Source organism: Capra hircus, chromosome 5 (genome assembly GCF_001704415.2).
Source record: "Capra hircus breed San Clemente chromosome 5, ASM170441v1, whole genome shotgun sequence".
NCBI classification, from domain to species: Eukaryota; Metazoa; Chordata; class Mammalia; order Artiodactyla; family Bovidae; genus Capra; species Capra hircus.
Genome location: NC_030812.1, coordinates 42616749 through 42905106, shown reverse-complemented (window position 1 = coordinate 42905106; position 288358 = coordinate 42616749). Strand labels below are relative to the sequence as shown.

General features: G+C 37.6%; 1 protein-coding gene and 1 long non-coding RNA gene across 8 annotated transcripts; one reads left to right on the top strand and one right to left on the bottom strand.

Annotated features, from left to right (window-relative positions):
- On the bottom strand, positions 138005 to 159275 carry LOC108636004. Its single transcript, XR_001918054.1, has 3 exons — positions 159194 to 159275; positions 150497 to 150613; positions 138005 to 138912 (listed from the first exon to the last, which is right to left on the bottom strand). It is a non-coding gene; the product is annotated as an uncharacterized LOC108636004 (long non-coding RNA).
- CNOT2 (CCR4-NOT transcription complex subunit 2) lies at positions 159400 to 285700 on the top strand. Of its 7 annotated transcripts, none has more exons than XM_005680177.3 (16): positions 159400 to 159872; positions 204191 to 204333; positions 244231 to 244353; positions 255150 to 255216; positions 264255 to 264402; positions 265152 to 265334; positions 267572 to 267651; positions 270207 to 270332; positions 272101 to 272225; positions 273208 to 273328; positions 273425 to 273581; positions 274723 to 274784; positions 274874 to 274923; positions 276711 to 276811; positions 278530 to 278674; positions 284549 to 285700. In XM_005680177.3, the coding sequence occupies exons 2-16, from the start codon at positions 204286 to 204288 to the stop codon at positions 284633 to 284635; spliced, it is 1623 nt and encodes a 540-aa protein (XP_005680234.1). In that variant the 5' UTR covers positions 159400 to 159872; positions 204191 to 204285; the 3' UTR covers positions 284636 to 285700. The 7 variants fall into 7 exon arrangements, with proteins under 7 accessions (XP_005680234.1, XP_005680233.1, XP_017903435.1 ...); XM_005680176.1 differs by having other exon boundaries at positions 159807 to 159872; positions 204261 to 204333; XM_018047945.1 differs by lacking the exon at positions 159400 to 159872 and adding an exon at positions 200736 to 200901.

Here is a 288358-nt window from a genome sequence, read left to right as displayed (position 1 = left end):
AGAAGATGTCATCATTGCTGGAGAGGGTTTCCTGAGACAGGGAAAAGAGATAGAAGTATCCTGGTTTCTCCCTTTTGCTCACCTCAATCTCCTACCAGCCCTTTCTGTTGGCTCTGTTCAGCAGAGTCATCTGGCAAGACAGCCTAAAACAACTTGCAGAGTCAGGTCTTTGTGATGTCAGCATTCCTGGGGCAAGGGAAGGAATTAATCTGGGCACTAACAGGAAAACAACAGCCTTCTTTCAGTTCCTTAGAAAGGCCAAGTTCTTCCCAGTGTCAAGATATTTACATATTCTTTGACCTCTGCCTGCAATCACTTACCCACAGTTCTACCTGGCTGACTGATTCTTCATGTCTCAGCTTAAACATTGTCTCCTTGAAGTGGTCTCCCCTGATTATCAATATAGAGTAGGTCTTCCTCTTTTACTAACCTTCAGAACTATATATGTATATGTGTAATGATCTGTTTACTATCTACTTATCCAGGGACAAGACATATCTGTTTTGCTTCCTACTGCATTGCCATAATTTGGCAAGGTGCCTAGCATAGAGTTGGGGCTTCTCGGGTGGCACTAGTGGTAAAGAACCTGCCTGCCAATGCAGAAGCCACAGGCTTAATCCCTGGCTATGGAAGAGCCCCCCTGGAGGAGGAAATGGCATCCGCTTCAGTATTCTTACCTGGAAAATCCCGTGGACAGAGGATCCTGATGGGCTACAGTCCATGGGGTCGCAAAGAGTGGGACATGATTGAGTGACTGAATGACTGAGCAACTGAGCAACTGAGCGCACAAGTTACACACACATACACGCTGGCATACAGTCAGTACTCAGTACAGACGTGAAGAAGTGAAGTCGCTCAGTCGTGGCCGACTCTTTGCGACCCCGTGGACTGTAGCCTGCCAGGCTCCTCTGTCCATGGGATTCTCCAGGCAAGAATACTGGAGTGGGTTACCATTTTCTTCTCCAGGGGATCTTCCCGACTCAGGGATCAAACCCAGGTTTCCCGCACTGGAGGCTGACGCTTTAACCTCTGAGCCACCAGGGAAGCCCCACTCAGTACAAGGCAGCCACAATTATTACTACCTGTTACTTTTAAGGATAGTTGAATAATCAGACGAAGATGCCAACCCTTTCTGAAGTGTAGGTCAGTTTCTTTCTGGTGCCACATTCTATTTTTTCTTCCTAGTATTTAGTTAACCCAAGTTGTAAGTTCCAGTTCCATGAATACTTTTTAAACATTGTCTAGAACACAAAATTTCTACATCTTGAGGGCTCAAAGGCAGTTAGAGAAAGTGGATACGTTCCTTCAACTGTCAAAACAAAAACTCTGTCGGCAAACTTGGACTAAACAAATTCTTTTCATCAAATGATCTGTAACTGAAAAGAGAAAAATGTGTGCAAGAGACCAATTTATCATCTGCAAAATCTGTTTATGTTTCACATATTCTGGTTTGGATTTTTTGATGCTTGTTCTTTAAAACTATTGAACGATATATTTTCCATGACATTTCCCAGGGGATCTCCATTATTTTTCTTCTACAATTTATTTTTTCTTCAGTAGAATTCAGCTCTCTTTTCTTTCTTCATGTAGAGGACTGCAACATCTTTTGTAGATAAATCTGGATTCCACATAAGGAAGGGCTGCTTTGTCTTTACAGACTTTATCTCTCAGATTCCCAAGCTTTCTTAAACCCAGGCCTCCTGACCCCAAATATTCCCATGTTATCATATGCAGAAAAAAAAATCCTGAACGCTCAGGAAGGTCAACAGTCTGGCTTTGGGGAGACTAAGGTGACTGTCTCGGTCTCTTGGAAACTCCACTTCCAGTTCACTTTTGCCATCACTATGAGATTTAGTTTTCAAACCCTTATTGAATGCCTATCATGCATTATGTGACTCAGTGGTAAAGAACCTATCTCCCAATGCAGGAGACATAAGAGATGTGGGTTAGATCCCTGGGAAGATACCCTGGAGAAGGAAATGGCAATGCCTTCCAAAATTCTCGCCTGGGAAAGCCCATGAACACGGGAGCCTGGCGGGCTACAATCCATGGGGTGGCAAGAGCTGGTCATGACTTAGCGACTTAAACAACTGTATAATATACACTGTGCTAGAGTTAGAGATTCAACTATGAGTAAGCTATGGTATCTGTTCTCAAGGCTTCCCAGGTAGCACTAGTGGTAAAGAATCGGCCTGCCAATGCACAGGAGTTCACTGTGTAATACAGGGAGACAGGCAGGCAACAAATATGTATAATTTATGAATATTTATAAATATTTATAAACTTGTAATATTTATAATTATGTCAAACACTCTATGAAAGGTAAACACAAAGCACAGGTCCTAGAAACCTAGGAACCTAAAGAAAAGGTCCTAACCTAATCTTGGGGATGCTACAAGGAAAGTTTCCTGGAGGAAGTGATGTTTGAGCTGAGAGATAAGTAGGAGTTGCCTGGACACAGATTAGAAGTGTTCCAGGAAAAGAAAAGTAATATGCGTAAAAGTTCATAGTCATGTGTTCAAGGAGACTCTAAGTAATTTTGGGCCAGAGCAGGGAAGAGAGTGGGAGATGAGCTGAGAAGGACAGGACCGGGCATTGACAGCTGTTACACCAGGGGAGAACATAGTCTTTTCTTTCTTTGAGAACCCATTCTTTAGGAGCAGGTCTTTCTGAACTGACTCTGGAGAGAAGGAATTGATGATAGACAGTGGAAAGAAAGTAGACTTCTGGAGTCAGGGAACGTAGGTTGGCAAGTTTGTCCTGTCACTTGCTGGTGACTTTGGGCAAAATTACTTAGCTCTTCTAAACCTCAGGGGTTTCATCAATAAAACAAAGACAATTATATCTTCTCTAAAGGATTATTATCAAGGATTAAAAAGATAATGTCTGTACTATCTGGTATATTGCATGGTATCTTGTTAAGCCTCAAGTATTTTGGAATCAACTGCTCTAATCAAGATTGTCCATGCAAAGCCTTGAGTCACAAGGTTAAATAAACAGAGTAGACTCTGGTTTGTCTCTAGTTACCAAAGAGACAGTATCCTTGCTTGGGTCTGTTTAGATTCTTTTGTTTGGTCTCTTTAGTTCTTTTATTTTAATGGTAACATACATCTCAAAATTTGGTGTTAATGCACTGTTTAAATAAATGAGTTGCTTGGAAGTGAATTATGATGTCCTTAGACATTTTCATTTCCTTCATGGCACAGAATTTTTGAGTTAGAAGAGTCTGTGAGTAAAAGTAAGAATTGCTCAGTTGTAACTGACTCCTTGTGACCCCATGGACTGTAGCCCACCATAATCCTCTGTCCATAGGATTCTCCAGGCAAGACTGCTGGAGTGGGTAGCCATTCCCTTCTCCAGGGGAATCCTGACCCAGCGATCAAACCCTAGTCTCCCACATTGCAGGCAGATTCTTTACCATTTGAGCCACGAGGGAACTCATTTATAGAAGATGGGAATAGAAGCATGGGCTAACAGCAAACAAATGAAATAGCTACCATCAGGGAAATGGATAAATAAACCAATTATCTCCATACTATGAAATACTATGCAGGAGTGACCAGGAATGAGATAGCTCTCTAGGTACTTATATACCTAGGTCTCCAAGTGTGTGTGTGTGTGTCTCAGTCATGTCCAACTCTTTGTGACCCTTTGGACTGTGGTCCATCAGGCTTCCCTGTCCCTGGGATTTTCCAGGCAAGAATACTGGTGCAGGTTGCCATTTCCTCCTCCAAATCATCTTCCTGACCCAGGGATCCAACCTGCATCTCCTGCATTGCAGGCAGATTCTTTACTGCTGAGCCACTGGGAAAATCAAAGCTCTCTAAGACCTATTGTTAAAGGAAAAAACAAGCTGCACAAAGATGCCATTATTTTTTATAGAAAAGTATACACATGAACATATATATATATAAGCACTATTATATGATTTCTAAGGTTAATGCGTAGTGTTTAAATGCATAGAAAAACTCTGGCAGGAGGTACACTGCAATGGTAAGAGTGGTTATATATGATGACATGAGCAGGGAAGAAGGCTGCTAATCCAAGGAAACTTACTGCAAAGACTGAAAATAAAACTCCTTGTACATTATCAGTACTCCCATTTATTAGTTTTCTTTTCCTTATCCCAAGTCCAATGGCTTTTTCTGTCTTTCTCTAAAAAAAACTTTTTGAAAAACAGATTAGGATCGGAGAAGAAAGTGGCAACCCACTCTAGTACTCTTGCCTAGAAAATCCCATGGACAGAGGAGCCTTGTGGGCTACAGTCCATGGGGTGGCAAAGAGTTGGACGTGGCTGAATGACTGAACAACAAAAAGTACCAAGTGTACCGTCCTAACTAGCTAGCTGATCATGTAGAAGTTGTGTCAAAGCCACAGAGAATCTGTGCGTTAGATCTCCTTCAGTTAGTAACCTTTACTGAATCCCATGTATGTTTGTTAAAAAAAATAAAATTGAAAACCTTTGAATAAAGCAAACAAAAAAACAGATTAGGGGGAGTCCCCTGGTGGTCCACTGGTTTGGACGCGATGCTTTCATTGCCTTGGGCTCCAGGTTCAGTCCCTGGTTGGGAAACTAAATTCCCACAGGCCACGTGGTGAGGCAGCGGAACAGCAAACAGAAGCAAAACAAAAAGCTGCAACAGATTACAAAACCGAGGTATTCGAGTCACTTCTTTAAGGTCGCATAGCTGGTTAATGGGAGAGCAAGGGCTGCATCCAGGTCTGTTACATCACAACATATCAGCCTTAACTCTACTGGGGAGCTGGATTACATTGTGTAATGTGGTTGTTTCCACTAGTGGTTCCAATGTTCAGATTCCATGTGGCAGGGTTTTCTGACAGATTTGTAATGAGAGCGATATGTTCTGGGCTTGGCCAGCTGTTGGACCAGGAAAACTGAGGAAGGCCAGTCAGGGAGTGTTGAGCAGACCTGCAGAGTTATGTCCAGCATAATTTCATTCTTTTGACTTGACTAGCTGTCAAGGAAGTCTCGCAGAAAATATCAGGGACCTAGCTACAAGGAGAACATTGAGAGCAGGCAAAGAATCAGTTAACAGAAGAGGGAATGGGGACAAAAACAGACCTGAAATTCTTTTTGGTTACCTAGAATCTGAATCTCCTTCCTGTGCGCTCAGTTGCTCAGATGCATCCGACTCTGCAGTCCCTCGGACTGTAGCCTGCCAGGCTCCTCTGTCCATGGAGTTTTCCAGGCAAGAGCACTGGAGTGGGTTGCCGTTTCCTGCTCCAGGGGATCTTCCTGACCCAGGGATAAACGCAGGTCTCTTGTGTCTCCGGCTTTTGCAAGCAGGTTCTTTACCACTAGCACCACCTGGGGAGCCCTGAACCTCTTTCTATGTTTGGGTAATTTTTATAATTTGTGAGGCAAGTTTGCCACCCACTATACTAGTTGAAAATGACATGGCTTCCCTGTTGCCCCTGTAGCTCAGTACAGCCAGGTGGCCTAGGCTCCAGCAATCAGAAGTACCTTCCTCGTCACGGTGCACTTTGCTTAGAACTAAGAGGATTCCCTTCTGGCACATAGAGAGTTATCCACGAAGGGCTTTTACCATTAATTTTAGCTAAAGACCTATATTTTAATTTTAACTATAACAAATTTTAACTATCACAGACTCCAGGTGGGCTTATGGCTATTATCTTGCTGAGTCCAAAACAAAGGGGATTTTGTTTTCTGAAGTCATTGCATTAGAGCAAAATGCTGTATCAGACTCTAGGTCAGGGGACTGTGCAGTGGTATTCTAAGCACTCCAATGGTCTCAACCCAGATGGTCCAGCCCAGATGGAATCACACCACAGTTGGTTGTTTCCTCCAGGAAAGAGGGTGCAGGTCTTGAGATCCTCCATGAATGTATTTGGACCCCAGTGGTTAGTTTTCTGGGAAGAACTCATGACTAGGTAGCTTTACTTATATTCTTCTTCTCTACCCTGACCCTTTTTGTGCTTTATAACTGCTGTTTGTCCAGATGCCTCAAGACTCTGCTGTCTGGACTTGAGCATAAGAATTCGCTTCAGTGTCTACCTGAGATTACAAACTAACTTCCTATATTTCAGTCATTATTAAGCATCCCAACCACTTGTAACATTCTAGAACTGAGTTCTATCCTGCAAAAAAGGACACACATGTCTCAGACACCTCAGAGGTGTCAGAGCCTCTCAGACTTACCTGTCTCTTGTTTTAATACCAGCAGTTCTATATGGGCTCCTGCTGACAGCGCCTCACACTGGGCTGCACCATGTGCCTCTCATCTCCAGCCCCAGGGAGGTGCTAATGCCGAGATTAAGAGCGCTACAGGATTCTGCTCGTAAAGCCCTGAAGTGCAGGGAGTGGGTGCCCCACGAGCCAAATTTTGCAGAAGGAGACAGCTAATAGATAGTCTCATCTCTCTTTCTCCCTGTGGATGGTCCCTTTTGGGATGCTGTGTATGCGACTTCCGGAAGGATGGTCCTGTGGCTCTGAACAGTCAGTCTCACTTGACAGCTGCCAGTATGGTATTGTGGTCCTATATTGGCTCCTCCTTTTCTGCTTCAAGCCTCTTGTCCCCAAACTGGAAATGCACTCCCTAATCAAGGAGAAGTATTCTAAGCTCCTTGCCTCCAGCTCTGCTGTCTGGGTAACACAGGCTGAGACACCACCACAGGATCCATGGACAAAACTATACCGATTTCACCACCAATTTTGGTTTTTCTCACCTAGGGACACTTTTCTGGCTTTCCACTCAGTTGTATCCTAAATGTAAGACTGAAAAAATTACTTAATTTCTCTGAGCCTCCTATTCTTCAAGGTAATATGGAGATAATAATAATGGTTATCTCGTGAAGAGTTGGAGGAATTAAAATTTTTAAATGATTGTAATCAAAATTTTAAAATGTATCACTGAGTATAGTGCCTGGACTATAGTGAGTGCTCAATAAATGTCAGGTGTTGTTACTGCTATAAAAATCCATCCTATTTGCAACATGATGGAGCTCTAGGGGAGATGGAAAAAGAAAAGGAGGTTCATTTACAGATCTTTTAGCAAGGTTGGAAAGATATATTGGCATACCTCTGAGCACACATAATGATATTACTCAATAAAGCCTCAAGATTCTATTCCATTGTCCAAAAAAAAAAAAAAAAAAAGGTTTAGAAATGGGGCTAAAACTCCTTCCAGAGTTAGACTTTTGTGGCCACAATAAAAGTGATCATTTTGAGCATTTGAGCATTTTCAAGGGATTAGTCAATTTAGACTGAATTAAGACCCCAGTTGTTTCAGGCTTTGACATTTTCATCTGTGGCTTCCCGTTCAAGGGGCTGGCACAGCCGAGGGACGGCCAGGCTTCTCTCATCTGAAGCTCTCTTCGTTAATTTTGTGCTGTGCCTTGGGTTTCTGATAGTATACAGCTTGCTTCTCACATCTTGCCATCCTTTGATTCCAGAGTTTTAGTTGTGTTGTGTTGGGGTTTTACTTGCTGATGAAGAGATTTTTGGGTGAATTTAATTTTCTTTAGTCTCTGGCTGCTGACTTTGGTGTTTATAATGTTCACAGGCAACTAGATCAATGACAACTTTTTTTTTTTTTTTTTGGCTGGGTGTAGATTTTCACAGTAGCGGGAAGTCAGAAGTGATTTGTAGGTTACTAAATCTTGGGCTTTGTTTAACATATAACTTTTATGGCCAGTGAGAATGAATAAGGTCCTAATATTTCAGAACTTCATATAGAAGTAAGCCAGAATGAAAAATTACACTGTACACCCACCAAACCTAGCAATTGCATAATGTACTTTCTCAGAAAACATAATCCTGATCCCTATTCCAGCATCATTTTGCCCTCCAAGTCTGCAATGAACTTTTGGTACTCGTTTTCCTTTGGAAAAGCAGCAAATAAAGTGTCCCTCACACTACACCCAGATGTGCAGAGCAGATGCGGTTTCCTTGCGTGCGTGCATGCTCACTCACTGTCGTGTCTGACTCTTTGCAACCCAACGGACTGTAGCCCACCAGGCTCCACCGTCCATGGGATTTTCCAGGCAAGAATAGCAGAGTGAGTTGCCATTTCCTATTCCAGGGGATCTTCCTGACCCAGGGATTGAATCCGCATCTCCTGCCCTGCAGATTCTTTACCACTGAGCCACCAGGGGAGCCCTGAGCACTTCTTAACTGATATTCTCTCTCTGATGGTCTCTCAGCTTTGGAGATGATGGAAAATTAAAAACCAAATTTTGGCCTAAATATGGAACCTTAGTCTGGTCCACTCTTTTGAAATCTCTTTAGGGAATTCAATTTCTGGTCAGTTAGCCCCAATAAGTACTGAATGCTTTGCTGCTCCTGTTGTTCCACTCCAAGATGGTGTCTGCCTGTACAGAATAATATAGGTGTAATTCAACTGGTAAGACGGGGGTCCTCAGCTCTACTGTGGTCTCAGAATCCTCCTGTTAGATGTACAGGAGCTAGAAAGGGATGCCCCTTCATGTGGCACTCATCAAGGGGCCACTGGCCTCACTTTTCTGCAAGTCTTCCCAGCAGCCTCTGCATCATAACCTCAGGACTTTACTGGATTGTCCCCTCCGCCAGTACTCAGAGCGTGCCCCTTTGAGACTAACAGATACTTCAGAGTCCTTCAGGAAAGGGATATTGGGAACTCTGTCTCCAACCCCAGATGGTAGACCTAAGGCTCACTGCTCAGATCCCCCTTCAAGAAAAGATTTGCTGCCTTGGCAGCTGAGAGAGTGGCCAGCAGATAGCGTCTGGGCTTACAGCTCCTTCAGGATCTCCTTCAGTCATAAAAAGGCATCTCAGCCAAGGTCATGCCCTTCCCAGGGAAATCCTAAGTGAGGTGGGGTGTAAAGACCTGAGCAATTCAGCAGATTGCAAAACAATGCTAGAGTTTCCCTTTGAGTTAGCTGAGGCTTTGTTGAGTCTCATCATAACCTCATCAATTTCTCTTTCTGTCCAATACTGCTTCCCCCTTTCTCACAAGTACTGATACCTAAAAACATCTTGTACCCCCAAAACTCTGTCTCAGCATCTATTTCCAGAGAAGCCAACTCACAACACTCATCCTTTCATTTGTCATCTGTCACTACCTTCAATGCCATTTTTTTCCAACATAGAAACTAGCTTGTGTAGGGTTTTTCCAAAGGCTTTCTTTAAAAGACTGGCTTTCAAATTCAGTATCATGCTACATATCCAAAAAGCCCATTTTGGACACCAGAAACTATATACTAGGTCTTTCTTTCTCTCTGCATATCTATATAACAGTCTGAATTCCTCCCATGTTTTTCTCATAGGTTCACGGCCTGGTCCTTAAGAAAACTTCATTCTAATCTTGTTCAATTACTAAGTTGTGTCTGCCTCTTTGGGACCGCATGGGCTCCAGTACTCCGGGCTTCCCTGTCCTTCACCATCTCCTGGAGTTTGCTCAGACTCATATCCATTGAGTTGATGATGCCATCCAACCATTTCATCATCTGTCGCTCCCTTGTTCTCCTGCCCTCAGCTATCTTTCCCAGCATCAGGGTCTTTTCCAATGATTTCTCTCTTTGCATCAGGTGTCTGAAGTATTGAAGCTTCAGCTTGAGCATCAGTACCTCCAATAAATATTCAGGGTTGATTTCCTTTAGGATTGACGACTTTGATCTCCTTGCTGTCCAAGGGACTCTCAAGAGTCTTCTCCAGAACCACAGTTCAAAAGTATCAGTTCTTTGGCACTCAACCTTCTTTATGGTCCAACTCTCAGATCCATACATAACTACAGGAAAAACCATAGCATTCTAATTTTAGTAGGGATTATAATCAATTCTTGGTGTGAAGACAGCTATACACTGATGTTTAAGTATCCTCACAGGCTCTTACATGAGGCGAGATATGCAAAGGAACTGGACTCCCTGTCTCCTATGCCTTCTCTGTTCTAACCCAGGAGACCCAACCCACCAGGCAGCAGAAGAAAATATATTACATTTTAGAACAATCCAGTGATATCTGTGTGACCTATGGCTTAATTTCTATAATCTCTGCTTGGATGCCTCAGGAAATTTTCCAGTCATTCAGAGTTTTGCTTTTTTTCTTCTGCTCTTTCCAAGCTGGTACAAAGGGAAAAGGGTCTACAGACTAACATTTAGCTGTGAGGAAAGATAGTTGGAAAGCCCTGGCCAGTCACTGCCGTGCAGTTTCTGATTCAGATTGCTCCTTGGCCTGGTGGTCACTGAGGTATAGCTCGAATTTTCACAGTTTGTAAGAAGGCATACCAGCACCCACCCGGGTGCTCAGGGGTGAACAATCTGCCTGCCAATGCAGGAGACACAGGTTCGATTCCTGGGTTGGGAAGATCCCCTGGAGAAGAGAATTGGCTACCCACTCTAGTATTCTTGTCTGGAGAATCCACTGGAGGGACGAGCCTGGAGTGCTACAGTCCATGGGGTCTCAAAGAGTGGGACATGACTAAAGCGGCTAAGTAAGCGTGTACATACCAGCATCCACTACTGGAATCTGTATTTTCTGTTACCAGTTCCTAGAAGGAGACTTTCTGCTCTTCACTCTAACCTAGGCTTCTGCTGATCTGTGGCCTCCTTAGTGCTCCTGATTACTTTCCTGCATGCATTTGCCACCTGTGAGCTCCAGGGAACCAGGAGTGCAGCTAAGCCCCACTGACCTGGTGTTCTCTTACCACCACCTCCATGATCTTGCTCCCATACCCAGACCAGAAAAGCTAGTCATAAACCTTGATGTTTCCAGATGCTTCCTAAATTCTCTGTGTGTTTCTGAAAATGCTTCCTTCTACTAACTTTCTTGAGGTGGCTTCTGGTGCTCCCAGTCCTAAGCAGAAAGGGCTACTAGAAGGACTCTGCCAGTTGACTTCCTTAATCTACTTCTGCAATGTTCTGACTGTAATTCCTACTTCCTCTCTGCTCTGTTCTCATTACAGTCTAGACAGAAAGCCAGCCAAGAGAGACTTCAGAAGTCTTTGCCCTACTCAAGGAAATACGTTTAGAAATTCAGGCTCAATTTTCAGGATGCTAATAAAGGTAAAAGAAAATTTTAAATAATTTCTTCCTTGGCAAAATGAGGCTTTTGAAACTGTTGCTTTGCTTTGATCTCAAGCAAATGTATTAGCCATTATCTCTTTGATTTAACAGGTATCTATCCTTCTCCTGAAGCATTTGAACTCCCTTTTTCCAATGGTGATAAGTTGCCAGTTGACAAGATTTATGACATGAAGATGTATCTGAATAAAATTCAAAAGCGTATGTATAATAATAATAAATTTGATAGTTATTACCTAAGACTCAGTGATTGTGCTCTGCATACATTATCTTATTTAATTTTTATAACAACCTGTGGCAAAAGTGTTATTATCTTAATTTTGAAAATGATAAATGAGGCCCTGGAGGGCTAAGCCACTTGCCTAAGGTCAGGTACCTAATAAAAGGTGAACCAGAATTCGAATTCAGGTCTGAGTGATTCTAAACCTCTTGCTCTAACCACCTCCACTAGGAAAGATTTGGCTACAAAGCAGAATTTTGATCACACAGAGCTCTCATTTATGGTTTAACATTTCTATAGTGAGAAAGAGCTGGGCATAGTGTTTGAGAACCAGGCTTTGAATTTGGGCTGCGTTCCTCTGCTCCATCATCTGTAAAATGGAGATGATCTTACCCCTAACCCACAAGATCATTGTGAGGTTTAAATGAGTTAATACATGACAAGCAAACGTGCTTGGTACCTAGGAAACTTTAATAACTGCTAACTATTGCTGTCGTGAAATCCTCAGGATAATATTGGCTTTATGATAGCCTGAAGATTTAAAAATCAGAGGTGAAAAAGGTGTTTTTAATTTCTGGCATTCATAAATATTTCAGTTGTGTTCCTGTTGTTCTTTGTCCCTCTTTTTTCTTAGAAATTAGCTTCTATTCAGCTGTAGGAAGGAAAATTCTTCTGTGAATGTTTAGGGAGAATTGAAGCTTTGAGTGTTATCACCCTGTCAGATGTAACACTGATTGTTTTTAACCATTTTAACTTAAGAAATGATTGCTTTAGTGAAACTTTACCATGTGTTGAGGTTGTTATTATTATTACTATATCATTATTATTGATAGTTTGGTTTTGCAGAGAGCCAAGGAAAAGGTAGAGGCCTGGGCTTTGCAGACAGATATATCCTAGTGTGAATCCAGTTTCTAATGTATCTGAGGAAAGTAATTTAATTACTGAAACTTGGTTTTTGTCATTTATGCTTATCTCCCTAATACAATTGATATCAGATTAAATGATATATGCTTCAAATGCCTAAATATTTACTGACACTATAAGAGTTCAGGGAAAGCTATTTCACTTTCTTACTCCTGCTTTCTATATTTCCCTTACAATTACGTTTTCCTTACGAAGGTGGCCAAATGAATTTGTGGGGGATATTTTTTATTTTTGTAGATCTGTATTACATAGTAAATGTTATGGGTTACATTATGTTTTCATATTCCTATCTATTATGAGTTAACCAAATTTCTATGTTGATATTCCATACCTCAGAATGTTACCAAAAAAATAGATAGTGCCAAGTTGTGTCCAACTCTTGTGATCCCATGAACTGTAGCCTGCCAGGCTCCTCTGTCCATATGATTCTCTAGGCAAGAATACTAGAGTGGGTTGCCATTTCCTTCTCCAGGGGAACTTTCCGAACTAGGAACTAAACCCAGGTCTCCCACGTCGGAGGCAGATGCTTTACCGACTGAGCTATGCGGGAAGCCCCTCAGAATGTGAACCTGTTTGGAAAGAGTTATCGCAAATGTACTTACAGCAGCCCTCCTCCCCCATTATCCATAGTTTCACTTGCCGCACCTTCAGTTTTCCATGATAAACCATGGTCCAAAATTATTAAATAGAAAATGTCAGAAATAATTCACAAGTTTCCAATAGCATATTGTTCTGAATGGAATGATGAACTCACACACCATCTTACTCAGTCCTGCCCTGGACATAAATCACCCTTTGTCCACCACATCGTGCCCAGTAGCCACGTAGCAACTGTCTGGGTTACAAGACTGACTGTCATGGTATCGCGGTGCTTGTGTTCAGCCCTGATTTTATTTAATGCTGACTCCAAAGCACAGGTGAAGTGTTACTGGCAATTCGGATATGCCAAAGAGAAGCCATAAAGTGCTTCCTTTAAGTGAAAAGGATCAAGTTCTTGACTTTATAAGAAAAATTTCATATGCTGAGGTTGCTAAGGTCTATTGTAAGAACAAATCATGAAGAAGGAAAGAGAAAATCATAGTTTTGTTGCCATCCCTCAGACTGCAAAAGTTATGGCCATCGTGCCATAAGTGATTAGTTAAAATGGAAAAGACACTAAATTTGCGTAAGATATTTTGAGAGAGAGAACAAGAAAGGTAGCAGGAGCCAGAGCACATTCACATAACTTTTATTACTGTATATTGTTATAATTGTTCGAGTCTATTATTTGCTATTGTTCATCTTTTGCTGTGCTTAATTTGTAAACTTTGTCTTAGGTATGTATGCATAAGAAAAAACATGGCATATACAGCGGTCAGTGCTCTGTGCATTTTCAGGCCTTCACTGGCAGTCTTGGATTGTATCTCCCGATAAGATAAGGGTGCACTATTGTAGTTAATCAAATTCATGCTGGGGAGGGGTGGGCCTCTAATCCAGTATGACAAGTGTCCTTATAGAAAGGAAAAATCTGAACACAGACATGCTCACAGGGAGAACACCATGTGGAAATTAATCCAGAGATTGGGGCGATGGTTCTGCAAGCCAAGGAATGCCGAAGATTGCCAGCAAACCACCAGAGGCCAGGCAGAAGCTCAGAACAGATTCTCTCCAGCAGCCCCCAGAAAGAATAAACCCTACTAACACCTTGATTTGGGATTTCTAGCTTCCAGGACTATGAGATGTAAGTTTCTGTTCTTTAAACCATCTAGTTTTTTTGGCATTTTGACACTGTAATCCCAGCAAACTAATATAGAAAAGAATGAGGACTAAAGCTTTCTCTGAAATGTTTAGTTGGGAGATTTGTTTTACTTATTTATTAACTTTTTATTTTGTATTGGGGTATAGCCAATTAGCACTGTTGTAATAGTTTCAAATAAACAGCAAAGGAACTCAGCTATTCATATACTTGTATCCATTCTCCCCCAAACTCCCCTCCTATCTAGGCTGCCACATAACACTGAGGAGAGTTCCCTGTGCTATACAATGGGACCTTATTGGTTATCCATTGTAAATGTAGTAGTGCATACATGTCCATTTCAAACTTCCTAACTATCCCTTCCCCCCATTCTTCCCCCAACCCCAGCAACCGTAAGTTCATTCTCTAAGTCTTCTAGCTTGGAAGCTTTAGATTTTATACTTATTAAACTTTCACTTATTTAAAAATTGAATTCTTCAGTCAAAATCAAGGGAAGTCAACAGCTTATCCATAGACATTACCTAAAATCAACAATATAAAGGAAAATAAATCCTTTATGAGACTTCATAGAACAATACTATAAAAATTCAATAGTTAACATTTTCATATGGCTTCTGATGCAACTTTTACCAACTCCCCATTAAAACAATTAGAAGCAATACAGAGAAAAATATGACAATAATACTAAAATCTAAGACTGACAACCAGTGTTCGCCAAAATCAAGTATAGACACAAACCACAAGTTGATGGAACTAGACTGAGAATCTATTTTCAATGGTCTATAAATACATTCCTTTCTGACACAGAGGAAAGTGTTGGACTGAACAGAAGTGAGAAGACACTTCATTTCCCCCTCCCACCCCTCGCCCATGACCGTCTCTGGGCTGTTCTACTCAGGGTCTTTTCCCATAAGTAAAATGTATGGCCACAGGCTACGGCTTTTAACACATCCAGATCATTATGCACCATTCACTCATGCAAACTGATGTCTAATTTTCCACATTCATTTAGAAACTCAATTTCTTGAATGTATTAAATGAGAGGAAAAAATAGTGGTGTATTAATACACACTTGGAGGTGGGGTTTTTATAAAGTGTTTGTGGAAGAGCTGTTGACAGCTATTTTAGTTCCCTTCGGCACATAGTAGGATCACATTATCTCACCCTCTTTGGAGTGCTGCTTTCTTGGTTGATGAGATGTAAGCTGAGGTGGTGTGTACCACTTTGGGCAGGAGCTAAAAAGCCTGTTTATGGTTCACCATGTTCTCCTCCCTCTGCCATGATGCTGAAAGAAGCTCAGGTCAAGAAAGAACACTCATCAGCTTGGGTTCCAGAGTAAGTTTTATGATAAGCAGTGTTCACTGACCTGCACTAGATGTATAGGATGAGTTAGGAGAAAAAAGCTTTCTTGTATTAAACCACTGAGGTTTTATGGCTGATCTTTACCGCAATATAACCTAGCCTAGACTGTGGTGCAGGTGAAGGAAGAGACAGGAAGAGCCCTTTAACAGTCATTCTGGGCATTGTTATTTTTCATGAACCTCATAGAAGAAGAAAGTTCTCATTCTACTTCCTATTCCAAATTATATCCAGCCACATTGCTCATCACATCCCAGCAGAGGCTTTGCAATGAGGTTAGCCAACTGAAGTACTCCAAGAATAAAATACCAGTATAGAGATGCCCAACATTGCTATATAAACTAACATTCCATTGCAAATTCCTGGGGAGAAGTTTAAGTCTAAAGGTTAAAATTCTTTGCATATTAGAATCCAAAGATATAAAAATATCTAAAGGACTTTAAGTCTGAAATCAGATTCTCTTGTTCTTATGAGTTAAAGTTCAAAAAAAATTAAATTATGCTCTAATTTTGTATTCTGCTCAGTCTACCATTTGCAATGCCAAGAAAGAATCGATGTTCACTGGTTTGCTGCAGCCTCCGCTGTCTTTCTTGGGATGGGAATGTTTCTTTCAGGGCCTCAGAAGCTAAAGAAGCCTCTTGCAGGACCCACTTTATCATGAGCCTCTTGAAGAGTTAACAGAACATCCTAGATTGACACAGAATCTCCCCAAACCCCCACTGAAGAAATAAGAAAGTAATCACCTAGTACACAAAGTCATTATTCCAGAAAAAAGAAAAATCTCAAGATCTCAAAATTTGATATTGACAAAGCTCATAGCAGACTCGCAGCAATATCATCTAAGATGGAATAAGCCTTAGAAGGAAACTCGATCTCAGTCTCACCAGAATGCCAGTCAGTCAGATTTGGTTATCTATTACCGGTGCAAATAAATAGCACATCTGCTGGAATTAGAGATAGAGGTGAATGGTGAAATTTAACTGTGCAAACTGTCTCCTATCTCAGAGAATGGCATTTGAGATAATTCTGTGTTCTTACCTTCATAACTGATAAAATTTGCCATTTTGCCTATTCAAAGCCTCTCGATGCTCACACATCTGGTACCCAGATACCACAAGGAGAGTAGGTCCCATCTAGACAGGCCTTGCACTGTCTTTTGGGAGGGAGTGCTTTCAGCCCAATATGCCAGGGGCTGTTCCCACTGCCTCTTGCCATGAAGTTAACTAGGTCTGTGAACTATAGCTCCCTGGGAAGGTTTTCCCTCTCCTCATGTTTGTTTAAATGTTCTTTTTTCCCTCTATAATCTAATTCTTCACTCAGTTAGCCCCACTTACCAGGGCTTTTGCAGCCTACTAGCACCTTCAGTGTATCCTGCTAAGCCTTCCTCTGCACATTAGGGCCAGGGCTGTGTAGTTAAAAGTCAAGCAGCTAAACCATTCATCCTCCTTTGCAATAAATGCAGCCAAGTGTTATCTTCTATATAAAGATATTATGCTTATCGATTAATAACCTACAACATCCTTAAAAAAAGGCAGAAAATATAGAAAATTCCTAGAAGAACAAATAAATGGCTAGAAAGCATATTAAAATGTTTTTTCTCATACCATGTATATAGTAACAAAAATGTAATAAAATTCCTATACATTTAGAAATATTAAGAAAATTTATTTTCAGTGTTGAGGAATGTGAGCATGCAAAATACTGTAAATTGGTATGAATACATGGGTGAAAGAAGTGAATAACTGAATAAATGTATAGAAGCTTACCCAAAGCTTTTTGACCATATATGTCATCAAATGTTTTAAAAGTGTTATCCCACACTAAAAGTGTTTTTAAAGTGCTGCATGTGTTATCTCAGTAATTCAGCTTCTAGGAATCTATTTGTTACTGTTGTTCAGTTACTAAGAGTCGTATCTGACTCTTTGTGACTCCATGGACTGCAGCACACCAGGCTTCCCTGTCTGTCCCTGATTCCCGGAGCTTGCTCAAATTCAAGTCCATTGAGTCAGTGATGCTGTCTATCTCATCTTCTGCTGCCCTCTTCTTTTGCTTTCCATGTTTCCCAGCATTGGGGTCTTTTCCAATGAGTCAGCTCTTCTCATCAGGTGTCCCAAGAAGTGGAGCTTCAGCTTTAGCATCAGTCATTCCAATGAATATTGAGGACTGATTTCCTTTAGGATAAAAAAGGGAAGATAAAAATTATATGTTTAATATGACCCTCACAAATATACATGGAAAATATACTAAAAAGGAAATACACCAAAATGTAATAAATGTTTACATCTGGTTAATAGCATTATGGGAAACTTAAAGTATTATTTTCAATATCCTTTTTATATTTTCTATTGACTGATAATGAATATTTATGCGTGTGTGATAAGTCGCTTCAGTCGTGTTTGACTCCTTGCGACCCTATGGACTGCAGCGTGCCAGTCTCCTCTCTCCATGGGATTCTCCAGGAAAGAATGCTGGAGTGGGTTGCTATTCCCTTCTCCAGAGGATCTTCCCGACCCAGGGATCGAAACTGGGTCTCATGTCTCCTGCATTGGCAGGCGGGTTCTTTACTACTAGAACTACCTGGAAAGCCCAGTGAATATTTATAACCAGAAAGAAAAGCAGAACATGGTTTTTAATAAAAAATAAAAATAAAACTTGACTCTGCTTTTTACTTTGTAGTCTGAAAAAGAGACTTAGAAAATATATATCAAATTACATTCCCACCAACAGTGTAAGCTTTTATTGCTATTGTTTAGTCGCTAGGTAGTGTCCGACTCTTTTGAGACCCCATGGGCTGTAGCCCTCCAGGCTCCTCTGTCCATGAGATTTCCTAGGCAAAAATACTGGAGTGGATTGCCACTTCCTATTCCAGGGAATCTTCTCAACCCAGGGATAGAACCCACATCTCCTGCAAGTTTCCTACATTGCAGGGGATTCTTCACCGCTGAGCTACCAGGGAAGCCAACAGTATAAGAGGGTTCCTTTTTCTCCACACCCTCTCCAGCATTTATTGTTTGTAGATTTTTTTGATAGCCATTCTGACCAGTGTTAAGTGACACCCCATTTTAGTTTTGATTTGTATTTCCCTAATAATTAGTGATGTTTTTATTAGCATCTTTTCATGCGCTTGTTTGTCTTCTTTGGGGAAATACCTATTCAGGTCTTCTGCCCATTTTTTTGATTAGGCTGTTTGTGTTTTTTTGACATTGAGTCGCATGAGTGGTTGCATATTTTGGAGATTAATCTCTTCTCAGTTGTTTCATTAACAATATTTTCTCCCATTCTGAGGGTTGTCTTTTCATCTTGTTTATGGTTTCCTTCGTTATGCAAAGTCTTTTAAGTTTAATTAGGTCCTATTTGTTTATTTTTGGTTTTAGTGCGGATATACAATGGAATATTACTCAACCACAAAGCGAAAGTGAAGTCACTCAGTCGTGTCCAACTCTTTGCGACCCTGTGGTCTGTACTCCACCAGGCTCCTCTGTCCATGGGATTTTCCAGGCAAGAATATTGGAGTGGATTGCCATTTCCTACTCTAGGGGAATCTTCCCGACCCGGGGATTGAATCCGGATCGCCTGCATTGTAGGCAGATGCTTTACAGTCTGAACCGCCAGGGAAGTTACTCACCAGGAGTGAAATAATGTCATTTGCAGACACATGGATGGACCTAGAAACTGTCAGAGAGAGTGAAGTAAGTCAGAAAGAGAAAAACAAATATCATACATTGACACGTACATGTGGAATCTAGGGAGAAAATGATATAGATGATATTATTTGCAAAGCAGAAATAGAGACACAGACATAGAGAACAAATGTATGGACACCAAGGCGGGAAGGGAGGAGGGCATGGCATATATACACTATATACATTTGCATTTCCCTAATAATTAGTGATGTTTTTATTAGCATCTTTTCATGTGTTTTGTTGTCTTCTTTGGGGAAATATCTATTTAGGTCTTCTGCCCATTTTTTGATTAGTTTTTTTTGACATTGATTTGCACGAGCTGTTTGTATATTTTGGAGATTAATCCATTGTCTGACATATATACATATATTGACATATATACACTTCTATGTATAAAATAGATAAATAATGAGAACTTACTGTATAGCACCAGGAACTCTACTTGGAGTTCTGTGATGATCCAAATGGGAAAGAAATCCAAAAAAAAAGAGGAAATATATGTATATGTATGGCTGATTCACTTTGCTGTACGGCAGAAACTGATATAACAGTGTAAAGCAACTGTATTCCAATTTTAAAAAGAAAATACATATTTAGTCAAAGTGAAAAAGAATAGGATCAATACATACTTCTTCCTTTTCTCTTGCTCATCTCTCTGCCTCTCCTCATGCATTTTCTCTGCCATTTTCTCACTCCCTATGTTTTACATAGCAGTGAAATATAGACAGAAGATGAATCAGCCTTCCACAGAATATAATTTTATTGGTTCCAAAGATACTTGGGGTTAATGCATTCATAAAATACCACTGCAGATTATGACAAGAACTCAAAGAGACCACAGTGCTAATGGATAATGGAAGGCCTTCTAGCATACAAAATATCCCTTCCCCCTTAGCTAACATTTTTGAAACCAGCAACAGGGTAACCTATTACAAGGCTTTCTCTGTGTTAAACTAGAGAGTGTAAAATTCCAGGTCCCTTCATTTTAGCAGTTGAGTGGTCAGAGGAAAATTATTGCTTCCTTTATTTTATGACCCTAGTGAGATGCAGCTTGTCCCCAGGATGTGCAGCTGAAAAATCGATGCCAGATGGCTCAGTAGGAAACAGGTCTAATGGTTCTACACTGTTCTCCATCTCCCCAAGAGGAGAGCGATGCAGTGGGGGTTACTCAGGATTGTCACAACCAGTGATTACCAACAGCACTGGTGAGTGTTCACAGTGTGCTGAAGCCTGTTTTACGTTCATTGTCTCCTGAAATCACAACAACCTGTAAGGTAGACACTATTGTTGTGTATCATACATGTCACTGCTGCTGCTGCTGCTGCTGCTGCTGCTAAGTCGCTTCAGTTGTGTCTGATTCTGTGCGACCCCATAGATGGCAGCCCACCTGGCTCCCGTCCCTGAGATTCTCCAAGCAAGAACACTGGAGTGGGTTGCCATCTCCTTCTCCAATGCATGAAAGTGAAAAGTGAAAGTGAAGTCGCTCAGTCGTGTCCAACTCTTAGCGACCCCATGGACTGCAGCCCACCAGGCTCCTCTGTCAGTGGGATTTTCCAGGCAAGAGTACTGGAGTGGGGTGCCATTGCCTTCTCCAATACATGTCACAGGTATAGATAAATAAATTTCCTGAAATCAGACAGCCTAGAGATACAAGACCTAGAATCTGAATCCATGCCTGCTAGACTCTAAAGTCAGTACTTAAAGGCTATTTTAATGCCATTGGGTGAAGTGTCAGTAACAAGAAATAATAGTTCAACATCTTTCAACACATCAGTGAAACTACTGACACATCCAGATGAGCCAAGGCCTCCTCTGAAAACATTTTCTAGCAGCCTCTTTCAATGCAGCTTCCGCTAGAAAATTAGACTCTATCAAAAAGTGATTTGAATATTATGTTTTCATTTCTTCCAAGGATGGTGGCATAGAATAGTAACACTCTAGATGCAAAGGAAGGAAGTTATTCACTACATACAATGGATGCCTTAGGGCATTAGGGCTAATTTCTCATTTCTCTCTCTCTCTCTTTTTCTCACTCTGTTTTTCTCTATGTTTTTTACTTTTTCCCCTGAGAAAATCGCATGGGTAACAAGCTTTCACCGCTATTATCAGCTGAAACCTCCATAGTTCCATAAACAATGCCTGAGATGGAGGTATTGTATTCAGGACTTTATGTTGATGTAAAAGTATAAATGCTGTATTGTATATTGCTACTCCACTTTCAATCTGAGCAACCATTCATAGCACCACAGACTACAAATAATACAGAGGCTGCTCCTGGTATTTGCTCTAATCCTTTCTTGTAAAGGGATAAGTAATACTGTAGCCCATGGAACTCTGCTGGATGTTGTGTGGCAACCTGGATGGGAGGAGAGTTGGAGGGAGAATGGATACATGTGTATGTATGGCTGGGTCCCTTCACTGTTCACCTGAAACTATCACAACATTGTTTGTTATTCAGCTATACTCCAATACAAAATAAAAGGATGGGTAGATCCCAAATGAGAGGATCACAGTGCGAGTCCTTGAGCTCTCCTGCCTAGATGTTCTTCTTTATTTATTTTATTCTTCTTTGCTTGGGGGCCCTCTTTGAAGCTTCCCATTCTCTACTGGAGAATGGTTTATACAGTATTACTTATGTTAATGTAACTACTCAGAATTCAAACTTTAATTACAGAATCCTTATCAATGCTATTTTATACCTCTAAACAATGCTACTTCTAGCTTGTTATTCATGAAATGAAGGCACTTGGAGTACTTTGTTTCGCTAGGTCCCAATAACTAGAACTTCCTTTTCTCTTTCTTTTTTGTCATTGTCCCTCTACCTTGCTTTTGTTCCAGAAAGAAATGAACATGCTGGTTAAGTAGTAGCTGGAAAATCTTTCCCTTTGATACAGACGCCTCCATGGCTTAATGAGTCTTGTGGCTCTTGGCTAGGTGCAACAATTTGGTTGCTTCATGCTGGCTTTTGTTTAAGCAAAACCAGCATCGTTAGCTATCATCGAATGTTTGATGTTCCACAAAATATCCTCGTGCTAAATGATTCAATGCCCAAAACATCCTTTTTCCAAACAAAACTGTTTAAGCTATGTTGGCCTTTTCATGGTGGAGAAAATAGGCGTGACATTCTTGAAGTGTTTTCAGTGAGGTTTGTGGGATGTCTTGTAGACTGCAGTTAGGATTGAGTGGTCTAAATAGCAGCAACATTGGTGACAACACGAGAGTTGTCACAAGGCGTCCTAAGTCCTCTTGCTTTTCACTCTCAGATACCTGATATTGTAGGATGATGCCAGAATTTATGAATCTTTCTTCGATTTATCCTCTCATAAACCTCCAGTCACAGGAAGGTGGTGATGAAGAATACGGGCGTTACAGTCAGAGGATTCAAGCATAGCGCCACCATTCCTAAGTAATGATACTACCACCTGGGAAGCTGGGGGACTTGAGGAAACCTGGGAGCCCTTAGCACAGTACCTGCACGAAGACATGGTAATAATCATTCTAATTGTAATCAAAATTGACAATTATTGACAATAATAAACCACCTTACAATGATCCCATGAAGTAGATACAATTATAATTATTGTCATTTTATAAGTGAGAAAATTATGGTGAAGAGAGATTAAGTAACTTGTCCAAGGTCACACAGCCTGTGTGGGAAGATAACTTCTCCTACTTAATCAAGGGAATCGATCAAACACTAACAATAAACATTAGTCTAAACGGTAAAACTTTAGAAGCATATCCAGTAACAGGAGGAGATGAGAATGTCTGCAAAATCAAACTGGAATTCCTAATCAAAGGAATAAAAGAAAAGAGATATCAGAGCTAGAAAAGAAGATGCAAAATTTTGACTGGTAAACCATATAATTACCTTCTTAAAATATTCAAAAGAACCTTCAGATGACTTGTAAAATTAAGAGGATTCAGATTATTTGACTTGAGATTGACAGACAAAAAGCAATAGCAATTTAAACACTAGCAATAACAAATAGGAAACACAATTCAAATTTTTTAAATTACGGCATTTATGGAAAATATCACAAAAACTATGTTAAAGAATGTAACATTAATATGGCACAAAAATACAACTGGGATACATACACAAATGACACTGACCTTTGGAAAGAAAAGAGAATGGGCCAGGACAAAGGGAACAGAGAGATTTTAATGCTTTATTTAAAAAAGAAAAAAACAACTGAAGGGAATGAAAGTTGATATTTGCTTATTTTGAAGGTGAATATCATAGATGTTCATTTAGTTCAGTCACTCAGTCATACCTGAATATTTGTAACACCATGGACTATAGCACGCCAGACTTCTCTGTCCATCACCAACTCCTGGAGCTTACTCAAACTCATGTCCATCAAGTCAGTGATGCCATCCAAACATCTCATCCTCTGTCATACCCTTCTCCTCCTGCCTTCAATCTTTCCCAGCATCAGGGTCTTTCCCAAGGAGTCAGTTCTTTGCATCAGGTGCCCACAGTATTGGAGTTTCAGCTTCAACATCAGTCCTTCTAATGAACATTCAGGACTGATTTCCTTTAAGATGGACTGGTTGGATCTCCTTGAAGTCCAAGGGACTCGCAAGAGTCTTCTCCAACACCACAGTTCACAAGCATCAATTCTTTGGCGTTCAGCCTTCTTACGGTCCAACTCTCACATCCATACATGACTACTGGAAAAACCATAGCTTTGACTAGATGGACCTTGTCAGCAAAGTAATGTCTTGGCTTTTTAATATGCTGTCTAGGTTGGTCATAGCTTTTCTTCTAAGGAGCAAGCATCTTTTAATTTCATGACTGTGGTCACCATCCACAGTGATTTTGAAGCTCAAGAAAAGAAAGTCTGTGAATGTTTCCATTGTTTCCCCATCTATTTGCAATGAAGTGATGGGACCAGATGCCATGATCTTAGTTTTTGAATGTTGAGTTTTAAGCCAACTTTTTCACTCTCCTCTTTCACTTTCATCACGAGGCTCTTTAGTTTTTCTTTGCTTTCTGCCATAAGGGTGATATCATCTGTATATCTGAAGTTATTGATATTTCTCCCAGCAATCTTGATTCCAGCTTGTGCTTCATCCAGCCTGGCATTTCGCATGATGTACTCTGCCTATAAGTTAAATAAGCAGGGTGACAATATACAGCCTTGATGTACTCCTTTTCCTATTTGGAACCATTCTGTTGTTCCATGTCCAGTTATAACTGTTGCTTCTTGATCTGCATACAGATTTCTCACGAGGCAGGTAAAATGTGAAAGTGAAAGTTGCTCAGTAGTGTCTGACTCTTTGCGACCCCATGGACTATACAGTCCATGCAATTCTCCAGATCAGAATACTGGAGTGGGTAGCCTTTCCCTTCTCCAGGGAATCTTCCCAACCCAGAGATCGAACTCAGGTCTCTCGCATTGCACGTGGATTCTTTACTAGCTGAGCCACAAAGGAAGCCCCATGGCAGATAAAGTGGTCTGGTATTCCCATCTCTTTCAGAATTTTCCACAGTTTATTGTGATCCACACAGGCAAAGGCTTTGGCATAGTCAATAAAGCAAAAGCAGATGCCTTACTGGAGTTCTATTGCCTTTTCGATGATCCAGTGGATGTTGGCAATTTGATCTCCGATTCCTCTGCTTTTTCTAAAATCAGCTTGAACATCTGGAAGTTCACAGTTCACATACTATTGAAGCCTGGCTTGGAAAATTTTGAGCATTACTTTGCTAGCCTGTGAGATGAGGGTGATTGTGCGGTAGTTGGAGCATTCTTTGGCCTTGCCTTTCTTTGGGATTGGAATGAAAACTGACCTTTTCCAGTCCTGTAGCCACTGCTGAGTTTTCCAAATTTGCTGGCATATTAAGTGCAGCACTTTCACAGCATCATCTTTTAGGATTTGAAATAGCTCAACTAGAATTCCATCACCTCTACTTGCTTTGTTTGTAGTGATTCTTCCTGAGGCCCACTTGACTTCACATTCCAGGATGTCTGGCTGTAGGTGGGTGATCACACCATTATGGTTATCTGGGTCATGAAGATCTTTTGTTGAGAATCCCATGAACAGTATGAAAAGGCAAAAAGATGTTCATTCCATTTTCTATATGTTGAGATTTCCTCCCAAATATAAATGTATTCAGAACAGGATCTCGTTGATCAGAAAGAAGGATCTTAGGGGACAATAATTATAAAGATATCTTCAATGATTACTGAATCAATTACCATCTAGTGCACATGGCCATTTATAGTATTTTTAGAAATACTACAATATCCTTAAATACCCTATCCTGGGCCTTTTAGGTATGATCCATTTCCTGGGCTTCAAAAGTATTTAACACTAGATGGAATAAACTGCTGGAATGATTTCTGGGTTTTACTAGAGTAGATTTTAAAAGTCTATTTGGGGCTCTGTATCAGCCTAGAGGGGTAGGATGGAGAGGGTGATGGGAGGGAATTTCAAAAAGGAGGGGATATATGTATACTTATGGCTGATTCATGCTGAGTTTTGACAGAAAGCAACAAAATTCTGTAAAGCAATTATCTTTCAAAAATAATTAATTAATTTTTTAAAAATGTCTATTCACAAGTGGACTTTTGGCAGACTCTACACCCTGAACCATCATACCTTTTTTGAATATATAAGTAGGGTATGAATATTCAATAACTGAATGGGACATATAGGAAGAGCTTCCGATGCTTGCATTTTCTACCTTTTGCTGCCCTGTTTGGCAAGAGATCTATGCCCAAATATTAAAGAAAGCCTTTTGTTGGAAGCAATTCAAATTCTACAGCACAGTGAGGCAGTCTTATATGTTTTCAGAATTTTGAGTTATTTTTCCATTTTGAACCATGAGAAATTCTAGAGTGTAGAGGGAAACTTAATGAGCCTAGTTTTATTTTATCTAATTGTTCCAGAATTTATGCACTGTTCCGAATATGCTTTATAAGTTAATTTATGTGTTAATAAGAACCACCCAAAGGGCAAAATTGATATATAAATTATTAAATCAGTCTGTCTGCATATTCTCCTTTTTTAAACAATTACTTTGTCCAAATATTACCAAACAACCAGACAATATAATTACTTTGTGCTCTGTTAATAGAGGTTTTGTAGAGAGCTAGTGGTCAAAGAAATCCTTTATCTGTAGCTACACAGAAGGTTGTTTCTTATAGACATAAGTTCCATGTCTTATAGACATAAGTTCCATTTAAATAATGAGAAAATTACTGAGTGTCTTTATCAGAGCAGTATAAATGTTTTGACCTTAGATGCCAACATTTGGCTTATTTTTTCTTCACTGATCTGCTTTGTAACAATTATCAGCATGAAATTGTTTCTGTGAGTGCAGAAGTCAGGAAAACTCTGATGTCACCACAAAGGAAAAAAAATGTAAAACAAGCATCAAAGTGGGGAGGAGAATAAACTCAAAGTTTTTGTTTCCCCCAGCCCTTGGAGTTGAGCTCTGAAACAGAGCCACCATTTGGCAATACTGAGACAGACAAACTTATCTGAATTCTGAGCTCTTCTCCTCTCTCCTGATTCCTTGTAACTCAGATTTCCACAGCATCTAGGCTTGCCCTTCATAGTTCTCTATGTAGACTTGGGCAATGATCAGGGCTTCAAAATGATACTTCTTACCTCCCACACATCAGAATCCTATTTCTCCAGTGCTGAGCTCTGAGATGATAGCTCAGGAATAAAGCAATTCCCCACCAAACAGCTAATGATTAGGTATGACTCTATGGGCCCACACACACACCCCCATCTCTCCTGAGAAGTAGACAATTGAATCTGAGACACTGCAGGGTTATGAAGCAATTTCAGAACAAAACTCAGAGCTAAGAGTCCTTTATCAAACCTAGTGCAAAGGTTATTTTGCTTATACACCTGGATACCCCACATATCCCCCCAGTACTGGGAAATGGGTACATGCTACTGTGAGAGTGACAAAGGATCCAGCTAAGCTATGTGTGTCCAAAGCCATTAAGCCCATTGGTAAAAATACAATGATACTTTTCACTTCCAAAGAGGAAACTATGAATGTACCCATTATCTATCTCTCACATTCAAAAACTGTCTTCCTATAACAAAACAAAAAGTACTAGAGAATAAGCCATGTTGACTTTGTCTTCCTGAGTATTTTAGAGGACGCAGCAGTAAAAAGATCACAGATAAATTACAATATTGGAGAAATACTTTGTGTGGCTCAGAGCCTTGAGAGCACTCTGAATGTCACATTAATTCTATAAAGTCTATCAGACCTTCAGAGAGGATTATCCTGGGATTTGGGGGAGGGCAGCACAAAAGTCTCTCCTTTGCAAATAACATTAGACAGACCAGTCCAACATTTTATAAGCAGATAACAGAAAGAGCATGGAAAATAATTTTTAAAGTGGGTATTGGAAGATGAGATGGTTCTTGTTAAAATCTGATACGCACTGAGGAGGCTTCTCCCTAGAATTCAGATTAGAGCCTGGGTACCTAAAATCTATTTTTTAAAGCTTCAGTTTAAGACATTAGAGTCTATCTTTGAGAACCAAATCCAAAGTAAATCCAGCAGAGGGATTATGTGTTAAATATACAGATGTTTGGGATAAAAATTTTTTTGTCCTTGTAAGTAATTATGTACATGTAAGAAGATTGATCAGTAAAAGGACATAGATTTAACCTTACTATTAAAACATTCTGTGGAGTATTTAAGTTTCTTTCTGGGGTGTGTGTATGTGTTTATCTGTCTGTCTGTCTATATATGCAAGAGATAAAAACTAATGTGAGTGCACATGCTAAGTCGCTTCAGTTGTGTCCTACTCTTTGTGATGCTATGGACTGTAATCCATCAGACTCCTCTGTCCATGGGATTCTTCAGGCAAGAATAATGGAGTGGGGTGTCCTGGCCTCCTCCATGGGTCTTCCCAACCCAGGGATCTCTTATGTCTCCTGCCTTGACAGGCGGGTTCTTTACAACTACCACCACCTGGGAAGCCCCAAAGCTAATGTGCATGCTAAGTTGCATCCAACTCTTTGCAAATCTATGGACTGTAGCCCTCCACGCTCCTGTGTCTGTGGAATTATCCAGGCAAGAATACTGGAGTGGGTTGCTATGCTCTGCTCCAGGGGGTCTTCCTGCCCCAGGGATCAAACCCCCATCTCCTGGGGCTCCTGCATTGCAAGCAGATTCTTTACCACTGAGTCACTGGGGAAGCCAGTAATTGGGAATTTCAGAGAGTTTAAATGACTCTGTTTTCCTCTATTAGAAAGTCATAACCACTCAATTTCTACTACAAAGTTTTATTCTGAGAAGTGAGTAAATAAACATGTAATAGAAATTACCATTATAGAACAATATTCTGTGTTTTCTACCGCTCCTTTTGAGAAAAGAGAATATAGACTGCAAATACAAAAGTTTTAGATCAGAGTTTCACGTTGTCTCAGGGAAATTTTCAAATGAGTAAATTATTGATTCATATTTCTGTCCTCACAAATTTCTTACCTAAATAGCTATTTTTAAGTTGTGAAGAAAATGAAGACTATTAGAAAGGGCCAAGATGGAGGAGTATTAATAGTAACACTCTGAACTCACCTCCTTCCACAGATGAAAATTCTAACTACTTACAGGGTAACTATCTGTGAGAATGACCTGAAGACTAGTAGAAAAGATTTCCCACAACTAAAGACATGAAGAAGGAATCACAAATAATTGATAGGAAGGGTAGAGAAGCGTACCGTCAGGATCCACATCCCTGGGTTAGTGACCCACAAACGAGAGGAATACCACAACTGTAGAGGTCCTCCCCAGAGAGTGAGGTGTCTGAAACCCACATTGGGCTTCTCAACCAGAGGTCCTAACATGGAAAGTTAACCCCCAGAACATGTGGCTTTAAAAACCAGCAGTGCTTATGTTCGGGAGAGGTAGAGAGGTGGAGAGCTACAGGAACCAGCAACTCTGCTCCTAAAGGGCACACACAAAATCTCTCATGTGAAAAGCAAAATGAATCAACAAACAAAGCAAAATGAAAATAGTTTCATAGACACAGAGAGTGAACAGGTGGTTGCAGAAGGGAGGAACCTGGGGGACAAAATAGGAGGAGGGGACTGAGAGTTACAAACCTCCGGTTATAAAATAAATAAGCTATGTGGATGTAATATACAGCATAAAAATATGGTCAATAACATTGTAATAACTTATATGGGGACATGTGGTTACAAGACTTTTCATGGTTTTCATTTTATAGTGTATGCACATGTCAAATCACTATGTACACCTGAAACTAACATAATATTTTACGTCAGCTGTATTTCAATTTTTAAAAAAGAATGTAAAAAACCAAGACCTATTAGCTTAAAATAAGAGAATTCATTATCTCAGACAATGGAGATGTACAGTTATGGATTTAGCCATAACTAGATCAAAGGGCTTAGTGACTGTCACTGGGACTCATCTATCCTGTCTTTCTAACTCACAGCTCTACTTATTCTCTTTGTTGGTTTTTCTTTCACATAGAGTCTCCCTTTATGATACCAAGAAGGCTACCAGCAGCTCCAAAGGACATCTCTACCAATACAAAAACCTTAAAGTAAAAAAATTTCTATTTTCAGTTGTCCATATAAAACCCCAAGACTGAGTTTCATTAAACCGTCATGGAACCATGATATTCATCATTACATCCATCAACAGAATTAGCACCATGACTAGGGCTGATATACACTGAGTGGCTTTTGCTTGTAACTAAAAACTTAAGTGTTACTTTATTATGTTGTAGCACACAGCTAGTTAATTGTCTGTTGAATCTTGTGATGCAGACAGTGTGCTTAATAAAAATGCAACATTCAGAGCCTTGGAAGGACAAACCTGGATGTTATAATGTGTTGACTTTTCTTTGAAGCCTCAGGCAGTTTTCTCCAAAAAGGGGACAACTTTCAGTTGAATTAGAAATGGGGAAAGAAGCACATATATCTTCATTCAAAAGGTTGTTTTTGTCTAATAACCAAGATGGATGACAGCCTAGTAATTTGATTGAAAAATACAAATTCCTACTCTATACAAGGTTAATGCCAGGAAAATCATGGAGGAAAGAACTAACTAGAAATTAATTCTCAAGAAAACTTGATTCCCAGGGTACTCTTACATGTTTATTTTTTGCTAGAGTAAAATATGATTGATAAGTTGTAAAATACTGTACATATGAATATGGCTCCCCAAGGACATTCACACCCTAGTCCCTAGAACCTGTGAATGTGTTATTTTCCTTGGCAATAGAGGCTCTTTAGTTGTGATTAAATTAAAGATCTTGAAATGAGAATATCATACTGGATTAGCCAGGTAGATCCATTGTAATTACAAAAGTTCTTAGAAGAGGGAGACAGGGGAATCAGAGTGAGAGAAGTGGGTGTTAGGAGAGAAAGAGAAGCTGGAGTAGTGCAGGGTCAGGGGGATAGGAACATGGGTATAGTGTCCAGAAACTGGAAAAGGCAAGCAGACAAATTCTATCCTAGAACACCCGGGAGAAATGCAGCCCTACTAGTCCATTTTAAACTTCTTACCTGGCGAACTGTAAGATAATAAATGTGTATTATTATAGGGCACCATGTTTATGGTAATGTGTTATAGCACCCATAGAGAACCAATACATGATAATGCAAGCAAAAAAGAACAGAAACCCAGGAAAAACAAAATAAAACACATGGAACACATGGTCTAACTAAGAAAAAAATTAAAATGAAACTACTGGTTAATCAAAGTTTAACAAAGAGTATACCCTCGATCTTTAAATGTAATATTTGGGGACTTACCTGGTGGTCCAGTGCTTAAGAATCTGCCTGCCAGTGGGTTTGACATGGGTTTGATCCCTGGTCTGGGACGATCCCACATGTTTTGGAGCAACTGAGCTGGTGCGCCACAACTACTGAGCCCACGTGCCTAGAGCCCAAGCTCCGAGACAAGAGAAGCCACCTCAATGAGAAGCAGCTACAGAGTACCCCCCGCTCACAGCGACTGCAGAAAAGCCCAGGCACAGCAATGAAGATCCAGTGTAGACATAAATAAATAATTAATTTTAAAAACAAGCAATATTTTTCTTCAAAAAGGCCAATTTTACTTTGAATCTATAAAGAAAGAAATACAGTCTTGGCACAGTAAATTGAACTGGCATTGAATAAATTTTACCATGATAATAAAGACCATCTACTGCTTTTTAAGAGTTAACTTATGGCAAAATATAGACGACCTAGTTGTGTTTCTAAGACCAAATGCAAATCTCAACATCCCTGACAGCAAAAATTTAAAGTTTAGTTGACAGGAGGTAGGATATGGAAACAGGATGAAAAGTAAAAAATAAAATAGATGCATTCATACTACAAACTTAAAAGAAATGGGAGTTAAAAGAGATAGTTGAAGCTTTATGGAACAAGAAATAGAGGGTTATGAATATACATTAGAGCTATAAAGATGTACAGTAGAACTAAAAATAATACAAATATCAAACATACTGAGGAGAGGAAAAAAGACAGGAATAATGCAAGTGAGCTAAATTCTCATTTTTCTAATCTAGTTATAACTAGCTTTTAACTTATCAGTCCCAGGCAGCATCTGTTTATCAGCACTCTTTGGTTAAGTAGTTAATACTCAAAATAATTCAAGTTAAAAGTGTAACTGTGACAATAATACAAAAGGTAAGATCAGAGGTGAGAATCTCCTGATGAGTAATATCATCCACTTAAGGAAGGAAGGAATACAGGAAGTAAAAAACAAGAGAACACGTCACAAATCTTTTTATGAGGCCACACTATTCTGACACCAAAATCAGCTAGCTAATAAAGGAAGACAAAAGCTAAAATTTTAAAGTAAAATATTATGAACTCAAATCTAGCAACACATAAAAAATTTTATAAATCTTGACAATGAGATTTGTTCTACAAATGCAAAGATGGTTTAATATTCAGAAATGAATCAATGTAGTTCACCAAACTAAAGTAGCAAAAGCACATAATCATTATAATAGATGCTGAACAAGCTGTTAAAAAAATTCAACATCAGTCATGATAAAAAAAAAATCATCCATGATATATATGGACAACCTAAAGATAACATCATACTTAATGGTGAAAGACTGAACATTTCCCTTTGCAACTGAGAACAAGGAAGGATGTTCACTCACACAACCTATATTCAATATAGCCAGTGTAAAATAAGTCATGAAAAAGAAATAAACAGCATACAGACTGGAAATATAAAACTCATTTTCCCTTCATTAATATGGTTGCTAACACAGAAAATCCAAACTAATCTCCAAAAACCTATTAAAATAAATGTGAGTTTATCAAGGCCACAGAATACTAGGTAAATATAAAAAAAATCATATCAGTTCAATTCAGTTCAATTGCTCAGTCATGTTCGACTCTATGAGACCCCATGGATTGCAGCACGCCAGGCCTCCCTGTCCATTGCCAACTCCTGGAGCTTACTCAAACTCATGTCCATCAAGTCAGTGATGCCATCCAAACATCTCATCCTCTGTCATACCCTTCTCCTCCTGCTTTCAGTCAGTCCTAGCATCAAGGTCTTTCCCAAGGAGTCAGTTCTTCGCATCAGGTGGCAACAGTATTGGAGTTTCAGCTTCAACATCAGTCCTTCTAATGAATATTCAGGACTGATTTCCTTTAGGATGGACTGGTTGGATCTCCTTGAAGTCCAAGGGACTCTCAAGAGTCTTCTCCAACACCACAGTTCACAAGCATCAATTCTTTGGCATTCAACCTTCTTTATGGTCCAACTCTCACATCCATACATAACTACTGGAAAAACCATAGCTTTGACTAGATGGACCTTGTCAGCAAAGTAATGTCTTGACTTTTTAATATGCTGTCTAGGTTGGTCATAGCTTTTCTTCTAAGGAGTAAGCATCTTTTAATTTCATGGCTGTGGTCACCATCCACAGTGATTTTGAAGCTCAAGAAAAGAAAGTCTGTCACTGTTTTCATTGTTTCCCCATCTATTTGCAATGAAGTGATGGGACCAAATGCCATGATCTTAGTTTTTTGAATGTTGAGTTTTAAGTCAGCTTTTTCACTCTCTTTCCCTTTCATCAAGAGGCTCTTTAGTTTTTCTTCGCTTTCTGCCATAAGGGTGGTATCGTCTGCGTATCTGAGGTTATTGATATTTCTCCCAGCAATCTTGATTTCAGCTTTTGCTTCATCCAGCCTGGCATTTCAGATGATGCACTCTGCATATAAGTTAAATAAGCAGGGTGACAATATACAGCCTTGATGTACTCCTTTCCCTATTTGGAACCAGTCTATTGTTCCATGTCCAGTTCTAACTATTGCTTCTTAACTTGCACACAGATTTCTCTGGAAGCAGGTAAGGTGGTCTGGTATTCCCATTGCTTTAAGAATTTCCCAAAGTTTGCTGTGATCCACACAATCAAAGGCTTTGGCATAGTCAAGAAAGCAAAAGTAGATGCTTTTCTGGAGCTCTATTGCCTTTTCAATGATCTAATGGATGTTGGCAATTTGATCTCTGGTTCCTCTGCCTTTTCTAAATCCAGCTTGAACATCTGGAAGTTTACAGTTCACATACTGTTGAAGCCTAGCTTGGAGAATTTTGTGCATTTCTTTGCTAGCATGTGAGATGAGTGCAATTATGTGGTAGTATGAACATTTTTAACACTACCTTTCTTTGGGATTGGAATGAAAACTGACCTTTTCCAGTCCTGTGGCCACTGCTGAGTTTTCCAAATTTGCCTGCATATTGAGTGCAGCTCTTTCATAGCATTATCATTTAGGATTTGAAATAGCTCAACTGGAATTCCATAACTTCCACTAGCTTTGTTTGTAGTGATGCTTTGTAAGGCCCACATGACTTCACATTCCAGGATGTCTGGCTCTAGGTGAATGATCACACCATCATGGTTATCTGGGTCACTAGGATCTTTTTCGTATAGTTCCTCTGTGTACTCTTGCCACCTCTTCTTAATATCTTCTGCTTCTGTTAGGTCCATACCATTTCTGTCCTTTATTGAGCCCATCTTTGCATGAAATGCTCCCTTGGTATCTCTAATTTTCCTGAAGAGCTCTCTAGTCTTTCCTATTCTATTGTTTCTTCTGTTTCTTTGCACTAATCACTTTCTTATCTCTCCTTGCTATTCTTTGGAACACTGCTTTCAAATGGGTATCTTTCCTTTTCTTCTTTGCTTTTCACTTCTCTTCTATTTACAGCTATTTGTAAGGCGTCCTCAGACAACCTTCTTGCCTTTTTGCATTTCTTTTTCTTGGGGATGGTCTTGATCACTGCCTCCTGTACAGTGTCACGAACCTCCGTCCATAGTTCTTCAGGCACTCTATCAGGTCTAATCCCTTGAATCTATTTGTCACTTCCACCATATAAACATAAGGGATATGATTTGCATCATACCTGAATGGTCTAGTGGTCTTCCCTATGTTGTTTAATTTAAGTCTGAATTTTGTGATAAGGAGTTCATGATCTGAGCCACAATCAGCTCTTGCTCTTTTTTTTGCTGACTGTTTAGAACTTCTCCATCTTTGATTGCAAAGAATTTAATCAATATGATTTCGGTATTGACCATCTGATGATGTCCATGTGTAGTTGTCTCTTGTGTTGTTGGAAGAAGGTGTTTGCTATGACCAGTGCATTCTCTCGGCAAAACTCTGTTAGCCTTTGCCCTGCTTCATTTTGTATTCCAAGGCCAAATTTGCCTGTTACTCCAGGTATTTCTTGACTTCCTACTTTTGTATTCCAGTCCTCTGTGATGAAAAAGACATCTTTTTTGGGTGTTAGTACTAGAAGGTCTTGTAGGTCTTCATAGAACCATTCAACTTCAGCTTCTTCAACATTAGTGGTTGGGGCATAGACTTGGATTACTGTGATACTGAACGATTTGCCTTGAAAACAAACAGAGATCATTCTGTTGTTTTTGAGATTACATCAAAGTACTGCATTTTGGACTCTTTTGCTGACTATGATGGCTACTCCATTTCTTCTAAGGGATTCTTGTCCATAGTAGTAGATATAATGGTCATCTGAATTAAATTCACACATTCCAGTCCATTTTAGTTCGCTGATTCCTAAAATTATAATTATATACAAATATTTCTAGAAGAAAACAGAGAAATTATTTATGGACTTGGGTTACATAAATGTTTCATAGAAGTAGAAAAAATGAAACTAATCATCAAAGAAAAAACTGATAAATTGGACTTAATAAAATTAAAATCTTACTCTTCAAAAATATTTTTTTAAAAACTCAAAAGAGCAAAAAATTAAAAAATAAAAAATAAAACAAGCAAGCCAAATATGGGGTAAAAAATATTCACTATACATACATTATGGCACCCCACTCCAGTGCTCTTGCCTGGAAAATCCCATGGATGGAGGAGCCTGGTAGGCTGTAGTCCATGGGGTCACTAAGAGTTGGACACGACTGAGCGACTTCACTTTCACTCTTCACTTTTATGCATTGGAGAAGGAAATGGCAACCCACTCCAGTGTTCTTGCCTGGAGAATCCCAGAGATGGGGGAGCCTGGTGGGCTGCCGTCTATGGGGTTGCACAGAGTCGGACACGACTGAAGTGACTTAGCAGCAGCAGCAGCAGCAGCATACATACACTGGACAAAAGACTTGTATCCAAAATATACAAAGCACTTTTACCGCAAAATATAAGAAGAAAATGTTTAATGGGCAAAAGATTTAAATATTAGTATTATAAAAAATTCACAAAATAAAATGTATTAATATCCAATACGTACATGAAAAAAGTTCAGCATCATTAGTCATCATAGGTATGCACAATAAAACAGAACCACAATGAGATGCCACTTCAAACCTACTAGAATACTCTTGCCTGGAAACTCCCATGGACGGAGGAGCCTGGTAGGCTGTAGCCCATGGGGTCACTGAGAGTTGGACATGACTCATTGACTTCACTTTCACTTTTCACTCTCATCCATTGGAGAAGGAAATGGCAACCCACTCCAGTGTTCTTGCCTGGAGAATCCCAGGAACGGGGGAGCCTGGTGGGCTGCCGTCTATGGGGTTGCGCAGAGTCGGACACGAGGGAAGCGACTTAGGAGCAGCAGCAGCAGAATGGCTAAAATTAGAAAGACTGATAATACAAAGTGTTAGTGAAAATACAGAGCAACTGGAGCGCTCATATACTACCTGTGGAAATTTTAAATAGCACAACTACTTTGGAAAACAATCTGGCAGTTTCCTATAAAGTTAAATACATACAACCTAGTAATCCTACTCTTAGATATTTACTCAAGAGAAAGGAAAACATGTCCACACAAAGTCTGTACATGAGTATTTATACCAGCTTTATTAATAAAAACCTACAACTAGAAGCATCCTAAATGTTCATCAACAGGTGGCTAGATAAACAAATTGCTCTAATCCATGGCAAGGAATACTACTCAGCAGTAAAACAAACAGAAATTTCAGATGCATGCAACAATACATGCAAGTCTTGAAAACACATTGAATAAAAACAAAAAAGACTCAAAAGATTTCATTCTGCATGCTTTCATTTGCATAAAATTTAGAACAGGCAAACTAATCAATATTGACAGAAAGCAGATCAATAGTTTCCTGGGATCAAGGGTGGAGCGGATTAAACTGGAATGGATACAAAGAGTGATAGAAATGCTCTAAATCTTGTTTGTGGTACTGGTTACAAAGTTGCATTCATTTCTCAAAATGCATTGAACTGTAAGTATACAATATAGGAAAAAAGTGTTAGTCACTTAGTTGTGTCTGACTCTTTGCAATTACATGGACTGTAACCCACCAGTCTCCTCTGTCAGTGGAATTCTCCAGGCAAGAATACTGGAGTGGGTTGCCATTCTCTTCTCCAGGGGAACTTCCCAACCCAGGGATTGAACCTGGGTCTTCTGCATTGTAGGCAGGTTCTTTACCATCTGAGCCATGGGGGAAGCCAATAATGCTGAAATGGGTAGCCATTCCCTTCTCCTGGGGATCTTCCCAACCAGCTGAGCCACCAGGGAAGCCCAAGAATACTGGAGTGGGTAACCTATCCCTTCTCCAGCAGATCTTCCCGACCCAGGAATCAAACCAGGATTTCCTGCATTGCAGGTGGATTCTTTACCAGTTGATCCACCAGGGAAGCCTTATGTATACAGTAAGCGCTGCCGGGGTCCAGCCCCGGTGGATCCAGGGAATTCGAAGGGTGGACGGCGTTGGCATGGAAAGACTTGTTTATTTATTAATATAAGATTAGATTAAGAAACTATAGTGTAGTAAGAAGATTAAGTGGAGGAAGAGGGCTGAATAGCTTGGTTTACACGGAAGGCCAATAAAATTTCAGACAAGGAATTTGCACCATCTACGTTGGGCCACCGGCGCCCGCTTGAATATCTAAGGGTGCCTCGCCTTAAGCTCCCTTTCGTGCGAGTCTTAACAGCCAGGGCAAGTAAGTAGACCTGGCGAGCCTCCGCGCCCCAGGTGGAGATTCAGCCTGAAGTTAAAGTAAAGAGCAGAGAGAGGGAAAGGGAGAGAAGAAGAAAGAGAGAGAAAGACACGGGGGGGAGCCAGAGTCCCAAGAAACCAGGCCGAGAGACTAGTTCGAGAAACTGGTCCGAGAAGCTGGCCCGAGAAGCTGGTCCCCATCCTTTATTGTTCAGAAGGCCTTTAATACTTTTGATAAAACACGGAGATCAATGGGTAACACAAAATTATGTACCGTTCGCAGCCCAGACTCTTTCTATACATCATTTTGTATACAAAAGGTCTCAGGTGATTTACATTATCTTCTGGCCAAGAGGCTTGTTAACACTTTTTGGCTCTCTTCCTTAATGAATGTTAATTTTGTTTCCCCTGAAGTGTTTTTCTTTAATCTACATCTCCTTAAAGCATTAAAGTTACATCTCTATAGAACAAAGGTGCAGAGGGATATAACAAAGAAGGTACTTAACTCAAAGATCTAATGTTGCTAATACCAGGTCTACTACTTGTTTTTCTATATACCAACTATATCTAAAAATAAAGGATATGAAAATTTGGCAGCAAGCATTGACTCAACAAATGAAACCTTTAATCAGTCCTATTCTAAAGATTTTGACTCCTCGGAAGCCCCTACATTCCTAGGATGTTTTAAGCTTCCTGTGCCTCCTGCGGTCAGGAGGCCTCAAACAATCACACTCGCAGAGTCCTGCAGGCAGGCTAGAAAGCCATCGGAGGGGTTTTTGGATTGAAACTCACTTTCAAATGCAGAAGACTAAAGCCCTGAATTGACTTTTTCCAGAAAATGTCAGAAGAGTGGAAAAGCAGAGCACAAAAGCCGGCAGATTTTTGTTGGGGTACATGCTTAGGAATTTCCAGAGGGGTCCCTGAAGTCTGAGCACGCCTTGCGTATGTCAGCTTCCTTCCTCATGACCTTGTCACGGGTGGGATTCCTCACACTGGCTCCTGGCAAAGCGCATTTTATTATATGCAAAGTATATTTCAACAAAGGTTATTTTTAAATTTGGGGAAAAATGTTACTTTCAAAAAATGAATTGTTTATAGAATTGTGATGTTAAAGACTGGATTATAAAAAAGGATGAACAAGTACCACAGATGTTCTGTACTAAAGTATTAAATAGGTTAAACTTCTTTATTTTTTGGTTACACTGTGACTTGCTGTGCGTGGGCTTTCTCTAGTCACGGCAAGTGGGGGCTACTCTTTGTTGCAGAGCGTGGGCTCTGGGTATGCAGGCTTCAGTAGTTGTGTCTCATGGGCTTAGTTGCCCTGTGGCATGTGGAGTCTTCCTGGACCAGGGATTGAACTCATGTCCCCTGCATAGGCAGGTGGATTCTTATCCACTGTATCACCAAGAAAATCCTTAAACTTGTTTTTATGCATTTTCATATTTTCTATAATCTGCTCCTTTCTCCTTCTCAACCTCTGTAAATGCTTAGAACGTTATTTTCAAAGAGAAACACAACAGTAACAGTAAAAGTAAGAATACCTCACTATGGATTAGTGATTATGGTTTATTAACCCCATATACTGTCTCAGTCTATTTTTAATAGCCCCATAAGGTAGATCTTTATTATTTTTCATTTTATAGATGAAAAAGCCATATCTTTGCTTCATTTAAGCCTCAACTCAAATGACACCCTCTTAGAGAGGTCTTTGCTGATCACCCTTTCTAAAATAGTACTTTATTCCTTTATGGGCTTTATTTTGTCAAATGTGTGTGTTAGTTGCTCAGTCGTGTGTGATTCTGCGACCCCATGGACTGTAGCCCACCAGGCTTCTCTGTCCATGGAATTCTCCAGGCAAGAATACTGGAGTGGATTGCCATTCCCTTCTCCAGAGGAACTTCCCAACCCAAGGATCAAACCCTGGTCTCCTGCCTTGCAGGCAGATTCTTTATCATTTGAGCTACAGGGAAGTCCTATTTTGTCAAATACATACCACTAAACTGACACAAAGACAGGGACTTTGTCTATGATGTTCACTGCAATATACTCCTAGTTCAGTGTTTGACCCATAGTCAGTTTTCAATATGGAGAAGGAAGTGGCAACCCACTCCAGTATATTTGCCTGGGAAATCCCATGGACAGACGAGACTGGTGGGCTATAGTCTATGGGGTCGCAAAACTGTTGAATATGACTTAGCAATTAAACAACAAAAACAAGTTTCTAATAAATAAGTGTTGAATATTGAAGTAATTTGCCTGAAGTTATAGAGCAAGGGCAAGGTTCTAACCCAAATTTTCTGACTCAGGAAATCTGTTTCAGATTCTATTTCATTCTAGGTTGTGAAGCAAAACCCTGTCTCCTCCCCCAAACACTTTGAGGTCCATTTGTCCCTTTTTCCTGGTCCTATGACTCTTTTTACTGTGTCTTCTGAATCATCCATGCAGAAATTGTAGTTTTGAATAGTGATATTAATGGGGGATGAACTGGTTCTAGGCCAGAATATCGTTATATCTTCAAATCCTGTCTTTTAAAAGCAAATTTTATTTTCTATAGAGTACAATGCAGAAAACCCAAGGAATAAGCTTTTAATAATTCAAATGAATTAAAAAATAAAAGCAATATCCCATGTACATGAAACCCATGTCTTATTTATCTTTGTATCCCTGTTGCAGAGTATATAGGCATAGTTCAGGAATACTGTATGTTTGGTTCCAGACCACCTCAACAAAGTGAATATTGCAATAAAGAAAGTCACTAATTTTTTGGTTTTCTGGTGCATATACAAGTTATGCTTACACTAAATTGTAATCTATTAAGCCGATAATAGCACTATGTCTTAAAAAATGGACACATATAAAAAACACTTTATTGCCAAAAACTGCTAACCATCAGTGGAGGCTTCAGCAAGTCTTAATCTTTTTGCTGGTGGAGGGTCTTTCCTCAATGTTGATGGCTGCTGGTGGATCAAGGTGGTGGTTGCTGAAGACTGGGAAGATTGTGGCAATTTCTTAAACAGTGACATCTGCTGTGTTGGTTGATTCTTCCTTTCTGTGTCTGTAGCATGCAATGCTGTTTGATAACACTTTACCCACAATACAACTTCTTTCAAAGCTGAAGTCAGTCTTCTCAAATCCTGCTACTGCTTTATCAACTAAATTGATGAAACATTCTAAATCCTTTACGATCACTTCAACAGTCTTCACAGCCTCTTCACCAGGATTAGATTCCATCTCAAGAAATCACTTTCTTTGCTCATCCATAAGAAGCGACTCCTCATGATTCAAGTTTTAGAATGAGAGTGCAGCAATTCTATCACATCTTCAGGCTCCACTTCCACTTCCAGTTCCCTTTCTATTTCTACCACATCTAGAGCTATTTCTTCCCCAAAGTTTTGAAGTCTTCAGAGCCATTCATGAGGGTTAAAATCAACTTCTCCCAAACCCCTGTTCATGCTGATATCTTGACCTCTTCCTGTGAATTAAGAATATTCTTCATTGTATCTAAAATGATGAATGCTTTGCAGAGGTTTTCAGGTTACTTTGCCTGGATCCATCAGAGGAATCACCATCTGTGGCAGCTATGACCTTACAAAATGTATTTCTTAAATCATAAGACTTGAAAGTCAAAATGACTCCTTGATCCATGGGTGGCTGGATGGATGTTATGTTAGCAGGCATGAAAATAACATGAATCTCAATGCACGTCTCCATCAAAGCTCTTGGCTGACCAGGTATACTGTCAATGAGCATTTGTATTTGCATCTTGGCTAACTGTTTGACTCAAGAGACTAAGCTTTTGGATGGTCTCAGCTTTCAACATGTCTTCCTCATTAAGCTTAATCATTCCTAGCTTTTGATTTAAAGTGAGAGACATACAACACTTCCTTTCATTTGAACACTTACAGGATATTATAGGATCATTAATTGGTTTAATTTCAATACTGATGTCTCAGGGAATAGGGAGGCCCAAGGAGAGAGATAAACACACACATACACACACACACACAGAGTGAAGTGTGTGAAGAATAGTGATATAGTGAAGCTTGAGGGAACAGTCAGTCAATGGAGCAGTCAGAACACATAAATTTATGGATTAAGTTCACTGTCTTACATGGGCATGGTTCGGAGTGCCCCAAAACAATTACAGTAGTAACATCAAAGATCACTGATGACATAATAAATACAATAGTAATGCAAAAGTCTGGAACGGTGTAAGAATTACCAACACGGGACACAGGGACACAAAGTGAGCAAATGCTGTTGGAAAAATGGCACCGATAGGTTTGCTTGACACAGGGTTTCCACAAATCTTTGGCTTGTGAAAAAACACAGTATCTGTGAAGCACAATGAAGTGAGGTACAATAAAATGAGATATGCCTGTAGCGCCTGACAATTAGTGAACTCAAATATTTGTTATTTATATGACTTAGACCGCATCCTCTCTCCCATACCACACACTCACAACTGTTTCCTGAAGATATCAGTGTGCTTTTAATCTCAGCATTTCCTGGTTTCAGGTCTACCTAACTCATACCCTCCCTGCAACTGACGCTTCCCCAGATTAAATTTTTTAAAAAGCAATATACCCACCACTATGTTGCACATGGAAGTAGAGACTAAATTTTACCTACTGATGACATTCTCCTATAATTAAAAAATATATACAAGCAATAAGACTCGCAGTTGAAACGTTAATTCTTCTAATAGTCTCAGAGCTTCTCTTCAATTATATATCAGGAAAGAAAACTTATTACAGAAAATGACTCCTGGGGTACATAGAGTCATAACCTCGTTAATAATGTTACTAGAAGAAAATAAAGATAGAATCAAAGGGGTAAACAAGATGACTGGAAATGGCCCATCCCACTTGTTTTTATTACCTTTAATAATAATGTGTATTAAACTCTCTGAGTTTTTGTGTGGATGAAATGGAATATGGAGAGGAGAATGTTTTACTATCTGCAGCAACATTTCTACAATGTCACATTAGAAGAGGAAACAAAATTCCTAGAAGGCTCAGCAGCATCATGGGAGATACAACAAGGACTATGTAGTCAAACAGCCTTGAATTTGAATCCTATGCCATTTAGTAGCTAAGAAATCTTGAGTATGTAGCTTAACTTCTCTGAACCTCAATTTAGCAACCTATAAAATAGGGATTTACTACTGTCTTGACAGCATGATTGGGAGAACTGAATGAGATAATACATACAAATTCTTACAGCACAGTGTCTGGCACAAAGGAGTCCTCAATAAATGGGTGAATTAGAGTATGTGCTAAGTCGCTTCAGTTGTGTCAGACTCTTGCGACCCCATGGACCTCACCTTGCCAGGCTCCTCTGTCCATGGGATTCTCCAGGCAAGAATACTGGAGTGGGTTGCCATGCCCTTCTCCAGGGGTCTTCCTGGCCCAGGGATTGAACCCAAGTCCCCTGCAGCTCTTGCATCAAAGGCAGACTCTTTACCGCTGAGCCATGGGGAAGCCCAAATTAGAGTATAGGCTACATTTAAAGCAGTGAAGAGACTCCCAAAACAGTTGGTTAAAAAGTTGTTTTTCTATCACTTAACAGGCCCAAGTTGGTAGGGGTGCTTAATTTGGTGGGGTCATCCTGGGGCCCAGATTACTGTTTCTGCCACACTTCAGGTCAAGGACACTGCTGCAGCTGTAGCCTGGAAATCCAGCCAGCATAAAAAGGGAAAGTAGTAGTTCCAAGTGAGCAGTTTTATTCTTAAGGAAATGATGCTGAAGTTGCACTCATCATCTCCAGTCATATCACACAGGCAAAGCTTAGTCTTCTATTAACCACATCTTGCTCCTAGGGTGCTGAAAAATAAAGTTATACAGTCATGTGGTCAGCCAAATTCAGGTGTTCTCTTACTAACAGGAAGAAGGGTTAGCAATTTTTGCCATAACAAAGTGGCTTTATTGAGGACACATCAAAAAGCATGCTCTATCGAAGTTGTCAGAATAAGAGAAGTATACCACAAAGTAGATGAATACCACAAAATGTGGTTTACTTTCGTGTGCTCAGCCACTCAGTCATGTCTAACTGTTTGCAACCCCTAGGACTGCAGCCTGCCATGGGATTATCCCAGCAAGAATACTGGAGTGGGTTGCCATTTTCCTCTCCAGGGCATCTTTTCATCCTGGGATCCAACCCATGTCTCCGGCACTGGCAGGTGGATTCTTTACCTCTGAGCTATCTTCAGCATAGCATAATTGCAAGGTTAACAATATTCACAAATTTATGCATTTAAGCAAATCTGATCAATTGTAGATCTAGATATCTTCAACCCACAGGGTCAGCCACACTTGGATCCTGAGTCACTTCTCCACAGTACAAGAAAGAGTCAGCAGTTGGTTGGATCTGAAAATGGTTGTGCTGGTGTGTTGACCATGATTTGCGAGGAGTCCAGGGATCTCAGCCTCCTCTTAATACTTTCTATGGTGTATTCGGCATTGGCTTCCTTAGTTGATCTTTATTAATAGCTGAGCATCTATATACTTGACATGTCATACCTCCTCCCTACTTCTTCCAGCACTTTCCACTAGAAAGGCTGTGTTTCCTTATGTTCCCAGCTGCTAGCTAACTATCTTGCTATAAAATAAATCTAGGACTTAAAACCACAATGTTGCTACCCATCTGAGTTTTACAACTCCCTAATGCCTTGCACTCCCATTTCCTATCAGATAAGACTAACCTTTATATTAATGGCAGCTGGGGGCAAACTTAGTATGCCCTTTGGACTTGCCATATTAGGCTGCTGACTATCAGTCTCTTGAGACTCAGTGTGCTTGAAGTGGGGCAATAAAGGAAACTTTAGTCTGGCAAATCTACAAATCTTACTACTGGTTTCTTTTCCCTACCAGGCTCTGCCTCGAAGGTCCCTACATATCTTTCAATTATACTTGTCCGAGTTAAGACAAGAGCAGACAGGAAGCTTCAGGATGGAAAGTTCAGAGGTTACTTACCACCAGAATCCCAATCCCTTGAGAAAGAACTGAACAAGGCAGTAACTCTAGGCCTGGGATCAGCTTGGCTTGACACTAAGTTCCATGACAAAGAGCTAAAAATCTGTCTTGTTCACTGAGTGTTTTCAGTACATAGCACAGAATAGTACATTAGGAGCCAATATATACGGGCTTCCCCAGGGCTCAGCGATAAAGAACAGTGCAACGCAGGAGATGCAGCAGGAAACATGGGTTCAATTCCTGGGTCGAAAAGATTCCATGAGGAAGGAAATGGCAACCCACTCCAGTATTCTTGCCTGGAAAAAATCCCATGGACAGCCCATGGGATTGCAAAAATGTCAGACATGACTTAGGGACACAACAACAATTTTCTGATGAGATGAATGAGACACTAAGCAGGGACGTGACTACAAAGAAAGAAGAAGCCTCATTTTGAAAATCAAGACTCTAAATACACCAAATATTTCCTATCTGCCAGTATCTGCTTATAAGAGAATCTATCCACACCACCAAATCTTGTCCCATGGCTGAGTCCAGCAACAGAAATGGCAAAATCATTTACGGCGCCCTGACTTGAAAACAAAGAATTTCATGATAGGGCTTCCCTGGCGGTTTAGTGGTTAAGAATCTGCCTGCCTCAGAAGGAGACCTGGATTCGATCCCTGGTCCAGGAAGATCCCACATGCCTGGGAGCAACTGAGCCCGTGCACCACAACTGTTGAGCCTGTGCTCTGGAGCCCGGGAACCACAGCTACTAAGCCCATGTGCTGCAACTACCAAGGCCCGTGTGCCTTCGAGTCCATGGCCCCAACAAGAGAAGCCCCTGTAATGAAAAGCCTGTCTACCACAGCTAGAGAAAAGCTCAAGCAGCGATGAAGATATAGCACAGTCATAAATAAAATTATATATATGTATGTATATATAAAGAATTTAATGTTAGTGACACTAGAACCTTAAAGTGAGTGTGGAGAGTCCTTCAGGGCCCAGGACCCCATGTGATTGCACAGGTTGCACACCAAGGGAGTTTCTTGCCCGGCAGCCATGTTTACACAAGTAACCCTGCTCCCCAGACACAGGTGACCCAAGCTGGCCCAGTGAGATCCTCTCTGAAGAGCTAAGTCTAAGAGACAGAGACTAACTCAGCTCAGTGGTGGTGAGCACTGAGCTTAGTTAGTGTAGACTTTAAGCTGGCGGCAAGTTGCAGCCATGTGCATGCGGTTTCCTAGGAGGAAAAGGCCAGTTATAAGAAGAAGTGGAGAATGTAGAAGCTTTGGGTGAGATAACCAAGACACGTTGTGACTACAGACAGCATCAGAGAGAGAGAAGCTGTCTGATGAGCCCTCAGGAGGCTGCATTATGGAGACCTCTTTCCTGTTCTCATAAGGCCCAGCTATTCTTGAAATCCCTATGCCCTCTTAGATAGAATTAGGTTCTTGCATGTACTAGCTACTTTGTTGTTGTTTAGTTGCTAAGCCGTGTTCGACTCCTTGTGACCCAAAGACTGTAGCCTGCCAGGCTCCTCTGTCCATGGGATTTCCCAGGCAGGAAGACTGGAGTGGGGTACCACGTCCTCCTCCAGGGATCTTCCCGACCCAGGGGTCAAACCGACGTTTCCTGCTTGGCAGCTGGATTCTTTACCACTGAGCCACTGGGAAGATTACTTAGTGAATTCAAAAGATGTCTCAGGCTCTAATCCAGTATCACAGGGTTCATTCCCTCTCCAGCAGGGAGAAAACTGGCTCTTCTCATCCACCACCCATTACTAATTTGTTCAACTCTTAGAATCATGTTAAAATTAGGTTATACACACACACACACACACACACACACACACACACACACATGTGTATGTAATCTTATTGAATTGTGAGAGTTCTTTACTTAACCCTTATTATCGTGAATATGTCTTTTATCAAGCATATGTGTTGCAAATGTTTTCTCCCAGTTCAAGCTTTTCTTCTCATTTTCTTCCAACGATTAAAATGTTTTCATTTCAATGAAGTCTACCTTATTGATTTTTTTCGTTCACCAGTCTGTGTTTTTTGTGTTCCATCTAAGAAATTTTGGCTCGGCTTAAGCCAAGGCTTCAAAGATTGTTTCCTATGTTTTCTTCTTTGACTTAATTTTTGTCAATCTAGTTTTCACAAGATGTCACTTTTATTTTTAAAAAAAACTTTTAATTTTGTATTGGGGTATAGCTGATTAATGAACAATGTTGTGATAGTTTCAGGTGAACAGCAAAAGGACTCAGCCATACATACACATGCATCCATTCTCCCCCAAACTCCCCTCCCATCCAGACTGCCGCATAATGTTGAGAAGAGTTCCATGAGCTAAACAGTATGTCCTTGTTGGTCATCTGTTTTAAATATAGCGGTGTGTACATGCCCCCAAACTCCCTAACTATCCCCTCCCTGTATCCTTTCCTCTGGCAACCATAGGCTCATTCTCTAAGTGTGTGAATCTCTTTCTGTTTTGTGAGTAAGTCCATTTGTATTATTTCTTTTTAGATCCCACATGTGAAGGATGTCATATGATATTTCTTCTTTTCTGTCTGACTGAAGTCACTCAGTATGACAGTCTCTAGGCCCACCCATATTGCTGCAAATGGCATTATTTTGCTCTGTTTTGTGGTTGAGGAATAGTCCATTGTATATATCTACTGCATCCATTTTTCTGTTGATGGACATTTAGATTGCTCCCATGTCTTGGCTATTGTAAACAGAAGGTAGCACTTTTATTTTTGCATTCATATTTCTTTGGTTATATAAAATTCAAATTACATTATTGCAGTAACAAGTACAACTGTATGAACAACTTAGAAAAGTTCAACCGAGTCTTGATAAGTGTACCACTCAACTGGGAGAGAGGACACATGGAGTGTACTAGAGAATAGCTTCCCTAGCCTTGAGTCTTCAGCACTGTAGACTTCAGTGGGTAAGTTTTTTACTGACAGAACAGAAATACTTGGTTAATCTGACATATAGGTAAACAGAAAATGGGTTAAAAAAACATCTACCAGATATAAGCAAGAGAGTTGACAGATCAATTTCATGCAAGCCAAACTTCATGCATGCCCTGAATTACATGTTCATTTTTGGATGTCACAACTTTTAAAAAATTGACAAACTCGTAGAGTGATTTACAAACTGTCCTTCAGAGTTCTGTGGTTCCATGGCAGTTACCTCAGTAACGCTTATGCAGAGAAAGTCATTAGTTTTGTTTTTCTATTTTGCTTGGATTTCTTTTTTTCTTTTCTAGCAGCTCCATAGCTTAGAAGAAAGGGAGTGAAAGTTGGAAATCCTGATTGAATAGGTACGCACTTAGAGGAAGTCAATCAGATATGAGTATACTGGACAATATGCATGGAAGACAGCTGTTTCCTCCCCTTCATGCACAAAACCCTGATTTTGTAACAGCACAATGTAGTAGGCCTTAACAAAGAGGTAAAGGCTTGCCAGCTACAGAGACCCAGGGCTTAGACCCCATCCTGATTGATCCTACCTCAAGAAAATCTTACAGTCCTCAGTCATTTCTCTGAGTTTCCACTTCCTACTTAATCAGCCTTTATAACAGCCAAATAAGGTTGACAGGCAAATGAACAAATGTTGACAAGGTATATGGTATCATAAAGAGACTGTTTCATTTTAGTTGTTTAAGTTGATTCATGAATTGCCTCACCAGGTTGACTCACATTTACGTGTCTCAAGGGAGACTACTTTCTCTAGTTTCCGTGGCAGATAGGTTACCAGCCTTTGTTGTTCAGGTGCTAAGCCATGTACAATTCTCTGTCTGCAGCACAGCATGGACTGCAGCACACCAGGCCTCCCTGTCCCTTACTATCTTCTGGAATTTGCCCAAATTCACGTCTGCTGAGTCAGTGATGCCATCCAACCATCTCATCCTCTGTGGCCCTCTCTTCCTTTTGCTGCCCTCAATCTTTCCCAGCATCAGGGTCTTTTCTAGTGAGTTGGCTTTTCCCATCAGATGGTCAAAGTACTGGAGCTTCAGCTTCAGCATCAGTCCTTCCAGTGAATATTCAGGGTTGATTTTCCTTTAGGATTGACTGATTACCAGCCTTATCAGTCTCAAAGTCATGATGCAATGTACTTGTTTAGTTCTCTTGAGAAAAATTTCTCTTTGTAAATATGAGCTTAGAATATTGCTTTACTTACCTTCAAAACATTTTTCAGTTTGAATGATAATGCACTATTGAAGAAAAATCTTATTTGATCTGATTTTTTAAAAAATAGAAGCTTTATTTTATGATTTAGGTATACATAATCTTAGACTGCAATCATTTCATTAATTCGGACTGTGTTGAGAAAATAATTTCTGGTATTAAAAGAGCCTGCCTAATTTATTCTCTGAATTGTGAACAGATAAATTTAATTATCAACCTCTTTAAATTTCCTTTGGGAATATCCTTTCCAAGCTTCAAATTGTAAAAGCCAAGACAGATGTTTTGACTAATCTAAATGCAATGATCAGTAGGCACAAAATAAAGAATAGTTTAACATGCCATTCCAGATAAATTTGAGAAGATATAGGAATGTAGCAAAAAGAAAATACCTACCTCAACTCTATCACTGGAAGGCATGGCTGGAACAGAAATCAGCAATGATGCCAGATAGGAAACATGAAAGTCATTTACAGCCAAGCACAGTATCACAGAAGTGGAAACTAGTGCTCAGAAAGGTTGAGTGATTAACTTTAGACCATATTCTTTATTATTGGTGGGGCTCTAAACCCAGGTTTCCTTACCTCCAGTCTTGTGTCATTAATGATTGTTGTTTTCCATTAAATTACAGTGTGGATGATCACATCTGTTATGGCCATTTTTATGCTGGATATAATGACTAATTTAATTGGTCAGTCATCATTATCCTGATGATCAAATGATTAGGAAGCTTTCCCTTCGCTTCATCCACTTCTGATGAATGAACTTCCACCTTGTCATAGCTGCCCTGGCTTTTCACCTTGGTTTTGTGAGCATAAATTCATCAACCTTTTCAGTTTTCCATTTCAACCCTGGGGGAAAAGAATCAAGAGGTCTTAATCTAGAATGTGGAGCTTCCCAGATGCGGGAGTGGTAAAGAATCCACCTGCAAATGCAGGAGATTCAAGAGACACGGGGTCGATCTCTAAGTGAGAAAGATCCCCTGGAGTAGAGAATGGCAACCAACTCTGATATTCTTGCCTGGAAAACTCCATGGACAGAGAAGCCTGGCAGGCTACAGTCCATGGGGTCTCAAAGAGTCAGGCATAACTGAGCAAATAAGCATGCACGCAATCTACTATGTAGAGTTGTATAAGTTAATCCAAAAATGAGTCTATCTCAGATTTGCAAAGCACTTTATCTCAACACTGTGAGATATTATTCCCACTTTACAGATAAGAGATATGAATTGTCCAACTGAGTTGCAGAACTAGACTAGAAACAAGTTCTTCTATCTACAAATCTGTGGAAAGTGCTCTTTCCACATTTTGACTATTGCAAATCACTTAAGAAAATATTTACCTTCTATTATAATCAGTCAGTTCCGTCACTCAATTGTGTCTGACTCTGAAACTCCATGGACTGGAGCCCGCCAGGCTTCTCTCTCCATGGAATTTTCTAGGCAAGAATATTGGAGTGGGTTGCCATCTCCTACTCTAGGGGATTTCCTACTCCAGGGGACTGTAGTCTGCCAGGCTTCTCCATCCGTGGGATTTCCCAGGCAAGAATGCTGGAATGGATTGTCATTTCCTTCACCAGGTGATCTTCCCAGCCCAGGGATTAAACCCAGGTCTTCTGCATTGCAAGCAGATTCTTTACTGTGTGATCCACCAGGGAAGCCCTGTTATTATTGTAATACTTGAAAAAAAAAAACCCACAAACCTTCACCGCTGCTGCTGCTGCTAAGTAACTTTAGTCGTGTCCGACTCTGTGCGATCCCGTAGATGGCAACCCACCAGGCTCCACAGTCCCTGGGATTCTCCAAGCAAGAATACTGGAGTGGGTTGCCATTTCCTTCTCCAACGCATGAAAGTGAAAAGTGAAAGTGAAGTCACTCAGTCGTGCCTGACTCTTAGCGACCCCATGGACTGCAGCCCACCAGGCTCCTCCATCCATGGGATTTTCCAGGCAAGAGTACTGGAGTGGGGTGCCATTGCCTTCTCCGACAAACCTTCACTAGGAAGATTTAAACATTTATAGTAGAATGTATTAATTCACAAAAAAATATATTTACTAAGCACTTACTACTCACAAGAAGCTGTTAGTTTTCAGGAGACAAACCTATTTCTAGGAGTCGCATGTAAACTGTAAACACTAATGCAGGGTGTCATTTTAAAGGAAAATCCACCAATTAGTAATAGCCTATAAATGCCTGAGTTTCATTAAATTAAGGCCCAAATTAAAGACTCAAAAACGCTTAGAAAAGAAATCTTTCCAGTCACTTGCTTCAATAACCACCTTTTCATGATAAGGAAACCTAGAAGAGAGAGGTTAACTGCCTTGCTAAGCATCACTTCACCACTTAGTGTCAAAGCAAGATGATTGTTTTAGAAAAGTTTCAAGTTTCAGGACACGATGAGACTTACTTGGAACTTTAACATCCAGGACCTAACAGCAGTTTAACTTGTCTACGGCAAGTGAACATAAAACACAAAGGAAGCCTCTAGTTTCTTTTTCCATAATGTGGCAATTCCCTGGTCTACAATTGCGCAGAGATGACTGATTGGCTTATATATAACAGTCACCAGTAATGGAAATCACCTGACATTATAATCAGGCAGGGCTGGATCATTTGCATTTCAACTACTTTGTCTTCGTTGTTTTCTACAAAACTGAAAAGTACCGGTGGTGTGATACGGCATCCCTCTCCCTCAAAGCTCAGGTTATCACTTTCAACTGTTATGTAGGATACTTTGAGCTGGAAATTTTAAAAGGTATTATTTCCACAGCATATCAGCATAACAGAAACAAAACACCTTAAGTCAATGAGCATGGAGTTATATAGAATTAATGGAATGTAGACAAATGAGATGTGATCAGTAAAGCGAGTGCTTCGTTATCAGTCCGTTTTATTCATATCAGAGAGCTTCCTCCTAATTCAAAGCAATCTTAACTGTCAGTAACTTCCAGTGAAAGAAATGGAGAAATCCATTAATGAGCACTGCTTGTCAAATGGGAATCTATATTCTTTTAAATCGGTGGAACACTGTAGGCATAGAACCCAAGCATAAACAATGCTCTTGGCAACTGGGTATCCATTCACCTTCAGTTTAGTTCAGTTCAGTCGCTCAGTTGTGTCCAGCTCTTTGCGACCCCATGAATCGCAGCACGCCAGGCCTCCCTGTCCATCACCAACTCCCGGAGTTCACTCAGACTCACGTCCATTGAGTTGGTGATGCCATTCAGCCATCTCATCCTCTGTTGTCCCCTCCTCCTCCTGCCCCCAATCCTTCCCAGCATCAGAGTCTTTTCCAATGAGTCAACTCTTCGCATGAGGTGGCCAAAATACTGGAGTTTCAGCTTTAGCATCATTCCTTCCAAAGAACACCCAGGACTGATCTCCTTTAGAAAGGACTGGTTGGATCTCCTTGCAGTCCAAGGGACTCTCAAGAGTCTTCTCCAACACCACAGTTCAAAAGCATCAATTCTTCGTCACTCAGCTTTCTTTATAGTCCAACTCTCACATCCATATATGACTACTGGAAAAACCATAGCCTTGACTAGACAGACCTTTGTTGGCAAAGTAATGTCTCTGCGTTTGAATATGCTATCTAGGTTGGTCATAACTTTCCTTCCAAGGAGTAAGCATCTTTTAATTTCATGGCTGCAGTCACCATCTGCAGTGATTTTGGAGCCCCGAAAAATAAAATCTGACACTGTTTCCACTGTTTCCCCATCTATTTGCCATGAAGTGATGGGACTGGATGCCATGATCTTAGATTTCTGAATGTTGAGCTTTAAGTCAACTTTTTCACTCTCCTCTTTCCCTTTCATCAAGAGGCTTTTTAGTTCTTTGGCATTTTCTACCATAAGGGTGGTGTCATCTGCTATCTGAGGTTATTGATATTTCTCCCAGCAATCTTGATTCCAGCCTGTACTTCTTCCAGCCCAGCGTTTCTCATGATGTACTCTGCATAGAAGTTAAATAAGCAGGGTGACAATATACAGCCTTGACGTACTCCTTTTCCTATTTGGAACCAGTCTGTTGTTGCATGTCCAGTTCTAACTGTTGCTTACTGACCTGCATATTGAATGGCAAATAACAAAGGCAGGCAAACAGATAAGAAATACTGGCCCACTTAATTGTTCTTTAAAATACCTGTCTCAACATATCCTGCAAAGTATGTACAAGAGGATAAATGGAAAATGAGGCCAAGGGGGAAATCAAGTACACAAGGATCTCTGATGATGTCATCTCCATTTTAACTGTGGCATCAGATTGGCCTCAGCTTACTTCATCTATTCTGGGCATTAGGCTCCTGCTGCAAATGTTAACTGGGTCCACTAAGTTTAGATATTTCATCTAATTGAAAATTTTTGAGGATTTGCTTGCAAAAGCACTAATTTAAAAGAATAAAATCTCCTCTATGGAGGTTTCAGGCATAAATATACACATGAACATTCAGTCGCTCTGTCATGTCCAACTCTTTGCAACCCCATGGATTGTAGTTTCTGTCCGTGGAATTCTCCAGGCAAGAAAAATGGAGTGGGTTACCATTACCTTCTCCAGGGGATTTTCCTGACCCAAGGATCAAACCTGGGTCTCCCACATTGCAGGCAGATTCTTTACCATCTGAGCCACCAGGGAAGCCCAGTGAATTATAAATCAAGCAATAGGAATAAATATTCATAGCAAATTAAAAATAATCCCATTTCACAAGCATCAATAAAACCAAGTTATAAAGAGAGATTTGTTATCCTTCATGTTAAAGTATAATTTTCAAAAAGTAAAATCATGACTCTCAAACAAATATACAATCAATACATGTAAAAGATTTTCTTTAACTCTTTAACTAACAAGAAAGCCAGTAAGATAAGCTAAAAAATAAGAAGCTGAGGTATTTATGGGTAATTTAACAAAGAAATATTAGAATGAGATTCCTGGGTTAAGACCCAGGAATGACCAATAGGCCATAAATCTCAGGGGTTATCTTTTCTAGCAGACTCCATCACTGTCTCCACTTGAAAAAGTCTCTGAGTTAGTGAGCCATGTCACTAAAGTCTGGGCCTTTAATCAGTCCTAAGTATTGTTATGAACTGAGTACCTTCCCTACACAATCCTTGGGTGGCATTGGCCCCTGCTTTATGAAAGGTGGAAGAGTGTCCACCTTTTTTTTTTTTTTTCTGGCCTTATTTCCAAGTTTTGGGTAAATTTTCTGGCATGTCATGTTATTACTTACTTCTGTAGAACCATAATCTAGGTGAGTCTAAACCAGTTCATGGATCAGGATAAAAATTCTAACTGACCAAGAGAGTTGTTGATTCTTGTTCTATGTTTGCTTTATTTTGTACTCTGTCATCAAAAGTGCAATAACTTTCAAACCCAACTATATAAATCCCATAAATATATTTTCTATTGCCCTGGGTTTTCTGTTTCTATTTACTTTTGTACAAATCTATGGAATTAAGGGAGTAATGGAGATGTGCATGTTATATGTGAATATTCTCTGTTAAAACTTCCTGAAAAGTGTCTGACAGTGACTTCTATTATTTAGGGTAACCCTAGAGCTCTCATTAGCTTCAGATAGTGGGGCGAAAACAGTGTCTTTCAAGCCAACCTCCTAAATGAAAGATTTACTAAAACCCCAACTCCTCTTGTGGTTATTCCATGCCTTTTCACTTTATATTTGCCCTTCCCTCTCTATTTCTTTGCCTTTTTCAACTACAACCTGATAACATCTGACTACTTTTCTAGAATTTTGATGGTTACCTGTTTCACAGCCTATAATATATAAACCATTTTAAAATGAAAAATAAAGAGTGTGATTAAATGATATTATAACTTCATCTGAAATCCCTTCTCATCCTCCAAGTCAAAGACTAGTGGGAATTTGAAAAACAAAGAGTTGAGAGAATCATCCTTTTACATAAATTTGTATTTGAATCTCTGGTTATTCCTTTGTAATAGTTTTTCTGGAAATGGAATTAGAGTTTCAAAGGTTATGAACTCTGGAGTCAGACCTAGGATTTTGTTCCCCTACCCTTCCACTTTTTCTCCACAGTTTGTTGTAGTCCACACAATAAAAGGCTTTGGCATAGTCAATAAAGCAGAAATAGATGTTTTTCTGGAGCTCTCTTGCTTTTGGATGATCCAGCAGATGTTGGCAATTTGATCTCTGGTTCCTCTGCCTTTTCTAAATCCAGCTTGAACATCTGGAAGTTCACGGTTCATGTACTATTGAAACCTGGCTTGGAGAATTTTCAGCATTACTTTGCTAGCATGTGAGATGAGTGCAATTGTGCAGTAGTTTGAGCATTCTTTGGCATTGCTTTTCTTTGGGATTGGAATGAAAACTGACCTTTTCCAGTCCTGTGGCCACTGCTGAGTTTTCCAGATTTGCAGGCATACTGAGTGTAGCGCTATCACAGCATCATCTTTTAGGATTTGAAATAGCTCAAGTGGAATTCCATCACCTCCAATAGCTTTGTCCATAGTGATGCTTCCTAAGGCCCACTTGACTTCACATTCCAGGATGTCTGGTTCTAGGTCGGTGATCACACCATCATGATTATCTGGGTCATGAAGATCTTTTTTGTGTAGTTCTTCTGTATAGTCTTGCTGTCTTTCTTAATATCTTCTGCTTCTGTTAGATCCATACCATTTCTGTCCTTTATTGTGCCCATCTTTGCATGAAGTGTTCCCTTGGTACCCCTAATTTTCTTGACGAGATTTCTAGACTTTCCCTTTCTATTGTTTTCCTCTATTTCTTTGCATTGATAGCTGAGGAACCTTTCTTATCTCTCCTTGCTCTTCTTTGGAACTCTGCGTTCAAATGGGTATATCTGTGCCTTTCTCCTTTGCTTTTCAAGTCTCTTATTTTCTCAGCTATTTGTAAGGCCTCCTCAGGCAACCTTGCCTTTTTGCATTTCTTTTTCTTAGGGATGGTCTTGATCACTGACTCCTGTACAATGTCACAAACCTCCGACCATAGTTCTTCAGGCAATCTGTCTATCAGATCTAATTCCTTGAATCTATTTGTCACTTCCACTGTATAATCATAAGGGATTTGATTTAGGTCATACCTGAATGGTGTAGCAGTTTTCCCTACTTTCTTCAATTTCAGTCTGAATTTGGCAATAAGGAGTTCATGATCTGAGCCACAATCAGCTCCTGGTCTTGTTTTTGCTGACTGTATAGAGCTTCTCCATCTTTGGCTGCAAAGAATATAATCAACATGATTTCAGTGTTGACCATCTGGTTATGTCCATGTGTAGAGTCTTCTCTTGTGTTGTTGGAAGAGGGTGTTTGCTATGACCAGTGCATTCTCTTGGCAAAACTCTATTGGCCTTTGCCCTGCTTCATTCTGTACTGCAAGGCCAAATTTGCCTGTTACTCCAGGTGTTTCTTGACTTCCTACTTTTGCATTTCAGTCCCCTATAATGAAAAGGACATCTTTTTTGGGTGTTAGTTCTAGAAGGTCTTGTAGGTCTTCCTAGAACCATTCAACTTCAGCTTCTTCAGCATTGCTGGTCAGGGCATAGACTTGGATTTACTGTGATAATGAATTGTTTGCCTTGGAAATGAACAGAGATCACTCTGTCATTTTTGAGATTGCATCCAAGTACTGCATTTCAGACTCTTCTGTTGACTATGGTGGTTACTCCATTTCTTCTAAGGGATTTTTGCCCATAGTAGTAGATATATAATCATCATCTGAATTAAATTCACCCATTTCAGTCCATTTTAGTTTGCTGATTCCTAGAATGTTGCTGTTCACTCTTGCCATCTCCTGTTTGACTACTTCCAATTTGCCTTGATTCATGAACTTAACATTCCAGGTTCCTATGCAATATTGCTTTTTACATCATTGGACTTTACTTCCATCACCAGTTGCATCCATGACCGTTACTCCAGTATTGTTTTTGCTTTGGCTCCATCTCTTCATTCTTTCTGGAGTTATTTTTCCACAGATCTCCAGTAGCATATTGGGCACCTACTGACCTGGGGAGTTCCTCTTTCAGTGTCCTATTTTTTGCCTTTTCATACTGTTCATGGGGTTCTCAAGGCAGGAGTACTGAAGTGGTTTGCCTTTCCCTTCTCCAGAGGACCACATTTAGTCAGTGCAGGTCAGGAAGCAACAGTTAGAACCGGACATGGAACAACAGACTTGTTCCAAATAGGGAAAGGGCTGTCAGGGCTGTATGTTGTCACCCTGCTTATTTAACTTATATGTAGAATACATCATGAGAAACGCTGGGCTGTGTGAAACACAAGTTGGAATCAAGATTGCCAGGAAAAATATCAATAACCTTAGATAGGCAGATGATACCATCCTTATTGCAGAAAGCAAAGAACTAAAGAGCCTCTTGATGAAAGGGAAAGAGGAGAGTGAAAAAGTTGAGGAGAGGAGAGTGAAAAACTCAACGTTTAGAAAATCATGGCATCTGCTCCCATCACTTCATGGCAAATAGATGGGGAAACAGCAAAAACAGTGACAGACTTTATTTTGGGGGGTTCCAAAATCACTGCAGATGGTGATTGCAGCCATGAAATTAAAAGATGCTTGCTCCTTAGAAGAAAAGTTATGACCAACCTACACAGCATATTCAAAAGCAGAGACATTACTTAGCCAACAAAGGTCCATCTAGTCAAGGCTATGGTTTTTCCAGTAGTCACGTATGGATGTAAGAACTGACTCACATAAAGAAAGCTGAGCACTGAAGAATTGATGCTTTTGAACTGTGATGTTGGAGAAGACTCTTGGGAGTCCCTTGGACAGCAAGGAGATCCTACCAGTCCATCCTAAAGGAAATCAGTCCTGGGTATTCATTGGAAGGACTGATGTTGAAGCTGACACTCCAATCCTTTGGCCACCTGATGTGAAGAACTGATTCATTGGAAGAGACCCTGATGCTGTGAAAGATTGAAGGCAGGAGGAGAAGGGGACAACAGAGGATGAGATAGCTGGATAGCATCACTGACTCAATGGACATGAGTTTGAGTAAACTCTGGGAATTGGTGATGGACAGGGAGGCCTGGTGTGCTGCAGTCCATGGGGTCGCAAAGAGTCAGACATGACTGAGCTACTGAACTGACTGACCTTTCCACTTACTACTGGCCTTGTGACCTTAGTAGCTAAGGCCTAAGTTTGCTCATCTTTAATGTGGGCATCATATTATAGAGGTGAAAGATAATACATTTTAAAAATTAGCTCAGATTTATAAAAATTTACAAAATTTACAAATTTACAAAAATTTTGAGCTTTTGTAGCTCAAAAAAGTGGTAGCGATGGAAAGAACACCTCACCATTACCCCAGTTCACCATGCATTCTGTTTAAAGGTCATCTCTTCACAGAGGTTTTCCTCACCAATCTCCTTCATCCCTGGTATTCCCCACCAGAGTTCCTTATTTGTTTCTTTTATAGTCTTTTTACAATTTGTAGTTATTTATTTGAAAGTTATTTATTCCTGAAAGTTTCAGGAAGCAGGGGTAATGTGTATTTCATTCACCACTATGTATCCAGAATGTAGCCCATTGCCTGCATAGAGTAGACATTTAGAAAATAGTTGATAATATATTAATCTAAGCCCCATATAGGGCAGCATTACCCAACACTGGGCTTATCATAAAAAATGTGGAAATCTGCATTTTTCCTTCAGTCTTTGCAACTGTCAGGGAATTGAGATTTCATCCAGAATCCAATGATTTCTGGATGCATAAATTTTCTTTTAGTCATGTGCCAAAGGTACAGTATATAAGGATATGCTGCTGCTGCTGCTAAGTCATGTCACTTGTGTCCAACTCTGTGCCACCCCATAGATAGCAGCTCCTCCGTCCCTGGGATTCTCCAGGCAAGAACACTGGAGAGGGTTGCCATTGCCTTCTCCAATGCGTGAAAGTGAAAAGTGAAAGTGAATTTGCTCACTCATGTCCAGCTCTCCACGACCCCATGGACTGTAGCCCACCAGGCTCCTCTGTCCCTGGGATTCTCCAGGCAAGAGAACTGGAGTGGGTTGCCATTGCCTTCTCTGTATAAGGATATGAGATATTTTTAAATACTGTATAATTGTGAACATTAAAAGGTACAGATTCATGAAAAAAAATATTAATTAAAAATAAGTAGAAGAAATAAATAGACATTTTCCAAAAGACACCCAAATGACCAACAGGTACATGAAAAGATGCTCAATATCACTAATCACCAGGGAAATGCAAATTAAACCACAGTGAAAGTATAGGTGTTTGATGTTTTAATGAGATCTAAAAATAAACAAAAAGCTATAACAGTCAAAAAATTAAAATTAAAAAAACCACCTTATACATATTAAATAGTTATTGTCAAGAAGACAGTTGATAACAACTGCCAGCAAGGATGTGGAGATAGGGAAAAGCATATACACTGTTAGTGGAAATGTAAATTGGTCCAGTCACTATGGAAAACAATATGGAAATTCCTTAAAATATTAAAAACAGATCTACCATTTGACCCATCAATGCTACTTCTGGGTATATATCTAAAGGAAATGAAAACAGGATATTGAAGCGATATATGCATTCCCATGTTTATTGCAGCATTAATCACAATAGCCAGGATATGGAAACAACCTAAGTGCCCACCAACAGATGAATGATTAAGAAGTTGTGGTGTATATATACAATCAAATATTGTCCAGTCATGACAAAGGATATGCTGTCATTTGTGAAAACCTGGGTTAACCTTGAGGACATTATGCTAAGTGAGGTAAATCAGACAGAAAGATAAGTACTATATGATTCACTCATTACGTAGAATCTAAAAAACCAAACTCATAGAAACAGGGTAAAGTGGTGGTTACCAGGGATGTGAGGCAAGGAATGGAATCAGACATATTTTGTTTAAAGGTACAAACATGCAGTGAGTAGTTTAGAGATCTAATAATGCTCATTACAGTGACTATAGACAACAACATTGTATTATAATCATCAAACTTGCTAAAAGACTAGAATTTAAATTGTCTAGCCATCCATAAGAAATGATAGAGTGAGAGAGGTGCTAATTATCAAAAAAATAACAATCATACTACAATATATAAATGTATTAAGATTAACATGTTGTATCATTTAAATTTACACAATGTTATATGCCAAATATTTTTCTATTTAAAAATGTACAAATATTCATTTTGTATTACATATCTAAATATAAATGGAACTTTAACTTATGGGAATTCTGAAATGAAAGAGATTTGTAAAGGTAGCCAATCCTTAACCATATAAAATACTTTTCTTCCCAAAGTAATGATAGATTAGATTTCTAGATGTATAAATTACAGGTATCCATCACCCTCACTTGTCACCCAGCACTTAGATATCCTCCTCTGCTTCTCTGTTTCATTTAACATAACTCAAGCCTTTAGCAAACAAAGAAAAAGCATCAATATAGAAAATCCATATGTGCTTATTTGAAACGCATACTGTAGTAAACATCCTGGGTGTGGTGCTGATGGAGCTTAGTTCTGAAAAACATTTACTTATTCAAATGACATTTCACAGAATTGCTTCATAAGTCTACAAATCTAAACATCTGCCCTCACTATTTACTCTTATTCAGGCTTCTGGGAATTTCAGCTCAGGCTTTATCAGAATAAAACTAAGTAGAAGAAATATTTTTCTTCTTCTGTTTTCACCATTACTATCTAATAAGAAATATTCTTGTTATTTCTGCAATCTAATTATTTTAAATAGTCAAACTCAGAGGCTCAAGATCAAGGTTAAGTTCAAAACCAATGGCAAAGAAACTGTCTTGCAAACTGAAAGTAAAGGGCCTTCAGTAATGGCCTTGAGTTCTGGATTGAAGAGAAGCACTGAATTTCATGATGCAAAAATTCAGAATGGACTCTTCCAAGGCTAGCAGACTTGAGACCAATCATAAGAATTCAAATAGAAATGATTCTATGTGCATTAATTTATCATTTTATTTTCTAAGCTATTTTTATTGAACTACACGAAGGAACCGTGTTTTATACTTTTGTTTCATTTGGTTACTTTTTGTATTTGACATGTTTTTCCTTTAAAAAATTACAACAAAGAGCCAAAAAGAGAAAAAGAACACATGTTGTGACATGAAACCATTTCAGACATAACTACTGCCTTATGTGGTTCCATATAAATTAAAACAACACATAGGATAGATGGTACAGAAAAAGTTTCACACTGGCGTTTAAAAACTTAGGAATATGGTTGAGTTTCATGTGATTCTGTTGGTAAAATCAGAAAGACACAGAGTCTTGAAAATAAATATTAGCCACTATGTGGCCTTGGCCTTAGAAATTTGAACCTAGAGAAAATCATCTAGCCGGTGGAAAAACAATACTCTTCAAAGTCCATTCAAAATCATTTTTGTTTCATCAGATTCATCTACATTGTGAAAGAAAGAAGCCTTGGTGTGACCAAAAAGCTTTAGATTGAAAGAATTAAGAGACATGGATTCTAGGCCATGCCCTATTAATTCCAAGAAACTATAGTCCCACCTCTCCAGACCTCTGTTTTTTATCTATAAATTGAAGGAATTAAATTAACTCATGGGCTTCCCAGGTGACACTAGTAGTAAAGAACCCACCTGCCAGTGCAGAGATGGAAGAGGCGTGGGTTTGATCCCTGGGTTGGAACGATCCCATGGAGAAAGGCATGGCAACCCATTCCTATTCTTGCCTGGAGAATCCGATGGACAGAGGAGTCTGGTGGGCTACAGTCCATGGGGTCGTGAAGAGTTGGACACTGAAGCGACTTAGCATGCATGCACACATACTTAGTATAGCTAGAAATACTTAGTAGAGCTCTAGATGTCAGCTCTAATAGTCTAGAGGTCAATGTTCCTGTGAACATCATAATGTTCAAAGTATCTCATCTGCCTTAATACAGAAAACCCTTAATGAATACCCATCTTCCCATCAAAGACTACTTTTTAAAAAGGGCTCCTACTGGATGGGAATTACGGGCACTAATCATAGACTTCTGTCTTCATGGTTTTGTCTAGGTGTGGGTTTTCTTTGCCTTTACATGCTACAGTAGCATAACGGCTTTGAGATCAGGTTGACCTGAACAGAAATGTTAACTTTGCCACTAACTAGCTTATGACCATCTTGAGCAAGTCATTTAATTTCCCTGAGATTTAGTTTCCTCATCAATAAAATAAGCATATTAATACTATCTTTGTCATAAGGCTTTGTGAGGATTAAATGAGATGACCCACAAAAAGTCATTGGTAAGGCACCTGACATGTGTTCAATGATTTTTGTTGACTCTCTCTTCCCATTTTGACTTGTCCTATGGATTTGTGTGAATGTGCGGCAGGGGTTTTGGCTTACACTTGAAGGTGAGCAAGGATTAGTACAATAGAATGAAAGGGAATGGGATTGGGGGAGGGGCAAATGTAAAATGTCAGATTTAAGCTTCAAAAATAAAATCTGCAGAATAATCATTTTTAAAGAAATGTTTAAAGCTAAATTTAGAGCTGTTAAGGGAACTCTTGTCTCTATTTAGCAAATTTCTAACTAAATGAAAGTTGAGAATTATAGACTCAGTAAAGGAGATCAGTCCTGGGATTTCTTTGGAAGGAATGATGCTAAAGCTGAAACTCCAGTACTTTGGCCACCTCATACGAAAAGTTGACTCATTGGAAAAGACTCTGATGCTGGGAGGGATTGGGGGCAGGAGGAGAAGGGGACAACCCAGGATGTGATGGCTGGATGGCATCACCGACTCGATGGACGTGAGTTTGAGTGGACTCCGAGAGTTGGTGATGGACAGGGAGGCCTGGCATGCTGTGATTCATGGGGTGGCAAAGAGTCAAACACGACTGAGTGACTGAACTGAACTGAACTGAAGGCCGAAATTTGGATTATTTCATTAAAAAACATTTTCTGCAAATGAAAGGAAATACACCACTATATTATTAGTGGATATAGCTGGATGATAAAAGTATAGCTAATATTTGTTTGCTCCTTTATATATACTTCATTTATTTTTCAAGTTATTGTGTTCTACAATAATGGTTTTATTCACAATCAGAAATTTAATCACTATAATATATGTAATAACTGGAGGAAAAAGGATATGGATCTTTCATGGGTATGTTTTTCACATTGCTTCAATTCTCCTGAAGCTGTTTAATATTTGCACTTTTTTTCTTGTTAATGATATAATTATTTAATCCTCCTCCAAGTCTGCAGCATCAAAGTCACTGCCTCAAAGGCTGTGAAATTCTGAGATGATTTCATACATCAAACACTTTCACAGGAACACGGAAGAAAGAGTCAAGTCAGGAATGAGGGGGCAAAGCAGGCAGAAGAAATAAAAAATTTTTTAAAATGTTTACACATTTACATTCTTACACAGACATACATGTATACAAATATATACATAAATACACACATAAATATTCATACACATACATATGCACATTGTCCCCATCTTACTTCCTGTTGCCTTTTATCTTGGATAAGGTTTGATTATTGCTAATGATACCCAGCTGTGCCAATTCCTTGTCTCTTTACCCATGCTTTTCTTTCTCTCAGATGTAATTTCTCTTGCCATTTAAATAGCCCTTCAAAATGAGGCCATTCTGACAGGCCCTGATCTAGCATATGGTTGGCAAATATCCAACAAGTTCAGGATGCTTAGCCAGATAATTCAGATACCGCAGATGTGGCCTCTGCTTAAATGACCTTAAATGGACTCCAGGGCCTAGAGGCTGAAGGCATGCTAAGAGACCAAATGAGAAGTCACAGTTAATGGGAAAATGCATTATCCCTCAATCTATTCATCTAGGAATAAGCATATGCTCAGAATTATTAAAGACTTCTAAGGAGGGCTGGCCTTATGTATTTATTTCTTTTCAGAGTTAGAGAAGAAATTAGAAATCATATATTTCAACCACTTCCTTTTCACACAAGAGAAAAATAAAACCAGAGATGCTTAGTATTTCACACAGAGCCATCATGTCTCTTAATACTTTAAGTTGGATGTCAGTCTTTGGTTGTAAGAAACAGAAGCCTCCCTGGCTATCCTAAGAACGAAGGACTAGCTGGGAGATAGTGGAGATCTCTCAGATAGGGCAAAGTCTCAAGTGCCAAGATCAGAAAGTACAAAACCAGGTAGCTACAGTGGTAGCTTAAAATACAGAAAGTATTCAATGTTTTGACAGAGAGCAATCCAGTAGTCGTGTATGGATGTGAGAGTTGGACTGTGAAGCGCTGAAAAATTGATGCTTTTGAACTGTGGTATTGGAGAAGACTCTTGAGAGTCCCTTGGACTGCAAGGAGATCCAACCAGTCCATCCTAAAGGAGATCAGTCCTGGGTGTTCATTGGAAAGACTGATGCTGAAGCTGAAACTCCAGTACTTTGGCCACCTCATGTGAAGGGTTGACTCATTGGAAAAGACTCTGATGCTGGGAGGGACTAGGGGCAGGAGGAGAAGGGGACAACAGAGGATGAGATGGCTGGATGGCATCATGGACTCGATGGACGTGAGTTTGAGTGAACTCCGGGAGTTGGTGATGGACAGGTAGGCCTGGCGTGCTGCGATTCATGGGGTCGCAAAGAGCTGGACACGACTGAGTGACTGAACTGAATTGAATTGAACTGAATCATAGAACATGAGGAACCAATAAGTTGTCCTTTTTCTGGATCAATCCGTTAATGAGCCCAAGGACTAGTAAGAAGAAGTCAGATTGGCTCTTGGGTCACCTACCCATTCCTCAGTCAGTGAGACATGCACCTTGATTTATGGTATCAGAAAGTTTTTATTTAATAGGGGAGAGGTAATTCCACAAAAGGAAATTGTAACACTATTCTGCTACTGACCAAAAAGTGAGAATGGATGAAAAAACCCTCCTCTGCCTAGTATGCTTGTCCAGTGCTCATTTTACCACATCCAACTGTCTCATTTAGGTGTAGAAATCCTTGAGTTCATTAAACATATTTCTTATACTGCTTGCAGATTCATATATTTCTCATATATTTCTCTGACTTTGTCCTACCTCCTTGTTGACTGGAAAATACCCCTGAGGGAGGTAATACATTTACAAATTAGAGTTAATTCAACAGAACCTCCAATAAAAGGAGAAAGGGGAAAGCATTGGAGAGCCCTGTGTACTCAAGATGGGGGAGTGAAAAGAGAGATCAGGGACACCAAAGACAAACTCTGTCCTCTTCATATTTTTGTCTAGTCTTCACCCAACTATAGGGCTTATGAAACTTTTCATTTTTGTCCTATTGCCTTTTGCCTAAATCTTCTAATTTGTAAGAATTTACTAAGCAGTTGAAGATTAGTTCTTTTCTACAGGTGAGCCAATTTTTCTCTCTTCATGATGAGTATAGAAAGATCGTAGAAAGTTGCAGAAAAAGGAAAACTGTATCAGTGACTTTCTTTTCTCTGAGATGTGCTCAGCTGCTCAGTTGTGTCTGACTCTTGGTGACCCCGTGGACTGTAGCCCACCAGGCTTCTCCGTCCATGGGATTTCCCAAGCAAGAATTCTGGAGTGGATTGCGATTCCCTCCTCTAGGGGATCTTCCTGACCCAGGAATTGAACCTGTGTCTCTGGCTTGGCAGGTGGATTCTTTACCACTGAGCCACCTGGGAAGCCCTTTTTCCTTCAGATAGCTCTTGAATAGGAAAAGTAAAAGTTGATTGATATTTTTCAATTTACCAAAAATAAGGCTTGCTTTCCAAAACTTTTGTACATGCCCAAAACTGTAGCAGTAGTAAGATTCAGGACAGAAACTGTACAGATTCAGATTTTCCATTGTTAGGTAATCTTATAGTAATTGGGAGCAGTCTGTCTATTTCATTTTCCTCTATTTTGAAATTTATATTCAATATACAGTTTCTGGAAAGAGGAAAGAATTGACACTGTTTAAAGACCACTCATTTACCCTGCACGCTGGGTATTTTATTGTCATTTTCTTGAGAGAGAAAGAGACAAAGATTCAAAGTTATTCTGTAACTTGCAAAAGTTTCAATTGAAGAATGAGTCCTGCTCTGGAATTTAAATACATATCTGTTTAATCACAACATGTGTACTTTTTCCATTACGTCATCCATTAAACCTAAACGCACAAAAATACTTTAGTGCAGGAGCTGAAAACTGGAAGAGAATTTTCTTATCATAGAATACTGAAAGCATATAGCAAGGGAGTCTATTTTAATCTGACAAAATATCCAACTATCATGCAAGATCTGTGTGTTTTAGATGTGCAATATTTTATCAGTTCCCTATATTTTAGGTTTCTTGTTGGAAGGAGGGTGGCACAGTTGTTTGATTCAACCTTATATCACCAGTGCCAAGTGTGGGAACTGACACAGAGTAAGATTTCAATAAATACTGGTTGAATGGAAGTTGTTGGGTGCTAAAATTAGTTCATTATTTCACAGATTATTAAGCCTTTATAGTAATTCCTAATCTATAGGTTTCTTTTATCAGTTTGTTAATTCAGTTCAGCTTCTGATACACAGAAATGAATAAAATCCAGTAACTCATGATGCTACTGTAGAAGTTATGTTGCTGTTTTGCTACCATGTTATTGTTTTGCTGATCCTGTTAGACAGAACATCCTTTAGCAGTCACTTTTGTAGTGGATACAGTTGGTGCCTCAATCAGATCCACCCAATAAGGTGCCAACACAGCTGTCCTATTCTCCAGAGAATTGTCCTAAGCTGGCAGAAACTGCCCGGCCTGCAAGGGTTTGCTCCACACCCCTCACAAACTACCTTCTACCATCCCTTCCAGGGTTTCCCACAGGTAATGACTGCTTGACATGTAGGTGTCAGAACCAGTCTGCTCAGGTCAATGTAATTTGTATGTGAGAACGCCCTGTGGAATCAGGCTGAATACAAATAAAACAGTAGTAAGAGCAGAGATAGGGGAGAGGAAGAGTCAATGGAAGCTTGCTAAGCGTAGAGGGAGGAAAGTTTGAAGGTGAAGGTCCTGAGGCAAGAAGCTCATGGTATCTTCAGAAAATGGGAAGAAAAACACAATACTTGAGCAGAGATTTCATGGGGGAGAATAGTGGAAAGGAAGCTGTAAGTTAATACAAAGATATCATACTATAAAGGTTTAGATGTTTATGCAAAAGCTTTGAAAATTTCTGTCTGCAAAGTAATTCTCTAATGATAGAGTAGAACATTTATTTTATTTTCTCAAGGATATGTTCACAATGACATTTTCTTTTAAAATGGTTACTTTAAAGGATTTGCTGTTTTCCTAAAAGTGATTTTATTATTCCTTGGGGCCAACATATTTGTCCAACTGTGGACACATCTGTTTGTTAATGGAAGCAATGGAAACTTTGGATTTAAAATCTTTACATGAAACCCTTAAAAACCACATTTACTGCTTATATAGAATAGTATAGGGTAGTATCCATTCTCATGTGCAGCTGGAGTCATGTGGTATGAATTCAGTGGTAATTCTGAGCACTTCAACTTACAGCTCAAGCAACAGTGAAACAAGGATAAAGTGAGAAGTGATAGTTTAGTGAATAAACTATAAAAATCATATTTTAGACAAAGCTTTATCTTGGTGATACTTTTCCCGTATAGATTAAATCCAAATATACAAAAAAAATTGTTGTATAATTATATGAGTGGTTACATAGCCAATCTAACTACATGCTTTGCAATAAGTTATCAAATATCTAGTATGAATACATAGGCATGCTTCTGCTCACATTCCACTAATATAGTCATGGCATATGGCAATGGTAGTACTCAAGCTTATATAACTTCATTTTCTTGATTATGTACAATAGCAGACAGAAAATAATGTAATGATAAATGATCATCAGTCCTGAATATTCACTAGAAGGACTGATGCTGAAGCTGAAATGCCAATCCTTTGGCCACCTGATGTGAAGAACTGACTCACTGGAAAAGACCCTGATCCTGGAAAAGATTGAAAGCAGGAGGAAAAGGGGATGACAGAGGATGAGACAGTTGAATGTCATCACTGACTCGATGGGCATGAGTTTGAGCAAGCTCGGGGAGTTGGTGATGGACAGGGAAGCCTGGTGTGTTGCAGTCCATGGGGTCACAAAGTCTTGGACATGGCTGAGCAACTGAACTAACTGAACTGAGCCAGATTGAGGCACGTTACTGAAAATCACGTTAATGCTGTACTCAGTGTTCCCATTGGAAAATTATAAGATCCCCAAAATTATAGTATTCACTACTATCAAACTGCTATTTTAATGTTGTAACATTAAAAAAACAGAGATAAAATCAAAGAATAAGAAAGCTATCTTAGCCAGCATAAAGCCTGTCTCAGTTCTTACTAAGCTTCCATCTCTCTTATATATCATATTAAAGTAACTACTGTGATAAACATTTCAGGCTTCCATATATGGATTTAACCTGGGTTAAACCTAAGGTTTCTTGTGGACTTAGGTACAAGCTAGATTTAGAAAAGGGAGGAACCAGAGATCAAATTGACAACGCTCGTTGGATCATAGCGAAAGCAAGGAAATTCCAGAAAAACATCTACTTCTGCTTCATTGACTACACTAAAACCTTTGACTGTGTGGATCACAACAAACTGTGGAAAATTCTTAAGGAGATGGATATACCAGACCACCTTATCTGTCTCCTGAGAAACCTGTATGTAGGTCAAGAAGCAATAGTTAGACTCAGACATGAACAACTGACTGGGCCAAAATTGGGAGAGAAGTACAAAAAGGCTGTATATTGTCACCCAGCTTATTTAAAATATGCAGAATATATCACGTGAAATATGAGGCTTGATGAATCACAAGCTGGAATCAAGACTGCCAGGAGAAATATCAACAACTTCAGATATGCAGATAATACCACTTTAATGGCAGAAAGTAAAGAGGAACTAAAGAGCTTCTTGATGAGTGTGAAAGAGGAAAGTGAAAAGCTGGCTTGAAACTCACCTTTCAGAAAACCAAGATCTTGGCATCTGGTCCCATCACTTCATGTCAAATAGAAGGGCAAAAGTGTAAACAATTACAGATTTTATTTTCTTGGGCTCCAAAAATCACTGCATATGGTGACCTCAGCCATAAAATTAAAAGGTGCTTGCTCCTTGGAAGAAAAGCTATGGCCAACCTAGACAGCATATTAAAAAGCAGAGACATCATTTTGCTGACAAAGACCCATATAGTTAAAGCTATGGTTTTTCCAGTAGTCACATACAGATGTAAGAGTTGGACAATAAAGAAAGCTGAGCACCAAAGAATTGATGCTTTCAGATTATGGTGTTGGAGAAGACTGAGAGCCCTTGGACTGCAAGGAGATCGAACCAGTCCATCCTAAAGGAAATCAGTCCTGAATATTCATTGGAAAGACTGATGTTGAAGCTAAACTCCAATACTTTGGCCATCTGATGCAAAGAACTGACTTCTTTGAAAAGACCCTGATGCTGGGAAAGATTGAAGGTGGGAGGAGAGGAGATGACAGAGAATGAGATGGTTGGATGGCATCACCAACTCAATGGACATGAGTTTGAGTAAACTCTGGTCATTGGTGATGGACAGGGAGGCCTGGCATGCTGCAGTACATGGAGCTGCAAAGAGTCAGACAGGACTGAGCGACTGAACTGAACTGAACTGATGCTGAATCTCCAAAGCTTTGGCCACCTGATACAGAAAATCAATTCATTGGAAGAGACTCTGATGCTGGGAAAGATTGAAGGCAAAAGGAAAAGAGGGCAGCAGAGGATTGCCTTATTAGCTGTATTATCGACTCAAAGGACATGAATTTGAGCAAACTCTGGGGAACAGTGAAGGATAGAGGAGCCTGGCATGCTGTAATCTGTGGGGTTGCAAAGGGTCAAACACTACTCAGTGACTGAACAACAGCAATCACAATCCCCAAAGAAGTAAAATCTAGTTAAAACATAAAAATAAAGTCCTGCCTTTAATCTCCAGGAATAAGAGATGAGGGAAAGAGCAGCCAACTTCTGTCTCCAACTGCTAACAAAAAACTTTGAAAGCAGGAGACTGTCAGTAACCAGGAGAATGGCTATATACATATCAACCTGCAAAAATGGGCATCTTTCTTATACACTGCCGATGCCATGTTTTTGAAGATTCCATTCACAGCAGCAACAAGAACTATAAAGTTTTGAGGAATAAATGAAATAAGAAATGCACAAAATCTATGTAAAAAAAATGAAACTTTACAAACATACAAAACACCCAGTTAAATGGAGACACACCATATTCCTGAATAAGAAGACTCAATATTCGAAAGCAAAGTAATTATGGTCCAAACCCCCTCAGGATTTTTTTAAAAGTGGACTGTGATTAGCTTATTCTAAAAATTACGTTCTGAGAAACAGAAATAAAGACTAATAAAGCAAATGAAGCAAAATATTAAAAGTTAATAAAGGATAAGTGGAAGTTCTTTATATTATTTTTGCAATGTTTCTGTAAGTTTGGGAATATTTCAAAATAAAGCATTAAAAGTTCAAAAAAAATTACATAGAAGAAAAAAATTTGTAAACATCATTAGCCTTCAAAAAGAAGTACAAGAGGGCTTTTATACAGCAAAGGAAACCATAAACAAAATGAAAAGACAACCTACTGAATGGGAGAAAATATTTGCAAAGGATGCAACCAACAAGGGACTGATTTCCAAAATACAGAAATAGGTCATACAGCTCAATACACAATAAGAAAACCACAATCAAAACAAACTGGCCAGAAGATCTAAGTAGACATTTCTCCAAAGAAGACATATAGGTGGCCAATAGGCACTTGAAAGAAAAATGCTCAACATCACTAATTATTAGAGAAATATAAATCAAAGCTACAATTACCTGATACCAGTCAGAATGGGCATCATCAGAAAGCCTATAAATAAATGTTGGAGAGGGTGTGGGGAATGGATCCTTCCTACACTGTTGGTGGAAATGTAAACTGGTGCAACCACTATGGAGAACAATATGGAGGTTCTTTAAGAAACTAAAAATAAAGTTACCATATGGTCCAGTAATTTCACTCCTGGGCATATATTCAGAGAAGTCTATAATTCAAAATGAAACATGCACCCCAACAGAGCCTAGATATGGAAGCAACCTAAATGTCCATTGATAGATGAATAGATAAAGATGATGTGGTGTGTGCATATATATATATGCATATATATTTAGGTGTGTAAATATATATAATAGCTGAGTAATGAACTACTCATTAAAAAAAAAAGCAGAAATAACCTGGGGAAGGTAGAGGGGCAGAAGTTGAAAACTCAAAAGGACAGGATGCAGAGAGCTTCTGTGTTGTTGAACACATGGAGGTGCAGACAAAGTGGCATGCCTTGAAAGGGCATGAAAGCTCCGCGCTCCTTCCTGCCTATCTTACCCTATCCTTCTCTTCCATTTGGTTCTTCATGAGATGTATCCTTTGTAATAGCTAGTAATCTAGTACATAAACTCCTTTTTGTCCTGAGTTCTGTGAGCCATTCTAGCAAATTATCAAACCTGAGGAGTGGGTTGTGGGAACCTCTGATTTACAGCCAGTCAGAAGCCCAGGTAGCAACCTGGACTTGGCAACTGGCATGTGCAGTGGGATAGTAGTCTTGTGAGATTGAGTCCTTAATTTGTGGGATTTGATGCTACTTACCTCCAGGCAGATAACATCAGGATTGAGTTGAATTGTAAAGCATCAGGTATCTGCAGAGAATTGGAGAATTGCTTCGTCTGGGAAAACCCACACACACTGGAGTACAGAAGTATTCAATGTGTGGTGAAGTGGATGAAAACAAGGAGCTTTCCATAATACCTACCAGTTCAGTTCAGTCTCTCAGTCCTGTCTGACTCTTTGTGACCTCATGGACTGCAGCATGCCAGGCTTCCCTGTCCATCACCAACTCCTGGAGCTTACTTGAACTCATGTCCATTGAGTCGGTGATGCCATCCAACAATCTCATCCTCTGTCATCCCCTTCTCCTCCTGCCTTCAATCTTGCCCAGCATCGGGGTCTTTTCCAATGAGGCAGTTCTTCACATCAGGTGGCCAAAGGATTGGAGTTTCAGCTTCAACATCAGTCCTTCTAATGAATATTTAGGACTGATTTCCTTTAGGATGAACTGGTTGGATCTCCTTGCAGTCCAAGGGACTCTCAAGAGTCTTCTCCAACACCACAGGTCAAAAGCATCAATTCTTCAGTGCTCAGCCTTCTTTATAGTCCATCTCTCACATCCATACATGACTACTGGAAAAACCATAGCTTTGACTAGTTGGACCCTTGTTGGAAAAGTAATGACTGCTTTTTAATAAGCTGTCTAGTTTGGTCATAGCTTGTCTTCCAAGGAGCAAGTGCCTTTTAACTTCACGGCTGCAGTCACCAGCTGCAGTGATTTTGGAGCCCCCAAAAATAAAGTCTCTCAGTGTTTCCATTGTTTCCCCTTCTATTTGCCATTAAGTGATGGAACCGGATGCCATGATCTTAGTTTTCTGAATGTTGAGTTTTAAGCCAACTTTTTCACTCTCCTCTTTCACTTTCAAGAGGCTGTTTAGTTCTTCTTTGCTTTCTGCCATAAGGGTGGTATCATCTGCATATCTGAGTTATTGATATTTCTCCTGGCAATCTTGATTCCAGCTTGTGCTTCATCCAGCCTGGCATTTCACATGATGTACTCTGCATATAAGTTAAATAAGCCGGGTGATAATATGAAGCCTTGATGTACCTATACTCAAGTCATTTTCTCAGAACCTGCTTTTGGAACATCAAACTAAGATAAGAGATACTTAAATTTTTATTCCATAAGCTTCTGTATAATATTAATTTTTCATAATAATGATATATTCATGTAGGACTTGTGTCATTCAAAAATATAATTAAAAATTTACGCCCTGGCCAAATGACACCTGTGAATCTGGAATATTGTTTAAGGATTTTAGGTTTTGTTTTTATAAGAGTCTGTGAATTCACACTCAGTCACTCAGTCGTGTTCAACCCTTTGCAACTCCATGGACTGCAACCCACCAGGCTCATCTGTCCATGGGATTTCCCAGGAAAGAATATTGGAGTGGGTTGCCATTTCCTTCTCCAGGGGATCTTCCCAACCCTGGAATCAAACCCTCGTCTCCTGCATCAGCAGGTGGATTCTTCACCACTAAGCCACCTGGGAGCCTTTTTCTAAAAGAACCTTGTATTTAATAAACACTTCATGCTTCATACTCTTTTAAATCTCTCAAAGCTTAGATCCAGAGTTCAACAAATATTTCCACCTCATTCTGCTCTTGGCCTTTCACATTTAGAAACTGATAAAGTAGAATCATAGGAAAGATTCCTGATGTGGAATTTTGTCGATCTATAAGTCTACAAAAAGGTGCAATTTATAAACCTGTTATTCCCTCAAAAAAAGAGCATTAATGGGATTTATCTATCTCTCATCTTAAAGTGTTTGAAGTCTTAAGCACTATAATGCTATAACTAAAGGACATTAAAGAATATGTTTCTATAACTAAAGAAACATTATCTCTTAAAAACATGTGTTAAACTCTGGAAAGAACATGGGAGTGTGCAGTGTGCAGAGCTGGATACGTAATCCAGGAACTGATAGGAGTGTAGTCCCAATAACTGACTGAGCTCAGGAAATCCCATTTATTTCTACTGTAAAAGGAAAACTATTCTTCCAACAGGAAGTAGGAAGGGAACATAAACCTGGAAACAGAAAAAGCATGGACTAAGAGGAATATGACACCATGAAGAAAAGTTAAGAATTAAAAATGAAACTGGTCAAGGTATTTCACAGGCAACAGAGAAAGTCATTTGAGAGACAAGTATGATCTCCATGTAAGTGCCACTGCATGGATAAACCACATAAACCCCAGTGGTCCATAAATGGATAGCTTTCACCACAGCTCATGCTAATGGAAAAATAGAAAAGAGGTATTGATTAAATTATACACAAAATAACCATAAAGTAGTGGGATTATAAGTAACAGGAAGAGTTTCTAGCGAACACGTCAGAACTGACTATTCATCAAACACCATGGATCCTTAAAAACTACCACAATAGAATAAATAAATAAATAGATGTTAGTTGAAACTGTAGCAGGCATCCTACTATGATTAAAGAATTATTCAGCCTGGATCTGTTCAGCAGCAAAAAAGAATAAACACAGCCAGAACAATTGAAAAACCATAAAGACATGGTAACCAAACTTTGCCCCCATCTTAGTGGGGGTGAAGCAGTAATTAAGGCCAGAGCTACATATTATACTAGAAACACATATGTTCCTTTATTAATATGGGCTCCATTATTCTCAGTTATATCTTTATAGCACCCCAAATGAAAATTGCCCTTTTGATCACTAATGGTAGGAGCTTGAAACACCTGGAATCAAAAAGCAGACAGTAGTCAAGATCTAGTGCTTATGACACTTGATACTTATTCTTGGTGAGTAGCATGATGTATAAACTGTTCTTAAACTAGGAATTTAGAACATGTGCTAGAAGAAAGCAGAAGTTTGGAGCAGTGAGAAAGGGACTCAATCCATCTGTTCAGGTTTAGGAGTGTCCTATGTCTGTCATATGTTCAGAATAATAAGCAAAGAACCCTTACTCTAACTGAAAGTAAAAATAATCTTTCAAATCTGCTGATATATACTTATAAATGAGGGAATTTGAAAAATAGAGAAAGCTTAACATTCTGGTACCTTTCAAGAGACCTCTTTAAGAAGCTATCAGTCAGCTACTTCAAGGTCAAAGCAAGATGATATAAACCTGTAAAGAGAGCTCTGGAGTCTAACTAGGTGGGTTTGTTTTTCTTCCCCTTTGGCCCAATTTTAGTTTTTTTCCTAGTTACCTCCTCATTAAGGAAGGGCACCAACATATGTAAAGAAATCCACATTTTCTCAAGTTTCCAATGAGAAACTAAAGGTGGGAAGTGAATAAAGGCGAATCCTCAAGACTAATAATTCACTACTTTTCATCTTCCAAAATGTGGATGGGATACAGAATCTTGGTGATTTATTGTCAGTAGCAAAGACCCACACCTACAAGGCTCATCTGTAAACTAGAAGACCTATAAAACCTAAGGGTGATTTTTTTTTTAATTGAGGCATAGCTAATGTACAATATTATACAAGTTTCAGGTATATAACATAGTGATTCAAAATTTTTATAGATTATGCTCCACTTGAAGTTATTATAAAATATTGACTATGTTTCCTGTGTAGTATACTATCTCCTTATAAGTTTATTTATTTTATGCATAGTAGGTTGAATCTCTTAATTGCCTATCCCTGTTGTGTTCCTTGCTCCTTCTCTCTCCCACAGGTAACCACTAGATACACATATGTGTGTGTCTGTTTCTATTTTGTTATATTCATTTGTTTACTTTTTAGATTTCATATATAGATGATAACATACAGTATTTGTCCTTCTCTGTCTGACTTATTTCACTAAGTATAATACCTTATTTCACTAAGTATGAAAACTTCTAGGTCCATACATGTTGTTGCAAAATTTTCATCCTTTTCATGGCTTAATAGTATTCCATTGCTCTGTGTGTGTGTGTGTGTGTGTGTGTGTGTGTGCATATACATACATGCATATATATATATGTATGTATGCTGCTGTGCTGTGCTTAATTGGTCAGTCATGTCTAACTCTTTGCAACCCCATGAACTATAGCCCACCAGGCTCCTCTGTCCATAGGGATTCCCCAGGCAAGAATACTGAAGTGGGTTGCCATGCCCTCCTCCAGGGGATTTTCCCAACCCAGGGATTGAACCCAGGTCTCCCGCATTGCAGGCAGATTCTATACTGACTGAGCTACCAGGGAAGCCCAAGAATACTGAAGTAGGTAGCCTATCCCATCTCCAGGGGAAATTCCTGACCCAGGAATTGGACTGGGGTCTCCTGCATTGCAGTCATACTCTTTACCAGTTGAGCTATCCAGCTCTGTTGTCCCCTTCTCCTCCTGCCTTCAATTTTTCCCAGCATCAGGGTCTTTTCCAATGAGTTGGCTCTTCACATCAGGTGGCCAAAGTATTGGAATTTCAGCATCAGTCCTTCCAATGAATATTCAGGGCTGGCTTCCTTTAGGATTGACTGGGTTGATCTTCTTGCAGTCCAAGGGACTCTCCAGAGTCTTTTCCAACACCACAATCTGAAATCATCAATTCTTTGGTGCTCAGCTTTCTTTATGATCCAATTCTCACATCTGGGCTCCAAAATCACTGCAGATGGTGATTGCAGCCATGAAATTAAAAGACGTTTACTCCTTGGAAGGAAAGTTATGACCAACCTAGACAGTATATTCAAAAGCAGAGACATTACTTTGCCAACAAAGGTCCATCTAGTCAAGGCTATGGTTTTTCCAGTGGTCATGTATGGATGTGAGAGGTGGACTGTTCTTCGGAAGGAATGATGCTAAAGCTGAAACTCCAGTACTTTGGCCACCTCATGCAAAGAGTTGAGTCATTGGAAAAGACTCTGATGCTGGGAGGGATTAGGGGCAGGAGGAGGAGGGGACAACAGAGGATGAGATGGCTGGATGGCATCACTGACTCAATGCACATGAGTTTGGGTGAACTCCGGGAGTTGGTGATGGACAGGGAGGCCTGGCGTGCTGCAATTCATTGGGTCACAAAGAGTCAGACACGACTGAGCGACTGAACTGAACTGAGCTCACATCTGTATGTGACTACTGGAAAAACCATAGCTTTGACTATACAGACCTTTGTTGGCCAAGTGATTGTCTCTGCTTTTTAATATGCTGTCTAGGTTTGTCATAGCTTTTCTTCTGTTGGTTCAGTGGTAAAGAAGCCACCTGCCAATGCAGGAGACATGGGTTATATCCCTGGATTGGGAAGATCCCTGGGGTAGGAAATGGCAATCCACTCCAGGAGTCTTGCCTGGGAAATCCCATGAACAGAGGAGCCTGGCAGGCTACAGCCCATGGGATTGCAAAAGAGTCAAACAGGACTCAGCAACTAAACAACAACAATAACAATATGAATATATCACTTCTTCTTTTTTCACTTGTCTCTTGATGGACACTTTCATTGCTTCCTTATCATGGCTATTGTAAGTAATGCAAACATGGGAGTACATATATCTACTCAAATTAATGCTTTCATTTTTTTTTTCAGATATATTCCCAGGAGTATAATTGCTGGATCATATGGTAGTTCTATTTTTCGTTTTTTGAGGAATCTCCATACTGCTCTTCATAGTGACTGCACCAATTTGCATCCCCACTAACAGTGCATGAAGGTTTTTTGCCACATCCTCACTAACACTTGTTATTTTTTGTCTTTTTAATAATAACCTTTCTGGCAGGTGTGAGGTGATATCTTATTGTGGTTTTAATTTGCATTTCTCTGATGATTAGTGATGTTGAACATCTTTTCATGTGACTGTTGACTATTTTCATATCTTCTTTTTTTCATGTTCTTTTTTTAAAACTAATTTATTTATTTTAATTGAAGGCTAATTACTTTACAATATTGTAGTGGTTTTTGCCATACATTGACATGAATCAGCCATGGGTGTACGTGTGTTCTTTTTTTAAAAGTATCTATTCAAGTCTTCTGTCCATTTTCAAATCAGGTTGTTTGTTTTCTTGATATTGAGTTGTATGAGCTGTTTCTATATTTGGGATATTAGCCCTTTATTGGTCATATTATTTGCAAATATTTTCTCCCATTCAGTAGATTGTCTATTCATTTTGTCAATAGTTCACTGTGAAAAAGCTTTTCTGTTTAATTAGGTCCTATTTGTTTATTTTTGCTTTTATTTCCTTTGCTTTAGGAGACAGATCCAAAAAAAATACTGCTTTTATTTATGTCAAAGAGTGTTCTGCCTTTTTTCCTCTAGGAGTTTCCAGTCTTACATTTAGGTCTTCAATTAATTTTGAGTTTATTTTTGTATGTGATGTTACAGAATTTCTGATTTCATTATTTTACATGTAGCTTTTACATTCCTCAGAATCATCTATTGAAAAGGATACCTTTACCCCATTTAATATTATTGCTTCCTTTGACATAGATTAATTGACCATAATGCATGGGTTTATTTCTGGGATCTCTATTCTGTTCATAGACCTATGCATCTGTTTTTGTACCAGTACCATACTGTTTTGATGACTGTAGCTTTGTAGCATAATCTTCAGTCTGGGAGCGTGACCCCTCCATCTCGGTTCTTCACTCTTGAGATTGTTTTGGCTGGGGCTGGGGCCTAGCATGTCCCAGGGCTGGTGCTGGCCTGCTAGTACTTGGGTTGGGTCCTGCCATGGCAGGCTGTGGGGCTATGCTTCTCTTGTAGCTGGTATCCATCTGCTGTTGGGCAGGGCCATGTCCAGGAGTGGCTGTGGGCTCAGGGGGCCTTATGGCAACCTGCCTTCTGATGGTGAGAACTGTGTAACTAGCTGGCTAGTTGCTTAACCTGAAGTATCCCAGTACTGGTACCTACAGGCTGGTGGGCAGGGGTAGGGTTAAGTCTCACAGCTAATAAGCTAGAGGGAGAATTCAAAATGGTGCTTGCTAGCACCAGAATCCATGCAGTAGAATGAGCTTCCAAAAATGGCTGCCACCATTGTCTACATCCCTAGTGTGAGATCCAGTTTCCTTCTGCTTCTCTGGGAGACTCTCAATAGGTAGGTATGATCCAGGCTCCTTTCATATTACTGCTTCTACTCTGGGTTCTGGAGTATGTGAGAGTTTGTGTGCAACCTTAAGAGGGGACTCTCTATTTCCCACACCCTCTGGGGCTCCTAAAAGTAAGCCCCACTGGCCTTCAAAGTCAAATATTCTGGGGGTCCATCTTCCTGATGCAGGACACCTGAGCTGGAGAACCTGAAGTGAGCGTCAGCTGCCTTATTCTTTGGGGAGAACATCGGTGATTGTAATTGTTCTCCTGTTTGTGAGCTCCCTACCTGGGGGTTGCAGATCTTAGCTATACTGTGACTCTACTCTTTCTATCCATGTCATTGCTGTTCCTTCTTTATATCTTTAGTTGTAGAAGATCTTTTCTGGTAGATCCCTGTCTTTCTCATCCACAGTTGCTCTGTAAATAGTTGTAATTTTGGTGTGCCCATGAGAGGAGATGAGCTCAGGGTCTTAGTCTTTCCACTCTGCTCTTGCAGCAAAGCCTGAGTCTAGCTAGTTTCTTAATGATTTATTGCTGCATAACAAACAATGATAATCATTTCAATTTGCTTATAATTCTATGAGTCATAAATTTGAGCAGGGTGGTTCCTCTGCTAATCTCATTCATTTTGCTGATGGTCACTTGTAGAAATTATCGTCTAGAGGCCATTAAGTATGCATGGTCCAAACTATTTTTAATTGAGAAATCTGGTGGTCAGTGATGGCTTTGATTAGGTCTCTCTGTCTCCATGCGATCTTTCATTCTCAAGCAGACTGAGACTTTTTTGTATGATAGTGTCAGTGTTCCAAGAAGACAAGAATAGAAGCTTCAAGGCCCTCTTGAAGGCTACACTCAGAAGTACCACAGTGCTAAGTTCCACTGTAAGTAAAGAAGACAAGGTCAACCCAGATTCAAGGATCTGGAGAAATAGTTTCACCTCTTGATAAGAGAAGTATCAAGGTCATACTTGCAAAGAAACGCTTATACACAGATGGAAGGAATCATTGCAGTTGTCTTTATAAACAATTACCTCAGCTATGTATTATTTAAAAGCCTTTCTTCTCTAGAAGCTGAGACATAAGCTGAGAAGGTCACAAGAGGCCTCCATTAGGAGGCCACCAAATGTATTTATAGTGGGATCTTAGACACAGACTAGACCACCGAGTGTTTGAATACTAAAAGATTTAGGGGAAACACCAAAATCAACTGAAGCGCTTTTTATTCACCAAAATATTGAAACAGTTTAGGATTTCCCAAATATTTATTTCATCTGTAATGTTTTCCTGCCAGATATTCAGATAGCCAACTTCTTCAATTATTTGAGGATAAATTCAAACTTTGCCTCCTCAGGTACCACCCTAATTAAACTTAACCACCCCCATTTCACCATCACATTTTCTTTATACAATACCATAATCTGAAACTACTTTAATATTTGTTTACTTGTTTATGATCTGCTTCCTTCACTAGAATGTAATTCCATGGGATTTGAGATTCTACTAATTAGTTTAGCATAGTAATATCAGTGAGTGATGAGTGCTTGAAAAGGTAGCAAGGCAAGGAAAGGATTTTACTAATGACTTCTCCACTAATATCCCAAATTTGGTTCAAGTCAATCTCTGCTACAAAGCGCAAAGTAGATAACGCCATCTAATCTGTCCCTGGGCTTAGGACTTATTAAGCTTTTCCTGTACAAACATGTCTTCTTGGAACTTTCCATTTATGTTACAGATTCTAGTCTTTGAAACACATCTATTTAACCTCAATCTTTTTCATTTGCAAACATGAAAAAATACCTCATTTATTATGTAAATTAAATGAGTTTCCGTTTGTAAAATGTATAGTGCAGCACCTGGTATAAAGTAGACAATAAATTGTAGTTACTATCATTATTATCCAGAATTCAGTTGTGACTAACTGGACTTCCACACATCTCAAGCTCAATCAATATTCCATTTGTTTTTTGTTTTCGATTATCAATTCCAGTCTTCTGTTTCTGAAGTGTTCTCTTACTCCTTACTCCTCAGAAGGTTCTAGAAAAAGTCTGATCATTGATGTTTACAATGTACAGTGTCCACAACAGAAATACAATTCACAGAGTCAAAATAACACATGTTGTATCAGTTAAGATGTTCTTGCATATGTGGCCATTGGCATTATTGCCTGCTGAGCAGTCTCCCCAGGTTTCTTAATCTTCTGTCGTTCTAGCTGGCCCTTTCCTCATCTTCACAAAACCCAGGGACTCTTGCACTTAAGCTTGAGCTGCTCATAGAGGTGGTGATCTCTACACTTTCTGTAGTCCTTACAACTCCATATTACAGCAGTGGATAACTGCTGTTAGTAATGGCTTTTTAAAGGCTATTCATGCCTCAGACATTTTATTGTCTTACTTTCATTAATGTTATTGTAACAGTTTCTAGTCACATTCTGTAGTCATAGAGTGAAATATTTTTTATTAAGCTAAAACTGCATTAATGTAACAGCCGAACCACGCTAAATCTGAAAAGCCCCTGAATCTGAAAAGTCTTAAGAGGGTGTTTTCCTCTGAAATAAGAACATTGGCTTGTTCAAATTATGGTTTTTTTCTCATGCCTTGTTAACTACTTCCTGTTTACTCCTGTTGGTATGTTAGATACCAATCCACTGGGGAGGACAGCATGTAATTATGTACTTGTCACCTTCCTTCCTTCTGGATCCCGAGAGTACCACCTTGGACTCACTAGGCCACTTCATTGCTTTCATATATTATAAGAAAGATTTTACTTTACATTTCTCAGTTGTCCTCAAATAGTACCCTTTTCTTCTTTATTCATCCCTGTGAGGGGGCAATAAACAAACAATTAGATTCAGTTATGTCACTTGGCTGACATGAACAGGCAGTGGTTGGTTTAATGACAAAAGTCCAGCATTCTTGATTCCCCACACAGCTCAAAACTACCCTCCCTCAGGAAAAGAGATAGGACCTTGTTAGCTATATCAGAGGAAAGCTGCATTAATCCAAGAAAACGGGTGTATAGCTGTTACCAAAGCAAATTCTGTTTTTTCTCTCTTGTGGTAAAGAGGATTAGTAAATCTGGCATAGGGATTTTAAAGAATATGTAATGATGGTGTGCCGTGATAGTCAATTAGACACTCCTGTTTCCTTGGTGGCTCAGGCTATAAAGAACCCGCCTGCAATGCAGGAGATGCAGGTTTGATCCCTGGGTAGGGAAGGTCCTCTGGAATAGGAAATGGCAGCCCACTCCAGTATTCTTGCCTGGAAAATCCCACAGACACAGGAACCTGGTGGGCTACAATCCATAGGGGTCACAAAATAGTCAGACAGGACTGAGCAACTAAACAAAACTCAATGATATCGCAGCTTGAATTAAAACACTGAAGAAGCTATGTGTGACTTTGGTGCCTTCGTGAAAAATATGGTCTGCTTTGAAAGCCTGAGATGTTTTATAGACAATGACAGTTATACAAAAAGGAATCCAGTGAAACTGGTTAAATACTAATGTGAGGGATGCAAAAAAAGACTTCTAAAGAAGGCCCATTTATTCTGTGAGCATTTTACAGCCTTGGAGAGGCCAAGATGTATAAAACTGAGTTTGGGAGTAGGGGACATGGAGACCTAAGTTACTCTATCACTATAGAGTTGGAGAAATTGAAATTGTGTTCCTTAAAGGGGGGGACAAGAAAAGTCACAAGGGTAAGAAAAATACAGGAGGCTGACATCAATTTGGGCTGTTTTCTGTTATTGTGAAATGATGAGCATCCCTGCACATTGCCACCTTCATTAAAGTCATCTCTGCATATAAAAGTCTTTGAATGTTTTAAATGGCTACTGGGGAAAAGACCAAAGTCTACAGCTGGGTTAACATGTCACAAAACAGGTAACATGAAAAGGATGATGCATAATTTGTAAACTAGACTAAGTAGATGGAAGCAGGAACTCAGAGCCAGAAATCATTATGAGGTCTCAAGACTTCAAGGGACACATATAAAACTCTAGGAAAACAGACATCTACAATCCATAGAATAGTGATGGATTGAAGCAACCTCATCCATGTCTTTGGTGGCCCCAGAGAACCAAGATGATCTCTGAGTTATACATGTTATGTTTGACCATTTTATAAAGAAAAAAATATTAAGTACTGTTATGATCTGAAATACTGAAATCTTAAACTGAGTTCTGAAAATAATAATATTCATAAGCATAGCACCAACTTATCTTCTTTATCTTTTTATCTCTGAAGTTAAATAATTGCTGAAAAACATTTAAAGAAAATATGCCCAAGAAAACTTCAAACTATCAAGCATTTGGGCCCATTTATGAATAACTTTATTAGTTACATGTGAAACATCAACATGCCTTGGCAATCTTTTCTCCTGTCCTTGACAAATTTATATTCCACTTTTTGTAGTTCTCTCCACATCTTTGGGGCTTCCCTGGTAGCTCAGACAGTAAAGCGTCTGCCTACAAGGTGGGAGAGCCAGGTTCAATCCCTGGGTCACGAAGATCCCCTGGAGAAGGAAATGGCAACCCACTTCAGTATTCCTGCCTGGAAAATCCCATGGACTGAGGATCATGGCAGGCTACATTCCGTGCGGTCACAAAGAGTCAGACACGACTGAGCGACTTCACTTTCCACATCTTTACTGCTATCTTCAAGGCCCCTTCTTTGTCCTCTACCACCTAATCTCACTTTTGGAAGATGACTTAACGTTCTGCTTAATAAAGAAACTTGAAGTCGTAAAATAATATTTTCCTAAACTTCTTTCCCATCTCTGAAAATAGTCTTGCAACTTCCGGAATAATTTAATCTCAGAGGGCCCCTCCCACCTCTTCCAGACCTTGCTACTTTCTCTCTTTCCATTACATTCAAATTTTTCTTCCCTACTAGCAACATATTCTCAGACTACAATCAATTTCTCTCATACTAAAAAATAAACTCCTTTAACTCATATTCTCCCAAACACCACCCACTACCTATTTTCCCTTCTTATACAAACTTGTCATAAGCATTGTCTTTATTTTTTTTAACTTAACTCACAACATACTTATTCTCAATCCAACAAATATTTCTTTAGCAACTACTGTATATCCAGCACTGGGCTTTGTACAACCATTACAAAATTGCTCTGCCTCCACCCCTCCACTGAAACTGTGCTAAGATTACCATGTGAAATCCTGATTGTCAAAGCCAAAGTCTAGTTTTTGATCCTTATATTTCTTGACCTTTCTGCAGCATTAGATTTCTTTCCCTCTCACCTTCTTGAAATTCTTGTAATCTGTGATGGTTTTTTCTTCTTTTTTACTTCTTTGACAACGTCTTCTTTATATATTCTTAGTGGAAAAAGCTTCAGAAGAGGTTAGAGTGAAGATTACTGTTGAGGTCAACTACCCTGACAAATGTTTCCCTTGGCAAAAAGTGATAGGACCCTAACCTATGTGCAGGCTATCAGGGACACAGTTTGGACTCAGCAGCTCCATCTCTTTATTCAAAGCTTTTTGAGAGCGGGGTCTTTGATGTCTCCACCACATTATTTCTAGAACTTAGAAGAGTTTTCCAGCACAGAATGAGCAGTCAATCCATATTTTTTGTAACAGTTTTATTGAGAAAGAATTAATGTACCATAAAATTCACTGTTTTAAAGTGCACAACTCATTTTTAGTATAGTCACACCAGTTCATAATTTCTATAACATTTTTATCACCTCAAAAAGGAATCCTTCTTCACTCATTAACACTTTTCATCCTCTTTCCTCCCCCCAACCCTTGGAAGCCATTAATTTATTCTTCTCTGGATTTGCCTATTCTGGACATCTTATATAAATGAAATCATATAATGTGTGGTCTTTTCTTGTCTGGTTCTTTTATGTGGCTGAACATTCAATTGTATCAATATATCGCATTCTGTTTATCCATTCATCAGGTGAGGCACATTTGGGTTCTTTCCACTTTTTGAGCTGTTAGGAAAATGCTGCTATGAACAGTCACGTATAAGATTTAGTGTGCACACATATGATACATTCTTTTGGGGGTATGTCAAAGAGTGGAACTTCTGGGTCACATGGAAATTCTATGTTGAACATTCTGAGGGACTGCCATACTGTTTTTGTGGAACGGCTGAACCATTTTACAGTTTCACCAACAATTAATGAGAGTTCCAATTTCTTCACATCCTCACTAATGCTTGTTATTATCTGTCTTTTTTAAACCATCCTAGTAGGTGTAAAATGGTATCTAATTGTGGTTTTCATTTGCATTTATCTAACAATTAATGATGTTGAGCATCTTCTCATGTTCTGATTGGCCATTTACAGTCCATAAATATTTTATGAATGAGTGTGTTCAGTCAGAGACTCTGAGGCAGGCTCTCAGGGATACCATCCATAGTTATTCAGATAGTCATTGTCTAATAGCAATGAATGATCAGCAGAAGTTGGGAGTACCTTATGAACAAATGACTGCATATCCAACTCCCTTACTTAGTCAACATAGCTGGTGTCTAAACCTGGTTTGTTTTGTTCAGTATTGACTTCTGATTTTGATATTATCAAGGAGAATTAGTACTCCTCATTCTGAGTTCAAATTCTGTCAAGCAAATATAAAAAAAGAAAAAGTAGCTTCTTCCATGGCAGCCACTGAAGAGCATCAGCCATGGTTTGGTGCCGTCCCATGGCCATAGGCCTCAACAAGGGCCACAGGAGACCAAGAACAAGAATGTGAGCAAACTGAGACGCAGCTGCCACCACTTCACCAAACACACCAAGTTTGTGCAGGACGTGTGCAGCTTCACCCCTGATGAGTGGCAGCCCATGGAGCTATTCAAGATTTCCAAGGACAAGTTGGCCCTCAGCTTCATCAAGAACAGGGTGGGGACACGCGTTCCTGCCAAGAGAAAGAATGAGGAGCTGAGCAATGTCCTGGCCACCATGAGGAAAGCGAAGAAGGACTGGGCCTTTTCCCTCTGTGCGTAATAAAACTCTCCTGGGGAGATGGGGAAAAAAAAGAAAGAGAGAGAGAAGAAAAAGTCAAGGACCTATAAGAAAATCAATTGTCAGAGGGGATGACTGGTTTACATAATTTGGGGGACCAGGAGCCAGGAGTTATCTTGACTCTAATCTATCTTGATTTCCCTGCTCAAATGCTAATATGCAATATGGAATTATTTTTGAGGTGACCGTACTGTAATAAAAGGTAGTGGGCTTAGGCTGCCAGCTGCTTTTGCCCAATCCTTACAGCAACTCCATTATCTTTTAGGGAATAGCTTTTAATCCTATAAATACAATATGGTGGGACTGTAATTTCCCTAACCAACAGATATCCTTGTTCACCATACTAGCCAGTTAGAAACTTCTTTTCTAGAGTGTTTTTTTTTTAATTTAACCTTTTTATTATTAAATAAAGCACAGATACAGAAAGTGACACAAAATAAATGTATAAAAGTGAATTATTAAACGCCAACACCCCTGTAACCACCACCCACATTATGAAAAAGAAACCTTGCAACTACTCCAGAAGTCCCTTCATGTTGCCCATCCCAAAGGCTATTCCTTTTCTACAAAATAATCACCATCATGACTCTTACAATGATTGCTTTTTACATTTCTTTGTGATTTAATCATGTAAGTGTCTCTAGGCATTGCAGTTTAGTCTTGCCCCATTTTTTAAAAGTCTATGGGGACTACCCTGGTGGTCTAGTGGTTAAGACTTCACCTTCCAATGTGTGGTTGGATCCCTGGTCAGGGACCTAAGATGCCACATGCCTCATGGCCAAAAACCAAAATAGAACACAGAAGCAATATTGCAGCAAGTTCAATAAAGAATTAAAAAAAAAACACACACACAAAACTTAATATGTCTTTTAAGAATCTTTTAATCTGCAGACTCTCCATTATTCCTCTTTCTTAATATACATTTTTTGAAGAATCTAAAACCATTTGACCTATAGAGTATTCCAAAGTCTGGATTTTGCTGATCACACACTCATGGTGCAGGTAAAATTCTCCTCTTTCCTATTTCTTATGAAGTAGCAGTTGAAATCCAGCCAACTAATCAAATGTGTTAGGAAGCACATAACGTCCAATTTTCTCACTTTTTTAATACTAGCAGCCACTGATGCTCAATGCTTATCTCCATTAATTCACTGAAGATTGCAAAAATGCTTACATTTTAATTTTATCATTTTATTTTCATTTATTTGCTGATATAATTTTATGTTATTTGGCTACCCCATGGTACAGTTTATACAGGAAAGACAGGTTAAATATAAGATTATTTTCTTTCTCTACTTTTCAAGAAAATGAATTGGTTCCCTGTTACCCTCAAAAATCACTACAAAATCACTGCAAATAGTGACCGCAGCCATGAAACTAACAGACACTTGCTCCTTGGAAGGAAAGCTGTGACCAACCTAGAGCATATTAAAATGCAGAGACATTACTTTTGCCAACAAAGGTCCATCTAGTCAAAGTTATGGTCTTTCCAGTAGTCATGTATGGATGTAAGAGTTGGACTACAAAGAAAGCTGAGTGCCAATGAATTGATGCTTTTGAACTGTGGTGTTGGAGAAGACTCTTGAGAGTCCCTTGGACTGCAAGGAGATCCAACCAGTTCATCCTAAAGAGATCAGTCCTGAGTATTCATTGACAGGACTGATACTAAAGCTGAAACTCCAATACTGTGGCCCCCGACGCGAAGAATTGACTCCTTGGGAAAGACCCTGGTGCTGGGAAAGATTGAAGGCGGGAGGAAAGGGGACGACAGAGGATGAGACGGTTGGATGGCATCACCGACTCGATGAACATGAGATTGAGTAAACTCTGGGAGTTGGTGATGGATAGGGAAGCCTGGCATGCTGCAGTCCATGGGGTCACAAAGAGTCGGACACAACTGAGCAACTGAACTAACTACCCTCAAAAGGTGACCAATTGTTTTTTTCCCCAATGTCATTATGATAATTCATTATCACACATTTAAACTTATCTAATGGACTTAAACTGGAAAAGGTCAGTTTTCATTCCAATCCCAAAGAAAGGCAATGCCAAAGAAGGCTCAAACTACTGCACAATTACACTCATCTCACATGCTATAAAGTAATGCTCAAAATTCTCCAAGCCAGACTTCAGCAGTACATGAACCGTGAACTTTCAGATGTTCAAGCTGGTTTTAGAAAAGGCAGAGGAACCAGAGATCAAATTGCCAACATCTGCGGGATCATTGAAAAAGCAAGAGAGTTCCTGAAAAACATCTACTTTTGCTTTATTGACTATCCCAAAGCCTTTGACTGTGTGGATCACAATCAACTGTGGAAAATTCTTCAAGAGATGGAAATACCAGACCACCTGACCTGCCTCTTGAGAAACTTATATGCAGGTCAGGAAGTAACAGTTAGAACTGGACATGGAACTACAGACTGGTTCCAAATAGGAAAAGGAGTACATCAAAGCTGTATAGTCACCCTGCTTATTTAACTTCTATGCAGAGTACATCATGAGAAATGCTGGGCTGGAAGAAGCATAGGCTGAAATCAAGATTGCTGGGAGAAATATCAATAACCTCACATATGCAGATGACACCACCCTTATGGCAGAAAGTGCCAAAGAACTAAAGAGCCTCTTGATGAAAGTGAAAGAGGAGAGCGAAAAAGTTGGCTTAAAGCTCAACATTCAGAAAATGAAGATCATGGCATCTGGTCCCATCACTTCGTGGGAAATAGATGGGGAAACAGTGGAAACAGTGGCTGACTTTATTTTTTTGGGCTCCAAAATCACTGCAGATGGTGATTGCAGCCATGAAATTAAAAGGCGCTTACTTCTTGGAAGGAAAGTTATGACCAACCTAGATAGCATATTCAAAAGCAGAGACATTACTTTGCCAACAAAGGTCCGTCTAGTCGAGGCTATGGTTTTTCCTGTGGTCATGTATGGATTTGAGAGTTGGACTGTGAAGAAAGCTGAGCACAGAAGAATTGATGCTTTTGAACTGTGGTGTTGAAGAAGACTCTTGAGGGTCCTTTGGACTGCAAGGAGATCCAACCAGTCCATTCTAAAGGAGATCAGTCCTGGGTGTTCATTGGAAGGACTGATGCTGAAACTCCAGTACTTTGGCCACCTCATGTGAAGAGTTTACTCATTGGAAAAGACCCTGATGCTGGGAGGGATTGGGGGCAGGAGGGAACAACCGAGTATGAGATGGCTGGATGGCATCACTGACTCAATGCACATGAATTTGGGTGAACTCTGGGAGTTGGTGATGGACGGGGAGGCCTGGCGTGCTGTAGTTCATGGGGTCACAGAGTCGGACATGACTGAGCAACTGAACTGAACTGAACTGAAGGGACTTTGATCCATTGTAATTCTTATCCTTGTGCTAAGTCGTTTCAGTAGTGTTCAACTCTTTGCCACCTTATGGACTGTAGCCTGCCAGGTTCCTCTGCCTGTGGGATTCTGCCTGTAAGAATATTGGAGTGAGTTGCTGTGCCCTCCTACAGAGGATCTTCCTGACCGAGGGATCAAACTTGAGTCTCTTAGGTCTCCTGCATTGGCAGACAAGTTTTTTTTACCACTAGCACCTTCTGGGAAGCCCTCTTATCCTCAATGAAGTTCAAATTATATCATGTTTGAGCAATAGAAGCTTACTCCAGTTGATTCCTGTATTCTATTGGCACAATTTTTTTTTCTAGAAAGAAGATATTTTATTTTCAGCACGTAAATTGTATATTTTATGGTCTAGCATATGTTTTTGTTTTGAGCTATTCCTCGAGGGGAAAACATCATATTTTCGGTGATTAGATGTTAATGGTCATAATTCAGTGAGAACCACAGCATAACAAAGAGACAGAGTTGGGGAAATCTGCAGCATTCACACGGTTCATACTATTTCACTCAACTGTACTCCTGGAATTATGTCGATTGATTAATCCAGGTCAACTCAGAGACTTTCATCAATTTATGGGTCTGATCTTTTCTTATGATTAGATTCAGGTTATGCATTTTTGGCAGAAATACCACAGAAGTGGTAAAAATGTAAAGAATGGTATTTACAATTAAACCTGGGCTCAGATATGCTCACTGCTGCTAGCATTCATTGCTTTAGACCTACTCAGGAAAAATCAAAGTTTACTAGAATGAGTTCTGCTTCCAGTAACAATAGAGTAGCATGTGTCAGGCTAACTCTCCTGCACATGATACATTTAAAATCTGGACAACATTTGTTTAAAAAAAAAGTTTGTTTAAGCCAACCAGTTGAAGGCTCTGGAGAATGAAAAAGACAGGCAAAAACTAAAGGAATGTTGACTCTTGAAATAAGGGATGTACTGTGTGATATTTGTGTTCCAAAGGCTTTTTGCTTGAGCGATATCCCTTCTCTGTGAGACATATGGTAGCTAGAACTCGAGTAGAAAACTGAGATCTTAGTGGCGTGAGGAATCATAAGACTGAGTGTAGAGCTGCTGGAACACCTGGAATGGGGAGCCCTGAGAACAAAGAAGTTTGAAAATCTGCATAAAAATTCCATCCAAGTCTTTGGCTGATCACAGAACTATACCCTTGTAGGGAAACTGTATGGAACCCCATAGAAAACAACAGTGGAGAGAGGGAAGGAATTTAGCACATTTCAATTACTGTCTGTCACAGGCGAGACTGAATTGAGTTTGTATCCATTCAAGTTAACTACTGCTGAAAAAACAACTAACGATCTTCTGAGGAAAACAGCAAAATCCAGTGTCCCTATAATGTCCGGTGGCTAGGCTGTCGCTTCAGTTGTGTCCGACTCTGTGCGACCCCAGAGACGGCAGCCCACTCGGCTCCCCTATCCTTGGGATTCTCCAGGCAAGAACACTGGAGTGGGTTGCCATTTCCTAATGTCCAGTATACAACAAAAATGTGGTGAAGTGGTAAAGAGTTCACCTGCCAATGCAGGAGATATGAGTATCGTCCCTGGGTCGGGAAGATCCCCTGGAATAGTAAATGACAACCCACTCCAGTGTTCTTGCTTGAAAAATCCCATGGACAAAGAAGCCTGGCAGGCTATAGTCCATGGGGTCGCAAGGAGTCAGACATGACTGAGCACACATGCATACAATAAAAAATTTAATTTGCAAAGAAACAGAAAAATATGGCCCATGGACAAGAGAAAAAACAATTAAGAGAAAGCAATCCTGGATGGCCTAAATGTTGCAGTTAGCAGACAAGGATTTTAAGACAGCTATAGAAATTTTGTCATAATGCATTAACTAAAGGATAGATACCAGGAGAGAAATATCAGTAGAAAAATGAAAACTATGTTTATAATCCCAGCGGAAATTTCTGGGTATCATTTTGTTCTAAGGTCTGTCAGATGCTTTAGTGCTTCTTCCAGGTTTCTTCCACCAAGACAGTGATAACATACAAGCCTGAGGATACCAGTGTTTCGGGGCTGGGAGGGACATCTTATTCATTTCATTCTATTATAAATGCTCTCCAGATGGTTTTGTTATCTAGTTTCTCACTTTACTTTCATGTAAAGATTCAAGAAAATTCTGCTGCCACTCTGCCACCTTCTTCCCAGAACTCCTGAAATTTGAATCTTCAGCAGACTTAGTAAAGGTACTGAAAATAGTTGAAATACATTCATCTCAGTGGAAGTGTCCTAACTAAAATAGTGCTAATATAACTTCTCCTATCATTCTTGATAATCAATGCCCAGAGCTGCTTTGATTCTCAATATCCTTCTGAAAAACATCTTTTTACTTAAGTAAACCAGAAATCATACTTTATGAAAGTGAAATGCTTTAAGATCTATAGTCCCAGAAAAAGAGCAAAATATTAAAAAAGAAACTTGACCATGTTAATAGTAAAGTCGATGCACAGTCTCAGAATTGGCTCTGGGTAGAAGTTAAAAAAGAAGTCTCTCCACAAAATGTTGGCCATTACGCTATCTTCACAAGGGTTTGGAGTCTAAATCTTCTGTAATTGAGGATTGAGATTTAAGTGGCATTGGTGTGTTGTGTTTGCTGGAAGGTACCTGGAAGAAGAAAACAAACCCTCCTTGGAAGAGTATACTCTTATGTTAGCCTTAATGTCTACAGATAGTGTTCTAATTATTTAATAATAATTTAAAAATTACAAACACAAAAGGAAAAAAATCAGAAATAGAATAAATAATATACTAGAGAAACATGCCTTAACAGACTATAGATACTGAAATTATCAGATAAATATACAAAATTACTCTGACATTTTTACAGGAATATAAAAGAGACTGAAATATCTGAGAATGAGAAAAAAGTAATAGGAACTGATCAGGAAGATTTGAAAGCTAGTACATTGAACTCATAAAAATGAAAATGTAATAAATGTAAAACTCAACCAAAGAATTAGAAAGCAGATTAGATACAGCTGACTAGAATGAATGAATTATAGAACTGAAAAAATTTTCAGATTGCAGATTGAGGGGACAAATTGATGTAAAACACCAAAGTGAGTTTTGGAGACATAAAGTATAGAGTGAGACGGGCTAATTAGAATTCCTCAAAAGGCAATTGAGATAAGGAAAGACAATATGAGAAGAAATAATGACTAAGGGAATTCCCTGGTGGTCCATTGGTTAGGATTCTGTACTTCCACTGCCAGGGTCCTGGGTTCAGTCCCTGGTTGTAGAACTAAGATCCCACAACCTGTGTAGCACAGCCAAAAAGAAAGAAAAAAAACAATGGCTAAGAATTTTCTAAAATCAATTCAAGACGTAACCACATTCAGGAAGCCCAATAAATGCCAAACTGTATAAATAAAAAGAAATCCATACCTACATACAAAATAAAGCTGCAGAGCAACAAAGACAGGAAGAAGGTCTTAAAAGCAACTAGAAAGAAAAGATAGATTACCCACAAGGGAGACATAGTTAAACTGGCAGCTAATGCCTTAATAATATTAATGGGGGCCAGAAGATAGTGGAATAATATATAATCAGAATGACCTTCTGAAAATGAAATGCACTATTCAAAAATAAATAAATAAATAAAACCAAGAGGATTTACCAATAAATGATTCTCACTGAAGGAACAACTCAAGAATGTACTTCAATAAGAAGGTAAGTGATTCCAATAAGATGTCCTGAGATGCACCTATCAAGCAGGAAGGTGGAAACTTTACTGAAACACGACACCAGAGATCTTCAGAGCCACATATAAAGAAAATGCTGTTTATTTCTTCCAACCACGGTTTTAGATTTACCTATATTTGATTTTGCCAACAGCTTCAAAAGCCTCTGTCATTAAGGCCTTGAATGCTTTCTAAGCACAATGTTTTTTAAAAAGAAAAAAGAAAAATTCAATGGTTTTCTTAAACATTACTAGCTGGGGTGAATTTTATATTTCTATAGTCAAAGGGACTTGCTTTTGGCTAACAAACACATTTCTGGAACAGCTTGGTCTATCTGAATCAGGAAGCAGAGAAAAGAAGCAGTCAGATCAGCAGGAAGAACAAATGTTGCAAATGGAACAAAACATGGACAGATGGCTGAATCTGTGTTAGATCACTCTGAACCACTGTGAAGGCAAGTAGGGACATTAATTGTTCAGAGCATGCACATAGTGAAATGGGGGGAAACTATTCAATATATTGCATGTGAATTTCCCAATACTCTACAGAGAAGAATCACTGATACACATGTATGATGTTTTCCTGGAAGACATGAAAAGTTTTGGCATTTCCCCCCAAAGCACATCTTAGTTTCACATTTCCAGAGAAAGGGTCTTCACTAGATTATTTATCATTATGGTCATCTTGCTTGATGGCTTTTGCATTGGTCGAAAGCTGGGAGATAATTGAACACTTTGGAGATACTCGCTTACTAAAAAAGTCAGGTTTTAAGTCCTCATTACTTCAGTTGTTGCCAGGTGTCCTTAAATTATTGTCATAAAAAATGTGAGAATTTTGCCTATAAAAGGCAATAGTTTCTTTCACCATAACCTAAATTAAAATTAAAATTTTTTCTTTCATCATCTTTCTTCTTCATGAAGATTTGACCTCCAGAGCCAAAATTACTGTTTTTTTTGCTACATTTATCTCAGCTATGTATTAAAAACTCAATGCTATCTAACTTGCACTGTAGTGTTTCTAATTAGTAACCCTTCCACCAAGGTTGAATTTTTACAAGGATTCTTTTTAACCAGAATGAAACACTAATTGACAGAATGTCCAGTAATTTAGCAAATTTCTGAACATCTACTGTATCAAGGTGGGATATCAACTCATTAGAGAAAAGATATATTTTGGAAATAAATGGATAGCCATCTGGGGAAAAGTGAAACTAGACCCCTACCTCAGATGATAGACACACATAGTAAGAGATTCAAGATTAATTATCATAAAGTTGAAAGTTAAAATCATAAAACTTCAGACTAAAATACAGCAAAATTTTTATTTTTCACATTTAGCCTTAGTATAAAACAAAACTGAGTATATTTCTTAAAATATTAAAAATTTGACTATATAAAAATTTAAATGTCTAAACAGTAAAAGATATCATATAAAAAGTTAAGAAGATAAATGAAAATGGAGAAAATATTTGCAACACATATGATAGACACATAAAACCAGTATAGGTGATGTTTAAGAGCACAGGCTCAGGAATGAGATTGCCATATACAGATACTAGCTACACCATATTCTAGTCTTTTGATCTTAGGCAAGTTACTTAACTCCTTTGAGCCTCAAATTTATTCATCTATAAAATGGAGATAATAATAGGGTTAGCTGAGAGCTATTATTATTGCTCATAGTATACAAAGAGTCAATTGAATCAATAAGAAAAAAAGCAACTGATCCAATAGAAATTCAACATCAGTTAAAATCACACAATTTTGGTGTATCAAATTGTCCTAGTCTATATTCTCTTTAGATTGGCTGGCATTATACTTCTTTGCTTCCATGCTTTGCTATTCTCTTACCTCAATCTAAAAATTCTCCATCTAGTCTTCACACAAGAAAACATCACCCATATTCTAAATCCTGACTCAGATCCTGACTTCTCTATAGAGTGTTTCTGATTAGAGAATGGTGGATTCTCTCCCTTTCTCTCTGAATTTCTAAGGTACTTATAATACTAGTTTCTACATATAATCGAACTTGGTTTTTCCTTTCAGAGTAATGTGTGTACATGTTTTATCTCCTATAGAAATTTGTGAATTTTCACAGGATGGGAAATTCACATATTCTATTTCTATATCCTCACAGTGCATAGTAAGTATTCACTGTATAAATGTTTAATTTTTTATTTCCCATAACTTGATCTATTACAAAGCATTGAGAAGATATATGTAATTCTCACACCCATAATTTGTCCACCCCACCCATTCCACCCACACACATAGGAAAAAAAACACAACATTTCCCAAACAGCACATAGCTTCTTTCTTTATTTACACTTAACTGTAAACACATAGGATGGGCACAGCTGAGTGACTGAGCACACACACACACATAAATACATGTTGTAATGGAATTGATCTGGGTTGTAGTCTGGCATTGATAGTTTAAACATCAGTCCAGGTGATTTTATCGTGTCTAAGATGAGAACCACTTTTTTAAATAAAATTAACTATAAGCATAAATTTAATTTTTAACATAGAAGTAAATATCCGTGTGCAAAGAAGTGGGAAGAAGGCAAAACTAAAAGTCAGAAGATGTGGGATCATGTCTGGTACAATCTTCTGCCATGAGCCAGCTTTGTGTCTTTGGGAAAGTCACCTAATCTTTACGGGCTTTAGTTTTCTATGTAAAACTAGGTTGCTGGACTAGTCATTCTCAAATGTTCTAACTTCATGGTTTTATTGGGGGGGTAATAGCTATAACATCCTATACTATAAAATCTAAAATTTTAAAAAGTATGCAACAACAGAAAGTTCTCTATGTGATGTTGAGAGTGATTATTATCATTGTTTATTTAGTGATTATAAATATTTTTATTGTGGTTTTTTTTGATACCACAATGATGGATATATGTCATTATGTATTTGTCCAAACATAGACAAAAAATGTATAACACTGAGAGTGAACCATAATGTAAACTACAGACTTTGGTTGGTAATGATATCAGTGTAGGTTCATCAGTTGTAACAAATGAACCACTCTGAAGGGGGATGGTGACAATAAGAAGGTTATGCTTGTGTCAGTGTTGGGGATATATAGGAATTCTCTGTACTTTCCCCTCAAATTTGCTGTGGATATTTAACTGTCCCTAAAAAAATCTTTAAATTTCACTGTGTTTTTTAAATGAATATTATTTTTCATACACGTGTATGACTTTTCCCCATAACCTATTTATTGTATCTGGGCTTCCTTGGTGGCTCAGATGATAGAGAATCTGCCTGCAATGCCGGAGACCTGGTTTCAATCCCTGGGTTGGGAAGATCCCCTGGAGGAGCACATAGCAACCCACTCCATTATTTTTGCCTGAAGAATCCCCATGGACAGAGGAGCCTGTTGGGCTACTGTCCATGGGGTCATGAAGAGTCAGACATGACTGACTTACTAAGCACACAGCATATTTATTGTACCCAGTCAATAATCAGCTCACCCTGGAAATAAAGATCAAAACAGCTGAGATGAATTTATATTTGATGGCAGAGCAGGACATCATTTCATTTCTCCAAAGGAACATTTGCTAAATTGCATGTAAGAGAATGATAAACTAGCCCACCCTTGAGTTATTGTGAATTATTTTCCCAGTAGTGATGATGAGCAGATCCTAATCCTTCTACTGGCTCCATACCTCTTTCTACCAGCAGTACCTATTTGTCTGCTCTCGGCTAAATTTAAGAGAGCAATATGTGGTCATAAATTCAGGCAAAACAAAGTAATTGATTAGAGTAGTAACTAAGCCCTAGTGACACCTCATTACTGAAAAGTCTTACCCTCATTATCCCAGAGGCTTAGTATATCTGCTGTCAATTCTCAATCCTAAATACTAAGAAAAGGAGATTTGGGGAATGAGGATTGATATAGATAATTCAAGGAATTTTATATTGAGTTTAGAATGCACTATATATGGAAAACTTTCAATATCCTTTGTAATTACATTTTCTCTAGGATAATTTAAAATCAGCTTTAATTTCTCGAGTCAACAGAGGTGACTGCTATTATGCAGGTAGAGAAGATAACAGTGTCTGAAACAAGAAATCAGTTGGCCATAATTACAGATGGAGAATGAAGATTCTTTTTATAAAACTAAATATATTTGTGGGCATGTGTGTTTGCCTGTGACTTTGACCTCCTGCCTTTTAAGGAATTTTTTTACCCAGATGGAAATCAGAAGCTATAGTAATCTAGCGCTGAAAGGTGAATTGTAAAATGAAAAGAAGTCAGAGCCATGTGTTATGATTTTACAGGTAGTTAAAAAAATGAACTGAGAAGTCACCATCTGGTGGGAGGCATCTTAGGGAAGCAGCCACCTTCTGTTGGGTATAAATAGAATGAAAACTTGTTGAGCTATTTATTCTTAGATGTTTGTGATCATGTGTTGTTCCTCCACTGAAATGTGCCCATCTTACCATCTGGATATTTTTAGCTAACTCTGGGTTAATCTAATCAATTGATTTGTGCTAACTGAAGTTCAGAAGATAATCTCCTCTCTCAACCCTTAAGTTAGCCTTACCTGTCAAGGTAAAATATGAACATGTTCTCAGAAGTTAGAACCCTCTTGTCTATCCTACTAGAAACCCAGATTGTGAAACTTCAGTTAAAGTAGGAGAGCAGCTAAGCACAGAGGAGAAGAAAGATTAGTGGGCTAGTGGGATCTTACACCCTACCTGCAATCACAGAATCTATGAATAATGTCTAGAAAATGCATACCTGAAAGCAGTTTCTATGTGAGTGGAACTTTCATCTCTGTTTTCTTGCAGAAAAGCATTGAGTGTTATTCTAAGTCATTTGAGACAGAATTATAAATAACATAAGAAAGTAACCTGCAAAATAAACAATAATGCTAACTAATATTTGTAGTGTTTTACAAGTGCTTCAACAAAAATGATCTTAACATAAAAATCTTGTGAGGCAGGTGAAATAAGTAAAATCTCAATTTAACACATGAAGAAATTGAGACTCAAAGAGATTAAATGGAATACCAGCAATGCTATATAATTAGCTCATGGTGGGAAGAGAGGGAGGTGAAAGGGTTTGCATTCAAGTGACTATAATAACAACTCCATTTTTTAATGGCAGTAAGTGAAAAGGAACTAAAAAGCCCCTTGATGAAGGTGAAAGAGGAGTAAAAACGCTGGCTTGAAACACATTAAAAAAACTAAGATCATGGCGTCCTGTCCCATCATTTCATGGCAAGTAGATGGGGTTTCCAAAATCACTTTGGATGGTGACTGCAGCCATGAAATTAAAAGACACTTGCTTCTTGGAAGAAAAGCTGTGACAAAACTAGACAGCGTATTAAAAAGCAGAGATGTCACTTTGCTGACAAACGAACATATAGTCAAAGCTATGGTTTTCCCAGTAGTCCTGTATGGATCTGAGAGTTGGACCATAAAAAAGGCTGAGTCCCAAAGAATTGATGCTTTTGAATTGTGGTGCTGGAGAAGACTCTCCAGAGTTCCTGGGACTGCAAGGAGATCAAATGAGTCAACCATAAAGGAAATCAACCCTGAATAGTCATTGGAAGGACTGATGCTGAAGCTGAATCTCCAATACTCTGGCCATCTGATGTGAAGAGCCAACTCATTGGAAAAGACCCTGATGTTGGGAACTGTGAGGGCAGGAACAGAAGGGCGTGACAGAGGATGAGATGGTTGGATGGCACACCAACTCAATGGACATGAGTTTGAGCAAACTCTGGGAGTCGGTGAAGGAAAGAGAAGTCTGGCATGCTGCAGTCCATGGGGTCACAAAGAGTCAGACATGACTTAGCAACTGAACAGCAACACTCAGCTATACAGAGCTGTAAAATGTGTGTTAAGTATGAATTCAAATGTGAGATCCCTCCCTAACTCCATGATATCCATGTATATAATCTCCTTACAAAATATATATATATATTTATAAAAGAGGTATTATCTTCCTCATCTCATAAATAAAGAGATGTGACTCAAAGAAAAAGAGACTGGCTTTACCAACCAGGAACCAGGAAGGAAACTCAGTTCAATAGAAGATTATAATAGACTACCTACAGAGATATATGCAAAGTTAGGGAAACCAAAAAGAATGCTGAGGCATCCAGATTTTAGCAACAAAGGGAAATTGTTGCTACTTCCAAACCTGAAAGATCCATGGGAGGGGAAAAAGTGTGACCAGTGTTGCAGGAGAGCTAAAGGCATGTAAACTGTCATGCAGGAGTTGTTGCTGTACAGGAATATTGATACCACTGGAGAAGCTTCACTGAGGCATGGAAGAGGCAAGGAAGAAGACCTGACCTCTCCCTGCTCCTGCTGTCTATTCTGCTCCCAGCCCCTCCCACTGGCTGAATTCAACGAGAAGCCAACTGGCAAGGAAACACAGGAAACAGAGACCTCAGGAGTCGGTCTCCAGGAGGGATACAGAGCAGGGCAGAAGAGGGTGGATGAGTCTGGCAGACTATAAATAACCAACATGCTTGCCTAAAATAGGGTTGCCAAATTTAGGGAATAATAACACAGAATGCCTTGTTAAAGTTGAATTTCATAGTTTTTTAAAAAGTAAAATTTTAGTGTAAGTATGTTCCATGTAATGGGGTACATTTTAAATGAATAATTATTCCTTATTTACTTAAAATTCAAATTTAGCTGGGTGTCAATTTAGTCTAAATCAGTAAGAGAAAATACAATTCTTCACACCTGAGATAGAGTTCTACTAGTCTTCTTTCTACCATCTCACAGCTTTTTTCATATTTTACATGCTTACTTTGTATATCTCTCTTGCCAGGCTGGAATTTCCCTGGGGAGAAAGACTGTATCTTTTTCATCTATATATCCTACTATTTTTTATCTCCTTCTACTTCATTCCCAGAATTTCGTGATGTCTTGTACATAGAAGGTACTTTTCTTAAGCATGTTAGGCCCTTTATGAATATCTCATTGAATCTGATTTTCATTACTATTTCTCTAAAATACATTTATGCTAAAGTCACATATTGACTGAAATAAAAGTCTGATGTCACATCAATTGTCACGAGTGTTCAGAGTCCATTTTCATCCCTTTTCATCCCTTCCTCTTAGAATTCTACAGTGACCATATAAAAAGACTATTATCCAGGCATCTTTCTACTTAGGTTCTATGAGGGTTCTCTGAATCAAGTGACTGAACATTGGGTCAGCACAGACCAAACTGAAAAACAAAAGAAAAAAAAGCATTAAAATGCAATTTCAATCATCATCAAAGCTTTGGGAGGGAGCAGCGGGGGGAATTCTGTTCTATACACATGTTCTACTAGCCTAAGATATTATGAAAATAAGTACATTGTAAAACGTGTGAAGGCTGACATTTTAAGAGGATAAGAAGACATAAATTGAAGGACTTCCCTGGTGGTCCAGTGGTTTGAGAATCTACGCTTTCCCTGCAGATGGCATAGGTTCCATCCTGGCTGGGAACAAAGACCTCGCATGCTGTGCAGTGCAGTCAAAAAGAAACCAAACCAAACAAAAAAACAGAAACAGAAACAGAAGCATCCAAAGTTTATCACGTGCTCTATGGATCATCTTGCACAAACTTAATGTCCGTTCTAGAGAATGCTGCCCTAAATTAGATTCTCTAGAAAGTGTTTGATTTCTTAAACAAAAATATTATTCACAGCTTTTGTCAAATCTAGAGAGATATTTGTGTTTGAACTCATGCTTTCTCAGGCAAAGTCATTCTGACAGGATTCAGTAGGACCAGGGAAATATAGAATGAGAATAGCAGTTGGAAGAGATGGCTACAGAGAGAGTTGGAGCAGATAAGATAGAGATGTAAGGATATTTGCTGGCAGTAAGAAATATCAGCCTAATTAAGATTTAAAAATTAACAGCTTAGAGTCCTTTTTATAATAAGAACAAATAGTAATTATGAATATAAACACTGCTTTATTGTTGTTTTATTTAAACAAAAATTAAACTTTATTATTGCTTTGTTGTTGTTCAGTCACTAAGTTGCATCCGAATCTTTGCAACCCCATGGACCACAACATGCCAGGCTTCTCTGTCCTTCACTGTCTTCTGTAGTTTGCGGAAACTCATGTCCATTGAGTCAATGAGGCTATCTAACCATCTCATTCTCTGACACCCCCTTCTCCTTTTGCCTTCAATCTTTCCCAGTGTCAGGGTCTTTTCTAGCATCAGGGTCTTTTCCAATGAGTCAGTTCAGCACATCAGGTGGCCAAGATATTGGAGCTTCAGCTTCAGCATCAGTCCTTCCAATGAATATTCAGGGTTGATTTCTGACTGGTTCAATCTCCTTGCAGTTCAAGGGACTCTCAACATTGCTTACATAATATTATAGGTTCAGTTGCACAGTCATGTCCAACTCTTTGTGACCTTATGGACTGTATCCCTCCAGGCTCCTCTGTCCATGAGATTCTCTAGGCAAGGATAGGATACTGGAATGAGTTGCCATTTTCTCCTTCAATGGATCTTCCTTATCCAGGGATCAAACCCACATCTCTTGTGTCTCCTGCATTGGTAGCCAGATTCTTTACCACTAAGCCACCTGGGAAGCCTTAAATTGAAGAAAGTAGGGAAAACCGCTAGACCATTCAGGTATGACCTAAGTCAAATCCCTTATGATTATACAGTGAAAACGACAGATTCAAGGAATTAGATCTGATAGACAGAGTGTCTGAAGAACTATAGATGGAGGTTTGTGACATTGTACAAGAGACAGGGAGCAAGACCATCCCCGAGAAAAAGAAATGCAAAAAGGGAAAATGGTTGTCTGAGGAGGCCTTACAAACAGGTGAGAAAAGAAGAAAAGCAAAAGACAAAGGAGAAAAAGAAAGATATACCCATTTAATGGCAGAATTCCAAAGAACAGCAAGGAGAGATAAGAAAGCCTTCCTTAGCAATCAATGCAAAGAAATAGAGGAGAATAGTAGAATGGGAAAGACTAGAGATCTCTTAAAGAAAATTAGAGATACCAAGGGAACATTTCATGCAAAGATGGGCTCAATAAAGGACAGAAATGGTATGGACCTGACAGAAGCAGAAGATATTAAGAAGAGGTGTCAAGAATGCACAGAAGAACTGTACAAAGAAAACTTCATGACCCAGGTAACCATGATGGTGTGATCACCCACCTAGAGCCAGACATCCTGGAGTGTGAAGTCAAGTGGGCCTTAGGAAGAATCACTACGAACAAAGCTGGGGGAGGTGATGGAATTCCAGTTGAGCCCTTTCAGATCCTAAATGATGATGTTGTGAAAGTGCTGCACTCAATATGCCACCAAATTTGGAAAACTCAGCAGTGGCCACAGGACTGGAAAAGGTCAGTTTTCATTCCAATCCCATGAAAGGTAATGCCAAAGAATATTCAAACTACTGCAAAACTGCACTCATCTAATACTCCAGCAAAGTAATGCTCAAAAGTCCAAGCCAAGCTTCAATAGTATGTGAACCATGAACTTCCAGATGTTCAAGCTGGATTTAGAAAAGGCAGAGGAACCAGAGATCAAATTGCCAACATCCGCTGGATTATCAAAAAAGCAAGAGAGTTCAAAAAAAACATCTACTTCTGTTTTATTGACTATGCCAAAGCCTTTGACTGTGCGGATCACAACAAACTGTGGAAAATTCTGAAAGAGAGGAATACCAGACCACCTGACCTGCCTACTGAGAAATCTGTATGCAGGTGAAAAAGCAACAGTTAGAACTGGACATGGAACAACAGACTGGTTCCAAATCAAGAAAGGAGTATGTCAAGGCTGTATATTATCACCCTGCTTATTTAACTTATATGCAGAGTACATCATGCAAAATGCCAGGCTGGATGAAGCACAAGCTGGAATCAAGATTGCCAGGAGAAATATCAATAACCTCAGATATGCAGATGACACCATCTTATGTAAGAAATCGAAGAACTAAAGAGCCTCTTGATGAAAATGAAAGTAGAGAGTGAAAAACCTGCCTTAAAACTCAGCATTCAGAAAATTAAGATCATGGCCTCTGGTCCCTTCAATTCGGTTCAGTTCGGTCGCTCAGTCATGTCCGACTCTTTGCGACCCCATGAATCACAGCACGCCAGGCCTCCCTGTCCATCACCAACTCCAAGAGTTCACTCAGACTCACATCCATCGAGTCAGTGATGCCATCCAGCCATCTCATCCTTGGTCGTCCCCTTCTCCTCCTGCCCCTAATCCCTCTCAGCATCAGAGTCTTTTCCAATGAGTCAGCTCTTTGCATGAGGTGGCCAAAGTACTGGAATTTCAGCTTTAGCATCATTCCTTCCAAAGAAATCCCAGGGCTGATCTCCTTCAGAATGGACTGGTTGGATCTCCTTGCAGTCCAAGGGACTCTCAAGAGTCTTCTCCAAAACCACAGTTCAAAAGCATCAATTCTTCGGCACTCAGCCTTCTTCACAGTCCAACTCTCACATCCATACATGACCACAGGATAAACCATAGCCTTGGCTAGACGGACCTTTGTTGGCAAAGTAATGTCTCTGCTTCTGAATATGCTATCTAGGTTGGTCATAACTTTTCTTCCGAGGAGTAAGCGTCTTTTAATTTCATGGCTGCAATCACCATCTGCAGCGATTTTGCAGCCCCCCAAAATAAAGCGTCACATTGTTTCCACTGTTTCCCCATTTGCCATTTGTCATCACTTCATGGGAAATAAATGGGGAAACAGTGGAAACAGTGACAGACTTTATTTTGGGGGTTTCCAAAGTCACTGCAGATGGTGACTGCCGCCATGAAACTAAACGGCACTTGCTCCTTGGAAGAAAAGCTATGGCCAGTCTGCTGCTGCTAAGTCACGTCAGTCGTGTCCGACTCGGTGCACCCCAGAGACGGCAGCCCACCAGGCTCCCCCATCCCTGGGATTCTTCAGACAAGAACACTGGAGTGGGTTACCATTACCTTCTCCAGTGAATGAAAGTGAAAAGTGAAAGTGAACTCGCTCAGTTGTGTCCAACTCTTTGTGACCCCATGGACTATAGCCTACCTGGCTCTTCTTTCCATGGGATTTCCCAGGCAAAAGTACTGGCCAACCTAGACAGCATATTAAAAAGCAGAGACATTATTTTGCCAACAAAGGTCCATCTAGTCATAGTTATGGTTTTTCCAGTAGTCATGTATGGATGTGAGAGTTGGACTATAAAGAAAGCTGAGCACTGAAGAATTGATGCTTTTGAATTGTGGTGCTGGAGAAGATGTTTAGGACTCCCTTCGACGGCAAGGAGATCCAACTAGTCTATCCTGAAGGAAATCAGTTCTAAATATTCATTGGAAGGACTGATGTTGAAGTTGAAAATCCAATACTTTGGCCATCTGATGTGAAGAACTGACTCATTGGAAATGACCCTGCTGCTGGGATAGATTGCTGCCGGGAGGAAAAGGGGATGACAGAGGATGAGATGGTTGGATGGCATCACCAACTCGATGGACATGAGTTTGAGTAAGCTCCAGAATTTGGTGATAGACAGGGAAGCCTGGCATGCTGCAGTTCATCGGGTTGCAAAGAGTCAGACATGACTGAGTGACTGAACTGAACTGAACTGAACTGAACTGATGCTGGGAAAGATTGATGGTAAAAGGAGAAGGGAGTGGCAGAGAATGAGATGGTTCAATACCATCACTGACTCAACGGACATGATTTTAAGCAAACTCCAGGAGATAGTGGAGGACAGAGGAGCCTGGTATGTTCCAGTCCATTGGGTCACAAAGAATTGAACATGACTTAGCAACTGAACTGAACTGAACACTTGGGAAGCCAAATATTATATGAGTATCTGTAATTATGGAGCTTCTCTAGTGGCTCAGATGATTAAGAATCTGCCTAGAATGTTATGACCAACCTAGACAGCATATTAAAAAGCAGAGACATTACTTTGTCAACAAAGGTCCATCTAGTCAAGGCTATGGTTTTTCCAGTAGTCAAGTAAGGATGTGAGAGTTGGACTATAAAGAAATCTGAGCCCCCCAAAATTGATGCTTTTGAACTGTGGTGTTGGAGAATACTCTTGAGAGTCCCTTGGGCTGCAAGGAGATCCAACCAGTCCATGCCAAAGAAGATCAGTCCTGGGTGTTCATTGGAAAGACTGATGCTGAAGCTGAAACTCCAATACTTTGGCCACCTGATGTGAAGGGCTGATTCATTGGAAAAGGCCCTGATGCTGGGAAAGATTGAGGGCAGAAGGAGAAAGGGACGAAAGAGGATGAGATGGTTGGATGGCACACTGACTCAATGGACATGAGTTTGGGTAGACTTCGGGAGTTGATGATGGACAGGGAGGCCTGGCGTGCTGTAGTTCATGGGGTCATGGAGAGAAGACACGACTGAGTGACTGAACTGAACTGAGAATGTGGGAAACAGGAAGTAAACCACATTATGACCCCAAACTGCCATTACTTGAAATTGAAAATATGGCTAGAAATAACACAAGGTATATAAGTGTTACTCCTGAAATCTACCAATACCAAATCTATAATTTACTATAACTTTATTATATACTGCTAAAATGTGGATTAAGTGAAAACACATATTTAAACTCAGAAACTCTATCAAGGTTGTTTCACAAACATCTGCCTGGGGAAATTTCCTGATGGTCCAGTGGGTAGGACTTGGAGCTTTCTCTGTTGTGGCCCCAGTTCAATCCCTGGTGGGAGAACTAAGATTTCACAAGCAAAGTTGTGGGGTAAAAAAAAACAAAAACAAAAACCCAAAATCAAAAATCTGCCTGAATTTCTTCATCATTTATGTGGCCTGGTTTTCATAAAGTGACAAAAATAAAACCTGTGTATATGATAAATAAAGGCTCAAGGAAATCATTATATATATCTGATTGAAAAATATTTAGTTATTTCCTCTACTGATATTATTTTGCTATTCTTTGACTCTCAATTATGTTTTCCTTGGTCTTTGGGGGATTGTTTATATTCTGGAAATGAGGCAGGGAAATATCTCAAGATCATGAAATTCTTTTCAGCCTTTCTACTCAGAATTTTCCCTTTCAGTCGTTCTTAAACTCCAGATTCACATCTTGTGAGGTTCCTTAGCAATTTGAAGCCAGAAAACTCAGACCAAATAGGGGCTTGACATCTCTCTAGAAGGGAGATAGGGTCTCATAAACATTTTATTATTTATCAGTAAAAGCAGGTTTTATAAGAATTTCCCAAGAAATAGTAGCTAAGTTTCCTAAGATGTATCAGTTAATATAATCATCTACTTATTAACTAAAATTTCAGCTTTAATGCCTAAACTCTAATCTTTTTTAAAAATTTCATTTATGTTTGACTGTGGGGTCCATGTTGCTGCACAGGCTTTTCTCTAGTTGCTGAGAGCAGGGGCTATTCTCTAGTTGCAGTGCACAGGCTTCCCATTATGGTGGCTTCTCTTGTTGTAGAGCCCAGGCTCTAAGGCACATGGGCTTCAGCACACGGTCTTAGTTGCTCCATTACATGAGGGAACCTTCCCAGACCAGGGATCGAACTGTGCCTCCTGCATCGGCTGGCAGATTCTTTACCACTGAGCCAACAGGAAAACCCCTAAACTCTAATCTCTTATGGCAAAGAATAAAATATGAAATATCTTATCTCCAAAACTGAGTCTTATTACATGTCTTTCTTCTTCCTATATAACTTTTTTTTTTTTAAGAACTGGCTCTGACCTCTTATGAGATTCAATTTACTGTCTCTGCTTTAAATTTGCAAAGATTCTATTGATATAAAATGTACTTTCTTTGGCATTCTTTGAAAGAAACTGTCTTTGGAAATAGTAATTGCTGGTATTGCTTTATTCCTTTAACTAAACATCATCTTTTGGGCTAATGTATGGGCCATGCATTAATCTTTCTGAGAACCTCACAATGAACATTGTTTTAAGCATGAACCTGAGCATTGAAAACCACCTTGACCTTGATTAAGCTTCAACTTAATTGTACCCAGTGCAAGGATTTCAGGCAAAACTGCCTTTTGCAAAGCCACCTGGGAAGCCCTATAATCTGCTGAACTACTGTTTATTGATATATGCACAGAATACATCATTGTTTTGCTTGTTCCATTTTCCTTAATATTCCTTCACATTCATATAACATAAACTTGCAACTCAAATACCAAAGCATGGAATTTGCAACATGAATGAATGAGATACATAATTTATTTTATTATTCCAAATCAGTATACTTATTTACTAACTTTTATTTATACTCTGACTTTTTCTACAAAAAGATTTACATGGTTATGTAAAAATTTTAGTATCTACATTATAAAAACTGCAAATCAACAATAGAATAAAACAAAACTATGTTTTGCCGTGGATGACTGTATTTTTTAAGAAATTTTATTTGGCTGCACCCATCTTCTTATGGTCGTGTGCCTGTTGGTCGTCTTCTTTGGACAGCTTCAGTTTAAACCTCTATTTGCTACTGAACTTATTTTCAAAGAGTGAGTAAAAGAGACAAAGCACTTCTGAGTTAAAAAATAAAATAAAACTCTGGTAATTTAATTGGAGTGGGAATGGAGAATGCTGTGAAAATACTTGATATAAATAAAGTCTAAGTAAGAAAAGACACGAACTTAACGTAGGTCCAAAATCATCATTGGAACAACGGACTTGTTCAAAATTGGGAAAGGAGTACATCAAGGTTGTGTATTGTCACCCTGCTTACTTAACTTATATGCAGAATACATCATGCGAAATGCTGGGCTGGATAAAGCATAAGCTGGAATCAAGATTTCAAGCATGCTGTCACTTCAGTCATGTCCGACTGTTTATGACCCTTGGATCCTAGCCCATCAGGCTCCTCTGTCCGTGGAATTTTCCAGACAAGAATACTGGAGTCGGTTGCCATGCCCGCCGCCAGGGCATCTTCCCAACCCAGGGATCAAACCCACATCTCTTGTGGCTCCTGTGTTGCAGGCAGATTCTTTACTGTGGAGCCAACCAGGGAAGCCAGGAATCAAGACTACTGGGAGAAATATCAATAACCTCAGACATGCAGATGACACCACCGTTATGGCCGAAAGCGAAGAAGAACTAAAGAGACTCTTGATGAAAGTGAAAGAAGAGAGTAAAAAAGTTGGCTTAAAACTCAACATTCAGAAAACTAAGATCATGGCATCCAGTCTCATCACTTCATGGCAAATAGATGGGAAAACAATGGAAACAGTGACAAACTTTATTTTGGGGGGCTCCAAAATCACAAATGGTGACTGCAGCCATAGAATTAAAAGGCGCTTGCGCCTTGGAAGAAAAGCTCTGACCAACCTAGACAGCATATTAAAAAGCAGATACATTACTTTGCCAACAAAGGTCCATCTAGTCAAAGCTATGCTTTTTCCAGTAGTCATGTTATGGATGTGAGAGTTGGACTATAAAGAAAGCTGAGTACTGAAGAATTGACACTTTTGAACTGTGGTGCCTGAGGAGACTCTTGAGAGTCCCTTGGACTGCAAGGAGATCCAACCAGTCCATCCTAAAGGAGATCAGTCCTGGGTGTCCATTGGAAGGACTGATGTTGAAGCTAAAATTCCTATCCTTTGGCTGCCTGATGTGAAGAACCGACTCATTGGAAACGACCCTGATGCTGGGAAAGATTGAAGCTGGGAGGAGAAGGGGATGACAGAGAATGAGATGGTTGGATGGCATCACTGACTAAACATGAGTTTGGGTAGACTTCAGGAGTTGGTGATGAACAGGGAAGCCTGGCATGCTGCAGTCCATGGCATCATAAAGAGTCAGACATATCTGAGCAACTGAACAACAACAATAAAGTCATCATTGAAATAGACCTAATATGTGGTGTTGGTGTTTTATACAGCAATGTGAGTTTATGATGTGAGTTGACTTAAAGTTTTTAAATTGTTATGTATGCGAACACCGTTATTAGAATTTTCCCTGGCTCCCAACCTTAGTCCGTATTTCCCCTAATTCCACTTGATTTTTAATATTGTCATAATTTTAACTACACCTATATACTGTTGACTACCAAATCTGTATATTTAACAGAAGCTTCAAATTCATATCCATTTACCTCCAAAAATACCATCAGATACGACATAGACTTCCTCAATATCAATTTGACCAAAAAATACTTAATTCTTGGCATCCCATTCACTCAATCACCCATATTAGAAATTTTGAGTATTTCCTATCCCTCAGTCTCTTTGATTCAATCCATGATCAAGTTCATCACTCCAACCTCCTAAACATTTAAAAAATCCTTATCTTCCTTCAACAACCTAACTGCAGACCCTTGTTTTTGCTCCCCTGGAACGATGGTCTCCTAAATTCTCTCTCTGCCATCAATTTTGTCCCCTTGCAATTGTTGACTACACAACGGCTGGAGAGGTCTGAAGTGCTGCCAGTGAGTTCTGCAATGCAAAAGTATCCATAACATGAATCTATTTAAAATTCTTAATGGTTCCCCCCAAACTTTGTACATTTCTTCCCAAAGTGTGCTTTTCAGAACTCTAGCCCCCAATAATGATCTTCTATAAGTGTTTCATTTTAAAAAGCTGTATAGTATACCCTTGTTTCGGAGAGTCATAATACACATTAACATATTTGAGACTCTACTTTAAAGATCTTTGTGATCCCATGTTTCCCAAAGTTTCTTTTTTTCCCCCTATGGAATTCTCCTTCTAGGAATAAAATATTCCATCCAGTATCTGCTAGGAAAGCTCCTTAACATATCACATGAGGCCTTGAATGATCTGGACTCTGCCTGACTCTTTGGCCCTCAGTTCCTCACATCCTACTCTATTCTCTAGTACCTTTCAAGCATTGGTTCTCAGCCCTTGGCCCTAGTTCAAGCTGCTTCTTCTTTCTAGTCTTCTTCAAGACTTTTCACAAGCCACTTCTGCAGAAAACCTTGCTTAAGGCTTCCTACTTGCTTCTGCAGCCCTCCATGCGTGCTTCTTTCCTTACACTTACTGTATCATTACTGAATGTGACTATTTAATTTAATATTGATTTGGAATCTCTCTCCCTACCAGACTGTGAATCTCTTGAAAACAACGATTATATTTCATTAATCTCTGTGTTCCTAGCATAAACACAATAGTTGGCATTAAGTGAGTTTTTTTTTTCTTTTTCATTTAGTAAGATTGAAATGAAGTAAATAGTGCCTGACCCATGTAGCAGGAACTCATAAATACATCTCGTAAATATTAGTTGTATCAGAAACTGGTTTCCCTCAGCCATGAAACAATTATTTTAAGGTCCTTGAATGTAAATCAGTTCTGTCAATGATGACTTTTATCTGATGCATTCAATAAATTCTTTATAATCATCACTGTGCCGTCACAGACAGGGGTGATGAGCACAAAAACAGGTCAGAGCAGCCTCTTTTACTGCCCTGACAGTGCATATGATATTGTTCCAGAAATCTGAAGAGTTGCGGCCTTTCTTTTAGTTTGTTTTTTTAAAAGCTAAACCTTTCAGATACACAGAACTGAGAAGGCAAAAGAAAGAGGATGTCTTTTAGGAGTCGCTGGATTGATTCATGAAAGGATATAGTGAGGTAAAGTAATGCTGACACAGAGCCCTTTGTCAAAAGAGTGTGCCGGTCTAAGGAAATGACCCCAAGCAGCTTATGTGCTGGCTGAGAAAGAGTAGAGCATCTCTGATGACTGTGCTACGTTTGAAATTTTTAAACAGGTAGACTTTCAGGATAGAGAAAGGGAAAATCTGGTATCCAGATCATTCCTAAAGCTCTTGCAATCCTGACTGGTAAATAATGACTACTTCGCTGTCGGGCAGATTGTCCTCTTACAACTGAAGGCTAGATGGATGTTTACTAAAATTCATGCTAAAGTATCTTTTCTTTCTTATAAGTCTGTCTCCTTTTTACTTATCATATGTCATCTATCATTTCTCTTATACTTTTGCAGAACAATTAAACCCCCGCATACCTGTAGATTGGTGAGAATTTGTGTATTTGGATCATTTAATATTTCTGGGTAAGTCAGCCTTTAGTTTAAATCTCACAATCTTTCATGGATTCCTTCTATTATGAAATAGAGGCATCTGCCAAAAGGGCACCCCAGTACTTCATCCAGCTGAGTAGGAGGATCCATTTCTGGTCCAATGGCATACGATTTTTGAAAGAATCTCACTACATAGTGATCACATGTGTTGAATTTCATTATAACATTACTTATACACTGTGTCGGGAAGATCCCCTGGAGAAAGAATGGCTACCCACTCCAGTATTCTTGCCTGGGAAATCCCATGGACAGAGGAGCCTGGAGGGCTACAGTCCAAGGGATTGCAAAGAGTTGGACACTTTCATATAGTGGGGAACAGACTGTTGTATGCTCCGATAAGGAGCTTTGAAAGGATTCTAACCCTGTAAACTCCAAAAATGTGGGAGAATGATGAATATTGAGCAATACTGGCTCTAGTCTGCTGAGATATCAAGAGTTCTCCTAGGATTATAGCAGGAGCCTCAGCTTCACCTCCTTGCCACGTGTTATAGCCGACTGGCTACTCTTTTCTAGACCTAGAAATTGACAAGGGCAAGAGAAAAATTTTGTTTAATTTTTCTCCATGAAGCAACAGAGGGAAAAAAGCATAATACACAAGATGAGGTAGACACAGCAACTTCCTTTTTGCTCTCTACTCTTGTCTTTAATTTAAATGGGATCGTGAGGATGTTACCAACACCTTCACATTGTATTCGCAATCTTGTTTCTGAGCAACTCATCCCTTTACTTGGTTATTTTGATACCATGTCCATTTCACACCAAGAATATTTTTATCTCCAATATAACAGAAATATTTTTAATCATAGGTTTTGAGGTGAAAAAGTTATGTAAATGTGTATAAATTCATAGTTGCACTTTTTGGTTAGGGTATATTTTTCTCTCTACTGTATTATAATGTTCTATTATCTTGCAAACTATTAAAATTCCCTGTTTCTTTTTTAGTCATTATCATCTTCTATGTCTTTCCTATCCTTAGAGTTTCTGGAACACAATTCCATTCCAAGCTGTTGTCAGGTTTCCTTTGAAATGAAGTCCTGCTTGTATCTTCCCTGGCATATATGTCTAAACTTGTATACATGTATTTTACTTTTCTTTCCTCATTCACATTGACAATGCCTCCCAAATTAGGTCACCAATATGCCTTATTATCATGTTTTTTGCCTTCCTAGTGTCCAGATAAGGAGTACAATGTCCAGTAGAATAAATATGGCCTTATACTGACTCCTTTTGCACTCAGTCAGGCATCTTCACACAATAGCCCCATTCTTACTCTTTGTCTATGGCTAATAACCGTTGCACAAATTACTGAAGCCAAATTTCAAATGATACACATCATACTATATTAAAAAAAATATTTTGAGTCCCAAATAAGTAGCAAGCCATATTCTATTCTTTTGTTTAGCAGTTTTAGTAGGAAAACAAATCGTTTAGTACAGTTGATGCAATCTACGTTCTTCAAAGAGCAACGGCTTGAGATTCTATTCCACCTAATACTTACACCTTTTCTCCCAGTGTTTGATATCAGATTTGTAGGATCGTGCTTTTGGCACTTTGCCTTGCTTTGTTTGGTGTTTTTGTGGGCTCTGAAAGTGTGTATCTAACACCTAGACATGAGCCAACTAGATATTATGGGAAGTCCACTAGTTTTATAGCTAAGAGACCTGGGTTCTAATCCTGGCTCTGCTATTAATTAGTGATAATACAGGGTAAGACAAGCAAGTTGTCAAGACTTGAGTTTTTAATCTGTACAATGAGAGAGTTAAATTTATCACATCTCTACATATTTTGAATCTCTGACTTTGTGTGTATGTGTGTGTTTAAGATTTCCTTTCTTTGGACTGGTCCTATGGAAGACTGAACAGAGTCTTCCAATACAACTTGACTTAAAGGTCCCTGGAAGGTCCATCTAGCACAAACATCCACAACGATCTGGCTTTAGATTCCATCATAAATAGTTGTCAGCATGTGTGACAGTCAAGGAAGAAGAGGGACAATTTCCAAAAGGCCCTGGTTAACTAGTATATATATTTTTTGTGGGTTTGGTTCATTCACTGTGTCCTTCTATTAGGTGGGTATTAATTTCTTTAATTACTGAGGCAACGCTTGGGAATTTGAAGGCAAAATAACACACATATGTTGCCTAGGTAAAGGACTGTACATTTTACAAAGGACTTTGATGTCTCTCTCAATGAAGGAGCAAGCAGGACAGAACCATGGGAGTAAATGATCACTGATAAATGCCAATTAAAAGAAAATTCAAGCTTAATAACCAAATGCAAGCCCATTTAATAAATACATTTTGAACAATTCTTTTATCAACATTTTACATTCTCTCTTCTCTATCTCTCCCTTATTATTCAGTTGCTAAGTTGTGTACAACTCTGTGACACAATGGACTGCAGCAAGCCAGGCTCCTCTGTCCTCCTCTAACTCCTGGAGTTTGCTCAAATTCACGTCCACTGAGTCAGTGATGGTGTCAAACCATCTCATTCTCTGCCACTCCTTTCTCTTTTTACCTTCACTCTTTCCCAGAATCAGTTCAATTCAGTTCAATTCAGTCTCTCAGTCATGTCTAACTCTTTGCGACCCCACAGATTGCAGCACGCCAGGCTTCCCCATCCATCACCAACTACCAGAGTTTACTCAAATTCATGTACATCGAGTCGGTGATGCCATCCAACCATCTCATCCTCTGTCGTCCCCTTCTCCTCCTGCCTTCAATCTTTCCCAGCATCGGGGTCTTTTCCAGTGAGTCAGTTCTTCGCATCAGGTGGCCAGAGTATTGGAGTTTCAGCTTCAACGTCAGTCCTTCCAATGAATATTCAGGACTGATTTCCTTTAGGATGGACTGGATCGATCTCCTTGGAGTCCAAGGGACTCTAGAAAGTCTTCTCCAACACCACAGTTCAAAACATCAATTCTTTGGTACTCAGCTTTCTTTATAGTCCAACTCACCTCCATACACGGCTACTGGAAAAATCATAGCTTTGACTAGATGGACCTTTGTTGGAAAAGCAATGTCTCTGCTTTTTAACATGCTGTCTAGATTGGTCAGAGCTTTTCTTCCAAGGAGCGAGTGCCTTTTAGTTTCATGGCTACAGTAACTATCTGCAGTGATTTTGGAGCCCCCTAAAAATAAAGTCTGTCACTGTTTCCATTGTTTTCCCTTCTATTTGCCATGAAGTGATGGGACCGGATGCCAAGCTCTTAGTTTTCTGAATGCTGAGTTTTAAGCCAACTTTTTCACTTTCCTCTTTCACTTTCATCAAGAGGCTCTTTAGTTCTTCTTCTTCACTTTCTGTCGTAAGGGTGGTGTCATCGGCATATCTGAGATTATTGGTATTTCTCCTGGCAATCTTTTTTTTTTTTTTTGAGATAAAAATTCCAGTTTTATTAGGAAATGTTCCCAGAAGGAGACTTGCAGAGGAGCAGGGGATTGGGACATGAAGAGGAGGGTGTGCCAGGGTGTGATGTTAGGCAGTCATAGAGAGAGTAACTTGGGCTCCGTTCCACAGAAGAGTTCAGGAAGAGTGTAGGTCATGCCTTTGAGTTGTCCTGGCCAAGGGAAGAGGGAGCAGAGGTATTTATCCCCCCACATCTGTCCATTATTGTTGTTGTTCAGTCACTCTGTTGTGTCTGACTCTTTGCAACCCCATGAACAGCAGCGTGTCAGGCTTCCCTGTCCTTCACTATCTCCTGGAGTTTGCTCAGACTCATGTCCATTGAGTCAATGATGCCATCCAACCATCTCATCCTCTGCTGCCCCCTTCTCCTCCTGCCTTCAATCTTTCCCAGCATTAGGGTCTTTTCCAATGAGTCAGCTCTTTGAATCAGGTGGCCAAAGTATTGGAGCTTCAGCATCAGTCTTTCCAATGAATATTCAGGGTTGATTTCCTTTAGGATGGACTGGTTTGATCCCCTTGCAGTCCAAGGGACTCTTCAGAGTTTTCTCCAGAACCACAGTTCAAAAGCATCCATTATTAGTTATGAGCTGACATGCTATAGGATGGTGGAGGTGGGGATGTGTGGGATAGTCATTCTTTTATTTTTCATTTTTATTTTAATTGGAGGCTAATTACTTTACAATATTGTGGTGGGTTTTGCCATACATTAACATGAATCAGCCATGGGTGTACATGTGTTCCCTATCCTGACCTTCCCTCCTACCTTCCTCCTCATCCCATCCCTCAGCGTCATCCCAGTGAATCAGCCCTAAGCACCCTGCGTCATGCATCGAACCTGGACTGGCGATCTATTTCACATATGATAATATACATGTTTCAATGCTATTCTCTCAGATCATCCCACCCTCGCCTTCTCCCACAGAGTCCAACAGTCTGTTCTTTACATCTGTGTCTCTTTTGCTGTCTTGCATATAGGGTCATCGTTACCATCTTTCTAAATTTCATATATATGCATTAATATACTGTATTGGTGAATGGAATTGTTCCTTAATTTCTGTTTTCTCATTGTTAGTGTATAGGAATGCAAGTGATTTCTGTGTGTTAATTTTACATCCTGCAACTTTACTATATTCATTGATTAGCTCTATTAATTTTCTGGTGGAGTCTTTAGGGTTTTCTATGTAGATGATCATGTCATCTGCAAACAGTGAGAGTTTTACTTCTTCTTTTCCAATGTGGATTCCTTTTATTTCTTTTCCTGCTCTGATTGCTGTGACCAAAACTTCCAAAACTATGCTGAATAGTAGTGGTGAGAGTCGGCATCCTTGTCTTATTCCTGACTTTAGGGGAAATGCTTTCAGTTTTTCACCATTGAGGACAATGTTTGCTGTGTGTTTAACATATATGGCTTTTATTATGTTGAGGTATGTTCCTTCTATGCTTGCTTTCTGGAAGGTTTTTATCATAAATGGATGTTGAATTTTGTCAAAGGCTTTCTCTGCATCTTTTGAGATAATCATGTGGTTTTTATCTTTTAATTTGTTAATGTGGTGTATCACATTGATTGATTTGCAAATATTGAAGAATCCTTGTATCCCTGGGATAAAGCCCATTTGGTCATGATGTATGATCTTTTTAATATGTTGTTGGATTCTGATTGCTAGAATTTTGTTAAGGATTTTTGCATCTATGTTAATCAGTGATATTGGCTTGTAGTTTTCTTTTCTTTTTTTTTTTTTTTTTTGGCTTCTCTGTCTCCCAGCAATCTTGATTCTAGCTTGTGCTTCATCCAGCCCAGCATTTTGCATGATCCCTCATCAGGGTCTTTTCCAAGGAGTTAACTCTTTGCATCAGGTGGCCAAGGTATTTGAGCTTCAGCATAAGTCCTTCCAATGAATATTCAGGAAAGATTCCCTTTAGGATTGACTGGTTTGATCTCCTTGCAGTCCAAGGGACTCTCAGTCTCACAATTCGAGAGCATCAGTTCTTTGGCACTCAGCTTTCTTTATGGTCCATCTCTCACATCCGTACATGACTACTGGGAAAACCATAGCTTTGACTATGTGGTCCTTTGTCAGCAAAGTGATATCTCTGCTTTTTAATAGCTGTCTAGGTTTGTCATTAGAAGAACTAAAGAGCCTCTTGAAAGTGAAAGAGGAAAGTGAAAAAGTTGGCTTAAAGATCAAAATTCAGAATACTAATATCACGACATCTGGTCCCATCACTTCATGGGAAATAGATGGGGAAACAGTGGAAACAGTGGCTAACTTTATATTTAGGGGGCTCCAAAATCACTGCAGATGGTGACTGCAGCCAGGAAATTAAAAGATGCTTGCTCCTTGGAAGAAAAGTTATGACCAACCTAGACAGAATATTAAAAAGCAGAGACATTACTTTGCCAACAAAGGTCCATCTAGTCAAGGCTATGGTTTTTCCAGTGGTCATGTATGGATGTGAGAATTGGACTGTGAAGAAAGCTGAGTCCGAAGAATTGATGCTTTTGAACTGTGGTGTTGGAAAAGACTCTTGAGAGCCCCTTGGACTGCAAGGAGATCAAACCAGACAATCCTAAAGGAAATCTATCCTGAATATTCATTGGAAGGACTGATGCTGAAGCTGAAACTCCAGTACTTTGGCCACCTGATACGAAGAATTGACTCATTGAAAAAGACCCTGATGCTGGGAAGGATTGAAGGTGGGAGGAAAAGGGGACGACAGAGGCTGAGATGGTTGGATGGCATCATCAACTTAATGGACATGAGTTTGAGTAAACTCCGGGAGTTGGTGATGGACAGGGAGACCTGGAGTGCGGTAGTTCATGAGGTTGCAAAGAATAGGATATGACTGAGCGACTGAACTGAACTGAACTGAGGTTTGTCATAGCTTTCCTTCCAAGCAGCAAGTGCCTTTTAATCGCATGGCTGCAGTGACTGTCTGCAGTGATTTTGGAGCCCAGAAAATAAATAACTGCCCTCCCCAGCATTTATTATTTGCGGATATTTTGATGATAGCCATTCTGACTGATATGAAGTGACATCTCATTGTAGTTTTGATTTGCATTTCTCTAATAATCAGTGATGTTGAACACCTTTTCACATGCCCCTTGGCCATCTGTATGTCTTCTTTGGAGAAATGTCTATTTAGGTCTTCTGCCCATTTTTTGATTGGACTGTTTTGATTATGTTGTACTTCATGGGCTGTTTGTAGATTTTGATGACTAATCCCTTTTTGGTCAAGTTATTTGCAAATATTTTCTCCTAGTCTGGGGTTGTCTTTTCATTTTGCTTGTTGTTTCCTTTGCTGTGCAAAAGCATTTAAGTAGATCCCATTTGTTTTGTTTTTTTTTAATTTCCATTTTTCTGGAAAATGGGTCAATAAAGATATTGCTATGATTTATGTCAGAGAGTGTTCAACATATGTTTTCCTCTAAGAGTTTTATAGTGTCTGGTCTCACATTTAGGTCTTTAAAACATTTTGAGCTTATTTTTGAGAATGGTGTTAAAGAGAGATCTAGTTTCATTTTTCACAGGTAGCTGTCCAGTTTTCCAAGCACCGTTTGTTGAAGAGGCTGTCTTTCCTACATTGTGTAATCTTGCCTCCTTTGTCATAGATTAATTGACCATAGGTGCATGGGTTTATTTCTGCAGCCCTTGAACTCTTGACCCATTATCAATTTTGGAGCACCAGTCACCACAACTATATTCCAAGCAGCAAGATTGAAGAAGGGAAAGAATACACACTCCTTTTTTTAAAAGAATTTCCAGAAATATCACGTAATACTTCTTGTATCCCTAGCACTGCTTGTTTGGTAGTTCAGCAGTAAACTAAAGTGAAAGTAACCTTGAACTGAGTTATCATTCTCATCAGTCTTTGAACCTAGATTGGATTTTATCAACTGGCCCAGCTCAAAGGGGAAAAGAGTATGCTACATACATTTTCAGCAGTTTTCCTCCACTCTCTTTCTAACACATTTTTATATTATTAGACCAACCTGACCCATGAATATATGACCAGAACAAGAAGAAAAGCTAATGATGTTTCAAATCTGTTCAAGGTTATCATCTAGAGTCATCTACTCTTTCATTCAGCAAATGTTCACGGAACACTGACTACGTACCAAGCACTGTGTTCAGTGCTGGGACTGTAGCAAAGAACAAGTGCTTAAAGATCTTATCAGAAACACCTTTCCTGCCACTCACTATTCTCTCTCTTTCTCTCACTCCGCTCCTTATTTGTTTTATTCATATCCTCTTTTAGCAATCTGTCATTTTACTTCTCTTTACTCTGAACTCTTAAGTCCCATGAAGGCAGGGAGATTCTTTCTGCTCTGTTCACCACCATAGCTCATGTCTAGCAAAATATGACACTTAAACACTTAAATATTTGATGAGTTAGCTAACATAATGGACCTTCAAATATACTTTCAGTTTTCTGATTAGAGTTCAGAATTTAAAATAAAGAAATCACCCCACAAAAAGCTTTGAGAAAAATCTCTTTCATAATTGAATTATTCAGTTACTAAATCAATTCAGCATTTTCCACAGTGATTCAGATAATTATATATACTTTATTTAAAACGATTTGATTGTTCTAATCTTCCAAAATAGTTCTTATTTTTGTTTGTCAGACTCTACTGGACTTCATTTACCAGCAGGTGGCACTCCAAAATAAAGCTGAACAGGCTATTACTACCCACCCTCTCCTATTCAACTCCCTCCCTATAACTTGCTTTCATTGGTTATAGACTACTTAGTAAGTGGTTTTCAGAGAGAAAAGTCTTCCGCATTTTTCTAATAAATTCTTCACACTTTAACATGACATTTAGATAATTCTTGCTAAAGGAGAATCCCTAGACAAATCTATGTAAGGTGCAAGAAGTGAAGTCGCTCAGTCTTGTCCAACTGTTTGCGACCCCGTGCCTTGTAGCCCACAAGGCTCCTCCGTCCATGGGATTCTCCAGGCAAGAATACTGGAGTGGGTTGCCATTTCCTTCTCCAGGAAAATCTTCCCAACCCAGGGATTGAACCGGGGTCTCCCGCACTGCGGGCAGATGCTTCAACCCCTGAGCTACCAGGGAAGCAGGTCTAAGGAAAGAGTTAAAACTAAAAAACAGTGCTGCTATTCAACGAAATTTAGAACCAAGGAGAGGTAAAATATAAAAACAAGATCTACGAAAATAAAAAAGCAAATACTTGTTGTTGTTGTTCAGTTACCAAGTCAATTCCGATTCCATGCAACCGCGTGAACTACAGCATGCCAGGCTTTCCTGTCTTTCATTATCTCCAGGAAATTCATGTCCATTGAGTTAGTGTTGCTATCCAAGCATCTCATTCTCTGCTGCCCCCTTCTCCTTTTGCCTTCAATCTTTCCCAGCATCAGGGTCTTTTCCAAAGAGTTGGCTCTTTGCATCACGTAATCAAAGTACTGGAGCTTCAGCTTCAGCATCAGTCCTTCCAATGAATATTCAGGACTGATTTCCTTTAGGATTGACTGGTTGAATCTCCTTGCAGTCCAAGGGACTCTCAAGAGTCTTCTCTAGCACTACAATCTGAAAGCATCAGTTCTTTGGTGCTCAGCCTTCTTTATGGTGCAACTCGCACATCCATGCTTGACTGCATGATAAGCCACTTCCGTCATGTCTGACTCTTTGTGACCTTATGGAATGTAGCCTTCCAGACACCTCTCTCCAGGGGATTCTCCAGGCAAGAATACTGAAGTGGATTGCCATGCCTTCCTCCAGGGGATCTTCCCAACCCAAGGATCAAACCCGCATCTCTTAGGTCTCCTGCATTGGCAGGTGGGTTCTTTACCACCAGGGCCACCTGGGAAGCCCCCATACATCACTGTGTTTTCCAAAATCGATTAATTTAGAGATCTGACAAGCTTGAACCAAGCAATTGGCAGTTTGGGTTATTAAGTTAAAAGTTCTTCAAAAACAATTTCCCTATCACCTCTTATATACCAGATGGTCCAAATATTCAATTTTATGTATACCCATTATGCTTTATGGAAATGTGATTGTAAAGTTTGCTTATACATATATGGCAAGTATCATATATGAGATTTTATAAAGTACTTTAATATGCATTAGCTTATTTCATATTTGACCTTTACACCAATCCTGTCAGGCATGGCAAATGTTTTTATGATGAGTCAGAAAAATTCAGTGATTTAAGTGAGCTAGTAAATTGCAGAGCAGGAAACAGAATCTCAAATTTTTTGACAACTTCAATGCTTATTTTTCTATATCATATTAAGTTTTCTTTTTATGTATCTAAGATTTCTTCTGTAGTATTTCAATTTCAACCATAGACACAGCATTTACATTTTAGAAGATAGACTGACAGGTACACAATTAGTGTACTCATTAAAAAATTATGTGTTCTGATTTAAGAAAAAACCAAAATCTTCTCTCTATTCTCCTTCCAAAAAGCCTCTCTGACTCTGCTTACAATGTCCATAAGAGTTATTCTTCTAGGCCTAAGGCCAATTATAATACTAATAAGTTATCTGGAAATAACTAACAAACCACATTCACTCACTAATATTTCAGAAAGAATAGTTTATTAAATCATCAATATTAATTACTTAATAAAAGTCTAGGGAAGTAAGACAGAGAACCTGGCAATTTTGTTGGATCTGGTCACTAAAACTGAGGACTCCAGAAAGAAACAAGACATCAGAAATTTCATGGAACTCTCTATTTAAGCACTATGCATTTTACTATATATGTTATACCTTGGTTTACAAATATTTTTTTAAAATGGGACAGTAGTATCTACCTCATGGGGTTGTTGCTTGGATTAAGTGAGCTGGCATACTTAGTGCTCAATGAAGTTAGCAATCATGATTGTCATCACTATTATTGTTATTTTAAAGAGGAAGATGAAAAGTATGAGACAAAAGAGAGAAGCTACATTCCACATAAAAGACTTGATTAAAGTGGAGTATCACAAAAGGGCAACTCTGAAGCCTGTGGACAGCGTGAAAGCATGGTGCTTGAAACTTGAAAGTTAGTGCCAGTATGATCTGTTAAGTTTAGGCTCTGGAAGCTGGATCACCTGAGTTTCAATGTAGATGGTACCTACCACTCACTAGGTGTGTGACCCTGCCTTAGGCTGTATGTGAAAAGTAGAGATAATACTATCTATTTTATATATCTTTTTTTTTTTTTCTTGCAAAGAAAACACGTTTGGAGTGAAGGAGAAAATAACGAATGTTTTACAACTACTAACAGAAGCCTTTCTACCTGCTCTATCTAAAACAGTATTTTAGTTTCCTAGGGCTGCCGTAACAAACTAACATATACTGGGCTCCTTAAAACAAGAGAAATTTACTTTCTCATAGTTCTGGAATCTAGAAATCCAAAATCAAGGCATTGGCAGAGCCTTGCTCTCTCCCAAGACTCTAAGAAAGAATCTTTGCTTTCTTTTTCTAGCTTCTGGTGATTGCTGGCAAATGTTGGTTTGGGCTTATAGATAAAACACTTCAATTTTGCCTCCTTCATATGAATTTCCTGTGTATCTGTGTCTCCTCCACATTCTCTTTTCATAGAAAGACACTAATTAGGCTCACTTTAAACCAATATGATTTCATCTTAACTAATTATATCTTCAAAGACTCTTATTTCCACGAAAGTCACAATCTGAGGTTCTGGGTGCACATGAACTTTTGGGGAACACATTCAAGCCAATACAAATAACTCTTACCAATAAGACAAAGATAAAGTAGTTTAATAGACCATAACAATTCTTTATTAAAAATACATATTTCCTTTACAGCACAAATTAATTTTTTTAACTTCTTTGTTATCTGTGTCTCTCAACTAGACTCTAAGCTTCCTGAAGGTAAAAACCAGCTTTAGTGTCAAGCACTCAGTTGATGTTCAAAACACATTTGAAAGATGAATTAGTTGATTCTGACTGAAAGAAAAAAAATTCTGTTTAAAGTAAAATGTTTTTAGCCACTGCTGCAGGAAATTTCCCATCACTTTTGAGGTACATTTTTATTGTAATCAATGGATAATCAAAATAAATCAGTTAAATATTGGGAAAGTAAGCCAATTAACCAAGTGTTCCAGCCAAACATGGGCTTTAAAGGACATCCTCAGATTTATAAGTAACTATCAGAAGTTACAAGAGGAAATGGCGGGGGGGTACTGGGCAGGGGGCAAGCAGCTACCACCTCCCACTTGCACCCTTGTTTCAACCCTTTTCATTTGTTTTATATAGTTTTGTTTGGGGAAAAGAAATAGTTTTAAAAAAATTTTTTTGTAAGTTTGAAAATCACTGACCTACAGTTGAGCAAACAGATCATTAGATTTTTTTTTCTTAAATATTGTATCTAAGTAAGTATTCTCTTACAGTAAAAAATAATTGCTCTTTGATTTTGCCCTCCTGATAATGAGAGCTAATTTATATTACTTTAGAATATTTAGTTGAGCTTTAAGAGTAAAGCAATAATTTGTTTGTTTGTTTGTTTTTTAACATCTAAAAACCATCTTCAATCAACATCACAGATTTGTAAATTTGCCCTACTATTTGGATTCCAACCATTTACATAGTGTGGTAGAGCTGAGAAAACATGAGTTTAGGAGTGAGATAGAACTGGCTTGAAATGATCTTGATATTTCCTATGTGTGATCTTAGGTAAGTCATTTCTTTCAGTTTCTTATCTGCAAAACAGGGATAATGATCTTTATTTCACAGGATTATTATGAATTATATAAACAAATTATGCAAAAGCACCTTCCACACAGCATGACCAAATAAATGTAAAGTTTCTTTGCCTCAAATATTAATATATTCAAAAACCTCTTTTCACAGATTTGTTATAAGAACTTTTCTAATTTCAACTTTTTCATGCTCAAGAAGTCTAGTATTCTATTTATTACTTAGTAAAGTTAAATTTTTACTTATATTTTTCTTTCTACACATGCCTAATTGAAAGTTATCTGAAATCAGTAAGTAGCTAAAGTTCTTTCTAAAAACATAATTCAAAGAGATTAAATAATAGATGATTTATATCTTAAAAATACACATTGCCTATCTTGATTCACACCTGGCTTTTGGAAACTGGCATAAACTTCATGAATGGGCTGAGTGCCCTGAAAACAGATGGATGTGAATGCTCAGGTGCCAGAAATCCTTGTGGCCGCAGTCCATGTCAAATGTTAAAATGGCGACAGCTCTTGTGATTGGTCATCTCTTCCTAGTTATAATCAAGGGTATCAGAAATAGAAAACAAATTCTAAAATACACGACTGTTTATTCAATCTTGAGTAAGAATTTATAAATATTTCATATTCAAATATTTTTGATGTCCTTTAAATTCTATCGATGTTAAGATCCATTGCATCTGATAGAGACGATCTTTCTATGGTTATGTCTGAAAAAATACCAATCCAGGTTGCTGGTTGATAGTAATATGTCTGTTTTTCCAGTTTCTGTCTTTCTAGCACAATTTAAGCAGTCATTCTTAAAATCAATAGAGATTCCTAAATTATGTAGCAATTATATTAGCAAAGATATAACGATGAAGATGTTCATTTTAGTGGTATTTATAATGGAGAAATATTGGAAAGTGCTTAGGCAGAGGAGAGTTAAATACATTATTCTACCTATACAATGGCTAAATTATGTTATCTCCAAACTATACCATGCAGCCACTAGTATTATGTGGTAGGAGAATATTTAAAGAAATGGGAAATGATCACAGTATTTTACCACAGAAATATATAACACAAATAATTATAAAAAATACTTCAATCAATGACAAACTAAATATATTTGGAAACTTTTAATTCTGTATTCAGAATCTTGTCCAACCCATCATCTTCTTTCATCTGGACTATTGTTATTGCATCTAACTGGGCTTCTTTCTTCTGCTTCCTATCCCACTTCTGTCAGATCTTAATAAAAGAGATCGTGTCACACCTCTGCTCTAGTGGATCGTAAGCTCACTTAGAGTAAAAGCTGCCAAAAGAGCTTACAATGCCCTAAGCGATTGAAATCTGTCCCCTTCTCCAAGGACTCTGTCCGCCCTCACCTCAGTCTCTTACCTTGTCTCCTGTTGTACTCCCACCTGCTCACGCCTTTCTAGTCTTCTAGTTTTTCTTGCTGAACCTTGAGCACATCAGGACTTTGTATTTGCAGTTCCCCTCTGGGGCGTCCCAGGTGGCGCAGTGGTAATCAATTTGCCTACCAATGCAGGAGCTACAGGAGACACAAGAGATGCAAGAGACGGGGATTCGATCCTTGGGTCAGGAAGATCCTCTGGAGTAGGAAATGCCAACTCCAATATTCTTGCCTGGAAAATTCCATGAACAGAAGGGCCTGGCAGGCTACAGTTCATGGGGTCACAAAGAGCTGGATGCGACTGAGTACCCACGCATTTGCCTGCAATGCTCTTGCCACAATATTCAAAATTCCAAGGCTCATACTCATTCTTTCTCTAGGTTTCTCTGTAGTCACCTTTTCAGAAAGGACTTCCTTTCAACTTGTTTAGCATTACAATCTTTTCCTACCCCTAACTCTACTCTTTACTTCCTATATTCCTTCTTGGCTTTTTCTTTCTCCCTAGTACTTAACCACACCTAACATACCAAATATTACTGATGTTATTTTCATCTATTGCCTGCCTCATCCTCTCTACTGCTTCAGTTCCATGAGGCAGGGATTTTGGTCTGCTTTATCTCCATCTGGCACAAAGATTGCTAGAGAGGGTAGTGTAAGAAGAGGTTTCATTCAGTGATCCAATTAAAAGCCAAGAATAAGTTGTAAAATTCAACACAACAAGTTAGAAGGGTTGAAATATCAGTTCTGTATTTATATAGCCACTCCTCTCTTTTACAAAGAACTGTCATAGTGAGAATTAAAAATGCCTATTTATCAATTTTATCCACTAATCAGGTAGTCATCCTAAAACTTCAAGCCAAAATTAAAAAAAAAAATCAAGTAAGTTTGACTTTCTTAACTGTTGTAGTTTTTAAGGAAAGAAAGGGTATTACATCTGTTGTAATAGAATAGGTTGACAGGTTCTTGGTCAAATTCCACTTTCCACATTACATGAATATGTAAACTAAGCAAGTTTGATTAAGTACATTGCAAGTTAATTGCTGAACTTTTTAAGTTCTAAAGTCATAAGCTTGTCTGACAAATGTGTTTTTCCATCCCCTAGCTATTTTTCTAGTGATTATTGATGATCAAGCTAATGGAGCAGTTATTTGGCATAATACTAGGGTTCCTTCACTAAAGTATAACTTTTGATTAATGAGGCCGAAAAATATTCTACTGAAACTATGATAATTTAAGCTGATATTATCAACTTACAGAAAATAAGACCTAAGACTACTTATTAAAAGTCTTTTACACTTTCATCAGAACTGAAAAATAACTTTTTTTTTCTCCTTAGAAAATCTGAATTTATAACCATTGAGAAAAATAACAAAAACTATGGTTTAACCAATACTGATTTTTGAATTTTTAACATAACTAAACATTTTAATTTGGACTATGAGAAAATATGCTAATGACAACTCTTTACAATTATGATATCAAATATTTTCCAAATAAAATCTTAAAAAGCACAAGTACTTTTTTTTTTTTTTTTTTTTTTGCCATGCCACCAAGGCATATGTGATCTCAGTTCCCTGATCATGGATTAAAACTCCTGCAGTGGAAGTGTGGAGATCTAACCACTGGACTGCCAGGGAAGTCCCAAGCACAGGTACTCTTAAGGACTCTTGCAGAAGACAGGATCAGCAGTTGTGCTAGTCACAGCAGAGTTCAAGGATTTTCACTATATGACTCACACTGATGTAGAGGGCCAGCTTCATGGGCATGCATTCTGTGCAGGGCCAGAGGGTTCTGTGCTTGGCTCTTTTATCAGACTAACTACTTGATAGCCCTTAAAAGTAGAGATCCCTTGACTCTACTTTTTGTGTATGAGGAGGTCATATACAGAACAAGTAAATTTCCACGCAGAATGTGTACAGGTAGAGGGAAGGTAGGGTGAGGAGAAATAGAGAATCAGAAAATTCTGAGAAACTGGAAGTCAGTGTGGATTGTTCAGTCTCTTCACAAAACCTATAGATGTGAACTTAGAAGTTCATGTGAAGCTTCAGCTTTGCCCAGAGCTAATAGGTCATTGTTGTCCTTTGTCAAGAAAAACTTAGGAAGCACAATGTCCATGCCTCAATTTTCTCTTCATTAGGTTAACTGGCTAATCTTTCTCCAACTTCCTAGTGAAAGTGGTTGGGCTCCTAGGCCTTGATAACTTGTGCAGTACCCGATTTTTCTAAGATTGGAGTCTCTCTTTCCCTTTCCCCAACCTACTCTGGAATTGGAGCACTCCTTTCGGGAAAAAGGTACTCATCAGGGATAAGGATCTAAAGTGAGTAAGGGGTAGACATCAAAGATTAACTTGTTTTCCTAAGGACGTCTTGCTGCTGCTGTGTGTGCGCTCAGTCACATCTGACTCTGCGACTGCATAGACAGAACCCTGCCAGACTCCTCTGTCCATGGAATTTCCCAGGCAAAAATACTGGGGCAGGTTGGCATTTCCTTCTCTCTTAGGGGATCTTCTAACTCAGGGATAGAACCAAAGTCTCCTGCATTGTAGGCAGTCTTCTGCATTCCAGGCAGATTCTTTACCAACTGAACCACCACAAGGACATCTTAGACAAAACTGATCCTTATGCATGATCCAGTTTAGCATCAGTAGTTGAGGCATGTATATCTGGGTAGAACCAGGGACCATGTCACCTTAGTTATTCAAAGATTAAGTTTATCACATGGCAGGACTCTCATGACTGGTTTTAAAATATACTGCTCATATTTTAATGGCAAGAATGTTTCCACTGTTATATTTAACATCTGTGAAGGTTAGAGGTGGAAAACATGGAACTCTGCCCTCCCATTTCCTTAACATTTATATCTTCAGGCTGTGTTGCTATAAAAGAAAAACATTTTGGTGTCAATATAAAACAAAAACATTTGGGGGCTAAACTATTTCTCCCTAACACTGCTCATGACCAACTTTTTACATCTAAAAGCTGGCAATTACAAATTTGGGTACACAATTATTTTTGATAATAGAATTCCAAATGCCACAGAGAAATGAGGAATAGTGGAAAACTCGACTCCTTCCTTAGCTTAGGGTGGCATACTACAAAAACACTTTGAAACTCACAGAGACTCCAATTTGAGTATAACTTTGTATACTACAGTATGTCATATATTTTTCACTCTCATGCCATTTCTGCCAATTCTACTCACCAAATGTGAGGAATTTTTTCCCACACCAAGCAATTCTCCAATTCTCTGCAAACACAAGCTGGGTATCCTGCAATTCAATTCAATTCTGCCACTATCTACCTGGACACAACAATCAGATCCCACAGGGTAAGGGCTCAGACCCAGAAGACTGTCCTTACTTCAGAGGCCAATCAGAAGTCCAGTTTGTTACCTATTGGCTATAAATTAGGGGTTCCCACAAGCCTTCCTCATGATTAATTTGCTAAAATTATTCACAGTACTCAGAAAAACAGTTTATTTAATAGATTACTGGTTTGTCATAAAATCATATATGACTCAGGGAAGGTACGGGGGGAAGAAGCATGGGGCTTCCAATGCCCCTCCTGGTGTACCACCCTCCCAGAACTTCTATATGTTTACCAACCAGAAAGCTATTCAAATCCTGTCTTTTAAGTTTTATGGAAGTTTCATTATAGCAGGCACTATTGATTGATTGAATCATTGGTCACTGGTGATTGGTTCAACATCCAGCCCCTCTCCTCTCCCTAGAGGTTGGATGATGAGCTGAAAACTTCAGTCCTTTAGTAATGTGGGTGATACCTTTGGCAACAAGCCTCCATTCTTTGAGTCTGTGTAAAAGTCATAGTGTTAACATCAACTCAGGTGTGGTTGACTAGAGCTTGTTATGAACTGTACTTTTTTATCTCTCATCACTTAAGAAAGTCCATGGGTTTCACAAAATCTATGCCAAAATGAGGATGAAGACCAAATTATGTTTCTGATTAAAAATCACAATATCATAATAGTAACTCTGAGTTATGTAAGTTATACTTGTATTGAACAAAAACTTTTAGTGGAACAGTTACTTTTTGAAAAATCATTATGCTAATTGATAAGAACTGAATCTTTGTCCTTGGAAAAGGTATGGTCTATTTCTAGAAGCTAAAACAAGACACAAGACAGCTTGTATAAAGTGTGAAATAAGTGGTATAGAAAAATCTGTTCTAAAGAGTGAGAGGAACACTGTAGACTAGACTGGAAAGGAAGGATTTTATGAAAAATATTTTAAAAAATTTTAGCAAATCAAACATATTATTTCATATTAGTAAAAGAAGTATGCAAAATGTTTAAGTTCATAAAACATTTGTGACCTTTTCAATAAGACAATGTACCAAAAGTTATAAAAAATTGGCTGCTGGGAATTCCTTGACGGTCCAGTGGTTAGGGCTCTGACTAGGGTGTGCATTCCATTCCTGGTCAGGGAACTAAGATCCCACAACCTGCATAGTTTGGCCAAAAAATAAAAAAATAAAGAATATAAATAAAAAATCTTCGGTTATTCAATACCGATTCAAAAGTACAAACCAAGGAGGTAAAATGTAATTTTGTTCTTACAGAATAAAACAGAAAGCAACTTTAAATTAAAAAAGAAATTTAGTTACTATTTCTCTATGGCTACTTGTAATTGTCTAGTTACTTTTTTAAAAAGTTATGCGTTAAAAACGCAAAGATTAGAAGATTTCATTTAATTCTGCAGAACAACAGATAGTACAGGCAAATTGATGAAGGTTGACTTTAAACAGATTTATAATAAAGTGATAACTGGAAAACAGATGGAATGAAGGAAAATGAAAGACTATAAATTGTTCTAATTTTATTGAAAGAACTCATAAAGGTACATTTTTCTACTCATATTGACAAATCATTTTGCTTGCTAGTTTACAAGCACTCAATTTATAGCATGAAGTAATTAATCTGCCATGTTTTCCAATTTATTTTAAATTATTTTGGATTTTTAATATGTCTTTGAGAATATCATTACCCTTGGAAAAAAGAGAAAGGATACAGTAGTGTAGCCACTAGTAAAAACAGCATGGAATTAAAAACAAAACTACCATACCATCCAGAAATTCTACTTCTAGGTATTTACCCAAAGAAAACAAAAACAGTAATTTGAAAAGATATTTGCACCCCTATGTTCATTACAGCATTATTTATTATAGCTAAGATACAGAAGCAATCTTAGTGTCCATTGACAGATAAATGGCTAAAGATGATGTGGCATGCATATTCACGTGTGAGTGCGGGCTCAGTTGCTTCAGTCGTGTCTGACTGTTTGTGACTCCATGGACTGCAGCCCACCAGGCTCCTCTGTCCGTAGGATTCTCTAGGCAAGAATACTGGCATGGGTTGCCACGCCTGCCTTCAGGGCATCTTTCTGACCCAGGGATTGAACTTGTGTCTCTTGCATTTCAGGTGGATTCTCTACTTCCACTGGGGAAGCCATATATATGTATGTATATGTATATATGTACACATATATGTACATACATATACATATATAGGTGATATATTTGATATGTATACACAATGGAATATTAGCCGCTAAAAAGAGTGAAATCTTGCCATTAGTGACCACACGGATGGATCTAGAGAGTATTAAGCTAGGTCTGACAGACACTGTATCATCTCAGTTATATGTGAAATCTAGAAAAGAAAACAGATGAATAGACAAACTAAAAAATGAAAACAGACTGATAGATATAGAGAACAGAGGTAGTTGCCAGAGCAGAGGAAGATGGGAGGTTGGACAAAATATGCAAAGGGCATTGAGAAGTACAAACTTCCAGTCATAACCTAAGTGAGTCACAGGGATACACTATATAACATAGGAAATATGGTCGAGTATTGTAATAACTTTATATGAAGACAGATGATGATTAACCTTATTGACCATTTTGTAATGTATTTAAAAATTGAATTAGTATGTTGTATACCCAAAACAAACATAATATTGTACATCAACTAGACTTCCATGGTGGCTCAGATGGTAAAGAATCTGCCTGCAATGCAGGAGAGCTGGGTTTAATCCCTGGGTCAGGAAGATCCCCTGGAGAAGGGAATGGCAACCCACTCCACTATTCTTGCCTGGAGAATTCCATGCAAAGGGGAGCCTGGCAGGCTATACTCCATGGGGTTGCAAATAGTCAGACATGACTGGGCAACTAACACTTACACTTGATACTTCAATTTAAAAAAATAAAAGATATAGTATAATCGCTGTGTGACCTACACATGCCAGTACATGAAAATATGTACAAATTTTTTTTGTCATGCCACTCAGCATGTGGGATCTTAGTTCCCTGATCAGGGATTGAACTCGTATCACCTGCATTGGAAACAAGGAGTCTTAACTACTGGACTGCCAGAGAAGTCCAAAATTATGTATATTTTTAATCCTGTTATTTTTCAGTGACTTTTTAAAATGGTAGTGACATAATCTGATCACAAAAAATCAACATATCTATAAAAGTGGCTTTTAAGTAACTAAAAGATAACATGTGCACTTTTAAGTAGTTGTATATAGCTACTCTATTTTTATAAGCTAAAAATTACATGTTGAAGATAGTAACTCCCTCGAAGGCAAAAGCATATGTATGTGTGTCATGTGTGTATGTTCTGCATGCGTCAATGAGAGCTGCTCCCACTTAGGTAACGCCCTCAACTCTTCAGATGTTTGCTCTGGCCTAATCTCAAGACCCACCCTGACTAGCCTATTTACTAATGAAACCTATCTTCCTCTCAGTATTTATGTATCTCTCTGTCTCTGCTCTACTTTTCTCCTATATTACAAATCACCTTCTATCACAGTATGTAATTTATTATATTTATACATTAATATTGCATATTTATTGTCTGCCTTTCCCTGCTAGAATGTAGTATCCATATAGTCAGGAATCTTTGTGTGTTTCATTCACTAGCACACTGCAAGAGCCTAGAATAAAGCCTGGAATATAGCAATCGGGCAAAAAAGATCTGCTGAATTAAAGTGAAATGAAATGGACTTCCCTGGTGGTCCAGTGGTTAAGAATCTGCCTGCCAGCGCAGGGCACACTGGTTTGATTCCTGATCCAGGAAGATTTTACATGCTGCAGGGCAACGTAGCCCGTGTGCCACAACTACTGAAGCCCACGAGCTGTAGAGCCCATGCTGTGCGACGAGAGAAGCCATTGCAATGAGAAGCCTGCTTGCCACAACTAGAGAAAGCCTATGTGCAGGAATGGAGATCCAGTGCAGCCAAAAATAAATTTCAAAAAATTAATTAATAATGAAATGAGACCAGAAGCAACAGCATCAAAAACAAAAATTAGTTTCTATGAAGATATAACAGTACAAAGCAATATGCTACCTTTTGTATTTTTTGTTTTGGCCCCACTGTGTGGCATGTACATGGGGAAACAGTGGAAACAGTGACAGACTTTATATTTTAGGGCTCCAAAATCACTGCAGATGGTGACTGCAGCCATGAAATTAAAAGATGCTTACTCCTTGGAAGGAAAGTTATGACCAACCTAGACAGCATATTCAAAAGCAGAGACATTACTTTGCTGACAAAGGTCCGTCTAGTCAAGGCTATGGTTTTTCCAGTAGTCATGTATGGATGTGAGAGTTGGACTATAAAGAAAGCTGAGTGCCGATAAACTGCTGCTTTTGAACTGTGGTTTTGGAGAAGGCTCTTGAGAGTCCCTTGGACTGCAAGGAGATCCACCCAGTCCATCCTAAAGGAGATCAGTTCCGGGAGTTCATTGGAAGGTCTGATGTTGAAGCTGAAACTCCAATACTTTGGCCACCTGATGCGAGGAGCTGACTCATTTGAAAAGACCCTGATGCTGGGTAAGACTGAGGGCAGGAGGAGAAGGGGACGACAGAGGATGAGATGGTTGTATGGCATCACTGACTCAATGGACATGAGTTTGGGTGGGCTCTGGGAGTTGGTGTTGGACAGGGAGGCCTGGTGTGCTGCAGCTCATGGTGTCGCAGAGTCAGACACGACTGAGTGACTGAACTGAACTGAACTAAACTGTGTGGCATGTGGGATCTTATTTCCCTGAGGAAGGATCAAACCCATGTCCCCTGCAGTGGAAGCTGGGAGTCTTAACCACTGGACTGCCAGGGAAATCCCTAATGCTGTTCATTGTAAAAAGTTGTGTTTCTTGGATAGGGTTGTTGGTTCAAAAAAAAAAAAAAAATATATATATATATATATATATGTCTCTAAGGAATACTACATGCTTCCCACAGGGCACAGTGGTAAAGAATCCATCTGACAACACAGATGTGAGACTTGGGTTTGATCCCTGGGTTGGGAAGATCCCCTGGAGTAGGATATGGCAATCCACTCCAATATTCTTGCCTGGGAAATCCCATGGACCGAGGAGCCTGGTGGGCTACAGTCCATGGGGTCACAAAGAGTCGAATGTGACCGAACATGCAAGGGATACTAAACTCATAGCCTGACATCTAAATCATGTCTATCGAGTAAACTTGATGCAGCTTCATTTCCCCTGCTTATTTAACTTATATGCAGAGCACATCATGGGAAACGCTGGGCTGGAAGAAGCACAAGCTGGAATCAAGATTCCCGGGAGAAATATCAATAACCTCAGGTATGCAGATGACACCACCCTTATGGCAGAGAGTGAAGAGGAACTAAAGAGTCTCTTGATGAAAGTGAAAGAGGAGAGTGAAAAAGTTGGCTTAAAGCTCAACATTCAGAAAACGAAGATCATGGCATCTGGTCCCATCACTTCATGGCAAATAGATGGGGAAACAGTGCAAACAGTGTCAGACTTAATTTTGGGGGGCTCCCAGATCACTGCAGATGGTGACTGCAGCCATGAAATTAAAAGACGCTTACTCCTTGGAAGAAAAGTTATGACCAATCTAGATAGCATATTCAAAAGCAGAGACGTTACTTTGCCGACTAAGGTCCATCTAGTCAAGGCTATGGTTTTTCCAGTAGTCATGTATGGATGTGAGAGTTGGACTGTGAAGAAGGCTGAGCGCCGAAGAATTGATGCTTTTGAACTGTGGTGTTGGAGAAGACTCTTGAGAGTCCCTTGGACTGCAAGGAGATCCAACCAGTCCATTCTGAAGGAGATCAACCCTGGGATTGCTTTGGAAGGAATGATGCTAAAGCTGAAACTCCAGTACTTTGGCCACCTCATGCAAAGAGTTGAGTCATTGGAAAAGACCCTGATGCTGGGAGGGATTGGGGGCAGGAGGAGAAGGGGACAACAGAGGATGAGATGGCTGGATGGCATCACTGACTCGATGGACGTTGAGTCTGAGTGAACTCCAGGAGTTGGTGATGGACAGGGAGGCCTGGCGTGCTGTGATTCATGAGGTCGCAAAGAGTTGGACACGACTGAGTGACTGAACTGAACTTCATTTCCTGCAGATATCTTGCTCTGTTACCTCCTGAGTCAACTGACCACCTTATCTAAAAGAGCATCCCATCCCCTCATCATTCACTAGCCCTTCAATTCAGTTCAGTTCAGTCGTTCAGTCGCGTTCGACTCTTTGCAACCCCATGAATCGCAGCATGCCAGGCCTCCCTGTCCATCACCAACTCCCGGAGTTCACCCAAACTCATGTCCATCGAGTTGGTGATGCCATCCAGCCATCTCATCCTCTGTCGTCCCCTTCTCCTCCTGCCCCCAATCCCTCCCAGCATCAGAGTCTTTTCCAGTGACTCAACTCTTTGCATGAGGTGGCCAAAGTACTGGAGTTTCAGCTTTAGCATCAGTCCTTCCAATGAACATCCAGGACTGATCTCCTTTAGGATGGACTGGTTGGATCTCCTTGCAGTCCAAGGGACTCTCAAGAGTCTTCTCCAACACCACAGTTCAAAAGCATCAATTCTTCAGCATTCAGCTTTCTTCACAGTCCAACTCTTACATCCATACATGACCACTGGAAAAACCACAGCCTTGACTAGATGGACCTTTGTTGGCAAAGTAGTGTCTCTTCTAGCCATTATCTTGCCTCATTTCCTTCATAATTCTTATAATTGCATAATATTATGTTGAATATTCATTTATTATCTATATTCTCCAGGAAAACAGGGAATTACATACTTTCCTTACTGCTCAATTTCCCTGTGTTTGGATCAGTGCCTGGCACACAGTAAATACTTGTCAGCATTGAATACACTGGGAATTTGCATGTGTTCATATTGTTCTTCATCTGAGAATGATCCAATTGTTTGTCTCCAGATTCAAAGTTGTGCAGCAATCATTTGTATTGTATTAGTTCCTCACTAATAAACAAACAACCAAATAGCAATTGTTCTTTATGCTTTAAACCACAACAAGATGGTTAAAAGGTTTGAGTAGATATATTCTAGATATTTTTCCACCAAATATTGATGAAATTTAATATTGATCTGGAAGATTAAATCTTAAATCATATTAAAGTTTTAGATTTACTTTGCCCTTTTCTGGGTGGAACTATAATTTGATAAAATTAGAAGTAAAGACAAATCTAAAATTCTGTGGAATTCATTTAAGAACGTGAGCAAGGCCAACATGAAAGTGGAAGTAGTTTACACTACTTTGCTTTTAAATTCTGTTTTTCTGTTTAAAATCTGGACTGAGTGGTTATCAGGATTGAACGGCATAGCTGCTCATCATTGTGATGGGTTATCGTGTTGTTTAGTCACTAGTGTGTTAGTGTTAGTCACTCAGTCATGTCTGACTCCATATAGCATACCAGGTTCCTCTGTCCATAGGATTTTCCAGGCAAGAACACTGGAGTGGGTTGCCATTTCCTTCTCCAGGGAATCTTCCCAACCCACGGATTGGACTCAGGTCTCCTGCATTGCAGGCAGTCTCTTTACCATATTAAGTCGTGTCCAGTTTTCTGATTTAGCAAATGCAAAAAGGAGTTGTAAAAATACTATCCTGTAAAGAGTGTTGGGCCCCAGAATCTTCAGCAAAACTTAGATACTTGCAAAGATATTTTACATTTCAAAACTTTATAAAGTTCACAAAAGAAATGGATGAATTATGGAAACCATACTTTGAAAGGAACTAGATAGGGAGTTCCCTGGTGGCCTAGTGGTTAGGATTCAGCACTTTCACTGCTGTGGCTGCGGTCAATCCCTGGTCAAGGAACTAAGATCCCTCAAGTCATGCTGCTCAATCAAAAAGAAAAAAAAGAACTAGATAATTTGAGCATACAAATGTTTTAAAGTATTTATTTACTAAAAATAAATTTTCAGTGTTTCAGACTGAGAGACAAGAAACATCGTTATTTTCTTTCAATAACTATCCTCAATAATATATGGTAGAACTTTCCATTTCCCAGAATGGTGGCTCCTTTAATGGTTATGATTTCTAGTCATTTTATTACAACAGTTACAATCTAAAATTAAAGAATCAGTCTTGGAAAAAAAAAAAAGGAACCACCAACTTGAAAGCTTTTATCTCTACTCAGTTCAAAACTCTTTCCATCTGCTCCTCCCATCTAGCCATCCCCAGTACAGGTAAAGCTCTAGTGCTTGGAGATGGGGGAAAATCTGGCTCTCAGACAACTCCCTTTCCTCCCACTTCGCTTCCAGGCTTAGTGCTTGTGGCCTGTGGCAGAGGGAATGGAGTGAAAAAAGGGTAGATGCTTCCTTACATGAAAAGGACAAATGCTTCCTTACTTGACTGGTTGAGAACAGTCTTCATTGACTGATTTTTGAGACAGCTCTATGACAGTATCCAAAAAGCTAGATCTTCAGTAAGTCTTCAGGGGTTTACCACTATCTACTTTCCTGATGGTGGTTATCGGGGCTCCAGCTTACCAGATGTTTCATTCCTCTCCCTTCAGGGCTTCCTTCTTTTTGTTGTCAGCTCTCATACTGACAAAACGGCTCAAGCCCACTTACCTTTTCCAGTATTCACACCATCCCTGGGGAACCTATTATTCTCGCCACACTAAATGGTGGCCATGAAGGCTATTCCCCTGGTCCTGGCCTTTTTCAGTCTATCATCCTTCAAAGTCTCTTTCCTCAGCTTCAGGGGATAAGCAAGTTCTACGGCCAAGCAAACATCCAACAAAGAAAATGCCTCCACTTCTTTCATAAATCTGATCTTCAGAAACGAATCTCTGAGCATCCTCCGCCCCAATTACACATTTGAAATAGCTTATCTAAAAACACTGCTTTCTCTTAACAGGTCTCCTCTATCTCTCTTTTTTTTTTGACCAAGAGTGGACAGGAGTGGCTGTGGCAGTGGTGACAGGACTGCTTGTGACCCTACTCATTTAATACCGTGAGGTTAAAGCTATTTTAACTTATAATGTGATGGATTCATGCATTTCACCTTCAGTTTTGAGGCATAATAGGACAATTATAGGGAAACTCCCATTCAATACACTATGTGTATACAAAATACAAAAATATTGAGCTCTAACTACAGCATTGGTTTTAAATGTTGCCAGTCCTTGCTTAAAGTACTGGTAAAAACTTAGTCTAAGTGGATACGAGAAATATCTCTTATTTGGTTTGGTTCAAACATCTATAACAGGCCATTCAAATCCCAACAAAGTTGATAGTAGAGAATCCTCAGTCTGTTTACAGGAACTCAAAATTCAACCTTCCAAGCACTACTTCTACATTTATTTCCTTAACTGTAGATAGTTCATGGTTTTGTGAGGTATTAACTGAAGTCATCAATAAAAAAGGACTAAGGCATTTAGTAACATATTTGCATATTAAAAATCTCAACAAACACTGCAGTCATAAAACTTCTTATACTTGGTTTAAGTAACTCCTATGTCTACTTTACAATGCAATCTTTTCCCACAGAATATTTACCAATATCTCACAGAACTGGTCTGAGGAACCCCTTCTCCCTCCTCTTTCCCTTTTTTGTAATTTTTGTTTCCATAAGGAACAACAGAGATATACACAAGTTCTTCAGCTTAAAGAAGTATAATAATATATTTGGTATCATTTCATTCAAAATAGAGGTTTTCTCTTCCTTCTGCTGCTATGGTTAAGAGATTTTTATTTTGTTTTTTAAAATAAGGTTTCTTGGCTTCTAGCAGGAAAACTAGCTTTAGGGATGAGGCTAACAGAAAAGGTCTTTCTTATTATTAGAAGCGTTACATCTTATTTTGCACTACATTATAAAATATCTCCTTGTGGTAGCTTCTGAATTTGTAATTGATCAACTCACTGTTTTTCTGGGTTCTGCCATTTAACTGTCCTGTGCCCACTTACATATGTTGTTTATGAAAAGTTCGTTCCTAATTATATAGGCCGCGTCATTAAAAGGATGAGATGGTCTGAGGATAATATACCTTCAGGACCACCTTCACCAGTCAAAGCTAGAGCAGATGTAGCAACTTTTAAAATCTAGAAGCCAAAAGGAACTAATTTCACTCATATCAAAATACAAGTGTTTTATGAAATACTGTGCTTACCTATATTTTAGGCAGTGTTTTTAAAATACCTGAATTATGACTAAAAGTTCTACTTCATTTAGAACTGAAAACCACATTAAAAAGGTAAAATTGAGAATTGTAATCATCTTGTAAACAATGTCTTCTTAAAATATTTATTTATTTATGGCTGTGTTGGGTCTTTGTTGCTATGCTGACTTTTCTCCAGTTACAAAGAGCAGGGACTAGTCTTCATTGCAGTGGAAGGCTTTTTCATTGCTGTGGCTTCTCTTGTGAAGCATGGACTCCAGAGCACAGGCTCAGTGGTTATGGCCCATGGGCATAGTTACTCCAGGGCATGTAGGATTTTTCTGGACCAGGAATTGAACCCATGTCTCCTGAACTGGCAGAATTCTTTACCAATGAGCCATCAGGGAGCTCGTAAACAATGTTTTTTAAAAGTGATGGTTCTTTTAAAATTCTGTTGGTAACTGTGGAAGTAATATAAATCCAATATCACAAGAAATGAAAAGGATTAGCTAATGGTTTATTTTTAAAAACCCACAATTAAAAAATATTCTTACAAAAACAAAGCATAGTAACTAAGTTGCTACTATGAAATACAATCATTTAAGAATATATTTCACTTTCTTACTTTACGTGAGTTTTATTTCTTAACAGAAAGTATTTGTCAGCCAGCTAGCACATTTATGTTTCTGTTGTTTTTTCAAGTGGCCTTAAAATTTTTTTTAAATTGAAGTATAGTATTTGATTGACAATGTTGTGGCAACCTCTGCTGTACAGCAAAGTGACTCAGTTATGCACATACCAGGTGGGCCAAAAAGTTCCTCCAATTTTTTAAGTAAACATAAAAGACAAAATTTTCATTTTCACTAACTTTATTGAACAATGTATTAACTGTTTTGTTCCACTGCCTTCTGCCATTTTTCAGGCAACTTCATAATTTCATCATCCCAAAACTTTGCTTTTTAAGCAAAGAATGGTGCTTCTTCTTATCCAGGGAATTGAATTTTTTTTTTTTTTCCATTAAGAGAATTTGGTAAAGATTGAAATAAATGGAAATCCAAAGGTGCTATGTCTGGTGAACACAGTGGATGAAATCAAAACTTTCCAGTCAAGCTGCAATAGTTTTTGCCTGGTCATCAGAGAAACATGTGGTCTTGTGTTATCCTGATGGAAGACTATGTTTTTTCTCTTGACTAATTCTGGAATTTTCAAGTGCCTCTTTCAGCTGGTCGAATTGGGAACAGTACTTATTGGAACTGTTTGGTTTTCCAGAAGGAGTTCATAATAGAGGACAATCCCACCATATACACATCACCTTCTTTGTGTGAAGATCAGTCCTTGGTGCGGTTGGCAGTGGTTCATTACACTTGCCCCATGATCTCTCTTCCATGCCACATCCACTTTTCATCATCCACTTTAATTTGTTTTAAAAACAGAATGTTGTCATTATATTTCAGTAGAGAATCACATGCAGAAACAGTCTTTTTTTTTTCCACTTAATTTATGTGGAAACTAAACATCAAAGAAATGAACATAAGCAGGCTAGTGTAAATGATTTTCAGCACTCTATTTGGATATTTTGAGGATGTCAGCTCAAAATATCTACCTTGCGATATGTTGATTGTTCTCAATTAATGTCTTGATTTGATTGTGCTATCAACTTCAGCTGGTCTATCTGACTACAGAGCAGCATCCTCCAACAAAAAATCTCCAGCACAAAACTTTGCAAACCACTTCTAAGACATTTGATTAGTCATAGCATCTTCTCCAAACACTGCACAAATCTTTTTCTGCTTCAGCTCTGTTTTCATCTTTCCTGAAATAATAAAGCATAATATGAAGAAAGTTTTTCTTCCATCTTTCATATTAAAATGGCTACACAAACATCAAAATTTTGATTTTTTTTTTAAAATGCATGCTGCTATGACAGCTGTCACAGTAAGAATTGTTTCAAATGAAGTTAAGGACACCTAAGCATTACTAAAGCTCTCTTACGGAAAAAACTGAATGAACCTTCCGGCCAACCCAATATATACATTCTAAAAAAATTTTTTTTCCATTATGGTTTATCTCAGGAGATTGGATACAGTTTCCTGTGCCATACAGTAAGACCCTGCTATTTATCCATTCTGAATGACATAGTTTGCATTTACCAACTCCAAACCCCCAGTCCATCCCTCTCTCTTCCCCTACTTCCCCTCAGCAACCGTGAGTCTGATCTCTATATCTGTGAGTCTACTCACAGATGTTTTGTAGGTAGGTTCATTTCTGACATTTTATTTGGCTGCACTGTGAGGCGTATGGGATTTTTTTTTTTAATTTTTATTTTTACTTTATTTTACTTTACAATACTGTATTGGTTTTGCCATACATTGACATGAATCCGCCACAGGTGTACATGAGTTCCCAATCCTGAACCCCCCTCCCACCTCCCACCCCATATCATCTCTCTGGATCATCCCCGTGCACCAGCCCCAAGCATCCTGTATCCTGTATCGAATATAGACTGGTGATTCGTTTCTTACATGATAGTATACATGTTTCAGTGCCATTCTCCCAAATCATCCCACCCTCTCCCTCTCCCTCAGAGTCCAAAAGTCCGTTCTATACATCTGTGTCTCCTTTGCTGTCTCGCATACAGGGTTATCATTACCATCTTTCTAAATTCCATATATATGTGTTAGTATACTGTATTGGTGTTTTTCTTTCTGGCTTACTTCACTCTGTATAATTGGCTCCAGTTTCATCCATCTCATTAGAACTGATTCAAATGTATTCTTTTTAATGGCTGAGTAATACTCCATTGTGTATATGTACCACAGCTTTCACTATAGTGCTAAGAGGAAAGTTCATAGCAATACAGGCATACCTCAAGAAACAAGAAAAAAGTCAAATAAATAACCTAACTCTACACCTAAAGCAACTAGAAAAGGAAGAAATGGAGAACCCCAGAGTTAGTAGAAGGAAAGAAATCTTAAAAATTAGGGCAGAAATAAATGCAAAAGAAACAAAAGAGACCATAGCAAAAATCAATAAAGCCAAAAGCTGGTTTTTTGAAAGGATAAATAAAATTGACAAACCATTAGCCAGACTCATCAAGAAACAAAGGGAGAAAAATCAAATCAATAAAATTAGAAATGAAAATGAAGAGATCACAACAGACAACACAGAAATACAAAGGATCATAAGAGACTACTATCAGCAATTACATGCCAATAAAATGGACAACGTGGAAGAAATGGACAAATTCTTAGAAAAGTACAACTTTCCAAAACTGAACCAGGAAGAAATAGAAAATCTTAACAGACCCATCACAAGCACGGAAATTGAAACTGTAATCAGAAATCTTCCAGCAAACAAAAGCCCAGGTCCAGATGGCTTCACAGCTGAATTCTACCAAAAATTTCGAAAAGAGCTAACACCTATCCTACTGAAACTCTTCCAGAAAATCGCAGAGGAAGGTAAACTTCCAAACTCATTCTATGAGGCCACCATCACCCTAATACCAAAACCTGACAAAGACGCCACAAAAAAAGAAAACTACAGGCCAATATCACTGATGAACATAGATGCAAAAATCCTTAACAAAATTCTAGCAATCAGAATCCAACAACATATTAAAAAGATCATACACCATGACCAAGTGGGCTTTATCCCAGGGATGCAAGGATTCTTCAATATCCGCAAATCAATCAATGTAATTCACCACATTAACAAATTGAAAAATAAAAGCCATATGATTATCTCAATAGATGCAGAGAAGGCCTTTGACAAAATTCAATATCCATTTATGATAAAAACTCTCCAGAAAGCAGGAATAGAAGGAACATACCTCAACATAATAAAAGCTATATATGACAAACCCACAGCAAACATTATCCTCAATGCTGAAAAATTGAAAGCATTTCCCCTAAAGTCAGGAACAAGACAAGGGTGCCCACTTTCACCGCTACTATTCAACATAGCCATGTGGGATTTTACTTCCCTGGCCAGCGATTGACTGCAGCAGAAATGTGGATTCTTAATCACTGCTAGGAATGGCAACCCACTCCAGTACTCTTGCCTGGAAAATCCCATGGACAGAGGAGCCTGGTGGGCTGCAGTCCATGGGGTCGCTAAGAGTCGACACGACCAAGGGACTTCACTTTCACTTTTCATGCATTGGAGAAGGAAATGGCAACCCACTCCAGTGTTCTTGCCTGGAGAATCCCAGGGATGGAGGAGCCTGGTAGACTGCAGTCCATGGGGTCGCGAAGAGTTGGACACGACTGAGTGACTTCACTTTCACTTTTCACTTTCATGCATTGGAGAAGGAAATGGCAACCCACTCCAGTATTCTTGCCTAGAGAATCCCAGGGATGGGGGAGCCTGGTGGGCTGCCGTCTATGGGGTCGCACAGAGTCGGACACGACTGAAGTGACGCAGCAGCAGCAGCAGCAGCAGGGAAGTCTTGTGACATATTTTAGATGCCACAGAGAAGTGATATCATAAGGTATTTGTCTTTCTCTTTCTGACTTACTTTACTTAGTATGACAATCTATAGTTGAATCCATGTTGCTGCAAATGTGTCTGTTTTTACGATCTTTTCTTTTTCTTTTCAGACGTTACACTAATAATTATGCTTCTCTCTTTGACATCCTTGGGTTATATGGTTATTACACATTATAGCAACTACTGTTTTTGAATGTTTGGTTCATTCCATATATTATGCTAAGCATTTACATAGATCATCTCTTAGAATTAAATTTTAATTCTGAAAAGGCATATTTCTACATGCAATTTTTAGGTAACAAAACTGAGGCTTAGTGAGGTTAGTACCTTGCCCAAGGCCACTTAGCTTGCCTGTGTCTTAACTGGATATAATTTCAGTTCTGAGCTATTCTAAAACCCTAAGCTCTTAACCTTTGCTTTTCAAATCCTTGGCAATTCACTACCATGTTCTTAAATATCTTTGATTTCTCATCAAAAATGCTTGGTTTTGAAATTTCATTTCAAAAATGATTTTAAAATTAATAAGTATACTTTGGATCACAGGGAAGATTAATATATAAAATACTTTTGCCTGATTTGAATGCCATATTTTCATTTGTGCTTATAAGTTGGAGCCAAGTTATAAAACTTAAAGTGCCCTGAGCTATACAGTAAGAAATAGAAACGAACAAATGAATGGTGCATACATGCCAGGAAAAGCTCAAAAGCTGTGACTGCTGGCTTCTGGAACAAAGCCTTAAAAACCGGCTGGGAAAATTGAGTTACCATGTAGCAATACAAGTATACCCCCCCAAACCAAGTATGTGCTGTATAAATTTCCAATGATTTTAGGCTCAACAAAACAATACTGTTACATTAAAATCAATGTAATTAATTTAAAATATTTTAGCTTAATTTCCATTTTTTTTCCAAATTAATAGTTAAAAAGAGCTATCAGCACAGTGGAGCTATTTCAAATCCTGAAAGATGATGCTGTGATAGTGCTGCACTCAGTATGCCAGCAAATTTGGAAAACTCAGCAGTGGCCACAGGACTGGAAAAGGTCAGTTTTCATTCCAACCCCAAAGAAAGGTAATGCCACAAATGCTCAAACTACCACACAATTGCACTCATCTCACACGCTAGTAATGTAATGCTCAAAATTCTCCAAGCCAGGCTTCAGCAATACATGAACCGTGAACTTCCTGATGTTCAAGCTGGTTTTAGAAAAGGCAGAGGAACCAGAGATCAAATTGCCAACATCTGCTGGATCATCAAAAAAGCAAGAGTTCCAGAAAAACATCTACTTCTGCTTTATTGACTATGCCAAAGCCTTTGACTGTGCAGATCACAATAAACTGTGGAAAATTTTTCAAGGGATGGGAGTACCAGACCACCTGACCTGCCTCTTGAGAAACCTGTATGCACGTCAGGAAGCAACAGTTAGAACTGGACATGGAACAACAGACTGGTTCCAAATAGGAAAAGGAGTACATCAAAGCTGTATAGTCACCCTGCTTATTTAACTTCTATGCAGAGTACATCAGGAGAAATGGTGGGCTGAAAGAAGCACAAGCTGGAATCAAGATTCCCGGGAGAAATATCAATAAACTCAGATACGCAGATGACACCACCCTTATGGCAGAAAGTGAAGAGGATCTAAAAAGCCTCTTGATGAAAGTGAAAGAGTGAAAAAGTCGGGTTAATGCTCAACATTCAGAAAACTAAGATCATGGCATCTGGTCCCATCACTTCCTGGCAAATAGATGGGGAAACAGTGGAAATGGTGTCAGACTTTATTTTTCTGGGCTCCAAAATCACTGCAGATGGTGATTGCAGCCATGAAATTAAAAGACGCTTACTCCTTGGAAGGAAAGTTATGACCAACCTTGACAGAATATTGAAAAGCAGAGACATTACCTTATCAACAAAGGTCCATCTAATCAAGGCTATGGTTTTTCCAGTGGTCATGTATGGATGTAAGAGTTGGACTATAAAGAAAGCTGAGCACTGAAGAATTGAAGCCTTTGAACTGTGGTGTTGGAGAAGACTCTTGAGAGTCCCTTGGACTTCAAGGAGATCCAACCAGTCCATCCTAAAGGAGATCAGACCTGGGTGTTCATTGGTGGGACTGATGTTGAAGCTGAAACTCCCAATACTTTGGCCACCTGGTGCGAAGAGCTGACTCATTTGAAAAGACTCTGATGCTGAGAAAGATTGGGGGCAGGAGGAGAAGGGGACGACAGAGGATAAGATGGTTGGATGGCATCACCGACTCAATGGACATGGGTTTGAGTGGACACTGAGAGTTGGTGATGGACACGGAGGCCTAGCGTGCATGGTTCATGGGGTCACAGAGTCGGACACGACTGAGTGACTGATCAGCACAGGCCTAAACCAAGTTTTCTACTGTATAATAATTCCTCACATTGTGCTTAGTCACTCAGTCATGTATGACTTTTGCAACCCCATAGACTGTAGCCTGCCAGGCTCCTCTGTCCATGGGATTTTCCAGGCAAGAATGCTGGATTGGGTTGCCATTTCCTTCTCCAAATTTCACTCATTGGGTATACACAACTCTTACAAGGTGTTTCTATATATTCATCTTGAGAAAGTATTATACAATCTGTGTAGCTGATGCAAATGGAAATTCAATAAATGTTAGTTGAATCAGAATTTTCACGTTCTACTTAGCTTCTCCACCTTTATTCATTTGAATGACTCAGCCAAAACTATCTCAGCATAACTCTCTTCCTCACAGTAACAGCACAGAACTCACAGTTTTAGTGGTTCTTAGACTTCTTTCATTAGCACCCCTTAAAGAATCTTATGATACCCATGAGCCCCCACTCGAGAAAATGATATATAAAAATATTATATACAATATTAAAATTACCTTAACAACAAAAAAGAGATAGGCTCTGAAGTTAGAAATAATCTGTGTAATCTAAGGCCTCTCTTTTAAAGACTCTTAAAATCCCCATTTCCCATCTGTAAAGTACTAGCTGTCTCAGTTTATGCAGATTGAGTCAAACTATGTAATTACGGTGCTTGCAATTTAGTAGATGCCAAGTTGTAGCTGTAATTATTATCAGGCCAATACTGACCTTCTATTTTATCTCTAATTAGTTTTTTTTCTTTGAGGCTTTCTCGTGCTGATTGGTTTGTCACAGCCACTATATGGTTCCCAAGGATCTCATATTATTCTCATTGGTTGCTTGGCTTTCATTTTCAGGCCACCTATTTTTTACATGATAATGACCCATGAGGGCTTCCCCAGTGGCTCAGTGGTAAAGGAGATGCAAGAGATGTGGGTTCACTCGCTAGGTTGGGAAGATCCCCTGGAGGAGGGCACAGCAACCCACTCCAGTATTCTTGCCTGGAGAATCCCATAGACAGAGGAGCCTGGCAGGCTACAGTCCAGTGGGTCACAAGGAGTCAGAAATAACTGAAGCGGTGAGCATGCATGCACGACCCATAAAAACACTTGAGAGTAATAACATCTATAATGTTCAGCTGAGAATATTAAGTGGCTTTAATACTGCTGCTATCAATTCCAAAGGTGATGAATAATAAAAAAAGAAAGAAATTCAATATAAGAACAGGATACATGAAAGATAACATTGGCTTAGAAGTTTACACTGGTTGTCTCCCACATACATGTGGCATACCAGAATATGGGAGAAATTATACTATTATACCTACATTATGCACTTTCTTGAGAACTAAATGACAATAAAACACAATGTGGGGTACAAACGTGAGATTCAGCCACATTTGAATAATGAATGATAAGTGAATACCAAGTCAGAACAGAACATCCTATTAACTTGAAGCATTTGTTCTATTATTTTCAAATCTGGTTATATTAAAAACATACCTTTATGCTCATACCTGGAAAACAACTCATAAAGAATACAGAAAACTTACATGTCAAAAAAAATGCCATGAAAATAATGCAAAGCTTTAGAAAATCACAATTATAGAAATCCTTTATATGACAAACTCTAAGCAACTGTCCAAACTTTTACTTTATTTGCATTGTCATTATAGTATTTTCCAGCACTGAAAATTTCAAGAAATGTACAGATGACAGGATGAAGATTGAAGATATTTTGGTTATGTGTTTGATAAGAGTTACTGTTTTCATCATTACTAGATTAAACAAAAGTTTAATAAAGATTCTCAAGCATTAAAAAATGCTTATATAAGTAAACAGTAACCCTAATCTGTGTGGAAGTTCATAAAAAGTGATCTTAAGAATATGTACAATAAAAGATGTCCCCCTCCCCAGAAAGATAGCAGTCTTATGATAAATTTATCATGACTCTCATTTTAGAATGGTGAATGCTTCATTTAATGTATAGTATGCTGGGTTTTTTTCAAATTTTGTTTTAGATCTTATGCATTTATGATTCTATGCAGTTTCTAAAAATATGTAAAGCTGAACCTGTGATCCAGTAACACTTTTTATTCTACTAAATTTGTCAGACTGGGAAGGCAAGCTAATGGCTTTATTCCTTTCATATTTCAAAGACTTCAGAGTTGAACACTAGTAATGTAATGGGCATATTGAATGCAGCACTTTCACAGCATCATCTTTCAGGATTTGAAAGAGCTCCACTGGAATTCCATCACCTCCACTAGCTTTGTTTGTAGTGATGTTTTCTAAGGCCCACTTGACTTCACATTCCAGGATGTCTGGCTCTAGATTAGTGATCACATCATCATGATTATCTTGGTCATGAAGCACTTTTTTGTACAGTTCTGTGTATTCTTGTCACCTCTTCTTAATATCTTCTTCTTCTGTTAGGTCTGTTTCATTTCTGTCCTTTATTGAGTCCATCTTTGCATGAAATGTTCCCTTGGTATCTCTAATTTTCTTGAAGAGATCTCTACTCTTTCCCATTCTGTTGTTTTCGTCTAATTCTTTGCATTGATTGCTAAGGAAGGCTTTCTTATCTCTCCCTGCTATTCTTTGGAACTCTGCATTCAGATGCTTATATCTTTTCTTTTCTCCTTTGCTTTTCACTTCTCTTCTTTTCACAGCTATTTGTAAGGCCTCCCGAGACAGCCATTCTTCTTTTTTGCATTTCTTTTTCTTGGAGATGGTCTTGATCCCTGTCTCCTGTACAATGTCACGCACCTCTGTTCATAGTTCATCAGGCACTCTATCAGATCTAGTCCCTTAAATCGATTTCTCACTTCCACTGTATAATCATAAGGGATTTGATTTAGGTCATACCTGAATGGTTTAGTGGTTGTCCCCACTTTCTTCAATTTAAGTCTGAATTTGGCAATAAGGACATTATGATCTGAGCCACAGTCAGTTCCCGATCTTGCTTTTGCTGACTACATAGAGCTTCTCCATCTCTGGCTGCAAAGAATAAAGAATGGCAATGCCAAAGAATGTTCAAACTACCACACAATTGCATTCATCTCACACGCTAGTAAAGTAATGCTCAAAATTCTCCAAGCCAGGCTTCAGCAATACATGAACTGTGAACTTCCAAGCTGGTTTTAGAAAAGGCAGAGGAACCAGAGATCTAATTGGCAACATCTGCTGGATCATCAGAAAAAGGAAGAGTTCCAGAAGAGCATCTATTTCTGCCTTGACTATGCCAGAGCCTTTGACTGTGTGGATCACAATCAACTGTGGAAAATTCTGATAGAGATGGGAATACCAGACCACCTGACCTGCCTCTTGAGAAACCTATATGCAGGTCAGGAAGCAACAGTTAGAACTGGACATGGGACAACAGACTGGTTCCAAATAGGAAAAGGAGTACGTCAAGGCTGTATATTGTCACCCTGCTTATTTAACTTATAGGCAGAGTACATCAGGAGAAACGCTGGGCTGGAAGAAGCACAAGCTGGAATCAAGATTCCCGGGAGAAATATCAATAACCTCAGGTATGCAGATGACACCACCCTTATGGCAGAAAGTGAAGAGGAACTAAAAAGCCTCTTGATGAAAGTGAAAGAGGAGAGTGAAAAAGTTGGCTTAAAGCTCAATATTCAGAAAACTAAGATCGTGGCATCTGGTCCCATCACTTCCTGGCAAATAGATGGGGAAACAGTGGAAACAGTGTCAGACTTTATTTTTCTGGGCTCCAAAATCACTGCAGATGGTGATTGCAGCCATGAAATTAAAAGACGCTTACTCCTTGGAAGGAAAGTTATGACCAACCTAGATAGCATATTCAAAAGCAGAGACATTACTTTGCCAACAAAGGTCCATCTAGTCAAGGCTATGGTTTTTCCTGTGGTCATGTATGGATGTGAGAGTTGGACTGTGAAGAAAGCTGAGCGCCGAAGAATTGATGCTTTTGAATTGTGGTGTTGGAGAAGACTCTTGAGAGTCCCTTGGACTGTAAGGAGATCCAACCAGTCCATTCTGAAGGACATCAGTCCTTTGGGTGTTCATTGGAAGGTTGACAGTGAAGCTGAAACTCCAGTACTTTGGCCACCTCATGCAAAGAGCTGAGTCATTGGAAAGGACCCTGATGCTGGGAGGGATTGGGGGCAGGAGGAGAAGGGGACGACAGAGGATGAGATGGCTGGATGGCATCATCAGACTCGATGGACGTGAGTTTGAGTGAACTCTGGGAGTTGGTGATGGATAGGGAGGCCTGGCATGCTGTGATTCATGGGGTCGCAGAGTTGGACACGACTGAGCAACTGAACTGAACTGAATGTAATGGGTTCTTTTATTAAATCTTGGTAACTTAATGGCATTTTGGCATATGTATTACTGAAACACTTGACACTCTTACTGCACAGACTTGTGATAACTATTTTGTTTAAATGAAACTGGTATTGTGTTCTCACACATTATTACTAACAGTCTTTGTGAACTAAATTAACTATTCATGTTTAACCAATAATCAACAGAAGGTTCCTTTTTGAAACCAATGCTCACTCTTCAAAAGCTACTGTTTCTAATATGCATTGAACAAATGTGTAATAGTTTATGCCAGACTTACATGTTATCAAGCACTGTAAAGTAATGAGAGGTAATGTCAGAAACATTAAAATTTATATTTAACCTTTTCAGGGTTGAACTATATTTCACGGGTCAACTGTATTTTGTTGAGTCTTTTTCAAGTGTGGGGAAACATCTTGCAGAAGAATCAGCATTTACTTTAGGACTGATTTGAAGGTAAAAACTTTTATCATTAGTTTTGGGATGATTCACAGATAAGATCTTATCTTGGTAAGATAACAGCAGTGATAAAAGTAGATAAAATGAAAACAAATACTATAAAGGATTCTATTTAACTTTTTTTTAGTGCTAAAACCTGGTAATGGATTGATTATTGGTGACTTATTGAAAGCCGTCCATATCAACTCTTCTGCCTGGCATTTAAAATCCTCCCCAATTTACACAAATGCCACTACCTCTCTGCTTATCTTAGGCCAGTTCTTGCCTCTGGTCCATGCTCATTTCAGCATCTGAGTTGGCCTGAATTGTGTCCCCACTCCCAAATTTATTCCTGCTTTGAGCCCCACCCCCCTGCCCCCGCCTTTTTGGACACGGGGGAGATAAGAATACTGGAGTGGGTTGCCATTCCCTTCTCCAGGAGGTCTTCCCAACCCAGGGATTGAACCCGGGTCTCCCGCATTGCAGACAGATGCTTTTCGGTCTGACCTACCAGGGAAGACCCGGGTTCAGGAAGATCCCCTGGAGAAGGAAATGGCAATCCACTCCAGTACTATTGTCTGGAAAATCCCATGGACAGAGCAGCCTGGTAGTCTACAGTCCATGGGGTTGCAAAGAATGGGACACGACTGAGCGACTTCACTTTCACTTATCCCTGCTAGTTCAGAATGTGACTGTATTTGGAAATAGGCCATTTTAAAAAGTAATTAAGGTTAAATGAGGTCATATAGATATGTACTAATCCAATATGACTGGTGTTCTTATATAAAAGGGAAATTTGGAGACAGACTCACACGGAAAATAAATGTGATGTGTTCAAGTCATCATCACTGGTACTCTGTTGTGGCAATCTGCCTTTTGTCATGTTCTTTCTCACTGAAAATGTCTCTTCCTTTCATCCACATCTATCCAAACTATGTTGCTGAACATGAAACTTAAGCAGCCACATGGTGAAGCTATCCCTCACAAGCTGGTCTGTCCTCACTTCCCTTTACTGATCTAGCAGAGTTTATATAGACTCTACCACAGATTTTAGCAATTTCTAGCAAATAAAGTAGAAATCATAAAAGGATTTCGTGAGTTAATACAGGTAAAATGTTCTAAAACAGTGCCTGTGGTTATACGTATTTGCTTTATCTGTTGCTATTTCTATTTCCTAGTTATATTTTTCTCTAATCAAATCATGTTACTCCTGAGACTCTTTTTAGTACAACGCTGGGCATATTAATACTAAAAACACTTGATGCAAAAAATTCTTAGGTCTAACCTTATCACATAGATCCTTCTGGGGCACCTGCTTAACTGCTTTCCTATACTGTGTAAAGGAAGATAAAATGATAAAAATACAGGGTTTCTACCCTAAAGTTGCTTACAATTGGTGAAAGAATTTTACACTTCCTTCTGGTAAAAAATTTTTGAGGACTTAACATTTGTGAATACTGTGCTAGAAAAAGGGAAAAAATTATAAAGCAAATAAAGTTCTTGCCTGTAAGCAGTTCACTGTCTAGTTGGGCAAAACCCAATTTTATCGGAAGTGAAGAAAAATTTCACACAAGATGAGTCCCAAAGGAAGCTTTATGGGTTCTGCTACTGAAAAACAAATTAATCCAAACCGTAGCAGCTTCAAACAACAAATATTATCTCAGATTCAGGAAGGGCTTAGCTAGGTGGTTCTTGTTCAGGTCTCTTATGAAGTAATAGTTAAGCTGCTGGCTAGAGGTGGAGTCATCTCAAAGGGGCCCAAAGATTAGCTTTTGAGTTCACTCACCGTTGTCCACAGGCTTTGGTTCCTTGTCGGCTGGGATAGTTTATTTCTAGGCACACAGGCTTCTCCACAGGCTGTCTGAAGGTCCCATGACAAGGCAGCGGGCTTCCATTGGAGTGACTCAACAGAATATGCAGGAGGAAGAACTCAATGCCTTTTATGACCTAGTCTCAGAGTCATAGTCTCTTCTATCTTATTCTATTTACAAGAAGAAATTCACAGCGTTCAACTCACACTTAGAAGGAGGTGAATTAAGTAGTTCCACATCCTGAAGAATAAAGTACCAAATGTTTTGCAGACATATTTTTTTTTTGGCCATGCCACACAGCTTTGGGATCTTAGTACCCTACCTGACCAGGGATGGAACTCATGCTCCCAGCAGTTAAAGTGCAGAGTTCTAACCACTGGATTGTCAGGGATTCCCTTATGGACATATTTTTAAAACCAGCATAGAAGACTATACTGGTTTAATATATTTTGAGGGGTGGAAGTGGTCACTCAAGGCAGAAGGAAAACTGCAAGATTCGAAGCATGAAGCATCATGTATTAGGATAGACCCACAATTAGTACCTAAGGCTACAAACATAGGAAGGTGTTAGAACATGAAGAGCTTTATGCCTCATGGAGAGGAGTTTGCACTTTTAACTTGTGGTGGATGAGGTATATATCATTATAAAGATTTTAAGCGGGGCGGGGGGGGGGGAGGTCTCCTAAGATGTGTACTGTAAAGTCTGGTGGTAGGCTGGAAGGCTGAGGAGGGTTAAAACTTACTAAAGACCAATTTAAACAAAATCTCTTTCAAAGTTCAGATGAGAGATGATGAGGAAATGATTAAGAGAATGGCTGAAGGAATGGAGAGTTAAGAGAGGATCTCAGAAGTATTCAGAAGGTAAACCATAAAAGAAATGGAAATTAGTTGTGGGGCATAGGACGAAAAAGGATATACGATATCAGGCTTGTGTATCAGGTATATGTATGATACTATTTCCCCAAATCATCCACTTTTTTCTCTAAAGATAAAGGTAGAATTTTAATTAGTATAAAAATGTATTCTATGAATGTTATTAAAAACTATGAAATAGAAATAATGAAACAAAAATAATTAAGTTACTTCTAAAGGACTGAATTAATAATCTGCACATATCCTGTTGGGCCTTTGCAAGACTTACAAACTTTTTTTTTTACAAAACTGGATATTTTTAAAACTTTCTCTTCGTACTTTATATATAAGGTCAATAAAATTTCTTCCATATCATTTTTAATGACTGAATACTGTTCTGTTGTATGCATGGAGCTTCAGTTCAGTTCAGTCGCTCAGTCGTGTCCGACTGTTGCTGACCCCATGAATTGCAACATGCCAGGCCTCCCCGTCCATCACCAACTCCCGGAGTTCACTCAAACTCATGTCCATTGAGTCGGTGATGCCATCCAGCCATCTCATCCTCTGTCGTCCCCTCCTCCTCCTGCCCCCAATCCTTCCCAGCATCAGTCTTTTCCAATGACTCAACTCTTTGCATGAGGTGGCCAAAGTATTGGAGTTTCAGCATCAGTCCTTCCAAAGAACACCCAGGACTGATGTCCTTTAGAATGGACTGGTTGGATCTCCTTGCAGTCCGAGGGACTCTCAAGAGCCTTCTCCAACACCACAGTTCAAAAGCATCAATTCTTCGGCGCTCAGCTGTCTTCTCAGTCCAACTCTCACATCCATACATGACCACTGGAAAAACCATAGCCTTGACTAGATGGACCTTTGTTGGCAAAGTAATGTCTCTGCTTTTGAATATGCTATCTAGGTTGGTCATAACTTTCCTTCCAAGGAGTAAGTGTCTTTTAATTTCATGGCTGCAATCACCATCTGCAGTGATTTTGGAGCCCAGAAAAATAAAGTCTGACACTGTTTCCCCATCTATTTGCCAGGAAGTGATGGGACCAGATGCCACGATCTTAGTTTTCTGAATATTGAGCTTTAAGCCAACTTTTTCACTCTCCTCTTTCACCAAGAGACTTTTTAGTTCTTCTTCACTTTCTGCCATAAGGGTGGTGTCGTTTGCATATCTGAGGTTATTGATATTTCTCCCGGGAATCTTGATTCCAGCTTGTGCTTCTTCCAGCCCAGTGTTTCTCATGTACTCTGCCTATAAGTTAAATAAGCAGGGTGACAATATACAGCCTTGACGTACTCCTTTTCCTATTTGGAACCAGTCTGTTGTTCCATGTCCAGTTCTAACTGTTGCTTCCTGACATGCATATAGGTTTCTCAAGAGGCAGGTCAGGTGGTCTGGTATTCCCATCTCTTGAAGAACTTTCTACAGTTTATTGTGATCCACCCAAAGGCTTTGGCATAGTCAATAAAGCAGAAGTAGATGTTTTTCTGGAACTCTCTTGCTTTTTTGATGGTCCAGCAGATGTTGGCAATTAGATCTCTGGTTCCTCTGCCTTTTCTAAAACCAGCTTGAACATCAGGAAGTTCACGGTTCATGTATTGCTGAAGCCTGGCTTGGAGAATTTTGAGCATTACTTTACTAGCATGTGAGATGAGTGCAATTGTGCGGTAGTTCGAGCATTCTTTGGCCTTGCCTGTCTTTGGAATTGGAAAGAAAACAGACCTTTTCCAGTCCTGTGGCCACTGCTGAGTTTTCCAAATTTGCTGGCATATTGGGTGCAGCACTATCACAGCATCGTCTTTCAGGATTTGAAATAGATCCACTGGAATTCCATCACCTCCACTAGCTTTGTTCATAGTGATGCTTTCTAAGGCCCACTTGACTTCACATTCCAGGATGTCTGGCTCTAGGTGAGTGATCATACCATCGTGATTATGTGGGTCATAAGGATCTTTTTGGAGAAGGAAATGGCAACCCACTCCAGTGTTCTTGCCTGGAGAATCCCAGGGATGGTGGAGCCTGATGGGCTGCTGTCTATGGGGTCGCACGGAGTCGGACAAGACTGAAGCAACTTAGCAGCAGCAGCAGGAATAATTTAGAAGGCAGTGGCACCCCATTCCAGTTCTTGCCTGGTAAATCCCATGGACGGAGGAACCTGGTGGGCTGCAGTCTATGGGGTCACTAAGAGTCTGACATGACTGAGCGGCTTCACTTTCACGCACTGGAGAAGGAAATGACAACCCATTCCAGTGTTTTTGCCTGGAGAGTCCCAGGGACGGGGGAGCCTGGTGGCTACCGTCTATGGGGTCACACAGAGTTGGACATGACTGAAGCGACTTAGCAGCAGCAGCAACAGCAAAGATCTTTTCTATATAGTTCTGTGTATTCTTGCTACCTCTTCTTAATATCTTCTGCTTCTGTTAGGTCCATACCATTTCTGTCCTTTATTGAGCCCATCTTTGCATGAAATGTTCCCTTGGTATCTCTAATTTTCTTGAAGAGATCTCTAGTCTTTCCCATTCTGTTGTTTTCCTCTATTGCTGAGTTTAATTTAAATAATATCCTAATAAACAATGCAATAATGAATATTCTTACAATCCAATTGTTACACATATCCTATTTTCTATGATACGTTTCTAGAAGAGGAACTGCAGGATCAAAGCATAGGTTCAAGGCTTTTGATACATACTGCCAAACTGTATACTAGACCTTCAAGGCCTTTGATACATATTACCAAACTGCACACTAGAGATATGCTAATTTACATTCTCAGCAGTGTAACAAGTCCTGTTTCTCTGATCCCTTGCCAGTATTATCAAGACACAATCACCTGTTAAAATAATACCTGAAGATCAAATTAATGTTTAACATATCAGGTCACTCCTAAATTGGACTTACAATTAAACTTTTATATTACCATTCAAAGCTTAAGATGCTTCCATATATTACAGATGAAGAATCTAAGGTCCAGTAAGTGTCAGAGTAAATCAGACCACTATGTAGTGGGAGCTTCTGCCCCAGATTATTTTGCAGTGCTTTTTGATTTGCCAGTTTGGTTCACCAAGTAAGCTTTTTCTATAATAATCTTATTAGTGTTAGTCATTCAGTTGTGTCCGACTCTTTGTGACACCATGGACTATATACCCTGCCAGGTTCCTCTGTCCATAGCATTTTCCAGGTAAGAACTCTGGAGTTGGTTGCCTTGTCCAGGGGATCTTCCCCACCCAGGGATTGAACTCAGGTCTCCTGCATTGCAGGCAGACTCTTTACCATCTGAGCCACCAGGAAAGCCCAACCTTATTATATATACCAGAAAAAAGGCATATATCTTTATTATTAAGGGCCTACACCATTAATTTAGACTATTTCTCCTAGCTTCCTACCTTGGATTTTATACATTACCTGTTGAAGGAAAATGTATGACATCTGTTTTTAAAAAGTCTACGTAATCTTGGATAAGGACCTATTTCATTCATTCAATGATTTTTATTCACTGTTCTCATTCATTCAACAGTACTTATGTAATGGATACTGTTTGGAGAATAAAGCAGTGAACAATACAGAAATAGTCTCTGCTCCCACAGAACTTACATTTTTAACAGGGTGAAAGGAAACAGATAAGCAGTAATAAATTAGAAGATGATACAATTACAAATGCTGTTATGAAAACAAAGGGCCATGTGTGAGAAAAATGGGGAAAGGAGCTACTTTAGATACAGAGGCCAGGGAATGCTGGTCAGAAATGATACCTGAATTAAAAGCTGATTAGTTAGCCATACAGACATAGAGAAAACACACCTCAGGCAGAAAAAAATTGGAAGTGCACAGGTTTTGAGATGGAGTATCAGTTCAACTGAGAATAAGATGCCCTAAATAGTGGCTTCTGAACTGTGGTGTTGGAGAAGACTCTTGAGAGTCCCTTGGACTGCAAGGAGATCCAACTAGTCCATTCTAAAGGAAATCAGTCTTGAATATTCATTGGAAGGATTGATGCTGAAGCTGAAACTCCAGTACTTTGGCCACCTGATGTGAAGAACTAACTCTTTAGAAAAGACCCTGATGCTGGGAAATAATGAAGACAGAAGGGGACAACAGAAGATGAGATGGTTGGATGGCCTCACTGACTCGATGGATATGAGTTTGAGTAAGCTCGGGGAGTTGGTGATGGACAGGGAAGCCTGGCGTGCTACAGTCCCTGGGGTCGCAAAGAGTTGGACATGACTGAGCGACTGAACTGAAATAGTTGCTTTAGCAAGATAAAAGTTTACATTTTCCTCACATCGGTACTTGTACATAAGGAGTGAGGGCTGACACACTACTCTGCAAAGATCTCAAGGACCCACATTTTCACCCGGCTGAGGTCCTGCCATCCCTCCAGGAAAAGGGAGCTTGCATATGCCAAATGGCTGTCACATCTATATTCCAGGATGCAGGACACAGAAAGAAAGGAAAGCACTGGTGTGCAGCAGCTATCTTTTAAGAACAGTTTTGCAAGGGAGTCACATACACCTGCTTATACTCTATTGGCCAGAACTACCACACAGCTACACGAGGCTAGAACACAGTCTTTATTCTGGACGCCCATATATATTGCTATGAAAAAAAATAAGAAATTTTAGGGGACAACAGTCTTTGTCTGCTATAGACTGGAAAAAGCTTGGTACGCGACAGAAACAGAAAGGAGGCAAAGAGAAGGGTGAGGATAAGATGAGTTTGGAGAATTAGTCAGATTAGGCAATTTTAAAGGCCATGGTAAGGAAATTGGACTTTATTCTATTTCAGGGAAATCATTGGAGACTTTTAAACAAGCGAGTAACATAATCGAATCAAGTTTTTTAAAATGGTCACTCTGGCTGGTTTCTAGAGAATGGTTTAAAAGTACAAGGAAAAATGGAATCAGAAACAGTTGGATATTGCTAAGTGATGATGGTGGACAGAGTGGTAGCATCAGATGCGATGTGGTTGAAGGCACAATAAATACAAGAGCTGATGATACTGACTGATAGGCAGAGTGAGAGTTATCACAGAAGATTCCTACTATTTCGCCAGAGCAAGTGAGTGAACTGTTGGGAGTATTGTTTATGGAAATCAGTAAGACTACAGGAAAAGTTTGGATTCAAATGTTTTGTTTCAGCACATGTTAATTTTGAGACACCTTTCTTATTTTTTTTGCCATGGTTAAGATTTTCAGTAATGTCTATACCTTTCAAACAATGGGCGGTTTCCCTTTTCTACAACTATTAACGTGAAAGTAAAAAAGTTGCTCAGTTGTGTCCAACTCTTTGTGACCCCATGGACTATACAATCCATAGAATTCTCCAGGCCAGAAGACTGAAGTGGGTAGCCTTTCCCTTCTCCAGGGGATCTTCCCAATGCAGGGACTGAACTCAGGTCTCCCACATTGCAGGCATATTCTTTATCAGCTGAGCCACAAGGTAAGCCCAAGAATACTGGAGTGGGTAGCCTATTCCTTCTCCAGTGGATCTTCCCCATCCAGGAATCAAACAAGGGTCTCCTACATTGAAGGCAGATTCTTTGCCAACTGAGCTATGAGGGACAACTATTAATGGTCATGTATAAAGTCATTCTTCCCTTGGGTTTCCCAGATGGCGTGAGGGGTAAAAAATCTACTTGCCAATGCAGGAGGCAAGACAGGATACATGGATTCAGTTCCTGGGTATTATGGATTCAGTTCCTGGGTCGGGAAGATCTTCTAGAGGAGGGCATGGCAACCCACTCCAGTATTCTTGCCTGGAGAATCCAATGGACAAAGGAGACTGGCAGGCTACAGTCTACGGGATCAAAGAGTTGGACACGACTGAAGCAACTTAGCATGCATACATGCATTCTTCCCTTAAGGAATTTTTTTCTCAATCCAAATTGGCAATTTTACTATAAGATGCATCTTACATTTCAAAAACACACACTTAGTATGGGCTAGTTTTCAAGTAAGACAATCTATCAGAGTGAATAGTTTAAAAAAAACAACACTTCACAACCTATCAAATGGGCAGAATTTATCAACGTTAGCAATAAAGACAAACTTCTGGAAGCAACAGGACAATGTTAAAAATGTACCACTTATAGTGCTTATTAGAAAGCCATAAATACAAGCCCTTGGCAAACGTTGGCTTGTTTAATATCTAGAACTGACCCCTAAGGTAGGTATTACATAAATTTTACAAATTTACCAATATAAAAGATTGGACAGCACTAATAGAACAATTTTAAACTTGTTCTTCAGCAAGGCTTAAAGCAGATTTATCATCAACAAATATGTTCTCAAGAAAACAATAGTATCAAGGCATTTTCCCCTAACACTGCTACCATACACATTTAAGATGAAAATGTCTGCTGTTCTATCTTTCCCAGTAAAATATCCACGGTAATAAAACCCTCAAGTTAGACCTGTCTCCTTTTGTAAGTGATTTCTTCAATTTCACCCAAAGTTTATACAATTTAAAACTTGTGCTTTGAGTAAACATGAGATGATACAAATAAGGGTCATTTTTTGGCTTTAACAAAGTCCTATGCACATGTGTGTATGTGCACACACATGCTCTTTACTGGGCTTCCCTGGTGGCTCAGCGATAGAGAATCAGCCTGCCCATTTAGGAGATGCGGATTCAATCCCTGAGTCAGGAAGATCCCCTGGAGAAGAAAATGGGAACCCACTCCAATATCCCTTCCTGGGATCACAAAAGGGTCAGATATGACTTAGCAACTAGACAACATTTGCTATATAAATCAAACTGATATTTGATGTTACCATACACATATCCATCCAACTTTTCTCATTTTATCTTACAATTCCAAATATCAGTTAGACTTTCAATTTATTAATAGCTAAATTAAAAAGCTCAGTAATACACAGATATACGTATTAATATGTACTTAAAGGTATTTAATCTTTTAACACACCATCTTACAAAGTTGAAGAGAAAGATGAAGAGGCAGGAAGGAACTGTTGGGGGAAAGGGAGGAAAAAGGGAGGGAAGGACATAAGAAGATTTGCTCCTTCTTGAATTTTCCCAAAGTAAAAAAGAACACAATGAAGCAGAATGTTTAATAAAACGAACAACCAGGCAAAACATTTTCTACTGGCTACATCAGCATCACCTAAGAGTTTAAATAAATTCACACAGGATCTACTAATTCATGGAAATACTTGGTAACTTATGAACATAGAAGTCATCTATAATTTAACAGTACGCTTATTTTTCCTGCTATTTTTGACTGACATATGTCCCTTTCCCTTCAGTTATAAATTTTAAATTGGATTACAGTCAGTTTTTGGAAGGATGATTTTATAAAAGAAACAAAACAAGGGAAGTAGAAACTTTATTTACCCCAAATGAAGTGTACTTTACATTAGTAAATTCTATAACTCAACTAGAAAGGAAGTAACAATTTTCACTTTATGAAACTATACGATTCCTAATACAGATGCAAATGCTCTTTTTCAGGTCCAAAAATATCAAGCAAGAGGGAAGAGTTGAGCAATATACAAACGAATAGAGAGTTATTATTTCAAAGAAAACTAATTTTACTTTGAGCAACAATTATTTCTCTGGGAAGCAGAGACTCTGCTGAAGTTTCCAAAAAAGCCATCGTAATTTCAGATGGTCTCGCTGATAGCTCAGGCAGTCACTCCAGCTTACGTGGGCATTGGGGAGTGACAGTGAGAAAATGCTATTAATCTTATTCAGGAAAGCTCAACCAACAAAGTTTCAAAAAGCTGCCCCCTCCCCCCAATATGCTCCCTCCCAACAAGTGAAAAAAATAATAAAATAGGAAGCGTGATGAGTTAAAATACCAACGGTTTCGGCTGACCATCACTCACTTCTCAAAAAGTGATGGTGACGTGCTGCTGGTCCCTGGAAGTGCGTGCACAAGCACCGGAGGTTTCGGGGTCTGAAGGAAGAAAACTGGACAGCGATCAGATGCGTTTCAGGGAGCAGAGGGAGGGAGGGCCGGTACGAGGCAGACGACGGGGGTGGGGGGGTGGGGAACGAAGTGCTGAACACAAACACAAACACGTTCCGAGTCCCCGGGAAGGGCGGACCGACGCCACCTCACCATTCCCCGCCCCTGGACCCCGCGATCCTTCCCGGACCTAGGGCCCGTGGCCCGCGCGAAGCAACCTGTACCCAGGGGAGCCTAGCGGCAGCAGAGTTCCTACTCGCTGTAACGACTGCGGAGTAGCTACGAGCCTCCCGGTGAGTCGGTGAGAGAGAAGGTGGGGGCCGCGAGGAGGAAAGCGAGGTGCTGAAGGGCCCCTCCGAGTCCCCTCTCCAACGCGTGAGAAACAGACTACCCAACCCCAACTCTGTCCGGTCCACAATCGCCGCTCCCCTCTTCCGCCGCCGCCGCCTGGAGGGAAGTCGGAACGGCGGGGGTCACGGCGGGGGTCAGAGGGTAAAGGTCTTGCTCCCAGCAGCCTCCGCGGTGGATACGTCGCCATCTTGGATCCGCGGGACAAGAAAATTCATGCGGTGAGTTTTTGGCAAATTTTCGGAAGTCTGGCAGCGGGGCGCGCGGCGGGAGCGGCGGATTCGGGGCCCTCGCAAGGCGGGGGAATGCCTCGGGGCCGGGCCGGTCGGGCCCGGGGTCCGCGGGCAGCGTCCCGGCCCGCCGCTTCCCGTTGCTTTTGTCTCGGCTCCAATCGAGAGAGGGAGAGCGGAGCGGGCGGGGAAGGGGGGGTGGTGGCGGTGGAGGGAGGGAGGGGGTGTGTATAGGGAGGGTGGTGGACGGGACGTAAAGCGTCGCTGTAGTCGGGTAGCTGCAGCGGCAGTTCTGGATCCTAGGCCCTGTCCCTTCGGCTGGCGCTGGGGCTTCCCCCAGACTCCTCTCCCCCGGGCTCCCGCCAGCACGGAGAAGCCTCCGCCGCGCTGCTTCTTGGGGAAGAAGAGAAGGCGACAGCGGCGGTGGCCAAGGACCCCGGGCCCGCTTTAGACGGCGCTGCCGCCTTCCCAGCAGTTGCCGCGGTCTTTGGCATTTCACATTCTCAATACACGTACATCATCTGCAACTTGTCTGTTTCTGTGTATGTATATGTGAAAGATGGGGGATCCTGGACTGGCTAACGGGTCTCAGGAGCTGCCAGGCCCTGGGGTACCGAAGGCTGTGTATGGTGGAAGGAGGAGTGCAACTGTGATGCTTCCTCTGCTTCCGCACCCGGAGGGTGAAGCTTCCGTAGTCTGGTAGTGACTGAGTCCGGAGAGTCCTGGGGCGGCGGAGGAACCCGAAACGCCTCGGTCTGTGAAGTTGCGAGCCCTAGGTTTCTACTTCCGCCGGGGCCTCTCCACCTTTTGCTGTCTTGAGTCTAACTGAAAAGTTTCACGGAAGAAGTGAGTAGGGTTAAAACTTAGTTCAGGCTCTTGTCAGTTTAGGAGAAAAAGCCTCTAACTCTTGGTAACTGTGGTCCTTAGCGAATATGAGGTTTTTTGTTTTTGTTTTTAATGAGAACATTTCCAAGGTCTTAAGTTTGCATTTCTTTCAGGCCCTGTGGGTACGATATTACAACCATAAAGTCTTACATACGGGTGCCACCCTCTTGAGAGGAACCTAAGCATCAACTCCCTTAGAATCTGAGCAGATGCCTTCAGTTTTTAACATCCAGAAGACGGAATGCAGTACATTTTGTTTCATAAAACTCTTGGTCAGAGAATTCTATTCCTTTCTTAATCTTCTAGTCGTTTTCTGATAATTAAATACATTGATAGCAACCCTTAGATTCTTGGTGAAATGGTAGGAAGTACCTAGTTAGAATCTGTCACAAGGGAGGCCTTGCTTGAATTTAGAGTTCAGAGCTGAACAAATTTTCTGTCATGCTTGATATTAGGAATTTCTAGACCTCTGGAATCGTAAGTGCAGCTTTATTTGCCCCTTAAAACAACTTAAGTGGAAGTAATAAATACGGAGGCAGGGGATAGAAATTTGAAAATATTTGTTTACATACTGGGTTTATGTTGTTTGTAAATACTTAGTATATTTGACAAGTTATTTCTCAAACGTGTTACCAGTGAACACGTCTCTCTTGCAACTTTGGAAGATAACTTTGTCCTAGGTGTAAGGAGTTGATTAAGAATCGCAGTGGTCTGAAATGACTAAATGGCTACATTCAGACAGTTTGATGTGTACATTCAGATCTCTTTTCCTGAAATACTCCTTAGTAGATCAAGATCTTTAGGTAACTTTGTCATGTTGAACATCTCTTCAGTTTGTAGTTCTTGTGTAATATTAAACCTAAAGGAAAAATACAAGATACATGTAAAAAGAAGAGAACTTGTGTTCCACTTGTTTCTTGACCTTTTAAGGTCCTCATTTAATTTTAAAAAGGTTCTTTTCTCTCATTTTTTCCCCTGCTTGAGGGCTTGAAGTCCAGTGACTTCTGTGATTACTTTGTATTTTAGATAGAAATTGAGAAACTCACATTTTGGCATCTTGATTAATGCTGCAACAATAGAAATACTGTGAACATCGTTTTTTGGCAGAACCCTTTTATTATAAGTATACTGTATAAAGATATCTGTAACCTAATCTGATACTCTTGGGGAATTAGAATTGCTTATATATTTAACCAACCAACAGATACAGCCTTTTAAAGATTTTTAGTTTCTGAAATACTTTAGTTTTAAAGTAAATTTTTGTGGCAGAAAAATGAGAGCATAATGCATGAGTGATTCATGTTCCCTTCCATTTCGAATTACTTGATCTTGAAGATAAAATAAACTTCAGAATGATATTCCTCCCCGAGACCTAGTTACTTATGTTTTTACTTAATAACTTTAGATGTTTAATTTACTCTTTGATTTCTCAGAGATACTTCACAGTTAGTTATAATCTGAAAATTCTTTGTTCAAAAGTAATTACTTAGATTTATGAGTAGATTTTATTAGAAGTGCTTCTAACCCAGTTGTTTTGGTTTTTAATCTTTTCAGTAGATACTGGTATTAAAAGTATTTGTATTTTGAAAGACCTTTGCAGAATCTTTTGCAACCTCTGGGAAATTATAGGTTTACCTTTTCATTCACAAATATGCTTCATAAGGTTTTCTAATAATGTGCGAAAAGAAAAAGTATGCTTCATGTTTACATATGAAATAATACTAGACGTTACTAGATTGATAAAAATAAGTCAACTTTTTTTTTTTTTTGGCTTGTTAAAAGCAGTGTTAAACAGTATTTTTTAATTGTCTTAACATTTTTAACTGTAGAAAGTTCATTCTATTATAATTACATATTTAAAAGCAGACTGTCCATGTACTTGCTTATTAGGCATGAGAACAACTTATGCAAATAGTGATACAATGTTAGGAAAAGATACTACTAAGATTTTATTTGTTACTTAGACATCTAGTAGATGTTGTGACACAAAGAAGCAAAAGAAGCCAAGGTTCCAGGTAGGGCCTCTTTAGAGGCAGAGTTAAACTGAGTTGCACTGTAATGTTGGAATAGAATCACACACACTACTGATATCATAGTATTGATAACAAAGGAATCATTTTGGTTGATGATAGGTGTGATTGTTCTTCCTTAACTATGGATGATTTCTACCCCAAATGCTTAAAGGAGTAGAATTTCCTTGTAAGTTTTACTAGATTTTTTTGAAATATCTATACTTAAAATTGATGTCTGTTTAGAAAGTCTACTTTTGAAAACAAATAGAACAGACTAATGAGTTGTAAAAATTATTATATATAAAATTATTATATAATTTTTACCTTGGTTTTTTTCATTGAACTGTATATATATTTTTTCCTTTGCTGTTGCTTTTCTGTTTGACATCCTTTTTTAAACTCTTAAAACTCCTCTTGTGACAAGTCTGATATGGCTCATGCTGATATGGTTTGTTTATTTATTTACTTTGTCTGTACTATTAGAAATGACCTGGAATTCCTAGTGGTTTATTTTTTCTCTTAGTTCTCTGAAATACAGATGATAATCTCTTGGTATTATTGCTTGGGGGTATGCTATACTGTGAGTTAATAAAATGTTTTATAGTGTTTTTTGGTAAGACCTCATAGCTTATATAATCATGAGATGCAAAATAAATTATCTAAGGAAAAAAAATTTTTTTTCTGGATACACTTTAATGGTTTGTATATATTTAGACTGGGGAATCTAAGTCTGTTTAGATAAAGCTTGATATTTTGGACATATTTGCCAGTTACCCTGAAGGTATCCCCCCTACCCTCACACACCGCCCCCAACTCCCGCGTGCCCTTTTTTTTTTTCCTTTCATGCTTATGTTTTTATGTGGGGCTTGAATGGGATAGTGGTGGTGATATTTTTACTATCACTTCTCTGTTGTTTGACAGACTTTATTTTTCAAAACTACATAGTGCCACTGTCTTAATGAACCTATAGTGTCACTTTCTGAGTGAAAGCTTTCCTGATTTCCCAAATCCTTCTGCTGTACTGCTTTTATTCCTCAGATTTCTATTATTGAGTGTGTCACACTGTATTCTAATTTACTGTCCATCCCCACCATCCATAATAACCTCCACTGGATTGTAAGCACCTGAGAGGTAGGGCTTTGTCTTACTTATATTTACATTTCTAGTACCTTCTAAATGTGTAATACTTGGTTATCAATAAATATCCAATAAACTGGACTAGTGCCAGATTGTCACTTGACACTTAGTGCTGTCATTATGCCGTTTCCTAGTCCACACGTTGGAAGAAGATTGGAAAAGGGGATGGGGAAGAAGGGCATCCTGTATTCCTTTACTTCCTTGAATTGTTTCTTACAGTTTTGCTTCGTAGTAACCTATGGGAAACTAGATAACAAGCTTCCAAGAGAAATGTGTTTGGAGTAAGAACAGGACTTAAAAAAGTAGCAGAATGTTTCTGGCAGTATCTAGTTCTACATTTCTTGCGGTATTGTATGATTAAGATCAGAGCATGAAGGAGATATTTTGTATTTACCCCATAATATATATTTACAGTTGCTTAACCATGAGATACTGTTAGATTTGGGCTTTTTGAAGTTAGATTCTATGTCCTTGCCTTTCTCCACCTTTTTACTCCTAATGCCTGGCCCAGTGCCTAGTACAAAGTAAGAGTTCTCTAGTTTTTGAATACCGTTCTCCTTATGAAAATTGGGTGAGATGATTTAATGTATTTTTATTGGCTGTCTAAATTTCAAAAAGATCTAAAAATGGACTTTTTCAAAAAAGCAAACATGATGGCAAATTCCAACTGAAATTAGTAGCCTAATCATAGTCTTAGCGGTCTTAACCTGATTTTCCATTTTTATGTAGAAATATTAATGTATTTGATTGCAAGTGCTGCCTAGGCCACCCTGTGAGGTTTTAGGTCATATATGATACATATGCTATCTTAACTTTCTAAAATCTGACAAATTCCAGTTCTGAGAAATATCTGGCCTTTAAGGGTTTGGATAAGAGATTGTGCACCAATATTCTGTTCATTTTTTGAGCTATAGAAATAAAAACAGTAAATGACTTCCAGAATTGCATACTGGAGATGTTAACATTTGACTTAAGATCTTAGAAATGTCTCATTTGCCTGTGTATTTTTCATTGACTTTTTAATGACAGAAAGCTATGAAAGATACAGAGAGAATTTGTTCTAGTACTTGGGACACCAGTTTTTTCTGTGCTTTTACTGAATTGAAATGTCTTTCCTTATGTGACAGTAGATGAGAATGCACACACAGTACATATTTACTTTGCCAAGTATTTGCTAAGAAATGATAAAATAAGAGAAAAATGTGTGTTCTGGCAGTTTAGGTAACAGTGAATAGATTGCCTGTTTTCAAACATATTGATATATCATTTTCCATTTATATTTTTGAATGTTGAAACAACCATTTTTTATCAACATTGGACAAAATGTAATGACTGATCAAGTATTAATAATACAATGTGTTTGGGAGAGGAACATTTGGTTTTGTGTCATATCTGGCAGGAATGTGTTTTTATATTAACTTTTTACATTATAGATTGTGATGCTATTCATACAAATTTTGTACTTAATTTTCTGTTTGTAAGAGTCCTTCATAGGTTGGTAAAATAATAATAATCACTAAGTTTACCATGCTATTCAAAGGACCTCATTCCTTTTGACTTTGTTTTACTACTTAATCATGTACCTTAAAAAAAAATACTTGGTAGTCTTCAAAGCACTTTCATAATATACCACTATAATTTTATAGTGTCATTTTAATGTTGTGTTAAAATAAGTTTAAACTTTTTAATAAGGTTAAATTTTAACATTAACTTAAAGATAGAACAGTCAATTTGTTTTGATTAGCATGAAAATTAGTAATTGGGAATTTTGAAGGCCATTTTATCCTTAGATTGAATCTAGCATCTAATGTCTCTCTCACTTAATTTAATGCTGCTCTATAGGGAAAGTCCTGATTTATCAAATCAAGTAGGTGTAAGTAGAAGGTTTGTTTTTAACTGATCATCCTTTAGATTCAGGATCATTTAATGTGGAAATTTGAAAGAGAAGTATTAGGAAATTGTGTTTCAAGTGACTTTTTGGCAGAACACAGTAGCTGCTCACATTTTAAAAAATGATAAACATATTCAAGAAGCACCAAAACTTTTAATGATAATCCTGTGTTATAATGAGAGTAAGTAATAATACTGTATCACAGACACCACATTTTACAAGTTTACTTACTATTGCACAGTTATTTTTTGAGGAGATCATGTGTTGAACATTGTCTTGATTTAGTAGTACACGAAATAGTGCTTTAAGGGTATTGTTTTTATAATTTTATGAGTGAGCATGTCTGGCCTTAGGTTAGAAAAATTTCAGAGCCATAGAACTTTTCTAATCTATGCACACTTAAGAGAAGTTGTACATATATTTATTGACATGCCAGGCCAATCTTTGAGGTCTATAGCAAAACTATTTAACCTGACAGAACAGATTACAGTCACCAAATTTTAAATTTGACACTTGATGCACTTCTGTGTTCTGTATGTTTTGTATGTTTATGAGTCACATATCCGAAAATAGATACTTATGTGTAGAATAGTTATACATAGTCCAGCGCTTCAGGAAATTTGGCCTCTGATTGTATTAAGATGTTTCAAGCATAGTTTGAAAACTGCTGAACTTGATGTAGAGTCACTTCCAACCTATAATGATGTATTTTCAAAAAATCAAGACTTTGTCTTCTCTCACAGAATTTGCTTTTGAGTAGACATTTTCAACTAAACCCTTTAATAATTTGAGTGTTTATTCTCTTCTACATATTATAGTAAGTGCTGGGTATATATGATGGTGAACAGGACAAGTCTCTGCCTTCATGGAACTAACATCTTAGGTGGGGAGACATAGTAAACAAACACAATTTCAGAGGATGGCAATTATGAAGAAGATAAAGGGGGGTACAGTTACAGCAATTGGTTATGGATGGAAGGAGGAGACTATTTTAAGTAAGTAGGGTAATGAGGGGAAGACCTCTCTGGTGGTAGCTTTTGAACAGAAAGTGAGAAAGAAGACAGCCATGCAAAAATCTGGGTAATGTTTTTCCATGCAGAAAGAAGACCCTAAAATGAGTCAAGTTTTTCATGTTTGATGAAAACAAGGAATTTCATCAGTAGTTACTTAGTGCTTTCTGCATAAATAGGGGCAAACTCGAAAGGGAAAAAGAGATGATTCAGATGTAAATCTTTGTCTTCCAACTGCTGAAAATGTTTTGATAGACCCAGTAGCTTATAGAGAGGAGGAATTACTCTTCATTTAAGAGGTCATGATAATGTTTTCTGGATCTGGTGGAATGAGGGGTATCTCTATTAGTGGAAAATTATAAAGGAGAACAAACTTAAAACTTTGTGTTTGCATAGGATAATCAAAACATTTAAGAGATTCTGACTTTGCAGTATTTTGATAGACTTTTCTTAGAAACTAGTCAGTAATGATTTTCACGTTTACTTAGATTTCCTTGTTCAGTTCAAGAAATATTACCATGTGCCATGAACTATTAGAGGTGCAGTAAATTAATTCTTGAAGTTCAGTTTTGTGATGAATGCTGTGGATCCATACTAGAGTAGAACAACCTTGTCTGAGGAAAGGAAAGAGTTGGTTTTAGGTCAGTGATGTTTGAACCAGGTTCTGAAGGGTGATTTGGTGGTTCAGTTAGGTGGGGGAGGGGGATACGGAATCAGCCCTGCAAATACAAGAAAGTCTGGAAGGATAGACTAGATTTAGAGAATGACAAAGTAATCTGTAGTACTTGATTGAATCTTTGGACCTCATGAGAAGTTGACTGAAGGAATGAATTGCCAAAAAAGTGAGAGACTTTTTTTTACATGATGAGGAATAATTAACCAGTTTTTTTGAACAATGTGAGTGAAAATCAGTTTTGTACTTCAGGGAGAAATTTTAGGTTCCACAGGTGATTTATAATTAAATTACAGACTTGATATTTCAGTGTATTTTGAAGGATTTTTTTTCCTCTGTTAAATATAACATATTCTGTATTTACATTGGCAGGATTTTTTAATTATTAACAACTTTGAAATTTTGTAGTTTGTTATTTTCCAGAGAACTTGCTATATATATATAAACCAGTGTCCATAATGAAAAATTTTATGTTAATGAATGGAATTGGGATTTGTTATGTAAGTTTTAGGGCAGGCAGAGTTTGAATGTTGTATTTGATTCTGTTTGCAGGCATGAAATTTAACATTATGTCAGTAAATTAAAATACCAAAAGAGTCTAAATTAATGATATAATCATTCTTAGGAACTTATACCTATATTGTATTTCTAGCAGTACCTATTTTGCAATGCTGATGTGTGTGTTTTTCAAAGTACTGTACATAAATTATGAATTTATTTTAGGTTGCTAACATTATTAATTCTGACATTTTAAAAAAGAGCCCAAATGAACTGTTTTTAAATAAAAATGATTCCCTAAGAATGCAATTTGAGCAAATTACTACTTTGATAGGATTCACTATGTACCTCTTTATTTTTTTTTCCATAGCAGAAGTATGTTATTCCACATGATGACCTGGAGCTGCCCAAGTTGCCTAATTGTTGTTGAGTTTTTGACTGAATAAAATGGAACTGATTATAACTATTTCCTATTAAAGAGAGTTATATTGTGCTGGAATTTTACATGATTGTGTTGAAGTCTCTGGTACTCACCAGCCTGAATTGATTAGCTGTGTGACTTATCCTCCCTAAACTTCAGGTTTCTCATTGGGAAAATGTGGATAGGTAAACTGTATTTACCTCATAAAGTTGATATAACGCATAAAGGCTCTTGTGGGGTTGTTTGTTTTTTTGGAGTGAGGTTGCAAGTTAAAGATAAGCTTCTGAAGCAAATGAGAATTAGCCACAATTTGTTTCATAGAGTGCTCTATGCTCTTTTTGTATTGAATTCATAAATGTAAACTAGAAGAGGGCAGTTTTGTTCTTACATGTTTTTCCTACCAAGAAATTTGTTTAGATGACGTTGTGTTAAGGGTTATATGTAACACTTTGGGTAACATAGATCCATCTTAGCATTTCTCTGTCTGAAGCATTTGGCACGGTACATGGCACACAATAGGTATTTAATAATTTCTTTTGCTAAATGGGATAAGTCTTAACAGGAAGAGCACTGACTTAGGACTCATACTGTGTCTATCACTTAGGACTTGAGTTATGTCAGGTTATCTATAACAAGTTTCTTCTCTGTGCTTCAGTTTTCATCTCCTTAAAATGAATAAAATATCTTCATTTGACTTATTTAGAAGGTTAAATGGAGGAGGAAATGGCACAGTTCAGTTCAGTCGCTCAGTCGTGTTCGACTCTTTGTGACCCCATGAATCCCAGCACGCCAGGCCTCCCTGTCCATCACCAGCTCCCAGAGTTCACTCAGAGTCACGTCCATTGAGTCGGTGATGCCATCCAGCCATCTCATCCTCTGTTGTCCCCTTCTCCTCCTGCCCCCAATCCCTCCCAGCATCAGGGTTTTTCCAACGAGTCAAGTCTTTGCATGAGGTGGCCAAAGTACTGGAGTTTCAGCTTTAGCATCATTCCTTCCAAAGAACACCCAGGACTGATCTTCAGAATGGATTGGTTGGATCTCCTTGCAGTCCAAGGGACTCTCAAGAGTCTTCTCCAACACCACAGTTCAAAAGCATCAATTCTTTGGTGCTCAGCCTTCTTCACAGTCCAACTCTCACATCCATACATGACCACACTGGGAAAACAATAGCCTTGAGTAGACAGACCTTTGTTGGCAAAGTAATGTCTCTGCTTTTGAATATGCTATCTAGGTTGGTCATAACTTTTCTTCCAAGGGGTAAGCGTCTTTTAATTTCATGGCTCCAATCACCATCTGCAGTGATTTTGGAGCCCAAAAAAATAAAGGCTGACACTGTTTCCACTGTTTCCCCATCTATTTCCCATGAAGTGATGGGATTGGATGGGTGTGATCTTCGTTTTCTGAATGTTGAGCTTTAAGCCAACTTTTTTACTCTCCTCTTTCACTTTCATCAAGAGGCTTTTTAGTTCCTTTTCACTTTCTGCGTTAAGGGTGGTGTCATCTGTATATCTGAGGTTATTGATATTTCTCCCGGGAATCTTGATTCCAGCTTGTGCTTCTTCCAGCCCAGCGTTTCTCATGATGTACTCTGCATAGAAGTTAAATAAGCAGGGTGACAATATACAGCCTTGACACACTCCTTTCCCTACTTGGAACCAGTCTGTTGTTCCATGTCCAGTTCTAACTGTTGCTTCCTGACATGCATACAGGTTTCTCAAGAGGCAGGTCAGGTGGTCTGGTATTCCCATCTCTTGAAGAATTTTCCACAGTTTCTTGTGATCCACACAAAGGCTTTGGCATAGTCAATAAAGCAGAAATACACCACTCCAGTATTCTTGACTAGAGAATCCCAGGGACAAAGGAACCTCGTGGGCTTCTGTCCATAGGGTTGCACAGAGTTGGACACGACTGAAGTGACTTAGCCTGCATGCATGCATTGCAGAAGGAAATGGCAACCCACTCCAGTATTCTTGCCTGGAGAATCCCAGGGACAGAGGAGCCTGGTGGGCTGCTGTCTATGCGGTTGCACAGAGTTGGACACGACTGAAGCGACTTAGCAGCAACAGCAGCAGAAGGTTAAATACAGTGCAAAACACCTGACAATAGGTTCTTAGCAATGTTAGTTCCTATGTCAGGAATCTGGAGGAAGTTCAGAAGAAATACTTAACATAGCACCTATCATTTACTTTTTAGAAGTTGAGAAGGGTTTGAGTATGTGCTCATCTTTAATGGAGGGATAATAATGTTATTTTCAAGAGACTACAACACTTGGATTCACAAGATGGGTTCTAGCTGGGTTCTATGAATTTGTTAGCTATATGCCTGTGCAGATTAGTATTGGATAACTTCAACCTTTTAGTCACTTACCTCTTAATGTTGCTGATGAGAACTAAGATGTTAAAAGCAAAAATGTTTGACTAATTATAAAGCATGTGAAAGTATAAAGTCCTGATTAATAGTGGTTGTAATGAAACTAGTTTCTTAAGTTGTGTGGTTCAGTTACTCATTCAGTCACTTCTTTTACCTTGTGGTACTTTGGTATTCATGTGGTTTGTCGTTTATTTTTATTTAAATATTTGGCTATTGTACTGGGGAGTTGGAAGAGGGGAAAAATGATTCTGCTGTGTTTCAGAGTAGGCTCGTTAGTATTTGGATATGTTTTGCGTGCTGAATTCTTAATACTTTCTGTGTGTACATATATATGACAGGAAGTCTGCCTTTCTCATCACTCCCTCTTCATTAAGGATGAAAGATTTTGAATTTGAATATTTTTCCCCTAGGTTTTGTAACCTGTGTGTTTTCTCCTTATTGTTAGCCAAACATATTTTTGTGAACATCATGCTGTTTTTTTCCTATAAATGAAATTCATTTGTAATTTATAGTTAAGAGCATTAAGAAGTCAGTGCAGTAGTTTGAAACTGTTGTATATTCTCTGTGTTATGTAATGTGTATGAGTAACTTTAAAGATCTGTTGGATACTTAGTGTTTGGGAGCATTAAAATAAATACCATATAAGGAAAGTGAATAGTACTAAGTAGCTGCAGTAGCAGGAAAGTGAATCACAGAGTAACAAATTTGGAAAATGATTGTGTATTGAAGGGGAACATTATTTGTTTCCACTCACCGTGTTTGTGTGTTAAAAAGCACTCCAATTTTTTTGTGTGTTTACTCACTATTATTAAAGTAACACAAGTGAGTGTGAAAATTTTAGAAAATCTGGAGAAGTATATAAAAAGAGAAAAGCCATCCAGAGACAATCACTCTTCCCATTTTTGTTACAGGGAAATTGGGCTATTCTTACTGATTTGTAATTTTTTTTAAAAAAAATGTATGTAATAAACATTTTCCACTGTCTAATATTTATTCAAAATGTGATTAAGAGATAGTTTCAGTAAATAATTATTACACAAATATGAAACAGTTGTGTGTTCAGTCACTATGTTTTGTCTGACTCTTTGCAGCCCCATAGACCGCAGCATGCCGGGCTCCCCTGTCCTTTACTATCTCCTGGAGTTTGCTCATGTCCACTGAGTTGATGATGCCATCCAACCATCTCATCCTCTGTCACCCTTTTCTCCTCCTGCCTTCAGTCTTTCTCAGCATCAATGTCTTTTCCAGTGAGTCAGCTCTTCCCATCAGATGGCCAGAATATTTGAGCTTCATTAGTCCTTCCAATGAATACTCGGGGTTTAGTTCCTTTAGGAGTGACTGGTTTGATCTCTTTGCTGTCCAAGGGACTCTCAAGAGTCTTCTCTAGCACCACAGTTCAAAAGCATCAATTCTTGGGCTCTCAGCCTTCTTTATGGTCCAACTCTCACATCTGTACATGACTACTAGAAAAACCGTATCTTTGACTAGACAGACTTGTTGGCAAACTGATGCCTTTGCTTTTCAATATATTGTCTAGGTTTGTCATAGCTTTCCTTCCAAGGAGCCAAGTGTCTTTTAATTTTGTGGCTTCAGTCACCATCCACAGTGATTTTGGAACCGAAGAAAGTAAAGTCTGCCACTGTTTCCACTTTTTCCTCATCTGTTTGCTGTGAAGTGATGGGATCAGATGCCATGATCTTAATTTTTTGAATGTTGAGTTTTAAGCCAGCTTTTTCACTTTCTTCTTTCACCTTCATCAAGAGGCTTTTTAGTTGCTCTTCATTTTCTGTCATTAAAGTGTTGTCATCTACATATCTGAGGTTGTTGATATTTCTTCTGGCAAATAAAAGTTGTTGACATTTCTCCCAGAAATAAAGTTAGCAAACATATAATGGTACTTTGCATACCCTCCACTAGCAAACCACCTATTATTTTCAAATTCATCCATGGATATCAAATCAGAGCCTGTAACATATGTTGTTCAGTTGCTCAGTCATGTCTGACTCTTTGTGACCCCATGGACTGCAGCAGGCTTCCCTGTCCTTCACCATCTCCCAGAGTTTGCTCAGAATCATGTCCATCGAATCGGTGATGCCATCCAACTATCTCATCTTCTGTTGCTCCCTTCTCGCCCTCAGTCTTTCCCAGCGTCAGAGTCTTTTCTGATGAGTCAGCTCTTCTCATCAGGTGGCCAAAGTATTGGCGCTTTGGACTATATCTTTGGGATGCATATTTAAATTGCCTGGTCATGGCAGTCCTCCCCTAGAAGGTGATGCGAGTTGGGGAGCAATCTTGTGCATGTTCAAGAGAAAGGGGTTCCAGGAAGGGACAAAAACAGGAGCAAATGCCCTGGGAGAGGATGTTTTATGATTTGATGTCTTGCGATTGAAAAATTGCAAGAGGTATATGTGACTGGGGTGTGGTAGGAAAGGAGAAAGGTAGACAGATGGAGAAAAGGTAGATGGATGACTTATTTAAAGGTAAGTCAGGGAAGATTTTGTAAAGCCATCAAAAGTTCTTTGATGGCTTTTACTTTTCATACAGTGATCTTATGTGTACTCTTCACAATTGTTATATATACAAAATTAGTTGAATGCTTCTCATTTTATAGTTGATTAAATAAAGGTTCTGTAAGACAACCTATAATTCACTTCTCTAAGTTCATATAGCTAATGAGTAGCAGAACTAAGATTAAAAACTTGGGGGTTTTTTGTTGCTGTTTTTTTTTTAACTTCAAAGCTTACTGCTTTTTCATCACACTATTATTCTTGCTCTGCCATGTTTCTAGAGACATTCACTTTTTTGCTGCCTCAAACCAGTATCCATAGTGTGGATTCAGGTCGAGTGTTTATGCATCTGTATGTGACTGAGAGGAAAAAAGAACAACAAATCTCAGAAAATATTTTCCTTACTGTGAGGTGCATTCAGATGTTTCCTATTATATATCATGTCTTTAAACATGCTAGTTTTGACTCACTGAATTGATTTCATGGTCCACTGTTGGAGTACATAGTTTAAAATCACAGCACCATGTCTTTTTGGAATGCCAGAAGTTCATATTTCTCTGGCTTGGAATTATGCTAAGAGTAGCCGCCATGTTTTTTTAAGAAGCATTTGTTATATCTATAGAAAGTGAATAAGTAAAAGCATTAGTTGCTCAGTTGTGTCCAACTCTTTGAGACCCCATGGACTGTAGCCCATCAGGCTCATTTGTCCTCGGGATTCTCCAGGCAGGAATACTGGGTTCTCCAGATCTTCCCGACCCAGGAATCAAACCCAGGTCCCCTGCGTTGCAGGTAGATTCTTGAAAATCTGAGCCACTAGGGAAGCAAGCCCTTTTATCTATAGAGCTAGCTCTTAAATTGGGAAGGAAGATGTAATGCAGTTAGTAGAGTATAAAAATATATATGTAACATTTGAAGGCTCATGTGTGATTTAAATTCCTTGTAGAAAAACTATAACTTAGTAAGGAAACTTCAGTTGGCTAAAAATAAATCTTGTAGTAAGAGGACAGGACAGTTACAATCAGGCAGCTTAATGATGCAAGTTCTACTACAACTAATTTCTGTCAAATGTTTATTGTACTAAGATTTTTTTTAAAGCATGTTAATTCTCTTCCTAAACATTTTAGAAAGATTAAAAATGTGTATACATGTATCTCCTATTAAGATTTTGTTCCTACTTAGGGCAAGATACTAATTTTGATATCTGTAGGAACTACTACCATTTTTTAATTTCAGGTTTTTTCTTGCCATTTGTATTTTTAAATCATCTTTGTCAAGGAAGTTTACATGTAATACAAGATACATCCATTTAAGTTTTTTTCTCCCCACGATGAGTTTTAACAAATTTATATACCTGTGTAACCATCACCACAGTCCAGATACAAACATGCCCATCATATCCAGAGTTCATTATTCCAGGCAGTCCTTATTTGTAGCCACAGACAAACCACTAGTCTGCTTTTTGTCCCTGTAGATTAGAATTGTTTTTAGAGATTTGAACAAATGGAATTGTACAATATGCATTCTTTTTGTGTCTGACATCTTTTGCTCCGCATAACATTTTGATTTTTTTGGTGTTGTTTCCTGTATCAATCACTCATTTCTTTTGGATAGTTTTCTGTTGTGCTAACTGGGCCTAAAAACGTTGATTGAGTTCATTGATTGAATGATGAATGGATATTTAGGATAGTGAATATCCCTTCCTCCACAATTTTGCTGCATTTCTTCTTCTGTCATGCTGCTGCTGTTGCTAAGTTGCTTCAGTCGTGTCCAACTCTATGCGACCCCATAGATGGCAGCCCACCAGGTTCCTCCATCCCTGGGATTCTCAAGGCAAGAATATTGGAGTGGGTTGCCATTTCATTCTCCATCTTGTGTCATGAGGATGCTAAAATCTCTTCCAGATTGTGTGTATTGCTAGACTTAAGTTTATATAGATTATGTCAAGGTGTGATTTAATAGTGAAAAATGCACAGGGTTTAGAGCTAAATGACTTTGACATGGAACCTTGTCCATGTTCTCCCACCCTATAAGTATAGGCAAGTTACTTAACCTTTGTGGAGTTCAGTTTCCTTTTTTTTTTAAAGTGGATATAATTATACGTGAATATTGCTGTAAAGTATTTAGGGTGTTACATGTAAACACTGTATGTAAACTGTTGTAAAAATGGTAGTGATGATTCTTGGGTGGTGATGTCTAACACCTGCTTTTTATCTACTAACAATTGTGTCAACCTATAGAGTTGCACTTTGTATTTTTAATTAGTCTTCATTACTGGCTTGAAGAAGCATATGTTTATGCTTGCAAAAAGTTTCATATAGTGAAAGTGATTAAAGTCTTGATTAGTTTACTTTAGGTTACAAAATTGTAGGTTTCTGCTAATTAAAGTTGTAATAAAAATGACAATTCGTAAAACTTTTTAACAGCTTGGAAAGCTTAGTAAAATACAAGGAAGGGGGGAAAACCAATAAGATCAACTCTTCATTATTGTGGATAACTTTTTCAAAGAGTAATATGCTCTTAGGGAGTAAGCAGTCAGGAAACTAGTATTTTTTTAGTCATGTTCTGTAGTAAGTGCTTTTCACACACAGTTTATTCATTCAGCAAATTTTAATTAATGCCTGCTAGGTACCAGATGGAAAATCCCATGGACGGAGGAGCCTGGTAGGCTGCAGTCCATGGGGTTGCTAAGAGTCAGACACGACTGAGTGACTTCACTTCCACTTTTCACTTTCATGCATTGGAGAAGGAAATGGCAACCCACTCCAGTGTTCTTGCCTGGAGAATCCCAGGGACGGGGGAGCCTGGTGGGCTGCCATCTATGGGGTCGCACAGAGTCGGACATGACTGAAGTGACTTAGCAGCAGCAGCAGGTACCAGATACTTTTCTAAGACATAATTCACTTTGTGGACTATTAATTTTTAATTCCCCTGTCTGTTTGTTGAATGCAATAATATTTTTATTTGGCCTTGAAATTGAGGAGTTAATGTGGCTTTTAGCAAATTAAATCAGTGTGTATTTGTGGCCAAAGATAATTTTAAATTTACCTAAATAATTAAAAGGCTAATACAACTTACATTTTGACCATAAACAATGATTTTGCTTGTATCAAATTAGGCTTGATCTTTGGAAAGAAAAAATTAAAATGGTAGCGGAATAATAGTAAATTTTGCTGATTGTATATAGTATATAGAAACTTTGAAATGAGGATGCCAAATTTTGAAGGCTATCTTTTGGTGGCTTTTTTTTCACTACAGAATTTTAGTTTGCCAATATGTTGCATTTTTTAAAAACAATTTTTACAGAGTAAAAGTGATTTATTGACTTGTTGGTAATTGTTTAAACCAAATATTAATAACTTTTTAACTGTACAATCAATAGGAGAAAAGATTACATGAAAATGAAGCAGGATGTTCATTCTGAAAACATGTCATGTAGAAGAAAGAAGTTAATAGAACGGTACAAAGTGGAAATAAGTGGGGATACACATGATGATGAAAGTGGGAAGATACTAAATTGTGCCTTTGAAGACAAAAAAAATGAGTCAAGATCCTTAAAAACTAGTATTAGTATTTAGGCATTAAGGTAGAATAGAAACATTTTCATTTAGGCTTGTGGTTCTTAATGCAGAGTGCTTTATACCCCATGGGGTCAATGAAGATAGGAGTGTGTTTTTTACTTCATTGTTTAAAAAAAATCAAGCCTAATTAAAATCAGTCTTCTTGGGTTCTTCTAAACAGCATATCAGTTTATGATAATAGTAATTATTTTCTGTAGATTAAAATATCTTGGTTAGTTACATGTATTTATTAAAGAGAGAAAAGCTATTTTATTTAATCGGATGATAAATAGAAAATAATTTTGAGTCCTTATTGAATTGGTGAGCTTTTTTATACGTACACACATACACATACACCCTCATCCTTTGAATGACTTATCAGTTGTAACTCAAAAAGTAACTCCTGATTACTTTTATCCAGTTTACCTTTTACAGTATTATAATACTCTCTGTTTGGCTTAACATTTGTCAGTATCAAAAATCATTTCTGGGGACTTCTCTGACAGTCCAGTGGCTAAGACTCCGCGCTCCCAATGCTAGGGGCCCGGGTTCCATCCCTGATCCGGTAACTAGATCGCATATACTGCAACTAAGAGTTCACGTGTCGCAACTGAAGAACCTGAATGCTGCAACAGAGACTGAAGACCGTGCAGTGCCTCAACCATAAGGCCAGGTGCGGCAAATAATTTAGTAAATATTTTTGAAAAAGTCATTTCTGTTCATTATTTGTTGGCTAGAAGAAAATTCTGTGAGAGCAGGTATCTCCCTGCCTCATTTCTACTTGGTATCTTGACTGTATTTCTAGCACCTGGAGCAGTGTTACATTTTGCCAGCAATGTGTCAGGGATCCAGTTTTTCCATTTCCTTGTCAATACTTGTCTATTTGTGTGATATAGCCGTTCTTGTATGTTTGAGCTCATTGTGGTTCTTATTTGGATTTTCCTAACGATTGATGGAAATCTGTTTCTCTTTATTAAAAAAATCCTCTGGGGATTTTGGTTGGCATTGTATTTAGTTGATCTGTTGATCAATTAGGAGAGAGAGTTGACATCTTAATTATACTGCTTTCCAATCCTTAGACATAGTATGTCTTTGATTTATCTCATAAACGTTTTGTTGCTTTAAGCATATAGAATTTGCACCTTTTGTTAAATTTATAACTATGTATTTTATATTTATACCTGAATGTCTAATTTGGGGGAACTATTTGGAGTTATAATATACTACCTACTGGGAAGACCCCCTGGAGAAGGAAGTAGCTACCCATTCCAGTATTCTTGCCTGGAGAATCCCATGGACCAAGGAGCCTGGTGGGCTACAGTCCCAAAGAGTTGGACACAACTGAGCAACTAACACTTTCACTTCACTTTTACTTCCATGTAGAAATAGGATTTTGTTCATACTTTGATCATGCTTTTGACCTTGCAAAACTTACATAGTAATTCTAGGAGCTTTTTTATAGATGGTTTAGCATATTTTGCTCAGGCAGTCCGTGTCACCTGCAGACAGGGAAGATTTGTTTTTTCTATTTTTCCCATCTGTGTTGTTTGTCTGTTCTCTTCTTTTCTTTCTTTCTCTTTTTTTTTTTTTTGCATTATTGCACTGCCTGGAACATCTTTGCCTGATCTGCAGTCTTACAGTGTAAACAGTTTCATAGAGTTACAATTCACCTACCATGTTTTAACTCACCCATGTAAGATTGCGCAGTTTAGTGGTTTTTAGTATTTTCTTATAGCTTTGTAACCACTGCCACAATTAATTTTAGAACATTTTTCTCACCTCAGAAGAACTCATACCCTTTAGCTGGCTCTCCTGGTTTCTTTCCAACCCCCACCTCCACCAAGTTAAGCAGCCACAGATCTCCTTCCTGTCTCTGTACATTTTCCTGTCCTATACATTGCACGTAAATGGAATACATGATCGTTTGTGACTGGCTTCTTAAACTTGGCATAATGTTTTCAAAACTCATACATGATGAAGTATTTATTACCATAATCCTTTTATTTCTGTAGAATATGTCACAGAATGGGTATATCCTGTTTTATTTATATGTTTATCAGTTGATGGACATTTTGATTGTTTCTGCGTTTTGACTGTTATGAATAATGGTGCTGTGAACAACATGTGCCAGTTTTTGTGTACGCATATATATTTCTCTTGGCTACATACATAGTAGAATTGTTTGGTCAAATGATGATTCTTTAACTTCTTGAATTGTCAGGCTGTTATCCAGAGCTGCTGTACCATTATATATTTCCACCAGCAATATGTGAGGGTTTTAGTTTCTACAAGTTCTGGCAAATGCTTGTTATTATTTGTGTTTTTATTGTTCTCATCCTCCTGTGTATGATCTAGATACTTCACTTAAAAATTATCCTGGTGGTTAAGGACATCAAATTTTGTGGGTGTGTGTGTACATATTTGGCCATAAATATGTGTATGTTCTTTGGAAAAAATGTCTATTCAGATCCAGATCCTTTGTCTATTTTTAAATTAGTTTTAAACCAGTTTATCTTTTTATTAACCAATTGTAGCAGTTCTTTATTTTAGATACAAATTCCTTACTAGGTATGTAATTTTTCTAATATTTCTCCCATTCTCTGGGTTTTATTTTTACTTGTTAAGTGGTATAATTTTCATCAGAAAAGTTTTAAATTTTGATGAAATACAGCATATTATTTTGTTGTTCATTCTTGCATGTTGAGAACTTAAGGTCTTGAAGATTTATTCCTATGTTTTCTCAGAGTTTCAGCTCATGTATTTATGTTTATGGGCCATATGAGTACATTTTGTATGTGATACAAGAAAATGGGTCCAGTTTGATTGTTCTACATGTGGGTATTAAGTTGTCCCAGCACTATTTGTTGAAAAGACTATACTTTTCCCCATTGAATTATCCTGGCATACCATCTAAAACAAAATGACTATAAAATGTGACGGTTTTTCTAGACTAAATTCTTCTTTGTTGCTATATCTATCATCATGCCAGTATGTCTATTGCATTGTGAAATTTTCAAGTCTGGAAGAATGAATCCTTCAACTTTGTTCTTTATTCAAGATAGTTTTTATTAGTCTGAGTCCATTGAATTTCCATGTGAATTTTTGAAGTAATTTGTCATTTTCTTCAGAGAAACCAGACTGTTTTGAGTTAGCAGGTCAGTTTGGGGAGTATTGCATCTTACTTGCTCTGATCTGTGTACTGTCATTTCCATTTACATAGTTGATCTTTAGGTTTTTCAACAATGTTTTGTAGTTTTCAGAAGATAAGTCTTGTAATTCTTTTGTTAAACTCATTACCAACTAATTCATTCTCTTTGATGCTTCATAAATGGAATTGTTTTCTTAATTTCATTTTCAGATTAGAAATGCAGTTGATTTAGGCATATTTATTTTGTACTCTGCAAACTTGCTGAACTCATTTACTGTTATAAAATCCATTACAGAAAGTTTCCAACTTATGATTGTTCAGTTTGAGTTTTCAACTTTGCAGTGGTACAAAAGCAATCAAGTAGAAGCTGTATTTACAGTTTTGAATTTTGATTTTATCCCAGGCTAGCAATATTTAGTAGAAAACTAGCGATGCTGGGCAGCAGCAACAGCAAACCAGCAGCACCCCATCAGCCACTGGGTCTCGAGGGGGAGCAACCGATACAGACGTACCTTTTTTATTGTGCCTTGAAGATATTTTGTGTTTTACAAATTGAAAATTTGTTGCAACTCTCTGTTAAGTAAATCTGTTGATGCCAATTTTTCCAACGTTTTTTCACTTTGTGTCTCTGTGTCAGACTTCAATAATTCCTACAATATTTTAAACTTTTATTGTTACTGTATTTCTTATGTGATCTGTTATCCATGATCTTTTATGATAATATTGCCAAAAGATTGACTTACTGAAGCCTCTGATGGTTAGCATTTTTTAGCAATAAAGTATTAATTGAAATAAAATTGATTTACAACGTTGTATTAATTTCAGGTGTACAGTGAAGTGACTCGGGTGTGTTTGTGTGTGTGGACATGAATTTGAGCAAATTTGAGCACTCAATGGACATGAATTTGAGCAAACTCCGGGAGATAGCGAAGGACAGGGAAGCCTGGTGTGCTGCAGTCCCTGGGGTTGCAAAGAGTCGGATACGACTGAGTGACTGAACAACAACTACATTTCCATTGAGTCAGTGATGCCATCCAACCATCTCATCCTTTATCACCTCCCTCTCTCGCCCTCAATCTTTTGCAGTATCGCGGTCTTTTGGTTGTTTCCAGTGAGTCGGCTCTTTGCATCAGGTGGCGAAAGTACTGGAGCTTCAGCTTCAGTGTTAGTCCTTCCAGTAACTATTCAGGGTTGATTTCGTTTAGGATTGACTAGTTGGATCTTGCAGTCCAAGGGACTTTCAACAGTTTTACAGTACCACAATTCAAAGGCATCAGTTCTTGGGTGCTCAGCCTTCTTTATGGTCCATCTCTCACATCTGTACATGACTACTGGAAAAATCAGTAGGCTAGCTTTGACTAGATGGACCTTTGTTGGCGAATATGCTGTCTGTGTTTGTCATGGGTTTTCTTGCAAGGAGCAAGCATCTTTTTATTTTGTGGCCGCAGTCACCATCCACAGTAATTTTGGAGCCCAAGAAAATAAAATCTGCCACTGTTTCCACTTTTTTCCCATCTAGTTGCCATGAAGTGATGGAATGGGATGCCATGATCTTAGTTTTTGAGCTTTGAGTTTTAAGCCAGCTTTTTTACTCTCATCCTTCACCTTCATCAGGAGGCTCGTTAGTTCCTCTTCTCTTTCTTACATAAGATGGTTTCATCTGCATGTCTGAGGCTATTGCTGTTTCTCCCAGCAGTCTTGATTCCAGCTTGTGCTTCATTCAGCCCGGCATTTTACATGATATACTCTGCATATAAGTTAAATAGGAGAGTGGCAGTGTACAGCCTTGACGTACTCCTTTCCCAATTTGGAACCAGTCCGTTGTTTCATGTCCAGCTGTTCTAACTGATGCTTCTTGACCTGCATAAAGGTTTCTCGGAAAGCAGAAAAGGTGGTCTGGTATTCCCATCTCTTTAAGAATTTCCCACAGTTTGTGGTGATCCACATAGTCTAAAGCTTTAGCATAATCAATAAAGCAGAAGTAGATGTTTTTCTGGAATTCCTTGCTTTCTGATCCAGTGAATATTGGCAATTTGATCTCTGGTTCTTCTGCCTTTTCTAAATCCAACATGTACATCTTGAAGGGTGTGTGTGTGTGTGTGTGTGTCTGTGTGTATATATATGTATGTATATGTATATATATACACACACACTTGTATATATATATACACACCACATCTTCTTTATCCATTCTTCTGTTGATGGACATTTATATTGTGTTATTTATATTTTTGCAGTCTGACACTGCCTTTTGACTAGATTCTTTAATTGTTTACATTTAATATTGTTGCTGATGTAGTAAGATACACAGTCTGCCATTTAGCTGTGTTTTCTGTATGTTTTCGTATCTTGCCTGATGTTTTGTTCCTCCTCTACTGCTTTCTAATTTTACGTCAAATGGTGTTTTTCTAGTATAACGTTTTAGATCCTCTAATGTTATTTTCACCATATTCTTTTGTATTATTTTCTTACGAGTTACACTCAGGCTTACTGTATTCTTACTAGAATTTACTTAGACACACTAGTTTAATTCTAGTGAGGTATAGAAATTTTATTTCTATACAGCTCTCTTCTCCCTTTTTGCGCTGTTAAACATATCACAGCTAAATATTTTACAAACTCAACAGTATGTTGTTATTATTTCATATGTTCTTATCTTATCCAAGAAACTGAGAGAAGGGTGAGCAAATACAGTCCCAGAATAAGGGTTATTTTTCATTTATCTTTATTTTCTTGAATTTGATTTGCTAATATTTTGTTGAGGATTTTTACTCTATTTTTGGGGGGGATATTGGTCTTACAGTTTCTTTTTTTTTTTTTAATCTTACATTGTCTTTGGTTTTGGTATCCATGTGATGGTAGTGTCATAAAAATGATAGGAAGTATTCCTATCAGATTTGTTCTATTTTTCTGGAAGACATTGTGTCAGATTGGCATTCTTTCTTTAGAAATCTTTGAAAGATTTATTGGTGAAACTGTCTGAACCTGGAGGAATTTAATGTGAATTCAGTTTTTCCGATAGATTTAAGACTTTTCATGTTGTGTCTTAGTTTTAGAGATTAGAAGTCAGAAGTCAGGGTAGCAGCGGGTCCATGCTTCTTCTCAAGGCTCTAGGAGAGAACCTTTATTGCCTTTTCTACCTTCTGGTTGTCAGAAATCCTTGATGTTCTTTGACTTACAGCTTTGTCACTCATATTTTTGCCTTCATTTTCATTTGGTTAGCTTTCTTTTCTGTACATCTCTGTGTCTCTCTCTCCTTTTTCTTAAAAAGATACTAGTCATCAGATTTGGGCCCCCCACAAACCGAGAAATTATCTTCTTTTAATTTGACTGCCTTGGTGAAGACTTTATTTCCAAATATAATTATATTCAGAGATACCAGGGGTTAGAACCTGAATATATCTTTATTGGTACACAACTCAACCTGCTACACTTACTACAGTTTATAATCTTGTCGCCACGTAGCTCCCTTTCCTTACATTCATCTATGCTGTAGTTGTCTATCTGCATGGTTCGCATACCCCTTCAGACAGTGATGCAGATTTTGCTTTAAATTATCACATGTTTTAGAGAATTTGAAAAGAAAAGAATCGGGATTGTTAGACTGTGTGTGCTAAGTTGCTTCAGCTGTGTCCGACTCTTTGTGACCCTGTGGGTTGTAGCCCTCAAGGCTCCTCTGTCCATGGGATTCTCCAGCCAAGAATACTGGAGTGAGTTGCCATTTCCCCCTCCAGGGTATTGAACCCTGTCTCATGTCTCCTGCACTGGCAGGCAGGTTCCTTACCACTTAGGCCAGCTGGGAAGCCTGTTAAACTATGACTACAGGCCAAATACACCTGCCACCTGCTTTAGCAAAGAAAATTTTGCTGAGATACAGCCACACCTGTCAGTTTATTGTCCGTTGGTTCTCTTGTGTTGCAAGTGCAGAACTGGTTATTTACAACAGATTTTTTTGGCCTGCAAGGCCTAAAACATATATCACCATGGTGGCCCTTTATAGAAGAGTTTGCCGTCTCCTGGTGTGTTGTTCAGTTGCTCAGTTTTGTCCAACTCTTTGCGACCCCAAGGACTGCAGCATGCCAGGCTTCCCTGTCCTTCACCATCTCTCAGAGTTTGCTCAAACTCATGTCCATTGAGTTGGTGATGCCATCCAACCATCTCGTCCTCTGTCATCCCCTTCTCCTCCCGCCTTCAGTCTTTCCCAGCATCACGGTCTTTTCTAATGAGTCAGTTCTTTGCATCAGGTGGCCAGAGTATTGGAGCTTCAGCATCAGCATCAGTCCTTCCAGTGAATATTCAGGACTAATTTTTTTAGGATGAACTGGTTTGATCTTGCAGTCCAAGGAGCTCTCAAGAGTCTTCTCCAACCCCACAGTTCAAAAGCATCAATTCTTCAGCCCTCAGCCATGTTTATGGTCCAACTGTCATCTGTACATGACTACTGGAAAAACCATAGCTTTCACTAGACAGACCTTTGTTGGCAAAGTAGTGTCTCTGCTTTTAAAAATGCTGTCTAGGTTTGTTATAGATTTTCTTCCAAGGAGCAAGCGCCTTTTAATTTCATGGCTACAATCACCATCTGCAGTGATTTTGGAGCCCAAGAAAATAAAGTCTGTCACTGTTTCCATTGTTTCCCCATCTCTTTGCTATGAAGTGATGGGACCAGATGCCATGATCTTTGTTTTCTGAATGTTGAGTTTTAAGCCAGCTTTTTCACTCCTCTTTCACCTTCTCAAGAGGCCCTTTAGTCCTCTTTCCTTTCTGCCATAAGTGAAAGAAAGTGAAGTCACTCAGTCCTGTCTGACTCTTTGTGGCCCCCTGGACTGTAGCCTACCATGCTCCTCCGTCCATGGGATTTTCCAGGCAAGAGTACTGGAGTGGGGTGCCATTTCCTTCTCCAGGGGATCTTCCCAACCCAGGGATTGAACCTGGGTCTCCCGCATTATAGGCAGATGCTTTACCATCTGCGCCACCAGGGAAGTCTTTCTGCTGTAAGAGTGGTATAATCTGCATATCTGACCTTATTGATATTTCTCCCAGCAATCTTAATTCCAGCTTGTGCTTCATCCAGCCTAGCATTTTGCATGATGTACTCTGCATATAAGTTAAATAAGAAGGGTGACTATATGCAGCCTTGATGTACTCGTTTACTAATTTTGAACCAGCGTGTTGTTCTGTGTCAGGTTCTAACTGTTGCTTCTTAACCTGCTGTTATCATTAGGCTGGGCCTTTACAGAAAAGTTTGGAATCTCCTGGTCGATTATACATTGCCACATATTTGGCATTTTTGTTGTTTTTCATTCAAGAAATTCTAAGCTTCATTATTTACGTTTGCACAAAGAAACTTCCTGTTTTTAGAACAAGTTGTCTTATGATCCTGTCTTTTTTTTTCCTCTGAAGATGTATTTCACCTTCATTTTTTGAGGGATACTTTTGTTCCATCTAGAATTCTAAGGTGACAGTTCTTTTCTTGGTAGCATTTAGCTAGAGTTGAGTAGTAGCAACTACCTTCTTTCTGTTGTTTCCTTGGTATAGATACTAACTGTTACTTGATTTTTGCTGTTGTGCTTATGCTGTTTTACTTATTATCATAGATAAGGAGGAAAGTAAAAATTTCACTCTGTCTGCATCACTGTATAAAGTGGGAAAAACGACCAAGAAGTATATGTTTCAGGAAAAGTGGGAGAGATGATATATTTTAATAACGTTTGGAATATCTAGGTATTTAAACTATGCCTATGCATTCTGTGCAAAGAGGGTGTCACCTTTTTGTTTTCTTGCCTGTCGTCTTCAGCGTTTGTCTTGGCATGCCCTGTAGTAGAATTTATCTCCAATGTGCTTTCACACCTCGACCCATCCTTTTCTTTTGCAAACCAGCTCATCTTTCTGTATAATTTCTCTCTTTTTCTAATAACTTTTTGGCATGTATTTGCAGAGTCGTCTTTGCCCTGTCTTGCTTTGTTATAGCCAAGTCGCCTCAAGGTTAATTTTAGCCTTGAATCCTGAGCCAGAAAACAGTGGATTCTGTTTTCTCTGGTTCTGTCAGTAATTAGTTGTGTGTGTGACCTTGAACAGGGATGCTGTCATCAGACCACAATTTCTTTATCTCTGAAACAAGGAGTTTCAACTAAATATGCTCTGAGGCTTTTTCTTGTTCTTAAATTGCTATGCTTTGTTATCCTCTGGAAAGTCTTATTCTTGCTCTGAAATTCTCTCCCAGGCATTCTTATCCTTTTTTTGGGCCGTGAATGCCTTTGATTCTCTGTTGACACATGTGGACCCTTTCTTAAAGTAGTATTTTAATTGTGCAAAATTAAATATACACGCTGGTGATGATACCAGTTAGAATATGATTTTTAAGTAAAACTTTAAAACAAAATTTAAAAAAATTTACTTTTAAAAAGTAAATTCAGTGATGTGCATATCAACAGTGTCCAATGGTGTAGAGTAATTTTTAGACTAGTAATGCACATAAAGGAGAGTTTGAGACTTGAAGCAGCTGAACTGTTTTGAAAATATCTGTATTTTCTAATGGTAAAAAAAAAATCACAGCGGTAGGTAATCCCACTATGGCTTGCTACTTACCGTTTTTTTTTTTTTGACACTTTTTAAAAATTGGGGTGTGATTGATTTATAATATTAGTTTCAGTTATATAGCATAGTGATTCTAAATTTTTATAGATTGTACTTCATTTAAATTTGAAATAATGGTTATATTTCCTGTGCTATACAGTATATCCTTGTAGTTTTTTATATGTAGTAGTTTGTACCTTTTGATTCCCTGTCCTTTTCTTGTTCCACCCTTCTCTCTTGCCATAGAGTTGCTTGGTAACCACTAGTTTCTTCTCTGTGTCTTTTTCTGTATTGCTGTATTCATTCCTTTATTTTTAGGTTCCACAATAAGTGTTAAGATACAGCATTTGTCTTCCTCTGACTTACTTCAGTAAGCTTAATACCCTCCAGGTTCATCATTCATGGTATTTCCAGTGGCAAAATTTCATCCTTTTTTATGGCTGAATAGCACTCTGTTGTATATACACACGCCACTTCATCTCTATCCAGTCATCTGCTGATGGGCGCTTTTGTTGCCTGCTTATTTCGGCTCTTGTAAGTAATGCTGCTGTAAACATGGACGTGCATGCTTCAGTGCACATGAGTGTTTTCATTTTCTTCAGATAAATACCCAAGAATGGAATTGGTAGATCATTGGTAGTTCTCTTTTTAGTTTTTTTGAGGAAATTTCATACTGTCTTTCACAGTGGCTGTCAAATTTACATTCCCACCAACAGAGTACAAGGATTCTCTTTTCTCCACGTTCTTGCCAGCACTTCTTGTTTGTGGTCTTTTTGATGATTATTGCTTATGTTTTTAATTAAAGATATGCTAAATATCAATTAGAGATTAGTAGAATAAAGATATAACTTTTTCCCATCCAATTTCATACCCACTGTGTTTGATCAACAAACTCTGCATTAAATTTTTTAAATTTATTATTATTATTAATATTACTTATGCTGTAGTGCACAGCTTGTAGGCTCTTAGTTATAGGAGTTGAACCTGGCCACAGCAGTGAAAGCACTGAGTCCTAACCACTGGACTGCCAGGAAATTTCCAACAAACTAAATATTTTAAAAATCCATATTAAAAACTCCTGCTCTTATTAGTCTGCCAAGACACTTGATTTAGTGTGTTGCTGCTGCTGCTGCTAAGTCGCTTCAGTCATGTTCAACTTAGGTGAACATAAATTGTGTTTAATAAATATTAAGTGCTTTTCTTAATGAATGAATATTACTGTTAAAGATGTGGATGTTATTGCCATTTGTAACTTTGTGTTGTTCATTACTTTATAATTCTATGGAGAATAATTTGGAAACATAGTTTCTGACTCCAAGATCTGTACAAATTGGAGTTTTCATTCCAGAAATAAATTCTTTAGTTCTGTGCTTCTTATGGGTCCTTCTTTTCTTTCTTTTTTTGTTTTTAAAGATTTATTTATTTAGAGGTGCAGTGGCACCCCACTCCAGTACTCTTGCCTGGAAAATCCCATGGACGGAGGAGCCTGGTAGGCTGCAGTCCCTGGGGTCGCTGAGGGTCGGACACGACTGAGCGACTTCCCTTTCCCTTTTCACTTTCATGCGTTGGAGAAGGAAATGGCAACCCACTCCAGTCTTCTTGCCTGGAGAATCCCAGGGACGGGGAGCCTGGTGGGCTGCCGTCTATGGGGTTGCACAGAGTTGGACACGACTGAAGCGACTTAGCAGCAGCAGCAGCAGCAGACTCTAGAGCATATGGGGCTAGTTGCCCCTGCAGTGTGTGGGATCTTTCTGAACCGAGAATCGGACTTGTGTCCCCTGCTTTGGCAGGCAGATTCTTAACTACTAGACCACAGTGAAGTCCTTCATATGGGGATTTCTAATTGAAACCTCCATATACTACCTGGGTTATAGTGAGTGAAAGTCACTTGGTCATGTCTGACTCTTTGAGACCCCATGAAACTGTAGCGTGCCAGGCTCCTCTGTCCATGGAATTCTCTAGGCCAGAACACCGGAGTGGGTAGCCATTCCCTTCTCCAGGAGATCTTCCCAACCCAGGGATTGAACCCAGGTCTCCTGCATTGCAGGTGGATTCTTTACCAGCTGAGCTACTAGGGAAGTCTTGGGATATAGTAAGGCTTGTTAAATATTTTTGCTAGGAAGTAGAAAATAATGTGATTATTAATATCAAGAGTATTTGGCTGTTTTAATACTGAGTAATTGTTCCAGAATCTCTGATAAACTTCTACTTGAAATAATTTGTCCAGCTAATATTTCTTAAAAGAGAAAACAAATATTTTTTGTCAGTGGAACACTGCTATAGTTAGCCTTGATATGACATATGATAAAATGAATTTGGCTGTTATGCAGATTAAGCAGATAATACATCTTGTCTGTATTACCTGAACTTTTTGAATTGTGGGATTTTGTCATTTTTAATTCATTGGCAGTAGAACACCTAAAGGTTGTAAAGGTTCTTTATAGTTTCTGTTCTCTTACTGCAGTGCTACTTGCCTGGAGTTGAGACTAAATAGATTCATACTCACACTTCTTGATTCTAGGTTTACTTCCATTTTATCTCGTGGAAACATTTGTCCAAGGTTTTTTTTTTTTTTGGTTCGATTTCTTAGTTGTCTCCCCACCCCATCCCCCACTTCACATAGAAAAAGAATATATTTTTTGTTAAATACATAATCAGTCATATACAGAAATGTGTTTGTGACATGTGTCCTTAACAAAATTCCACTTAACTGACATGCTCTTAAACCATTGCTTTCAATTCCTGTAGTCTAGAGTGTTCTGAACACTTACAGCTAAAGAATCATTCTAGCTTACTTATGTACCGTTTGCCCTACTGGGCTAGGTATATGCTAAGAATCAGCTGTTTTTATGCCAGTGTTAATGCAACTTTTAGCTTAAGTATAAGCTAATGAAATAATGAGGTAGAAAGAAATGTTGTTTAAGCTGTTTGTGTATATGCTCTGGAAAAATAGGGTGGATGCATTGGAAAGACTTTACATAAAATGATTTAAAAATTACTGAAGGATTAAGTGTGGATAAGCCTCAAGGTTTAGGAAGATTTTGGCTCAACTGCATAAAGTGTATTTTCTCCCATATTTGGAATATTGACTGTTTGTAAGTTGGAGTTAATTCCTGAGCCAAATTCTTTTCATCTTTCAATTCTGCCATTATTAAAATGTGAGATTCTGTTTAAGCTAGCTTCACTATAGGGTTGGTTGGTTGGTTCTGACCACACTATCCACAAACTTGTGGGATCTTAGTTCCCTGATCAAGGATTGAACCCAGTCACTTGGCAGTGAGGGCAGAGTCCTAACTACTGGATTGCCAGAGAATTCCCCAAGCTAGCTCTCATTGTGGTTGTAAGATGGTTACAGTAAGTAGTTCTAAATGTGATAGCCTGATAATAACTTTTAGGGGAACAAAAGAGGCTGTCCCCCTCTCCTTTCCTAAAACCCTACAATCAGATTTCTCCTTGTATTTCACTGGCCAGAGTTGGTTCTAATGCCCTTACATAAATCATTTACTGAATGGGTCTGGGAGGGGGCATTGTATTATCATATTAACTTAGACCAATCAGAATTTCCCTTTAAGTCATGTGGGTAAGGTTGAACCACTGAACAACCGTGGCAATCACAGGGAGGACTGTTAAGGAGTCACCCAGGAGTGTCTGCTATAGAGAGACAATTTAAAAGGTAGAAAGCTTTTGCAGAAATTCAGAAAGGCGTAGAAAGTGGACTTCTTAAGGAATTTTGATGCTTCCTTAGAGAATTGAATGAAGATAAGGTACATTGAATTTACTAATTTCTGTGTAAATTTCTGGTTGACACAAAAGCATAGATTGACAATAGTAATCTAGCTTTAAAACTTAACAAAACAGTTTAGCAGTTTGCCTTGTGACGTAATGCCTGTTTTTTTCTCTTAGTTGTCTGAAGCTGTGTCTGAAAGGATATTGTGGGTACTTTATTTCCTGGTTGTAGAACTTTGAAACTCCAGCTGATTAATGTCTGTCACTTGTCACCCTTTTGGTGATTTCCTTCTTCTAGAATCATAGTGAGACTTGAGTAGAACTTTTGACAGCTGGAATTTCCCAAAATGATTTCATTTTTCTTGAAACCATAATTGGTATGATAGATATATGTTGTATCTATGATACTTATATGATATCCATCATACCAGTTACATTTCATGAAGGAACAGTGCCTTTTCTTCATGAAACTGTAATTGGTATGAGATATATACATGTACGTTTATGTCTTTGGGGCTTCCCTTGTGGCTCAGCTGGTAAAGAATCCCTCTGAAATGCAGGAAACCTGGGTTCGAACCCTGGGTTGGGAAGATCCCCTGGAGAAGGGAAAGGCTACATATTACAGTATTCTGGTCTGGAGAATTCCATGCACTGTATAGTCCATGGGATCCTCAAAGAGTTGGACACAATTGAGCAGCTTTCACGTTCACTTATATCTTTGTGTGTGTATATACATATATAGATATGTAAAGACTGGATTCACGTCAAGTGAACATGAGCTCAAATTATGGCAGTTATCCAGCTTACTTAACTACCTGTTGACCTGGTGTAATTTTCTTATTGTCAGAGGTTTTTTCTCATCTGTAAAAAAGGTAGACAGTAATATCTACCTTATAGAATTATTTTGAGAGTTGAAGTGCACAGTACCTCATGCCTTACAAATGATACTTAATATTGCATTTCTAGGAAGAAATGTTAAGATAGTGGACGTATTTTTAAACCTAAAGTATTGAAACTCCAATACTTTGGCCACTCTATGTGAAGAGCTGACTCATTTGAAAAGACCCTGATGCTGGGAAGGATTGAGGGCAGGAGGAGAAGGGGACGACAGAGGATGAGATGGTTGGATGGCATCACCGACACAATGAAGATGGGTTTGGGTGGACTCCGGGAGTTGGTGAAGGACAGGGAGGCCTGGCGTGCTGTGGTTCATGGGGTTGCAAAGAGTTGGACACGACTGAGCAGCTGAACTGAACTGAACTGATTGAATATACTAGAAGAACATTTTTTAGAAATTTCTCGTAATGATGTTTTACTGGAATTTTTCATCTACTTCTGATTATTTCCTTCTGCACTTGCGTTGTATGTATTTTAACAAAAGAAATGTTGTGCTTTTAAAAAGCAGTTTAAAAATTAAATTTCTAGGCCCACCATTATTTCTCAGAGGTAGAGTAAGAGGCAAGGAAATGATGCATTGGCATGCATAGAAAATGTAAAATGCTCTTATACTTTACTCTGAATATATATAATGTTTCTTTTTGCCTAGTATTTACACTGAGGTGAAAACATTTTTGAATTTCACTCTGCTATAAAGTCTTAACCCTCGCTATACATCAGAATCATCGGGAGCACTTAAAAAAGAAAACAAAAAAACTGATGACCAGGTTCCAAAGATAGGGGCAAGGGTATATCAATATTTCTTAAAAAACAGCAATAACAGAAAAACCCCCCAAAACCCTCAATGATTCTGATGTGCATTCTGTGATTAAAAACAGTGTAAATCCTTCAGCCTGTTTCTGTCCTGTATAAATAGGCCTGTTGTCTCTTCCTGTCTGTGTTAGTGCCCTAGACAGTCGTGTACCAGTGCCTTGAAGAGCATCTGTGGCTATTCCCTTGTATTTCATGCAAAAAGTAGTGGACCAGTAGCTACTGCTTTGTGTTTTACAAAAAATAACTTTGATGAGTTGACAGAATATCTATTAGTTAATGTTCACTGACTATGTTATCTTTAAATGGAGAGCTGTGATTATTCTTTTTGCTTTCTACTTAAGCTTTGTTTTAATATTCTTATGAAACCTGGAAAAAATTAGTTGTGAGGTTTCAAATACATGCTTTAATATATAACTGCCTTTCTAGATTTATGTTAAGAGCAGCATCTTAATGAGGTAATTTGATGAGCTTAATTGTTACGAATTTGGTAATTAAGTCTAAATAGTTGATATGAATTAGTTTTTAATATCACCCTATCAGAATGAACAGCTTGTATAAATTATGAGAAAAATATGTATGTATTACCTATAAAAATTGTTAGTACTAAAGTTGCAGTTTTCAGATTTCTGGTCCCATGTGCTATATTCAGTTGCTGGTATAAAATAAAATTATTTGTTGAATATACAGCCATTTTGCAAGGGAGAATATTAAGAAAGGAGCTTTTGTATATTCTAAAGAATTTGACTTATAGATTATAACTTACACAAATTTCTTTGTTGAATCAATAGAACTAGTAAGTCCCTTCTAGTAAATTGTGAAACTAGGTTGGTTTTTTTTTTTGTTTGTTTCTAATTTTTTGGTTGTACCATGTGGCGTGTGGGATTTTAGTTCCCCCACCAGGGATTGAGCCTGTGCCCCGCTGCATTAGAAGTGTGGAATCTTAACTACTGGACCACCAGAGAGGTCCTGAGACTAATATTACTTGGTCTTATTTTAGAGGGACTGCTTTGGTGGTAGCTGTTTCCTCCTTGGAAACGTTTGTGGATTTGTAACCAACTGCAATGAATGGTACAAAAACATTTCATTAATTCTAATAACTTTCTTTAGCTATAAACTTGCAGAAAATTGTTGTTGTTCAGTTGCTGAGTTGTGTCCAACTCTGCGACCCCATGGACTGCAGCAGGCCTGGCTTCCTTGTCCTTCGCTATTTCTCAGAGTTTGCTCAGACTCATGTCTGTTGAATCAGTGATACCATCCAACCACCTTATCCTCTGTCGTCCCCTTCTTCTGCCTTCAGTCTTTCCCAGCATCGGTGTCTTTTCCAATGCTTCAGTTCTTCACAGAAAATTAGTAAGTACTAATAGTTTGGCCATTTACGCATTCAGGTTGTTAAACGCATCTGGTAGTCTGATCTAGTACTGTAGTGTAGTGAAGTCGCTCAGTCGTGTCTGACTCTTTGCGACCCCATGGACTGTAGCCTCCCAGGCTCCTCCCTCCATGGTATTCTCCAGGCAAGAGTTCTGGAGTGGGTTGCCTAAACAGCTATTTACTGAAATGAGGTTTTTGTATTATAAACTTATTTCAAACTTTTTGATCTTACTCGTGAGCTAGACTTTGTAGATGAGTGAGTGAGTGAGTGAAGTCGCTCAGTTGTGTGCAACTCTTTGCCACCCCTTGGACTGTAGCCCACCAGGCTCCTCCGTCCATGGGATTCTCCAGGCAAGAATACTGGAGTGGGTTGCCATTTCCTTCTCCAGGGGATCTTCCCCACCCAGGGATCAAACCCAGGTCTCCTGCATTGGAGGCAGATGCTTTAACCTCTGAGCCACCAGGGAAGCCATATTACTACCTTAATATGAAGTAATTGAATCACACAGAGGTTAAGCAACTTATCTAAACATATATGTAAGTTTCAGGCAGAGGAAGACCCCCTGATTGTTTTAATTTGGGGCCCCAATTTCATTTAAGACTAAAACAAATGAGCGTTTAATTTGAAAGCCTGTGGTTCAGAAATTATTGTACTTTTGTCATTTGCATTCAGTAGGACTGTATTGTATTTCATTTTATTTGGAACTTTTAAGACTTGGTAGTAGATATTTTCTGGCTTGAGATGCTGGGCCTTTAGACTGTTGATTTCCATGCCTGGCTTGCGAAGATCCCCTGGAGGAGGGTATGGCAAGCCACTTCAGTGTTCTTGCCTGGAGAATCACCAGAGACAGAGGAGCCTGGCGGGCTACAGTCCATGGGGTTGCAAGAGTCGGCCATGACTAAGTGACTAAGCACACACAGCACATGTGTCCGGTGCCTAAAACCTCCTTGAAATATTTGTGACATAACTGCACAGGTACTATAGAAGTAGTGTGTCAGGAATGGTACCAGTGGAGAAAATAGAAGACACGCAAAATTAAGTTATAAAGCATTAAATTATGACAACCAGGAGTAAGCAGATTTTTGTGTCCGACACTTTGCAACCCCGTGGATTGTAGCCCACCAGGCTCCTCTGTCCGTGGGATTCTCCAGCCAAGAATACTGGAGTGGGTTGCCATTTCCTTCTCCAGGGGATCTTCCCAACCCAGGGATCAAACCCAGGTCTCCCGCATTGGAGGCAGACACTTTAACCTCTGAGCCACCAGGGAAGCCCTAAAAGAATGGTTATTATTTATAAATAATGATTTATTTTGTTTTTCTTTGTTGGTGACTTTGGTGACTTGTCACTTTGCATGTTAATTATAGACCCATGAAACCTGTATTATTGAAACATTCAGAAAAACTATTTTTAGTTAATGTGACATTTTCCCAAACTAAGTTTGGTACGAAACAGAAATTCCTGAGTTTATTTTTATTTTGTCTGCCCATATTTCTTGTATATAACATAAGTCATCAATTCAAAATTTTGAAAACATTTGTCTATGTGATCAAACCAAAAATTAGGTCAGAGAATAGTTTATAAAATCTTTGTAAGTATAGCCTACCTACTAACAAGAAAACTTTTCTTTGAAACAGTTCTGGAATTCGAGAAACCTAAGATTTAAAAAATAAATAACAGCTGTGTGCGTTTGCTTCAGCTTTTGTTGAGTTTCAGTGAAATTCGTTACATCTGGTAATGTGTTCTAATTAATACCTTATCTGGAATATAAATATCCTCTATATCAGAAAATAAAACCTGCCTGGGGTCGCACAGAGTAGGACATGACTGAAGCGACTTAGCAGCAGCAGCAGCAAGTTCTAGTCAAGGCTGTGGTTTTTCCAGCGGTCATGTATGGATGTGAGAGTTGGACTTTCTTGTGGGAAGAAAGTTGAGTGCCGAAAAATTGATGCTTTTTGAACTGTGGTGTTTTAGAAGACTCTTGAGAGTCCCTTGGACTGCATGGAGATCAGCCCTGGTATTTGTTTGGAAGGAATGATGCTAAAGCTGAAACTCCGATACTTTGGCCACCTCATGCGAAGAGGTGACTCATTGGAAAAGACTCTGATGCTGGGGGGGGTTGGGGGCAGGAGGAAGAAGGGACGACAGAGGATGAGATGGCTGGATGGCATCACCGATTCGATGGACGTGAGTCTGAGTGAACTCCGGGAGATGGTGATGGACAGGGAGGCCTGGCATGCTGTGAATCATGGGGTCGCAAAGAGTCGGACATGACTGAGCGACTGAACTGAACTGAACTGAACAAGTTCAACTCTTTTAACCTGACCAAGTTCACATTGTAGCTTAGTTGAGTGTGGTAATAACTACCAAATTAAAATCTTTTAGATATCATTCCCAACCTCCAAAATGTTTGGGCAGTGTTACAATGTACTACTGAGAAATAAAGTGAGAGGAAAAAAATACGGGAAAAAGTCAACTGTAATTGTCCACTTTCCTAAATGGATTGCTTTGACACAGAACATTGGAGCTGCACACATTTTAAAAAATTCATGTAAATTGATCACTTTATTTTACAGACTAGGAAACTGAAGACAGAGAGGAGATTGGTCAGGCTAATACTAACTAGAATTCAGATTGTCTGGTTCTTGTCCTATTCAAGGTATAATATTTTTGTATGATAATGATATATAGTTAGTGGTTATTTCTCCTCTCTAATAAAGTAAATTTTCTAGAAATTTTACCACTGATTAACCGATTTCTTGTTTTGAGAAATCTTTTTTTGAAATAAAAATCAGGGTTCAGTTTGCGCTTATTTAGAGAATATTAGGTGCTTAATTTTTGTTAGCCTCATATTAGGGAAAGGTTTAGGATGAATAAGCCTGCTTTCTTTTTTTCTTATGTAAGATTTGGTTTATAGTTTCCCTTTTACTGGTTTCTTGTCAAATTTAAGCAGATAGCATGACTGAATCTATTTTAAGGGTTTTTAATGGAGTTAAGGCATAAAATGTTTATCATTTCTACTGGTATATTCAGTAACTTTATTCTAAAAGTATCTTGAATATGATAGAAGTTACTGCATGAGTAGACCCTAGTGATATATGTATTACATGCTTTGCATTTTTGAAATTTAATTCTGTTATCAGTCTGTTAAAATGATTGGAGATCCTTATTCAGCTAGTTATTTGGAAATATTTAGTACAATATGGAGGCTTTAGAAAATCAGCTTTGTTTACATTGCTTACAAATCTTTTAAATATTACTTTATCAAGCTTGATATATGTAGCATTTTACAGACTTATTTTCAAGCAACACACAACATACCAGTAAAATGATCCATCTCTAATAATCTGAATGATTACCTTATTTAAAGTGTTTCATGGTTGAGAACAAATTGGTGCCAGTACCTCTGACTCTGTTCCAGTACCACATAGTTTGTTCTGACTGTTCTCCTTGCTTACCTGTAACTTCCCTGAAGTGGAAAATCTGGCTTGCACCAGCCACCATCTATTTTACTGATTGCTTGTCTTCAGTAGACATGTATAGTTGTTTCAGCATTACTACTAATCTGTAGCCTTGTAAGGAATCACTTTACCAACGAGAACACAGTGTTCATATACAGTTCTTTTTCTGCTACAGTTTCCAGTCAGAATACTGTCTACCAAAGTTATTAAGGTCAGCACCATTTTCCATACCCTCTTCAGTGTGGATATGCCAAACATTTGTAATACAGTTACTGTTTGGCCAGTTTTGTATTTCTAGACTCCTGGGTGATTTTTTAAATTTGCATACATTCAGCTTTACTCTTCATGTGGTTAAGTTCTATGGATTTCAGGGCATGCAGGTTCCCTCTTTGTCTCCTCTGTACTCAAGTCACTCATCCACCCTTCTCCAGTTCCCTGGCAACCTTTGATCTAGGTCCGTCTGTCTCTATAGCTTTGCCTTTCCAGAATGTCCTATGAATGGAAACACTACATGCCCTTTTTGGTCTGAATTCTTTCTCTTAGGAAGCACTTTTAATATTCATCCATGTTGCATGAATTAATAGCTTTTTGAAAATTGTTAAATAGAATTCTGTTGTATAAATAGACCATTTTATTTATCCCTTCCCTCGTGGTTCAGATGGTAAAGAATCTGCCTATAATGCAGGAGACCTGGGTTCTATCCCTGGGTTGGGGAGATCCCCTGGAGGAGGGCATGACAACCCACTCCAGTATTCTTGCCTGGAGAATCCCCACGGACAGAGGAGCCTGGCAGGCTACAGTCCATGGGGTTGCAAAGAGTCGGACAAGACTGAGCAACTAAGCACACATGCTGGAGGACACCTTTCTTGGTATAAACATTCACACATAGGTTGGTATGAGCATTAATTTTCAGTACGCTTTGATAAATACCCAGGGGCACAATTGCTGGGCTATATATATGTTCAGTGTATGTTTAACTTTATAAAAAAAAACAAACAAACTGCCAAATGCTTCCATAGTGACTGTATTTGTTTCCATTTTTGAAAGGTATTTTAGATAGATTTAGAGTTCTTGGTTGAATGTTTTATTTTCCTCTTTCTTTCTGTAGTTTAAGAATGTTGAGAGGAATTCCCTAATGACCTAGAGGTTAGGGTTCTGGGCTTTTACTGCCATGGCGTGGGTTCAGTCCCTCCTGATCTGGGAACTGAGATCTTACAAGCCTCACCCCACCCCATCCAAAAAAAAAGTTAATTTTTCTCCTCTTGTTTCTGATGACATGTTGGCCATCATTTATGTCTCTGTTTCTCTATGTATATTCTTTTTTTCTCCTTTTGACTGCTTTATGATTTCCTTATTATTATTTTTCAGTAGTTTGACTCTCAAATGATAATTTTTTTTTTTGGTTCTCCTTAGAACCAAAAGTTGAAGTTACTGGATCTATGAGTTTATAGTTCTCATGAAATTAGGAAGAATTTGGCATTTGTTTTTTTAAATTGGTTTTTAATGTCCTTCTTGCTCTTGTACTCTTTCTGGGATACTGTTACATTAATTTTAGACACTGTGATGTTGCTCAGCAGTTCACTGCCACACTTGATATTAACTCACAGTTCATTGTCCCATGGTTCCTCCCCCCCCACCCCCCTAGCCTCTTTTCTCACTGTGTTTAATTTTGGATTTTTTTCTGTTGCTGTATCTTCAAGTTCGTTAAGCCTTTCTTTTCAAGTTCATTAAGATGTTTTTTACTCCAGAAGAATCCCAATGCATGTTTAGTTATAGATATTAGATTTTTATCTCTGAAATGATCAGCTTGGGCCTTTAAAGAATCTTTGGACTTTCAAATAATTATAAATTCATAAGATGCTAAATTAGTACAGATGCCCATTACCTGTCTTCTTCCAGTGATATCATCATATATAACTATAGTGCATTAATTATGAGAACCAGAAGTCAATGTAGCTGACTAGATATGCAGATTAACTCACTGCACCATTCTCTTCATGTGTCCACCTTTTCATGTTTTCATCATTCTGTGGTATTTTTCACATGTGTAGACTCATGTAACTGCCACCACCAAGAGCGTGATACAGTTTGATACTTTGCATTTCTGTTATTATGTTCATAGTTTTCTTTATTTGTTTGAATGTATAGAATACATCTCGGAGAAGGCAATGGCACCCCACTCCAGTACTCTTGCCTGGAAAATCCCATGGACGGAGGAGCCTGGTGGGCTGCAGTCCATGGGGTCACGAAGAGTCAGACACGACTGAGCGACTTCACTTTCACTTTCACTTTTCACTTTCATGCGTTGCAGAAGGAAATGGCAACCCACTCCAGTGTTCTTCCCTGGAGAATCCCAGGAACGGGGGAGCCTGGTGGGCTGCCGTCTATGGGGTCGCACAGAGTCGGACACGACTGAAGCGACTTAGCAACAGCAGCAGCAGCATAAAATACATGTATAATACCTTTTAACCTCCTTGCCCACTGATTCTATCATCTGTATCACTGTTGGGTTTTTTTTTCCATTTTATATTTCAGCTGTGGATTGTATTTCCTGCTTCTTTGCATGGCTAGTGTTTCTGACTGGATGCCCAACATTTAATTTTACATTATTTAATGCTGATGTTGTATTATTTTAAATATTTTTCAACTTTATTTTGGGGTAAAATGTTATTTAGAATTGTTTTGATCTTTTTGTGGCTTGATTTTAAGCTGTGTTAGTGCTGGTCAAGAACATTCTTTGATTTAAAGCTCTTTTGGGTTCATTACTGAAATTTCATTATTTTTTGAACTCTATTCAGTACCCCCTGTGTTAAAAGGTCTACTCTGGTTGATGGGAGGGGCTTCCCTGGTAGCGCAGAAGGTAAAGAATCCGCCTGCAATGCGGGAGACCCCGGTTTGATTCCTGGGTGTGAGGATCCCCTGGAGAAGGGATAAGCTATCCACTCCAGTCTTCTGGCCTGGAGTATTCCATGGGCAGAAGAGGCTGGCAGGCTTCAGTCCATGGGGCTGCAAAAAGTCAGACATGACAGAGCACCTTTTAACTGGTTGATGGGAACATGCGTTTGAGGGGATTATTCTGACTCCTCCTTTTCAGAGACTTTTTCTTCAGACTCAACAACTTTTTTCACATGCATGCACAGATTTAATGAAGACGTTGAGGAGAATCTCTCTCTAGACCTTTGGAGCCCTTTGTCTGCAGCTTCCTTCTCTCCATTTGCCCTGGAAATTCTGTTTTGGTGGTTCCCGTAACTCAACTCCTTTTTTCCCTTAACTCGTAGAGACTCTTGGGGCTCAGATTGGGTTCCAGCCCCTAACCCCCTCCCTGTGTTTCAGCCTCATAACTCTATAGGCAATAAAGCTTAACTTCACTTGGTTTTTTCTCTTTCTGGCCTGAGATGATGTTCAGTTTCTGAAAATCATTGTTTGATATATTTTTTCCTAGTGTTTTAGTTATTTAAGGTAGAAAGGTAAATACAGTTTGTTTTTCTGTCTTGGCATCATTGCCTTATAGAAAACTTCATTTTAGTTTTATAAATATTTGTCTTTTATGACTTTCTAAAATTTACTGGTGAAACTGCATAAACTTCAGTAAATTTAGGCACCTGTGGTACATGTTCTTTCTCACGTTTACTTCCTTTCACGTATTCTCTGTCTCACATATCTGTTCACACTTTCTTTTATCTATTCACTGTCCTTCCATTCCTAATATGAGCGTCAACACAGTCTATCACTGAGCATTTTTATTTAATATAAGAGAGTGGTGACAAATGTTAGTTTAATATAAGATAATTTTGACAGATGTTATCTGTTTACCTAGAAGAAAATGGAGTATCTTCATTTCTTTTTTCCTTTGTTTACTAAAAAAAGATAATGATTCTTAGTTATTGTTCCATATAGAATATTGATTCCTATACTGGTTAGGACATACTCAGGCACACTTATTGTCTCATTGTGTTGCAGGAGGGGGGACCCCTTCCAGGCCCCAAGAGTGGGCTCTTGTCTAACACTCAGAAGTGAATTGTCCGAGGAGACACATGTGCTGACGCAAGAGACTTTACTGGGAAGGGGTGTCCAGGTAAGAGTAGCATAGTTAGGGAACCCAGGAGGACTGCTCTGCCACATGGCTTGCAGTCTTGGCTTTTATGGAAATGGGATTAGTTTCAGGGTAGTCTCTGGCCAATCATTCTAACTCAGGGTCCTTCCTGGTGGCACGTGTGTCACTCAGCCAGGGAGGATTCTGAGAGGTTGATGGGACATGTGGACTGGTGTCTTCTTTCTCCCAAATTATTCCATTTGGTGGTAGCTTGTTAATTCTGTGCTCCTTACCAAAACCTCCTGTTGTTAAGTGGTTACTTGCATGTCTGGCCAGGGTGACTAGTTTCGGTAGTGGTTCCCCTAACAACTGCACTTCATTTTATTGTGCTTAATTCTATTGTGTTTTTACAAATTGAAGGTTTGTGGTAATCCTGTATCAAACAAGTGTTGGTGGTGTTTTTCTAACATTTGCTCACTTTATGTCTTTATCTCATTTTGGAATTCTCAGATTATTTCAGACTTTCTCATTCTTGTATTTGTTTTGGTGATCTGTGATCGGTGATCTTTGATGTTAGTATTTCAAAAAGATGGTGACTCACTGGAGGCTCCAGAGATGGTTAATATTTTTTACCAATAATTTTTTTTTAAGTTAAGAGATGTCCTTTTTTTTTTTTTTAAAGACATAATGCTGTTGTACACTTAATAGGCTGTAATATAGTGTAAACAAATACTTATGTGCATTGGGGAACCGAAAAGTTTGCATGACTTGCTTCACTGTGATATTTGCTTTATTGCTGTGATCTGGAACCGAACCTGCAGTTCTTGGAGGTATGCCTGTAGTGGCTGTTTGAAACCCTAAGCCATGAAATATTTAACGTTACCCACACTGGGGAAACAAAAGAAACAAGTTTTACTTTTGTACTAATCCGTAGTGCTCCAAAGTTAGTATTTTTCTTTTATCTGGTGAATGTACAGATTAAATATTAACTTTTATTTTTAATTATAATATTATTTAGTAGAAAAAGTCCTAATCATCTCTTTTATATGTATAACGTTATGCTGTTGAAAATGGGATAGCCTTGCCTGACTTTAGATTTCTGATATATCTTTTATTAAACTAGTAAAAATGCAAGGTAGTGCATCAACTTATTTTTAAACTTATTTAAGAAGGAAAACATGCTTATTTCCTAAGAAAAAACTGAAATTTTACACTTAATGTTCACTGAATTCAAAGTTGTCATGAATATGTTAATGAGGCAAGTGCTGTTTCAATCTATTAATATTATAAAATACATTGAAACAGGGTTAATGTTGTTTTGGGGATGTGGGATGCATAATAAATACTTTTCTTCTCATTTTGTGACTGTCATGAATGTTTAAATTAAAGTTGAATATATGTCGCTTAAACTGTTCTTGACCCCCCAATTCATTAGATCATTTTTCTTTATGAATAATCCAGTTCCTTGCTAGGATTATATTTATAGTGGTAAATATACTTATTCTTTAAAAGACTTTTCTCCTTTGTTACTTTTAAAAGAGATGTTTAATTCCAGTAGTACATATAAGTTTGGTAATGCACAGTTACATTTTTGCCATAGAGCCAGGCATCTTTGAAGTATTTTAGTGAAACATTTTCAGTGTAAGATGGTCACACTTAAGTACCCACTAACTTGTTACCAACGAGAAGGCAATGGCGCTCCACTCCAGTACTCTTGCCTGGAAAATCCTATGGACGGAGGAGCCTGGTAGGCTGCAGTCCATGGGGTCGCTAAGAGTTGGACACGACTGAGCGACTTCATTTTCATGCACTGGAGAAGGAAATGGCAACCCACTCCAGTGTTCTTGCCTGGAGAATCCCAGGGACGGGGTGCCTGGTGGGCTGCCGTTTATGGAGTCGCACAGAGTCAGAGACAACTGAAGTGACTTAGCAGCAGCAACTTGTTACCAAACACAAAATGGGAGGTGGCGAAGAGGTTTTTACTACTTGAATTCTTTTTAAATTGTAAACCTAATAATACTAATTTTAATGTTTTCCTTGAAAAATACTCTCTTCTTACTAGATTGCTTTTTAGGGGTAATCCATATGTATGTGTATATGCCTGTTTATTGGTTTTAAAAAAATTGATTCATACTTCTTGTGGATTTAAGTTAGATGTTTTTATCATCCTCTTCCAAAGTGAATTTTGTCTGATGTTAAATAATTGCTCTAAATTTGATTACAATTTTTAGTGGTTAGCAACTGTTGTGACTTTTGTATGTATGCTACTTGGGAAAGTGAAAGAAGTCACTCAGTTGTCCTACTCCTTGCAATCCCGTGGACAATAGCCTACGAGGCTCCTCTATCCATGGAATTTTCCAGGCAAAAGTACTGGAGTGGGTTGCCGTTTCCTTCTCCAGGGGATCTTCCCAATCCAGGGCTCGAACCCAGATGCCCCACATTGCAAGCAGTAAACATTTTACTAAAAGTTAGGTAAAAGTAAAACTTGTGTTTTGAAAACAGCTGTTTACAAATTCTTTGTAGATACTGCTTTTGAATTTTTGGTCTTTCATATTCAATTTACATTTTTGAGTTAGCATATCTGACAATTAGTAGCTCTGCCTCGGTGATTTTTTTTTCTTCTTTTAATATGTCTGAGGTTTACAGTGCTTAGTCATTTTTCGACTTGTTTATCTCTAGCCAGGTTAAGAAATAAGCTCTGTTAATTTTTTGCTCTAATGTAAAAAAGCAAATTTTTAGAGCATGCATGAAATTGGAGGACTGAAGGACCAAGGCATCCAGAAAGTTGACAATTTGTTGCTATTCTTCATTGGGGTAAATTTTAATGGACTATTGCATCTGTTTACAATTCTAAGATTATATGATGTATTCACATCCTGTGGCATAGGAATAAACCTCATAAACTGAATAAATAGCAGCTATATAAATAAGCATTTGGAGGAGAGGAATTTGAAATTAAATGACTGGATCTGAATTAACTGAACATTTCTAAGATTAGCAGGAGAATGTTTATTTAAAAGAAAAAATATGTCAATTCAGGGCTGCATTTATTTGTCCACTCCATTTTTATTCATTATAACTTTCTTCCTATGTTTGTGGTCTGGCGGACAGTTTTAATTGCAAAGGAAAAGGTTTTCATATTTAATAACTTCTATCTGAAATAAAGTATGTCTGCCAGTCCAGCCCTTCCTAGATGGTTAAGAGGAAGATCAATTAGAATATTTAAAGTACTTTTGATTTTGTTTTCTATGTATCATATTGGATATTTTTGCTACTGTTCATTTGTTTACATGTTAGTAATTATGACGGCTTTTGGATAATTCCACTCTAGAGGGAGAACTGGTGGGCGGTCCTTCCTGTGACACGACCCTTGAGTGACAGTTCTATTTGATTGCCTCCAGTACTGTGAGGAAAGGACACGACTCTATGGTGAGGACTGATGGACATACATTATCTGAGAAAAGAAACTACCAGGTAAGATCAATTTTTTTTTCTTATTTTCTATTGGTCATATAGTTACATGAACTGCTTAATATGTTGTATTTAATTGGAATCAGCAGGTTGGATACACCTGAGTTTGAAAAATTGGAGTTATAATTTTAAGAATATGCATGTTGGTTTAGACAGATGAAATAGTTGGGAACATTTTTCAGACTAAACCATGCTTATAATAAATGTATATTATTACACATGATGTACATATATTTATATAATAAATATGTATGTGTTCTTTTAGTGTCAGCATAAATTTCCTGGTGTGTATATATATGTCAAAACTTAGATTATCTAATACACAATTTGTGACTTCATGGCTGGATTCAGAGTTAGTGTTCCATAAAATGTTGATTGCCTTTACACATATTCTTCCTGTAAGACTAAGCCTGAAGTTTTGGACTATATTCAGGGTACTATAGCATCACAGAGATGTAGACACAGTTGGTTAGAGTATAAAAGAAATAGAGATCAGGGTACTCAGACACTCAAATTGTATTGAATTAGCTTATCTATTATCATTAGATTGCTTTCCTTAAAATATCGAATTCTTGCTCTCTATTTACATAGTTAATATTATCCATCCTCTACTAAATATGTAAGGATGCTGAAAGGATAGTTGAAATGTAATATTCCTGTTTCTTTCTGAGCTTTGAAAAGAAAGTGAATTTTAAAGATAGTACTATTAAATAGTGATTTTTTTAAAAACCCATAACATTTGAGTTTAATTTTCTCAAAGAAAATGTTTTATTAACTTGCTAATAATTTAATGTCAAATTATGTAATGATTCAGAATAAGCAATAGTTCATAACTCAAGTAGGAATAAGCTTTAGGCTTCTTTCACAAATACATATCCAACCTCTCTCTGCCCCTTACCACCAGGTGTTATTCTCTGTAGGCTGTGAAGGCAACTAGTGTGATAGTAGCAGCTTTGTTAACTAGCCATTTATCTTTCTAATCATTAATTTTAGTCTGGTTAGTCTTTTCTTCCCTCAGATTGGAAAAGTGAACAGTGGAGAAAATTCATGGTGAAATAACAAAGAACCTTTCTTTGAACACAAGACTTAGGTCCTATACATAATGAAAAATAGAGTCATATTTAACCTTTCTAGAATTTGACCCAATTTTATGTCTGAAGTTTCTTGCCAGATTTTTACAATTTAATAAGCCAAAGTAAGCGGTGGCTATGCAGAAGCAGTTTTCCCTGTAACCTTTTCTGCTCTGAATTGCTCTTATAGACTTGATCAGCATGGCCTTTGTTCATTAATTACACTAGCTGTGACTCCTCCTACCTCACAACCACTTCCAACTACCTTGACTCATAAAAGATTTCATTGGTTACACTACTTGGGTTGTTCTGTATTTTGATAGATTATGCTGGTTTTTTTTTTTTTTTTTTTTTGAGAATATCATAATTCTAGATTATGTGGCTTTTCACTATTCATAATCCAGTTTGTAAAATGTAAATATAGAAGTTTTGTATCATCACACAGTGTGATTAATTTACTTTATGAAATCATATTAATAGAGAATTCCAAATTTTACACGTAAGAATAAAATCAGATTATTATACATGAAGAGATTTCCTAGTTTCTGTTTATTCTGCTCTAAAAAAAATTGTCCACACTGTTTCAGTCACATTATTATAAATAATCCAGGCTTTTTAGTTTATGAGAAAATTTATTTTTAGTTAGGGTTTTTCTGCCTGAAAATATTTTTCCTTTTCTTTTTACTTAGTGACAGTCAATGCATGTTGGAATATTCTTGGAAACAGTTGTTTAAATTTCTATTGTAAAATTATTTTATTTTTAAAAGCCTTTTCTGAAAAGTACATGTATAGAAATATAAAATTCTCGTCTAATAATTATGATATACTTATTACATATGGGAAATTCAAAGGAATAGTAGATAAATTACTACTGTATTGGTAGCACTTAGAGTCTGTATATGTATGCTGAGATGAAATGATTTGGATTTTTTAAAATTCCATGTTTGTGGAATTTTGTTTGTTGTTTTTCATGGATAAAGTAGGATTTCTTTGTATTCATGTTTATACCTATTTTAATTTATCTTACTTGTTTAAATTTATCTTTGAGGCCTTTTATTTTTGGAATGCAGTTGATGTCTTATAGTGATATTTAAGCATTCTGATAATAATAAGCTTATGTTCTAGAATTTAATAAAAAGGATAATACTTTGCCAATTCTTATTTCATTGTGGATTTGATTAAAGACTTAGGAACTCATTTGGGAAGGTGCATTTCCTCAGCTTTGTGCTAAAACTTAGTGACTTTCAAATGGGCATTGGTTGAAGTATTGATTTTTCTACTGCTATCTACTTTTTGTGTTTTATTTCTTAACTAAAATTTGAATAGAGTATTTGAAGTTTATTTAGATGGACAGACTGCTGTACAGACAGGACAATTTAATCATATAAATGGTTTGCAGTTTATTCTTAGAAGAATTGTCGAGCTTCTTCCAAGGAAATGTAACTTCAATTTTTGGCTAGAATTTCTTATCTTCCTCTAATTTACATAATTTATTCCAACTATGAGCACAGATCTAATCATACTAACTACCAGGTTTACTTACCAGTGCCTATTTCCCTTTCTGATACAATACAGATGAGCTCCTAAACCTTTTCCGTGACTAATATAAAACTACTTTTAAATCTCCCTGCAGTGCACTGTTACATGTATGCCTTTACTTGTTTGGATTCCTCTTCGTGTGATGCCTTTTCTACCATCAGTACTTTCAGAAGCCATTCAAAGTGATGGCCTTCAGCATTCCTTTCCCTTGCTTTCATAACCTTTGTATCTATTTCTAGTTTAGAGTGTACCGTGACAAACTGAAGTTATGTTTATTTTTTCCTTGTCTTGCTGTAGCCCCATGCTGCCCAATACCATAGGTACTAGCCCCATAAGTGGTATTTCAGTTCAGTTCAGTTCAGTCGCTCAGTCGTGTCCGACTCTTTGCCACCCCATGAATCGCAGCACGCCAGGCCTCTCTGTCCGTCACCAACTCCCGGAGTTCACTCAGATTCACGTCTATCGAGTCAGTGATGCCATCCAGCCATCTCATCCTATGTTGTCCCCTTCTCCTCCTGCTCCCAATCCCTCCCAGCATCAGAGTCTTTTCCAATGAGTTAACTCTTTGCATGAGGTGGCCAAGTACTGGAGTTTCAGCCTTAGCATCATTCCTTCCAAAGAAATCCCAGGGCTGATCTTCAGAATGGACTGGTTAAATTCATGTAAATAAAATAAAATAATTTAAATTCTTAGTCATGTCAGCCATGTTGTAAATGCTCAATAGTTGCATGGTATTAATGGCTACCATATTGAACAGTGCAGATATAGAACTTTTCCATTATTGGTGAAAGTTGTATTGGACAGTGTTTCTGTATATTAAGCTTCTTGAAAACTGGAGCCATATTTATTGATATTTTGGTACTGCCAGTACCAAATGGTTTCAGTTGCATAATAGGTGTTCAAAGGCATATTGTTGTAATAAAATTAAAGAAAGAAAGAAGTTAACAGAAATTGCACAGTGTACTGAGGGAAATGCTACATAGATATATCCAGTATTTTTAGGATATTACCTTTTTTTAGTTTGAGCTTAGTGATCATGTCATATGTTGGCTAGTTCAATGTATATTATCTATAAACTAGATCTAATGTATCCCAGTCTGTATGTCCCTTAAGAATACCTCATAATCTAAAATACCACATTAACTTTGTGAAATATGTCATGTCAGAGAGCAAACGATGGCAGTAATTGTATTACTGGTTCCTCCTCTCTTCCCCTTCCATTAAATATTTTATTTCCATTTTATTATTTTTTAATTACAGAGCTATGGAACGTAAAAGTTTGTAATTTTACTGTTAACAATTTAGTGTGTCTTTTTTTTCTAGTAATTCTGTAGGTGCAAATATGATTTGTTATCGTTTTTAACAAATATACATATTTCAGCAGCTTGCATATTGTACCTAATGTAGATGTTTCCATGCCCCACCCTTCAACTTGCCTCCTTCCTCGTAAGTACTTACTAGTTTGAATTTTGTTTCATCCTTTTTGTTTGTATATTTTTGTTACATACATAGTTCAGTATACAGGTGCATCTTTATTGTGTGTCAGCTTTTTAGGAAGTGGTACCCTATATTCTGTTATTTTGAATAGAAAATAATAAATTTCCAGCCCACCTCAAACCATAAACAGTTTCCCAGATATTATGGAAACACTCAACACCTATCTGACAGTTCTGCATAAGGAAAGCATTTAAAACACAAGTTACCTAATTATTTAACAATTGATGGTGCACATACAAATGCATCTAGTAGGTGAGCTTCCATTCAGTATACAAGAGTATTGTACAATAATGAATACAAATTAATATTTTTCCTTTTATTTACTGCAGTGAAAATGTAAATGAGCAGTGGTGTACTCTATTTCCTTTATTGTAAGTTATAACACAGTATTGGAAATTTTTGTCTTTCTGCTATCAGGATGCATCTTACAGTGGATGGTGTCTTAGAGCCATCTAGTAGCTTATAACCTTTTCTTGATAACTTCTTATATGATGGAAAACAGCACTAGCATTAAAGCATTTTAGAATCTGTTATGTTAATGTTACAGATACATAATATAAAGAACACTTAAAATGAAAAAGAATTTTTGGAAAATGAATATACTTAGCAAAGAATTGTCAGAATAGATATAGTGCATAGAGCAGAAGGATGAAGGTTTCAGTCATTGTTGCTCTTTGGCATCGGGTTGAGGGGAGCAAGAGTGAGCTGAGGAAGGAATTCATTCAAAAATAAATAAAATACCTGAAGCCAGTGAACTGGTTCACAGTTCATTGCTCTTGAAAATCTTGGAAACTAATGGCTGTAGCCGCAGATGAAGGAGGGGGAATAAAAAAACCCTCAAATTGCGTGACTATTAAGTTTTCTTAATTTGCAATTAACATAATTCCTGCCAAAATGAGATTGCTTTCGAAGTTGCATTTAAAATGCAATGCTTCTGTTCATTTCATGATCATATTAACAGCCACAAAAGTTATTTTGACTCCGCGATCTAAATATTGGTTTAAAATAAATTTTTGACATTGATTTGTCATTTATGGCTCCCTTTCTTCCTCTGGCCAACCAAAGACATTCACTGAATTCCCAAGTTCCTCATTGGTTGGCTTATTATATGATGCTAACAGTGTTGCTCTTTCTTTGAACGTGTATATTCTGATACTCTTTTATTCATCTTATGAAATGATCAAATGAGATGAAATTTGCTTTCCAAAAGGCAAGTTTCATTAAGATATGTGGTTTTATGGAACCCGTGGTATCTTAGTAATTTTTTTCACGGTGCCCCTTGGCCAACAGAAATGTTAAAAGTTTCATTAAATTAAATAACTAGGTCTAAACACTCACATAGTTCATATGGTATCTGACAGATACTGCCTTGTTTCCCAAGAAGATTTAAAATACCTGGCAGCATCCCCATGTGTTCACTGTGGTGTTTCTTTGGGAATTTAGTTCTAGGCTTTTGCATATGAAAGAATTGTGTTCTCTTTCAGAAATACATTTTATGTTGAAGTGATTTGCCCCAATCATGAATATGGAATATGTTCATGATTAAATAGCAAAGTAAAACATTAATGTAGATACTCCTGTCAATCAGAGAAACTATAGAAGCAGTTACCTTTTTTAAACTGAAGTATAAATACAGTTGATTTACAACATTGTGTTAATTATTGCTGAACAACAAAGTGATTCAGTTGTACATATATACATTCTTTTTTAAAATATTCTTTTAAATTATGGTTTATCATAGGATATTGAATATAGTTCTCTGTGCTATACAGTAGGATCTTATTCTTTATCCATTCTGTACATAAAAGCTTACATCTACCAATTCCAACCTCCCTTTCCATCCCTCCCCTCCTCCCCTCCACCTTGGCAACCACCATCTGTTCTCTGTATCTGTGTATCTGTGATTCTGTTTCATGGATAGGTTCATTTGTGTCATATTTTAGATTCCATGTATAAGTAATATCTTGTAGTGTTTGTCTTGTTCTTCCTGATTTATTTAGTATGATAATCTCTAGTTGCATCCGTGTTGCTGCAAATAGTATTATTTCATCCCTTTTTTTATGGCTGATTAGTATTCCTTTATGTATATGTACCCCATCTGTATCCATTTATCTGTTGATGGATAGATGTTTCCATGTCTTGGTTATTGTAAATAGTGCTGCTGTGAACATGGGAGTGCATGTATCTTTTTGAATTGCAGTTTTGTCTGGGTATATGCCCAAGAGTAGGATTCCTGGATCATATGGCAACTCTAGTTTTAGTTTTTTTGAGGAACCTCTATAGTGTTTTCCATAGTGAGTATACCAATTTATATTTTCACCAACAGTGTGAGAGGGTTGATTCCCTTTTCTCTGCACCCTCTTCAGCATTTATTATTTTTGTTTTTAGAGTTTGCAGACTCTTTTATATGTGTATAAATATATATATACACACCCGCATATATATATAGTTTTATTCATTTATGGGTGTGCTAGGTCTTTGTTGCTGCAGGGTTGTTTTTGGGTCTTAGGCTAGGCTGCAGCAAACATAGCTACTCTCTAGTTGCAGTTGTCGGCTTCTCATTGTGGTGGCTTCTCTTGTTGTGAAGCACAGGTTCTAGGGCCTGTAGGCTTCAGTAGTTGCAACATGTCAGCTCAAGTTGTGGCTCATGGTCTTAGTTGTTCCGCCACATGTGGGATCTTTCCAAATCAAGGATTGAACCTATGTCTCCTGCATTGGCAGGCAGATTCTTTATCACTGAACCACCAGGGAATCCCTATCATTTATTTGTAGGCTTTTTTACAATTGCCATTCTGACTGGAGTGAGACAGTACCTTGTTGTGATAATTGGTGATGTTGAGCATCCTTTCATGTGCCTATGGCCCATCTGTATGTCTTCTTTGGAGAAATGTCTATCTAGTTCTTTTGCCCATTTTTTGATTGGATTGTTTTGTTGTTGAATTATATGAGTTGTTTGAATATTTTGGAAATTAAGCCCTTGTCGGTTGCATCATTTGCAAATATTTTCTTCCAGCCCCTAGGTTGTCTTTTTGTTTTGTTTATTTTATGGTTTCATTTGCTATGTAAAAGCTTATAAGCTTGATTAGGTCTCATTTTGTTTTGGGAGACTAACCTAAGAAAACATTGGTGCAAAGTTACTTTTTAAAATATAGTCTCAGCAGGGATTGAGAAGATGTAAGAAACGTTTAACAAGGATCTAGAAGAAATAAAAAGAGAGTCAGTCAATAGTGAATAATGCAATAACTGAGATCAAAGGCACTTTGGAGGGAACCAACAGTAGAATAACTGAGGCAGAAGATAGGATAACTGAGGTGCAAGATAGGAATGGTGGAAATAAATGAAGCAGAGAGGAAAAAAGAAAAAATTAAAAGAAATGAGGACAACCTCAGAAACCTCTGGGACAATGTTAAACGCCCCAACATTCGAATCATAGGCATCCCAGAAGAAGAAGACAAAAAGAAAGGCCATGAGATAATACTTTAGGAGACAACAGTTGAAAACTTCCCTAAAGTGGGGAAGGAAATAGCCACCCAAGTCCAAGAAACCCAGAGAGTCCCAAACAGGATAAACCCAAGGCGAAACACCCCAAGATGCATTTTAATCAAATTAATGAAGATCAAACACAAAGAACAAATATTAAAAGCATCAAGGGGAAAACAACAAATAACCCACAAGGGGATCCCCATAAGGATCACAGCTGATTTTTCAATAGAAATTCTTCAGGCCAGAAAGAAATGGCAGGACATACTTAGAGTGATGAGAGAAAAACCTACAACCCAGATGACTGTACCCAGCAAGGATCTCATTCATATATGAAGGAGAAAGCAAAAGCGTACAGATAAGCAAAAGCTGAGAGAATTCAGCACCACCAAACCAGCTCTCCAACAAATGCTAAAGGATCTTCTCTAGACAGGTAACACAGACAGGGTGTATAAACTCGAACCCAAAACAACAAAGTAAATGGTAACGGGATCATACTTATCAGTAATTACCTTAAATGTAAATGGGTTGAATGCCCCAACCAAAAGACAAAGACTGGCTGAATAGATACAAAAACAAGACCCCTATATATGCTGTCTGCAAGAGACCCACCTCAAACCTAGGGACACATACAGATTGAAAGTGAAAGGCTGGAAAAAGATATTTCACACAAACGGAGACCAAAAGAAAGCAGGAGTAGCAATACTCATATCAGATAAAATAGACTTTGAAGTAAAAGCCCTGAAAGGAGACAAAAAAGGACACTACATAATGATCAGAGGATCAATCCAAGAAGAAGATATAATAATTGTAAATATATATGCACCCAACATAGGAACACTGCAATATGTAAGGCAAATGCTAACAAATATGAAAGGGGAAATTAACAGCAACACAATAATAGTGGGAGACTTTAATACCCCACTTATCCCTATCGATAGATCAACTAAACAGAAAATTAGCAAGGAAACACAAACTTTAAATGATACAATGGACCAGTTAGACCTAATTGATATCTTTGGGACATTTCACCCTAAAACAGTGAATTTCATCTTTTTCTCAAGTGCACACAGCACCTTCAACCAGGATAGATCACATCCTGGGCCATAAATCAAACCTTGGTAAATTTAAAAAAAAAATGAAATCATCTCAAGCATCTTTTCTGATCACAGTGTGGTAAGATTAGATATCAACTACAGGAAAAAAAATATTAAAAATACAAACATATGGAGGCTAAACAACACACTTCTGAATAACCAACAAGTCACAGAAGAAATCAAAAATGAAATCAAAATATGCATAGAAACAAATGAAAATGAAAACACAACAGCCCAAAACCTATGGGATTCAGAAAAAGCAGTGCTAAGGGGAAGGTTCATAGCAATACAAGCCTATCTCAAGAAACAGGAGAGAAATCAAATAAATAACCTAACTCTACACCTAAAGCACTTAGAAAAGGAAGAAATGACAAACCCCAGGGTGAGTGGACGGAAAGAAATCACAAAAATTAGGGCAGAAATAAATGCAAAAGAAACCATAGCAAAAATCGACAAAGCTAAAAGCTGGTTCTTCGGGAAGATAAATAAAATAGACAAACCATTAGCCAGACTCATCAAGAAACAAAGGGAGAAAAATCAAATCAATAAAATCAGAAATGAAAATGGAGAAATCACACCAGACAACACAGAAATACAAAGGATCATAAGAGACTGCTGTCAGCAGTTGTATGCCAATAAAATGGACAACTTGGAAGAAATGGACAAATTCTTAGAAAAGTGTAACTTTCCAAAACTGAACCATGAAGAAATAGAAAATCTTAATAGACCCATCACAAGCACAGAAATCACAACCATAATCAGACATCTTCCAATAAACAAAAGCCCAGGACCAGACAGCTTCACAGCTGAATTCTACCAAAAATTTAGTGAAGAGCTAACACCTATCCTACTCAAACTCTTTCAGAAAACTGCAGAGGAAGGTAAACTTCCAAACTCATTCTATGAAGCCACCATCATCCTAATACCAAAACCAGACAAAGATGCCACAAAAAAAACTACTGGCCAATATCACTGATGAGCACAGATGCAAAAATCCTTAACAAAATTCTAGCAATCAGAATCCAACAGCATATTAAAAAGATCATACATCATGACCAAGTGGGCTTTATCCCACAGATGCAAGGATTCTTCAATATCCGCAAATCAATCAGTGTGATACACCACATTAACAAATTAAAAGATAAAAACCACATGATTATCTCAATAGATGCAGAGAAAGCCTTTGACAAAATTCAATATCCATTTATGATAAAAACCCTCCAGAAAGCAGGAATAGAAGAAACGTACCTCAACATAATAAAAGCCATATGTGATAAACCCACAGCAAACATTATCCTCAATGTTGAAAAACTGAAAGCATTTCCCCTAAAGTCAGGAGCAAGACAAGGATGCCCACTCTCACTGCTGCTATTTGACATAGTTTTGGAAGTTTTGGCCATAGCAATCAGCAAAAAAAGGAATACAAGGCATCCAAATTGGAAAAGAAGAATTAAAACTCTGACTGTTTGCAAATGACATGATCCTGTACATAGAAAACCCTAAAGACTCCACCAGAAAATTACTGGAGCTAATCAATGAATACATTAAAGTTGCAGGATATAAAATTAACACACAGAAATCTCTTGCATTCCTATACACTAACAATGAGAAAACAGAGAAATTGAGGAAATGATTCCATTCACCATTGCAACGAGAAGAATAAAATACTTGGGAGTCAATCTACCTAAAGAAACAAAAGACCTATATATAGAAAACTATAAAACACTGATGAAAGAAATCAAAGATGACACAAATAGACGGAGAAATATACCATGTTCATGGAGTAGAAGAATCAATATAGTGAAAATGAGTATACTACCCAAAGCAATCTATAGATTCAGTGCAATCCCTATCAAGCTACCAGCGGTATTTTTCAGAGAATTAGAACAAATAATTCCACAGTTTGTATGGAATTAGGAAAAACCTCAGATAGCCAAAGCAATCTTGAGAAAGAAGAATGGAACTGGAACAATCAAGCTGCCTGACTTCAGACTATACTACAAAGCAGCAGTCATCAAGACAGTATGGTACTGGCACAAAGACAGAAACATAGATCAATGGAATACAATAGAAAGCCCAGAGATAAATCCATACACCTATGGACACCTTATCTTTGACAAAGGAGACAAGAATATACAATGGATTAAAGACAATCTCTTTAACAAGTGGTGCTGGGAAAACCTGTCAACCATTTGTAAAAGAATGAAACTAGAACACTTTCTAACACCATACACAAAAATAAACTCAAAATGGATTAAAGATTTAAATGTAAGATCAGAAACTATAGAACTCCTAGAAGAAAACGTAGGCAAGCCACTCTCCGACATAAATCATAGCAGGATTCTCTATGATCCACCTCTCAGAGTAATGGAAATAAAAGCAAAAATAAACACATGGGACCTAATTAAACTTAAAAACTTTTGCACAATGAAGGAAACTATAAGCAAGGTGAAAGATAGCCTTCGGAATAGGAGAAAATAATAGCAAATGAAGCAACTGACAAAGAATTAATCTAAAAAATATACAAGCAACTCCTGCAGCCCAATTCCAGAAAAATAAATGACCCAGTCAAAAATGGGCCAAAGAACTAAACAGACATTTCTCCAAAGAAGACATACACATGGCTAACAAACACATGAAAAGATGCTCAACATCACTCATTATCAGAGAAATGCAAATCGAAACCACAATGAGGTACCATTTCACGCCAGTCAGAATGGCTGTGATCTAAAAGTCTATAAGCAATAAATGCTGGAGAGGGTGTGGAGAAAAGGGAACCCTCTTACACTGTTGGTGGGAATGCAAACTGGTATAGCCACTATGGAAGACAGTGTGGAGATTCCTTAAAAAACTGGAAGTAGAACTGCCTTATGACCCAGCAATCCCACTACTGGGCATACACACCCAAGAAACCAGAATTGAAAGAGACACATGTACCCCAATGTTCATCACAGCACTGTTTATAATAGCCAGGACATGGAAGCAACCTAGATGTCCATCAGCAGATGAATGGATAAGAAAGCTGTGGTACATTTACACAATGGAATCTTACTCAGCTATTAAAAAGAGTGCATTTGAATCAGTTCTAATGAGATGGATGAAACTGGAGCCTATTATACAGAGTGAAGTAAGTCAGAAAGAAAAACACCAATATAATATATTAATACATATATATGGAATTTAGAAAGATGGTAACGATGACCCTATATGTGAGACAGCAAAAGAGACACAGATATGAAGAACAGACTGTTGGATTCTGTGGGAGAACGTGAAAGTGGAATGATCTGAGAGAATAGCATCGAAACCTGTATATTATATGTGAAACAGATCGCCAGTCCAGGTTTGATGCATGAGACAGGATGCTCAGGGCTGGTGCACTGGGATGACCCTGAGGGATGGAATGGGGAGGAAGAGTCAGGATGGGCAACACATGTACACCCATGGCTGATTCATGTGAATGTATGGCAAAAACCACCACAATATTGTAAAGTAATTAGCCTCCAATTAAAATAAAAAAAAATTTAGTCTCAGACCTTACTTAGGTCTGGAGTGATTGCACTGAGGGTGAAACTTAGTTTTTTGCTTTTTATCTCTCTGAATTCCCACATGAAAATAGAACAACTAGATAGAAAATCAAAACCCATGAAAACATTTGTAACAAAAGCTAGAAATGAAGTATCTCCATGAACCTCAAAATACAAGCAGATGAAAGATTAACAAAAGACTTAAATTCATCAGTTTTTATGCATAAGAAAGTAGAGAGAAACATTGGGGTGTCTGGACCTGAGCATAGAAGCACCTCAAAGTGGTGAGCAACCTGTTTGAAAGTGTAAGTGTAATTAGGCCTTTTGAAATTGGGGAGTTTCTGCCTGCTTGATTGGATCAGTGTAAAGGACCTGTGCTGAGGCCTGCAGTGACTTGAGTCCCCCAGCTCTGAGCTCTCAAGACTTACCCGCTAATGGTTGCTTTTAGGACCCATTGAGAAGCTTCTTGGAGTGGAACCAAAATTGAGGAGCATAGGGGCAACAGAGACAGAGGAAAGAAAAAGAGGAGATAAAAGTGGGAAAGAGGAACAGAGTGGGAGAGGGAGATAAAAGAAAACCTTACAAGACACGCCATTGTGCTTTTAGAGACTGCATAAAAATAGAAGGAGCTTTATGAAGTTAGAGAAGTTTTCTGAACTATGTCATAGTCTTGACTTGAATTTTATGAAAATTAGGTTCACAAAAGATCTAGGAATATGTTTAGATGTGCTTATACCAACTTTGAGTCCCATCAACAGTGTTTATATTGATCTGACATTTAATAATGTCACATTAAAAATTTTTCGAATTTATTGAGATTGTGTTGGAGACATATTTCCTTATTGAAATTAAGTAAATGAAGATATTGTCATATCTTTTTAAAGATTTTAAGTTTTGTCTTCCATATTCATCTGAGATTGATTTTTTTTTAATATGGTGTGAGGAGACCAAATTCCTTTTGTTAGCATAAAGATAATCAGTTATATTAACATCATGTATTGATCTTGTTCTGCCTTCCTCCTAATCAGCAGCGAAAGTGAAGTCGCTCAGTCGTGTCTGACTCTTTGTGACCCCATGGACACCAGGCTCCTCTGTCCATGGGATTACTGGAGTGGGTTGCCATTTTCTTCTCCAGAGAATCTTCCTGACCCAGGGATCGAACCCAGATCTCCCGCATTGTAGACAGACCCTTTAACCGTCTGAGCCACCAAGGAAGTCAGTCAGCAGTACTTTGCTATAATTCAGTTTGATTTTATTCATGGATCTGTTTATATGTCTTTATTTGGTTCCTTTGATGTGTTTGTCTCTGCCTGCACCAGTATCCCATTTTCTTTTACTATAGCTTTGCATCAGATGTTCATGTCTGTCTCTCCACTTTGGTTTTTATTATTATCTTAACTTCTTGGCCTTTGTTCAATGACAGATTTAGAATTGAAAAGAAAAGTATTGTGTTTACAAGTGGAATTTTATTACCTTCATTTTTATTTGGGGAAAATTTGACATATGATATTCTTCCTCTCTCTGAATTCATACACTGAGGTCTTCTATATTTTCTCTCAGTAAATTTTTATTTCTTTCAAAAGAGTTTTTTAAGCAGTGGACTTATAAATCTTTAGTCAGGGTTATACATAAGTACTTTTCGTTGTTTTTTTGGTAAATTATATTTTTAAAATTATATTTTATAGATGTCACTGTTATATTGACATACATTTGACTTTTAAACTTGATTATTGTATCCATTAGTTAATGTTACTGAAATTTTATTCATATAACTTATCTGTGGGTTCTTTGGGGGCTTTTGTGTAAATAAATATATTATCTGTAGGCTACACTTTTGATACTTTATATTTTTTATGACTTGGATATCTTTTCAGAACTCACTTGTATTTTTGATACAATATTGAATAGAAGTGTTAATAGTAGAACTCTTTTCTCTTGTTACTTGTCCTACAAGCTTTAAGTTGTTAGTAAATAAGATATTTGGTGCAGGATTTTTTTTTTTTGTAGATACGCTTTACTCATAATGCCACCTTCTTATATATATTTTTTCTCTTTAGCACCTTTTTTATCGTTAAGGTTTTTATTGTGTGCCTTTTCCTCTTAATTTGTCACCCTTGCTAGGGATTTGTAACTTTGTAATCAACTTCTAGCTTCATTTATCTAGTTTTTAAATTTATTTTTTGTTTTATATTCATCAGTTTATGCTCTTTACTAAGTTATTTCTTTTTATTCTTTTAGGGCTTGTTTTACTGTTCTTCAATCTTAAGTGTTTTTAATTTTCTAACCTTATGAGGTTTTTCTTATTATCTTCCTATTGCTGATTTCTCATGTATTCCACTGTAGCTAGAGAATGTGGTCAGTATGATATCAATTATTTATATACTTGAACAAAATGCATATTGACCAGGTGGCAGGTATATTGCTGTTTCCATGAGACCAACTTTGTTAATCTTGTCCGTATCTTTTGTACTTGCATATTTATCATCATTATTCACATTTTTACCATTATTTATTTTTTTGTTTAGATTTTGACTCCAGCAGTTGAAAGTTGACACAGATCATTCTAATGTTTCTTGTTTCTGCTGGTTCTCAACTTACGGTACCTTGATTCTTTGTATTTGTGTGTAAGTTGCCATTTTATGTTTCTTAAAAATCTGTGGGATTTCTTTGAGGAATGGATGAAAAGACATTTTTCCCAAGGGGATTTGCCTGTGCTTCTGCCAGTGCCTAAGGCACTACCAAATCCAGGCCCAATTCAAAATAAAATGTTGGTTTGAAGTTGTAGTCCATACAGGTAATGTGAATTTGGGCTGCTTTGGCTATAAATTCTCAGAAGAGATTGCTTTACCTGCTTCTGCCAGCATCAAATTTAGTTAGGGCCATCAAGAATTTTTGATGCATTCTTCACTAAGGGGTTTTAAGTTACCTGCTTTATGAGAAGTCTTTTAATAGCTTTCTACCTTGAGCAAATTCCTGTTTGGAAATGTAAGCATTTTTTGGGGGGGTGCTGAATTTCCCTCTTCCCCATCTTCCACGTTCAAAGTTCATTTAAAAATCAGAATGTAATCTCTGCTTTAGATTTCACTAATATTTTCTTCACACTGTATCCCTACCTGAGAATAATGCTTGGTATCTGCTTAATAAATGTTTGTTGTTGGCTGAGTATTTTGTGGAGCATTTTTAGTTGGTTTTGAGTGAAGCATTTTTTTTTAAATAGTCTGCTAGACTGCCAGAAGCCTATTTATTTACCATTCTCTAGGTCTCAGTGGGAATTTACTTCTTAAGAGAAACAATTGTTTCAGTTTCTGTGACATATTCTCATTGTTACTGTAATTTGGTGGGGAGGGGTTAGTGTTACTTCTGCTTTTTATTATTACCAGTAATTGAAAATGTTTGGTGATCCATTTTCATCGTATTCTTTCTCTTTCCGTTGCTTCTCTTCCTTTTTTTTTAACTTTCCTCTGCTTTTCCTTCCAGGTCCTTCCCTTGCTTGCCTCCTTCCTTCACTCCTTTTCTTTTCTTTTTCCTTCCTTCACTTCCTTATAGTATTATCATTTTCCTTCTAATTGAAGGACTTAAAATTTTTTTAAAGCTTTTTAAGTTATGTGTAACACAGGCAAAATTAAAGTCATTAAACTTTTGCTTTTAAGAATTTTGCACGTTGTGGTTCCTTCTCCTGCCTTTCACCTTACCTTAGTTCCTTGAAAGTTTGCACTTTAAAAGAACGCTCACCTAACCCACGGTTGTCATGTCAGTTAACAGTTCTTTCAGTTGAGCTGCTTTGGTCTCCACTTGAATATTAACATACTGATGACTTCAAAAACTCCCTACCTGTAATCTTTAGGATCCAGTTTCTTCAGTTTGTTACTGTTCAGTCGCTAAGTTGTGTCCTTCTTATGTCCTGTTTGTGACCCCATGAACATGCCAGGCTTCCCTGTCCTTCACTATCTCCTGCAGTTTGCTCAAACTCATGTCCATTGAGTCAGTGATGACCATCCAACCATCTCATCCTCTGTTGCCCCCATCTCCTCCTGCCCTCAGTCTTTCTCAGAATCAGGGTCTTTTCCAGTGAGCCAGCTCTTTGCATCAGGTGGCCAAAGTATTGGAGTTTCAGCATCAGTCCTTCCAGCGAATATTCAGGGTTGATTTCCTTTAGGATTGACTGATTTGATCTCCTTGCTGTGCAGGCGACTATTAAGCAGTTTACTTTAGGGCAACTTTTAGGGTCAGAATCGATGGATCTACCTGGTTCTTAATTTCACATGCTCTCTAAGTATAAATTCAAGTCATATTCACCCTAATCACATCCTATCATAGGGTAGACCTTTGGGATATTCCAGTATCTTAAGATAAAAAAATTTGACTACTAGATCTTTCATACTTTAGTAGCATCTCGTCTTATAATTCTTTCCTGCAAACTGTAAAACAAACCACATATTTATACCATTTCCAGCAATGTGAATCTATAGAAAAAGCTCCATTGGGATAGACTTTGACCTAAAAAAGTCAGTCTATCCTGATGGATAAACTTGGTAATACATTCCTGATGGTGATGAATTCTTTTAGGTTTCGTTTATCTGAAAAAGTTTTAATTTCACTTTCATTTTTGATAAAGTTTATGCTGGATGTGGAATTCAGAGTTGAAAGATTTTTGTTTTAATGCTTTGAAGATTTTGCTCCACTGTTTTCTAATTTAGACCATTTCTGCAAAAAACCTGCTGTTGTTTTATCTTTGGCCCTCTTTGCATACTGTAACTTTTTCTCTGGCTACTATTAACATTTTTTTGGTCATTCAGTTCAGTTCAGTTCAGTCACTCATCAGTCTCTCAGTTGTGTCCAACCCTCTGCAACCCCATGAATCTCAGCACGCCAGGCCTCCCTGTCCATCACCAACTCCCGGAGTTTACCCAGACTAATGTCCATCGAGTCAGTGATGCCATCCAGCCATCTCATCCTCTGTCGTCACCTTCTCCTCCTGCCCCCAATCCCTCCCAGCATCAGGGTCTTTTCCAGTGAGTCAACTCTTCGCATAAGGTGGCCAAAGTTTCAGCTTCAGCATCAGTCCTTCCAATGAACACCCAGGACTGATCTCCTTTAGGATGGACTGGTTGGATCTCCTTGGAGTCCAAGGGACTCTCAAGAGTCTTCTCCAACACCATAGTTCAAAAGCATCAATTCTTCGGCTCTCAGCTTTCTTTACAGTCCAACTCTCACATCCATACATGACCACTGGAAAAACCATAGCCTTGACTGGACGGACCTTTGTTGGCAAAGTAATGTCTCTGCTTTTGAATATGCTGTCTAGGTTGGTAATAACTTTCCCTCCAAGGAGTAAGTGTCTTTTAATTCCATGGCTGTGATCACCATCTGCAGTGATTTTGGAGCCCAGAAAAATAAAGTTTGACACTGTTTCCACTATGATGAGACCAGATGCCATGATCTTCGTTTTCTGAATGTTGAGCTTTAAGCCAACTTTTTCATTCTCCTCTTTACTTTCATCAAGAGGCTTTTTAGTTCCTCTTCACTTTCTGCCATAAGGGTGGTGTCATCTGCATATCTGAGGTTATTGATATTTCTCCTGGCAATCTTGATTCCAGCTTGTGCTTCTTCCAGCCCAGCGTTTCTCATGATGTACTCTGCATAGAAGTTAAATAAGCAGGGTGACAATATACAGTCTTGATGTACTCCTTTTTCTATTTGGAACCAGTCTGTTGTTCCATGCCCAGCTCTAACTGTTGCTTCCTGACTTGCATATAGGTTTCTCAAAAGGCAGGTCAGGTGGTCTGGTATTCCCATCTCTTTCAGAATTTTCCACAATTTCTTGTGATCCACACAGTCAAAGGCTTTGGCATGGTCAATAGAGCAGAAATAGATGTTTTTCTGGAACTCTTTTGCTTTTTTGATGATCCAGTGGATGTTGGCACTGGATTTGATCTCTGGTTCCTCTGCCTTGGTTTTACACATTTAACTATGATATATCTTGGTATAGTTTTCATGTCTTATGCTTGAGATTCACTGAACCTTTTCAGTTTGTGAATTTATAAGTGTTTGAATCAAATCTGGGATTTTTATTAAGAATTTTTATTGGAGTATAATTGACTTTAAGTGTTGTATTAGTTTCAGGTATATAGCAAAGTGAATCAGTTGATATTTTTTTTCTATTTTTGTAAATATTTACTCTGTACCTATTCAACCTTGGGGACTCCAATTATACATATATTAAATCACTTGAAGTCCCATAGCTTACTCTTGCTCTGTTCAGTTTTTAAAATATTTTTTTCTCCATGTAGTTAGGATGGTTTTTTATATCTGTGTTTTTAAAAGTTCACCAGTCTTTTCTTCATCATGCCAGTTATTCTTCCCTTTACATACAAAACATAACAGCTCTATAATGTCATTGTTAATTCTGTCACCTGTACCATTTCTGGGTCTGTTCTCTTGTTGGTTCCCCATTATGTATTTTATTATGTTTTTGCACAGCCAGGAAACTTCTGCTTGGATGCCAGTTCTTAGAATTTTTAATCTGTTTTTATTTTTTTTATTTGTTAGTGTTCTTGAGCTTTCTTAGTTACTTAGAAGCTTTTTGAGCCTTTGAGACATTCTTCCTCTCTCCCCTCCCCCTTTTTAATGGTAAGTTTTGTTACAAAGGACCACAGTAGCTTTTAGTCTAGGCTAATTGTTCCCACATACTGAGACTGTATTCTTCTGAGTACTGTATCTGATGCCCTGTGAATTATGTTTTTCTATTTTGGCTTAGGGAACAGTTGTGTGAGCCTAGAGATTATTTGTGCTGTCTCTGTTCCCATCCTCTGCATGCATGCATATGCACAGATGACCAAAGAGGAACCCTTCCCAGATTTCTCTAATGCTTTCTCTTTGCAGCTCTCTCCTACTTGGTGCTCTAGCTGCCTTCTCAGCTACACTTCCTCAATTCACTGAAATTTCTGGCCTTCACCAGGACTCCCTCTCCTTGTATTGAAACTTGGTATTATAATTTGGAAACTCCCCCATTCAGTAAGCAGGGACAGTTGTAGGGCTCATATCAGTTCTTTCTCTTCTCTTAGGGGTTCTTGGTTTATACCACTTTATGTCCTATGTCTGAAAACTATTGGTAAATATATTTTACCCATTTTTTAAAATCCATTTGAAAAGTTGTTTCAGGTGACTTGGGAGCAAGGGAAGCCCTACTCCTCCATCTTGGTTGGAAGTAGAAGTTCTACTAAATATTAAAAGGTTTTGTCTTTTAAAAAATTTTTATTTTGGTTAAGATGGATGAAAAATCATTCTTGAGACTGAGAAAATAAGCTTTTAAGTTAGTGTTCAGTCAAGGCTTGAATACTTTTTATTGTGTAAGACACTATGTGAAATGCAATCCAAAGAAATATCAGACTTGTTCTCAGCACTTAGCATCATTTGTGAAGAAACATCAAACAGTACAAGTCAGTAAATAACTTCCATTTCATATATGGAGTCATCAGAGCTATGATTCTGTTTTACCTAAATCTAAAAATTGGATGATTTCCCCGTCAGTTCCCTCCCTTAAGATTCCCTGGAATCTAGTACACTTGTAAATATGGTTGTTGTGCTTAGTCTCACAGTCTTGTCTGACTGTTCGCAATCCCATGGACCATAGCCCATCAGGCTCTTTTGTCCATGGAATTTTCCAGGCAAGAATACTGGAGTGGTTGCCATGTGCTGCTCCAGGAGATCTTCCTGACCCAGGGATCAAACTCAAGTCTCTTGCATTTCCTGCATTGGCAGGCTGATTCTTCACCACTGAGCCACCAGGGAAGCCCAGTAGACTTGTAAATATAATGACCATTTATCTTCTCAACTGAGGTCATAATTTTACTAATTAGTATTCCTTATTCTGTCACATAGAATATTATATTATCTCTTCATTGTTTAATCTGCCTCAGTAGATTAAAGGTATTATAGTAAATGTGTATAATGATGTATAGTAATGAAAATAGGAAGATTTTTTTTTTCTTAGGAAAAAGATCTTTCTTATTTAGGGCTGTAAGTACTGATAGAGACTGCTTGGGGCCTATGAAATTTTTAAAGTGCTCTTTTCTACTGGGATAAGAGTAGTATAATGAAACTGAAAGAATGTATTGTTATAGATTAAAAGACTCTTGGTTTTAAGACATTATTTTTCACTTTCTGTCTATATCACTTTGGGTCAGTTAGGTTACATCTTTGACACTTGTGTTCATGTTTGAGAATGAGATCTTTAAAAGATGGTTTGTCTGCTTATAGAAACATTTTGATGAACAAATACAATGTAAAAGAAATGAAGAAAATAGAAAATCATCATTAAACCATCACAGTAATAGGTGCTGTAGGCAGTATCCATGGATGAATGCTCAAATTAGTGAGCCAAAAATTTAAGGACAGACATTTGCATGGTCTAAAAGTACTTTTTTCAGAATATTTACTGTTTTCAAAAGGAAAATAATGAGTTACAGTGGAGAAAACTGGCAGATACACCATTTTAACCAAGATCAAGGTTAGTATCACTTGTAATAAGACATTTTATCATTACATGCATGCATATATTGGAATACATCCATCATATATGGTGCACTTGAGGACATGTCACATTTGTGGTAATGTGTCTTTAAAAATGTATGATGTCAGTCTAGTCATGACAAAACATCAGTCCTACCCAAGTTGCAGGGCATTCTGTAGTGTTAGCTGCACTGGTATGACTGAAGACATCGGTGTTGTGAAAGACTGACGTAAAGTCTGCGGTTGCAGAAGACCAAGGAAGCGTAAAACTAAATATAATGTCTACCCTGGTATAGAAAAAGGAAGTTAGTGGGAAACTGGTGAAATCTGTGTGAAGTTGTTAGTTAATAGCTAATTTCTTAGTTTTGATACTTGTCCTAACAAGATGTTACCACTTGAAGAAAATGAGGCATATAGGAACTCTGTTCTATTTTTACAGCTCTTTTGTGACTCTAAAATTATTTCTAAAAAAAGTAAAGTGATTACGGTGTTTGTGGACGGTGTGTTAACATGTAGTTGAGTTAGCCTTGTCATTGGAAGGACCTCACTTTGTTAGTGTGTGACGTTTATTTCTCTGCAGCAATTCAGTTTTTCCACAGGTAGTATCAAAGTGCAGTGGACAGGGTGATTCTTACATCTGACGGTGTTCTGTAAGCAAGTTAAGGAAAGAAAGCTGAGGATCCCACAGTTCAGAATGTGGGTCTTTACTTCATCTCTCAATTTTCAAGCCAGTGCCTCACCCTTACCTATACTTTGGCCAGCTTCTAAAATTTGAAGTCTGTCCACTTGGGTTTTTCTGGAAAATAAGCCTTTTGTATCTCATTTGGGTTGCAAGAACTGGGTATTCATAATAACTGTGATAGAGAAATATTTTCAGTCTGATGAGAGTATGTAGACCCTACCCTTCTGTGCCTCAATTTGAGGTAAAAGTACATCTTATAGAGGTTTTGTTATGATTAAGTGAGGTAATATGTATAAAGTGCTTTGAGCAGTGCTTACCATTTAGTAAACACTCTGTACATGTTAGTGCATATATGTTAGTGCATATTTGTACCAGGCCCACTGTGTTAGATTATTCTAGCAGTAAATGGTTCAGCTAACTTTAAGGAGTATATATTCCCATGGACTACAGTGCAACCCAGTGGCTCTGAGTAGTATAATTCTTCTAGGGGGATTTTTTGTTTTGTTTTTTTTTTTTTTGCTAGAAAAGAGACATGTATTGTCTCATCATATTAAACTGATAAATCTGAAATACTCATGAAGCAACTTTTTTTAAGAAGACAATCTAACTTGAGAAACAGTTTAAGAAATAGAAAAATAATTTTAAATCCTGAAGTTTTTATTTACTTCTCATGGTATGGCATTCTAACCACTGAAGGTGTCTAGCAGGTATTTTGGAAGTGGTTGTCAATTTCAGTGGAAAAAGGCATAAAACAGTTTTATTCATATGTTTCAGAAATACAAAAATTGATTTTTTACATAATTACATTACTTTTTAAAATAATTGTTGTCCTCATAAAATTTTCACATGTGCTGTAAGCACTGCATTGATGGATTCCTGTCAGATAACACAGGTAACAGCATGTGTGAAGTAAGAGGAGGACACATGCATGTATGGGCCTATTCAGAGCCAGGCACCGTTCCAGATTCTGCAGAGACAAAAGTGAGCAAAGAAACAAAAATAAATCCTCAAGGAGCGGATGTTTTAGAGCATAGGAAGACATTAAACAAAATAGATAAAATGCATTGTGTGTTATATGTTGACACATACAGGAAAAGGGGTAAAGGGTGCCAAGGGATTAGGGCAAAGGATAGTATAATCTAAAATAGAATAGACAGTGAAGTCCTCACCAGGATGGCTCAGTATCCGAAGTAAAGAGAGCCGAAGCCATGTAGCTACCTGAGAAGAAAGCTTTCCTGGAGTATGCAAATACAGAAGCCTGAAGTCAGGAGTGTGCCCTTTGAGTCTGAGAAATATCAAGGGGAGCAGGGCAGTGTGGCAGGAATGGTGGGAGGTTAGAGGTAATGAAGGGTAAGTTCACTAAGGCCTGGAGGCCAGAGTAGTACAGGAGGACTATAAATGTGTTTTCTTCTTTACTCACTTTGATTTATGATGTTCTCTGTTCTGAGCATCTAATGGATAAAGTATATAAGGGTATAAATGTAAATATTTACCACATAGTAGATGTTTACTGAATAATGTTTACTGAATTAATATGGCAGGCTGTTTAGAAGTATTTTAAAGGTCCTGTGTTCCCTTGCTAAAGGGATACTTGTCATTTTTAATTGCTTCATATGAAATAATTTGGGATTCTTTAACTTAAGTGAATTTAGTTTACAATTTTTTTTTTTAACCCCCCAGGCTCTTTTGTCCATTGGGTTCTCTAGGCAAAAATACTGGAGTGTGTTGCCATTTCCTTCTCCTAGTTTACGGTTTTATAGTATTTGACACCTTCAGTAATATTTATGTTACTAAATAGATGTTATCTTTAAATAACTGAAATGAACATCTTCTTCTATTAGCTTTATTAGTCATAATTATCAGAATCTAGTTTCCTTTGAATTGATAGTTTAGTTTCTATATTATAAAATGAGGATTCTTATTCTCATAAAAGTCACATTTAAGTCCTGTATTTAGATTTATTTCTCTAAAAGTCTAATTTTGTATCATCTAGTTTGATTTGAGTTATATTAGTTAAAGGGGGTCCTTATTTGCTTTTATCAGAGTGGAACACTTTTAAGAACTTAGTTTCCTCCCAGGAATTTTTTTTTTTTTTTTGCCACTCTGTACAACTTGTAAAATATTAGTTCTACAACTAGAGATAGAACTGGGGCCCCAGCCGTGGAAGTGAAACTCCTTAAACACTGGACTGCCAGGAAATTCCTCCAAGGAATATCCTTACACCAAAAGTTATCCATGGGTTTTAAAAAGGTCACTAGTCTACTTTTCGGAGAAGGCAATGGCACCCCACTCCAGTACTCTTGCCTGGAAAATCCCATGGACAGAGGAGCCTGATAGGCTACAGTCCATGGGGTTGCAGAGAGTCGGACACGACTGAGCGATTTTACTTTCACGCATTGGAGAAGGAAATGGCAACCCACTCCAGTGTTCTTGCCTAGAGAATCCCAGGGATGGGGGAGCCCGGTGGACTGCCGTCTGTGGGGTCACACAGAGTTGGACACAACTGAAGTGACTTAGCAGCAGTAGCAGCAGTCTACTTTTAGGAATTTAAATACATCTGAGTAGCCTGGCTGTCATTTTGCTGGTTGATGATGTTAGTATAAATGTGTTTGAGAGCCTTAAACGTTGAACGCTTAGGACAGCAAGAAAATATCCAAGGGGCAGATAGGCAGAGTATTTTAACGTTTTGTCTTGGACGTTTTTATGCTGGCCAGGTAAGCCCTATCCTCATTTTCTGTGTACAAGTTTGTAGGACTTCGCCTCCCACCCTCTGTTTTGATGAGCACTTTGAATCAGCAGTCTGAGAGGTGAATCTGGGTTTGGGCAATAATGAAGATGTGAACAGGGAGTCATAATGTTGAAACTGGACATTCAGATCTTTATAGCATGATTTCCTTATTTTTCAAAGAGCAGAAGAATCCCATCGTTTATCATGTTCTGGTTGGACTCCTTTCTTATCGTTTGCTGGAGTTTGAACTTCAGAGCTATGGTGTCAACCCTGCTGTAGTGTCTCAGGGGAGCTCCTAGTGTGGGGCTGGTGCCATGGCTCACCCTCCAACCTTTCCTTCTTCACTTCAGCCTCCAGCTCTGAGCTTTCCAATCCCCAGAGTAGCAAATGTTGAAAGAAGTTGCACAGGTAAGTATGTGGTGGGAAAGGCTGGGGGAAAAAAACGGCAGTGTCATCAATATTTTAAGGGTGGATGTTGGGCCATTTTACCAGTGAGTCATTTTGTTAGTTTAAAAATATGATGCTTCTTAAAATTATTTTTCATAAAATTACTTCATTAATTATTAAACAAAATCCTAATGTGTTCTAAGAAATAATTTTTTCTTATTGGATGTGAAAGGGACAACCTTAAACTGAATAAATCATAAATATTATAATACAAAGGAAGGGTGTTAGATTGTTTTAAACTTCATATTCTCCACAAAGTATTGCAGGACCAAAAAAACTGGTTTTCAGAAAAGAAGCTAAGAGAAGTCAGGGAAAGCATAAATACATAGAGTTAAAATTTTGCCATGTTTAGCTTGGTATCAGAAGGAGGCAAATTTTAGTTTCCTTCCGGTAGCTGTAGACATGCTGTCCTTCCCTTTCCCAAAGTTTTAGTCAGGTAGCTATATATTTTTAAAATTTGCAGGAATAGAAACTTGAAACATCTTTTTCCTTGAAATCTAGACAGGAAAACTGAAACTTTTCTACCCATCTCTAGGTTTGAGGTTAATAAAAATAAGTATAGAAGCAGCACAATACTTAGTACAAAGTTTAGCCAATACTTGAGTGAGCAAGTTCACCAAATTTTGTGTGTGTGTAAAATGCCAACACTCTTGACGTTTTCTACTTGTCTTTCTTATATCTAAAATCATGATCTAACAATGCAGGTTTTTTTCTTAATGCATACTTTTTAGAAATAGTTCTGTGGCAGTATAGCCCTGGGTCTGTACTTTATTATCATTTTAGGTTTTTGCTTCTCAGAAAGCCTTCAGAAATTGTTCTTTAGTTCTTTCATATCTATACCACGTGATTTTTATTCATGTGATTTCTAAATTCTTTATCACATACTAAGATGTGCGAAATTATACCCAGGAAAAATAGAATTAATTTGGCCTGTGATTGCTAACATTTCTTCAAAGAAAGTGTGTCAGGTTTAAAAAGGTTGGGGCACCAGATATTTGGCATTTCGCATTTCAGAGCAGGATCTTGAAATACAGAATCCTCAACAGTTTATCTCAAGTTCCAGGGTTTCTTAAATCTACTAGGAGGCTTATAGACATCCATATCTCCCAGCAAAGCAGACCATATGTCCAGTATCTTTTGAATTCCCTTCCTTTCCCCTTTATTAGAGCTCCCTACCTCTGACCCCGTGTTTAACATTGGTTTAAGATCTCCACCTTCATTTGAAAATTTTCCTTCATATTTGTTTTATATTCAGAACTTAACAGGCTTACTGTTACATGTTCTTCCAATTGTATTCAAGGATAAAATAATGCTTATTTTAATTTTAGTCCATATTTTGTGAGTTCTCAAATCTTCTTGCTGGTAAGGCATACCAGTTATAATTGGTTCTTTAGTTAATATACTATATGATTGTTAGCACTTTTTGAGTAATTGAAGAGTTTTGATTTTAGGATGATATAATTATCTTTTAGAGCTTATATGTTGATGGTTAAAGTTTGAATCTGTATGAGGCGATTGATACAAGCGACTAAGATTTTGGAAAACCACGAAATCTGTTTTGCTTCAAGTTGAAGCATGCACAACATATCCTCCCTAGATCAAAGTCAGACTGATAGGAGCATTTATAGACTTTCTGGTAATACTTTACAGAATTAGTAGGTTTGGGGGAGGGGCACATCTTAAGGTATGGTGTACATACCAGACATGGGAATGTCATCTCAGTAAGGCAGCTTCAGATACCAGATTTCAGTAACAGGTGTTGGATTAGGAAGAGTGGTGTGTTTTCATCTCCCCTTGATGCCCTCTCTGTCTTTCTATGAAATGTGAGCTACCCTGTTTTGCGGGGGATGGCACCTCTTACAAAGGAGTCCTATAACCCCTGTAAAAAATCTTGTGCCAGAATATTTAACTACTCTCCAAGATAATGATTGTGGATATGTTCATATAAGTCTCTGGTTTTCTGCTGAATCACGTTTCCATCCAGAGTTTCCTGTGCTGCCTTTTCAGAATTCATTAAGGCTTTTATTGCTCATTTATCAGGCCTTTTGCATTTACTAAAACTGTGAAGTGAATTGCTTTTATTTCCTTACCAATTTAAGTTGATGATTTTAGAAATTATCAATTTAAAATTTATCTAAATCTTCACTTTTCTTGGATCCATCCAACGCAGATTATTAAACTATTCATTATACATTTATTTATATTATAGTATCAAGCCACAGTGTTCTAGAGCTAGTAGGACTTTGAGAGTAGTTTATTTTTTTAATAGAAGGAAAGATCATTTGTTTTTTCTTAAAGACTTCCAGATATTAAATTCTTTGTTCTTTGAGAAGCTAGATTTTTTTTCCCCAGTGTTAATGCCTCTCTCTCCTTTTATTTAATCCCATTTCAGTGTTTTTTTTAAGTGTTTTCTAGGAATGAAAATTAGTATTATTTATTACAGTCGTGAAGTAGGATTGGTAGCTCAGAATCCTATTACCAAAAAATACCACTAAACAGAAGTTCCTTGGGTTATAAATATTTCTGGGTGGTAGTATATATTTGATATAGGTGCACAGTAGTCTTGTTTCATAGAATTTGGGCAGTGTCTTAATGGATTTGACATATCAACTTTTCCTGATGGCCAGTATTGAAGATAAGTAGATTTCAGATATCTTAGCTTCTTGTGATTGGTTTCAGTTTGGTTTACTACATCTTGGTAAAGGCAGATAAATGTTAATTGCAATTGACTGTGTTTTTTTAAATTAATTTTCTGCCTACTTTATAGATAACAAAAAACTTCAGTGTATATACATGTGTGTGAAATGTTTTCTGATAGTGAATATGAAATTGGGAGGGCCAGATAGGCTAGAAGTCAAATTTTATGTTCAGCAATCAGAATGAATTAGTAAAGTCTTCATTAGGGAAACAGGAGTAAAAAACAGTCTTGTTACTCACACCCACTACCTATACTTGGCTCTCTTTATCCTTTATAATATAAGGTAAGTACAGACTCTGTTGCTAAAGGTGAAAATTTGTTGGCTATAGAAAAGTCTTCATGCTTTAATATTGTTAAATAGTTAATTTTGTGATGGGTCACAGGTATCAGCATGTTAATAGTAAAAACTTCTAGCTACTTTAGAAATGGAATCCCCAAGAAAATGTTGCGATTAGGTATTTGTTCTTATTTTAACCTAGTTGGTAAATGTATTCTACTTGTTTAATGCTACAGTGTCTATTTCAGTAGCTTATAATAAAAGTATAGTTTTATAATAACCATTTTAATTCCTTGAATGATTCCATTATGTTCATTGTATTTTGAAAGTAAGTAAAAATATTAATTTGGAATATGAAACAATAATTACTTCTTAATTGCTGTAGTAATGTTCTCTTAAGCATAATTTTATTCTAAAATTGTCTCTTTCGCTAAAAGAGATAAGATCAGTCTGATAGAGACTAGCTTTTGTTTTGCATACCTCTAGTCAGTCCATTCTCATTCTTCTGCTAAAGGGATCTTTTTGACTTGCACACATATTTGATGTGGCACCCTCTACCATTGTTTACTGCAAAGAAAGTCCCTCACCCTCTTTTGCCCTTTACTGCTTCTCCCATAATGAAGCTTATCGTTTTGGGAGAATACACACATTAAATTATTAGTTGTATGTCTGAGAGTCAGCGAACTATCATGGTTAAAATCGGGGACTCTAGCAAATTGTATGGGTTCATGGCCCTTCTTTGGCACTTATCATATATAAAACCTTGGACGCATCAGATATATGACCTTGGGCAAATTACCCACCTTCTGCAGTTCTCAGTTTTCTCATCTAAAAATGAAGACTAAATAAGTGAATACATGAGGATTACATACATGTTATATAGTTCAGTTCAGTTCAGTCACTCATTCGTGTCCGACTCTTTGCGACCCCATGAATCACAGCATGCCAGGCCTCCCTGTCTATCACCAACTCCCGGAGTTCACACAGACTCACGTCCATCAAGTCGGTGATGCCATCCAGCCATCTCATCCTCTGTCATACCCTTCTCCTCCTGCCCCTAATGCCTCTCAGCATCAGGGTCTTTTCCAGTGAGTCAACTCTTCGCATGAGGTGGCCAAAGTACTGGAGTTTCAGCTTCAGCATCATTCCCTTCAAAGAAATCCCAGGACTAATCTCCTTCAGAATGGACTGGTTGGATTTCCTTGCAGTCCAAGGGACTCTCAAGAGTCTTCTCCAACACCACAGTTCAAAAGCATCAATTCTTCGACTCTCAGCTTTCTTCACAGTCCAACTCTCACATCCATACATGACCACTGGAAAAACCATAGCCTTGACTAGATGGACCTTTGTTGGCAAAGTAATGTCTCTGCTTTTGAATATGCTATCTAGGTTGGTCATAACTTTCCTTCCAAGGAGTAAGTGTCTTTTAATTTCAAGGCTGCAGTCACCATCTGCAGTGATTTTGGAGCCCCCCAAAATAAAGTGTGACACTGTTTCCCTATCTATTTGCATGAAGTGATGGGACCAGATGCCATGATCTTAGTTTTAACTATGAAGATTATATAAATACATTTTAAAGCATTTAGAATATATTCCCTGGCATATAGTAGATGGTCAATAAAAGTTATGTAATTATAGTTATGATAAAGTATTTTCAGTGACTGTGTAATCCAAGGGTCCTGATTTGGTGTGAGAGTTTCAAAGAATGGGAGAAAGAGCATTCTAAGTAGAGGTATCATCTAAGCAGATGGTCCAGAGGTGGAACCATCCCAAAGAAAAAGAAAAGCAAGAAGGCAAAGTGGTTATCAGAGGAGGCTTTACAAATAGCAGAAGAACAAAGAGAAGCAAAAAGCAAGGGAAAGGGGTAAAGGTACATCCAATGAAACACAGAGTTCCAAAAAATAGCCAGAAGAGACAAGAAGGCCTTCGTCAATGAACAGTGCTAATAATAGAAGAAAACAACAAAAGGGGAGAGACTGGAGAGCTCTTAAGGAAAATTGGAATCATCAAGGGAGTATTCTGCCCAAAGATGGGCACAGTAAAGGATAAAAATGGTAGAGAACTAATAGACGCTGAAGTGATCAAGAGATGGAAAGAATACACAGAAGACCTGTATATAAAAGATCTTCATGGTTAGTCACCCAGAGTCAGACATTCTGGAGAGCCTTAAGAAGCATTGCTGCTAGTAAAACTAGGGGGTGTGACGAAATTCCAGAACTGTTCAGATCCCTGAAGGATGATGCCATCAAGGTTTTTTCTTTCATTATGTCAGCAAATCTGGAAGACCCAGCAGTAGCCACAGGATTGAAAATGGTCAATCCTCATCCCAATCCCGTAGAAAAGTAGTACCAAAGAATATGTTAACCATTGGACAGTTGCACTCGTCTCCCATGCTAGTAAAACCATGCTTAAAATCTTTCATGCTAGGCTTCAGCATTATGCAAACCAAGAACTTCCAGATGTCCAAGCTGGGTTTAGAAAAGGAAGAGGAACCAGAGATCGATTTGCCAACATTCACTGGATTATAGAGAAAGCAAGGGAATTTCAGAAAAACATCTATCTCTGTTTCTTATGCTAGAGCCTTTGTGTGGATCCTGACAAACTGTGGGAAGCTCTTAAATGGGAATACCAGCCCATCTTACCTATCTCCTGAGAAACCTGTGTGCAGGTCAAGAAGCAACAGTTAGAACCCTGTATGGAACAACTGATTGGTTCAAGATTGAGAAAGGAATACAATGGGGCTGTCTGCTGTCACCCTGTTTGTTTAACCTATATCCTGAGCACATCATGAGAAGTGCTGGGCTGGATGAATTACAAGCTGAAATCAAGATAGGTGGGAGAAACATCAGCACAGATATGCGGATGATACCGCTCTAATGGCAGAAAGCAAAGAAGAGCCAAAGTAAGCTGAGGCATAAGGTTTGTGTTGAATTTTGAGATAATTACTATAGCAAAATTATGTGTTAAGGTCATGATCTATTCAGTTCAGTTCAGTTCAGTTGCTCACTCGTGTCCAACTCTTTGCAACCCCATGAATCGCAGCACGCCAAGCCTCCCTGTCCATCACCAACTCCCGGAGTTCACTCACACTCGCATCCATTGAATTGGTGATGCCATCCAGCCATCTCATCCTCTGTCGTCCCCTTCTCCTCCTGCCCTCAATCCCTCCCAGCATCAGTGTCTTTTCCAGTGAGTCAACACTTCATGAGGTGGCCAAAGTACTGGAGTTTCAACTTTAGCATCAGTCCTTCCAAAGAACACCCAGGGCTGATCTCCTTTAGAATGGACTGTATCCTTTAGGGAAAATTAAAAAGCGATATGAGAGTAAGAAAGTAACAAATTCAGTGTAGTGGTTATGAATGTGACATCATAGTAAAATATTGGTTGAGGGAAGTCTTCACCTAGATTTTTATACCTGATTTTCCTGTCTTTATGCATGCCCTCTTAACCTGGCAATGGAATTTAACCTACTTTTCTTTACCACCTATCATTGTCCTTCCAGGCATCCTGCTTGTTGACTCTATTAAAAGTTTTTTGTTTCTTGGGCTTTCTCTCATTTCCAAGCACTTATCCATGCTGTCTCTGATGCCAGAGTTTGCTGCATCACCCATCCCACACACTTTGTGTTTTTTTGTAATAAAAAAAAAAATAACAAATTTAAATATATGTTCACATATTAGTTTATAATAAGATCTTTCAGTCTGTTTCCCTCAGTTAAAGTTAGATATTTCCTTATTTGTGTTCTCAAAACATCTGTACAGATATTCATAGAACAATTTTTTGTTTACAGGTGTTTTTCCTAGCTAGACTGTAAGCTTGGTCAAGACTTAGAGCTGTTACTCAGTTTTTGTGTTCATTAGCACAATTAGTAAACGCTTAGCATGTTCATTGAAATGTAAAGAGAGATCAGTCAGGGGCCTTAAAAAAAACTAGTCCAGATCTTAAACTAAGATGATGAAAGGAAGAATGGCAAAAAACATGAAAACCATGTGAAGAATGGATAGAACGTGATGATATGCAGAACAAAGAAGGAGAGAACAACTTGGAAAGTCAGTTTTAAATATTACTGATTAAGTTGATTAAAATGTGCTTCTCCTCAGATAGAAATGTCCTAGCAGCACTTTAAAATATGCTGCTGGAACCTTGGGAGATAGATTTCAAAATCAAACTACATTTGTTTGCTCTCAGGAAAAGGACCACTCTGCCATGGATTGTGTTTCTATTCCCTGGGAATAGGATTCCATGCCTGAGCCAGCATTTCCAGCATCATAGACAGTAAAGGATTTTAGAGTAAGTTCCTTCCAGAGGTCTTGGTGAAAGAAAACTGTGCAAGATTAAATATCATCTGTCCTGCCTTGGATATGGTCTGTTTTTTACTGTTTCTTATCTATCTAAATTTTATTTTTAAAGTTTCACTTCTATTTGTCCTAGTGTTGTTTCTGTGACCGTTTAAAAAGCTCCAGGCCTTTTCTCTTATTCCTTCCCTTTTGTAATTACCATTCATCCCACCTGGATCAGGGGCCACTTTCCCAGTCTTTGAAGTTGTTTGTTGGTTAAGATTATCTCACGTTTGAGGTTTTGTGAATTCTGTGATTATTTTGACTTATTGAATTTGGCTTTGAAATATTATATTTAGATGTTAGGAATGTTAGACCTTAGGAATTCATGGCTAGTCCTAATTAAGTAATGAAGATGTTTACTGGGAAGATCCAGCCAACTTAGTGCTTCTATTCTGCTTCTCAGTTGAATTCCTCTCTACTACATTTTGAGGTCACCTCTCATTTTTTTTTTTTTTTTTTTTGCAGTGGGGGAAGTCAGGGCGATAGAATTAGTGTATGCTAGCCTATGTTTTATATATATATATATATGTATGTATGTATGTGTGTATATATATATTCAGATTAGTGCTTATGAACTCAAAGCAAATAAAAAATGTCTTAGTTACCTGTTTTAGGTCTGTGTTCAAAAAGGCTTTAGAAACCTTGCCTTTGGTACATATGTATTGCATGTATTTTTCTCAGTGAAATCTCAACTTTTGCTTCTCCTTTGTTAATATATCTGGTATGATAGTTGAGAAAGAAGGTGGTCAGTTAAAATGGGTGTAAACCCTTTGTATATTTTCTTGAAAAAACCTGAAAATTATATGTACCAAATATTTGAACAAATTTTATATGTAATGTAGAGTAAAGCGTGATTTTGTTTTTAAATTAGTTTTTAAAATTTCTGTTTACTGAGTTGACTTCAATATATATGGTATACCCAGTAATTTTAACATATTTTGGCCTAGTGTTGACATATCCCCTTTGATAAAAAGTAGATTTCTAGGTTCCTTTGATTCTTCCTTATTCTCTTCTAGGGGGTAATGTGAATATCTTACCCTTTCATATCCATCCATTCTTATATTCATTAGTGTCAGAACTCTCTCAAAATATACCCTTTATATACCTCTTCATCACTTCTACCATACCACTGTATGCTGAGCCACCGTCGTCTCTCACACCTGTTTCCACTCTTGTCCCCTCTTGTCCATTCCTTACAACTTAGCTGCAGTCATATTAAATGTATACTTACAGAAAATATGCAAAATTATGTCACTCTTAAACTGCCCCCCAAATCCTCTCCTTTTTTTAAAAAAAAAGCCATACTGTGTGGCTTGTAAGATTTTAGTTCCCCGACCAGGGACTGAACTTGGGTTTTAAATCTAATTCACATGAGTAGTCAATAGGAGCTAATTATAACAATGATAGTTCCTAGTATTATAGTTGATAAAATAATGATAAAGATGATTGGGTTTATTATTTCAGGAAGAACATGAACAAACATTTTCAGGGTACAGGCCGGATAGCTTAATTAGGTGACCTTACTACTTCCTGTTAAAGTCTGAGCAAAAGCTACTCAGCTAAATATGAACTGAAGTCTGAAGACAACTTCTGCTTTGTTGCATGTTTTTAGGCTATAAATCTCTTTAGGTGTAAAATATAGAAAGATATTTTTAAAGGAACTATTAAAATTTGTTCAGTTCAGTTCAGTTGCTCAGTCGGGTCTGACTCTTTGCGACCCCATGAATTGCAGCATGCCAGGCCTCCCTGTCCATCACCAACTCCCATAGTTCGCTTAAACTCATGTCCATTGAGTTGGTGATGCCATCCAGCCATCTCATCCTCTGTTGTCCCCTTCTCCTCCTGCCCCCAATCCCTCCCAGCATCAGAGCCTTTTCCAATGAGTCAACTCTTCGCATAAGGTGGCCAGAGTATTGGAGTTTCAGTTTCAGCATCAGTCCTTCCAATGAACGCCCAGGACTGATCTCCTTTAGGATGGACTGGTTGGATCTCCTTGCAGTCCAAGGGACTCTCAAGAGTCTTCTCCAACACCATAGTTCAAAAGCATCAATTCTTCAGCGCTCAGCTATCTTCACAGTCCAACTCTCACATCCATACATGACTACTGGAAAAACCATAGCCCTGACTAGATGGACCTTTGTTGGCAAAGTAATGTCTCTGCTTTAGAATATGCTGTCTAGGTTGGTAATAACTTTTCTTCCAAGGAGTAAGCATCTTTTAATTTCATGGCTGCAGTCACCATCTGCAGTGATTTTGGAGCCCAAAAAAATAAAGGCTGACACTGTTTCCACTGTTTCCCCATCTATTTCCCATGAAGTGATGGGACCAGATGCCATGATCGTAGTTTTCTGAATGGTGAGCTTTAAGCCAACTTTTTCACTCTCCTCTTTCACTTTCATCAAGAGGCTTTTTAGTTCTTCTTCACTTTCTGCCATAAGGGTGGTGTCATCTGTGTATCTGAGGTTATTGATATTTCTCCCAGCAATCTTGATTCCAGCTTGTGCCTCTTCCAGCCCAGCGTTTCTCATGATGTACTCCACATAGAAGTTAAATAAGCAGGGTGACAATATACAGCCTTGATGTACTCCTTTTCCTATTTGGAACCAGTCTGTTGTCCCATGTCCAGTTCTAACTGTTGCTTGCTGACCTGCACACAGGTTTCTCAAGAGGCAGGTCAGGTGGTCTGGTACTCCCATCTCTTTCAGAATTTTCCACCATTTCTTGTGATCCACATAGTCAAAGGCTTTGGCATAGTCAATAAAGCAGAAATAGATGTTTTTCTGCAACTCTCTTGCTTTTTTGATAATCCAGTGGATATTGGCAATTTGATCTCTGGTTCCTCTGCCTTTTCTAAAACCAGCTTGAACATCTGGAAGTTCATGGTTCACGTATTACTGAAGCCTGGCTTGGAGAATTTTGAGCATTACTTTACTAGCATGTGAGATGAGTGCAATTGTGTGGTAGTTTGATCATTCTTTGGCATTACCTTTCTTTGGGATTGGAATGAAAACTGACCTTTTCCAGTCCTGTGCCCACTGCCGAGTTTTCCAAATTTGCTGGCATATTGAGTGCAGCACTTCCGCAGCATCATCTTTTAGGATTTGAAATAGCTCCACTGGAATTCCATCACCTTCACTAGCTTTGTTTGTAGTGATGCTTTCTAAGACCTACTTGACTTTACATTCCAGGATGTCTGGCTCTAGGTGAGTGATGACACCATCGGGATTATCTGGGTCATAAAGATCTTTTTTGTACAGTTCTTCTGTGTGTTCTTGCCACCTCTTCTTAATATCTTCTGCTTCTGTGAGGTCCATACCATTTCTGTCCTTTATCGAGCCCATCTTTGCATGAAATGTTCCCTTGGTATCTCTAGTTTTCTTGAAGAGATCTCTAGTCTTTCCCATTCTGTTGTTTTTTTTCTATTTCTTTTCATTGGTTGCTAAGGAAGGCTTCCTTAATCTCTCCTTGCTATTCTTTGGAACTTTATATTCAGATGCTTCTATCTTTCCTTTCCTCCTTTGCTTTTCGCTTCTCTTCTTTTCACAGCTATTTGTTTAAGCCTTCCTCAAACAGCCATTTTGCTTTTTTGCATTTCTTTTTCATCGGTATAGTCTTGATCCCTGTCTCCTGTACAATGTCATGAACCTTTGTCCATGGTTCATCAGTTACTCTGTGTATTAGATCTAGTCCCTTAAATCGATTTCTCACTTCCACTGTGTAATCGTAAGGAATTTGATTTAGGTCATACCTGAAAGGTCTAGTGGTTTTCCCCACTTTCTTCAATTTAAGTCTAAATTTGCCAGTAAGGAGTTCATGATCTGATACAGAAAACTAGACAATCTGATCACATGGACCACAGCCTTGTCTAACTCAGTGAAACTAAGCCATGCCATGTGGGGCCACCCAAGACAGACGGGTCATGGTGAAGAGGTCTGACCGAATGTGGTCCACTGGAGAAGGGAATGGCAAACCACTTCAGTATTCTTGCCTTGAGAATCCCATGAACAGTATGAAAAGGCAAAATGATAGGATACTGAAAGAGGAACTCCCCAGGTCAGTAAGTGCCCAATATGCTACTGGAGATCAGTGGAGAAATCACTCCAGAAAGAATGAAGGGATGGAGCCAAAGCAAAAACAATACCCAGTTATGGATATGACTGGTGATAGAAGCAAGGTCCAATGCTGTAAAGAGCAGTATTGCATAGGAACCTGGAATGTTAGTTCCATGAATCAAGGCAAATTGGAAGTGGTCAGACAGGAGATGGCAAGAGTGAACGTCAACATTCTAGGCATCAGCGAACTAAAATGGACTCTAATGGGTGAATTTAACTCAGATGACCATTATATCTACTACTGTGGGCAGGAATCCCTTAGAAGAAATGGAGTAGCCATCATGTCAACAAGAGTCCGAAATGCAGTACTTGGATGCAATCAAAAACAGCAGAATGATCTCTGTTCGTTTCCAAGGCAAACCATTCAATATTACTGTAATCCAATCCTATGCCCCAACCAGTAACGCTGAAGAAACTGAAGTTGAACGGTTCTATGAAGACCTACAAGACCTTTTAGAACTAACACCCGAAAAAGATGTTCTTTTCATTATAGGGGACTGGAGTGCAAAAGTAGGAAGTCAAGAAACACCTGTGGTTACAGGCAAATTTGGCCTTTGAGTATGGAATGAAGCAGGGCAAAGGCTAATAGAATTTTGCCAAGAGAACCCACTCGTCATAGCAAACACCCTCTTCCAACAGTACAAGGGAAGACTCTACACATGAACATCACCAGATGGACAACACCAAAATCAGATTGATTATATTCTTTGCAGCCCAAAATGGAGACATTTTATACAGTCAGCAAAAACAAGACCGGGAGCTGACTGTGGCTCAGCTCATGAACTCCTTATTGCCAAATTTAGACTTAAATTGAAGAAAGTAGGGAACCACTAGACCATTCAGGTATGACCTAAATCAAATCCCTTATGATTATACAGTGGACGTGAGAAATGGATTTACGAGACTAGATCTGATAGAGTGCCTGATTAATTTGTTAGAACATACTTAATCTTCTTTGGGCAACCCTAACCCTAACCCCAGATCCTCTCAAGCTGAGTGCCATGGCCAGTAGCTGTGGAATCCACTTAATTTCTTTCCTGACTCCGTATCTAGCACTGCATTGTTCGATGCTGTAGCCGTTGGTAACCACAGCTCCTGAGCCCTTGAAACACAGCCAGTCCATCTTCAGATGTGCTTGCAGATTGGTGATGGTCCTGAAGCTATTCTGTAACTCTGACTGTAATTTTAGGGGCTAGAATCCCATACACCTATCCACTAACTGTCTAAGTAGTCCCTAAAAGGAAAAAGATGTTTTTTTAAATAAGTTTTGTTTCAGCAAAGTGACAGTGGAAAAAAACACTTTATTGTCTGCAAATTAAGGCTCTTTACACATGAGATTTAAAAGGTTTGTTGTAAAAAAAACTTAAAGATAACGTTTAATTCCCTTTAAATCATAATTGCTACTGAGTTATAATTCTAGGAAAGGAAAATCACAGGAAAATGGCGTGGAACTTACAGAATTCAAAAAAGTTTCAGGAGAGTACCAGGATATCTCTTCTCAATTTTACATACATGAGTTAATTCAAATGGAGCAAAGCGAACTCTTCTTTTGACAATTCTGATATAACATTTATCATAAAAACCAACTAATAGCCTCTTAGAATTCTGAAATTAATTGTACAGAATAAAAAACTTCTTTCTACAATAGACTGGTTCCAAATTGTAAAAGGAGTATGTCAAGGCTGTATGTTGTCACCCTGCTTATTTAACTTATATGTAGAGTACATCATGTGAAATGCCAGGGTGGAGGAAGGGCAATCTGGAATCAAGATTGTTGGGAGAAATATTAATAACCTCAGATAGGCAGGTGACACCATCCTTATGGCAGAAAGCGAAGAGGAACTAAAGAGCCTCCTGATGAAAGTGAAAGTAGAGAGTGAAAAAGCTGGTTTAAAACTCAACATTCAAACAACAGATCATGACATCAGGTCCCGCCACTTCATGGCAGCTAGATGGGGAAACAGTGGAAATAGCGAAAGACTTAATTTTCTTGGCCTCCAAATTCAACTGCAGACAGTGACTGCAGCCAAGAAATTAAAAGTTGCTTGCTTCTTGGAAGAAAAGCTCTGACCAACCTAGACAGCATATTAAAAAGCAGAGATGTTACTTTACCAACAAAGGTCCATCTAGTCAAGGCTATGGTGTTTCTAGTTGTCATGTATGGATGTGAGAGTTGGACCATAAACATGGCTGAGTGCTGAAGAATTGATGCTTTTTAACTGTGGTGTTGGAGAAGACACTTGAGAGTCCCTTGAACTACAAGGAGATCAAACCAGTCAATCCTAAAGGAGATCAATCCTTAATATTCATTGGAAGGACTGATGCTGAAGCTGAAGCTCCGCTACTTTGGCCACCTGATGGGAAGATCTGACTCACTGGGAAAGACCCTGATGTTGGGAAAGATTGAAGACGGGAAGAGAAGGGGATGACAGAGTATGAGATGGTTGGATGGCGTCAGCTAGTTGATGGACATGAGTTTGAGCAAGATCCGGGAGTTGGTGATGGCATGCTGCAGTCCATGGGGTTCCAGAGTCGGACTGACTGAGCGACTGAACTGAACCTAACCTGAATAGTGTGCAAAGAGGTTTTACTTTTTTGAAAGCAAAACTAAACATATAAAATGCCTAGACAGAGGAAGACAAAAATGTTTCTCTTCCATCAATACCAAATTTGCACAGACTCCCTGGGTGTTTGCCTGAGGGAGAGAAAACACAAATATGTAGCGTCTCAGTTTCATACAGATTTAACATGGAACTTGAGATATTAAGTGATTATTAAATAGCTTGGGTGATTTCAACAGACTTGGATATCACATTTGGCCTTTAAAGCCTGCAGTCTTATCAGTTTATCATATCTACTGGTAAATGGTAGTAACTACAGTCTTTATTTTGAAATGAGAAGAAATTGTTTATTCTTACTTAGAGTGGCAAAAGAATACACTTATTCATAATGTACCAGATGGATGTCAAATTTGATGAATTTTCCCCCCAATTTTTTTGTGAAAGCATGTAGTTACTGTATGTTCTCAAGTCTTTATAAATCTCTCCTGTCATGACATTTCAGTTGACTTTGAATTACAAAGTGTACTACTAGGGATAGACACATTGACCTGAAGTAAATAACCTGTCAGTTTTGGAAGTTTCATAGAGGTCATGTTGGGGGAAAAAGTTTGCAGAAATTTAGCAGTTACAATGATGAGTGCTCAAAATTACTAGTGTTGGATGTGATAAAGACTTAAAACACAAGAGTAAGCAGGTTATTTGGTGAAGATCTTAAATTTACACCAGGATGATGAATGAAAAGTTTATCTTACTGTTAACATGAATGAAAGCTTGTGACTTGAGATAAAATTTCCAGTATGCTATTCATGGGCTCAAAAAGTGCTTTATCTCAATAAACTTAGCTTATTAGTGAAGATGATATACTTCGGAAAACAGCTAGTTTAGAAAGTAGATATAGTGATGTCAGAGACACTCCTGGATGTAAGAATCCTCAGATACTTAAGGATTATTCATACTGAATAATAATTATTCATATTGAATAATAGTGAAGATGCATGTGAAGATTTTGAATAGTTAAACCCAAATATGTTTTAAAAAATCTTTGTATGGAAAGTATTTTGGGTTGCCATTTTTCAAGAATAGTGATGTTTTTTCTTGTAAAGGAATTGGAATCTTTGCATACAACAGAGTTTAAGTTTCTCCTCTTACTTTCAGGACCTGCAAATAAACATTTACTACTACATTGTTGCGAGTTTCTCACCTGTCCCCTTAATCCTTAGTTGACCTGTTTCTTTATCTTAGCAGTACTCCCTCCATTTTGTTTTTTACATAGGAGTAAGGTAAAGCTTGACATTTTCCAAAATATTATTCTTGATAAAAGTAATATTTTTGTTTAGGTGACAAACAGCATGTTTGGTGCTTCAAGAAAGAAGTTTGTAGAGGGGGTCGACAGTGACTACCATGACGAAAACATGTACTACAGCCAGTCTTCTATGTTTCCACATCGGTCAGAAAAAGATGTAAGTTAACCGGTTAAGCTGTATTTACATAGTGTATGTCTGTTTCTTTCTGATTCCTCGAAAGCAGAATATGAACTGCAGAGTACCATCTTTGGTTGAGTGACTCTGTTTTAGGCACAGTGGTAGGCCCTTAGGATACCGAAATGATGAACTTTCTAACATTCTAATTGGAAACAAAATGTATGATTTCAAGTTGGGATATAGTAATACTGTGCTAGGAAGTATTTAAGACATGAGGTAAATGTGATATTACTTCTAGATCATTGATTTTTAAAATTTATGAAATAAGTTTTCCTATTAAAATACTACTTTTATAAAGAACAGAAAGCTGGTTTGTACAGATTTAAAGCTTTAATGGCAGGCTTCAGTGAAACTTTCTTTGTACTATTCTGGTTATAATCCTAGACCTCAGATAGGAAGACATCTCTTCTCTGTTAGCTGTAGGGATGCTGCAGTAGAAAAATATTGAACTGTATTCACGGCATGGAAGATTGTGTATTAAAGAAGTATGAATTAAATGCTTTGGAAGGTTATTAGTTCAGTAATCTCATTTGTAATGAAAGGATTTAGAACACAGCCAAGCCATAATTAGCAAGCTGATAAAGTATTTTAAAATAAATTCCATTGTTATTTTCAAATTCTGGTAAGCTACTTTAAATTATACACTGTATACTGTAGTCAAACCAGTTGCATTCTTGTATTTTGTACTTGCCAAACTTTTTCCTCCCCTTTCAAACTTTTATAAACTTGTTATTCCTAATTTCTCGATAGCAATTTACTCTAGGTATCAACCTAATGAGATTCTTGCTGATGTTTTAAAACACTTACAAAATTTTAAGATATACAACAAATGCCCTCATTTTTCATTAAAGTTAATCATTAGTAAATTACTTCCTTTATCTTTTAGAATTTTACAAATAGGTTATTCAAGGTTTAAGCTAGAATTTTCATGGGGTTTGGTTTTGTTTTTCTATTTTGATGTTATTCCTTTTTAGTTGACAGTTGTGTCATTTTGGCAACTAACTATTAAATGCATTATTGCTGCTGCTGCTGCTAAGTCACTTCAGTCGTGTCCGACTCTGTGCAACCCCATAGACGGCAGCCCAGCAGGCTCCCCCGTCCCTGGGATTCTCCAGGCAAGAACACTGGAGTGGGTTGCCATTTCCTTCTCCAATGCATGAAAGTGAAAAGTGAAAGTGAAGTTGCTCAGTCGTGTCCGACTCTTAGCGACCCCATGGACTGCAGCCTATCAGGCTCCTCCGTCCATGGGATTTTCCAGGCAAGAGTACTGGAGTTAGGACTCTTCAAATTCAGTGTTTGGTGGTTTTCTTTGTGCAGTTGAGTAGCTCACAGAATAGTGTCATCTGATTAATTTTCTGTTATTTTACTGCCTTTCTAGCTATTTGCTATTTGATGTGAATTATAATTGAATTTTTTAACATAAATTTCTAAGGTTAAGTTTTGATATTACAGTTAATAATTTGGGCTGTCTTTCTGGTAGCATCATTGCAGAAACTTATTTGTGTGGTGTGTTACTCTGATTGTAACAGTACAAGTTAAGATTGATGCAAAAATGGTGTTGCACTATTGCTTATTGATGGAAAGTATTCATTCTGATCAGGAAGATAAGAAGCTGTCTAACTGAAATTCTTAAAGCATTTTCAGAGAATGAATGACAGGGATATCTGTCTTCTAAGGAACAGAAATACTGTATGTCAAAATTTTTTAGTCAGAATTATTATATACATGCATATACATATGCTGGTTACTACTCCAGATTAGTTGTTTGTCACGGAAATATCAGAATGATTTGCTTCAAAAAAACTTCTTTCAAAAATTAATTAAGAAGGTAGTAAGACATAGGGATTAAGAATTTGGGCTCTAACACGGTGCAGATGTGGGTTTGGATCTTGGCTTTGCCCATTAGCAAAAACTTCAAGCCTCAGTTTTCTCATCTGAAAATGGAAATGATAATACTGTAGGCTGCTTATGAATTGCTGCTATTGTTGAATCTGTTTTCATTAGAAAACAGTACAGAGATACTGTACAAATTTTAGAAAATATGCATGGAGCAGGGAGAGGAAAAATTACCTGTAATGGTGCAAGTTGGGAGTAATTTATTGCTAAACTTTTTGATTCTATAATTCAAATATTTTTATTTAAAAATATATTTAGTTGAATCTCTGAGCCATATTGACAGATTTTTCACTAGAAAGTTTGTACCAATTTTTACTGTCATCAGCGCCCTTAAGAATACCACCTATTTACCTTTAAACTTTTGCCAGTAGACAAAAGAAACTTATTGTTGTAATGTACATTAAAATATTGCTAAATTTACACACACACACGCACACACTCACACACGCACACACACCAGTGATATTTTTTTTCTGTTTAATTGGCCATTTTTATTTCTTCCTTTGTGGATTACTGCTTTTATGCCATTTTCTGTTTCTCTGTTGAAATGATAGGTCTTATTTATTTGTTAGTGTTTCCAATATATTAAGATTATAACCTTCTGTTATTTGTCACAAATTTTGTTTTTTCAGTTTTTTGCTTTCAGGCTGTTTTTTTTTCTTTAAATATAAGAATATTTATCATTTATTGCATTTGACTCATATATTTTATGTAACTTTATGGTTTTAATGATTTCTGTATTTGAAGTCATACCTCCGGAAGACTTTTCCCAACTACTTTCTTCTAGAACTTTTGTGCTTAATTCTTCATATGTAACTTCATTAGAAATGTGTTTTGGATAGAGGTATGAATTTGTGGTGCCAGGTTACCTTTCTTGCTGCCCATACCCACTAAGGCTATCTGGTATTCAGTTGTCTGAAAACATTTTTTTATAGTTCAGGTCACAGATTAGAAGACTTTTCCATAAAGAGCCAGATAGTAAATATTTTAGGTTTTGTGGGCCTGCTGCTGCTGCTGCTAAGTCGCTTCAGTCATGTCCAACTCTGTGCAACCCCATAGACAACAGCCCACCAGGCTCCTCTGTCCCTGGAATTCTCCAAGCAAGAACACTGGAGTGGGTTGCCATTTTCTTCTCCAGTGCATGCATGCATGCATGCTAAGTCGCTTCAGTCGTGCCCAACTCTGTGCGACCCCATGGACAGCACCCCACCAGGCTCCTCTGTCCATGGGATTCTCCAGGCAAGAATACTGGAGTGGATTGCCAGTTCCTTCTCCTAGAGGCTAAATAAAGGATAATATGTAGGTATTTATATAACCATTTAAAACATGGAAAACTATTCTTAATTTATGCATCCTACAAATATAAGCATTGTACTGGATTTGGCCTGCATTCAGTAAATTGCCCACCCCTGAGTTAGACTATTTATTTAGGCTAATTGGAATTCTCCCTTAATATTTACTAAGATCTGATGTGTTTGGCCTGTTCCTAAACTCTGGTTCTGTTTATCATACTGATTCTGTGGAAGAACTACAACATAGTTGAATTGCTGTAGCTTTATAGGCAATTTTCACGTCTTTATATAAGATCTTTCACATCCTTCACAAAAATGTTTTTGACTGTTACACATTTATACTGGTATTTACCTTATTTCAGAAGTGTGTGTTTCTTTTATTTCTGTTCTTTATGTCCTTTAGTAAGTAGGGTTTTATGGTAGCCATTTTCATTTTCTAATTGCTTTTTACTGATGTATGGAATAGTTGGTATGTATATATATTTATAACCAGCTACCTGACAAAACTCTTCTATTATTTTTTGATTGAGACTATGGACTCTGAAAATTCTACTGTATTATGAATTTATATCTGAGTCACATGGTTTATTAGCTGTGTCCTTAGGCAAGTTACTCAGTCTCTGTGTATCTGAGTTTTCTCATCTATAATACATGACTCATGGGTGGTTTTAAGGACTGAATGAATAGCTATATGCAAAACTTAAAGAAGAGCAAATAGTAAATATTAAATGTGGATGCTGATAAGAATAATTATGACAATCCATTTAATTCTTTTTGTTTTTTTTTCAGTAGTTGTGTATATCATCTGCGGATAATGGTTATTTTGTGCTTTTAAGGCTTTTGAAGAGAAAAAATTTTGACATAGTAACTGGGACATTTTTGCAATTTTTTTTTCTCCCTGGTGAGAAAATAATTTTAAATTGTAATTTATGATAAAGAAAAACTGGCCAGTAGTTGAGTGAATCTTCAGTCCAACTATCCAGAAAAATCTCGGAAGCAAAAAGACCTCCAAAACCTAACTGATTCCTATCTGCCCTGACTGTAGACCATGTAACTTGTGTCTTCATCATATGCATGATGGTAGAAGTATTTGGGAAACTGTTCTTTGTAAGATTGTGTGCTGATTAAATTGCTAAATATTTCTTTAAAACTACTTCATATTTTCCAAGATCTTTTATTTTAAGAGATGCCTGTATGTATATGTGTCCTTTTATAGAATGCTGAGTTTCCTGGTTTTAAGGTATAAAAGTAATTTTATAAACATTGCAGACTCATTACTTAAATGTTTTCACAAGATTAAGTAAATCATAGGCAGATGTGAGCTTGATTTTTCCCTTTCCCTTTTTTGAATCTTAGTGCTGCCATTTATTAGGTCTGAGACTTTGGGCAGTTCTGGCGGAGGGAACTTACAGAAAATGAAAAACTATTCATATTACATAATAGACAACTCTTTGGGGACAATATAATCTAAGCAATGTAGGGTTTTCTTTAAAAATATATCTGTAATAAATTGCTCACATTTTCTAATCTAAGTCTTTGTTGCACTCATTTGATAACTTAAGCATAAGCATTTTGGAAGCACAACTTGTGGGAACCCCTTTTTCCTTGTTTTAATATGTGCTGGAAAGACATACAAAATGTAGCACCTGTCTGTCCTTACTTTTAAAAAAGTAACTCTTAAAACCTATTAGAGTAAGCTACTTCCCATTTTGACAAATAGCAACCATTATGAACTTTTACCTTTCATACTTGTGTTAGCCTATAGCAATTATGGCAACTAAGATTTCTCTCAGGCCAATTAATAATCGATAGTTTATTAAAATCTAGTCTAAAATAAGGATACCATCTATCACCATTATTGTTGTCATATTCATAATTAGTATTTCATTACAGATGGAGTCATGCTGGCTGACTCTCCAGCTCTTTGAATTTGTTCCTGTCTCAGGAGCTTGCACTTTGCACATAGTTTTTTCTCACTCCATCCATGTACCTGCTGAAATATTTCATGTGAGAAGCCTCTCTGATCACTCTTTTCCTAAGTAGTCTTGTATATAATATCAGTACTACTCTTGCTGTACCTTCTAACTTCTTTCTTGCATTTTAACAGTTATAACACCAATCTCTACCTGATGTATATATTTATTAATTATTTGTTACCCTGTCTACTGCGGTAGAATTCGTTTAACAAAGACAAGGACCTTGCCTCTCTAGTTTACTGCTGTGTTCTTAGAACTTACAATAAGGTGTAGGAGATAGTAGGCTCTTACTGAGTCTTTGTTAGAGAAAGGGAAGGAAATGAGTTGATATTGAAAATAACAAAGTTAACATTATTTGCAGATGATATGATTGTTTACCTAAAAATCTTTCAAAATAACCTTTAAAACTTTTAATAGAAAATTTGAATGTGTATAAATATGTCAAAATTTTATATGACAGCAGTAACCTAATAGAGTTAAATGTAAATAAATCAGACTCTAAAGAAATTAGAATTAAATATCAAATCATTTGAAGGGAATGTTCTAAAATCTCAATTTCATTGGCATTTAAATAATCTTCAGACTGTATTTTAAAGATAAAGTTCTATTTATAAAAGGGAGTTAAAATGATACACTTAAAAGGTATAACAAATTTTGATATAGCTGCAAAAATAATTGCAATATGTTTATTCATTAATAACAATCATAAAAATCCATAGTCAGAAAATACCATTTCATCCTATCATAGTGGTAGAGAGGGTCTGTTGTTGTTTTTTTGATGTTTTTCTTTGTTTGCTTTTAAGTGGAAGAGTAGTCATTGCCTGAAAGGGAACATTGAAGTAATTTGCTGTAGAAGCATAATTAATACAAACTTTGTAGAAAACGGTTTAGCGGTGCATATTAAGAGCCTTTATCATGCCTTCTATAAATTTGTGCTTTGACTCTGATCTAAAATTAAGACAATAAAAGATGTTCATTGCCATACTCTTTTTAGTAAATATTTTGTGTTAAATGTTCGATTAGAATGTATTACATTGATTATTTTAGCATATATTATACTTAAAAAAAATGTTATTCTTGAAAACTTGATGTTTTAATCAAAATTGCTTGAAATGCCTGTTATTGGCTTGTGATTATAAACTACCAAGGCCCTATGACTTAATGACTCTTGTTTTGCTGCCTGCACCCTCCTTTGTCCCGTTCTTCTTTTTGTCTTTTTAATATATTATTTTCTCATAGTCTTTCTTTTTGTTTGCTAGATTTCATTCTGACTTTAGTGGTTTCTTATTTTTTTAACCATACTGTTTTTAATTTTAAAATATTTTTCAGATTGTATCTAGATTTTAAAGCTTTCTTTACCTTTGTTTCTTTTTCTGTTTGTATATATTATATAGTCAGAGTCATATATCTTTGCTGTTTTCGTCCTAGAAAAAAATGACAATGCTCGGAATTATATTGTCACCATACCTTTAAGTTTATTGTACAATGGATTTTTAAGGAACACTTAAAAGTTTATTTCACTTTTAAATTGCTTTTGTGGTCATGGAGTTTTAATTTAATAAAACTCTGTTGTATTTTGAAGTCATTTGTTATGGAGAAAATTATTTCTTGACCAGATTGATTTTAATGTTTCTTGAAATAGGTTTTGTGACTGAAGGTACATTTATTGGAGGGAATATTTGTGAGAGGTGGTCACTGTTGGGAAGCATGAGGGGGGACAGAATAATTAACACTTCTTTGCTGTTACGGATTGCTGGAGCAGTTTTGCCTATTATTAGGCAAAGGAGCCAGATTTGCCTACTATAAAGTTTTCAAATACACATTTTGTAAAACAAAATAATTTTAGACTTTTTGGTCATGATTTTCAGAATTATATCTAGTAACAGTGGCAATGACTTAAAAGCACAGTTTCTTACTTGTTGATTTCCTTGGCTTTCTGTATATTGAGCAAAAAGATAAAGGAGCTCTTTGTTGAGTGAGGGAAATGACTTGAATTGCATTACTATTTCCTCTGGTTGTTCCTGGTTTTTAGTGTTGGTTTTTGACTGAAATATGTTGTAGACTGAGAAATGAAGAAGAATATAATTGTTATGATAGTTTTACACTGGGAACACAGTAACCTACTTACTGGTTGATTGTGTGACATTTTACCTAGAATTAGTTTGATAAACTTTTTTTCTTAAGCAAAAATGAATATAAAACTAGGGTATTAGTGATTGCTCACTGGCAAAAAATCTGCCTGCTAATGCAGGAGGCACAGGTTCAATTCCTGGGTCAGAAAGATCCCCTGGAGTAGGAAATGGCAACCCACTCCAGTATTCTTGCCTGAGAAATCCCATGGGCAGAGGAGCCTGGCAGGCTTCAGTCTGTGAGGTCACAAGAGTCGGACTCAACTTAGCAACTAAACAACAACAAAGTATGTCTCTTGGTCTAAAGTTCTATATTTTTCTAAGACATTTATCTGTATATAGTCAACTTTCAACATTTAAAAAAATTATGTAAATTTTCTGTTGTCTGCTAGTTATAGTTATTTCCGTGCCAGTGTACATTTCTTGAACATTTTTCTGTTCTTACAAATACCATTTCTACCCCATATTCCTTCATTGTGTGTTAAATGTATTTTAAAGTCTGTTTTTACCACTAATATGTTTCATGAAGCATGCTTTCAGAGTTTAAAAATACATACCACTTGGACTTACCTGGTGTCTCGGACGGTAAGGAACCTGCCTGCAATGAAGGAGATCTGGGTTTGATCCCTGGATTGGGAAGATCCCCTGGAGAAGGGAATGGCTGCCCACTCCAGTATTCTTGGCTAGAGAATTCCATGGATAGAGGAGCCTGGTGGGCCACAGCCCACTGGATCATAAAGAGTCAGACACAACCAAGTGACTAACACAGACCAATAGGATTGATTTCATAAGAAATTATATATTTGCATTTTTGACACATTTTGAAGTCATTTGAATATATGTTTAGCTGATCAATGCTTATTTTACTTGGATGCTTTCATATTTCTGTAAAGCAGCATTTACTAACCTTCCTCATGTCCTCATACATAGAGAAAATTATAATATTTAATGTGTCACACGGGTAGTTGGGTCACCCTACTGCTCTTTGATTCAAGTATTTTTGGCCCAAGGATCCATTCTTCCTTTACCTTCGTGGTGTCTCCTCCTCTGCGTTATCTCTCAGTGCTGAGAGGAGTGATACCTATAACTCACTTGTAATGTATAACCTTTGTGAGAAAGTAGATAAAATGTCTGTTCTTTGGAGTTATGTACACAGTAAGCATATACATTTCTGGGAAAAGTAAAATTTCAGTGGTCCATTCTAGAATATTTACTTTATGTATCATTCTAAGTCATGGGTTCATGTTGGCCAGCATCTTATATGTGAAGCCTGAAGAAACTATTCTCTTTTACTTTTGTTCATAGATTATAATGATATAGAAAATCATGATTATTAAGGCCTTCTGTCACCAACTAAAGCTTCATTATACATTTTCTTTGATCTTTTTCTTGCAAGTTGGAAATGAACTTTTAATGTGCTTAAAATATTTGTGGTTATGTGGTAATAGTAACAGGAATTGTACCTAACAAAAGAACTTGGTCAGGCATAAAATGCATATTCTTTTAGTTTAATTGTTTATATTGTTTACGCTTCAGATTTCAGAAGGAATATTTATAAGGTTTGATGCTTCTTTAGAAAATGTGTTGCTGTATTTAAATATAGTGTTTAGTATGAATTTAGCTATACCCCAGAAGAGTCTGGTGTGTCATTAGTTTAAAACTACGGTGTATAAAAACTTTCCTGAATTTCAGAATAATTAAAACAATTCAGAATTTCAGCATTAAGATAGCAGGAAATGTATATTGTATGACTCTACTGTTAAAATATTTCTCCTCCTGGCTTTCTTAATGTTGTCAATGTCGACCCAGTTCGTCACAGGAAACCAGAATGGCCTCTGATAGTTCCCTGTCTGATGAGTCTCCATCCACCTCCTTTCCCCTTTACCTCAACCATTTCAGTAGGACTCCTTTTTAGTCCCGCTTCTGTTCTAACTTAGTATCTTACCATTTCCATCCAGTTATGCTCTTGGAATTATCTTCCCAAAGCACACAGTTTGATCATGTCACTTCCCGGCTTAAAATTATTTTTCTGGGATATCTCTGGTAGGCCAGTGGTTAAGATTCCGGGCTTCCAAAGCAGGGAGCCTGCATTTGATCCTTGCTCAAGGAAGTAGAATCCTACGTGCCACGCAGTGTGGCTCCCAAAGAAAGTGTTAAAAATTATATTTTCTCTTTATTGCCATAGTTAGTAGCCATCTTTGCATAGCATTTAAGAACACCATTTACCTCTGGCCCTATCATACTCTTTATTTCCCATTCTTCTGTGCCCCAGTGTGCATAGGGTTGGCCTTACCTCCTTTTCCTAATTACTCTATTGTTCAGTCACTGTTTTTTCTTGTATTTTGTTTTCTAATTATGTCACTAGCTTTTATCACACTCGCTGCATGTACTTTCCCTGGAAGACCCCTCATCTGTACCCACATCAGATGTTAACACTGTACAAAGTATTCTACCCTTTTTTAGAAATAACTTTCCTCCAGTGATGCTTTATACTTCCTTTAGAGCATTTATCACACTGTGCCTTGGAACATAATTAGTTGTATTAATATAATTCATTCTGTTCTTGCACTAGATTATAACCCTTTTGATGACATGACTCATGTTATTTAATTAAGGTGTTTTGATGGTTGCTTAATATAAGACAGGGAATACACAAACATACACTTAAGCATACACATTTTCATTTACTCAGTTTAAGTATCTAGCTTTTTTATAGCACTGCTACATGCAGTGCTAGTCTCTATGAGGAAATAAAAAATGACATGTTCCATGAATACAACATGCCTTCAAAGAATTTTATTCTGCGCGGGGGGGAGATAATGCAGTAGATTGAAGGGCATTGTGTACAAATGCCATGCCTGTACATACAACGCACATTATATACCAGGTGTAAATGTTTTTGTAAGTATTTTGGGTTTGTCCTTTAGTGTTGTACCATGTCTCCGTGTATATGGTTTTGTGTGTATGTCTGTTAGATTTTTCTACCCACTTAATACACATCAATTATTTCTATATAAAAATCAGTAGCTATTATAAAATACAAAGCTTTCTACTTAGATAATTTAATTTTCAATAAATAAAATAATAACTGAATTTAAAACAGCTTAATATATTATTTAAGAATCAAGTAATTTTAAATTTATAGAGACTGACTTGAGGTACTGTCTTCATGTATTTATTATCCTAGTTAGCTTTTGTTTTTTTTAAGTAAAGTAATGATGCTGTCATAGTTTTATTTAGAGTAATTTGGAGAAAAAACACTTTATAGTGATCAAAAATTGTATTTTATTTACATAGTTGGATGTCATCCAGTGTGATATGCTCTTAATTAATGTGGAATTCACTATGCAATGTTTATGTTTTTCTGAAGATTGAGAAGAAATGTGGATTTGACTCACATACTATGATATGTTGTATGTAAAGTGTCAATGCAATGTTCTGTGTACTTTCTTTATGCTCTAATATAATTAATTTGTTTCTAGATGCTGGCATCACCATCTACATCAGGTCAGCTGTCTCAGTTTGGGGCAAGTTTATACGGGCAACAAAGTAAGAATTTTGTATTTATTCTGGGATACTTTATTTAAAGAAAAAAGTAACTATCAAATAAAGAATAATGCTGCCCTTGTGGGTTTATTCTAGGATTTAAAAGGAAGGATATTTAATTTTCAGTTTTCCTTATTTTACTTAGCAAAACCTCATTATTTCAGACCTTTCTGATTCACAATTATTTGGATATAGGGTAGATCAAAATTTACTTCTACCTCTTTCATATCTGTATGTTCCTTTGCAGTAGTTTTGGAGAAGATTTGCTAAACAAATTAAAAGTAGACATCCTCTGTGTTTTCAGTTAGAGGAAGTTAAAGGAATTTTGATTGGCCAGTTAAGTGGGTTGTTTTGCTTATGTTTTTTGGCCTTATTATTAATGTAAGCCCATACCTAGCAGTTTGTGAAATGCTCTCTTTGTTTAGCAAATACTTCTTTACTGTAGCTCACTCTGGGTATATCTAATCTCTGTTTTTGACTCATAGTTCAATGCTTTTTCCATATACAAGATTTTATTTCTTATTTTGTGTTGTAATAACTTTTATAGCGCTTAGCACAGTGCCTAGCGCATAGTAAGCGCTCAATAAATGTTAACTATTATTGTAACATAAAATTTTTGTAAAACTAAATTAAAAATTATCACCAATTTTTCAAATTAATTTTCCATACTTATCTGTTAATAAGGTATATCATCTCTCTTAATGTCAGAGACTACTGATTTCTCATCTCTTTAGTGGGAGGGAAGTGTTAAAAGGGGTATAAATTCCCATGAAAAATTACAGAATAATAGAGTAACTGAAGCAGATAATATGATAACCAAGTAATTTAACCAACTTCAAATAAAACTCAGATATTTCATTTTGAACTCTTTCCCAATAAAAGGCAAATTTTGATAGATATCAGAGTAGTTTGTCATACCACTTTACCCTTCAATTGTATATTGAAATTCAGCAGGGGGAAATAACGTATTTTGTTAGAAAAATACATTATAATTTCCATCTTATTTTTTTCTCTCCATCTTTTGTTTCATAGCCCTATTTTTGTTGATGACAGAATTAGTAAGGAAAATTATTAATCACTTACTGGTATTAACAGTTTTCCTCTAGTTAAGTAGAAAACATTTTTAAAGCCTTTTATTACACAAAAAAGATGTTGCTTATTTATCAGCAAATATTCATTCTCATTATTAAGGGAATATTATTAGCTAGCTGTTTTGTTTGGACTGTTTTTGTTTGAAATCTACTACTTTCACTTTCCTGGTAACCCTTACATTGGAAATATCTAGTTATTTTAAAGCTTCCCTTTATTCCTATAGAATCACTACAAAGAACTTAAGTTGTTTTCCTTTTAAAGCCCACAGTTTATCACAGCAGAAAGTAGATAATGGAAAGGAAAAAGTTAAATTTGAGAAGCCAAGATTATTTAATGAAGAAAGAACGTCAGTTATTTTACAGCGTTATCAGCTGTATGGACTTTGAAAACGTGACCTAATTTTTTTAACCAGCAAATGTGAAATTGTAATTGAGCTAAGTAAGAGCCTGGACTAGGTTTGGAATATAGTTATTTCATTGGTATGATAAACGTTTATTGACCTCTTAATTTGTGTACATGATTGTGCTGATAGTTTTACAAAGATTAATAAATGTGGAAAGTTATTTTCATTAGGAAAGATTTTTAGGTACTTATTAATTTAAAAAGAAGTCATATATGACAAATATTTCCTGTTGGAGTTTAAAATAATAAATGGCTATATTACTGTAGCAATGAAGAACCAGCGTTTTCAATGCATGGCTTATTCTTTTAACTGACATTGTAGGTATTAGCTTATAAAAAAGTGAACCATAGGTCACCTGGAACTGAAATGTCTCAAGTCAGGAAGTAGTTATTTCTTTCTATTGCACAGGCCTGGAAGCTACAACTAGTAAAGTAAAATAAAATAGAGCCTGCATTCCTGGGCTGTCTGTTACGATAGACCTAGCAGGGCCAAAGTAGTTTGAACCTGGTCAGAAAGAACATCAGCTACCATTTAGGATCACAGCTTCGGTAGTACAAGTAAGTCAGAAAGAGAAAACTTGAGGGGCTGACCTTAATAAAGGATGGGGAGATAGAATAAGTAGGTAGGAATAGATTGATGATGCTATTCTTATGGCAGCTAATTTTAATTGTGCATTGGACTTGATACAACAAAATTCTTTTGCCTCCCAAGTGGATTGAGTACCACTATTAACTCTTTATTCAGATGGGCAAAGTTCAGTAGGAATTTGAGCCATTAAAATGAAGGTCTATTGTCTGTTTTTGTTCTTGGTAATTAGAGAGATCAGAGGTGGAAAAGGTGAAGAAGGTAGAGCGCCCTCTCCAAACCTCAGACTCACTGAGTTTAAACAAGGGAAGGAGTGTTTCCTTGAATGGATACAGAGCTGCTTAAAGGTGGATTTTGCCAGATTTGGGTGGAAGTGATTGTGTAGTACATAATGATACCCAGAAAACTCTGGACTTGGGGCTAAGTGGGGGTTCTAGTATAGTATAATTGTATACAAATATGTAATTAACTTTTCATCTAAGGGTTTGTGTAACTGCTGTGCATCAAGTGGTAACTGTAGAAGCTGATGAATGGAATCTTGTATTAAAGTTACATGATGTTCTCTACTAGTGTGTAATATTTTAGGTACATTGTCTAGGTTTAAGGACCTCTGGGCTCCCTGAAGCTGTGTACTGGATTGGAATGATCAGGGAACCAGAAATTAATTTCCCTATTTTAAGGTATTCAATAACCCTATTAAAGGTTAAGGGACTTGCCTAAGATAGTAAATAGTAGAGCCAAGATTGCCTTACTTTACAAGTTTAACTTTTCGAATATGAGTTTCTTTGAAACCTGGGTGCCACATATTACTTACTGAATGTCATGACTCTGGAGGGCAATTTACACAGAGTAGAAACTATAAATGTTAAATCCACAGACTCCAAGAGTCCACTGACTAAGGAATTATGATAGCAGTTATTTATTTATTGTGTTATACCATGAGTGAAGAATTATTCCAGGATTGAAGAGTATGGCAAATAACAAAGTTCCTGTTTTCATGGAGCTTTCATTTTAATGAAGGAAGACACAGAATAAGTATGCAAACATTTAGTAAACAAATAATATTCTGGTGATAAGTACTATAAAAATTACCATATTAGTGGATGAGTGGATGGGATAAACAGTTTTCAAGTAGGCAAAGAGTATCTCTGACAAGGTAATACTTGAATGCAAACCAGACTATTGAGAAGTGGAGGTCCTTGGAAAGACCTGGGTAAGAGATTTTTCAGGTACAGAAAACAGTGAATGCAAACGTTCTTAATTCATGACAATGTAAAAGTGAACCTCATGTGTTAAAGGATGAATGAGAGGCCCAGAATAATGAACAAACGGGTAGCAGATGTCAGATCATAGAGTCTTGTGAAGGCTTGATAAAGAATTTGGATTTTATTCTAAGTTTAGTGGGAGGGAATTTAAGATACAGTTTCCTTTTTAAAATATCACCTTGCTACGTAGAAAATGAACTAAGTGGAAGTGGGCCAAGTGATAGGAAGAAAGGGCAGTTACTGCAGCAGTCTAGGCAAGAAAATAGGGTGGCTTGGATTAGTGATGGAGATGTTGAGAGGTGGTTAGATTTGGGATATTTCGGACATACAGCTAATATGATTTGGGGATGTGGAATATGAACGGAAGAGAAGGATCAAGGGTGATCTCTAAAGTTTAAGACCTGCATTACTTTGTGAAAATGTGCCACTAATCTGTTGTGCAAACTTGGGTTGAGGAGGAGTGTAAGGTATCGGTAGGAGATTGACACAGTTTATTCCACAGATAGAGTACCACCTGCTGTGAAGATCCATACAAATGTTGTTTGGGAATTGTGGCTGGGTTCTAACATAGCAGCTTCTCATAGTTGAGGATGTTAAAGCCAGGTTAACTTCACCCATGCTTCTCTCGTATATCTTTAGTGCTCAGAAGCAAGCCCACTCTCCCACCAGGCATATATCTCTTGTCCTCACTTTCACACATCTCGCAGTTTTCTCAGATTGAACTGCTGTGACACTTTTACATCACCCCTCACCCCAACCCAACTCCTAGCACCACTACCAAATGCCTGACTAGGGCTCTTTCTTTATTCAGCTAATGTGCAATATTCTCTAGCAAACATTTTCTGATCCCAAATTCATTCTGCTTTCATGTCTTGAGTTAGAGGCACCTTCCATATACACCCAAGTACACTGTACGTGTACTGCATGTAAACACCTTGATCATAGCAGTTTGGGTTTTGATTTTTTGATTTAAATAGTCTTTTATCTCTGTAAAACAATAGGAGGGAAAGAATTCTAGGTGGGGAGAAGGATATGAGTAAAAATATGGGGATATATTTTGGGAAGAAGGCTAGGGAAATTATGAAGAAGAGTGTAAGTTGAGTATGTGATGTCTAGAAGCTGGAGTTTGTATTGGGTGAGTAAAATATTAAGTTGATTGGAAAAGTACTATGTCAGTTATATCTCAGTAAAGCTGGGAAAAATAAAGACCAGAAGAATTTTTTGGTGTTGACAGAGCACTTTAAAGAGTAAACAAACTGAAATTGGATTTAACTATACAACAGTGTTTCTCAACCCTTACTGCTCCCTCCCCCGCAAAAAAGAACACCCACAAGAGTTAAAAAAAAATCCCACTGCCTGTGAATTGCTGGACCCAGACTAAGTCATGGTTTCTGGGCAGGGACCCAGATGTTAAAAGTTTTGCATATGATGCAAAGGTTAGCACCTACTATAGGAAGCAGAAAGTGTGATTGGTTGAAATTAGAGACAAGAAATTGAATCAGTGTATTTATTCTTCATTGTTTGTGATCTTGGGCAAGTCACTTAATGCCTAATGTTAGTTCATCTATAAATTAAGTTGAATGACCTTCATCTGTAATTTAATTGGATACTCTCTGGAGACTTTTTTTATCTCTAAAATTCTTTGATTTTAATGAAGGAAACGGCATAGTGAAATAGTATATAGAGAAGATTAACTAGATTAGTGCAGGACAAGCTGGAGGTAAGAGTATATGGGGATAGGTAGGAGGTAAGAAGATGGTTGCTCTTTATGTGTGGGCAGGACAGTGAGTTAAGGAAGCCAGTTGCTTTGGGAATGGAAAGGGGATACTTGAAGACCTCTTGAATCAATTAAGTTTTCTCCCTTCTCTTAAAAGATTTTAGGAGACTCTATTTACGTATGAGTATTCAGGAATTTGGTTGCTATTACCTTTTTTCTTATTACTTATGTCATTAATGCTATTAATTTTTAGCAAAATATTGAATAAAGTATGACATATCATGCCATAACTGTTTAAGGAATATGCTGTTAACCAGGTTGTGCGATGGAAGTAGTTCCTGGAAACATTTCTTAGGTGATATCTTGGATTTCTGAAAAATGATCAATAAAGAATTCATTTTTTGTTTAGCACCCTGCCAAATAATAGGAATCTACTTAGAATATGTTCATTTATTTCTTCTAATACAGTATTATACTTTATTATCTCTGTCAGATTAAAGAAAAATTTGCTTCAGATCTATAACCTTTTAAACTGCTTTTTAACTGGTATTTTTTTTAGGGGGGGAGGAGTCCATTCTTTTATTTCTTGTCTGTAAAAAAGGGATAAATACCTTCTCTATAATACTTTCTAAGGAGATGAAGTAGCATAGTGCTTCACGTAGTTCTTAGGTGCTTGATATATTTTATTTAATTCTGCTGTCCTTCCAGTACACAAGCTTATGTGTACATATTTAACCATTTCTACTTGTAGTTATTTCATGTCAGTTTTTTTTTTTTTTTAATGAGCTGGATATCTTATTCCCCTTTCAGCTTATACATCTTCTGGTATAATATTTTGGGCTTCCTTGGTGGCTCAGTTCATAAAGAATCTGCCTGCAATGTGGGAGACCCAGGTTCGATCCCTGGTGGGGAAGATCCCCTGGAGAAGGGAATGGCTACCCACTCCAGTATTCTTGCCTGGAGATTCATGGACAGAGATGATTTTTTTGTGATGTTTCTAATTTTACTAGTAAAAATAAAATTTCCCTTCCTTTGACCCTACCCCGTTGTAATATTAATAGTTTGACCCAAGCAACTCAAATTTAATGACTGTGTGTTTTGTTCCTAAAAATAAATCTCTGTTTCTAGTCAGTGGTATGTATTCTATGTGTTTTAAAGGAATTCAGTTGAATTTAAAGTAACTCCATTATTAAGTATTCAGGGGTTATTGATCCAGTTTGAAATTGATGCATTCCTCTCTTTTCTTTTGATTTTCTTCCCCTACCCACCTGGCTCAATAAAATGCAGCTCAGACCATTTGAATTTATTAGCTGTTTTCATGAAATCAAAATGTTAAAGGAAAAAATAAAATTAAATGCTAATCTTTGAGTTTTTTATTTCATACTGTCTTCCTCTGCTTTCCTCACTATAGGTTAATTCAAGTGTGCCTATCTAAAATTAATTAAATAAATTATCTTACCCATTCTTGTTCCCTTCTCCAGAAGTTATTTTGAAAATGGTCAGATAATCTGCAGTCTTGACAATATTTCTCAAGTTATATATTTTCATAGTACAGCATAGTATATGAAGGGTTGAAGTAAACAAATCTCTTGAGTCTTTAGAAGAGCTTACTGAAGCGCCAAAAGGGTGCAATTCTTTTGAACATGTATGTTTATTTATAATGACGAAGGTATAGAGAGAATGAAATGGGAAGGGAAAGTAAATCTAGAGGAAAAGGAAACTTGACAGATATAGAGAAGATGAGAAAGCAAATGGAGGTGAAAGATAAGATATGTTGGTTTAGAAAAAGTTTGAAGAGAAGTAAACGTGTTCAGAAAAAGAAAGCAAGAGAAAAAAATAGAATAGATAAAGGGTGTTACAAGTCAGTAAGTACTCACAAGGGTGCTTATTTACTGTTTAATTGGTTTCCCATAGGGTTCCAGTTAAGAACACCAGGAACTAAGAAATCTAAATTCTAATCTTGGTTCTTTGAGTCACCTTGGAGAAGTCAGTTAACTTATCAGAGGCACAGGTTCCTCATCTGTAAAATGTGAACATTGGATTAGGTGATCTCTAAAGTCCCTTCAGGTTCTAAAATTGTATTTTTCTTGGTGGTCAGTAACTGTGAGAAACACATTCCTGTAATTTGCAGCTATAGCTGACTTTAGAACAGCATATTTAGGGAAAAGGATGTGAGCTTTTTCTGTCTTGTTCACTGCCATATCCCCAGCAGCTCACACAGTGCTTGACACATTAGGCACTCAATAGATGGTTGCTTAGTAAGTGATGTGAAAAGTGTCACGTTGGTGGTTCATTATGGGAGAAGCATCTAGAGGGCCTAGAGGAAAGCTAGTGTGCTTGAGAAAAGGCAAAGACTTAATGACTTCTGAAGAAATCTTGTGTGGGCTGGTTTTTAATCTCTTGTTCCTCCTTATTTTATCCTAAATTCAGAGAAGTGGCTGTAGCTAGTGGTATACTCAAGGTCATAAAACTTGTAGCGACCAGACATGCATATAATGACTAAACCAACATATAATCTAGTTCAGTTCCCTTTATGTATGTGACTTAAAGAATAACAGAATCAAGCTCAGGTCTTCATGGAATATAAGTATATATAGAATGTAGTAGTTATATTAAATTGGATTTGTTGGCTTCATTCAGCTAAGATGCAATTAGGTTACAAGCTGAGTACTGAAGCTGACAGATTCCAGCTAAATCTTCGGGATTCACTGGTATCCCAAATTACAAAGTGGTATACTGTTACGCCAGAAGATAAATTTGCAAAGATATTTGAAGGAAAATATTCAGAACATATACAATATATTCTAATTTTTTGGAAGTCATAGTTTCAAAATATTCAGGTCTTTGAAATTCTTGAACCCAAAGTTAGACCAGAAAGAGGGGGAGGGAGTCTGATGCTTTGTGCTAAAATCCTCTTATTCATTAACTTTCATTCTATCTTGCCATTTTTATTTAATCTCCAGTTCAGAATAAGTGTAGTTGACTGATACGCCATTCCACAACAAACTAGAAACTGAAGGCATCAAAAAGTATGAGGATAGAGGGAAGGAGGCATACTGGCATTCATAGGCACGTGTGATGACAACATAAGTGATAGCTGAACATCCTTACTTTTGAGAGATAAAAGGGGAGGAAAGCATCTAGGACATTAAATATCCATGATAATTATTCTGAATTATTCAGAAAATAATCATTGATATCATTTTATATTAACACGAGGCAGGAAATGATTTATCCCAATTGGTTGATTTTTATTTTAATGTTTTGTTTCTGAGTTCTCAATAGTTTTTTTAAAGTACACATATTTGAACACATCTAACCTCACATCTGGCCCCATAAATGGTAGATAAATAGAAGGTCACTGTACTTTGAAATCTTTTGAAATATTATGCATTCTTATCTCATAGCTATATCAGGTTGAGTTTTTAACAGTTGCTGACATATTGTGTTTATAAAAATTGTAATGTTGAGAAATATGTATGTGTAAATAGTAGTAAATTAACTATTTCTTAAATGCATTTAGAAAGGATCAAACAAAAATCTAAACTACTTCAGCAAAGTGGGGATTAAATGTCTGTGTAACTCAGTTATAATTTAAAACATAAAAACACAAGATAGCAAATTTCTTAAAGGCATATTTGTACAAAATGTTTCTTATTGAAACAAGTCATCTAATTTGTTATTGGCAGACATAGTATATTGTAAAATAGAAATATGGAAAGAAGATAGATGAAAGCAAAGAAGAAAAAATTTAAAAATGGAAGCAATATGAAAATTCATAATATGAAATTTCAGACAAACATTTTTGTTAAAATCAGATTAGAGTCCATTTGGAGTGAATTGAGTATTTCCATTTAAAATTTGCATATTATTTTACGTTAGGTCATTTTTAAATGTTTTAAATTACCAACTCCAGAAGATGGATAGCAATTTCATTCCTGATGGCAATGAGTTTCCTTCTTCTGAATTTTTTTAATAGGTGCACTAGGCCTTCCAATGAGGGGGATGAGCAACAATACCCCTCAATTAAATCGCAGCTTATCACAAGGCACTCAGTTACCGAGCCACGTCACGCCAACAACAGGGGTACCAACAATGTCACTTCACACGCCTCCATCTCCAAGCAGGTATTTATATTGATGGACCAGAATATTTCTCAAAATGTATCTTTGTAGAGTAAGCAAGCTTTTTAATTTTTTAATAAAGTAACTATTTATTTGATTTTCTGGTTCAGTGCCTTTCACTGAGGAAAAGAAAGTTGATACCCTATGCTCATTTAATTTCATTGCAAATTTATAAGTATAGTGTGAGATGCTTTTATCTTGCAACTAGCATACTGGTTATCAGCTGGGATAGGTATCCAGGATCAATCACCACCTGGGGAGCTTTTTTTCAAAAAAGCAAACTCTCTTCCTCAAAGGGGAATGTGCAATTTCAAATCACTCCTCAGATGATTCTGTTTATTGCTCCCTCACCACACATCCATTGTTCTAGTGAGAATAAAATAAAGCAGATCACAAAAATGATGCATATTAGTATTAAGATAGAATGACATACATTTGGAATGAAATTCAAAATATATATGTGAAATATGTTTGTATTTTATGTGATAGTCACATCAATAGTTCTCTCGTCTTTGCTATCACTGTATATTCTTCTATAATTTGCCCTTTCTTGTTGGTTTGTTTACTTTGACTTTTCAAAAAGCTTTTTTTTTCTTTTCAAATGACCAGACAAAAGAATTAAATGAATAAAAATTTACAATGCAATTTGAACGTATATCTGAAATTCTACGGTTAGGTCAATTGATTATTTACAGAGAATTTTAACGAGTGATTATAGAGAGCTTATTTAGTATACTGGACTTCTTTTTCAGGGGTATTTTGCCTATGAATCCTAGGAATATGATGAACCACTCCCAGGTTGGTCAGGGCATTGGAATTCCTAGCAGGACAAATAGCATGAGCAGTTCAGGGTTAGGTAGCCCCAACAGAAGCTCGCCGAGCATAATATGTATGCCAAAGCAGCAGCCTTCTCGACAACCTTTTACTGTGAACAGGTAAGAGATTTATTGATACTGTGTATAACTGTTCTTTCTGGGTATTTTCAAATTTGCCTTTTCATATTCAACGTTCTGTTCTTGAGTCTTGGCTTCTGTTTCATAAGTGTGTTTCATCATATATTTTGACCAAAGCTTCTCTTTTTGTTACACATAGCAGTTTAAACTCCCAAACTTAAAGACATAACTCTTTTGAGAATCAGTTTGCTTTTTGTTGCTGTTGTTAGAAAAGGATTGTTGTTAGGTTGCCAACCAGCAAAATTTTTGTTGAAATGTCCTTCCTCTATTAAATGAGGCTGGTCACCTGTGTGGTAAGAGCTCCATATTTATGAATAGCACTGGAAATATTATTATTGCCTTGCTTCATTTATCCTTTGGTTAAGTTCCTTTTCAACCGAATTTCTGTTTTGTTCTTTGGAGACTTACTGACCAAAGACCTTTTGAAGACTACATCTGTAGTATTTGAAATAGTGTCATGTCCTGGGATTTAAAACAAAAGGAAGAATTTGTGCTTTTCACTCCTTTTTTTGCACTGTTATACTGCTGTGCAAATAAAAGTTAGCAATATTAAAAAGTTACATATTTTGTTAGGATTTTAAAGCTGTTCAGATTATTTCTATGAGCATTATATCTGTAATACAGGGCTTTCTTTACTGTGAAAGTGATATTTTAGTTTGATCTTTTTTTAATGGGCAGCATAGTGGGTAAAGGATGTAGGTGCTACCATGATACTCATTTAATTCACTTTCTCTTATTTAGTACTTGTAAATTCTGAATAAAAATAGGTTATTAGCACATTTCCAATTTAATGTTCATCCCATAACCTCCAGTTCTTACTTTAAGACTTATATGAGCATTTCTTTTATAATTTTGGCTGCTCTTTTAATTTTTACCAAAGTCGTTTCTGTAAAGGGTTCTCAAGACTCATCTCCTTGACAGTTTCCTAATCATGTAATACTTCTTGGGCTTTAACACATCTTTCTGCATTCTTGTAGTATGTTATTGAATGTATATTTAAATTTTTGCTTTCCCATTTTTTCACATTCTAGTTGTAAATACTTTGCTTGTAAATTTTCTTATATATTGTCAATGAAGTGTGGGTCTCTAAAGCCCTGCTTAGTACTATCGATAAGATGTATTATTATGGAATGTTTTCATCTCTTACTGCTTATTCAATGTTTGAGGGTACCTCTATCGTCAGCAGTTCTAACATGGTATTAAACAAAAGTTTCTGTTGACTTTTCTGCTCTTCTCTAGAGTATTGTTTCACCAGCTGCATTATTTTATGAAAATATTGTTTAGCTTTGGCTATAGTTAGTTTTCCAAATCTAGGCAAAAAAAAACCCTGTCATCTTCAATTTAACCTTACTCATAACACTAATACAACTGTCTTTTTATCAGACTATTTGATGTTAAAAATGCATTCTTTCATGGTAGAACTTGTATTAACAGTTCTTTTTGATGTGTTTAATTACTCTGATCTCACTTTAAATTCAGCCTTATTTTTTGTTTGTTTGTTTTCCCATCTTTAGGCTTGTGTAGAAAAGGGAGGCTTTGATAACTATTTATTACCAAGTACCTTAATTTAGAATTAAGGGTACTATGGAGAGATTTTTTTAAAAAACAACTAAAAGATACACTTGATAAGAATGATGTGTTTTAGAACACTGAATTCAGTTAAAGAAAAGCATCACTTAATTCAGGTCAACTAAACATTTATTGAGTACCTTTTGTATCCTCCTGAATGCTAAGGGCAAAGAGATGCAGAGGTGTGTCTGACATGAACTCTATCCATTCTAGTTGGGAAAAGGCAGACTATATGAATGAAAATCTTTTATGAAAAGTAATAATAGCACATTTTACCAGTAGTGAAAGAAAAGCAAATATTCAAGAATAGTCTTAAACTAAATCACCTGTTTTTGAGTTTAGTTAACTTCTTCCAGTATATTCAGTAAGTTGACTTGCCAAGTACACAGAATGACACCCTTAATCTGTTTTCCTCAAGCTTTATATAAATTCTTTGCTTTTTGTTTTTTAACTGATCGTTTTGGTTCTCAGTTGTTCATGGAAGGATTTTAGGGAACCTTTAAATAAAAATATTCAACTCAAAAATAAAATTAGTGTTTGTTTTTAGACATGTTGTTTTATATGAGGAGATCAAAAGTAAACACTTGTTTTTCTTCATCTGAAAGTTAGTGTTCTTACTGTATATCTAAAATTATTTTCTATGTACCCAGTATGTCTGGATTTGGAATGAACAGGAATCAGGCATTTGGAATGAATAACTCCTTATCAAGTAACATTTTTAATGGAACAGGTAAGCTTATTCTGGAGCTAGTACCCTATAAAAATATGATAGATCTTGAAATATAAAGCAGTTCAACGTACTAGTCTTAAAATAATTAAAGGAATTTTTGTGTTTAAATGATAGAACTTAATTTAGGGGAGAATTTGACAGGAAATAGGATTTAATTCAGTCTGTAGTTAAAAGATGGTTAAATATATTTTTTCACTTGGCATGGTATAGCAGTGTTATAACCTCAGATTTGTTTCCTTAACACCTGGAGAAAGCATGAACGTTAACCTAGTCTATATTTGTGCCTCAGAATCTTTTTGCTTCAAGAGCTTTTCTTATCCTCAGTCCTTTCACTGTGGTCTAAACTAGGTTGAGCGTTGTGGCATTCTGGCTATAGAGACCCAGATTGAAGAAACCTTTAAAACTATATGGAGCGCTTACAATTTTTTCTTAATAGTTTTAATAATACTAATTTTTGCATTTAACTCAAATTTTTAATCTGTTTATGTGTAAAATTCAAAATTTATGTACATAGAAAGCCAATTATGATTTTGACAGTAACGAATTTTTGCAGTCTATTGGTTTCTTTTATCAGCTGGCTTTAGACAGAAGAGAACAGGAGGCTTTGTTACTATTCTGCTTCAGGTTTTATCTTCTTCCGCACTTGCCTCCAGACCCTTTCCTGAGAAAGCAAATGAAGGATGTTGTTATAGTCATATGAGCAAAAACGAGTATGATTGTGAGAGAGAAATACAGTAAAGGAAGTGGAAGGTGAAAGAATGACCAGTGAAACGGGGTGTATGTGGAAGCATGAGATTAGCAATTGAAATGATAGTTCTGGCTATTGGCTTTTAATTTTTCAACATTATTGTATGTTTAGTAGCAGCCTGGATTGACCAAGTGACACTTCATTTTGCATTTAAAAAAGTTTTGTGTTCTGATATGAAGTACCATATTCCATTGTTTCTCAAAAGCACGTTTTTTTCATATTTAAATATCTCTGAAATTAGGATGCAGATCATAATTTAATTAGAGAGGTTTTTTCCCCTCATAAATGAACCGTAAAGTGACAGTGTGTCTCACAGTGCCATCTTATTTTCTGAAATATGGTTTATACACTTCCGTAAATTTTACAATTATTTTTTGAAGTCATTTTTAACTAAGTATATTTTACACTAGGAAAGTTGTTTCCAAGTCTTAAACCCTAAAAATAAAAATTTGTGAGTTAATACTATTTTTAGTTATTTTTAAATAATATATGCCAATTTTAAACTCCATCGTAGAGGACCTGAAGAAGTGTATTAAAAGTTAATGCTTACTATAAGTTTATAGTTAGAATTAATAACCAAATAATTCAAGAGAGATTACTTTTTAAAGTACTATATAAGCTGTTGTTATGTATTGTTGCCTTTTTATATAATGCCTGTTTAGAATTCAGAATTCATAAGCTGCAGTTTCTTTAAAAGCAATGGATTTGAATTATTTTATCTTTTACCCTTCATAATTTTAAATTGTCACCTGACTTGGAATGTAACTGTTTTCTGTGAACAGAGTAATCTTGAGCTGTTTCTCTCTGAGATCCTTCTAGTTATGAAAATTAGAGAAAAATTAAAGTAAACTGAAAGAGGGGGCAGATAAATTGAAAATGGTTAAACATACTAGATGAGACAAAGAAAAACTATAGTGCATACTAACAGTAAGATAGAAGATAAATTCTTCAAAAATTAAGAATATAAGATTGTTAGAATATTAGAATTAATACATTGAGATCAAAGTAATGATTAAAATAGGCAAAGTAGAAATGTTGGATTAAATTTTAGTTTTTAAAAGGAAAGAAACATTTTAAAATTCAAAATGAACAGATATTTTATTTATTCAATTTATTGAGCGCCTACTGTGTAATAGGTAATATAAACTTCTGGGCTTTGTGTCATATTCTCATACAATTCACTCACCAGACATGAGAGCTCTACATGTATCCTATGTTCTCCACCCTACTTATACTCTCAACTGCAAAACACACACACTCACATACTCGCATGTGTACACATTTGTATATGGAATAGGCCAAATAGACCAAAAATATCCTTAGGGATTCTGTTCCCATTGCTTGTGCCTCAAATATGATTCAGACCATTTGCAGGAGGCACTGTCATTATCACACCAGTGTTATAAATGAAGCCCCAAGCATTCCAGATACAACCTCTGTTTTTGAATATAGTGAAAAGAACAGTTTTATCACAACAGTCTCCCCTCTTACTAATCAGCAACTTATAACTTGAATACCATCTTTCACAGGGGAAATAATGTATCACCTTACTCCTTCCTATCTGTCTTACGTCTCTAGGATTTGGGATTGTTACTGTGTAGTCGGTACATACTGCTTTGCTGAGTTGTTCATAAATTCTTTCACATGAAGTCAATCCACAAATATTTATTGTACATTTACATATACCAAGTACAGTGCTGTATGTTGTTTAGGAAGAATACACTGCCATTTCAGATTTTATTATAGTTAGTAATAATCTCTTTAAAATGTTTGTAGAGCAGTAACTAGTTTGTTTCTTCTTATTTAGATGGAAGTGAAAATGTGACAGGATTGGACCTTTCAGATTTTCCAGCATTAGCAGACCGAAACAGAAGGGAAGGAAGTGGTAACCCAACTCCATTAATAAACCCCTTGGCTGGAAGAGCTCCTTATGGTAATTAATTAAGCTTTTTATGGATGGCTAGTGAAAATTTTCTGTTACACACACACACGTGTATATTTGCATGCATGTGTGTGTACACACATGTATTTATGTATTTTCTAATCAGAGGAATGTAGTTTTGTCAGAGTCGATAAATGCAAAGTGCTTTTTCTTCCCAGAATACCATGATAGCAGAGTTAAATGGGAAAACTTAATTTGTATAGAAACCCCAAAAGGAAGTCTTCATTGGTATTCAGAAGTTATCTTCTTCTGGCATTTCTGCCTTAGTACACCTTAATAATCTATGGTTTGCCTTTGTTCAGTTCATCACACTTTTTTTTTAAAGAATACATTCTCACATTCCTAGTAATTAATAATGACTAACCATACACTGATGATTTTTTCTAAGCCAGTTTCTCAACCTCCACACTACTGACATATGAATAGATAGTTTCTTGTAAATGAGAGACTGTCCTGTGCATTGCAGAATGTTTATCAGCATTCCTGCCCTTTGCCTACTCAATGCCCAGTAGCACCCCCACCCCTACTCCCACCCTTTGTGCACGCCCCCCCTCCCCGCCCCCTTCCCCCTGCACCCGGCCATTGTGACAACCGCAGATGTTGACACTTGTTTCATGGGAACAAAAAATCGCCTCCTGTTGAGAACTGCTTATGGGTCATGTATATATAGTTTATGTAGACTCTTGGTCACCACTCATACCCTTTTTCACTATCTTTAATAAATGAGAGATTTGGCTAGACATGGGAATTATGTAACAGCAATATTTTTTTGTATCCTTTGCACATAATTGTTTCCTTTTGGTAGAATGTGATAAAGACTAATAGTAAAAACTTAAAGGGGTCATTTCATCAGTTCTAAGATACCTGTTTTTCCCATTTTCAACCAACGTGGGTTTATGTTACTTTCAGAATATGAATACGAATAATGATATCTGAAGAAGGGAAAACTTTATTATTCACTTTCAAATGTTTCCTAATTAGCCTTCTTCCACACCAAAAAAGCAAAAATGATCTGCCCTGGAAGTTGAGTACCTAGCTACTTGATTCTCAGTTCAGACTCTAATGTTTTTAACCTTTCCTCATAGGTCCATTTTTTCATCCCTTTAATCATTCCCGTTGCTCTCCTTGGACCATCTCTAGTTTCTCCATATCGTTCTTGAATTGTGGAGCCCCAAACTGGATATTGTTCTCCAATAAGGGCCTGACTAATGCCAAGTATAGTGGGAGGATTACTTCCCAGTTCTTGCATGTTTTACATCTATTACATGGAGTCCAAGAAAATCTGAAATAATATGGAGTTGTTTTATAATTGATTGCAATTTGCTCACTCTGTAAGTCACTTTCAAGTAGAATACTGACATTTTCTTTAAAATTTATTCTGTTCATTTGCTATTTGACCATTAACTGATATTTATAGTAACTAGTCAAATATTTAAAGCAAGCTTTTAAACAAAAAGTTTTAATAATTGTTACCAGTATCAGATTATGTTTTTTCAGCATCTGTGTGTGACATTAGATTAGAATTATGGGATTACCACTTATTTCCCTTGTATTATTTTGTATGTTTCAGTTATTAATCAATTATATAAGAATTTATTCATTGTTATCCAGAATACTAATTTTTTGAAGTGTGTTTTCATAGCATAATAAAAAACAATTCCTTTTGGTATATTATCATGAGGAAAGTTAACTTTTTATAATTTGTAGCAAAATTTCATAAATATCAATTGTAGTTCTCTGGATTATTTTCGTTATATAGTTGGAATGGTAACAAAACCAGCAAATGAGCAATCCCAGGACTTCTCAATACACAATGAAGATTTTCCAGCATTACCTGGTTCCAGTTATAAAGATCCAACGTCAAGTAACGATGACAGTAAATCTGTAAGTAATAATAGTAGTAATCTGAGAATTAACCTATGTGAGTTACATAGTTTTTTCCCTTCAGATTTCTCTTATATTAATAGTTTTATAGTCTATATTAAGGACATATTAAATACTATTAGAAAATTTTTTAATTTGAATATCTGTAGTAATATAACTTCTGAAAACTGTGGAAAACCTTTGTAACTTAGAAGATAGCCTATTTTTCTCCTATTTCATATAGGTTTGCAAATTTCTGTTGAACTTCTCAGAGTTAATGTAGACTTTTATTATAGTCCCTGTCAGCTGGATCCCATGAAGTTTGATATTATAGCCTTCTAAGGAGCTGTGTTTTTCTTGAGTAAGTTTTCTCCTTGAAGAATCTTTATACACATTTTTATTCCTGTGTTGATTCAACCAACTCAGCTTCCTGTTTCTGACTTAACGATTATGTTTATTTCTTCCACATTTCAATGAAAATAGTGCTTTTTTTGTGTGTGTGTGATGGAAGGTGTATATTGTTAAAATAATTGATAGAGAAGATTATTGGGTAAGAATTAAAATAGATATGAATTTTAAAGATTCATATTTTCTGATTTACCTTGGAGGTTTTTTGGTGCTATTTTAGGTAATATACTGTGTTTAGTTTGTCTTCTAAATAAAGGTATTGAGAAATATAACTTCAAGTGTATCCTGTAACAAACAGTTCTAAGATAGAGAGATGGATTTTTTGGTCTGTGACTGAAGATCTGAGATAAATAAGAATATTTTCCATATATTTCTTGTCCTTTAAATACTCAAAGGTATATAATACAGGGTTTATTTGTATACCATGGAACAATTGTGGAGACAAAAAATTTCATGTAGAACTTGAAAAATAGGCAGTAATTTACTGTCAACTTAAATATAATAAAAATGAGTAAAAAAGTATTACTATATGAACTTGAAATTTTTACACTTAACAGATTTTAACATCACATTAAAATTTTTTTTTTCATGTTAGAATTTGAATACATCTGGCAAGACAACTTCAAATACAGATGGACCCAAATTCCCTGGAGATAAAAGTTCAACGACACAAAATAATAACCAGCAGAAAAAAGGGATCCAGGTGTTACCTGATGGTGAGACTCTATAGAGTATATCAAAGATATTATAAAATTTATTTATTTATTTCCTTTTTCCTAAAAGATAGAAACGACTATGTTTTTCTTATCCAGGTCGGGTTACTAACATTCCCCAAGGGATGGTGACGGACCAATTTGGAATGATTGGCCTGTTAACATTTATCAGGGCAGCAGAGACAGACCCAGGAATGGTACATCTTGCATTAGGAAGTGACTTAACAACATTAGGCCTCAATCTGAACTCTCCCGAGTAAGATTTTTTCCTTTCTTCTATATTTGTGTATAATACCTCCCTACAGTTTTTAATGTATATGTTCGAATTGTATCATCTTCTACCACTCATAGTTGCTGGTATCTGCTGACTCTGGGTCATCCCCTCTTAGGTTAGTTGCTGGATCACTCTCACTTTATAGTAATATTCCTCTTATAATTTGGCAGTTTCTATATACACATATATAGTAGAAGGCAATGGCACCCCACTCCAGTACTCTTGCCTGGAAAATCCCATGGACAGAGGAGCCTGGTAGGCTGCAGTCCATGGGGGGTCACTAAGAGTCGGACACGACTGAGCAACTTCACTTTCACTTTTCATTCACTTTCATGCATTGGAGAAGGAAATGGCAACCCACTCCAGTGTTCTTGCCTGGAGAATCCCAGGGATGGGGGAGCCTGGTGGGCTGCCGTCTGTGGGGTCACACAGAGTCGGACATGACTGAAGCAACTTAGCAGCATCAGCAGCAGTCTTTCTCAAACCCGGAAATCCCAGCTTTTTGAATTTCTCTCCTCCAGAAATTTTACCCTTTATGATACCTCAGCTGCTCACTTCTAGTCATCCCTTTGACTTTGTCATTTTTGGTAACCTCAGTTTGTCTGTAAGATTGTCTGTGCTGCCATGCCACTTGATGTTTTTCATTTCTCAGTTGTTTTTGTCTGTCTCCCTCCCAATCCACCATCCTCAAACAGAAAGTAAGTTTCATGTTATTGATGATCTTTGTTATGCTTGCTAATGTATAAGCATCTAGTGCCAGGTATATAATAATAGATACTTTGTAAATGTTTGCTGAATTTGAACTTTGGTTTGTCATAATTACTTTTTTTCTGGCTATAAAAATGGGAAAGTAATTTTACTAGAAGACATAGTGTTAATGAGTTTAAAGCATTCTGAGTGGAAGTAGTAACATATACAAATGTGCACACATGGAAGTATATTCTTCAACCTTGTTTCAGTTTCCTGCTGTGTAAATCATAGTCAAACCAAGGAAAGAAATTGAAAGTTTGAGGTTGCACGTCTTAATGTATTAAGTCATTGTTTTTCCTGATTTCCTAAAATAAAATTAGAAATCTCTTTTTCTACTTTGGACTTCAGAATGATTTTTTTTCCCCTTATTCAGAAATCTCTACCCCAAATTTGCATCACCCTGGGCATCTTCACCTTGTCGACCTCAAGACATAGGTAGGATAATCTAATTTTGTTTAGACTTTTAAAAAATGTATTTGTAACTGAGAATCAGTTAATAAGGCTTTTTTCATTTTATTATCCAGACTTCCATGTTCCATCTGAGTACTTAACGAACATTCACATTAGGGATAAGGTGAGTGTAGTTTATTATTCTACTCAGTCAGCATGAATTTATCTGTTTTTAGGTGCTGTTTTTCAATTCTGACAGCATAGTTTTTTGAAATAATTAGCAGTGGTCTCAGGGGTATGTTTTTGTATATCCATTTTGTTATATGTAACAATTTAATTTCTGTTTTTGTTTATAATCTTGTGTTTTGATGAGGTCTGGGTTATATTTTTTAAATATTTTAAAAACAATGTTAGGACCAGTAAAATCTTTTTATAGTTGTTAATAACAGAGTGTAACCGTAACCACAGTTGATGGGAACAAAGTAACATGGAAAATTTGAAAATTTCGTCCTGATATTTTCATTTTATATATGTATCAATAAGAAAGATTTTTCTTTATGAATACTACAGGTACAATGTTTTAATGAAAAAAATACATTTTAAAGTTATTATCTTTGACTTTTTTGGCTCATTTTCTATTTTTAATTACCTAAATTTCTAGTTGTAGATAACTATTAAGAGTTTACAGCTTTAATTTTTTTATTGGTATTCTAAGAAAGAAAACACTTCTGCTTTAGGGGACTAGATTTTGGTCATGTGAAAGTTTGTTAAAAATTATATATTTGTGTTATGTGTGTAAGTATGTGTAATATAAATATGTATAAATGGGGTCCTGCATCTGTACCACGCAGTTTGTATAGTCAAATGGATGTTGACGTTGTGGATAGGCAAGTAAAGAGAAACATGTATTTATCAGTATGTCTTTTAATACTTGACTGGATGGAAGACAAGAAGTATGAGATAGAGCTAGTTTTTTCTGTTTATGGATTATGTGATTTGCTGCCACTTTGACAGTAGCACTCATTTATTGCTCCAATTACCTGAGTGTTCCAGAACCTTTTCTTGTAACAATTTGAGAAATAATGCCTTAGGATAATTTGTCACATTGAAGACTGTTGCCTTGAATGGGGATAATATGAAAGGAGAGAAAAATGACATTCAAAGAATGTGTAACAATAACTAAATAAACATTTAAATACAAGTGTAGATAAAGAGATAAAAAATATTTATTTTTAATGTGAAAATTTGAGACTATTAAACTTGTGTTTGATAGTTTGTTAGGCAGTTGTTTCTCCTCTGTGGAGTGACATATAGAGTAGCCATCTTTTAGTCATCCATTTAAACAGAATAAAGAACGTATCCCATTATGATTTTTATACTTATCTGTGTTTTGCTAAAAGTACATATCCATTTTGTGAATCACTCTCAGTTGTAAATTTAGTTAATATTTAAGTCTTGTATGTATCAGGCACTCTACAAAGTGCATTCACATTATCACTTAATTTCAGTTATATTTTTAGTAATTCTTGTTGGTATCATTGACCACGTTTTATAATTGAAAGGTCAGAGACATTACAGAACTTGGATATGGTCATATTAGTAATGAAACTAGGACTTGAATGTAAGTCCTTTATTTCTGGACACAGTGTTCCACTATTATTGCCACATTAATTATTAATAGACCCTCAAGTAAGACAGCATTAGAGCTTGCTCAGAAGCTTTATTTAGCTTTTTCCTCCTGTTAATACATAAAATAGATAGATCAGAAATAATTGTTCATTGAATTTAGTTATTCAAATGATGAAACTCCCCTTTAAAATTACATAACTTACCTCTGTAATCATGTAATGGCAGTTATCTGCTGCAGAGAGGAGTTTCTGTTTTATCTTTACGTTTTTACTTTAGCGGAATCAGTTATATGTTAGGATTTTCAAGCTCATTTTACATTTCAGAATAATGTATCTTTTCCAGCTGGCTGCAATAAAACTTGGCCGATACGGAGAAGACCTTCTTTTCTATCTCTATTACATGAACGGAGGAGACGTATTACAACTTTTAGCTGCAGTAGAGCTGTATGTTCAAAGTATTTTTTAAAACTTTTGTATTATAGTAGATCTTGTTTATTCTAAAAGTTTTTATGACAATGGCTGTAGTTTTTGTCTTTGTTTTTAGAATGGAAATATTCATCAAGAAATTTGTTTTGCTTTTAGCTGTATACATAAAAAGCATTTTCAAACTTAAATAACTCTAAATTTGTAAAAGGTCAGGATCAGCTTGATTCGTGCATTTGGTAAATCTGATTTTTATAAATAAATTGAGTATAAGATATGGTTCATAACTGTGGGTCATCTTTCTCCTTGTGGAACCACTTAATGCTAATGACAGTGAATTTCATCATTTATTATATATATTGAGCATTACAGGGGCAAGGCACTGTGCATATTTCTCGTGTATTTTGAGGTATTGATAAAATGAACTCCATAGTTATTATCAGAAGCGTATTGGCCAACTTAAATAAACTACTATTAAGAAATTGGTCCATTAAATATATTGTTTTTCTGAGCATTTCTGTTTTTACCTTATGCTCTAAGAATAAAAATTTTGTGTCATTTTTTTATATGTCCAGTTGGTAACAGTTTGTTAGCAATAAACATTCTGTTAATTGTGTTTACTCTAAAGTGAATTGTTACCAAAAACTTACGACGTAATGATTGGGAGACCTTTTTATAGAGTTCAGTATTTTATATTATTAACATTTTATTTAACATTATTAACATTTCTATAAATGGCATTGGATCAGATACTTTTAAAATGTAAAATTCATTGTGTTGGTAATAAATTGTTTTTAATTTCTCAGTTGAGAATTTGGCTTTTTCCATGTTTCCCCTCATTTTTTGTAAGATAGCATTTGTTACTTGTTCCTTTTGATTTCATCCATACATAAATAAATTCATCAGTCATTCATTCATCCATCACTGGCAGTTCTGTCTCATATCTTATTTATGTTTAAAAATATATAAACATATATAAAATATATGTCTAAAATAACTCCTCATTGTATTGATAGGAAGGAATTTGTTTGCATGGAGGTTTGTTCTACCAGAGACATTTTCTGTGGTACATTTACCTCCTTTGGATGTTACTTCCCTGGTTTACAGGTGGTGTAAACTATCATTGATTATTATGTGAATATTAATGGATATCCTTTGGGCTATTGAGAATTTAGGATCAATGAGATCTGAATAAAAAATAAAAGTAATACACTCATTAAGAATTTTCTAAATATTTTTAAATTTGAAATTAGTTACAAATTTTATGTGAATTTAGTTAATTTAAATAGGCTTTGCATTTAGTTTCTTACAAAATAACACAAATAGTTGAGATTTTTGTTTGTTTTCATAGATATCTCAATTTCTATTGAATATTAAGAATGAAAAAGGAATGAAGTTTTTGGAACACTGGATCTTTATTTGGTCTGCCAAAGTTTTTATCACATTGCTCGTAGAGCTTTTAAGATCTCATTTTGTTTGCATAAAAAATTTCTCCAGTTAAATAAAGATCTGTGTATTAATTAAAGAGTGTGGTTTTAGGAGAAATTTTAAGAAGTCTTTTCCTATATTTATTTTACTAGGTTTGTATTTAATAACAATAAAAATCAGGGTAAAAAAGCATCAATATTCATATAGTTGTTGTGTTGATTATTTTCTGAAAAGTGTTTTACAAGATGTAGAAAATGTTTGATGTGAGCTACAGGAAAAAATTAATTGTCTTTTTCTCTTAAAAATTGAAGTTTTAACCGTGATTGGAGATACCACAAAGAAGAACGAGTATGGATTACCAGGGCACCAGGCATGGAGCCAACAATGAAAACCAATACATATGAGAGGGGAACATATTACTTCTTTGACTGTCTTAACTGGAGGAAAGTAGCTAAGGTATATTTTTTTCCGTGTGCAAATGTGTAAATGTATAAATCTAGATTTTAATAAGAAGTGTCCTCTTTTATCTGTTTATATGTACCAGTACATACATTCTAATAATGTGCCATATATTTGCTGAGTCCGTTGTCTCCACCTCCTTGGCTTGTTTTAAATTCTGGGAGTATCTGGAAGTAGTTCATTTTACCTATAGTTTAGGAAAATGATTGAACTTGGTAAGAAATTTTGTAATTTTTCACAAGCCTTGGTGACATTTGAAATATTTTTGTGTCTGCTCAGTTGTAAAATAAAGATACCCTCTTTCAATCCCGGTCATGTATTCTTATATTATTATTACTTTAAGCAAATATGAGATTTCCCCCTAAAACCAGAATATAAATAGACGTAGACTTTTTAAACACTTGCACTCATTGCAGGAAATATGGTTGAGTTTTTATTTGCAGGTAAATATAAAGAAAGAAAATTGCATGCGTTAATCATGATTGTTCCTTTGACTAGTATGTGAAATAACTGGGGGGAAGAGGCCAATGGAAAATTGTTTTGGTTTGCCACTTTTCCTCACCTTTCTAACTGTCCCGCATGCAGTTTTCATCAGTGCTGTAGCATATTACACATTTGTGTTTAGTTCCTTGTGTAGGTACTTACTCTACCTAGTACAAAATACAGTTCACAGTGTCTGATTTCATAACTTCAGGATTTCTCTGAATGTTCTTTCCACTGACGAATCTAAGGATTCACAACTAAAGAGTTAGTTTTATTGGTTTTATTAAATTTAAACAGAAAAAACTATTTCTTTTCATTGGATGATTTTTTAGTGTTTTTTTTTTAAATTAGCTTTACTAAACTGAAGAGTAAAATATTTTTTAAAGATAGTATAAGATGCTTACCAGATAATTATTACAAAATTTTACATCCCTGAAAGACTTCATATAAAACATGAAAAAAAAAAAATTTGAAAAGGTGAGCTAAAAAAAAAAAGACGACACATACAAAAGGTTAAACCTTTCCTCATTATTATTATTTTGGGGTATTTCTCTAATGGTAAATGTCATTGCTTCTCAGTCCAAGTCCAGATACCGCTCTACACTGTACTGGAGTTATTTTAACAATTCTAATATGCACCTCTTGACTTTAAAAGGTAGATTCATGACCTAACCTTTTAGTTAAATACAAATAATTAATTACAAATAGTATATAGGACATTGTGTATATTAACCTGTTCTTTAATAAATATAGTGAAGTAGGAAACCATAACTCTTGTATCAGGATTTGAATTTAACTCCTTGTTTATGCTGTTTATACTTTGACTTTGTACTAGTTTCCTTTCCATTACCTGCTTCCTTTCCCTGGTGGCTCAGACGGTAAAGCGTCTGCCTGCAATGTGGGAGACCTGGGTTTGATGCCTGGGTCGGGAAGATCCCCTGGAGAAGGAAATGGAAATCCACTCCAATATTCTTGCCTGAAAAATCTCATGGGCAGAGGAGCCTGGTAGGCTACAGTCCATTGGGCTCGCAAAGAGTCAGACATGACTGAGCGACTTCTCTCTCTCTCTCTCTCTCTCTCTCTTCCTTATCTTTTAAATCAGAATGATTTTTACCTCTGATTATCATGTAGATTAATTGAGATTACACAGGTACACATATACACTGAGTGCACTGCTTGGCATACATTAGGTATTTGATATGGGAGAGTAGTTGTGGTAGTTTGTTGTTGTTGTTTTTATCAGTGTTATTATTATAGATTATTACCATAATTCCAAGATAGAGAAATTCTGATTGTTGTTAGGTCAGCGGTTCTAGCTTGCTTCAGAATTATCTGGAGGCGTTGTTTTATCATCTGGCAGATTGCTGGGCCAACCTGCTTTGTTTCTGGTTCAAGTAGGTCTATGGGTGGGACATGAGAAGTTGCTTTGCTAACAAATTCCCAAGTGATGCCAATGATAATGCTGGTCCTTGACACCATAGTTAGAGAACCTGGTTCTATAGGAGGAGTATCTTTAGAAGGGAAAAATTCTAATAGTAAATAACTAAAGTTTGTTCTACTCATTTGAAGCATTTTGCTCAAGATCATAAATTATTCCAAACATATGCAAAAAGAAATAGATATTTAAATCAGTAGATGTGTAATTTTAGTTGAATTTTAATTTGAAATCTGTGAGGAAATCAATTTACGTGGAAAAAAAAATCAGTTTTCCAGAAAGAGAAATATTCAGAAACAACTTGAACATTAATAAGTCCCCTAATTTCCCACGAAAGCAATTTCTCAGGTAAATGTCATTTTAAAGAAAATTATATATGTGTATGTTTATGTAAAGTAATAATTTTACCCAGTTTTGTCTGATCTCTCCTGTGTAAGTTGAGCATTTGCCTTAACTTTTACCTTTAAAATGTTTAGCTGTGAAGTTGAAAAATAAAATTTGAGAAATATCATTATTAAACTATTTTTGAGAAATCTTTCTTAAAGTAATTTGTTGGCCACTTGCACTGATATTCTTCAACAAAATTATTTTCATAGTGATGAAAATAAGCAGAAATACTGGTTTCTATCAAATTAATATGCAGCTCTCTTTTGATTCTATTTTAAAAATTCATGGACTTAAAACTTTTATGTTATATTCACAGAATAAACTTTTCACAAAGGCTTCTGGTTTTTTTTTTTTTTTTTTAAGGATGTTTTCACTGTTTTTCTAGAAATTGGATTAGGGATTAAGAATCCCATAGTATATTTATTAACAGACTTCATCAAACTATAGAAAATCCATTGATGTGCCATGTCCCAAGTCAAAGTCCCCATCTGTAAAGTGGTTGTGGTTTATTATTCACAGGTAAAGAACATGAATTTAATAGCATCAACTGATAAGAAGCCTTCTGTATGAATTAGTATTATAAATTAATAGCTTGATGTTATGGTATTATTGAAAAGTATTGACCTGATCAAGACTGTAATCATGTTTTCAGTCATACTTGTATTTCACTTCTGCAAATTACTTAATATTTTCAGAGAACTGAAGAACTATAACTTCAAGTAAAGGGATTAAATTACTTAAATCAGAAGTATATTTTCTCCCCTAAAATTTTCTGTGAGTTCTAGGATACAGCCCCATTATTTATATAAATAATTTCCTATATCTCAATAATGTATTTTCATAAAAATTTTGATACTGTAACCAAAAAAAAACGCAAAAAAAATTTTACACCGTATTTGCTTATTCTTTTTTAGATAATCTATTTTGTTGACACACTGTGTGATCTGTCCTATGTAATTAAGTTGGAATTATTAAATATCCTGTTAATTAAAAATTTTGTTATATACAGTCTCAATGAGTAAGATTTTTAAAATAATTTTACCCACGGAGAATTTTTAGGTGAAAATAGCTTTCTCAAACTATAAAGACTTAAAGTGTTAGAATTCTTTCAGGCTGAGTTTACCTTATGGGTCCAAGACTGAGTAGGATTTTTAATGTTTAGGATCCTTTATCATATCATAACCTATTATAGATGTGATTTTTAGTGCCTAGAACTCTTTCTAATCTTTAAACCATTCAACTGTCATCTACAAATCTTTTTTTCTATTAAAGCAATTATATGCATAGACCTTCGAATACCTAATCTTTGAATATTTAAAAATTGTAAGTGTTCTGTTCCTAAAACAAATAAAAATTTATGTTCATTTATTCGTTAGCCATTCATTATACCCCTGCTGGGAGCCTGGCAACTCAGTAGTATTCTCAGTATTCTGGGCAGTAGATAGTGAGTGATACACAAAACAGATACACTTCTTGCCCCTACAGATTATACAAAAGTGTGTGTGTGGTGTGTGGTGTGTGGTACGTGTGTACATGTAGGATAAACAAGTAAAAAAGATACGATCAATAAAGTTAGGGAACAAAGAAAAACTCTTGTAAGTCTTTATGTCTTTTAAGAAAAATAAAAAGACATAGAAGACAAAAAGTTTTTAAAAATGAGACCAAATTTGATCTCTTTAATTTCTGAATCTCTGATATATAAAGTCTTTGAGATTTTAATTATCATATTTACTCCCTAGGTTTAGACTGATCTTCTAATATGATGAAGTTACTCTAGTTTAAATTCTGATAATACAGTGTAATTCACCAGTGTGCAATGATGAGGACAGGACAATGGAACAAAATTTTAATTTCTATATCTCAGATAGTAGAGTATATGATTTGTCAGCTACAAGTACACTTTATACCCAATAACTACACATATTTTGGAACTAAAGTTAGCCAATTTTAATTTCTAAAGAATAATACAACAGGAAGATACTTTCTCCACTAATTTAGATACTTGAGCCAGGCAACAAATCCTTTTAAAACCTAGACAGGGTATCGAGAGAGGGAGAGGTGCCTACACAAAGCTTTAGGAAGGCTGTGTTGAGTATGATGATGATGGCTGGTGTTTGCTGAAGTTTTACTGATAAGCAAATAAGCTCTGTGTCTTAGTTAACGCTAAAGTGAACTTTTTAAAAGTCATCACAGTGTGCCTTCCTTACAGTCACTGGACTGAATTTTTTCAACGTTATTTCTAGATAGAAGTGTAATTAAGTAGTTTTGGATTGGGGGCTAAAAATGTGTTACACTAGGAAAATCATCGGCTTCAGTGTCCTGCAGGTCTAGATCCTACTCCTTGATCTGCCAGTTATTGTATGACTTGGGCAGGTTACTTGTGAGCTTCATTTTCCTCCAGTGCAAATATGAAGATAATGATGACTACTTTTCAGTTATGAAGATGAGAACAAAATTAGTTCTGTCTCTAGTTTTGACACATACTAGGCTTCTGATACCTGCTATTTCTATGATTCTTATTGTAATATCCTAAAATTTTAAATCTTTGGTTTTAGAACTCATGACCTAGGTTTTCATTGTAATAATGAAATTTTCACTTAATAATGAAAATATCTATCATGAATTAATTTGAAATAAAACAGGTAAAATATATTAAGCCATGGTACTGACATTACTTGGCTTTCTTTAGTGTGTAGTACATATAATGGTTCATAATGTTTTAAATGGGATTAACTGAGATGGTTTGTGCTACCTGAATTCAGGCTGTAGAATTAATAATTTTAGAACCTCTGGCCTTTTGGTTTAAAAAGGTGTGTTTCTTTTTTTTAATATACAAAGTTATAGTCTGCATCACTCTTCTTGATCTTGGTGAAGTATGAAGAATTTGCTTTATCATTCTTAAATTTTAAAGCTCATGTAGTGTTTTGAAAGTTTAATTAAAATGAGCTATATATAGTTCATCTTCAGATGTGCCTGTAGCAAAAGCACTGTCAGTTTTGGGGTGGCAGTTACATCTTTTCAGGATTTGAGGATTGTGAAGTGAGAAGTCTGGAGAGGTGTGAGTTTTCCCCAGATAATGACCTTAAAATAACTCTAATGTTTGTTTTTTAAAAAACGTGATAAGACAAATTGAGAAATCCTTTATTTCTAAACTTTTTTCATGAAAAAAAAAAAAAAGATGTTTAACTTTTATACTTCATTGAAGGTAGCTTTACTTTAAATTATAATTTTTAATACTTTTTATTAGCAATACAGTAATTGTTTCCTTCAAACTTTTATTTTTGAGCAAAAAGCATAAAATTTCTGCGTCATAAAATAGATGCTCGTGACTAGTCTCTGACTTTTATGCAGAAAGTCTACATTTTTGTATTTATCAGATAGAAACTACGGCACATTAATTTTCTTCAAGCTATATTTTACTTGGGAAAAAAAGAGTTGGTATATCTCTTCATTCACATATCTTGTAGGTATTTAATTTGTTCATATAGTAAATAAAATATATTTTGACAAAAATCTGAGATCAGAGAGAGAGGAAATCATCTAAATTTTTAAATTTGGTTTTATAGGAGTTCCATCTGGAATATGACAAATTAGAAGAACGGCCTCACCTGCCATCCACCTTCAACTACAACCCTGCTCAGCAAGCCTTCTAAAAAAAGACTTCCCTTTTCTTGGGGTATGGCTGTCTCAGCACAATACTCAACATAACTGCAGAACTGATGTGGCTCAGGCACCCTGGTTTTAATTCCTTGAGGATCTGGCAATTGGCTTACGCAAAGGGTCACCATTTGAGGTCCTGCCTTACTAATTATGTGCTGCCCAACAACTAAATTTGTAATTTGTTTTTCTCTAGTTCGAGCAGGGTCTGAATTTTTTTTCATTTATTTTCTTTTTTTTTTGCCAGCAGACAGACTTGGGTCTGTAAAGACAAGCAAGTACACTGACAGAAGTTTACCATTTAGTTTCTAAAATGTAAAAAAAGAAAACCCACAAAAGACTCAACAGAATTAGACCACAAAATTTGCATTGTTCATTGTAGCACTATTGGTAATAAAATAACAAATGTTTGTGCGTTTTTATGTGAAGATCCTTCTCGTATTTCATTTGGAAAGATGAGCAAGGTCTGCTTCCTTCATTTTACTTCCCCTTCTGTTTTTGAAAGGCAGTTTCGCCAAGCTTAACGCAAGAATATCTGACTGTTTAGAAGAAAGATATTGCCACAATCTCTGGATGGTTTCCAGGGTTGTGTTATTACTGAGCTTCATCTTTCCAGAATGAGCAAAACACTGTCCAGTCTTTGTTACGATTTTGTAATAAATGTGTACATTTTTTTTAAATTTTTGGACATCACATGAATAAAGGTATGTATGTACGAATGTGTATATATTATATATATGACATCTATTTTGGAAAATGTTTGCCCTGCTGTACCTCATTTTTAGGAGGTGTGCATGGATGCAATATATGAAAATGGGACATTCTGGAACTGCTGGTCAGGGGACTTTGTCGCCCTGTGCACTAAAGGGCCAGATTTTCAGCAGCCAAGGACATCCATACCCAAGTGAATGTGATGGGACTTAAAGAAGTGAACTGAGACAATTCACTCTGGCTGTTTGAACAGCAGCGTTTCATAGGAAGAGAAAAAAAAGATCAATCTTGTATTTTCTGACCACATAAAGGCTTCTTCTCTTTGTAATAAAGTAGAAAAGCTCTCCTCACTGCAGTGTTGACTTTGATTTGAAATTGTGAACTTATTTCTTCAACATGAAAAAACAGAGAAGAAAAACTTTTACAACTGAATGGTATCTCTGAACAATTTAAAATGCAGTCTTTTTTTTTTTTTTTTTTTTTGGTTTTGACAGCTCATTTAATGGAACCATATACCATTTCATTTGCAGGTTAAAAATGTAGACATTCTTAGTGTTAACCAAATCTAAACAAAGAAAACTATTTTTTAAGTGAATAATAACATTAGAAATAAAACTGAACACTCCAGACACTCAATCAAAACACTTTGCTTTTGTGAGAAGTGTATAAGAAATTTAATAGACCTTTGAGATATATCTTAAAGAAATAATGTACAAATTAAGCCAAAAAGGAGTGGAATCATCTTTCCCTTCAGTTTGCTTGCCTGGTTATTTCACGTACAAGTTGATGGATTCTTTTCCACTTAAAGATAAATATTAAAGTTATGAAAGTAGAACTAGAGATGGAAATTTTTTTTTAAAGCAATGAGTTTTTATTCTTTAAAATTTTCATTTTTAAGCAGTTTTTTTTCTATGAAGAATGAAAATTTATTGACATTTACTAAATCATGTTTGAAAATGAAACATATAAACTTACTTGTATATCAGGAATATAAAATGACTCAAGATTTACCTTTTTCCATATATTTTGAGATATGAAAAACTGACATCAAAATATCAAGATTTTATAATCTTTAGATTTAAACCAAAGCATCTCTTCTTTAGGAAGATGATACTTATGTAATTTAACTTTTGTGCAAATAAAAAAACTTCACAGAACACATACCTAACTTGGCATAAATAAGAATTAAATCCAGAAATCAATTTCTTAAAAGCAGATCACATTTTTTCATAATAATATACTATGTAAAATGTAACTTTTCCTACATAATCAAAAGAAATGGGTAGAAAAAAATGGAAGGGGCTCTTTATTCTTACAAGTATAAACATAACAAGTGTTAGCACTATCACGATTGGGACTGTGTGAATAACTCAAAAACAAGATAGCTCGTCAAGTGGTTTGGCTCTCTACTTGTTTGTTTTAACTGCTAAATGCAAAGTTTTAAGTGCATATTTTTCCAGTTTTCTGAGTTCCTTTTTACTCTGAATCATCAAAATGAGAAAATTCTTACATGTAAACAAACTTTTTATAACTTGTTGATAGCAGAAAGTGCCATGTTCTTGACTTCAAATCCAAGTTTTAAAATTCTATCTGAAATCTTTAAAATACTATATTAAACTGTTTAGCACACTGTTATATTCCTTGGTTTTATAATTTGTGGTTACCTATGGACAGAAGTTGACCTAAACTAATATTTCCAGTTGCCTTAGATTTAATTCTGTTAACTTTTCCCTCTATAACTAGTGACACGTACATTTGTTAAATAAGTGTTGTGATTATACTATAATTGGCTTTCTGAAACAAAAGCTACTTAGTTGCAAAAGAAAGTCCTTTCAGCTGTTTAGTTTCAGATGTGCTGCTTGTGGTGATACTGTAATATGATAAATTTCACCTTTAGGGGTTTTTCACTGCACAGATAGTTTTCACTGGATACAGCATTTTAATTAAGAAATGAAATTTTAAATTCTCACAGTATATAAATTTTTCCAGTTTCCATTTGTCTGGTCTTTTCCTTTTTGCCACTGAACTTGGGACACAGTAGGTGCTTGATAAATACCTGTTGATTGGTATAAATGGATAATTCCAATTTGAAAATAAAAGCAGTGGGCTTTGAAATAACTTTTCTGCTATAATTGCATTTTTAAAAGAACCTTTTTAGGCATTTTCAATTCTCAAAACTTTGAAATTTTTCCCACTCTAGCTAATCCTTCTGAATCCTTCATTCCAAAACCATAGATCTTCCATTCTTTTGCATCTGAGCATGGCTGCAAAGGAGGACTCACTTATTTTAACTTAAATTTGCTTAATAGCATCAACCTTGCAAAAAAATTGCTGAGAAACTAAATGTGTATATGTGTAAAGAAAGGGTATGTCCGTCTTTAATGTTCTCTTCACCATGGTTTGTCTGTGAGTTAACAAAGAAGATACAGGAATACCTGGTAACTGGTTCTAAAACAGTCTCTGGAAGATGACATGAGCCATATATATCTCAATGTCTTTAAAACATAGGTCATAATGGCATGCCCAGTTTGTCTCTTTGCTGCTAGTGCTACAGTGTCACTAATGAATTAGATCATACCATGAATAGATGACAGATCTAGGAGATGAAGCAAATAAACACATTAAAAGTCAGAATCGGAATCTCAATCTAACCCAGTAATCTCTTAAAATTACATCAACTAGGATACATTGCACCAGAAAAATTACTTGGTTTTGCACTTTGGTTGCTATTGAGTAAAGCCTGGTGGGATATATACCATGGCTTAAAAGTTGTTCATATGTAGATCAAATTGTTATTTTATTGCCAAAAACGCTAATCTAATCTTCAACTACATTAACACAAGTACAGTGCTCAGAACAAGATAGGAAAGTTTGATGTATTTTAAGAGCTACCATGACTAGGGAAGGCAGGAGAAAATGTGACGTGCATTCTAGCTACCAAGCAACAGTCTTTAAGTGTTTTACATGGATTAATATGTTGTCTTAAGCATAGCATCAGAGGTAAGGTT

Excerpts from the sequence above, each read along its gene's own strand:
- CNOT2 (XM_005680176.1), top strand. Across the intron at positions 204,334-244,230 it reads CTGAGAAAAGAAACTACCAG|GTGACAAACAGCATGTTTGG; the intron begins GTAAGATCAATT and ends ATTTTTGTTTAG. Across the intron at positions 274,785-274,873 it reads TTGTCGACCTCAAGACATAG|ACTTCCATGTTCCATCTGAG; the intron begins GTAGGATAATCT and ends TTTATTATCCAG.